This window comes from Panthera leo, chromosome C2, assembly GCF_018350215.1.
Source record: "Panthera leo isolate Ple1 chromosome C2, P.leo_Ple1_pat1.1, whole genome shotgun sequence".
In the NCBI taxonomy this organism is placed as follows: domain Eukaryota; kingdom Metazoa; phylum Chordata; class Mammalia; order Carnivora; family Felidae; genus Panthera; species Panthera leo.
In genome coordinates this window covers 113928505-114183387 of record NC_056687.1, presented here as the reverse complement: position 1 = coordinate 114183387, position 254883 = coordinate 113928505, and the positions used below count along the sequence as shown (strand labels likewise).

General features: G+C 38.2%; 2 protein-coding genes, 2 long non-coding RNA genes and 2 pseudogenes across 11 annotated transcripts; 3 read left to right on the top strand and 3 right to left on the bottom strand.

The window, feature by feature from the left end:
- Window positions 1-16639: 16639 nt before the first annotated feature.
- Window positions 16640-173380, top strand: RNF13 (ring finger protein 13). 4 transcript variants are annotated; one of them, XM_042955404.1, is made up of 10 exons: window positions 16640-16790; window positions 43690-43819; window positions 49789-49869; window positions 78249-78374; window positions 105669-105756; window positions 112579-112669; window positions 122494-122599; window positions 131826-131919; window positions 171578-171658; window positions 171949-173379. In XM_042955404.1, exons 2-10 carry the CDS (start codon window positions 43706-43708, stop codon window positions 172311-172313), a joined length of 1146 nt encoding a protein of 381 aa, XP_042811338.1. In that variant the 5' UTR covers window positions 16640-16790; window positions 43690-43705; the 3' UTR covers window positions 172314-173379. The 4 variants fall into 4 exon arrangements, with proteins under 4 accessions (XP_042811338.1, XP_042811337.1, XP_042811339.1 ...); XM_042955403.1 differs by lacking the exon at window positions 16640-16790 and adding an exon at window positions 17256-17411; XM_042955405.1 differs by lacking the exon at window positions 16640-16790 and adding an exon at window positions 37936-37998.
- On the top strand, window positions 38020-40128 carry LOC122229865 (annotated as a pseudogene).
- On the bottom strand, window positions 80782-83462 carry LOC122229864 (annotated as a pseudogene).
- PFN2 (profilin 2) lies at window positions 164011-182186 on the bottom strand. Of its 5 annotated transcripts, XR_006207161.1 has the most exons (8): window positions 181966-182181; window positions 179586-179778; window positions 175646-177482; window positions 174522-174563; window positions 172094-172272; window positions 170122-170260; window positions 168546-168682; window positions 164011-164122 (listed from the first exon to the last, which is right to left on the bottom strand). XR_006207161.1 is itself a non-coding variant. In XM_042955409.1 (4 exons), exons 1-3 carry the CDS (start codon window positions 182095-182097, stop codon window positions 174535-174537), a joined length of 354 nt encoding a protein of 117 aa, XP_042811343.1. In that variant the 5' UTR covers window positions 182098-182185; the 3' UTR covers window positions 172185-172272; window positions 174522-174534. The 5 variants fall into 5 exon arrangements, 4 of the variants coding, with proteins under 4 accessions (XP_042811343.1, XP_042811342.1, XP_042811345.1 ...); XM_042955409.1 differs by lacking the exons at window positions 164011-164122; window positions 168546-168682; window positions 170122-170260; window positions 175646-177482 and having other exon boundaries at window positions 172185-172272; window positions 181966-182185; XM_042955408.1 differs by lacking the exons at window positions 164011-164122; window positions 168546-168682; window positions 170122-170260; window positions 172094-172272; window positions 175646-177482 and adding an exon at window positions 177694-177805 and having other exon boundaries at window positions 174546-174563; window positions 181966-182185.
- Window positions 182187-182565: 379 nt separating this feature from the next.
- Window positions 182566-184000, top strand: LOC122230321. The gene is made up of 2 exons (XR_006207377.1): window positions 182566-183050; window positions 183743-184000. It is a non-coding gene; the product is annotated as an uncharacterized LOC122230321 (long non-coding RNA).
- A 49665-nt stretch (window positions 184001-233665) lies between these two features.
- LOC122229960 lies at window positions 233666-251729 on the bottom strand. The gene is made up of 4 exons (XR_006207215.1): window positions 251367-251729; window positions 249376-249452; window positions 234171-234304; window positions 233666-233831 (listed from the first exon to the last, which is right to left on the bottom strand). It is a non-coding gene; the product is annotated as an uncharacterized LOC122229960 (long non-coding RNA).
- Window positions 251730-254883: the final 3154 nt, after the last annotated feature.

Genomic DNA, 254883 nt, shown 5'->3' with positions numbered 1-254883 from the left:
AGCCGAAGTCGGATGTTCAACCAGCTGAGCTACCCAGGCGCCCCTATAAGAAGTTTTGGAAATCACCTTCAGTGATAAGATCTTTCTATGACAAGAAATACTGAATCCATTAAAGAAAACACTGATAAATTCAACTATAGTTTAAAAAATCTGCATGGAAAAACCCACTTGATATAAAGCCAAGGACAAAGTGAGGAAATATTTGTAACTATTACAGATAAAGGTTAATTTCCTTAATGTATAAAGAGTACCTGGGGCACCTGGGTGGCTCAGTTGGTTGGTGCCCAACTTTGGCTCAGGTCATGACCTTGTGGTTTGTGAGTTCAGGCCCTACATTGGGCTCACAGCTGTCTGTGCAGAGCCCCCTTCAGATCCTCTGTCCCCCTCTCTCTACTGCTACCCTGCTTGTGCTCTCTCAAGAATAAATAAAACATTAAAAAAAAGAATACCTACACATCAATAAGTAAATGACAAAAAAATCAGTAGAAAAATGAATAGATGATATAAACAGTTTACAGAAAAGGAAATACAAATGGCTTTCAAATATTATATATGCTTAACTCATAATAGGAGGAAGTGTAAATTAAACTATAACATGATGCTATTTTTTACCAGGGAATTGGAAAAGATCCAAAAGGTTGATTACATACTCTTGCTAAGTCTGTAGTCATATTTTGCTATAGGGAGTATATTTTGGTATAATTCCATATAAAGGAAAATTTGGAAATATATTTTAAAGTATAAATGCACATGTTTTTGACATACCAGTGTTATTTATAGAACTTTATCCTTGCAAATATATATGCCTATTTGCAAAATGACATAGGTACAACATTATTTGTTGCAGAATTGTATGTAATAGCAAAAGATTAGAAACATCTTCCATGTCCATCAATAGGGGACTGATTAAATAAATTATTTTTCATTCATACAATGATACACAGCAATAAAAAAGAATAAGGATGTTTTTTCTGTACCAATATGGAGAAATCTCCAAGGTATATCATTAGGTGAAAAAAGTAAGGTGCAAAACAGAATATGTTGTATACTACCATTTGAGGAAGAAAGAGGGAAATCATGTCTATAGATATGATATACAACATGGAAGGTTTGCATATACCTCAAAGTTCTTGGGATTATATTTAGGAAACTAGAACCATTGGTGCCTGTAGAGAGGAGACTTGAGCAGCCAAGGGTCAAGGGTGAGAACAATACTTTTCACTGTATTCTCTCTCTCTTTTTTAATAGACAGTGGGCTTTTAAAAAAATTTTTTAAAGTATTTATTTACTTTTGAGAGAGAGAGAGGGACAGAGGCATGAGTAGGGGAGGGGCAGACAGAGGGGAAGACCCAGAATCTGAAACAGGCTCCAAGCTGTCAGTGTACAGCCTAACGTGGGGCTCAAACTCACAGACTGCGAGATCATGACTTGAGCCGAAGTCGGATGCTCAACCGACTGAGCCACCCAGGTGCCCGACATTGTTTTTTAAAGAACTTTTAGGTTTATAGCAAAATTAAGCAGAAAGTACATAGAGTTCTCCTATACCCTTATACCTCCTGCCCCTACACATTACAGCCTCCCACATCAAAATCCCAAACTGAATAGTACGTTTGTTACAACTGATGAATCTACACTGACCCATCATCATTACCCCAAATCCATACTTTACATTATGGTATGCTCTTGGTCTTGTACATTTCATGGGTTTTGACAAATGTATAATGACATGTATCCATCAGTATAGTATCATCCAGAATAGTTTTGTTTCCCTAAAATCTTCCGTTCTCTGCCTATTTACCCCTTTTTCTCCCTTAACCCCTGGTACCCACTTATCTTTTTGCTGTCTCCATGGGTTTGCCTTTTCCAGAATGTCATATGGTTGGAATCATACAATATGCATCCTTTTCAGATACACTTTGTTCAGTTAGTAATATGCATTTAAGGCTCTTCTGTGTCTTTTTCCTGACTCGATAGCTCATTTTTTAGTGTGGGATAATATTCTATTGTTGGATGTACCACACTTTATTTCTTCATTCACTTACTGAAGGACATCTTGGCTACTTCCAAGTTTTGGCAAGTATGAATAAAGTTGCTATAAACATCTGTGTGAGGGTTTTTGTGTGGATGTAAGTTTGCAATTCATTTGGGTAAATATCCTGGAGCATGATTGCTGGATGGTATGGTAAGAGTATGTTTAGTTTTGTAAGAAACCACCAAACTGTCTTTTGGAGTAGCTGTACCATTTTGCATTCGTACCAGCAAAGCATGAGAGTTCCTATTGCTCCATATCCTCACCAGCATTTGTCGTTGTGTTTGTATTCTCTCTTTATATCTTTCAAGTTTTGAACCATGTGAACTCATTGACTAGTCAAAAAATTAAATTAGGTAAAATACAGTTATATGAAACAAAAACTAAAACAAAACCCAACTCAGTCCTTTCAAGAGTACTTCTTGATCTCCCCAGAAAAGTTGGCCTCCCTCTCTCTATTCCCTCACTACATCATAAATTTTTAAAAATTTTTTGAAGTTTATTTATTTGTATATATATAGAGAGAGCCCGTGAGAGCACAAGGGAGAGGTAGAGAGAGAGGAAGAAAGAGAGAATCCCAAGGAACTCCACACTGACAGCACAGAGCCCAACACAAGGCTCAAACTAATGAACCATGAGATCGTGACCTGAGTTGAAATCAAGAGTCGGATGCTTAACCAGCTGAGCCACCCAGACACTCCTGCATCATACATGTCTAAATTGTGGGATGTTTTATACTGCATTCCATTTATTATGTCAGTGTCAGCCTGTCCATTAGACTTGTAAGCTCCTCCATGGAGGGGCAGTGTCTTAATCACCTTTGTATGCCCAGTGACCAGTGCCTTGCAGTGTGAATAAACAAGCTAGTTATTGTAGATTGATATCATTAAAAGTTACCTTGTAATAATTAAATGATAAGTAGACTTGAAAGTCAGCAATCTAGGGACAGCTTGCAATGATGAAAATTTTCTTACTTGTAATCTAGGAATAGCTTGCTTTAGCATCTAGAGGCGTTTTTTTTGAGTTTTTTTTTTTCCCTAGGAGTTTTTAATTAATTTAGTTAGCCTACTGGGTGCTTTCTACATGCAATAGAATATGCTAGGTCCTTGGAAGATTTGGTGATGAATGTGACCTTAAGGGATTTTCCATGAGTACGGAAAATGGTGGTTGTCCAACACGCCTGGACCAGGAACTGTATTAAAGGATGAAGTATGATCAGAAATATACAAACAAAACAGATGGTACAGAAGTGTAGAGACATTTGGTTTGACATGAAGATATACTGTTCATTCATTTTAGTCATTCAGTGCATGTACACTGAGCCTTTGATATGTATCTGGCATTATTCTGTGAGGGATCGTTGCAGTGAATAAAACAGTGTGTTTTTTGTTGTTGTTGGTTTTTTTTTAAGGTTATTTATTTATTTTGAGGGTAGGGGAAGGAGCAGAGAGAAAGGAAGAGGACCCTAAGCAGGCTCCACACTATCAGTGCAAAGCCCGATACAGGGCTCGAACCCACAAACTGTGAGATCATGACCTGAGCCCAAATCAGAGCCAGACGCTTAACCAACTGAGCCACTCAGGCACCCCCAGAGTTTCTAGTTTAATGTGAATGAGTATGTGTGTTTGGAATGGAGGAAAGGTTAAAGGGTAGGTAAGGAATTGTGGGGAGGGACAAAGACAATAAATAATGGGCAATAAGTAAGCTTTGTTTAAAGAGAATGGTCAGATAATAGTGATAAGCATGGAAAAAGTAACACAAATCTAGGGAAATAGGAAAGCAAGTACTTAGTAGGAATAATGGTAGGAAAGAATTAGGTTAAATACAGGAGACACAAGCAAATAGGAAAATGACACATACCCAGGGAGAAAGAGTAAGAAAAAAAGTAATGTTACAAGATCTGTACTGAGCTAAAAAAAGAAACAACTGTGTCATAATCAGTGACTAATATTTTAGTTCTCTGATCTCTCATATATTTCATAGATGGATATCTATGAAGAGTATCTATCAAGAATGGATATCTATCAAGAATCATTACTTGATTCTTATTTCTGCACTTAGAGTCAGGGCATTCTCCCTATTACAGTTTAACCCCTTACTTCAGTTTCCTTTTTAAAACTCTGGAAATAATTACATGTTTATGTTTGTTTGTTTGTTTGTTTGTTTGTTTGTTTGTTTAGTGAGAGAGAGAAAGAGCATGGGGAAGGGGCAGAGAGAGGGAGAGATAGAATCCCAAGCAGGCTCCATGCTGCTAGCCCACAAACCATGAAATCATGACCTGAGCCAAAACCAAGAGTCAGACACTTAACTGACTGAGCCTCCCAGGTGCACCTGAAATAATTACATGTTTAAATTGATTTTAAAATATTTTCTGATTTATGATATATTGATACATGTCATACATGTTATATGATATATACAAAACAACAAGAAATAGAACTTTATGTCATGTGGTAAATGATATTATAAAGAAATACTGAATGATTGGTGGTCCTTTAAAATAGTAATTACCTTGGGAATATATGATTTGGCATGAAAAATGCTGAATGCTGATGTGTTGAGAGAACTCATGGCATCTTTTTTCTTTCTATTGAAGGTTAGTTGACATACAATATTATATTGGTTTCAGGTGTACGACATAGTGATTTGACAATTCTATACATTACTCAGCGCTCACTGTGATGTGTAGACACCATCTGTTACCATACAATGTTATTACAATATTATTGAGTATATTTCTTATGCTACAATTTTCATCTCTGGGGCTTACTTATTTGGTAATTGGAAGTTTGTACCACTTAATCCCCTTTTACCTATTTTGCCCATCCCCCACCCACCTTCTGGCAACCATCAGTTTGTTTTCTGTATTTGAGTCTGTTTGGTTTATTTGTTTGTTCATTTGTTTTGTTTTGTTTTGTTTTTTGGATTCCATATATAAATGAAATCACATGGTATTTGTTTTTCTTTGTCTGATTTGACTTATTATAATACCCTCTAGTTCCTTCCACGTTGTCACAAATGTCAAGATTTCATTCTTTTCTATGGCTGAGTAATATTTCATTGTATGTGTGTGTGTGGGGGGGGGGTATGCATGGGTGTGTATGTGTGTATACCCATGCATACCCCCACACACACATACACACCCCCACACATGCACGCATACCCACACACCACACCATATACGTATATCACATCTTCTTTATCCATTCATCTGTCGACGGACACTTGGGCTGTTTCCATACTTGGTTATTGTAAATAATGCTGCAGTAAATGCGTATATCTTTTTGAATTAGTGATTTCATTTTCTTTGGGTAAATACCCAGTAGTGGAGGGGCGCCTGGGTGGCTTGGTCGGTTAAGCGTCCGACTTCGGCTCAGGTCATGATCTCACGGTCCGTGAGTTTGAGCCCCGCGTCAGGCTCTGTGCTGACAGCTCAGAGCCTGGAGCCTGTTTCCGATTCTGTGTCTCCCTCTCTCTCTGCTCCTCCCCTGTTCATGCTCTGTCTCTCTCTGTCTCAAAAATAAATAAACGTTAAAAAAATTAAAAAAAAAATACCCAGTAGTGGAATCACTGGATCATATGATAATTCTATTTTTATTTTTTTGAGGCCCCTCCATAGTGTTTTCCACAGTGGCTGCACCAATTTAGTAATAACCAACAGTGCCTAAGTGTTCCCTTTTCTCCACATCCTTGCCAACACTTGCGATTGCTTGTCTTTTTGATGCTAGCCATTCTGACTGGTGCGGAGTGGTGTCTCATTGCAGCATCTATTTTTAATATATAATTATGCTTTTATTTTTGTAACTTTAAATTTTTGTCACTAAGTTCTGTTGTTTTCATCTAAGAAAGCATAAATATGCAATTGAATCACCTGATGAGCCTCTTTTTTTTTTTTAAACGTTTATTTATTTTTGAGACAGAGAGAGACAGAGCATGAACGGGGGAAGGGCAGAGAGAGAGGGAGACACAGAATCGGAAGCAGGCTCCAGGCTCTGAGCCGTCAGCCCAGAGCCCGACATGGGGCTCGAACTCACGGACCACGAGATCGTGACCTGAGCTGAAGTCTGACGCTTAACCGACTAAGCCACCCAGGCGTCCCAAATCCTTTCTATGAAAAGCTTTTCCGATTATAAAGAACTACTTAGAAGAGGGAGTCAACACAGTAAATCATCACGCCTAATTCATATTCAAAGTACGGACTACTAGTTCTTAAACTTTTGGTAGGTTGACAAGGGTGAAGCAAGCTTTGTGGTCAAAATAAGCTTGCATATTTTCACTTGCAAAAAAAAAAAAATATTTTCTAATAAATATAATTTCTAAAATTTCATGAATTTTAGGGGCGCCTGGGTGGCTCATGGTTAAGCGTCTGATTTCGGCTCAGGTGATGATCTCAAGATTGGTGGGTTTGAGCCCCACGTTGGGCTCTGTGCTGACAGCTCAGAGCCTGGAGCCTGCTTCAGATTCTGTGTCTTCCTCTCTCTCTGCCCCTCCCCTGCTCATGCTCTGTCTCTCTCTGTCTCTCAATAATAAATAAACGTTAAAAAAAAAAAAAGAAAGGATTTGTTGTAGTTCTAGGTTGGACCTTGTGATGCAATAGACCAGTTTTTTGAGAATAAAATCAAGTTTGAAAAAAGGAAGTAGAATTCTTAATTCTCAGTATTCTTCCTATCCTCATATTATTCCTGATTCATTTAAGGTATAGTTTTATTCAGTTTGTTTCTGTTTTTATTTAAGATCAAGACCTGAGCTGAGATTAAGAGTCTGACACTCAACTGACTGATCCACCTGGGTGCCCCAGGTTTTTTTTTTTTAAAAAGTAATATATTATTATTTTAATTTTAACTGAAAAAGCAATCATGCAGGTTTAAGCAATCCTAAAACACCTAGATGCATTGAGTTAAATATAGTGCATCTTTGTAAGTGCACGGCAGAGTTTGCAAGAAAGTAAGGGACACCCTCCTGGGTCAACCAAAGAGGGAACTAAAAATCAGACTTTACAGTTTCTTGAATTTGCTATTTAGCAAAGAAAAACATGAAAAGAAACGATAGATTAAAGAGAATGGACTCAACCTGTAAAAGGAACAGATGGTTTAGAAGTTTGGTCTGGGGATTTCCAGCATCGCCTGGCTACTTGCTGGAACTTTAGAATCTTGGGCCCCACCACAGACCTACTGAATCAGAATCTGCAGTTCCACAAACTCCCAGGTGTTCTTATATATAATAATGTTTGAGAAGCACTGGCTTACGTGACATCATAGTGGAGGGATACTAGGAAGATTTCTCCTGCCAAGTTTTTCCTCTCATTCATTAAGTATCTAAAATTTCAGTTTCACTTAAGGTATGGTAGTTTTGGAAGCTAACATAAAATATATACCTTTAAGAAAGCTAATACTCTTGTATCATTTATTTAAACATTTTCTCAACGACAGCTGGAAACAGCTTTGGAGATCAAAGACAGGTAAATTTCAGGTGTTGGAGAGTGAAGGACAGGCTCAGATAAGGAGTACTTTATGCAGAGATAGAATATGATAAATTCGAGGAACAAGAGACTGCATTACTTGCCCAAGATCCCCCAGGAGAGTAATCTGCGTCCAACCTGGAGCCCTCTTTCTCATGTTATGCTGGCTACTTATGGTTCATCATTTCAGTTCAGAACTCAGGCTCTGATATGGATGGACTTCATTCAAATCCCAGTTCCAGAGCCTGAGAGGTCTATTCCATTTCTCACTAGCTGCATGAGTTTGGATGAGTTATTTAATTTCTTTGAACCACAGTTTCCTGATCTGTAAAAATAAACACATTAGTAGAACCTACAGTTGTCATGAGGATTAATCAAATAATGTATAAAAAACTTAGTACAGTGTTGCTGCTACCATTGTTATTATTATTTAGGGGTGCAGGGGAACAAGGAAAAGTCTGGGAATATTTTGAGAGCACCAATCACCTGGGAATCAAGAGCTAGACATGGGAAATAGCAATATTGAAAGGAATGATTTGAAAGTCTTGAGACTAAAGTTGCCTAATTAGACATTTTACTTGGTCCTGAACATGAAGAGACCAATGAATAATCAATAAAATCATTACAAAGTAACAGAGAAGGAAGACTAAGTAAAAGAAGGAAAGGCTAAAAATGGCAATCAATTCTAGCAATTCTCATATGATATATATCTTTTTTACATTACAATAAAACCTTGGTTTGCGAACATAATTCGTTCTGGAAACATGCTTTAATCCAAAGCACTTGTATATCAAAGCGAATTTCCCCATAAGAAATAATGGAAACTCCGATGATTCATTCCACAACCTAAAAATATTCATATAAAAATGATTATAATGCTATAATACAAAAAAATGAAGAACGTAAAAAATATAAAGAAAAATAAACAAATTAACCTACACTTACCTTTGAAAAGTGTCTGGAGCGAGGGAGGCAAGAGAGAGGAGGGTTACTGTGTAAGACGACTTTCTTTTTATTTATTAAAAAATTTTTTTTAACATTTATTTATTTTTGAGAGAGAGAGCATGAGCAGGAGAGGGGCAGAGAGAGAGAGAGAGGGAGACACAGAATCTGAAGCAGGCTCCAGGCTCTGAGCTCTCAGCACAGAGCCTGACACAGGGCTCGAACCCATGAACTATGAGGTCAAACCTGAGCCAAAGTCAGAAGCTTAACCGACTGAGCCACCCAGGCACTCTAGGATGACTTTCACTATCACTAATGGAATCACTGCTCTCTATTAGCTCAATGGAATCTTTTTCTGCATGGGGGCCATCGTATACGCAGTATTAATAAACTCTTATCATATATTGTATTTAATGTAACTGGCAATAAGGCAGCAGAGGAAATGGTCTATATCTTCAGGCAGCCTGACCTAGAATGAAGCAAAGCTTACTAAGCTTACTCTTGTATGGAAAAGCAAAGAACTGTCCGTATGTGCTTTGAAATGACAAAAAACACACTAGTGCCAGTTGTGGGCACCTTCCAATGTTCTGGAAAATCACTGATTTCTGCCAAACACTGTGGCCTGAGACTGAGCATCCGAATATGGGCAATGATCACCCACAATCCCACAATGAGAGAGAGAGAGAAGAACCATTGGCTCATTTGTGACCCGGTGACGTTCAGCATCACATACTACGTGTATTGAAAGACATCGCTTGTTTATCTAAAGTTAAAATTTATTAGAAATGTTTGTTTGTCTTGCAGAACACTCACAGAACAAGTTACTCGCAATCCAAGATTTTACTGTGTCTGGTTATTATGACTATCTAACATACCTAGTGCTTTAATTGGATCATCTGAACACATGGCAAGAGTAAGTAAGCAGTTCTCCCACTCTTTAGTTTGGGAAATGAACATGCTAGGAGCAGATGCATTTCATGAAATTGCCAAGATTGATAAGATTTAACTACAATCAGGATAGAATCCAGGAGAATTTCCAGACTATGGGGCTAGTCACCAGATGCAAAGTCTCTTTCAAGGAAGTAAAATTGTGGACTTACTAGCCAGCATAAATTCATGCTTGATACAGGAAATAATCAGTGAACAGAAAAGAAAACTATTATGAGGAAAATAAGCAGTACTGGGAGAAATAGCAGTTCTAAAACACAGTTTATTGTCAACATAACTGAAACAGAACAAACAGTAGGCTAATTACGTATCATTTGTTTGTTGGAATGTTTTATATCAATACAGCACTTTTAAGTTAAATTCGAACTTTAACCACTGCCCTCTTTAGTAAAATCAAACACATCGCCCTCGTCCCTTCCCTTCTGCTAGCACATGCTGCTGTCTTGTCCCCTGTAGTGGCTAAATTGTGGCGAACACTTACATTTGCATCAAAGCCCTGCATGTTGGGACAGTGCCATCTCAGATCTCCTGTATCCTCATCTTTTCTGCTCAGTGCTTCCCATTCTGTGGACTTTCCTTCTCTTCCTGAAAAATGTATTTGATTTTGCAATCTGCAAGAAAGTATTGAGGGAGAGGACTTATCAAATATGAGGTATCATTGGCTGACAGTTAAATCTTTTTGATTACAAAGAAAATAATTAATTTAGGAATTTAAGATACCATTGTAAGGTTTCCATGTGGGAAAAATTGGGGGCCGAAACCAAGCATTACTCAAAACATGATATGTAGGTGACCAACTGCTCGACCTATGCTACAGGCTAGCTCTAAATGTGTTTTATTTAGTTTAGTAGTTTTATTAAAATGCTGCAGAGGAGGCTGCTCATTATAAATGATCTCAAACATTCTCGTGTATTTAATGCTACTTTTACAACCGTGTTTTCTAAATTTATACCTCCTGTTGTACCACTCTTACTTTTATTCAGATGCCTACTGGACATCTCCACTTGGATATCATAATCTTAACATGTACAAAAGCGAGCTTGTGCTTTTTTGCTCCCCAAATTTTGTTTTCCTTCATCAACCCAGGTTTCTCTAGGTCATAAATGGTACCGCCATCCACCCAGTTGCTCAAACTAAAAACCTTCATCTGTCACATCCATCAGTGAATCTTCATAATTTGAACTCCAAAATATATCTTCATTCCGACCATTTCTTTTTGTCTCTTCTGCTATCACTTTGATTCTGGCCATTATTTTCTTCTTGGATTATTGCAACAATCTCCTAACTGGTTTCCTTGTTTTCACTCATGTCTTTCTTCAGTCTATTTCTTATGTAATTGCAAGGGTGGTTCTCTGCTTGAAATTCCTAATTAACTTTAGGATGGAATTGGAACTTTTACTATGGTCTACAAACTTTTGTATCAGTGACTTTCAAATTTAAGAATCACTTGGAGAATTCTTGGCCTGATTCTCAGCCTGGGCCCGAGAATATGAATTTCCAACAAACTGCCAGATAGGTCTGATTCGGCCAGTCAAGGGCCATACCTTGAATAGTAATGCCCAACTGCAACCTAGTCTACCACTCTTCCCCTCCCTCACTACATCCCAGCCCCACTGGCTTCCTTAGCCACAAATGTGCTCCACTTGTTCTAGCCTCAGGACCTTTGAACATGCTGTTCAATTCTTTCTGAGTGCTCTTACTCTGCCTTTATTCTATTTTCTTTTGATAATATCACCACAATCACTTACTTTTCTCTTTTGGTGTATGATCTGATGGGACAGTTAATTAAGGCACCCTGATCAGGGATGAATCTGTGTCACAAGGTAAGCCAGTGGAAAGCTCCTTTCCTGGGATTTGAACTAAAAGCAGAGTGATAAAAAATGGCTGGAGTAGTACGGCCAGGATGAGAATGTTAATTCTACGGGACAATTAGAGCTACTGGTTATTGATCTTTACGAGAGCGTACTTCAGGCATCCTTTTAATCCTGTGAGTATCCCCATAGCCTTTAAATAAATTGCCTTTTTAAAGTTAAATTGACCAGAGTTGGCTCCTGTGGTTTTCAATGTAGGAATCCTCATTCTTTAAATCTCATCTCATGTTGTCTTTTCAGAGACGTTTCTTTGACAGTCTTGTACAGTGTGGGTCCCTCCTTTAATTCTCAAATGTTTTTTTCTGAATATATCAAGGTAATCTTATAGCTTTTTACTTTTAATATATTAATGTGGTGAATCTTGTTAATAAATTTTATAATGTTATCTTCAGGAATAAATACTATTTTGTCATCGTTTTTTGTTTGTTTGTTTGTTTGTTTTAAAGCTTTGCTAGTTTTAGTTTACCACTGTTTTATTTGGGATTTTTTCGTATGAATTCAAAGTGAGATTGGCCTATTATTTTTCTTGTACTGTCTTTGTTCAGTTTTGATATCAAGGTTATATTATCCTCATGGAATTAATTGAATAGCTTTCCCTTTTTTTTTTTTTTTTTTTTTTTTTTTTTTTTTTTTTTTTTAACGTTTTATTTATTTTTGAGACAGAGAGAGACACAGCATGAACTGGGGAGGGGCAGAGAGAGAGGGAGACACAGAATCGGAAGCAGGCTCCAGGCTCTGAGCCATCAGCCCAGAGCCCGACGCGGGGCTCGAACTCACTGAACGTGAGATCGTGACCTGAGCTGAAGTCGGAAGCCCAACCGACTGAGCCACCCAGGCGCCCCAAATAGCTTTCCCTTTTGATTCTATGAAACTGCGTGAAAATTTTATTACCTATTTTTTGAAGGTATGGTAAACTCATCTTTAAAACTTTCTGGAGTTGATTTTTATGGGAGAGGGCTGTAGATTTTTTTTAACAGTTTCAGTTTTCTTAGTCTTCTTTGGTTTTCTACATCTCATGTGTTTCAGAAGTTAAAGCTTTTTTCTAGAAATTGTCCATTATTTTTTCATATTTATTATTCTAAAGTTCTTTATAGTATTCTCTTAAAGTTTGAAAAATTACCAACTCTGTCTATAGTTGGAACCTAATATTATATTCTAGTCATAAAACATGGGTTATAGGCCACTGATTCTTTGATATTTGTTGATATTTGCATTACAATAAGTATGCTGCTATTTGGGAAAAGATCCCATGTGTGCTTGAAAAGAATATTTATAGGGCTCTCTGTATGTTTCACATGTTGTCTAAATATTCATCATTTACTTAAAATGCTGTACAAAATTCTATTCTGATTATGGATTTGCCAACCTGTCCTTCTAAGTTTGTCAATTCTTGCTTTAAACATTTTGAGATGTTTCTAGATGCATATTGGTTCATAATGGTAATAACTTCTTTGCAAATTTTTCTTTTTGTCCTTATTATTAAATAGTTCTATTTATCCTGATAATAGTGCATTTGACTTTAGGCCTGTTTTTTTGCCTCTTGACAGTGATACAGCTGTATCAACTTTCTTTTGCTTGATAATGGCTTTGCATATCTTCCCCTTCCTTTTATTATCAACCCTTTGGTGTCCTTTAAGTTTTAGTTACTATATCTTGTTAAAAAAGAATATAGCTGACAATCTGTCTTTTAACTGAGAAGTTTGCCCCATTTACCTCTTTAAAAATTTTTTTCTTTAAGTTTATTATTTATTTTGAGAGACAGAGAGAGCGATAGGGGGAAGGGCAAAGAGAGAGGGAAAGAGAGAGAATTCCCAAGCAGGTTCCACACCATCAGAGCGGAGCCCGATAAGGGGCTTGAACCCACGGATCTCGAGACTGTGACCTGAGTGGAAAACGAGAGTCAGACACTTAGCCAACTGAGTCACCCAGGTGCTGCCTCCCCTGCCTCCCCATTTACCTCTTTTAGAGGGTGATTAATGTATTTCTTGTGCCTTGGGTTGTATTGCCCATTTATAATACCTACAATATACTCCTTTCCCACCTCACCTTTCCTGCCAGTGGAGTAATTACGTATGCTTTATTCCCTTTTGACATCTACTGGTTTGAAAATTATACTCAATTTCTTGGCTTTCCATATGTTCTTGCATCTTACCCTTTTCTTTTGGGTTCAGTTTTTGACTTCTTGAAGACATCCTTTAGAAGTTCTATCAATAAAAGTCTCTTAGAAGTAAATGCTGTTTTTCCTCTGAAAATGCCTTTACTTTGCCCTCACATTTAAATGATGCAATCAGCATACAATTCTAGGTTGACAATTGTAATTATTTTATTTAAGTATTTGAAGATATTATTTCATTGACTTCCAGGGTTTTTGTTGTTGTTGTTGTTGTTGTTGCTATTGAGAAAGTCAGCTGCCATCCTTTGTTGTTGTTGTTGTTTTGTTGTTATTTCAGAACTGCTGTTTTTCTTTTATCTTCTTTAAATTTCACTACAACGTACCTGCATGTGAATTTATTTTGTTTCTTTTGTGTGTGTGTGTGTGTGTGTGTGTGTGTGTGTGTGTGTGTGTTTCTTTAGGGTATAGTCCCTGGGTTGGAATTGCTGTGTCATAGAAAATGTTCTTTTTCAGCCTTTCCAGATAATGCCAAATTGTTTCCCAAAATGACTGTCTCAAAGCACACTCCTGAGTTCTTCCATCTTTATTAACTTTATATCACATAAATTTTTGCTTGCTTATTTTGTAATAACTTTGTTAGCAAATAGAGGAAGACTGCTTCTCAGTGTCCCAAATAAGAAAGGAAAAGTTGAAATTGTATGTCATTCATCTTAGGTAAAGAGAGAGAGAGAGAGGGAGGGAGAGAGGCAGGCAACTCACCCCAAGGGAAACAACCACCAGATCATTTATAAGGCATTTAACTTGATGTTTATTTATTTTTGAGAGAGACAAAGCATGAGTGGGAGAAGGGCAGAGAGAGAGAGAGGGAGACACAGAATCCAAAGCAGGCTCCAGGCTCTGAGCTGTCAGCACAAAGCCTGACGCGGGGCTCGAACACACGAACCGTGAGATCATGACCTGAGCCGAAGTTGGACGCCCAACCTACCGAGCCACCCAGACACCCCAAGAAGGCATCTAACTTGAAACAGACTTTTTTTTTTTTGGTCTGACCTTTTTCAATTCCCTTGAAAATAAGTAAAATAAGCATTGTTGAAAAACCTTTCTGACTGATACTTGTCTTTTCGTGTTCTGAACTTTTCACTATATATCTTACAAGATGAACTTATTCATTAGTTTGGAATCTGATAAAGATTTGGGAATCTTAAAAAAAAAAAAAAAAAAAGAATTGGGAGTCTTTTCTAAATGTTGGCCCAAAACTCCCTAGAACAATTTTAGTTACGTTTTGTACTTTTTCAAATGTGCCTACTCCTACATATATGAACTCCTATGGGTTTTTTATGGATTCCATTCCTTATCACAGTAATAATTTTATTTTCTTTTCAAAATGAAAATAGGTTTTATTCTGATTGTAAAATTACCATTTATTTTCTGACTGTAAATATAATAAGGTTGAGAATCATCTTAACGTTTCTAGTTGATATCAGCGCTTAAAGACACTGCCTGCATTCTTTGCACTAGAGAGAACTACTTCTAAGCCATTTTAGACAATTAGGCATTTGGGTATCTTGTCTTTTTAGTTGTTGTTGCAGTCTTATAATATTTTGGAGGTAGGAAATACTACAATTTCACATGCTATCTATTTCTACTTTTAGGAGGATGTAAAAAAAAACAAACTGTGAGATACGAAGTCCTAAAAGCTAATTTTCCTTTATTTGTTTTTTAATATACAGAGATAATTAGTAACTATTAGTATCATGTGCCATATTAACACTTCATGTTCTTGAAAACTATGTAACTAAGATATCTATCCATCTTGCTGTCTAACCTACTTTTAAACAAATTGGTACGTTTTCCCAGTCTATTTTCTTCCAATTTATCTTCAGTCAGCACAATGGGGAGAATAATTGCTTCTGCAGACAATAACTGCATAATTCTGCATAAATGCAGTACGGCTCGCACATTACGTTGTTCATAACTAGAAGAACTATACCTGTTGTGATCTGAAGAGGAGAATAAAGTCAGATTAAAATGTTCTATACTAAAGGTGCTTTTATTTAAGAAATAAAGCTATTTTTTTTTAACATGTAAAATGTGGACAATATTATTTTTTGCTTTTTTTGATGTCGTTCAAGAACTCTGATTTAACATAAAACCAATTTGAGATAATTTAATAAAATGCTTATAGATATTGTGGCTATGTTTGCATTTATTACACTAGCCTTTATGTAATATTTCCAATTCTGATTTTCTGTTTGTTCCCCCCTCCCTTTCCTTCCCAATTCTGATTTTTATTTATGACTTTCTTTAAAATAAAATATATATTTTTTAATGTTTATTCATTCCTGAGGGACAGAGCACAGGAAGGGGAGGGACAGAGAGAGAGATACAGAATCAGAAGCAGGCTCCAGGCTCTGTGCTGACAGCCGGTGGTCTGAACCCACAAACCAGTGAGATCGTGACCTGAGCCTAAGTCAGACATTCAACCAACTGAGCCACCCACGTGCCCCTTTATTTATGACTTTCTTAGAGGTAGATCTGTGTATTAAGTATTGAATGTCTTCATAACTAATGAAAATCAAAGAATGTATAGAATATGTAGCCATAATACATAAGAGAGCAAAGTACCTTTGATGGCCGTTGTTGAATTCTATTTTAAAATTTTTTTGTGTTTAAATTTTGAGTACATAATATTCACAAGGTTCAAAATTCAAAAGGCATACACAGTAGGGAAAGTTTTCCTCCCATTCTTTTGTGCCAGCCACGCAGGTATCCCGAGGGCAATCAAGGTTACAAGTTACAACAGTGGTGTTCTACAGGTGGTTCTTTTGGTGATAACCCCCTTTAGTCCCTCCTTTGTTGAAAAGATGAGGTTGAAGAATGTGAAGCCTGTAATGGATTTTTAAAGGGACATTATTTTGAAGCAGAAGCAGGACCAGAATTTAGGTTTCCTGGCATTCTTTGCCGTAAGCACAGTGCCTCTTTAAAGTTGCTAGTTGGTGACTGGTTAATCAGTGAGGATGTTCCAATCCAGGTAATTTAAATTTCAAAGCAGCTTGGTTTAAGATTGGGATACTCGGGTCCGAAGGTTAATCAGAAGGGCGGTAGGAAGAGTTTTTTTGTTTTGTTTTGTTTTTGGCTCGCCAAAAGGAGGCTCGGGTTTTAAAAGGCTGACCTAGGGCTTAATCACACGGTTTGACTTTTGCTGAGTCCCGGGGATGGCGCGTGTCAGGCCCGGAGTGCTGACGTCAGCACGGCTCCGAGCCAGGCGTCCGGGTACTCGCTTTCAGCCTTCAGTCTGCTCGCATCTCTAACAACGCGACCCGGACTCTTATCTAAGGCGTTGGTGGGACCTGATCCCATCCATCGGATCTCAGCCTGGACTCCATGCAGTGGGGATGAGATTTCGTCCTCGCCCCTTCAGCCAGTCGGGTGAGTGTGGTGCAGGGAAGAGACTTAACAGTGCCAGAGCCAGCCCCGCCCAGGGGCAGCCCGCCAGCTGGGTCTCGGGCTGCTTCGTCCCAAAGCCAGAGCGGACCAAGCCGGCTGGCCCTGGCCGCTCCGTATGGTCCCCTGCTGACCCCACAGCCTCCACGCCTGGGGACGAACAGTGGGTGGTAGGCTTTCACAGCCAATCCCCTCCGCCAGCCTGCCCCTTCCCCTGCCAAAAAGCGGATCCTTCAGCTGCGCTGCAGAAGCCCCCCCCCCCCCCCCCTTCCCTTCCTTTCCCGGGAAGACCGATCACGCGGCCAAGACGCCACTCCACGAACTGGGCTTTTCTCCCTGCCAGCTGGAGCAAGCAGCGAGACGCTGTGTGAGAGTGGGAAGGGCCTTAGCAAACAGCTCTGTGGCCCAATGGTTTTTCTTCGTCTTCGCGTGCCGGCCAATGAGGCCCGCGAGGCGGGACTTCCGTCTAGCCTTGGTGTTGTCGTCCCCACTTCGATTCCGGCTGTGGGGGTCGGTGCGGATATTCAGTCATGAAGTCAGGGTAGGGACTTCTCCCGCAGCGACGCGGTGGGCGAGCCTATTTGTGTTGCGGGGCCAGGCTTCCAGGTAAGAGCCTCTCTGGCCTCTCGGCGGCCGGGCAGGGGATTGATTCCTTTGGGGCCTGGCGGGGGGAACACACCCCCTCACCGGCCCTCAGTGGCGGCCCGGCTGCTGAGGTCTTTGCTGCTCCTCCCCAGGCTGGGTGCGGAGGAAATAGGCTTTTTGCAAAAGGTAAAACAAAAACAAAAACAAAAACCCTCTGCCCTCTGACGGCAGATTCCCGCTCTCCCCCACCCCCACCCTTTGAATTTGTGTATAAAGTTGTTGTATTATCTGTTTGGCTTCTCACATTCCCATCCTGCGGTGGCAGGAGCCTGGGAAGATGTTTGGAAGGCTTCTCTTGGTCAGTCACCTGCCTCAAAGTCCCCGGGAGATATCGCTTGACTACAGTTGCGGGGACTATGTAGTCTTTGAAAAAAGGAGGGCAGTCACCTCCCTTCTTTGTAACCTTCCTCCACCCCCGACTGGAAGCTCAGATTGAAGGTGGAACGCGACTCTACTAGGGACAGATTCCATGTCCCAGTCCTCTTAAAGCCAGCAGCTCTACCAGGGTACTTACGGAGTTGACCTGCACTGATGTAAGAACTCTGTCCCAGTGAGGGAGTGGGCAGACACAAAAGCCAAGCTATCCCAGAAGCATTCAAGCAACTTAAGTGGCAGCCACTGAGTGTTCTCTGCTAGTTTTTGGTGAATTCCTTTATTTTGTCCTAATCTGGCAGGAGTAAATTTCCAAAATTATTGTTTCATCCTCCGTTTCAGCACCGTGGGCAGCTGCTCAGGTTCGTTTCTGTTGCCCCAAACTTGCCCTGAGTGTGAAATGTTCCTCAGTGATGCAGCAGGAACAGTGAAAACTAACGCATTCCTTTCAACAATGATCTGTTGTTCTCCAAGGAGAACATCTGCAGTTTTTGATACAATATAAATAACTAAGATGGGTGTGCCTCCAAAGGGTTGTAGTAGAGAAATAGATCAATTCAAGATTTAAAGGGCTTTCAAGGGTTTTATCTTTTTAAGGACAGCTTTTAATGGGTTGGGAAGATTAGTTCCATTTCAGAGAAACAAAACTAGACTTGTTGTAGCAGTTAAAAGGAATTTTAAACGGGAGGTAAAAAGTGTAGTGCAGGGGCGCCTGGGTGACTCAGTCCTTGAGCATCTGACTTCTGCCCAGGTCATGATCTCATGGTTGGTAGGTTCCGTGCCCCACATAGGGCTTTTGCGCTGACATCCGAGAGCCTCCTGCTTCGGATTCTCTGTCTCCCTCTCATTCTGCCTCTCCCCTATTCACCGCACCCCCCTCAGTAAACATTAAAAAAAATTTTTTTTTTTTTTTTATTGTAGTGCAGTGTTGTAGTTTGGGGCCCATGGAGACTTATTAATGGGTTTCAATTAATGGGAATCAATTTAGCACATTGACATTAACATTAGAAAGAGAAAAAATATCAGAGGACATTCTATGGAGTGAGACTATTCTTTTGAAGCTTTTGTTTCAGTTTTTTAATAAAATGTGTGTATATGAAGAGAGTGATGCAAATGTATACCATGTCATTGTGGATTATGGAAAACACTGGATCCCAAATATGGTTGGGTCCAGCTTTCAGCTCTGCTTCTTGCTGATTCTGTGACTTTACCTGTGAGTAAGGGAAGAATTGTAGGAATTTGTTGAAATAAAATGTCTGTTACACAGTTAAGCTTCAAAGTTTTTGGGGGTCTGTTTTTGTTTGCTTGTTTTGTCTTTGAAACGATTGGGTAGGAGCTCAGTTATTTCCATGTCAGGAATGACAAGTGTTTTATTAATATGTGTATTTTTAACTTTGTCTTTATCTGAAGCCAGCCAGCGTGGTATCACCATATGTAATAGTAAATCGTATGGACATAATCTTGGTTTGTGAGGTTTAATACTGAAGGGTTTGGAATAAGTTCTCATCTATCCTTGTTCAAAGTTCTTTCTCTCAAGCATTTTGGAGGGGCTTACACTGTTAATAGCATTCAACACCCTTCCTTGATATTTTTCTGCATTCCAGGGTAACATACTTATCAGAAGCTTTTCAGGCACTCATTTTAGCAAAGTTAAGGTAGGACTAAGGGTATGATAAGTTTATATCTTTGAATTAAAATATTTTATGCCTTACAGTTCTTGCCATAAAGATGTATAAAATGAAATGGCCTGGTCAGATATCATGGTATACTTGCTTCATGTTACTATGACCTAGAAATAATTGGTGTGTAAATAAAAAGTGTCATTTTGGACATTTTAAAACCTGGGAGTTAGCAACATATAGCAGAAGACAAATAAGTTTGAGTCTCAATAATGGTTTTGTGCCATTTGACATATTACTACCATGTGGCATTGCATATGGTAGTTTCATGTGGCCTAAAAAAGGGAAGAAGGTTAGGAAGCATTGTTAGTTTCCCCAAAAGAGGAAACAGAACTAATAGACAAATGAATCTCTTTTAATAAAGCATGGCAGTTTAATCATTGTTTAAAGATTCCTGTGTTGTGCAAATATTTATTGAGCAATAATAAAATATATTGTTGGGGCACGTGGGTGGCTCAGTCGGTAATAGTCTGACTTCAGCTCAGGTCATGATCTCACTGTTCGTGAGTTCGAGCCTTGCATCGGGCTCTTTGCTGATAGCCTGGAGCCTGCTTCAGATTCTGTGTCTCCCTCTCTCTTTCCTCCTCCCCCACTCATTCTCTGTCTCTCTCTCAAAAATAAATAAACATTTAAAAAAATTTAAAAAAATATATTGTTAAGCTTATACAGCTTTTAAAATTTTTTTTTTTTTTTTTTTAACATTTATTTACTATTGAGAGACACAGAGCATGAGCAGGGGAGGTACTAAAAGATGGAGGGACTCAGAATCTGAAACAGGCTCCAGGCTCTGAGCTGTCAGCACAGAGCCTGACGCAGGGCTCAAACTCACAAACTGCGATATCATGACCTGAGCCGAAGTCGGACCCTTAACCGACTGAGCCACCCAGGAGCCCAAGCTTTATACAGCTTTTGCCCAAAAGTTGATTTGGGAACAATAAGAACATATAATTGGTATTGTCAGTTCACATATTATAGCCTATAAATAAAATAACAACACTAATAACAGTTAACATTGATTTTTTTACTATGGGCCAAATACAATTCTAAGCACTTTACATTATGTCATGTAATTCTGTTACTGATGTGGTAAGTAGTACAATTATTCCTTTTTTATAGATGGGGAAATAAAGACCTTACAAGTACATAACTTCCTGAGTTCATACAGATTGCTAGTGGAGTAACTGCGATTTGAACCTAGGCATCCTGACTATCAAGCTTGTCCATCTTGTGCCATGTTTTATTGAAAAATACAAAATACTATGAGGTTATTTTGGATTCTTGCTTGTTTAGATTGGGTAAGCTCCTTTGGCCCTCCATTTCCTCAATTCCTTCCTCAAAAATATACTCTTAAGCCATTATGTTTTTGTGGGGATTAAGATCATTTGTAAAACACTGAACAGAATGTGTTCAATGAATGATACGTGCCTCAGCCTTTTTCCTTTCATGTTGAGGATGTGATCATTTGAAAGGTTATTAGCAGTTGGAGGAGGATGGGAGAGGAAAGAGTTCTTCATAAGGATGCTACCCAAGCAAATAAATAGAGGTAGGAAAGCAGAGAACATTTGCTGAGGTTGTATGTTTAAGGTATAGGCTGGTAAAGGTAGATCGATGCAAAGTATGGAGATCTTTAAATGCCAGATAAAGATTTTGTACACTATTCTTAGTTGAGAAGAAGCCCTCTTTATGGATATGAAAATGGAGCAGAAATACAGTGAAGGAGCTTAAGCCTGGAGGTAGGAATACCTGGAGTTTAATTAGAGTAGTTGAGACAAGAAAAGGTGATGGTGGGATTATAATGAAGGGTATAGATTTGAGAAATGTTGACATCAACATTGGGAACTGACCTGAGTATGGGCCTAAGATAGTGATGTTATTAAAAAAAAAAAAAAAAAGATATCATGATGAAGAACAAGTCCTGGTAGAAGCAAATGTTGGAGGAGAATTAATTAATTAATCAATTAATTGAGAGAGCATGCGCGCATTCAGGGGAAGGGCGGAGAGAGAATCCCAAGCAAGCTGCACACTGTCATTGTGAGCCCTACTGATGCAGGGCTTAATCTCATAAACTGTAGATCATGACCTGAGCGGAAATCAAGAGTCAGATGCTTAACTGAGCCACACAGGTGCCCCTAGGAGGAGAATTTATGATAGGGATTTTAATTTTGATACTGAGGAGTTGTTCAAATGTTTGGAAATGTAAAGTGGGAGCTGGGAGCTCTGTGTATTCCATAAAAAGAGAAAATGCCAATTTTTCACACTGTGAGGAGATGGTCTAAGGCAGTCATCCTCCTGTGGGTCAGAATTTTATAGGAGTGATGTGACTCCTGAAGGTCCTTAGAAATGCAGATTTCTCACTTGATAGAGATGTACCCACTATTTCTCCCTGTAATATATTTTGTGTCCTGGGAGGAAGGGAGGGAAAGTAGTAGAGAGGGAAAATTTTGGAAACCTAGCGGTGCTCATATTTATTATTTCAGAAGAGAACCAGTAAATTTGGAGGCTTGGGATTCTCACAGCAAGAACTTGGAAAGATGCTATGATTTTTATATAGTACCAGGCATTTATACACACACATGTTGAGCATTGAATTGTTGTAACGTCTCCAGATTTGTTATTTTTGCCCTCTTGTCTTTGTTACCCTGAATTATTAATAGCAAAACCTTTACAATCAGAGAGCCTGTGTGCTTATTATGGGGACAGCAAAGAAGAGGGGACCCAGAGAGATTGTATTTATAGCCAGGAATGTGGGAGAAGAGTCTCAAAGGATAACAGGAGAAGGCTGCATGATGTGGTAGGAAGAATAGAGATTCTGTGAACGAATCTAACTTTCTGCTAACCATTCTCTGGCTTCAGTTTTTCATTCTGTAAAATGATGAGAATGATAATCCCAATTCTGAGCTGCTACAGGAAAGAAGGAAAACATCTGGAGACCTTTTATACTTGAAAAAGGGCTCAGGTCTAAGTAGTAGAAGGGCTTAGAGGTTTCTTGGCAGATTTACTAGGGTTTGATGCAGTTGGGTAGGGCATGATGTTAAACAGTATAGTTTATCCATCTGTGAACTAATTTTAGTTCTGTTTAATATAAGGTCTGAGTAATTGGCCAATCAAATAAAAAATTGGAGGTTAGGCACACACATTAGGGTAAGGAAAGGTTTACATGTTTTGTCACATCATTACTGGAAATAGTACTTCCATCCTACTATTTGGATCCTAATACTTATAGCATTCATGCAGTCAACAAATATTTAAGTACCTTTGATGGAAGGCCCTGTTCTAGGCACTCAGAGTGTATCAGTGAACCAAAGAGACAAATCTTTGGCTCTCATGGACCTTATCTTCTAGAGGGAGAAATAATGTATATTTTAATAATGAAAAGTAATTAGATATTTTTTTAAAATGTTTATTTATTTTTGAAGGAGAGAGACAGAGCATCAGCAGGGGAAGAGCAGAGAGAGAGAGGGAAACACAGAATCCAAAGCAGGCTCCAGCTCTGAGCTGTCAGCACAGAGCCCGACGTGGGGCTCGAACTCACAAACTGTGACGTAATGACCTGAGCCGAAGTCGGACGCTTAACCAACTGAGCCACCCAGGCACCCCAATTAGATCTTTCTTATACTATGTATGTATAAGGTCATAATTTTAAAAAGATAATAAGAGTACGATACCAGATTGTAACTAATATTGTAGAGCACTTTGAAATAAGGGACTATGTTATTCTTACTCATGTGTGTCTACCCATTTCCTCGTCTTCCCAGTGGAATGACTTTGATGTATTTATACTCAGCAAATGTAGGTATTCATTAAACATCCATGATAGGGAGAAGGAAATATGTTAAAGGGAACAAATCTTAAAGATAAAGGAATCAGTTAAATGTAGTAAGTATTAAGGATCCAAGTACTCATTAGATTGAGGATTGGGAAAAAATGAAGGATGTTGTAAATTGCATTGCCTACTTGTCTATGAGGCTGAAATGGAAATAAAGTTATATTGGAGCTGAAAGCATCAACATTAAGGGAATCTGGGTGGACCCAACTTGCCCACTAATTAGTTGGGTGACTGTATTACTGCACCTCTCAGTTCATTTCCTCATTTATAAAATGATGTTGGAACTTTTTTAGTCAAAGAATTTCTACTTTTAAGACTTAAAAAATGTCGATTGTAGTAATGTTTCATTTTACTAATGCAGATAAAAGAGCTTCCATTGGATGGTAGTCAGACTAAATTTATACTCTTAATTAATGAGGTAGATATTTAAAAAATATGTCTACAAAATTAATGTTATCTATTTGATGTTAGTTACTAATAAGACTGCATTATAATTTTAAAAAATGAAGCCAAACAAAACCTAATGTATAGTTTTACTTTTTGCCATTATGTAGGAAAAAGAAGCCATAGTATTAAAAAAATTTTTTTTTAATGTTTATTTATTTTTGAGAGAGAGAGGGAGACAGAGCATGAGTGGGGGAGGGGCAGAGAGAGACGGAGACCCAGAATCTGAAGCAGACTCCAGGCTCTGAGCTATCAGCACAGAGTGCGACATGGGGCTAGACTCACAAACCTTGAGATCATGACCTGAGCCGAAGTCAGACGCTTAACTAACTGAGCCACTCAGATGCCCCAGAAGCCATAGTATTTTAGAACTACACTCCCCAACTCCTCTGGAATGGTCACAAACCATAGTATTTTAGACTCTAATAATGGATGTTAATAGTTATCCGTATTTCCGTACTTTAATTTTCTAACAGCCTTTGATTTTGTGCCAGGTGCTGAGTATACAAATGAGAAAAGGCTATAATCTCTAACTTCAAGGAGTTTAAAGAATAATGGGAGTGATGAACAATTTAGTTTTGCTACATTGTGGTGGCATAGAGAAGGCACATTACATAATGAGAGGCTGTGAGAAGAGAAAGTTCATCTGGTCAGAGAAGAAAGAAAGACTGAGGAAGAGTGAATGGCAAGGGACAAAGCTGGAGACGTTATGGAAAACTTTCTCTGCTAAGCTACAGTTTAGTTTTGGACTTTATTCTGAAAGTTGTTTAACCTGTTAACAAATTTTATGCAGGAAGTAATATGATTAGGCATTTGTATATCTACCTTTACATTCCTCTTAAGAGAATTGTACACAAGAAAGATATGTTATTTCAATGATATAGCCCTGCTTGAGGAAATCAGTCTTAACTCTGAGGACAAATGTTAATTTTGTGGTTTTAGGATATCAGAACTATGAAATATTTGAACATTAAGACATTTAAATGTTCATAACCACATTAAGTTGAAGAAACAACTGAAATTTTGGGATCGTCTACTTATTGAAGTAAGAGAACTGGTCAGTTATAAGAATTTGATTTAGAATCCGTTCTAAAGGGCTAGAAACTTGTTGAAGTTTGAATGAATATGACTCTAGTACAGGCTCAGTTTCTAATAATTGAGATATTCAGGTAAACTTTTATAGAGGAAATGAATTTCTAGGGAGAAACACCACGAGATGGATGAATATTTCTAAATCAAGTCATGAGAGAGAGAGTGGGAATTGAACTCTTACTTTGCTTAGATGTAAAATACCTCATTAAATGTTGAAGAGTACTTTATCTGCCTAGTTACTGTGCTTGAATTTACATGTTCGACTTTCAAAAAAGAACTGTGCTTGTAATTTACACATTTGTCCAACATTTATTATAAACATTAATTAAAATTTTTTTTTGAGGTGAAATTCATATAACCTAAAACTAACCATTTTAAAGTGCACGATTGAGTGACATTTCATACAGTTACATTGTTGTGCAACTACCACTTCTGTCTAGTTCCAAAACATTTTTATCACTCCAAAATGAAACCCTATACCCATTAAGCAGTTACTCCCCATTTACTGCTGCCCCAAACCCCTGGCAGCCACAAATATGCTTTCTGTTTCGCTAGGTTTAATAGATACCTCCTATTTATTATGGAAATCTCCTAGAAATGGAATCATATAACGTGTGACCTTTGTGTCTGGGCCTTTCACTTAGCATACTGTTTTCAAGGTTCTGCCTTGTTACAGCAACACTGGTGTGGGTGTCGCTACTTCTTTCCTTTTTACAGCTAAGTAATTGTATGTATATACCACACTTTAAAAAAAAAATTTTTTTTTAAATCATTTACTTCTGAGGGAGAGAGACAGACACAGACCGTGAGCAGGGAAGGGACAGAGACAGACGGAGACACAGAATTCAAAGCAGGCCCCAGGCTCTGAGCTGTGAGCACAAGGCCTGAGATCATGACCTGAGCTGAAGTCGGATGCTTAACCGACTGAGCCACCCAGGTGCCCCTGTAGATACCACACTTTATCCATTCATCTATTGATGGACACTTGAGTTCTTTCTACCCTTTGGCTATTGTGAGTATTGTTGCTGGCAACATTCATATATAAGGATTTGTTTTGAGTACCAGTTTTCATTTCTTTTGGGTATATGCCAGGAGTGGAATTGTTGGGTCATATGGTAGTCCTATGTTTAGCTTTTTGAGGACTCACCAAACTGTTTTTCACAGTGGCTGAACTATTTTATAACTCACTGGTAATGTATGAGGGTTCCAGTTTTTACATTGCCACATTTGTTCTTTCCATTTAAAAATTAATATTGTTGCCATCCTTGTGGGTATGAAGTGGCATCTTGCTATAGCTTAAAAAAAAATTTTTTTTTTAACATTTATTTATTTTTGAGAGACAGACTGTGAGCAGGGGAGGGACAGAGAGAGAGGGAGACACAGAATCTGAAGCAGGCTCCAGTCTCTGAACCGTCAGTATAGAGCCCGATGTGGGGCTCAAACTCAAAAACCGTGAGATCATGACCTGAGCCCAAGTCAGACGCTTAACTGACAGCCACCTAGGCGCCCCTCACTATGGTTTTGATTTGCATTTCCCTAATGGCGAATAACGTTGAACATCTTTTCATGTGCTTGTTGGCCCTTTGTATATCTTTGGGGAAATGTCTATTCAAGTTCTTTACCCATATTTTAACTGGGATGTTTGTCTTTTTATTATTGAGTTGTAAATGTTTTTATATATCCTAGATTCTAGACCCCTAGAAGATATGATTTAAAAGTATTCTCCCATTCTGTGGGTTGTCTTTTCACTTCCTGATAATGTCCTTTGATGCATAAAAATTTTTACTTTTGATGAAGCCCAGTTTTTTTTCTTGCTGTTGCCTTTTGATGTGCTAGCTAAGATTCCATTGCTGAATCTGAGGTCATGAAGACTTGCTCCTATGTTTTCTTATAAGAGCTTTATCATTTTAGTTCATATTTCATGGGTCACCGAACCATTTTGAGTTAATTTTCACCTATTATATCTTGAGTTTGGTGTACACTTGAAGGGACTATTGTTTTCCCTTTGAATGGTCATGGCACCTCTGTCAAAAACCACTTGGGCATAGATGTATGGGTTTGTTTTGGGGTCTTAATTCCATTGGTTGACATGTCTATCCTCAGGCCCATTCCACACCGTTTTGGTTACTGTAGCTTTACAGTAAGATTTTGAAATCAGGAAGTATGAGTCCTTTAGCGTTGTTCTCTTTTTCCCAGAATTATATTGACTACTGGGGACTTGTAATTCTGTTAGAATTGGAGGAATGACTTCCATTCCTGAATAAAAGGATATTGGAATTTTGACACGGAATGTATTGAGTCTGTGGTTTTTTTTTTTTTAAAGTTTAGTTATTTTGAAAGGGAGAGAGTGCAGGGGGAGGAGGGGCAGAGTGAGAGGGAGAGAGAGAATCCCAAACTGGCTGCACACTGTCAGTGCAGAGCCCGACGCAGGACTCGACCCTACACACTGAGATCTTGACCTGAGCTGAAACCAAGAGTCAGATGCTTAACTGACTGAGCCCCCCAGGCGCCCCTGAGTCTGCGGATTTCTTTTGGTAGTATTGCCATCTTAACAACATTAAGTCTTCTAATACATGGGGTATCTTTCCATTATTTAGGCCTTTGATTTTGTTCAGCAATGTTTTATAGTTTTTAGTGTACAAGTCTTTTACCTCCTTGATTAAATTTACTCCTGGGTATTTTATTCTTCTGGATACCTTTTATAGATGGAATTATTTCTTAATTTCATTTTGCAATTATTCATTGCTGCTGTGTGGAGACATGACTGATTTTTGTAACATTTATTGGTTTTAATAGTCCTTTACTTTTTTCCCAAATGAATAGGATCATATAGATAAATATGAAGTTGGAAAGTGGAATACTAAATAATTTTAATTTTTATGATGTGAGATTATCCTAAATATGAAGTTTGGGGTGTCCTTCCAACATAATGTTAAGTGATCTTCTGATTATGCTAGTGAATTCCAGATTTTTTATAGTTGGTAAATTTTCAGTCATCTGCACTAATATTTACACAAAACTCAAATAATTTATTTTGAACTTCGGAAGGCATGATTAATATAAAATAATGTATGATTTTTTTATTTTGAAGTAATCACAAAGTTCCAGAAAAGTTGTAAGAACAGTATAGTGACCTTTTTTTTTTTTCCTCCTCAGTCATTTGGGAGTAAGTTGTTGACCTGATGCTCTAAATACTTTAATGTAAAATTCCTGCAAACAAGGATATTCTCCTTGGAGCAATGGCTCAGTTTTAGGGCTGAGGCAGGAAAACTACAAGATGAGACTTGAAAATCTTGTCAGACAACAAAGAGGGGCTCAAGAATGATGGAGACATATAAAAAAGACACAAGCCTGGGGAGCCTGGGTGGCTCAGTCGGTTGAGCACCTCACTTCAGCTTATGTCACGATCTCATAGTCGTGAGTTCGAGCCCCACATTAGGCTTCCTGCTGTCAGCTCTGAGCTTGCTTCGGATCCTCTGTCCCTCCTTCCCCTCCCTCGCTCATTCTCTCTCTCTCTCTCTCAGAAATGAATAAACATTTAAAAAAAGAGACAAGCTGTTTGAGCCAAGTCGGGAACAATTAAGCATCAAAAAATAATTACTATGGCAGATTATAACCCATTGAATGAAATCAGTATAATCCCATACTGATCTACATGAATAAGTTGAAAATTTTGATGAGAAATGGGATAATTACTGTGGTAGAACGATGACCCCAAAGATGTCCACATCCTAACACCTGGACCTGTGAATATGTTACCTCATGTGATAAAAGGAACTTTGCAGATATGGTAAGAACTTTGGGGTAGGAAGATTATCCTATATTCTCCAGGCAGGGTCTTTAGAAGAAGGAAGCAGAAGAGGAGTTTAGAATAATGGGATGCGAAAGGTATCATCTGCCATTGTTGGTTTTGGAGGTGGATAAAGGGGCCTACCAGCCAAGGAATATGGGCAGCTTCTAGAAACTTATAAACATAATAATCAATTGTTGTGTAATTGTGAACACTTATTATTTTAAACATACATGGATAATAGCCTAGAATAGAATATGAAATTTCTGTGGCTTTTAAAAATAAATGCTACTTCAATGAGACTATGGGTGCTCTTTCAGAACTGGAAAGAGAGTCTGTGCCTTAATACAGGCTAATGGCCATATATTCATTTTCCTCTTTTTCCTATTGTTAAATGAGAGAAGCACTGCCTTATTTAAATACTGTCATGAACAGAAAGATAACCATGTCAATTATCAATTTGTTATCTTTCTACTCCAAACTCACCTGCTCCACGATAAAGGACTGGACTCTAAGCAGTTCTTTACAAAGAGCATGATATTAAGCTTTATTGGGTCCTAGAGGGGACAGGATGCTGGAGGAGACAGGGTGCTAGAGGGAATTTACTAGAGAAAGGGTTTTTTCCTTCCTAGTTCCTGTGACTTGTGTTTTCCTTTTCCTGTTCTTGCTGCGTGGTCTGTCGGCAGTACATATGGTTGAGGACATCTGGTGATGGTCTGCCTCAGCCATGGGCCCCAAATACAGAAGACAAAATCAGGAAAAACTAAAATCATAGTTTAATAATTTTTTTAAAAAAATTAAAAACTGCTTTATTGACTTATAATTGCATACTATAAACTGTATATAAAGTATAGAATCCTTCTCTCTCGCTCCTTGCCATCCCTTCCTACATCTTAGTTTACTAATTACTTCTGTTAAACATTCTGTATTTAATTTACTTTATAGTTTCTGTCTCCTAATTGAATTTCTGCTAATACAGAATTAATCCCTGGAGTGGTTGCAGGAGACAGACCTAAAAATTTGAAGTTTTGGTATTGGTGAGCACAGTGCTGAGCTCTTTGCCAGTGGAAGTGGGGTGCTGGTAATCTATGGCATCACAGTTGATATCATCTGTGGTTCATCGTGACTTATTGCCAACTGATGCACATTCCTCAGAGCCCAAATAGCTGCTACATTTGACCTTTATGGCAACTAACTATAAGAACTGTAGTGTGGGATGGAACCTTTTGAGTATTATGCAGTGCTTACAGAGAGAAAACGACAGCTGGATTTCTTAACTCTCAGCTCAAGATCCGCCTTTTTTTTTTTTTTTACACTTCTTTTGATTGCACACTTCAGATCTTTAAATTGTGAATAGACTTGTGAATTATAAGACCTTATTGCTTGCTCATAAATTTTTTTTTTTTTGCGTAAAAGTAACGCACACTTAGAAAACTTGAAGTGTAATGGATTTCTGTTAAGATTTCTGTGCATTTTCTTCTAGATTTTTGTTTGGTATACAATATATAAATAGGCTTTACAAAAGTTTTAAAACATGCAGGTAATATGTAAAGAAAATAAAAACAGTATTGTTTCTATGGGGAGAAAAGTTGATATGATTACATACAAAACATTGGGAATAGTTTGTATGAAGCCCTGAGTTTGGAAAGAATTGATGTTTTTTTTTATTTGCTAACCTTTTGAAATTAAAAATGTGTTAATTTTGTTTCATTTGTTGGAAAAATAAAATTGTAAAGCATTTTCATGGAATCTAAAAAAATTTTGCTTTGGTTGATGGCAATAGTTAAAAATCTTAGGTGAGGCTTGCTTTCAGTTTGGATCAACCTTCGGTTTTTTTGCAAAGAACTATTAGGTATCTTATTTTTGCTTAAAAAGTTAAGCCTTGTTGTTTTTTGTTCTAACACTTTTGCTCATGACAACCTCTAAACCATTTCTTAAATTCCCATACAGCATAGTTTTTTGGGTTTTTTTTTTAACTACAGTATATTAGTAGTTCCCAGTTGTTAAAACTCTTGGAAGTCATGATGCTTTTTAAGGAACACTATGTAGTTATTGATATAATCAAGTTTTGTATGAATTGAGAACACTATTTTGGAGGAAACATAGTACCACATGTATCCAATATACATACATGACCATTAGCACATTTATTAAAAAACCTATTTTATGAAATGTGATTTGGCTATTATAAATTTTACACTAAAGTCATTAACTAGCTGTTCACATGTATTTTCTGTTAATGCTTGCTTTTGATGCTTATTGTAGTATAAGATACATTTATGGAGAAAACCAAATTGAAATTACTATCCTTTAAATCTTTTGGCAAACTAGGAAGAGATTACCATTATTTTAGCAGTGGAGTATTTTGGTCCATTTTTGGAACGCTAGTGATGCTCAGGAATGTCGCTTGGGAATCAGTAGAATAAGAGCTTACTCAGAGGCTTTCCTATGGAGCTGATTAGCTGTTTCATGAGTGTTATTTGGCACTAAACTAGTTGATGTCAGGATGTGAGTTATCTTCAGAATTAAACGTTGTTTGGAAAGGAATTTCCTGAAAGTAATATTGGTCCTAAACATTCATTAAATGCAGCCCCATTTGTAAAATGAAGTTTTAGTCTGTATTTTTGTGTAGATGAGTTGTATGGTATTGTCATAGATTTAAAGTGAGCTTAGGATTTACTGTGATGCTTGGGGAAGTTTTAAAATTTTGCAAATACCAGACCAGCATTAGATGAGTAACTGGCATCTGTGCTCTTCAGCTATACAGATAATTATGTGTGCCGGCCAGGGTGCTCATGTTCTCCAAAACAAGGCCAAGGGAAAATTAACAAAATCAAGAGTTGGTTCTTTGAAAAGATCAACAGAATTAATAAACCTTTCGATAGCTTTAAGAAAAAAAAAGGGAGGCTCCACTAAAATCAAACCTGAAAGAGGGACATATTACTGCCAATTTTACAGAAATAAAAAGAATTATGAAAGAGTACTGTGAATAATTGTAGAACAAGAAATTGGATTACCTAGTTGAAATGGAACAGACAACTTACCAAGACTAGGTCATGAAGAAATAGAATATCTGTATAGATTTTATGACTAGTAAGGAGGTTGAATCAATAATCAAAAACCTCCCTAGCAAGAAAAGCTCAGGACCAGATAGCTTCCCTGGTGAAGTCTACCAAATATCTTAAAAAAGAATTATACCAGTCCTTAAGCTCTTCCAAAAAGTTGAAGAGGAGGGAATACTTCCTAGCTCATTATGTAAGACCAGCATTATTCTGATATGAAAGCCAGACACTGATAGATACTTTAAGAAAACTACAGACCAGGGGCGCCTGGGTGGCGCAGTCGGTTAAGCGTCCGACTTCAGCCAGGTCACGATCTCGCGGTCCATGAGTTCGAGCCCCGCGTCAGGCTCTGGGCTGATGGCTCGGAGCCTGGAGCCTGTTTCCGATTCTGTGTCTCCCTCTCTCTCTGCCCCTCCCCCGTTCATGTTCTGTCTCTCTCTGTCCCAAAAATAAATTAAAAAAAAAAAAAAAAGAAAACTACAGACCAGTATTTCTTATGAGTATTAATGCAAAATCCTCAACAAAGTACTAGCAAACCAAATTCAACAACACCATGATCAAGTGCATTCCTAGAATTCAGGGATGGTTCAGCATATGAAAAATAATCAGTAATACATCATACTAATAGTGTAAAGAAAAAACACATGGCCGTCTTAATTAATGGAGAAAAAAGCATTTGATAAAAATCATGATAAAAAGCATTGAATAAGTAAGAAGGGAGTTACTTCAACATAGTAAAGGTTGTATATGAAGATCCCACACTTAATATCATATCCAGTGGTAAAAGACTGAAAATGAAAGTTCTTCCTTTAAGATCAGGAATAAGACCAGGATGCCTGCTTTTACCACTTCTAGTCCTTATTAGAGTGCTGGAAGTCCTAGCCCTAGCAATCAGGCAAGAAAGAGAAATAAAAGGCAACCAAATTAGAAAGGAAGAAGTGAAATTATCTCTGTTTACAGATAACATGATTTTACATGTATAAAACCATAAAGGTTCCACAAAAAAACCTTATTAGAACTAACAAATTCAGCAAAGTTGAAGGATATATAATCAATATGCAAAAATCAGTGAACTATCACAAAAGGAAATTAATGAAACAATTCCATTTACAATAGCGTCAGAAAGAATAAAATACTGAGGAATAAACTTACCAAGATTGCAAAAGACTTATATGTTGAAAACTACAAAACATTGCTGAGAGAAATTAGACATAAATAGATGGATAGACATCCCATGTTCATGGATTGACAGACTTAGTATTATTAAGATGTCAGTACTATTCAAAGTGATCTGTGGATTTAGTGCAATCCCTATTAGAATACCAATGAATTTTTTTTTTTTACTGAAGTAGAAAAAAATATGTCCTAAAATTCCTATGGAATCTCAAGGGAGCTCAACTAGTCAATATTGACAAAAAACAAAGTTGGAAGTCTCATACTTTCTGATTTCAAAATCTACTACAAAGCTACAGTGATTAAAGCAGTATGGTTCTGGCATAAGGACAAACATACAGACCACTGGAATATGATAGCCTAGAAATAAATCCTTACATATATAGTTAAGTGAATTTTGACAAGGGTGTCAAGACCTTTGAGTGGAGGAGGGGGACAGTCCTTTCAACAAATAGTATTGGGAAAACTGGATATCCTCCTGCAAAAGAATGCAGTTGGACCCATCTTATATACAAAAACAACTCAAAATGATCAAAAACATAAATGTAGAACTAATACGTAAAACTCTTAGATGAAAGCATAGGGGAGAAACTTCATAACATTGGATTTGGCAGTGATATCTTGGATATAACATTAAAAGCACAGGCAACAAAAGAAAAAATAGGTGAGTTGGACTTGTGCACTGAAGGACACTGTACAGAGTGAAAAGAAAACCCATGGAATGGGAGAAAACAGTTTTCAACCATATATCTGATAAGGGAAATAAATACAGACTATATAAAGAACTTTTATAACTCAACAACAACATCCACACCCAGATTAAAAATGGGCAAAGGACTTAAATAATTATTCCTTCCAGGAGACACACAAATAGCTAATAAGCATATGAAAAGATGCTCAACATGACTAATAATTAGGGAAATAAAAATCAAAACCAAATGAGATATCACTTTACACCCAGTAGGATGACTATTGTCAGACAGACAAAATAGTAAGTGTTGGTGAGGATGCAAAGAAATTGGAACCCTGTGCATTGCTGGTAGGAATGTAAAATGGTGCAGCTGATGTGGAAAACGATACAGCAGTTCCTCAAAAAATTAAACAGAATTACCATAATGACTCAGCAATTCCACTTCTGGGCATATACCCCAAAGGAGTGAAAGCAGGGACTCAGTTATTTGTATACCCAGTTCGTAGCAGCTTTATTCACAATAGCCAAAAGATGGAAACAACCAAAGTGTCATCAGTAAATGAATGGATACACAAAATGTGGCATATACATATAATGGGATATTATTTAGCCTTTAAAAAGGAAATTCTGACATATGCTACAACATGGATAAATCTTGACGACATTATGCTAAGTGAAATAAGCCAGACAAAAATGGACAAAAAGTGATTTTGCTTATATCAGGTATGTAGGATAGTCAAATTTATAGAGGCAGAATGTAAAATTGTTGCTGGGAGTGGGGAATGGGAAATTCATGTTTAATGGTTACAGAGTTTCAGTTTGGGGAGATGAAAAGTTCTGGAGATGAATGGTGATGTTGGTTATACAACAGTGTAAATGTAGTTACTGTTACTGAACTTAACACTGAACAAAATTTACCATTTTAAACAATTTTATGTATATTATATCAACATTTAAAAATAAGGCTGAAGGCCTTCTAAGAAGATCCTTGAAGAGTTAAAATGATTTATTTGGTACATTAAAAAAACTTTTCTGGGGCGCCTGGGTGGCGCAGTCGGTTAAGCGTCCGACTTCAGCCAGGTCACGATCTCGCGGTCTGTGAGTTCGAGCCCCGCGTCAGGCTCTGGGCTGATGGCTCGGAGCCTGGAGCCTGTTTCCGATTCTGTGTCTCCCTCTCTCTCTGCCCCTCCCCTGTTCATGCTCTGTCTCTCTCTGTCCCAAAAAAATAAATAAAAAACGTTGAAAAAAAAAAATTAAAAAAAAAAAAAAAACAAAACAAACAAAAAAAAAAAACAAAAAACTTTTCTGTGTTTGACAATTTGTATAATAAACAGAGAAATAGTATAATGAATCTCAATATAATCTTCACCTAGATTTAACATTCACTAGTCTTCTGGTTTAAATTTTTTGACTTGTGTATTTTAAAGTAAATTGCAGGTATCATGACATTTCATTCCTAAGTATTTCACTATGCATCTCCAAAAATAAGGACTTTCTCATTTGACCACAATACTCCCGTCATACCCAAGAAAATGAACAGTTACTTAAAAAAAAAAATGTATCTAATATCTAGAGCACATTCACATTGTCCCTCTTGTTCCTTAACTGTATTTTTATCATTGGTTTGCTTGAAACTTTTGCTTTTGGATTTAATGTTTCATATTTCATGCTGTTTTCCCATTTCATCTCATTACACTATTTTGTTTATTCCATTTAATTTTACAGGAATTGGTGCAGTGCTCTCAAGTAACACCCACCTTGTCTTAGAGCTTTTTTTTTTTTTTTTTTTTTCTGTTCTATGTATTTCCTGTAAGCTTGAAGTTAGCTCTGAAGTCTTGTTAGAATTGGGTTAAAATAGTTTTGACAAGAATACATTTTAGGCGACATAAACTGAACAGAAAGTAGAATGAGAATTTGCCAGTTGGAAAACTTTAGACAGTCAGGAAGCTAATTTCAGATAAAATGTCTGTTAATAATGGGTGAAGTTCTGTCAAGTAGTAGGCACAGTTGGATATGATCAGAGATTGTGATGATGGCTATACCTCTAAGAAACCTGCTTGGTAGTTTTCAAGGATTTTTTTGCATTTTCTCTACTAAATACTTACTTTGAAGAAATGTAGACTTCTGATTTTAGGAATACTTAGAGTGAATACTTAGAGTGAATACTCCTATTTTTGTTAATTATGGAGAAAGAAAGAAAGAGAGTAAAGAGAGAGAGAGAAGGTGGAATGGAGGAAAAGAGGTAGATATTTGTAACTAGCAAGATTTTGTTACCGAAAAACCCGAGTTCAGCTGCTCATTGCTTGGAAGGCCAATACTCAAGAGATTGTTTTTGTTTGGAAAGTAGTATGATTGTGATGAACACCAAGTATCGTATATAAGTGACGAATCATTAAATTCTACACCTGAAACTAATGTTTATGTTAATTAGTAATGTGTATATTAATTAGCTGGAATTTAAGTTAAAACTTGGCCCAAAAAAAAGAAAAAGAAAAAAAAGGAAAGGAATATGAGCTTTATTTAGGAGGAATGCCACCTGGGGAGAGGGTAGATTCTTGTCCAAAAACAAACTCCAAGGTTTGTGCCAGGCCCAAAGAGTTTTAAAGGAACATTAGGGCAGTTAATCAGTAAAAGGGGAGCATAGTGGTCTGTAGCAATTCTTAATTATGTGCAGACTCAGTGGTGTCAGCTTCAGATGTTATCACTGCAGTGCTCAGAGGTTGTGTACTGAGGTGTGGCTGGGGGGGGGGGTGGAGGTTGTACAACAAGGTTTGGTTCTGAGTCTTATTAGCAAACAATGCATGATCTGTAAAACCTCAAAGAAAGGTTTAGTTAATCAGTCAGGTTAAAGGTGCTTGCTAAAACTTAGACCATTAGGTTGGCCAGAGGGGCTGAATTGGTGGCTTCAATTTTATTAGAAGGCTTTTCTGTGTGCTTTTTCAAAAACGTTCTAAAGAAACGTCCTCTTTGGAGAAAGGGGAACCTCTTGCAACTGTTCGTGCGAATGCAAACTGGTGCAGACACTCTGGAGAACAGTATGGAGGTTCCTCAAAAAGTTAAAAATAGAACTAGGCATTTACCCAAGCATATAAAAATACAGATTCAAAGAGGGTACATGCACCCTAATGTTTATAGCAGCATTATCAACAATAGCCAAACTATGGAGAGAACCCAAATGTCCATCGACTGATGAATGGATAAAGAAGATGTGGTGTATATATATATATACAATGGAATATCACTCAGCCATCAAAAAGAAATGAAGTCTTGCCATTGGCAGCAATGTAGATGGAGCTACAGTATATTATGCTAAGCGAAAAAAGTCTGAGAAAAACAAATACCATATGATTTCACTCATATATAGAATTTAAGAAACAAAACAGATGAACATATGGGAGTGGGGAAGAGAGAGGGAAACAAACCATAAGAGATCCTTAAATATAGAGAACAACTGAGGGTTGATGGAGGGAGGTGGGTGGGCGATGGGCTTAGATGGATGATGGGTATTAAGGAGGGCATTTGTTATGATGAGCACTGGGTGTTATATGTAAGTGATGAATCACTGAATTCTGCTCCTGAAACTAATATTATCCTGTATGTTAACGGACTAGAACTTAAATAAAATCATGAAAAAAGAATGTCCTCAATAGAATACATTCTATTTGGGAGTGATAAGAGTCACAACAAATAATACTTCATTGAATTCTGTTATAGAGGCTGCAGTAATTGAATAAATTCGAATTTATCAGAGACTGATGAGAATTGTAATGGGGAAGAAAGGTATAACACCCACTCTGCATGATGAGTCAGGGGTTCTGGTTGATAATAACACTCTAAATGGGTGTAACCTGACACCAGGTTTCACTAGCTTTGTGGAAGGATACAGGCTGGGAACATGGCTTATCAGCATAAGATATATCTTAACTGAGAAGCCTTATGTTCATTCAGGTACAGCTTTTATACTCAACCAAGAGTGTACTGAATTGTAAGCGTATGTGGGTGGGTATCAGAGCAGCATAGGAGAGTCTCCTATAGGAAAGGAACCCCTTTTTGTAACAGTCCGTGAGTAGCTTCCAGGTTTCTTTAAGGGTCATACTTGATTTTAAGAGAGATTACCCCTTGGGGAACGTTTTTGTTTTTGTGACAAGCTTTTATAATTAACAGTCTTTCCACTTGTCATTCTTTTCATCAGTTAGGAAGTCATTTTTACAGTAAGTAATGTTGTCTAGTAATACAACTTTCTCTCCAGAAGATTTCTTGGAGATTTTTGTGATTATTTTTTTGTGTGTGTGATTTTTTTTTTTTGAAAATGTGTTAATAACTATGGATCTTTTTTTTACAGAAACTGCATATATTTAAACAAAAATTTGCATATAATATCATAGGATTCATCATTTTCTCCTGAATTTTCCTTTGAAGGTAGATGATTGTATTTTAATTTCTGGCTAACACATGATTGTTATAGATGATATATATATCACAAGATATAGAGCTGGTGACAGCAGAGTGCATTTTTTGAAATTGTGAGTTGATCAGAGCAAGGGTACTTGTGGGACTACAGGGAAATAAAAATGTTTAGTTGGACAGACTCTGAAAATTTTAGACTGTTTGCCACTTCTTCAACATTTACTTCTGTTGATTGCCTTCCTTCCCCCCACATTCATTTCAACATTCTTTTCTTTCTTAACTTTTGTGAAATCAGTCTCTTTCTTTGTTTTCCCTTTCTCTTGACCCTTAAATTTATATACTGTTTAGAGTTTTCTTTAGCCCTCTTCTTGATTTTCACTTTTGCGTTAAAATCACTTTAGTTATCACATATTTGTTGATGATACTACATCTCTCTGTGCCTAGGGTAGAGCTCCTGACTTCTATTTATTGCATTCTGTTTACATGCCCACCAGAATATTTCACAAACATTAATGGAAAAAAAACAGCCCCAGTTGTGCTCACCTCCACTAACTGTAGTTCTCCTTTGGTATTTCCTGTTTTGTCTATTGGCAGCACCACCCCAAAACTCTCTTCCTCCTGTATTCCACTGCTGTTAAGTCCTTATGTGCATTTTTGTATTTATTCCACAGAGTTGTCCTTTTAAGTCCTAAACAATTCTCCTTTTACAGATGAAGCAACTTAGTCATTTTGTCTCAAAATCACACTGTTCGTATGTGTCAGTGCCTCAGCATAAACCTACGTCTATCAAATACTGGATCTCCTATTTCTTACCACAGTTAGAATACTACTACTCACTTCTGTGACTTTAATCTAAAAAAAATAAGAGTGTGCCTATGGAGTTTAACTACAAGAGTATTTATCGTAGAGTTTATAGTAGTCAAAAAATTTTCTAACAATAGAGATTCTGTTTGATCCATTAGAGTGCATTCCATTAAATCCATTATAGTGCATTCACATGGAATGTCATGTGGTCATTATATATTGTTTTAAACCAGTAGTTCTCATTTTGTATAAACAAAGTCATGTGTGGAAACCCAGTGTATGAAATACAATTAAAAAAAAAATGTCCTCAGGTACCCTCAGGAAACCCAGTGTATGAAATGTCCTCAGGAAACCCAGTGTATGAAATATAATTTAAAAAAAATGTCCTCAGGTACCATGATGGTGGATGGGGCCAGTCAGGTGCTCCTGGGCTCTGGCCTCACCATCTTGTCCCAGTTGCTCATGTAGGATATGAGCCTCTTCCTCCAATAGTAGGATGAAATATTTTTGGTTGGCAAGTAAGTCGGCTTCCTGGTCTGTTTTGTTATGCTCAGCACATTGCAAACATCCATGGGAAGTGTAGGTTTTTCACAGGCTTAACTCCAAGACTGTTCAGGAGTCCTTGGAACTGTGGTCCATGGTAAAATTTTGCAGCGTTACCAGGAATGTGACAAGGTTGACTATTTAGGCCCTGTAAATGTACAGAAAGAAGTCACACCCTCCTTCAACCAATTTATCAAGGAGACAACTTGAAAGATGGTGGCTCATTCTGCTGCTACCCTCATCACACCTTCCACACGATTAGTCTGGGATTTATGAAACAATTCATTGGCAGAAAATCCAAGTACTATGGACTTCGTGACTCCATAGTAACCATCTGTTGCAAAGAGGGCATCCTAGGACTTTTGCAGGTCTTATTCCTTGTCTCCTAGGTGATATCACTTATTTGTGGCTCTGTAACTCACTGGCCTACCTCATCAATAGCTATGCACTGGACAGTGGAGTTTCCACCAGGAGTGAAATGAAGAGTTATTCCCAAGCTGTCACAGGATTTTTTTGCCAGTATATTGACCTATCCCTCTGTGCTTGTCTTTAATCTTGTGGCTGTCAACAACTGTGTACTAGCTGGTGGGTCTCCTTCCTACTCCCCAATATATACTTCTTGGATAGAGTGCTGGTAATGCTACAAAAAGACAGAAATATGAGCTGAGGAAATAGCTTGTTTTTTCCGGATGGTCCCCTGTAGGAAGACTTATTGTTGTGACCTGAGAATGTCAATTTGAAGATGTGGGGCAGGGACAGTGACATTTCTTTCTTTCTTTTTTTTTTTAAAGGGACTTTTTTTTTTTAATGTTTATTTTTTATTTTTGAGAGACAGAGAGAGACAGCATGAGTGGGAGAGGGGCAAAGAGAGAGGGAGACACAGAACATGAAGCAGGCTCCAGGCTCAGCTGTCAGCACAGAGCCTGATGCCGGGCTTGAACTCACGAGCCGTGAGATCATGACCGGAGCCGAAGTTGGATGCTTAACCAACTGAGCCACCCAGGCGCCCCAACAGTGACATTTCTATAGTCCCAGATGCACGGAGTAATGGGAGAGAATGTTGATTTGTATACAGTGTGGCTGCTTTTTAAATAGTCATTTGATCTTGGAAAAAATGTTTGAAAAGTGTGGAAGCCCCAGAGGGTTTCCTGGACTGCTAGCTGCTTAGTTCTCCAGGGGATGCTATGGTACAGGGTTTGAAATTTTTAATTTTTTCAAGTACAGTTAATGAATTAGGAAAATATTCACAATATATGAAGTGAAAAGATTACAGTTAACAAAACAATGTGCACATATAGTATATTCCCAGTTTTGCTAAATATATATTTGAATGTACATATCACTAAAAGAATGGAAGGTTACACACCAAAATATGGATGCTAGTTATTCCTTAATTTGGTGATTATGAGTGATTTAAATTTTTTGCACATTTTCAACAATCAATAAGGGCTAGTTTTGTAAAGAGAGACAATAAAAACTCCAGAACGTGTTATTTTTCAAAACATAATAAAAGCAAAAAGAAGTGTAACAAACCCACTGCCTATTGTTAAATACACACGTACATGTTCCCCCTCCCCTCTGTCTCTGCTGTCTCATATCCAGAGTAAAAGAAGGAAACAGTCCAGTGGCTATTGTGCCTTGAGCATTGGTTTGAAGTCCTTGAGTACCTGTGTTAAGCATAGGGTTAACCTTTTGAACATCAACTTGAATATCGGTGTTACTTTCAGTTGGCCTTTACAGTGTGGATTTATCTTTATTATTTATTTCTTTTTGCTTCTTTTGAGTATATTTTGTTCTTCTCTGAAGTTCTTGAGATGGAAGCTTAGATTATCAAAATGAATCCTTTCCTCTTTTACGAATGTATGCATTCAATGCTATAAATTTTCTCTCAGCGCTGCTTCAGCTGTGTCCCACAAACTTTAATATGTTGTATTTTCATTTTCATTCAATTCAATGCATTTTTTTACATTTTTCTTGAGGCTTTTTCTTTAGTCCATGGATTATTTAGAATTGTGTTGTTTAGTTTCCAAATGTTTAAAGATATTTTTCGCGGGGTAAAGTCCAGAGAAAACTAGATATAAGCTTTTAAGAGTCCTTTATCAATGGAGTCACGCAGGATATACTTAATTCCTCAGCACTAAGTTATGACAACACATGTGAAATGCTCAGTACCCAGGGTTTATATTGGGCACTGTTCAGTGATTCAGTACTCAGGGTTTCTGTTGGGGACTGTGCTTGTAAGTACCCTCTACCTAGCATTCAAAATTTCAGATTATCAGAAAGAAAATGTGTTTTCAACATAACCACATTATTTGCAGAGTTCAGACACAATGAGACGTTCTTATCAGGGAATGATGGGAACCTTCCTGAAATAAGAAGGGCCAATTCTGCAAGCAGGTCTTTCTAATGATAGCAGCCTCAGGCCTGCTATGTTAACTCTTTTCTGCACAAAGGTATATTATAACATGTATTTCCTAAGAAACTAATAGCAACAAATCTATACTTTTTTTTTTTTTTTTTTTTTTTTTTTGAGAGAGAGAGAGAGAGAGACAGAGACAGAGAGAGAGAGGGAGAGAGAGAACACACAAGCAGGGGAGAGGAGCATAGGGACAAAGCCCAACTTGGGGCCCGATCCCATGAGCCTGGGATCATGAACTGAGTCAAAATCAAGAGTCAGATGCTCAACCGACTGAGCCACCCCAGCACCCCCAAATCTATACATTTTTAAAAAAGCTTTATTGACATATAATTAACATACCATAAGATTTACCCATTTAAAGTGAACAGCACACACACACAAAATAAAGTGAACAGCACAGTGATTTTTAGTATATTTATGGAGTTGTGTAACAATCACCATAATCTAATTTTAGAAAATTTTCTTCACCCCTAAAAGAAACCCCATACCCATGGGCAGTCATTCCCCATTCCTAGCTGCCCACCAAGTTCCCTTGGCTCCTACCTGCAGCCCCCCAGGCAATCCCTAATCCACTCTTTGTCTCTGTGGAACAGATCTATACATTTGACATGTTTCCAACTTCATTTCTTCTTTGATCTTAATGGTTTTGTAAGAAGGTAGTTCAAAAATTGTTCAGAGGCATTTCTCTTTCAGTGTGTGTCAAAGAGTCACATTGTTGATACAGAGCCTTATCAACAGTAATCATCATCAAAATTAGTATTACTTGAGTTAGTGGCATTTACTGAAATAATTCATTATTAAGGCCCTTGTCTCTGGGGTGCTCAGTCAGTTGAGCATCTGATTCTTGGTTTCGGCTCAGGTCATGATCTCAGGGTCATGGGATTGAGTCCCTCATGAGGCTCCGTGCTGAGTGCGGAGCCTGCTTAAGATTCTGTCTCTCTGCCTCTCTCTTTCTCTCTCTCTGTCTCAAATAAAAATAAAATAAAAATAAAGGCCCTTGTCTTTGCAAACTTTGTTCTCACCTTTAAAAAAATATGTTATACTGATCGTTGAGGCCTACCAAGAGAATTTTAATCTTATTACTTGGTTATTGTTTAGTCCTTTAATGGTATCTTTTTGCTGCAAGATAGCTAAGGACTCATAGAAAATTGGGTGAAGTTGGAAAAGGTAGCTGCACTATTGCCATTAGGATGTAGAGGGAAAAAGGTACATACATCGTTAGGAGGGACAGAGCAAAGCGTATTTATAATATATGGCTGGTTTTTCTCTTATATTCTCTAAAGTGGGTGCAATATGCAAGAATAAATAAAAAGTTAATTTGCATGTGAAATTATTAGTTATATTTAAATAATTATAAAAATTCTTTAAAATTGTAGGTGTGCCTGGGTGGCTCGGTCAGTTGAGTGTCTGACTCTTGATTTTGGCTCCAGTCATAGTCTCATGGTTCCTGGGTTTGGGTCCCATGTTGGGCTCTGTGCTTACAGGGTGGAGCCTGCTTGGGATTCTCTCTCTCTCCTTCTTTCTCTGTCCCTCTCCTGCACATTTTTTTAATAGACATTAAAAAAATAAAATTGTAAAAATTGTAAAGCAAAGGGATTTTTTTGTGTTTTTTAGTCATTATATTCATTGAAATCTAGTTCCCTTCCTAACTGAATTAGTAGACAAGCCGTACTACATACTGAGAACCATGGAAGGATATTTGTTTAGTGGTTAAAACACAGAACTTAGTTACCATGAGTTATGTGGTTATTGACTAACTTTGGGTGTGTACTTAAATGTCCAAATCTGTCTAAATTCTTATGCTTTTGAAATATGTTTAATTTTAATGTTAACACATTTGTAAGATTTTTTTGGACATCAGGAATTAACATATTAAGTGATTTGTTTTCAGGGACCAAGTACCAGAGCTCATCGTTACTTATTTGCTTATCTTCCAGGTGATTTTACAGCAAGATGCTGCTCTCCATCGGGATGCTCATGCTGTCAGCCACACAAGTCTATACCATTTTGACTGTCCAGCTCTTTGCATTCTTAAACCTACTACCTGTAGAAGCAGACATTTTAGCAGTAAGTACAGTAAGATTTATTCATGTTTAAAAACATCCCTTAAAGAAGAGCTTTTAAGAAGTCCTAAATGGTAAGATGTTTACCTATGAACATACAGGCACGTGCACATGGTTTTTACTTGGAAGTGGAGGGCTTTACTCATGTTTTTATTGCTTAATATCTAACATAAAATCTCACATACAGTAAGTACTTGATAAATGTTGTTCTTGAGAGTGTGTGCATTTTCTTTTTTTTTTTTTTTTTAATTTTTTTTTTTAACGTTTATTTTTGGGACAGAGAGAGACAGAGCATGAATGGGGGAGGGGCAGAGAGAGAGGGAGACACAGAATCGGAAGCAGGCTCCAGGCTCTGAGCCATCAGCCCAGAGCCTGACGCGGGGCTCGAACTCACGGACCGCGAGATCGTGACCTGAGCTGAAGTCAGACGCTTAACCGACTGAGCCACCCAGGCGCCCCATAGAGTGTGTGCATTTTCAAGAGTGCTCTTGCACACATGAATCTACGTGTTGTGTATTTGTATAGAATCTTACTGTTTTTCTTGGTAATTAGCATAGCTCTAATGACTTTGATAACAATATTTTTTTAATTTTTAAATTATTTTTAAATTTTTTAAAATTAAATGTTTATTTATTTATTTTTGAGATAGGGTGAGAGAATCCCAAGCAGGCTCTACAGTGTGAGTGCAGAGCCCAGCATGGGGCTGAAACTCACAAACTGTGAGATCATGACCTGAGCCAAAATCAAGAGTCCGATGCTTAGCCAACAGAGCCACCCAGGCGCCCCTGATAACATCACTTTTTTTAATGTTTATTTATTTTTGAGAGACAGAGCCTGAGTCAGGGAGGGGCAGAGAGAGACAGAGACACGGTATCTGAAGCAGGCTCCAGGCCCCGAGCTGTCAGCACTGAGCCTGATGCGGGGCTTGAACTCAAGGACCATGAAATCATGACCTGAGCCAAAGTTAGATGCTTAACCAACCGAGCCACCCCGGTGCCCCAATATTAAAAAGCATTTTTTTAAATTTTGTTTATTTTTGAGAGAGAGAGAGACAGACAGACAGAATGTGAGCGAGGGAGGGCAGAGAGAGATGGACACACAATCTGAAGCAGGCTCCAGGCTTTGAGCTGTCAGCACAGAGCCCGACACAGGGCTCGAACTTACGAACCGTGAGTTCATGACCTGAGCCAAAGTCGGACACTTAACTGACTGAGCCACCCAGACACCCCTTGATATTTTTAAAAATTATATAAGATGTTTATAGGAAATTTCAACCTCAGATTAATATTAATGAGAAGGGAAGCAGAATGATCTGATCTTTGATGGTAGATAGAAAAGTTTTTAGAAAAGAAGATTGCTCTTCAAAACCTTAGTATTTCTTTCTAGGTTGTTTTACTGTCCTCTGCACTGGGAAGTGTATATATTTCCTGTTTCTCATTTCTTTGAAGCCAGAAAAAGAACTAACTGTGTGTGTATGTATATATGTGTGTCTACACATCTATACTCTAGGTGCTATGCTAAAGATTTATTATTTTAAATTTCTAGGTGCAAGTGATTTGCTTAATGACATTAGGTCACTCTAGAAACAGAAGGGCCAGAATTGTTGCTGACCGAAGCTTGATGTGGTGCTCAGCCATGTTTCTGTATACTGTGGTACTTGTGGAAGTGTTGAGGATCATTGTGGAATTTGGGAGAGCCAGACTGGTTTCTGTATCACAACTTTTGAAGCATAGCAACTCAAATCCCTATGAGATTTCTCACTGTTACCCTCTTTAGTAAGGAACTGGTTGATTAGATTTTTCTGGAATAGTCTAGATGGAGTAGAAGTGGAACCTTGAAGGACTAGGAGTCCATTGATATGCAAATTTCCCTCTAACTTGGTCCCCAGAGTCCTTGGAATAGTCTTGGGATGACTTTTGAAGTGAAGTAGATTTATGGACTGATAGGGAATGAAGTTCTCCATGTCTGGCTTTTCTCCTTTGATTTCTTTTATATTCTCCCCTCCCCTTCCTCTGTTTTTTGTAATATCTGCCACTCCTTTAACTCCCTTCTTTCCTTTTTACCTGAAGTGGATTGTTATTTTATGGTTTAGCTATGTGATGGGTTAAAGGGGCTTCAGTGGACTGCTCTGGGAACTTAACCAGCTGTGTGATCTTAATCAAATTATTTAGCCACTGTAAGTGCTTCTGTTTCTTTATTTATAAACTGGTATGTTGTAATGATGATTAGATAAGGTAAACTACTTAGAACAGTATCAGACACACAGTAAATGCTTTATCTTTTTTATCTTCATTATATAATCATTCTCCTCATCCTTCACTTACTTCCTCGAGCAGTATATGAGACGGCTCAAGGTGTTTGCTTTTTTGTTAATGGAGAGACAAAATAAAATATTAGGTATAGAAGAACAATTAGTGCTTGCCAGCAGTATTCCGTGTGTTTCAGGCAGGTAAATGTGAAATGTATGTTGATATCATCTAGGGAAGGAACCATCAGAATGGGACTTAAATCTGGTCATTATGCTGACACCAAAGGATAGAAGGCTGACCATGCAGAAATAGCTGGAGGGGAGTAGATTGTGAAGGCAGTAACTAGTAAAAAGAGGAACTAAATATCAAGGCAGAGGAACTAGATCAGTAACACAAGCATCGAAAGGAAATGAGTCAAGAGCAAGAAAATGTTAGCTTTTCCTTTTACGTGAATAAGAGCATCGTGAAATCTGAGTGGAGATTTAAAGAAGTTGGACATCAGATTGGTCCATTTTGGGCTGGTATTAGTATGCTCCTTTTGAAAAGATAAAATTCAGATGATTTTATTTTTGGTGGTTGAATTCTACCATTTGTTACTTCCCTGACAACAGTATTTGTCCAGCTGGTTAGAGTTCTAAGAGAATATGGAGATGCTACTATAGTGTGTTGCTGACTACTCAGTAAGTCCCCTAGATTGTGAGTACCTGGAAGGCAGAACTGTGTCTTACTATACTTTGTTTCTGGTGCCGAGTGAGAGTAATATGTAGTAGGAATTCGATAAATGTTTGAACTGATTACTAACTTTCCTTGGAGATTTAATTTTTTCATATTTTCTTTAAATAACATTCCTTGGGACTTGATTTTTTAAAGTTTATTTGAGAGAGAGTGGGTGTGCGCTTGTGGGTGGGGAAGGGGGAGAGAGAGAGAGAGAGAGAGAGAGAGAGAGAGAGAGAGAATCCCAAGCAGGCTCTGCACTAACAGGGCAGAGCCTGATGTGGGACTCCCATCTCATGAACCGTGAGATCATGACCTGAGCCAAAATCAGGAGTCAGACACGTAATCGACTGAGCCACCTAGGCACCCTGATACTTTAAATGATTATTATTTCCGTTAGCAATTCATCTTCATCATCTTTTATCATATCTCTCTTCTTTGACCCAAAATGAAATGTGACATTATGAATTATGTAGGTTTGTGTCTAGAAACATGGAGCTTTAGATTTGGCAGAGGCATTACACTTTAGAGATAACCAGATCGATGTGGACTATTCTCAGGTATATAGGCTACAAGTGACTTGTTAGCTTTGAGCTGTGCCATGATCTTACTGAAAAGTAGTACCTATCTTAATGTGGTTTCAGAGAGTCAAACAAGCCGATTTTGGTTTACTCCCAGTCTGCCTTTTGATTCTGTTGTAGGGATTTATTTGTCAGAGAGAATTTACTTCTTGGTAGGTAGTTGTGAGGGTCAGTGGGCAGAGTAAGAGAGAAGCATCCAGTGGTTAGTGGTCTGAATGGATCAGATTATATAGCATGGTTGTTAAGAGCTCCTGCAACAGATTTGAAAACTGAATTGAAATCCAGTTCTGCCGCTCTGTAGTCACATGACCTTGGACAAATAGCTTCATATCTCTTAAGTCTCCATTTACTTATGAAATGAGACTGTATGAGACACAGTGTGGGGCACTGAGTTAAGAGCCAGCACTCTGGGACCTGATTGCCTGGGTGAGAATCCTGGTTCTTCTAATTTACTAGAGCAAGTTCTTTTCTTTTGTTTAAATTAAATTTTATTTTATTTTTTTAGAGAGAATGAAAGCATGAGTGGTGGAGAGAATCAGAGGGAGAGAGAGAAAGAATCTAAAGTAGGCTCCACGCTCAGTGGCATGCTAGATCCCATGACCCTGGGATCATGCCCCAGCTCAAATCAAGAGTCAGACACTCAACAACTAAGCCACCCAGGTGTCCCTAGAACAAATTTTTGTTAACATTTTGTGGCCAATCTGTAAAATGAGGATGGTAAAATAGTGGCCTACTTTATAAGGATTTTTTTTTCTTTCTTTTTTTTTTTTTTTTAATGTTTATTTATTTTTGAGACAGAGAGAGACAAAGCATGAACGAGGGAGGGTCAGAGAGAGAGAGGGAGACACAGAATCCGAAGTGGGCCCCAGGCTCTGAGCTGTCAGCACAGAGCCCGACGCGGGGCTTGAACTCACGGACTGTGAGATCATGACCTGAGCCAAAGTTGGCCGCTTAACCGACTAAGCCACCCAGGCGCCCCTATAAAGATTTTTTAAGGATTAAATAAATGAACACCTGTTAGGTGTTTAACATGATCTCCTAAATGCTCAATAATTGTTAACATTTGTAACTTTTTAAATTGAATTAAATCTGTTAAGCCTGCTGTTGAAGGAAAGAATTGGTTAAGGAAAAGATTTTTTTGAAAGAAGTGGATTAAAACTAATATATGGCAGTAACTGGAGATGGAATTCCAGAGAGGAGTAACTTTATTTTCTACTTCAGAAATTTTAACAGTGAGCGTTCTTTTTTTTTTTTTTTTTTTTTAATGTTTATTCATTTATATTGTGAGAGAGAGGGAGAGAGAGAGAGAGAGAGTATGCGAGTGTGCATGCATGCACACAAGGAGGGGAGGGGCAGAGAAAGAGGGAGAGAGAGAATCTGAAGCAGGCTCTGCACTGTTAGCTCAGTGTTTATGAAGTGCAAACTGGCACTCTCCCTATTTCTTGTTCCCTGATCTGTGGTCTGGAGAGGGACTTCCAATACCGGACTTCCACAGCCTCTTTTTCTTTCCCTTTTGTCTCTCCACAGAAGGGTTTCCCCCACTCTGTGTCTATGCCACCGTTTTATCTCCCCCAATTCACATACATGCATCTCAGTTCTGCTAAGCTGTGTCCCTCCACCTGTGGAGGTTTTTGTGTCCCTTTGCAAGCTGATTTCGTGGGTGCTCCAAGTGTTCTGACCTCAAAACAGCAGTGTTTGAGGGATGAGGGAAATCCAGGTCCCTATAGTTCTCTGCCATTCTAACTCCTCTGAAATGATAATTTCTTAAAAATGATTTGATGCTTCTTTTTTCTCTGGGAAAAAGGCATCTTTCGTAAGCTAGAGCCAGATATCCTGTATATCTCTTCTATTAAATGAGACCCTTTAGAGAAAGTCAGATGGAACTCTTGCAGGAAAATAATCTGTTTAGAAAATTCCTTGCTGGGAGTGGGGGCTCCTGGGTAGCTCAGTCAGTTGAGTGTCTGACTTTGGCTCAGGTCATGATCTCATGGTTTGTGAGTTCAAACCCCACATCGGGCTCTGCTGTCAGGGGAAAGACAGCTTCAGATCCTCTGTCCTCCTCTGTCTCTGCATCTCCTTCACTCCTGCTCTCTCTGTCAAAAATAAATAAACATTAAAAAAATAAATAAAGAAAATTCCTTGCTAGGAAATTGTGGGAAAAACTCAGGAGGTAGTGAGTGGTTTAATGTTATAGAATTGCTGCTGTTTAATAATTATGTGAAATTAGAATCTAATTTATGCAGTTGTATATGTAGTAAATTGTATATATTCCTTGCTATTTTAGTGAATGTATGTTTACAAAATTGATTTAATTGTGTTAAGCTGCGTTAGTGGATCAAATTGTGGAAATGACAACTTAAATAACCTTTTTGTTTTTAGTGTTATGTGTAACTTGGTTGTAACTTGATTGTTTTTAATTTTATATTTAGTATAATTTTGAAAATGCATCTCAGACATTTGATGACCTTCCAGCAAGATTTGGTTATAGACTTCCAGCTGAAGGTTTAAAGGTAAGAAAATAGTAATATATGGTAAAAGCACAAGGTATTTAGTAAGGTGATTTTTGTTGCTCATTATTTGTTTAAAGAATGAAAATATTCTTACTATTATCATAAAACCCATACATATTCATTGTAAAGTTTCAGAGTATTCACTTTTTTGGATAATTTAATCATTCTGAACTAGCCACTGTTAACATTTTGGTATGTATTTCTAAACTGTTTTCTAAGATATATGCCCAGTGTGGGTGGGTGTGTGTGTTTATAGATATAAGTGTGTGTATATATTTGTGTAAGTGTTTGCTTATATAATGAATCTGTATTTAACATTGATAGAAACATGCTACTTGGTTTCCAGGCTTTTTGACTTAATTTGCTATCTAGAACATCATTTCATGGTATTAGAGAAGGATCTATGTTTTTATTTGCAGTGGCTAGAAGGTTTTGCATTATCAGGAAATACTATGAATTTTTGAACATTTATTTGTTTAATTTTTCATGTGGATTTTTAAGTTGTCCAGTTTTTGCTATTATAAACAGTGCTATAGTGAATGTCTTCATTTTTTTGTATTTGTCTATTTATTTGCATAAGATACATTTCCAAATGTAGAATTGCTTTGTTATGGAACACATTTAAAATTTTATTGTATATTCCAGATTGCCTTTTGAAAGTTTGGGACAGTTTAGAATCCCACCAATAGTGTTTGATACTGTGTTTTATCCCCATACCCTCTTCAATACTAAATATTACCAAATTTTAGTTAATTGACAAAAAAATCTAATGAGATTGAACATATTAATGTCTTTTGCCCTGTGTGTGTGTGTGTGTGTGTGTGTGTGTGTGTGGTGTATGTACGCGCGTGTGTGTGTGAATGCGTGCATGTGAATAAGAGAGTGAATTCCCTGTTAATGCTCTTTGCCCATTTTTAAACTAAAATGTCTATCCTTACTGGGGCGCCTGGATGGCTCAGCTGGTTAAGCATCTGACTCTTGATTTCGGATCAGATCATGATCTCATAGTTGTGAGACTGAGCCCTGCATCAGACGGCGCTGACAGCACTATGGAGCCTGCTTGGGATTCTCTTTCTCTCTCTGCCCCTTCCCCCTTTCTCTCTTTCTCTCTCAAAACAAACAAACAAAATGTCTATTCTTACTGATTTCTAAGAATTCTTTATATACTGGAAATATTAATCTATTATTTGCTATATGTGTTTTAGGTCATTTTTTCTGGTTTGTCTTTCATCTTTTAACTTTAAGGTTTCAGTAGTTTTGTTTATGTAGTTAAAAATTGCTATGCTTTCCTTCTACCTCTGGGGTTATGGTTAGAAAGTCCTTCCCCATTACAAGATAATATGAGGCTTTTATGTTATATAAGTTAGAATACATGAAATTGTGTATATATGTACCACAGAATGTTTTCAGGTTGTTCTCTCTTAAAATTCCACTTTTAAGTACCATAAAACTATTATTGTCATTTAGGATGACAGACACCTTTAGGAGGGGCATATTAGTTTTTAGTTTTTTGAAGATTTTAAGTTATTAAAACAAACTCCCAGCATTGTAGGACTATTTCTTACTGTAAAAATATTTAAACAGAAAAGAAGTATATTGAGGAAAAAGGAAAAGCCTGCCATCACCCCTTCCTCATCTATACATACCAATCCCATTTCCCTCTTCAGTGTTAACATCAGGGTGTTATGTGATCTTACAGACCTTCAGATCTTTTTCTGAATATGTGGTGCTTTTTAGTTCAAAATTTATGAACTCAAGAAGTTCTTAAGTGATGACCATTTGTGTATATGAAAGGTTTCTTAATTTTTATAATGGAATCAACTCTAGCTAAAGATGTCCAGAGTATCATATCCTGGAGAAGCAGTTTCCAAATTGTCAGGAACAAAACACAGAACCTCCTTGTAAAAATGGCTTGATAAAGGATTGATGCAGCCACTGACCCCCAAAGCACATCACCTTTTCTCCCATCAGTATGCCTCTGTGGTCTTACTTCAAAACATCCTGCCTCCACTGCCATGCCACCCAAGCTAAAGAAATATCCTTTGCCAGGCTCTTTCTCAAATCTTACACCTTGATTGTTCTATTTGCCTGTAGGCCACATAGTTACTAGCCATGTACTTTAAGTGAAATACTAGCTATGATGGATGCTGGGTAATACGGTTTATAGTTTTTGTTATTGTTTTTATTTTTGTTGTTTTAGTCTACTTTGGGAAGGTAGAATTCATCGTATGGAGAAAGTGGTTTCAGAAAATTTGGGGCACTATGAATGACAGATCTCCACTACAGTGTTAACTCTGAAATTTGATTTCCCCACCTCCCCACACTTAGCATTTGATGTCTAAGAGATTTTTTCACAGCTTTACCTATAGATCTAGCATGTTCCTAGTAAGCACTGCATGGTATTCTGTAATATGAAGGACCATAATTTATTAGCCATTTCCCATGGACAGATATTTTGGTTTCTTATCCAAAATTAAATTATTTCTCTAGGATAGAGGTTTAGAAGTATAATTGAGGAGTCCCTGGGTGTGTTCATCTGAAATTTTCATAGATAAAATAAATTTCGTTTCCAAAAGGCTGTACTAATTTATTCCTATTAACACTGCATGAGAATACTCAATTTTTTAAAAGTTTATTTATTTATTTTGAGAGAGAGAGAGAGAGAATGTGCCTGTGGTGGTGGCCAGGCGGGGAGGAGGGGCAGAGAGAGAGGAGAGAGAGAATCCCAAGCAGGGCTTTGCGCTGTCGCTTCAGAGCCTGACTAAGGGCCTTGATCTCACAAACCGTGAGATCATGACCTGAGCCAAAACCAAGAGTTGGATGCGTAACCAACTGAGCCACCCAAGTGCCCCAGAGAATATCCATTTTTCTAAACCCTTTTGCACACTGGATATTACCAGTCTTTTTAACCTTTCCAATCTGATGGGCAAAAAGTATTATTTTGTTGTAATTTGCATTTCTCTGCTTACCAATGATTTTGAGCTGGCATCCTTTCTTTCATTCAGCCTAAGGAGACGGGCGATCCTTTCACTGAAGAGTCTTTCTTCTTAGTAAGCTTGTTTAAAGAGTTCCATTAACTCCTGATAACCATAGTCTTTTTGGTGCTCCTCTATTACTCTGCTATTGTAAATTCAGTTTACATTTAAAAGATACTTTGACAAAATTGTATATTCACTGTCAAAGAAAGAGTAGTGTTAAATATCTGCCTACTTTTTGCATTGTGACAATATAGGGCAAGCCCAGGAAGTGGCAATAAAGAGAGAATGTTCTAACAAATTGTTGGATCATTATGGACATCTTTTATATTTGCATGGCTGGCTTGACATTGCTCAGAATCAGAATTAACAAATGATAGGCTATTATTGTTTACAAGGAGGACTTGATGGTGATGAAATGGGGATAGCTCGCTGTAGTGAAATGTCTGTAAAACCAATCAAATGTGTTAAAAGTATAAGCAAGTTAATTTAAAAGCACAATATAGTTATTAAGAGATGTGGCTGAGAAATATTTTACTTTTAAACTTTGCTCAGAGAGTTTAGGTGGGATAGTTTTGGTGGGCATATATTCTATATTCTGTAGGTTTTATGATATTCTTGGATTCTATTATTTATAAGAGATCAGATATTTATAATGTAACACATGTCAGTTGAAATTGTATGTTTACATTCCATTGCTGTATATGCCAATAGTAAGCAAATGGTGTTTAGAGGCTTTTCTATCCCCCTCTGACATTCAAAAAAATATTCAAGTATATAAAAATCAGAAATCCAAAGAAATTTGAGTTTTAATGTAAAAATGAGAATCTTGGATTAAAATATGGCGTGTTAGTATTGTAGTTTTAAAAAAGGGTTTGCTTTTTCCCTGGGGGAAGCTCTGTGTTTTCAGTTACAGAGTTTGATTGGCTGTTTTGGCAGGTACTTTTTAAATTTTTTTAACTTTTTTTTTATTTTTTATTTTTTATTTTTTTTTATTTTTGGGACAGAGAGAGACAGAACATGAACGGGGGAGGGGCAGAGAGAGAGGGAGACACAGAATCGGAAACAGGCTCCAGGCTCCGAGCCATCAGCCCAGAGCCTGACGCGGGGCTCGAATTCACAGACCGCGAGATCGTGACCTGGCTGAAGTCGGACGCTTAACCGACTGCGCCACCCAGGCGCCCCAACTTTTTTTTTTAATGTTTAAAGACCCTGTGGCTGTGCCTCAGATCTGAGGAGAAGATATATGGCATCAATATGTTCCCTTAAATCTAAATATCTTGTAGGAGATCTGGCAATGAAATACTGTATGGCGTGGTCATTGTCCAGAGTTAGACATTCACTAAGAATTCATTACTGATAGTTCCCATTAGACTTCTTCTGTTACTCCAAAAATTTATAGTTTCCCCATGCTCTCCACTCCATGCTCATGAGGTCTTTACCCAGAATTATTTGGTGGTGTACTGTAAGATAGGCCTCTATTTTTATCTTTTGAATATGAATAACCAACTATTAGAGCATTGTTGAATAGTCAAGGTTTTATGTATTGATTTGTCATGCTAGCAAGCTGTCTTGCTAGACTCCAGTTTATTATCAATACAGTTGGAGTAATTTAGTTACATATTGAAGGCCAGTCTCAGAAGGATCAAACTTTTCTAGGTTTCTTACTGCTATACTTTTAAGAAGTGACTTCATAAGTAGAGGAGATAATGACGATTACTAAAAAATTCAAAACAAGATTTATCTTTAAGGAAGCCTTAATCAGTAAGCCTAGCATCTGATTTTTTGAGTATAGCTATCAATGGCAAATCTTAATTTCAGCATATTACCTTTTGGGCTACATATACTATGATCATTGTATACGGTATTGTAATCTAGTACTTAGTGTATGTTCTTCGTGTTATGAGGAGAAGACCTAGACGATGAAGGTCTTGGAATGCAAATTTGTCCTTGACTGTATCATTCCCGGTATTGGGAACAAAGGTACAAAATAAAGGGTTTTCCTTATATGACATATGATTTATTTCTCCTGATAATTATTCTTAAATTGGCACCCTATGTTATCACTAGTTAATTTCCCACAAACTAGACTATTTGAAAATTTACTGGTTAACTTCGAGATTCTTTTGTAAGAAATGATTTTGTTTAATACAAAGGCTTGAGATTAGAAGAGAGATTTTGTTTTTTCTCTAGTGAAGGAAAATGCAAACATTGCAAGGAAATGTGGTTGCTCGGATGCCTTATTTGTGATGCCTCCTTTGCTTTCTTTGTAGGGAAGATGCTTAATAGCTACTTACTCTATTTTCCCTCCCAGAACACTGGCTAGTTTTGTGATATGAAGAAGTCTTGCTAAGGCTGGATATACGTGGCTTCCTAGCTCCCAGGAACTTGTTAACTGTCACAATATCACCTTCAATTTGTAGACTGAAACAAAGGTCAGAGTTCTCTTTTCAAAGGATAAATAAGGAAATGACACATCAAAATAAGAAGTAAAACCATACCAGTTTATACACAAAATAGGAATTGTAAAATCTAAAGACATTTCTCAAATGCACAAATGTACAAAAAGAGCACTTCTTCAGTGAATTTTGAGCTTTTAAAATAAAACTTTTCCTATTAATTTCTAAGGTAGTGATTGCTCATTCATTTATTAACTTTATCAGGGAACAGAGCATCTCATTAAGATGTGGAAAATAGTGAAGAATTATTTCATCATGACAGTTAATCACTTGGAAAAGAAGCGTGGAGAGAGTGAAGGGGAGGCGAGCCTGAAGGAAAGCATGGAAAGTTTACACATATTCCTCCCATCTTGTGTAGAATACTCCAAATCAGACCATGGCTCTTTTTCTTCTGCAGTTTGGGCCCTAGTCTCTTCTGTCATCCTTGGGCCCATCCACACTGACCTGTTTAGTTTCCTACCACTTTATAAGTCAAAGAAGGCTAAGATGTCTGGTCTCCTAACTCAGCACATTTCCCCAAACTTCCCTGTTTTCATTACTGGATTTCTGTGTTGTTTGTTCACTTAGTAGTTTTCACTAGATTTCCTTGCTAGTGTTCTCAATTTGAAATGGTAAAAGTAAATTTTTATTCTTCTTCCCATGAAAAAATAGCTTTCTGATTATAAGCAATATATGCTCACCATAAAAATTGAGAGACTATAGGACATGTATAAAGAAGAATATGAAAATCATATAATTCTACAACAAAGAGATTGCAGTGGTAGACTTGGGTATAACTGTGTGAATTTCCTATAGACACTCTTATTCCTCCATTTTAAAAATATGTTTGTATATGCTATTTTGTGTCTTCTTAAAATTTGGCAATATCATGGCATATCCAGTATCATGGATATCTTTTCATGTAAATATATATGCATTCATGTCATCATAGTTTTTTTTTTTTTTTTTTTTTTTTTTTTTACAATACTTGAATTATACCATAATGTAACCGATCCTCTATCATTGGCTGTCATTGTGTTTAGGTTGCTTTCACTTATTAAAAATTATGAAATATTTCTTTTATTTAAAAATTTTTTTAAACGTATTTATTTTTGAGAGAGAGAGAGAAGAGAGAGAGCACAAACGGGGAAGGGACACAGAGAGAGGGAGACACAGAATGGGAAGCAGGCTCTAGGCTCTGAGCTGTCAGCACAGAGCCCGACGTGGGGCTCAAACCCACGAACCGGAAGATCATCGCCTGAGCCGAAGTCGGTACTTAACCAACTGAGCCACCCAGGCTGCCCAAAATTATGAAATATTTCAAACAGAGGATAGAGTAGGGGAATAATAGAACATCCTATATACCTACCACCTAGATGTTAGTAATTTGGGTTTTTAAGAAAAAATAAAATGTTACCAGTGCCATTGAAACATTTTAAAAAAATGTTTATTTACTTAGAGAGAGAGACAGACAGAGAGAGAGAGAGAGAGAGAGAGAGAGAGAGAGAATACGAGTGGGGGAGGGGCAGAGAGAGAGGGAGAGATAGGATCCCAAGCAGGCTCCTCACTGTCAGCACAGAGCCCCTATGTGGGGCTCAAACTCATGAACCATGAGATATGACCTGAGCCAAAATTGAGTCGGATGCTTAACTGACTGAGCCATCTAGGCGCCCAAAGCATTTTTTATCCTTCCAAATTTCATTCCCTCATCTTCCTCCTCACAGATAATCATTATCCTGAAATTTATATCTTTCCCATTTATGTTATAAAACATTTTTCACGTTCTATATGAATCTATAAACATTGTTGCACCTGGTTTTAAAGTTTGTTTGCTGTGGCTTTTAAACTTGCTTTTTTTTCACCCAACACTATATTTGCAGTTTCTCTGTATTATACTGTCTGCATTCATTTTAACTGTTGCATAATACTTCATTTTATGAATATGCCATAATTTTTTCATTATTTTATTGGTAGATACATAAAATGTCAATTTTTTTTTTGCTATTATGTCTCTAAAAATCCCTCCTTGTGTATATTACAACTAGATGCCATTTCACACTCATGAGATTAGTGAAAATAAAGAGTGTAACAATATCAATGGCCAGCAAGGATTTGAGAAACAGGTAGTCTTATATACTGCTGGTATACAAGAATGTCTGACCACTCTGGGGAATTTGGTAATATTCCACTTCTTATCTCAATGATAATTTGCCATAGTGAAATAATTAATTTTTTCCACATTCAATATATTTCTCATTTCTTTTATAAATGAATCTGTAATCATTGTCTTTGAAATTAACAGAAAAACTAATTACTAGTACTAATACCCTTATTACTTTGTACTGTTCTATTTTATGTTTACCTGCATTATCCCTTTTTGCCAGTCATTCTCTTTGAATACTTAATACTGAAATAATTTCTGTAGCTGGGATCTGACCATTTCCATCAGCAATTTTGAGTTCTGGCCCTCTTAATTAGATTGATAACTAGTTTGTATTCAACTTCAGTTAACCAGATTATGCTCAACTGTGACTGAGTTATGACAAATTGCAAATGGCAAATGATGTGATGAGTAATGAATGCTTGAAGGTCTGTTTGTTTCAAAAAACAAAAACAGAAAACAATATGTTTTTTGCTTCATTACCAAAGAATTCTTTTTAGTCAGGATTCACTTTTGTTCACAAAACTAAAGAATTTCTCTGCTGCCTCTTAAGTTTTCACAGATTTACTTTCTGTATTTGTTTCTGAACTCTTTTGCTGTTAAAGATTTTGTTAAGAGTTATGTAAGTGATTAACATGTTTAAAGCCCTTATGTTTTTAGAGGATCTGTCAAGTACTACAGAGTATAAAATGTGAATAAATATTCCTTACTGGCTTGTGTTGACCATTTGTCAGTTTAGGAGGTGATTTTAGAGGATATGTGTTCCCAACGTAAGCTCAGTCCACTTAGAATTCCTTTTGTTTTTAGAGCAACAATCTTGTTGGATGTAACAAATCCTACAAGTATACCACAGACTGAGCTTTTGATTTTCTACTCTGTTGGTTTGGTGTTTAGAGTGGAGTGATAATGTGTGACTGGATTTTTTTCTTAAGCATGACAATGATGTGATTATAATGGTGGTGTGGTGTATAACATATTTACTAAAAGGCCTTGTCCACCAGAGGGCACAGTCATTTTGTTTTTTAAATAAAATGTCAAGATATGGTCTATGGAGTGAAGCATTATAAGTGTGCTGAATGGGAAACACATAACAGATGGCCTTTCTTCATAGAGCTTGGATATCAGAAAATAAAAATCCTGACAAACAACTACTTCTGTGTTAAGTAAAACTCAAGGCAACAATCTTTAAATTTTTATCAGTTATGTTATTTTTAGGAATTAGATTTGATATAGAAAAACCAAAGGATTATAAATAGATCTGTTACAATATCTCTTTATTTAACTCTTTCAACATCAATTTGAGTGAAAAGGGAATTGTTGATCTCATTTCCTAGCTTTGTCCTAGACACCATGATTTATTGCCCTTCCCCAGGCCCCCCCCCCCGCCCCCCCTTTTAATGACAAGGTCATTAGTAAGCTATTATGCCTGCAGATTAGTTTGAAGTAGTGAATTTAGGGAGAAGGTACTTGTTAATTTACCTACAAAAGTGAAATTCTGTCTGCAATCAAATCTTATTTTGATCATGTAAAGAAAGGTACAGATGTTTAACAAGATAAATTATATTTAGTTGGAACAGTCCATATTCTAAAATCAAGAGGTGATCATATAGGCATTTGGAATATATTTCCACTTACCCAATGTGATCTAGGAAACAAAAGAGAAAAAGAAAAACAAAAAAGCATCTCCATAAGATAAAAACATGTTTTCTTGTTGTCTGTAAAAATAGTACTTACTAGTCACAGTGGGCTGGAGCCTGTGCAAAGAGGTGATCCCCTTCAAGAGCATTCATGAAACATGTGTTTCTAGATGACCTTGTATTAGGCAATACAGATACTATTTTTTTTTGGTAAGAATTTAATAAACAACACTAATAGTAAAAACAGGAATATTTAAGATACAACCTTAAGTCCTACTAAAAACCATCTAGTTCATTGACTAGCTTTATGTCCTCAGTTTTTAAAAGTTTTTTTAATTAATTAATGTATTTTTAAATTTACATTCAAGTTAGTTAGCATGTAGTGCAACAATGATTTCAGGAGTAGATTCCTTAATGCCCCTTACTCATGTAGCCCAATCCGTCAACCACAACCCCTCCAGCAACCCTCTGTTCTGTATATTTAAAAGTCTCTTATGTTTTGTCCCCCTCCCTGTTTTCATATTATTTTTGCTTCCTTTCCCTTATGTTCATCTGTTTTGTATCTTAAATTACTCATATGAGTGAAGTCATATGATATTTGTCTTTCTCTAATTTTGGTTAGCATAATACCCTCGAGTTCCATCCACGTAATTGCAAATGACAAGATTTCATGCTTTTTGATTGCTGAGTAATACTCCCTTGTATATACACCACATATATGTGTAAACAGGTTTACATATGTGTGTATATGTGTATATACACCACATCTTCTTTATCCATTTATTCGTCGATGGACATTTGGGCTCTTCCTATACTTTGGCTATTGTTGATAGTGCTGCTATAAACATTGGGGTGCATGTGCCCCTTTGAAACAGTGTACTTGTATCCCTTGGATAAATTCCTAGTAGTGCAATTGCCGGGTCATAGGGTAGTTCTAGTTTTAATTTTTTGAGGAAGCTCCATACTGTTTTCCAGAGTGGATGCACCAGTTTGCCTTCCTATCAGCAAGGCAAAAGAGATCCTCTTTCTCCCAATCCTCATCAACATCTGTGGTTGCCTGAGTTGTTAATGTTAGCCATTCTGACAGGTGTGAGGTGGTATCTCATTGTGGTTTTGATTTGTATTTTCCTGATGATGAGTGATGTGGAGCATTTTTTCATGTGTCGGTTGGCCGTCTGGATGTCTCCTTTGAGAAGTGTCTATTCCTGTCTTTTGCCCATTTCTTCACTGGATTATTTGTTTTTTGGGTGTTGAGTTTGATAAGTTCTTTGTAGATTTTGGATACTAACCCTTTATCTGATATGTCATTTGCAAGTATCTTCTCACATTCCATTGGTTGCCTTTTAGTTTTGCTGATTGTTTCCTTCACTGTAGAGAAGCTTTTTATCTTGATGAGGTCCCAATAGTTCATTTTTGTTTACTTAATTTATTTTTAAGTAATTCCTACACCCATCATGGTGCTCAAACTCATGGCCCTGCAATCAAGAGTCATGCTCTTCAGACTGAGCTAGCCCACTGCCCCATATTTTTTTAATAACAAGTTTATTGAGATACAATTCACATACCATACAATTCACCCATTTGAAGTGTATCTTTCAGTGGCTTTTAGTATATTCAGAGTTATGCAGTTATTACTACAATGAATTTTAGAACATTCTCATCACCCCCAAGAGAAACTCCATACCCATTTAGCAGTCATTCTCTATTTCTCTTCAACCCCTCCAGTTGCAGCCCTAGGCAATTGTTAATTTATTTTCTCCAAACTCTCTAAAGAGTTGCCCATTCTTGACATTTCATTTATAAATGGGATCTATAATATGTAGCCTTTTGTTTCTGGCTTCTTTCACTTAGCATGTCTTCAAAGTTCATCTGTATCATAGCATGTATCATTACTTAGTTCCTTTTGATGGCAGCTAATATTCCAATGTATGGTTATACCACATTTTGTTTATCTCTTCATCAGTTAGTGGACATTTGGGCATTTTTGCTTTTTGGTTATTATGGATAATGCTGCTGTGAACATCAGTGTATGTTTTAATGTCTACCTATGTTTTCATTTCTCTTGAGTATATACTTAAGAGTAGAATTTTTGGGTCATATGGTAACTCTGTTTAGTCTTGTAGGGAACAGCCAGACTGCTCCAAAGTGGGTTCACCATTTTCAGCTTCCCCAGTAGTGTGTGTGGTTTCCAAGTTCGCCATTTCCTTGTCAAGACTTGTTTTTAATATCTATCTATCTATCTATCTATCTATCTGTATTTTATAGACTTTCTAGTGGGTGTGAAGCGCTTTATCATTGTGGTTGTGATTTGCATTTCCCTAATCATTAGTGATGTTGAGCATCTTTTCATGGGCTTATTCGCCAGTCATATATGTCCTTTGAAGAAATGTCTATTCAAATCCTTTGCTTATTTTAAAATCGGGTTCTGGCTCGTTCGGTTAAGTGTCCAACTTCGGCTCAGGTCATGATCTCGCGGGGTGTGAGTTCGAGCCCTGCATCAGGCTCTGGGAGCCTGCTTCGGATTCTGTGTCTCCCTCTCTCTCTGCCCCTCCCTCAATCACACTCTGTCTCTCAAAAATGAATAAATGTTAAAAAAAAATTAAATTGGGTTCTATGCCTTTTTATTTTTGAGTTGTAAGATTTCTTTATGTATTCTGGGTAAAAGTCCCTTGTTAGATGTATGATTTGTAAGTACTTCTTCCTATTCTCTGGCTTGTCTTTTCATTTTTTTGATGATGCCTCCTGTTTAATTTTGATTAAGTCCAGTCTATCTATGGTTTCTCCTGTTATTTATGTTTTTGGTATCTTATATAATAAATCAATACCTAGTCCAAGGTCATGAAGATTTATGTATGTTTTCTTCCTGGACTATTTTGTCTTAGTTTTTAGATTTCGGTCTTTATTTTGAGTTTATTTTTCTATTTAATGTGAGGTAGAGGTTCAACATAATTCTTTTGCATGTGGATAATCCAGTTTTCTCACCACCAGTTGTTGAAAAAGCTATTCTTTCTAGATTACATTGTCATGGCACCCTTGTTTTTTTATTTTTTTATTTTTATTTTTTTAAATGTTTTTATTTATTTTTGACACAGAGAGAGAGAGAGAGAGACAGAGCATGAGTGGGGGAGGGGCAGAGAGAGAGGGAGACACAGAATTTGAAGTGGGCTCCAGGCTCCTAGCTGTCATCATGGAGCCCGATGCGGGGCTCGAACTCACGGACCACGAGATCATGACCTGAGCGGAAGTCGGATGCTCAACCGACTGAGCCATCCAGGCGCCCCGCACCCTTGTTTAAAAAAAAAAAAAAAAAAAAAAACAGTCAACCATAAATGTGGAAGTTTATTTCTAGAATTTATATCCTACTCCATTGATCTGTGTATCTGTATGCCAGTACCATACTGTCTGGATTATTACAGCTATGTAGTAAGTTTTAAATTTGGGAAGTGTGGGTCTTCCAACTTTGTTTTTGTCTTCAAGATTATTTTGGCTATTTTGGATACCTCGAATTTCCATTTGAACTTTAGGATCACCTTGTCAGTGTCTGGGGAAAAAAAAAATCCATCTAGGATATTGACATAGATTCAGTCAAAATTGTAGATTAATTTAGGGAGTATTGCCATCTTAACACTATTACGTCTTCTTATCTATAAAATTAGACTGTCTTTCCATTTATTTAGGTCTTTTTAAATTTCTTTTAACAAAGGTTTATGGCTTTTAGTGTACAAGTCTTATACCACTATCATTAAATTTATTCTTGCATATTTTGTTTTTGATACTGTTGTATCAAAAAATTGTATTGTTTTCCTAGTTTGCTTTTCAGATGGCTCATTGCAAGTGTGTAGAAATGGTTGATTTTTTACATTGATTTTGTATTCTGCAGCCTTGCTGAACTTGTTTATTGCTAATTGTGTTTCAGTGGATTCCTTAGGATTTTCTATATACAATTGACTATTGTGTTTCTATATATAGTCTATAAACAATGTGGATTTAGAGGCGCTGACCCCTACGTGGTCAAAAAAACTGTGTATAACTTTTGACTCCCCAAAAACTTAATTACTAATACTGTTGACCAGAAGTCTTACTGATGATATAAACAGTCAACACATATTTTGTATATGTATTACATTTATATACATAAAATAATATATAAAATATACAGCAAAGTTAGAGAAAAGAAAATATTATTAGGAAAATCAGAAGGAAGGGAAAATACATTTATAGTGCCATAGTATATTAAAAAAAAAAAATCCATCTGTAAGTGGCCTGTGCAGTTCAATCCCATGTTGTTCAACTGTATAAACTCATGCCCTCTGCAGATTCCTTTCCAATCTGAGTGCTTTTCCTTCCTTCCTTCCTTCCTTCCTTCCTTTCCTTCATTCCTTTTTTTTTTTTTTTTTTTTCCCCTAATTGCCCTGGCTAGACCTGCCAGTACATTTTTTAAATTGGAGAACATTTTTCATTATTTTGAAATTTGAAATGTTTCTTTGACAGGAAAGCAATGAATGTCTAAAATAGGACAAGGCAAATAATCCTTGAAATTCCTAAATAATCCTATTTAGTACCTTTTTGCATAGAAGTGTCAAGAGCAGACATTCTTATCTTGTTCAGTAGGGGCAAAGAATATAGTTTTTCATCATTAAATATGATGTTAGCTGTGTAGTTTTATAGATGTCCTTTATTAAGTTGGAAAATTCCCCTCTATCCTTCTATTTGTAGTTGGCTGGTACTTTGTTTTAATTATTAATTTAAGTAATTTTGTATTTACTAATGAACCCTGAGAGAAGAGAGGAGAATAAGTATATATTCATAATGTAGTTATATTAACCTCATTTATTATTCTGGTTCTCTTTATGCTTGTGGATTTGAATTACCACCTAGTGCCATCTCTTTTATTTTTTTTAGGTTTATTTATTTTGAGAGAAAGAAAGTGTGAGTGTGAGCAGGGGAGGGGCAGAGAGAGAGAGAGAGAGAGAGAGAGAGAATCCCAAGCAGGCCCTGTGCTGTCAGAGCAGAGGCCGACACAGCGCTTGATCCCATGAACTGTGAGATCATGATCTGAGCCAATATCAAGAGTTAGACACTTAGCCAACTGAGCCACCCAGGTGCCCCTACCATCTCCTTACTTTAATATGGCTCTCCAATGCATACTAATTGGAAGCTCAACTTTGAGGCAACAGCTAGAAAGTCAGGATATTATATATGCAGTCTAGCTCCTCTCAGGGAGAAACTAGAAGGTAGGGGTTTTTGGTTACTTTCTCTGTGGTGAGCTAGAGGGAGTAGTCACTGGAAATGCTTGTGTTCCCAAGTGGAATCATTTCATAGTTTTATGTGTTTTGGGGTACTCATGAAATACCAAGCCACATCAGATCCCAGAGTTAGGTGATTTGGAAGTCAACTTGGGTGGCAACTGTAGCAGTTGGAGTGCTAGATGTGTGGACCAGCTCCTTTCAGGGAGAAGCTGGAAGCTTGTTTTTTTTTTTGTTTTTTTTTGTTTTTTTTTTTTTTGAGTGAGCTGCAGGTAGACAGCAGGGGATGTGCTCACCAGATCAGTCAGGCTTCTGGGAGGATCTCAGTCAGTTCCCACATGCAGGCTGATTATAAGCCAGTACCTCAGGCAGCAGCTGGTGGAGTCTGTAGTCATAGCCCTTCTGGGTAAAGACAGGGATGGGTATTTTTGCTTGTATCCTTTGTACTGAGCCCTGGGGAGAGTAGTAGATAGTGAGGGCTTCCACACCTGTTAAAAACTGCTTTTTTTGTTTAATATGGTTCTATGGGACTTGAGTATGCCAAGCCCTATTGGCTATCAAAGCTAGGCAATTTGATGGCCTGTCCCTCATGTGGCAGCCATAAGAGGTGGGATGCTAGACATGTGGACACACTTCTAGAGAGAAGCTGGAGACTTGATTTTAATGTTGGAGTGAGCCAGAAGGAGAATGGAAGTGCCCACCAGCTTTTTAGGCCTTGGGGATGATTGAAGTCAGTAACTAGATGTGTGCTGATTAGAAGTTAGATCCTCAGGGAGCAGCTTGTGCATTATGTAGTCAAACCTTTTCCAGGAAAAGACTGGGAGATGGGTGTTTTTGCCTGCTCCCTCTGTATTGAGCCCTAGATGATAGCCATGCTGGGTGCACCTGCATTCGCTACGAACTGTTTCTTTGCTACAGCCTGTGGGACTCATGGACACAAGCTCTCTTGGCTTTCAGAGCTAGGTGATTTGGGGGCCAGTCCCCTGGATGGCAGCCTTAAAAACCGGAGTGCTAGATGTGTGGTCCCAACCCTTTGCTTTTCAGAGAGAAGCTGGGAATTAGATGTTCCCTCTTGATTGTATGGCACTGTACTGAGGGTGGGGTTTGTAGCAAGAGTATGTCTCAGCCTTTCCTGTTACCTGTGTTAGTATTTTCTTAGTTGCTTGATGTGTAGGCATCACGTAGCTAATTTCTAGATTTCTTGCAGGGGGGGTTGCTCCATGTGTAGCTATATATTCTGTACGTGCATGTGAGGAGGGAAATTCATGCTCCTTCATTTTAAGTTCCCACAGCAGTGCACAAAGTTCCAATTTCTTCACATCTGTGTCCATATTTGTTATTTTATTTGATTACAGTCATCCTAACAGATAGGAAGTATGGTTTTGATTTTCATTTCCCTAATGAGTAGAGATGCTGAGGATCTTTTCATGAGCTTTTTGGCCATTGTTTATCTTCTTTAGAGAAATGATTGTCCAAGTCCTGTATTTTTAATTCAGGTTAACTTGTTTTTATTGAGTTCTAGGAGGTCTTTATATATTCTCGATGTCAATACATTACTACATGTATGATTGAAAAATGTTGTCCCTCATTCCATGGGTTGTCTTTCGTGTCTTTTGCCCTTTAATGCAAAAATTTTTCATTTTGATGAAATCCAAATCATCTATTTTTTGTTGCCTGTGCTTTTAATGCCCAAGACATCATTGTCAAATTCAATGTCATGATGTTTTTCCCTTATGTTTTCATATAAGAGTTTTATATATTAGCTCTTACATTTAGGTTGTTGATCCATTTTGAATTAATTTTTTACTTAGCATAAGATAAGGGTACAATTTTATTCTTTTGCATGTGGATATCCAGTTTTCCTAATACCATTTGTTGAAAGAACCATCTTTTCTCAATTCAGTGGTCTTGGTACTCGTGTCAAAGTGATTTGACTTATATGTGAGGGCTTATTTCTGAGATATCTATGCTATTTCATTGGTGTTTATGTGTCTGTGTTTATGCCAGCCCCAGACTGTTTTGATTACTGTAGCTCTGTAGTAAGTTTTAAAATCAGGAAGTATGGGAGCTCTGAGTTTGTTCTTTTTCAATATTGTTTTGACTATTAGAGGTCTCTTGAGATTCCATATACATTATAGGATGGAGTTTTGTATTTCTGCAAAAAACATCATTGGGATTTTAACCAATTGACCCACCAGGTGCCCTGGTAGTAATGTTCTTTGTTTTGTGATTTTCATTATTTGAGTCCTCTTGAGCTGTCATTTTTGTTGAACTTTTTGAAGAATCAACTCTAGCTGTCACTGATTTTCTCTATTTTTTTTAAAAATAATTCTGACTTTAATTCTGCTTTAGTAACTATTTCCCTTTTCCTGATAGCTCTGGGTTTAGTTCTTTTTTTTTTTTTTTTTTTAATGTTTATTTTTGAGAAAAAGAGGGCATGCATGCGGGGGAGGGGCAGAGAGAGGAGGAGAGGATCTGAAGTGGGCTCTGCACTGACAGCAGTAAAGCCTGATGTGGGGCTCGAACTCACGAACCGCAGGATCATGACCTGAGCCGAAGTCGGAGCTCAACTGACTGAGCCACCCAGGTGCCCTTGGGTTTAGTTCTTCTTATTCTTGTTTCTTCAGGTATAAAGTTAGGTTGTTGATTTGCAATATTTCTTATTTTTCAATGTAAGTAATTACAGCTATAAATTTCTTTCCTGACACTGCTTTTGCTACGTCACCTAAGTTTTGGTATGTTGTGTTTTCATTTACATTTGTCTCCAGACATTTTCTAATTTCCCCTGCTAGTTCTTCTTTGACCTCTTCATTATTTTTTAAATGAACTTTGCCACATTCTGTTTCAAATAAAGTGAGTTTCCTTAGGAAGAGCTTTGGAGGTCTTTTTTCTTACAGACTGCCTCTCTTTAGTGGGCAAACTTTCTGAGCCACTGATAGGGAATTGGCTCCATTCAAAATGCATCAGTCTCACTGGTTTTTTCTCTACTCTAGGAAATGCTTGTGGTTTCCTATGCTTATTCCTTTATTACGAATGCTTTATTCCTATGCTTATTCCTTTATTATCTCCTGGATGATTGCCTAGCATAAAATTAATGTTTTCATTTTTCATTGACACTCTGCTTTATGTGCAGTGTGCTGGTTGTGGGTAGTTATCTCTGGTCTACTCTATTTGCCTCTCCCAGCATGGATCCTTTGTCCTGCAGGTGAGTTAGGAGGAAGGTGACCAGGGCCCCAGTGTTCTTGGCCCTGTGTACTTTGCCACATTCACCAGGAATTTAACCTTTGCAGTTTGGAGCTGGAGAGGTGAGAAATGGTGGTGATCTTCCCCTCCTTCTGAGGTACCATAGTCCTTAACTGGATGCTGAGGGGAGAAGGAGCCTTGTGGCCTTTGCCACAGAGTGGAGCTTCCATCTCACTGAGCTAGTGGCAGGGGAGTGAGCTGTGGCTCAGAAGCCACAAACTGTTTCTTTTTTGATAATGTTTTTATTTACTTTTGAGAGAGCACGAGTGGGGCAGGGCAGAGAGAGAGGAGGTCGAGGATCTCAAGTGGGCTCTGTGCTGACAGCAGCACGCCCGAAGTGGAGCTTGAACCCATGAACTGTGAGATCATGACCTGAGCTGAAGTTGGACACTCAACTGACTGAGCCACTCAGGGGCCCCTCAAATGCCACAAACTTTGGATTTTTTTACCTCAGCTCTCCTTCAGCATAAATTTCTCATCAACCTACTAACTACCATTCTTGGCTTAACCTAGCTATTTTGAAGGAACAGATTCTCCTAGTCTTTTGAAATAGATAATCTCTTTGATAGTAAAAACATTCTTCTATATCCTCTGCTTTTGGAAAGGTAATATTACGAGGATTTATTTATTTATTTATTTATTAGTTTATTTATTTTGAGAAAGTGAATACGTGTGCGTGTGTGTGGCCGCGCGCACACACACACACACACACACACACACACAAGGGGAGGGGCAGAGAGAGAGGAAGAGAGAATCCCAAATAGGCTTCATGCTATCAGCACAGAGCCTGCCTGACGTGGGACTCAGTCTCAGGATTTGTGAGATCATGACCTGAACCAAAATCAAGAGTTGGTCACTTAACTGACTGAGCCACCCAGATGCCCCAGATTATTAAGAGGATTTTCTATTTTGAGACTTACTTATATGATTTATCTTATACTTGGTAATTATCCAGTTTTTATATCAAATGTTAAGGAAGTATGTGCATTGAAAATTATTGCAATTTTGTGGCAGTATTTTCTCAGCCCTGAGCAATTTTACCAATATGAGTAGGTATAAAAGCTATATTCAGCATTTAAAAATTGAAAAGCTGATCGATGTAAAACCAGGAAGGAGAATGTTACCATAGAGGTATTCACAACAAGTACTTTATCATGTGCATTTCTGTTGTAATACGGTGTCTGGCATACAATGTAAATTTCTTGAAGGCAGAATCTTTCTCTCTGACAGTTCCTGAATTACAGTAGGGATTCAGCAAATTTGTTCAGTGAACCGGTGTATCAGTAGAATAAAGAATTAAAACGACAATTAATGCTTCGGGTTGACCTGTTGGGAATAGATTATGAAGTAGGAAATGACCAAAATGTCTGTAAATATATTGAGCAGTTTGCCATCTCAGGGGTTCAACAGTGTTCTTCAGTGAGCATGAAAAGCCATATTTATGAATCTGGTAGCCTGATGTTTGCTGTTTTTAGGGTAATTTTTGCCATCTGTTTTCTACTTGCCCTCAGGAGCTCTGTGGAAAAAAAAAAACTTGAGAATTAAAACCTCCCAACTTCAGGATTTACTTTGCTATCTGACAGTAGGAAGTATATAGGAGATAAACCAACCTCTTGTGCTCACCCTCACACCTTGATGACTAGCTCATCTTATTTTATATGTCTCATTTAGGAGTATTGTTCATATTTAGTACTTTGTATGGATCAGAGATGCAAAACTGTCAACAGTGACCTGGCATCACAGGGAGCATAACTGGAACTCACAACTGCTCATGATTCTTCCTTTCTTTTTAATCAGTATATAGGTTTGGCCTGACCGCTATTCCCTAATCTTTCCTCTCCCAAACCGAGCATATTTTGCTTGTAACTTTTGGCATAATGATATAATAATACTGCACATGCTAAGAGAATTTGCTTTGTAATGGAATCTGAAAATGAATCCTTGTATAAAGCAAGAAATGTTTTCTTAAAATAAATAATTATTATATGTTAGGATAAATGTATTGAAATAAGGTAAACATTTTACTGACTGATTCTATACAAATAGAACTATCTTTGGTATTGGATGCTTCCAATTTCCTTCTTGACACCTTGTAATTCATTCTAAGTTGTGAGCTTTTCTCTTTCCAAGTATATTTGTTTAGTACAAATATTATCATAATAATAACAGAAGTAATAAAAATAGAACTATGATCCAGTAATCACATTACTTCTAGTAATTTACTTCCCAAATACAAAAATAGTAATTCAAAAGGATACATGTACCCCCTATGTTTATTGTAGCATTATTTACAGTAGCCAAACTATGGCAGCAACCGAAGTGTCCATCCATAGATGAATGGATAAAGAAGGTGTCGTATGTATATACAATGGAATATTATTCAGCCATAAAAAGATTGAAATCTTGCCATTTGCAACAACATGGATGACACTACAGTATAATGCTAAGCAAAATAAGTCAGAGAAAGACAAATACCATCTGATTTCCCTCATGTGGAATTTAAGAAATAAAACAATCAAGGAAAAAAAAGAGAGAGAGAGTCAAACCAAGGAACAGACTCTTAACTATAGAGAACGAATTGATGGTTACCAGAGGGGAGGTGGGTGGGGGGATGGGTGGAATAGATGATGGGTTTTGAAGACTAACTTAACACGTTGAGCATTGAGTAATGTGTAGAATTGTTGAATCACTATATCGTACACTTGAAACTAACACTGTATGTTAACTTTACAGGAATTAAAGTAAAAAAAATTCATTTAAAAAATGGAAATGGGGCGCCTGGGTGGCTTAGCCTATTAAGTATCTGACTCTTGTTCTCAGCTCAGGTCTTGATCTGAAGGTTGTGAGTTCAAGCCTAGTTCAAGTGCTGTGTGTGGAGCCTACTTAAAAAACAAAACCAAACAAAAAACCAGAAATAGCATTAAAGAATAATCTTTAGTCTCACCAATCTTACTGACATCATTTTGTGTTTATATTAAATTTGAAAGACAATGTGTTCTTGAAGAAAGGATACATTATTTGAATCAGTTTGACTCATAGCACCATCAGTTAGCAGCTGATTCTCAGGTGTGTTGTCTTCTTTGAAGCTTAAGTTTTTTCTTCTCTAAAACAGGGATGATAATGCCTATGATTTGTGATCCTCCTTTGTGAGCATAAAGCTATCCTCTAGGACTTCACATCAGTTATGATAGTTAGCTTCAACAGCAGCAAATAACTTGAAAAACCAGTTGTCTGGTAAGCCACTTATCAAATTTTTACATAATACAATGAAAGATTTGGGGATAGGTGGGAAAATAGAAAGGTACAAGAAGAAGAAAAAAGGTGATTTAGAATGCTAATCCTTTTAATAAGCACTTGTGAACTTTTGCTGTACAAGTGATGATTATATTAGCACAATGGCAAAATTATTAGAGTGCTAGGCTGAGAATAGGGAAAACTGGAATGTAGTCCTGGTTTAATCCTCCTGTCTGTGAAGATGAATACTGTGGTAAGATGGGAAGGACATTGGCTTTGGGGTCAGCATTACTGGGCTTCAAATTATGGTTCTATCACTGGGCAAGTTATTCAGCTTCTTTAAGTTTGTCCACTTGTCTATAGTAATACATATCCAAAGGATCATTGTAAGGAAAGTGGCTATTTATTGTTTCTTTCTTTCTCTTATATTGGGTTTCATTTGCTTTTTTTTTTTTTTTTTTCTCCTCGTTTCTTTAGATGAATGTTAAGGCCATTGATTTGAGACCTTTACTCTTTTTTAATACAAATATTTGAAGTTCCCTCTAAGTACTATGTTAGTTGTGTCCAACAAATTTTCGTAAATTGTGTTTTTATTTTCATTCATTTCAAACGTTTAGGGCCAATTTGGCCCACTTCTGAGGGAACAGTCTTCTGAGGACTCTATTTGGTGCTCTGTATTAGGAAGATTTTCCTCTGCAGCTGATAAGAATACAGTTCTTCCCAGCTCTGTGTAGTCTCCAGGGATTGTTCTGTTTACTCCTTTCTTTCTCAGTTTTGGTAGCTTCCTCCCACACAAATGCAGATTACTGCTCAGCCAAGGACTTGAGTGGACATCTCTGCATGTATCTAGAGCCCTCTGTCTTTGCAGCTCCCTTATTCCCGGTATGGTGCTTCACAAAACTTTAGCTGCCTTTGCCACTCCAAACCCTGAGCTCTGTTTCCTCAGCTCATTGAGACCACTCAACTGTTGGGTTCCCCTGCCCTATCCTGAGGCCTAGAATCTCTAGATACTGAGTTGAGCTGTTTGTAGGGCTCATTGCATTTATTTCTTTCTTCTCAGCAGTTGCTGTCTTGTGCTGTGGTCCATTCTTTGAAAGTTGATATTTCACACCTTTTGTTTAATTTGCTAGTTATTTAATGCAAGAGGATAAAACTAGCCCCTGTTATTCTGTCATGGCTGGGAAGTGGAAGTTCATCTTAGCATCTACTAGGTAGTTAGTGAATGCTAATTATCAAATCTAAACAAATCACTCAAAAATTCTTATTGGAGTACATTATCAAGATGGGTGATTTTATAATTGCATATTGACATTGTATAAATCTGTATGCCTTTTTTCCTTATTCTTAATCTCAGTGCAATTAATAAACATATAGTAGTCTGGGACTTTTTTTATTTTTTAAGCTTTGACAGTCCTAGTATATTAACATGAGCCAAATTTTGTTACCAGTGCTTTTGAACTTTTTCGGAAATAATGTGTTAAAAATTATATAGTTGGTCTAAATAGTATTTGCTGATAGCATTTTTAAGTATTTTTTCATGTTTTCAGTTATTTATGGGCTTACTTTATTTTTGTGACATCTTTTAGTCAGATATTAAGCTCTAAAATCTAACTCACTGATAAAATATATAACCGAGAAAAGCTATTGGGGAGGATTCTAACAGTATATGAGATGTAACTTTGAGATGAAAAATATTCAGGTACTGATTTGAAAAATGCTACAAATGTAATACTTAATTTGTGAGGTTTTTAAACAACCTTTTCTTATAATTCAGTTAAGGGATTAACTTTTAATTAGTATATAACCCTCAAATTTCTGTCTTATTCAGTGCTTTCCTCAATGATGTGCAGAAAGACATGGAAGGTATGGCTATCAAATTTGCAAATGGCATGAAGCTTGGAATGGTTAAAATACTAATGTTTCGCCCTGGAGTCTTAAAAGAAACATGCTAAAAAGAGGAGAAAAATAGCTTAGTAGCAACATATGTCAAAAATTTGTTGACAAAACTGATTTGTTTGCCAGAAACATCAATACATCAATTACAGTGCATCACTGGAAGTGTACCGTCTAGAACAGGCTGAAGAGTGGTAGTTCCTATTGTTACTTTCTTGTTGTTACTGTTGTTGATGTGTTTGATTTATTCAAAACAAATTTTTAAAATACATTTAGGCTTATAGAAAGGCTATATAGAAAAACTATTACAAAAAAATAGTACAGAGAGTTCTCATATACTGTTTACTCAGTTTCTTTTAATGTTAACGTTTTATTTTTTTTTTTAATTTTTTTTTTAACGTTTATTTATTTTTGAGACAGAGAGAGACAGAGCATGAACGGGGGAGGGGCAGAGAGAGAGGGAGACACAGAACTGGAAGCAAGCTCCAGACTCTGAGCCATCAGCCCAGAGCCCGATGCAGGGCTCGAACTCACGGACCGTGAGATCGTGACCTGAGCTGAAGTCGGACGCTCAACCGACTGAGCCACCCACGCGCCCCTAATGTTAACGTTTTATATAACTGTGGTACATTTATCAAATCTAAGAAATTAATATTTTTATAATATATTAAATAAAGTACCGACTTCTTTAAGATTTCACTGGTTTTTCCACTAAGACCCTACTATATACCTTCTGCATATAGTGGTATATTCAGTGTTTGACCTCAAATTAAAGTTTAAGAACCAAGTCAAATGCCACTTTTTCTGCTACTGCCTCCCATAGTTAGAATGGCTTTCTCTGTTCTATGCAGTTATACTGTATGTTGTTTATATTCTGTTTTCTCTTATTGGATCTGTTAGTTCTTTCCAGATATTAATTGCTTGGGTAGGGACTCAGTCTTATCCATCCTCTTATTTACAATGAAATGTGACCACTGTATTCAGAGTAGTGTTAAAGGAATTTAAAGTAATATGATAAGAGTAGTGGTTAAAGGATATTTTACTGTATAAGAAGAGCATAATCTCTAACCATTTGTGACAAAGACATTAAATGTATCCTGTATGTGAAAATTATGAATAAATTTTGGAAGAATGATCTAATATAGAATTAGAGAAAAGAACAGTGGATATTTTTAACATTGTTGAAAGTTGTTGATAGGAATAAATCCATCTCTCGCACTCACATTAGGAAAACATTAGCTAATAAAGTCTGATTGGTGTAACTCTGGTCTATGTTTGAATGTCAAAATTATGGCAGTTTCCTTTGACATCTGCGTTGTTTAAAAAAATTTTTTTTCAGTGTTTACTTATCTTTGAGAGACAGAGAGAGACAGAGCTTGAGTAGGGAAAGGGCAGAGAGAGGGGGAGACACAGAATCTGAAGCAGGTTTCAGGCTCTGAGCTGTCAGCACAGAACCTGATGTGGGGCTTGAACCCATGAGCCGTGAGATCATGACCTGAGCCGATGTCGGACGCTCAACTAACGGAGCCACCTAGGCACCCTTGACATCTTCGCTGTTTAAAGTATTTACATCAGATTTTGGAATCAGCCTTAATTGCCTTTTATACTAACATTTTGGCTTGTTCATTTTTGTAAATGTTCATTCTTCTCTTTGTTGCCCATTTTGTTTTTCACCTAGTCGAGGCTGTTTTGTTCTGGTTTGTTTTGACCTTTTATGGGAGGAGTATAGCTTAGTGGTTGAGAACTTTCTGGGACTGCATGCCTGCTATGTAACCTTGAGCAAGTTACCTAACCTTTTTGAGACTTAGTTTCCTCATCTTTAAAATAAGGATAATAATAATAATAGTAGCTACCTCCTTGGGTCATTGCATAGCTTAACTGATTTAGAATACTGAAAGGGCATAGTGCCTGACACAGTGTTGAGTGCTAAGGCTCAACAAATGTTAACTGCTTGCTGTTACTGCAATTAATTAATTTACAACTTCAGATACTAACAAAACAACTCACCCTTCTCTGACTTTCTCCTTCTTTTATTTTTTACTCTTGCAAAGAGAAGGATGTACTGCTGCCTTGCTTTCAACATTTCTGTTGACATTATAACTACATATGCTCTTCTTATTTTTACTATTTATGTAGCTTAACATCAGTGAAAGCTGAAGGGAAGGAAAGTTAAGGCTCTTTTCAGCCTGACACAATCTTTTAAACAAAACCACTTTAACAAATTCTCTATGATTTTATTAATCAGTATAATTTATCAACAAAAGTGATGTTTTCATAATTTTTATCCTGAAATACTGTAGTTCTAAATACCTCCTGAAGCATTCAAGCAAAATTACATTCGGTATAATTTTTATGTTTAGATGATTTTGAATATTCTAGTTAAAAAGTGGTAACCCAAACTACTTTGGAAAACTGCTTGGCAGGATTTACCAAAGCTTGATACGCTCTGATCCAGCTTGATAGCCTATGGTTCTACTTTTATGTACATACTTAACAGATGTGCACCTGTGTTAGTATCCGTGGAATGTTTGTAACAGCTCCTGACTGGAAATTCCCCGAATGCTCATCAGCAGTAGAATAGATGTTGGCATCCTCACACAATGTAACATTGTATAGAAATGGCAGCGAAAGATCTGCCAAGTGTCTCAACAGTGTGGTTGCTCAGCAGTAGGGATGAATCTCACAAGTACAGCATTGAGAGAAAGAAGTCTAAAAGACCACTTACTATACTGTATGGTTCTGTTTATCTCCAGTATAAAATTAGGCAAAACATCAAGCTGTTAGAAGACTATGTGGTGACATTAGGAATGGGGTTTGAGGACTAGTGACTGGCAGGGAGGATGAAGGGAACTTTCGGAGTTCTATTTCCTGATACATGTGTGTTCAGTTAGTGAAAATTCATCAAACTGGAAAATTATATTTGGTGCACTTTGCTTTATGTATAGTCATAAAAGATTTCAAAAGAAATCAGCATATTTATATGTAGTGAGCCTATTGCATTATACATTTGATGATACTGAGGTGCCAGTCTGCATGCACAATTTTTGTCCAGCATTGTTTAAACATCAGGCAATTACAACAAAGAGAGAATAGATGGACATCTAGTTCCTAAGTCTTGTAGGCACTGGTAGTTTTCTTGAATATCCTACATATTGGCATAAAGTGCCACTGTCAGAAGGTAGAAATGAGGAGGATCTTTAATTACAGAGCAAGCATTGTTTTTTGTGTTTTTTTTTAATGTTTATTTTTGACAGAGAGTGACAGAGCATGAGCGGGGGAGGGGCAGAGAGACTCTGAAGTAGGCTCCAGGCTCTGAGCTGTCAGCACAGAGCCTGATGCAGGGCTTGAACTCACAGACCGCAAGATCATGACCTGAGCCAAACTTGGAGGCTTAACTGACTGAGCCACCCAGGCGCCCCCTCCCCTTTTATTTTAACGTTTATTTATATTTGAGACAGAGAAAAAGTGAGCACAAGCTGGGGAGGGGCAGAGAGAAGACACAGAATCTGAAGAAGGCTCCAGGCTATGAGCTGTCAGCACAGAGCCTGATGCAGGGCTTGAACCCATGAACTGTGAGATCATGACCTGAGCTGAACTTGGATGCTTAACGGTCTGAACCACCTAGGTACCCCGCAAGCATCTTTTTAATAAGAAAAGATTGGCCCAGGGAGGTGACACTAGGCATGTGGACCTGGCTTAAAGCAGCACCTTGTTTGATATTCTTATTCAAGAGCCTAGAGAGTTGTGCCAAATCAATTGACAAAGCCCATTATACTACCTTGTATACTTTGTGGATGATACAAACTAAGTTTGCGCTTAGTTTTAAGTGACTCATATCTCAGGGAAGAATAGGAATTAATAGCAAGTTATTCTTTTAGCATAGTCCACAGGAAAGATAATGTTTAATAATTTAAGAAAAAACCTATTTTTTAAGGCTTTACTCAATTTTCTGTTAATGCAACTAGATTGTTTTTTGGGCTTTTGGCTTATGTGTATTTGATTTTTATAAATTTTCTTATGTTTAAAAATAATACATTTGCCATAACAGATATAACAATATAGAAGTTATAAAAAACAAAAACCCTTTTCTAGTTTCACTTGTAGATCTTTTTTTTTTGTGTATCTGTACATACCATCAATTCATTGATTCTAAGATGCATTTATTTTATTAACCCCATGTTTTAACATCTCTGAAATTGGAATGTGTCTTTCAATTGCTGTCCACTAGGTGGCAATCATGATGGAATTGACATCACCAGACACAGGAAATTTGGCCTTAACTGTTCATACTGTCTTCACTTTAGTTGAGTTATATGCCTTGCTCGTACTACATGGGTTGAGTTTAATTGCTGTTCTAAGTGTCTTGAAAAGAATTGCATTATGTGATTTTTCATTAAAGCAAGAAGTTACTGTTTGTGCAGACAGGCACAGAAAAGCAGCAGGGTGTAAATTTAACATGATTGAAGCAAATACTCATTGCTAGAAGGATAACTGCAGTTCTATTTCCCTGCAAAGTAAAAACCAAGTGCTCTATGGAATCCAGAAGGCAAACTATTTTATGAATAAATGAAGGTATGCTGCATTTTATTCCTGAAACATTTGCAAAAACATTCCCCTTTACAAGCCAGTCCACGCAACTTTCGGCCGGAGAAATTGCCATGTCCTGTGGAATAGGTGGTTGGTGTGAGCCCTTCACATACCATATGGACTATTGTTAAAGAAACTGTGTCATAGCTTTAATTGCTTACTTTTTTATAAATTCATTGAATTCTGTTATCTGTTTATGTGTTTATTCAGTTATTACCTCCGTTGAGATAGCCATTTGATGTTTATGTTCTAATCTGTTAATGTAACATTTCATGTTATTTTCTGATATCAAACCATCCTGTATTTCTGGGAAAGCAACTTGCTATTTTCTTTTTAAATTAATAGTTATCTTGTGGATACCTTCTTAATTTAGTGTGCATAGATTTACCTCATTCTTTTTAATGGCTGCATTATTTTTCTATTGTATATATGTTTTTAAATGGCTACCTTATTGACGTGCATGATTTCCAGCTTTTACTATTAAACACGGCATAGCATGGAGCATCTTTCTACATACACCTTTATATACTCAGGCTAGTATTTCTATAGAACAAAATTGCCAGAAATGCTGTGCATTTTCATTGCTTGATAACATGAAAGAAGTGTAAAAGTTAATTTTAAAAAAGTATTTACTTGGTTTAGAAATGTCAGTCATCATTGGAAAATACACCAACATGATAACAGTGGTTGTCTTTGGGGTGATGGGCTTATGTGTGATCAAAAAGAGAACTTTAATAGTAGAAATGGAACTTACTTTAAAAAACTAAATGCTTATGAAATCAAATACTACTTTAGAAGTCCTTGGATTGTGAATATTTGGAGGGTAGGAATTGTCACAGCCCCCAGATAACTCATCTAGCATAATGCAAAATACATGAAACATATTTAAAAGATATTTGTAGAAGTAAGTTGTATTGAATTCTTGAGTTTAACAAAGAAAAAACTTCTTGCCAATTCTTTTACAGGGTTTTTTGATTAATTCAAAACCAGAGAATGCCTGTGAACCCATAGTGCCTCCACCATTAAAAGATAATTCATCTGGCACTTTCATCGTGTTAATTAGAAGACTTGATTGTAATTTTGATGTAAAGGTAATGTTTGCTTTTTTCATTTTTTTGTTACTGTTTTTTTAGTTTATCTACCTTAAATTCTCCCTTGTTTCAGAAAGGCTTTAAGAGAGTTGACACAAATCATCCAGTTTAAAAAAAGTGAGGACAAAAGCAAAATGAAGGTGAAGTTGGTGAAGGCAAGCAAGAGAGGAGCAGGTTAAGTCTCATTCATCTGCTACAAAATTGACCTTTAAGCTTTTAACAGCCAGTACAGAGAGGGAGACAGCATCGGTTTCACGATTCACAGTTTTAATTAGGTTGTAAACAAAATTGACTAGGATAAAAGTGATTGTTATTGGTTCTAAGAGTTTGCAGGTAGAAGTTGGGAATCTTGAACTGTGGTTTAATAGTGGAATCTTGCTTGATCTAATCTAGGAATGGAAACGTTAACCTTCAGTTTTATGCCTTTACTCTTCCATTATCAATATTACGTGTATATTTATATTTATGTTGACATCGGGATTTCTCTTCTGTAACAAGCTGATTCCGTCACCTGTATGCAGTTTGTCTCCCTGGAGCGGGTTAAGTCAGATAAGTAAAACAAAGTTTGCCATAGGACATCCCTCACTATCGTCAGTGCTGCTCTAAAGGTGTGGTTTTTTAATGCTTTTAATACCGTCTTTACAAATCTGGTTTGGGATGGCCTTGGCAAAAGAGCCACACTGAGGCCTGTATAAAATAAGCCTTGATGTTACTTTTACTGATCTACCTCAGACCTGAGTGTCATGTAGTTTCTTGCGTGTATCTTAGAGAATAGACATGGGATATTACTTCATGAATTTGACATAGCTTGATGTTAGATGATTTATTCAGCGGGAACAGACTCCTGATGTGCCTGAATTTTGTCTCTGCTTCTTGCATTTCATGAAAGAAATGACACCTCTATAGTAAACTTCTTAAAGGAATAAAATAATAACTCCAGAAGGGTTTGGAAACGTAGAGCACATTGGAAATGATAGGTGTTGTTACTATTGTATATTGGTTCCAAACCGAAACTCTTAATTGCCTTTAGATGGGAAATAAATTAGAGTTGAAGTCAAATGATTTCTTGCTCTTCAGAGTTATATCTTTTTTTAATAATAGTTTGAATTTAAGCCATTTTAAGATTTGACCCAGAACTAAATCGTAATAATTGCAGATTGTTCCAACAAAAAGGAAATATTATTGTAATATTTCATTAATTTCTTGCCAGTAAATTAAAAGTAAACCAAAATTTGCTGATTCTAAGGTTTATTGCATTATTATGCTATGTAATTTTTGGTTCAGTCCAATCTTTATTAACTAGAAACTAATACTTTTTTTTTTTTTTTAAGAGCTTTTTTAGTTCGGGATGGGAAGTGGTTCACTGCAAAATTTAGGAAAATACTGTCATTGAATGTTTATTTTTGATGGTACAAACACAACTCAGGGATGCATATGTGGTAGAGTTATTAGTCCTCTTGCCCCTTTAGCGGATCCTCATCATGAGTCTGAATGCTTCTAATGGAGTTTTAGGATTAGCTGGATTTCAGCTCCTCTCTTCCTGCTTCCTGCCTTGAATTTTATTCTGCAACCATACCACCTCCTTGAAGTCTCTTGACTTGTCATACAATGCTAACTACACCTTTGTGCCTATTTATACATACTATTTTCTCTGTTCAAGATCTCTGGCCAAGATGACGTTTAAGTGCTAGCTGAGGATGTTATGTTTTCTGGAAGGCTTACTTTTCTTTGTGCCCTCTCTGGCAGAATGAATCATTCCAGCCCAATGTGCCACTCTTCCACTTTGTAAATAGCTCCCTTACTCTTTATTCACATTATTATTTTTTATTATATATATTTCATTTATATGAGCTTACCGTGTTTAGAGTTCACGTATAGTTACCTAATTTGTATCGGAGTGCATAGTAGATGAGCAATAAAGTTTTGCTAAACTGTGTAGTGTAGTGGTAAGGCTTCTGCTTAGGTGTATAATGCATTTTTAAAAAACACGTACATGTAAAAATGTTTAAATTGATTCTCATCTTAGAAAAATGTTAAAATTTTTTTCATTATACCTCACCATGTAGACATAGTTTTAATGAATAAGGTCCTAGTTTATTGTACAAGTTTTTTTTTTTTTTAACTCTGTTATCTTTTCTTCACAAATAAACAACAGAGTATTTATTATAGCCATTTAAAGCTAATGACTCCTTATTCATGTTGTTCCTAATGGTTTCTGTCTTGTCTTAGTTATGAAAAATATGAGGCCTCGGGGGTGCCTGGGTGACTCAGTCAGTTAAGTGTGTCTGACTTTGGCTCAGGTTGTGATCCCAAGATTCGTGAATCCGAGCCCCACATTGGGCTCTGTGCTCACAGTGTGGAACCAGCTTGGGATTCTCTCTCTCCCTCTCTTTTTCTGTCTCTCTCTCCCTCCCCAAATAAATAAATAAACTTAACAACAACAACAAAAATATGAGACCTCAGTTTACAGGATAGACACATTGATTTTAATTAAAGTCTGGAAACAGACTGCATACATTTGAATACACCCCCCCCCCTTTTTTTTTTCTCATTTGAAATAACTTTATTCTGATTTTAAACAAAAACGAATGGGAATGACAGTGACAAATGAGATTTCACCACTGGATACTGTGATGTGACTACAGCAGTCTTTTATTTGAAATTCAGGAAACAACTGCATTCCAAAACAGATAAATATGCAGGTTCAAAATATGAAGGTGTTTTTTAAACTGCCACATTCACTCCGAAGCCCATTCATTTCCTTCAGCATCCCAGAGGTGAAGCATATGTTCTGCTCAGCTGTACAATAAAGTGGCAACACCCTGCACCACTGACGTCACAGGGCAGGTGCCTATGAAACCAGACTTCCGATGCTGGGGTCCAGCTGCACTTTCTCATACGTCATCATCCTCACCTGGGAGAGAAGCTTGACAAACTCCAAGTTAGGGTCTCTGATTAGTTTTCTAGAAACCCAGAGGAAGGGCTTTTCAAAGTTGTAGTTACCTTTTGGCAGAAATGTCACAGTGCTGAAGGTTCTTCTTTCAGTGGAAGACAATAGATTTTGCCTTAACTTTCCTGTCCATAATGTCCACTTTGTTGCCACATAGCACAATGGGGATGTTTTCACATATTCATACCAGACCTCTATGCCAGTTAGGCACATTCTTGTAAGTAACCCTTGATGTTACATCAGACATTGTGATGGCACACCGAGGTTGGATGTAATAGCCATCTCTCAGCCTACAAAATTTCTTCTGACTAGCCATATCCCATGCCTTGAACTTAATAGGTCCTCTGTTGGTATGGAACGCGAGGGGATGGACCTCAACACCCAAGGTGGCTATGTACTGCTCACACTCGCCCATCAGATGATGTTTCACGAACATCATTTTTCCTTTGCCACCTTCGCCAGCCAATTCAAGTTTGGACTGGACTTGGAATTCTTCTTGGGCAGCCATTGTGCTATTACTTCCAGAAGCATCTCCAGCCCATCTGGCCTGGATGCTATTTTTTATTGCTCATTAGTGGTGTGATCTTGGGCAAGCTGTTTTACTTCTGTGTGCCTCAATTCCTTTATCTGTAAAATAGGAATTATAATGTTCCCTACATCATAGGATTGTTATGAAGATCAAATGAAATAATCAATGTGAAATGCTTATCAGTTAGTGCCTTGCACAGAGTAAATAAGCGACAGGAATTAGCCGTTGATGTTTTACACTTTTTACCATTGGTGTAAAACAGAAAAAGGATAAAGATGTCAAAGATGCTAACTGTATTAGGCCTCGAAGTTTTTCACAGCTTGCTGTTTGCAAGCTGGATAACTAGGACAACCAGTGGTATAATTCAGTGTGAGTCCCAAGGCCTCAGAACCAAGGGAGCCAATGGTGTAAAGTCCTGGAATCAAAAGGTCCAAGAACCAAGAGCTCTGATGTCTGAGGGCTGGAGAAGGTGGATATCAGGAAGAGAGAGGATTTGCCTTCCCTTTACCTTTTCATCTGTTTGGGCACTCAACAAATTGGATAATGCCCACACACGTTGATAAGAGTGGTGGATCTTTGTTTACTTAGTCTGCTGAATCAAACGCTAATCTCTTTCAGAAACCCCTGCACAGACATACTCCAAAATACTGTTTTACCAGCTCTCTGGCAAGTCTTAGCCCCATCTAGTTGACACATAAAACTAAACATCACACTGACCTTTCAGAAACTAAATTATTAGCTGATAAGTTACACTGTGATGCAGTAACTCAGTGACAGTTGATTGTGAAACTTCTAATATGGTTTATAAAGGACAGTTTAGTCATGCCATATGACTAATGTATAAAATATAAGTTTCATAAGAAATATGTATCACCTGTCAAGGTAGTGTTAGATAGATAAGGATAAAGCCATCACACGTACTGGAAAAATAACTGGAATGTCATCCCAAAGAGCATTTCCTTTCTAAGGGTGGTCATTGGTTGATAGGCTATTAGCTCTATTAGCTATAATCTTCTGATCAAAAATCTTTGCCTGTATTTTCTAGGCTTCCCAATTGATGGTTATATATAGTTTTTTATTAGGTATGTTATAGAGCCTAATCACTTAGAATGTATGTTCTAGTACTTTTCTGAATTGAAAATAAATAGCTCTTTGTATAAAATCAGGGTTCATTCATATATATCCACAATTTTGTATGAATACATTGACTTAAGAAAATAGAAAAATAACTCACCTCCTTATTCCTGATGTAGCATTCTGGAACCAAGTACTGGAAGTGCTTAATTCAGCCCCATACAGAATGCTGGAATTGATAGTAGCTGCAAGGTTGTATTTTTTGTCACGCCACTTATCAGACACGATACCCAAATTATCACAGACAAATGAGAATGAGCTGTATCTTACAAAGCTTTCCTCGGAGGAACCCTTTCTATTGTAGATAGCAGAAGTGAAAGAAGAAGTAAAATTTCATCAAGATCTTTTAGTAATTGTGGTGGTGGTATCTTGGTACTGTGGATACACTAGGGTTTATGTTTTGGAATTCTTTAGATTTTTTTTTTGAAGATGAGTATTGTACTATAAGAAACCTAGATTTACTTCTTCCTTAGAAGTCAATGATAAAGTGAATTAAACATTAAAAAAAATTACAATTAAAAAAACAAAACTACAATTAAAAAAAAAAAAAGGCAGGTTTTTTTCTATACAAACGATCCCAAGTGCTTTGTGACTCAGAGATAGCCGATAAGAATGCAGAAATGTAGTTAACAATTTTTGGAAGGTAGCAAATTACATTGTTTGCCACATTCTAAATTAAAGAGAGCACTGTTTTAATTTTTTGTCTTCTGTTGAGAGAAGCACATCCGAGCCTTTAAATTTGTCTTGCTCTAAAGAAATGCAGCAAAACCTGTACTCAGAATTAGTATTTGGATATGTGAAATATCCAGAGTGCTAGTAAGAACGGTTGATTACCCGCCAGCTGCTTATTCTGAAAACAATCACTTTTACTCACACTGACAAAAACTGTATGCTCTGAAAGATACAGCTCTTTAGAGGAAAAGCAAAACAATGTTATTTTGTTTATCTTTGTACAATGCTGTTCTTTACTGTGACAAAATGTAATTGTTTGGAAATGCTAGTTTTTTGGTGAGTATTTGAAGTTAAAAAACATTGATGGCTCTGGTAAATAAATTAAGGCGTTATTAAATCGTTTAATTAGAAAAATGACTTTGTAACGTCCTGAGGCAGAGAGTTCTCAGACGACTTGAATTGGCATCCCAGTGGAAAATATGACTTAAAAAAAAAAAAAAGAAAGAAAATATGACTTTTTTTTTAATTTGTAAAAATATCTGGTTATTTCAAGAACATTAAAATAGAAATTTTCAGAATGACACAAATTTCTGTGTTTATAGCCAAATAAAGATTAGTTATCAGAAGTCTGTTCATTGTCCTGGAAGTCCTAGATATTTTCATCGTATGGTTTTAATACTAAGTCAGCAATTTCTTCAAATATTTATTTTATTTAATTTTTTTTATTATATGAAATTTATTGTCAAATTAGTTTCCATACAACACCCAGTGCTCATCCCAAAAGATGCTCCCTTCAATGCCCATCACCTACCCTCTCCTCCCTCCCACCCCCCCATCAACCCTCAGTTTGTTCTCAGTTTTTAAGAGTCTCTTATACTTTGGCTCTCTCCCACTCTAACCTCTTTTTTTTTTTTTCCTACCCCTCCCCCATGGGTTTCTGTTAAGTTTCTCAGGATCCACATAAGAGTGAAAACATATGGTATCTGTCTTTCTCTGTATGGCTTATTTCACTTACATCACACTCTTCAGTTCCATCCACGTTGCTACAAAGGGCCATATTTCATTCTTTCTCATTGCCACGTAGTACTCCATTGTGTATATAAACCACAGTTTCTTTATCCATTCATCAGTTGATGGACATTTAGGCTCTTTCCATAATTTGGCTATTGTTGAGAGTGCTGCTATAAACATTGGGGTACAAGTGCCCCTATGCATCAGTACTCCTGTATCCCTTGGGTCAATTCCTAGCAGTGCTATTGCTGGGTCATAGGGTAGTTCTATCAAATAATTATTTTAATTGAACTCTAGACAAGCTTGGTAAACAGATATGGTGCAATGCATGTACTTCTGAATTTTATTACCATTTTATGCTCTCATGATTATTTTTGAACAATGCAGCTACAAAGCCATATAGGCCAGTTTTCATGAAACTGAAAGAACTTCGTTACTCCCTCTATGTTTTGTTTTTTTGTTTTTTTTCCTGACATGGATCAAGTTGCGTTAGGGTTGTAGATGATAAGGAATACGTTGGTACTCATCTTCTGTTGGAATGTGACTTGTATAAAACTTAGGTGTCATGCAAACCCCCTTGACCTGACTCCTGCCTTTCTCTCAAGTCACATCTGTACTTTGCCTGCCCTATTACCTTACTCTTCAATAGTTCACAAGTCCGTATATGTGTTGAGCAGTCTCTCCCTTTCTGTCTGGTTTTTACCGTGTCCTTGTCTCTGCTTGTCTGTCTGGACAGCCTGACTTTATTTTAGCTCTAAGATATGAAGTGATCTGAACCCTTTCCCAATTTTCTCTAGGGTTGAATAGATCACTTCTTCTTCAATATATTACTTAATCCCATTTAATCACTGTTTCTTTTATAGATTTAATCTTTGTAAAGGGAAAAGATAATGTTTTAGGTTCTGTAGTTTTAGTGTCTAATACATTGCATGGCACTTGGTGGATGCTCAGTAAGTATTTGCTGAATGAACTAATTTAGAACACTTTAAGGGCTTATACTTTAAATGGATTAAAGAATAAACAGTATTATTGGAACCTTCTATTGGGTCCATGTTCACTTCACTTAATGTTCTTGGAAGTATTTCTAAATCTAGATACTCATTTATCCCATAAACATTTTTCTTGAGATCCCCATGTTTTCTGAAAAATTAAAAAAAAAAAATTACCACTAACATTTTTAGGTTACTTGGATGATCTTATAATAAACAGACATACCATTTTTTGGATGAAATTTTGTTATAAAATAATCCCCTAGTCTTCCTTTCTAGGTTTACCTTTCGTTACCTTTTTCAGGACTCCAGGCTGATATATTACATGGGATTCCCACAATTTCACTTAAAAGAAAAAAAATATTTTAACGTTTATTCATTTCTGAGAGACAAAGAGCGCAGGTGGGGGAGGGGCAGTGAGAGAGGGAGACAGAATCAGAAGCAGGCTCCAGGCTCCGAGCTGTCAGCACAGAGCCTGACACGGGGCTCCAGCTCACAAACCGGCAGATCATGTCCTGAGCCAAAGTCGGATGCTTAACCGGCTGAGCCACCCAGGCACCCCCACAATTTCACTTTTATTTGTGTAGTACCAAGCAAGTAGATATGACCTTGAGTGGAAATTAAACAAAATTATCTCAAAGTTGCTTCATATTATTATTTAATTTTTTCCTACTCTTTTCTATTTTCCTACAAAGTCACTTATAGCATTTGTTATTAATGTACTTCAGAATCATGTTTAACATACTCTACAAAAGGAATGTTTTCAAGGATATTTGGGGTATGGAAACATTTTTACCTATATATGGTTCAAACAGCTTTGTGTGTTCATTAAATTATTCATTTGTTTCCTCTACCCTTTAATTGATAAAAATATCTGCATTTTAATAATTAGTTTCCTTTAAATACATTTATATTTCCTTTATAACATTTACACAATATTAAAACAATAAAATATTCTTCTTTTACTAGGGAAGTAATATTCAGTGAAAGAAAACTGAAAAATAGCAAATTACATTTACTTTACCCTAACCTAATGAAACATGTAATGCCCATTACTTTATTTACAAATCTCTTCCCCACACATTCTTTTGCTTCAAAGTCAAGATAATCAGATTTTTCAGACACACAAGTCTGTCTAGATAGGGAGGAAAGCTGGTATCTAGAGGAAGAGAGCAAGATGGATTATATCCATGAACTCTTAATGAGAGTGAAACATCATCAGAGCCCTAGTACCGCCTTCTGTGGAGTAGCTTTTCCCAACATGATGGTGTAGTGATCCTAAAATAACGTGTGGGAAAAAATGGGGTTGGAATGGGATTTGATCTTGGCGGGATTGCTTGCTACGGTTCTGGATCTTATTTCAACTGTTGATCGTTCCCTGTTGTAACATCTCTAGGCATTTTTATTCTATAGGTAGAGTTAAGTTTTTACATTCTCATCTGGAGCCACTTGCGCTGCTCCATTCTCATCTGCATTGCTTTGATCATTTGAGAAGGAGATTCTGCTTCTTAATTTCTTCTTACTTCTTTAGATGAAAAAGGAAGGTCATGGTCGAGTTTTGAGAACTATCTCTATTCTCTGTGTCTCCCATTAATTTCTTTACCTCATCTCTTTCCCTTTTAGAGAAAAGAATTTTTTCTCCTGTGTTAGACATCTAAGTTGAGAGGAAGAGTAGTTTGTACCAGGCTGATGGTTGAGTTATTGTTGCTTTGTGTTGGCAATTCTAAAAGAAAAGAAAACGAGTTTTCCAGAGAATTTTTTCAGTTGGCACTTGGAAGGAGAGTTAGACTACGTTTTCTGCATTTTCTACATTTTCCTTAGAGGTCTCATGGAGGTTGGATCATAAAGTGAAGCTTGAATTGTTTCAGATTACGCTAGAATTGCCAACACCCTGGGTCTAGCCAGCATGGTCAGAAGAGGCCAGGTTCCAGAACCACCGAGGATGTGTGTTAGAAATTGTTTTCTTTTTTTGTTTTGACTTTTTACCTTTTTGTGTTCTGAAACTAGCATACACAGAAAAAGAATTCATAACGTATGTATGCATACATAGTGTGCTATGATAATGAATATCTGAGTACTCCCTACTCAAGTTTGAGAGAGAAATGTTACTTACTGATGCTAATTAATCAAACTTCATTAAAGGCTCCATGGTAAATTTTTTGTTTTTTAGGTTTTATTTCATCTCCCGATCATATTAAACTCATATTGATATTTGATCTTCATGAGGGAGCTTCCTGTTTGGAATATTTTTTATAGTAATTTCAAATGTTTTAATAAAGTGATGTTAAGTGTACCACAAAGTGATTGCTTGTTAAAGCTGCTCATTTTCTGTCTTGTATTTGAAAAAGCTTGTGATGAAAACAGTTCTTTGCTAAGGCCAGACCAAACCCCCAAAGTACTGTGTGTTTCTTTTTTCTTTACTGTAGATTCTTTTTTTTTTTTTCTTCTATATATTATTATTTCTCCCTAGCTTGATTCTAGCCTAAAGAAACCCTGGATACTTTCTCACTTCAGCTTCTTGGGAGGAGAGCCTATGTTTTATGCAGTTCTGTGTACTGAGCTTTTTGTTACAATACCTGGAACACCAAAATGAGCAAGCAGTAAAGGAGGGCATATACTCAGAGGTCTGCCACTGGGTGGCGCTAAGCACCAAGATGCTCACTGTAAAACTGTTCCCTCAGTTACATTTCAATTGTAGTACAAGTCTGTCACTACTTGGGAATTCCTAGTTGGCTGATAGCAAGTTCAGAGAGTTGTTTTTTTTATAAAACAAAAAGTTCTTTCAACAAGCTTTATTTACAGTGGTGGGTGGGTTGAATGGGAGCTTCTCGTTAGGATGAGAAATAATTAAGATTTGATTAGAATATGAATCCCAGCAGTATCCAAAAAATATGAATTATGATCAGATTTTTCATTTTAACATGGATTTTAATATGCATATGTAACTAGAGAATAGTTATCCATAAACTTATGGGATACCTCTATTAAATTGCACTTCTACAAACTTATTAGGCAACTTTTAAATGATGTAGTTAATTTTAACTGGTAAAGTTTGTTACAAAGTAACATCTTTACTTTTTAATTTTATTTTTATTATATTTTTAAAATATTCACTTATTTTGAGAGAGAGCACATGCCCATGAGTGGGGTAGAGGCAGAGAGAGAGACTCCCAAGCAGGCTCCACACTGCTACTGCAGAGCCCCATGTGGGGCTCAAACCCATGGACCTCGAGATCACAACTTGAGCTGAAATCAAGAGTTGGACGCTCAACCAACTAAGCCACCCAGGCACCCCTAAAAGTTTTTTTTTTAATTTTATTTATTTATTTTGAGAGAGAGTGAGAGAGAGCAGGGGAGGGGCAGAGAGAGAGGGAAGGAGAGAGGATCCCAAGTAGGCTTCCACTGACAGTGCAGAGCCCAGTGCAGGGCTCGATCTCACCGATTGTGAGATCATGACCTGAGCCCAAATCAAGAGTTGGATGCTTAACTGACTGAGCCACCCAGGCACCTCCCTAGAAGTTTTTTTTTGAAAAAGCATCTTTAAATTAGTAGCAACATTAGAAATAGCTGCACATAATGGTTTATTTTGGGTTTTCTTAATGTCTCTAAGAAAAAAAGGATTCTTTTTAGTTTTAATTTATTGTACTAATCATTTCCCAGATACAATATTAAAACTTCATTGGAAGCAGTACAATTTAGAGACCTATGAACTAATGACTTTCATTTGGTGATGGTGTGTTGCAGAATAATATTGTAATGAAAAGCACAAATTTCTTTTCTGTTGCAGATATTGTACAGAACATGAAGAACTCATTATAATAAGTAGGTTTCAAACTTTTTTTTTGAGAGAGGGAGTACATGCATATGAAGGGAGTTGGGGAGGGGCAGAGGGAGAGGGTGAGAGAATCTTAAGCATGTATCACACTCAGCACAGAGCCCCTATGCAGGTGGGGCCTGGATCTCAGGACCATGAGATCATGACCTGAGCTGAAATCAGGAGTCTATCATTTAACCAACTGGGCCACCCAGGCACCCCAGTTTCAAACTTTTTTGACTATAAGAAATTACAGCCAAATCCACAATAAGAAATTTATTTTTGCTTATGCCCTGATACATAAACAACACATATCCTATAGTAAAGTTTGATGAAATAGTATTCACCTATACTGCCTATAATACTCTGGTATATGAAATTTCTTTTTATTAAAAAAAAAAGTTCACCTAAGTCTGCTAAATTATTTTACTACCCACAATTTTTACTCCCCTCAATATTGAAAAATTGCTTTTGCATGTACCAAAACAAAGATTGACTTTAAAATGCTGCCAGTGGGGCTAAAATTAACAACTCAGGACACAACAGATGTTGGCAAGGATGTGGACAAAGAGGAACCCTCTTGCACTGTTGGTGGGAATGCAAACTGGTACAGCTACTCTGAAAAACAGTGTGGAGGTTCCTCAAAATTAAAAATAGAATTACCCTAGGGGTGCCTGGGTGGCTGTCGGTTAAGTGTCCAATTTCAGCTCGGGTCATGATCTCACGGTTCACGGGTTCAAGCCCCACATCAGGCTCTGTGCTGACAGCTCAGAGTCTGGAGCCTGCTTCGGATTCTGTGTTTCCCTCTCTTTCTGTCCCTTCCCCGCTCGCACTGCCTGCCCCTCTCTCTCTCTCTCTCTCTCTCTCTCTCTCTCTCTCTCTCTCTCCTTCTCTCCCTCTCTCTCTCTCTCTCTCTCTCTCTCTCTCTCTCAAAAATAAATAAACATTTAAGAAAAAAAATAGAATTACCCTACGACCCAACAATAGCACTGTTAGGAATTTATCCAGAGGATACAGGAGTGCTGATTCATAGGGGCACAGGTACCCCAACGTTTATAGCAGTGCTAATAACAGCCAAATTATGGAAAGAGACCAAATGTCCATCGAATGACGAATGCATAAAGAAGATGTGGTGTGTACACACACACACACGCTGGAATACTATTAAGCAATGAAAAAAGAATGAAATCCTACCATTTGCAGCAACATGGATAGAACTGGAGGGTATTACGCTAAGTGAAATAAGTCAGTCAGAGAAAGACTGATACATGTTTTCACTCACATATGGAATTTGAGAAACTTAACAGAAGACCATGGGGGAAGGGAAGGAGAAAAAAATAGTTACAGAGAGGGAGGCAAAAACGTAAGAGACTCTTAAATACAGAAAACAACCTGAAGGTTGATGGGGAGTGGAAGGCAAGGGAAAATGGGAGATGGGCATTGAGGAGGGCGCTTATTGGGATCAGCACTGGGTGTTGTATGTAAGTGATGAATTACGGGAATCTACTCCTGAATCAAAGAGCCCACTGTATACACTGTAGTTAGCTAACTTGACAGTAAATTATGTTAAAGAGGCACTGGCGTGGCTCAGTCAGTTAAGTGTCCGACTTCAGCTTAGGTCATGATCTCACAGTTCAAGGGATTCAAGCCCCGCGTCGGGCTCTGTGCTATCAGCAGAGCCTGGAGCCTGCTTCAGTTTCTGTGTCTCCCTCTCTCTCTGCCCCTCCCCTGCTTGTGCTCTGTCTCTCTCTGTCTCTCAAAAATAGGTAAATGTTAAAAAAAATAAATAAAAAATAAAGTAAATTATGTTAAAAAATAAAAACATTAAAAATTTTGTTTAAAATAAAATGCTGCTACTGGAATGTAACATAAAATCTTTAATTTTTAAAGTTCCCAAGGATTCTAGCTTCTGTTTTCTGCTATTCTTAAAACAAGTATGGCTTTGCATGCGGACACAGATTTTACCAGCCCTACCAAAAATATTTTCTAACGAAACAAATAAATTCAACTTATCTCCAAGCCTAAACATTTACCATTTGTCAAAAGGTCAACACTCTTAAAATATAACCTGAAATAAGAGAGGAAGTGTGCCTTTGCATCACCATAATAAATGTCACAACGTTTCAGCATTAAAACCACATGCTTTTCTTGACAATTTTTCTTGGAACTTGTATGTACTTGATTTTTTTTTTTTTTTTTTTAAAGAATTGAATACTTATCAGGGTTACCTTTTTGTTTCTGTACCACCAAAAAGAATTAAGGGTGGGGAAAGGCTGGAATGACTACTAGTAGCCTACTACTAGTGACTAGAGAGAGAGAGGAAGTGACATTTGACACTTAACATTAAGGAGAAAAACCAGCTGGGGTTTGAGAAAGCATATTTCATAATGATCCCCAGGTCACTGGAAAAGGTCAAATCATATCGGGTACCTTTTACTGAGAAAGTTGGGAAAATGCAAAATACTTTAGGAACATTTTTATCCATGATGACTGAAGTAAAATTTTTGGCATATATTTCCAGGGGAACTAAGTTTAAGCACAGAGATAAGGAACTTTTATTTTTGTGGCGTATGTCTTGCTGGGTAGGGCTGGATAGACCTTTACCTTGGTTGTGATTTAGTTTGATTAAACAAATGTTTATGTGAGAGGGCTTCTTCTAGGCTTGAAATATATACAAATAAGGTAGTTCCTTTCCTTAAGGGACATACAATCTTACATTCAAAATACCCTAAATGTCCGTTTATTTTATCAGATCTCTCTTTTTCTAGATGATACCAGGTTTAGTTTTCTGATAATTAAAGTTTTTACCAAGAAGTTCTTTATCAGGATGGGGAAGTTCTTCTATGTCAATTTTTTTAAAATTCAGTGGTATCATTTATATGAACAATATCATGAAAAGATGAGATCATTACTTTTTCAAGGCCTGCCCCCATGCTGGCACTGAAGTGTTTACAAAAAAATCAGGAGACTTAATTCCAGCTATCATATATTAAGCATAATGGCTACAGTAGGAATTGGTGTTTCATAGATTCTAGCATTATCTTCACATTTCTGATAGGGGAGCTGAACATCGTACCAGCAGTGAAGAAATCCTACCTGAACTAGTGCCCGTGGGGCCTGCTGAATTCTACTCGCTGCAAATCAGGGAACTAGGAATTCACTTCCAGGAAACTTCTATATGTGAGAGCATGAGATAAGGTTAGCTAGCATGTGTGTGGCCAAGAAACTTATTTCTTATTACCAATAACAGAAGCCAAATTTAGCTCCTTTACGTTTGTCTCCATTTATTGTACTTAAAAAGATATGTCCTTTAATTCATATGTCCTAACCTGATCATCCTCCCTGTAGTGAAACTGAATGAAGTGTGGTGATGCTTCCAGTGGAATTTGTGCACACCTGCTCTTTACTTTAAGGTCCACAGCTTTGATAGGCAGTGCACCAATAGCTAGAATTCGTGGTGCAACAACTTATATCCTTCCTAGTGAACCAAAGTCACTAAATTATTGAACTTCGATACCTAGTAGTCATTAAGGACCCCATCTTTGGAGGGTGGCCTCTTTTACCATGCAACTTTGGACTTAACCTGCTCTCCCAAGAGCAGCAGTGGTAAGGACCCCACCTCCAAACTCTCTAGCAAGTACTACCTAGCTGTGGCACTTGCTGAATGAACTTCCGCTGAGTATATGTAATTTTATCATCTCGTAGTCTAAGCTGTATTCAGTAGCCAGATCATCTCCTGGAACTTTATTTAGTAGGCTCTCATGATAGTACTGAGAGCATATGAGTAAATACAAAGGGTCTGACCACCGTTTAAATTCCCTAAACAGTTTAAAACAAACTGATATGCTTTGGAACTGGCTGAGGAACAGGTCAGTAGCCTCTACTCTACTTCAGGAGAAAGTAAAAAACAAGTAGAGGAAAAAAATGTCTGAATGAGACTAGTGAAGATTTTTATTCTGCCCTAAGATGGGTTGCAAATCAAAATTTAAAGTATGAAATAATAGAGATGAAGGGAGAAGCATAAAATCTCGGAGGCCTCCAAAGATCATCTAATAAAGTCTTTATGAAAAGAAGATAATAGCAACTTTTAATTCTTAGATACTTTCTGCAAATGAGGAGAGCTGAGGAAATAAATTGTTAGCCTTGAAACAAAGCAGGAACTCTTACTATAGCCAAGGTGGTGAGGTGGAGACACATGTTCTTGTTAGTCATTGATGGATGTCCATCTGCACTCTCTTTGTCTAGTAGTATTATCTTGAACTCCCTGAGTACCTATCAAAGGCCTAATTGAGATAAGAGCTTTTTATGGAATTTGTCATTTTTGCAGTCTTAACTGAATGGTCTAAAATCCACCCCTGCATCAGGGCAGATCTTTAGAAAGCTGAGGACACGGACCAAATAAAATTGGTTCCCCCCCCAAATTGTTTGACTCAGATGAACTTGGCATGATACCATCATCTTTTATTAAGAAATACCATAAGAAGCAGCCCTACTTTACTGTGTTTATCCTAATGTAGCCAACACTTTAAAAGTGATTTGTCCTACTAGAAGGGTCCGAAGATAGAGATATTTACAACTTATTTTTATCTTGCTTAAGTATGTATGTTTGCACTAGAATTCTTTCACTTGCTCTCATCACTAGAGTAATCATCAAAATGAATTCTAAACAGTTAATCAAGTAGCAGATGCCTTCAGGAAAGCCAGACCCTATCATTCACTCATTCATTCATTCATTCATTCATTCATGCATTCATCATTTTTTTTCTGAGCACTTTTCACATGTGTATTTGCCACCAGTGTGCCTTCTTGGTAGAGAGTCTCTTTAGTCTTTTGCTGTCATTACTAGAATAATCATCAAAATGAATTCTAAAAAGTTAATCAAGTTTTTTGTTTTTATCAGATATGCATAGTACAAACATTTTCTTCTAGCCTATGGCTTTTTTCCTGACATGCCTTTTGAAGAGAAGAAATTCTTAATATTGATGAAACCTAATTATCTTTTTATGAATGTACTTTTGGTGTTATATATAAAAAAAAAATTGCCTTCCTAAGGTCACAAAGGTTTCCCCTTATATTGTCTTCTAGGAATTTTGTAGTTTTAATGTTTTAAATTTAGGTCTAAGTGGTTCATTTTTAGTTGTCATTTGAATTTGGTACAAGGGATACGTCAAAATTATTTTTTATTTCATTTTTTTGCATATGGATATTTAATTGTTCCAGCACCATTTGTTGAAGATTATCCTTTTTCTTCCATTTTCTTTAATTGAAGTGTAGTTAACACATAATGTTACATTAGTTTCAGGTGTACAACATGGTGATTTAACAACTCTATGTGTTACACTATACTCACCACAAGCATAGCTACCGTCTGTCACCATACAACGGTATTACAATACCATCGACTGTATTCCCTATGCTCTACTTTTCATCCCTGTGACTTTTTTTTTTCCCGTAACTGGAAGCTGGTACCTGCCACTCCCCTTCACCCCTTTTTGCCCTCATCCTCTTCCCCTCTGGCAACCCCAGTTTCCTGTTTGTACTTGCGCCGTTTCTGCTTTGTTTTGGTTTTTAGATTTCACACATAAATAAAATCTTTTGGTATTTGCCTTTGTCTGACTTATTTCCCTTAGCATAATACCTCTAGGTCCATCCATATTGTCCCGCAGATGGCAAGATCTCATTCTTTTTTATGACTGAGTAATCCTACATTGTGTGTGTGTGTGTATGCGTGTGTGTGTGTGCACGCGCGCACATCCACCACATTTTCTTTATCCATTCTTCTATCAGTGGACGCTTAAGTTGCTTCTGTGTCTTGGGTATTGTAAATAATGCAGCAGTAAACATGGGGGTGCATATATCTTTTTGAATTAGTGTTTTTGTTTTGTTTAGGTAAATACCGGTAGTAGAATTACTGGGTTATGGGGTATTTCTATTTTTAATTTTTGAGGAACCTCTATACTGCTTTCCACAGTGGCTGCACTAATTTATATTCCCACCAGCGGTAACCTGGGGTTCCTTTTTCTCCACATCCTCATCAACAGATATTTTGGTGTTGAGTTGTATACTTTGTATATTTTGGATATTAACCTCTTACCAGATAAATCATTTCCAAATATCTTCTCCCACTCAGTAGGTTGCCTTTTTGTTTTGTTAATGATTTGTTTTACTCTGCAAAAGTTTTTTATTTTGGTGAAGTCCCAGTAGTTTCTTTTTTGTTTCCCTTGTCTGAGGAGACATATCTAGGAAAATGTCACTAAGGCCAATGTCAGAGATGACTGCCTCTGTTTGTTTCTAGGAGTTCTGTGGTTTCAGGTCTCACATTTAGATTTTTAATCCATTTTGAGTTTATTTTTGTGGATGGTATAAGAAGTAGTCCATATTCATTCTTTTGCATGTAGTTGACCATTTTCCCAACACCATTTGTTAAAGAGACCATCTTTTTCCCATTGTATATTCTTGCCTCCTTTGTTGTAGATTAATTGGCCGTCTAAGTGTGGGGTTTATTTCTGGGCTTTCTATTTTTTTCCATTGATCTATGTGTCTATTTTTGTGCCGGTACCATACTGTTTTGATATTTATTGAGGGTTTTTATCATGAAAGTGTGTTGATTTTGTCAAATGCACAGTGTTAGCTGCATTGCATAAGTTTTAGTATATGTGCTGCCGAAGCGAGCACTGCATTGCATAAGTTTTGATATGTTTTGTTTTCATCATCTCAAAGTATTTTACAATTTCCCTGGTGATTTCTTTTTTGACTCATGGGTTATTCAGGCTGTGTTGTCTAATTTTGACATATCTGTGAATTTCTCAAATTTCTGTCTAATATTGATTTCTAACTTCATTGTGTTTGGAGAACTTTGTATGATTTTAGTACTTTTAAAGTTATTGAAGATTATTTAATGGCCTAACACCTGGTCTACCCTGGAGAATATGCACTTGAGAAGAATGTTTATTGTTGACTAGAATGTTTTATAGAGGTCTGTAAGGTGTAGCTGGTTTATAGTTTTGTTCAAGTCTTCCATTTCTTTGTTATCTTCTGACTAGTTCTTCTGTCCATTAGAAGATAGTGTGTTTCTCCCTTCACTTTTCTCTGTTTCTGCTTCGTATATTTTGGAACTCTGTATTTAAGTGTATATACTTTTATAGTGCCTGTATCTTCCTGATGGAAAACATAAAATGTCTTTGTCTTAATAAGAATTTTTATCTTTAAGTTTTGTACTGTTTGCAAGATACATCTTTTTTTTCCTTTCATTTTCAACCTATATGTGTCCTTGAATTGTTTAAAGTTTGATTCTCTTATAGAAAGCACATAGATGGAACATGTTTTTTAATCCATTCTGTCATTCTCTGGTGTTTTATTGGAATATTCAGTCTGTTTACCTTTAATGTAACTACTTATAAAATAGGCTTTACCTCTGCCACATAATTTGTTTTCTCTCACTCATGTCTTTTTTATTTTTTCAATACCTGCCTTCTTTTGTGTTAAATGGGATTTTCTAGCATGCCTTATTAAGTTCCTTATTGTTTCTTCTATATATGTTTAAATTATTTTCATAGTGATTGTCCTGGTATTGCAGTTAACATTTTAAATTAAAACAATGTAGTTCAGATTAATACTAAGTCAGTTTAAATAGTATATAAAAATTTTGGTCCAATATACCTTTATTCCCTACCTCCTCTATCATGCTATTGTACTATTATTGTCATATAAATTGTATCTTTATATAAGTCCATTAAGACATTATTTTTTTAGCAGCTGTCTTCTAAAACAAATAGGAGAAGAAAAGAGTTACAAATAAAAATGTCTTTATACTGCTTTCATATTACCTACATAGTTACATTTACTGATGCTGTTTATTTTGTGTAGATTCAAATTATTTTTTTAATTAAAAAAATTTTTTTTTAATATTTATTTATTTTTGAGAGAGAGAGCATGCGAGCAGGGGAGGGACAGAGAGAGAGGGAGACACAGAATCCAAAGCAGGCTCTAGGCTCTGAGCTGTCAGCACAGAGCCTGATCCGGGGCTCAAACTCACAAGCTGTGAGATCATGACCTGAGCCAAAGTCGGATGCTTAACCGACTGAGCCACCCAGGTGCCCCTGTAGATTCAAATTATTGACTACTCTTCATTCATCTCAGCCTGAAGGAGTTTTAAAAATATTTCTTGTAGGTCTACTGACACAAATTCTCTCAGTTTTTGTTGATCTGGAAATATCTTAATTTCATCTTTATTTTTGAAGGAAGAGTTTAAGCTGGATATAGAATTCTAAACTCAGTTGTTTCCTCTTGTAGCCTTTTATTAATTCATCAGGTTGATTATATCAATTTGCAAATTAAGAGCACCTTCCTTTGTGATCTTTGTAATCACTTTTCTTCTCTCTTCCCCACCCCCACTGCCCTGTGCCCTCCACCTTCCTTATTTCATTGGCCAGACTTTCAGTACAATGCTGAATAGATGTGGTGTGAGTGAATATCTTTCCCTTGTTGCTGTTACTCAGAAGACATTTAGTGTTTCACCAGAAAATATGATGTTAATTATGTTTTTTGTAGACAACACTATTAATGTAGAAATGTTTTAAAGTATCTATTTAAAATGTGAACTCAAGTTCATTCTTGGGCAGGAAAGTAGATTGAGAGCCAAAGGAAAATAAAAGATGCTTTAAAGTCACTGAAGGTATCATATGATTAAATGGGAGTTCAAGAAAATTTAGGCGTTCTCTTCCTAGTAGTCAAGCACTTACAATGCATCTCGAGATAGATATATTTTTTATATTTATACCGAAGCCAGGGGAGTAGAGTTTTCCCTATATTTATTGCATATTTTAAAATTTCTATTATCACTTTGCTTGTTTTAGTAAATAAAATTGTAACATCCTGGAAATTTCCCTCTAAATCATATTTTTATTCTGAATGAATTACTCACTCTGACATATTTCAGTACATTCTTTCAGCTTCCTAGTTAAAATAAATCACCTTTTTACATTTAGAATAAAATGTTGAAATAATCAACTAAACTTAAGGTTGTATTATCATAAAAATTAGAGAATATATTTAAAATTGACTACCATTTTGAATCAAATATCTTTTGTCCATCACTTGAAGGCAGATGTTCTCAGAAACACTGGGCAGCTACAATAAGTGTATGGTATTCATGGAATATTACCTGTCTTTCTGAAGTAATCTTGGTTTTGAGCTCACCTTTTCCCTGTTGTTCAAGTGTTACAAATTATTCTTCATGCAAAAAGAATACTATAATTCAGATAAAGACTTGAGTCTTTTATTTGAAATGCATTTCAGATAAAAAAAAAATACTGTTGTTACAAGTGTCTCTTATTTTACATGACCACCTGGACTGCTGTCTGATACAATAATTGAGTTCTTTTCAAGGTCCTTTCCCATGAAGGAAAGTCAGCTCTGTTGAATTTTTACAATTCTTGCAGGTATATAGCTTAGAGATATACACAGGTCTGCTTCTTTGTAGTGTCTCCTCTAAGAGGAAAAACAAAGTACACTTAGTTCACGTATAGATGTTAAAGGGGTTTGAAGACCGTAGGAAATGTAAAACTGTGAATGGGTTACGTTTTATTACAAGTTTATTTATTTATTTATTAATTTTTTAATTTTACTGTTTTAATTTACATCCAAATTAGTTAGCATATAGTGCAACAATGATTTCAGGAGTAGATTCCCTAATGCCCGCTACCCATTTAGCCCATCCCCCCTCCCACAACCTCTCCAGTAACCCTCTGTTTTTTTCTCCATATTTAAGAGTCTCATGTTTTTTCCCCCTTCCTGTTTTTATATTATTTTTGCTTCCCTTCCCTTATGTTCATCTGTTTTATCTCATATGAATGAAGTCATATGATATTTGTCTTTCTCTGACTGACTAATTTCACTTAGCATAATACCCTCCAGTTCCATCCGCGTAGTTCCAAATGCCAAGATTTCATTCTTTTTGATTGCCAAGTAATACTCCATTGTATATATGTACCACATGTTCTTTATCCATTCATCCATCCATGGACATTTGGGCTCTTCCTATACTTTGGCTATTGTTGATAGTGCTGCTATAAACATTGGGGTGCACGTGTCCCTTCGAAACAGCATACCTGTATCCCTTGGATGAATACCCAGTAGTGAAATTTCTGGGTCATAGGATAGTTCTATTTTTAATTTTTTGAGGAACCTCCATACTGTTTGCCAGAGTGGCTGCACCAGCTTGCATTCCCACTAGCAGGGCAAAAGAGATCCTCTTTCTCTGCATCCTAGCCAACATCTGTTGTTGCCTGAATTGTTAATGTTAGCCATTCTGACAGGTGTGAGGTGGTATCTCATTGTGGTTTTGATTTGTATTTCCCTGATGATGAGTGATGTGGAGCATTTTTTCATGTGTCGGCCATCTGGATGTCTTCTTGGGAGAAGTGTCTTTTCATGTCTTTTGCCCATTTCTTCACTGGATTATTTGTTTTTTGGGTGTTGAGTTTGGTAAGTTCTTTATAGATTTTGTATGCTAACCCTTTATCTGATATGTCATTTGCAAATATCTTCTCCCATTCTGCTGGTTGCCTTTTAGTTTTGCTGATTGTTTCCTTCGCTGTGCAGAAGCTTTTTATTTTGATGAGGTCCCAGTAGTTCATTTTTGCTTTTTTTTCCCTTGCCTCTGGAGACGTGTTGAGTAAGAAGTTGCTGTGGCCAAGATCAAAGAAGTTTTTGCCTGCTTTCTCCTTGAGGATTTTGGTGGCTTCCTGTCTTACATTTAGGTCTTTCGTCCATTTTGAGTTTATTTTTGTGTACGGTTAAGAAAGTGGTCCAGGTTCATTCTTCTGCATATCGCTGTCCAGTTTTCCCATCACCACTTGCTGAAGAGACTGTCTTTATTCCATTGGATAGTCCTTCCTACTTTGTCAAAGATTAGTTGGCCATAGGTTTGTGGGTCCATTTCTGGGTTCTCTAATCTGTTCCATTGATCTGAGTGTCTGTTATTATGTCAATACCATACTGTCTTGATGATTACAGCTTGAAGTCCGGGATTGTGATGCCTCCTGCTTTGGGTTTCTTTTTCAAGATTGCTCTGGCTATTCGGGGTCTTATCTGGTTCCATGCAAATTTTAGGCTTATTTGTTCTAGCTTTGTGAAGAATGCTGGTGTTATTTTGATAGGGTAATTATTTATTTTTAACACCAGGTGGGTAGATTTATTTCAAATATTTGTTGAATGAATGAGTGAATTAATGTTGAAAATCTTTAAATTTTTATCTCGTCTTAATCTGTTTTATCTACCTAGAAAAAATTCGATATATAGAAACCTTGCTACCTCTCAGATTTAGTGTGCTCAGAGTCATTCCTTTCTTTGTCCTTATGAAAACAACCTGCACTTATCAGCTTTCCTATTTTTGGTTAAGTGTGTCCCTCAAGTTTCCTAGGTTCAAAAATTAGTTTATGAAGAGGAATAAAAGATAGCATTCATTCATATCATTGCCATCATTCTATTTTCTTTCATATCATTTCCATCATTCTATTATTCTGCCTTGTCACAGCAGCCCTGAGTCTTCAGTTTTTCCTTTCCGGATCAATCTCAGTATACTAAATTGTTCTAAAATACTGCCTTAGCCATGTCAACCCCTTGTTCACTTGCCTTACGTAAACGCTTGACAGAGTAGACCCCTTATCTGTTTTTCTGAATGGTCTTTAAGGTACTACACAATCTGTCCCCTTTTTTTCTCTCTTCTCACCTCTGAGTCTCCTAGAGCAACAGTAAAAATCAATAGTAATGACAATAATCATAGCTAGCACTTATTTAATATGTGCCAGGTGCTGTTTAAGCACTATTTTAAGTGCTTGGTTGTCTAAGTTTGTACAGCTCGCATATGACAGAGTCAGAATTTGAAGCCTGGTAATCTCGTTCCAAGAGTTTATAATTTTAATTCCTCTGCTGCTCTTCCTTTCAGTGACATTCTTCTTTGTTTAGTAATGTCAACTCTGTGTTTTATTTTGTTTTGTTTTTAATAGGCTTTGCTAGATCCTGACTTCTGTTATTTTTCTTTTCTTTCATATGAGAAATTTCCCCCAACTCTTTTCTACTGTTAGCTCAAATCTTCTCTCTTTATTAAAGTGTCATACAGTCCCATAAAATCTGCCATAGGTGTTTCAGCCTACACCTTTTTCCCCCTCTATGTTTCCACAAACTCTATTACAATATTTTAGCACTTTTTTATTTGGCCCACAAGATTTTACAATCATGGTGTCTGAGTCTTGATGCTTTCTTAGTTTACTTCCTCTTCCCAGACATTTGTAAAATGTTAAGTGAGATTAATTGTTCTGTTTCTCCTCCCAAATCATTGGAAATCCCATGCTTCTCTGTGTAATCAGAAAAAAGTATATTCACATCTCAGCTGTGCCTAAATGTGATCTTAGGGCAGTTTCATTTACCTATTTTTCCTCATTTCCAAAATACTATGTAGAGTTGTGTTAGGTATTAGAGATAGTATATATAAAGCACTAGCATATAGAGGTTTCCTTTATTGATTATAGCTTTTAGTCTGCAGCCTGTTATGTGTATTCCATCAACAGTTTCCCCCAACTTCTCATGCCTTGGTGTCCCATAAAAGATCTCTACCTATGATCTTGACAGCTCAATCAATTCTTCTTACAAGGCTTATTTTATTAGTGTCAGTATTACAAATTTGTCCAGTCTGGAAATAAGATGGACTATTGTGTCATTTCCAGGGTTCCTCTTATTTATTTATTTTGAGAGTGGGGTTGAGGGGCAGAGAGGGAGGGAGAGAGAGAATCCCTAGCAGGTTCCACGCTGTCAGTGCAGAGCCTGACATGCAGCTCACTCTCATGAGCTGTGAGACCGTAACCTGAACTGAAATCAAAAGATGGACGCTTAACCAACCGAGCCACCCAGGTGCCCCTCCAGGGTTCCTTTTTTAGAACCTGTCTTATTGAAGGCTCTTCCATTGGCAGTCTGCTATCTTCTGACATACTGGCTACTTATAATAACAAGTCAGCAGTCCCATATTTCTTCAAAACTCTTCGGTAGGTGCCACCTGGCCATCATAATTTAGTTGCAGCTAGTTTGTTGATTGGATGTAAAATATTTACAGTATTCACCACAATTTCAGCTTAACAGCTCTGATCAATCAGTCTTCTTAAAAAGGCAGATTGGCAATACAATTCAGAAGGCTTTTGACTGAAATTCTCAGTTTTGATGTCTCTTGGAATTTAGGTTTGTTCACCGTGCATGCTTTTTATTCATGAATCTTTGAGTCCTTTGCCTCCATCTGACACCATGTGTTTGAGGTTGCATTTTATGAATGTGAAACTTTGCACATGTTTACTAAATGATTTAGGTTTTATTTTTGCCTTGTGTTCTTAAAAATACCAGCTGCTGCTTAGTTAAAAATGTAATGTAATTTGACTGACGCATGAGTTTTGAGGTTCATAAACATGGATGTATTTTCCTTGTTTGTATTCATAAGTCTGTGGTTCCATATGTAATATGTTTCTTGATTTAATTTTAATACTTTATTTTAGAGATAAATAAAAACAATAACAAAAGCCTTGGGGAAACATGTTTCTATTTTTTGGAATTCACACTTGTACGTTCAAAATTCCTCCGCATTTTAGTAGTTTTCTAAGTTTTCTGTTTCAGGAATTTTATTATTTTGTTAGCAGAGAACAGCTTTTGATATTGATATAATACTGTATTTATGGAAACAATTGCATTTTGAATGTGTGAAAGAAACATTTCTCATTTGCTCCATGCAATTTTAAGAACCTAATGACTAGATTTAGTTATACATATAGCAGATTGTTGTAAATCCAATAATTTATTTTGGTGGTTCTTAACAATTTGAGGGTCAGAAAACCTTTTGTAAAATTGATGATTGCTTTGTCTCTTCTAACCGCAAAAGTTCACACGGAAATTTAAGGACCCCATGAAGGGTTTTTTTCAAAATGGGATAGTACATGTATATGTAAATATAATGTAAGGCACTATATAAGATCTTTAAGAAAAATGTAAAAAAATTTATATAAATACTCTAAGCGGGGAGGAATTATGTGGGTGCTTGAAAAAAAACATGCAGAATAGGGCATTGAACAGGCAGGCTTCATGGAGATCATGGAATTTTAAGGCCTGATCCAGAAGACAAAACCTTATTCCTAGCAGAGATAATAGTGTGAGCAGATAGAGAGGCAAGAAAGTACTTGACCTCTTTGGATATCCGTGAGTATTGAGATCTCTTGGAGGATAGCGATGGTTTCTGATTCACCTTTTGAGTTCTGCATTGTGTCGCACAGTACCTTATGTAGTTTTATTATGTGAACTCAAATACTTACTGAGTTGAACTTCTTTTACTCTTTTTTTTTTTTAACAGAGAAGCTTTTTTTTTTTTTTAATGTTTATTTATTTATTGAGGAGAGAGGAGCAGAGAGAGAGGGAGAGAGAGAGAATCCCAAGGAGGCTCCCTGCTGCCAGTGCAGAACCCAATGCAGGGCTCAAACCCATGCATGAACAGGAAGACCATAACCTGAACCAAAGTCAGATGCTCAACCGACTGAGCCACCCAGGCGCCCCCTTTTTTACTCTTTATTATGGCTCCTGAGACCTCTTTTCTGCGTGTCCTATCATGTTGTATGTTTGCTCACAAATATATATTTTGCAGAGAAACAAGCTAATACATGCAATTTCAATGACTGTGTGCATTAATTGGCTTTAAAAAGAAAACCAAACTTGTTTTTTTATTAGAAAAGAACAGCTTTTGATATGAATTTTATATTTCTTAAATTGTATCTCTGGGAACAGTTGTTCTTGGATGTGTGCAAGAAACATTTCTCCTCAGTTACTTGGCTAGCTTTTGGGGAACAGTTAAAATGGCCATTGAAGCATCAAATAAACTAATAGCAACCCCAGCCAACTCTACTTTTGTTTAAGTGAAATCTACATGAAGTCTTGCCTGCTATGGTAATATAATGAATAGATTAATATATAAGTAGTAAATAAGAAATAAGATTTAGAAACTAATAATCTTTCCTAAGAGTATTTTTCTTTCCCCTTGAAACAGCAGCAGTATCTATGGGGAAGAAGCTTTAAAGCTAGCATTTTCTCAATTTTAATTGGGTAACAAAATCTGCTTAAAAATGGACACAAACAAACAAAAAAAAACCTTTCTTATTATTGACATTTTCTTGCAGGACTACAGAACATTCCTTGTAACAGTTTTGTCGGCTGGTTAATTTTCTTGCTGTATTCCTAACGTTAGAGCAGTACTACCTGTGTTGGTGAACTGTTTATGCTATTTTAATTAGTTTCTTAAACTGTCTCTGCTTGGGGTACTAAGATGGCTCAGACTCTCGAGTTAGGTCAGGTCATGATCTCATAGTTCTTGGGATCGAACCCTGCTTTAGGCTCTGTGCTGACAGCATGGTGTCTGCTTGGGATTCTCTCTCTGCCTCTCTGCTCTTCGTCTGCTCACGAATGCGCATTCTCCCCCCCCCCCCCAAAATAAATAAATAAGCTTAAAAAAAAGAGCTCTGCCTAATTTCCTCTCTTGTGTTTGTAATGTTAAAATGTGGGCTATTAATTAGAGCGTATATTTTATACATTTACTCATTCAAGTAATGTTTAGCGAGTGCCTATTCTGTGAGGCTATTTTGCAGGTGCTATAGAGGCTGTAAAGATGAATAAAATATTGATTCCTCAAGGCAATCTTATCTCCTGAAGATTGGTTGTTTTTTTTTTTTTTTTCAGTGGTAGGATAAAATTATTCTGATTAATCCACGTGAGGAAAAATAATTTGTCCAAGTTTATCCCACTAGTAAGCAGTAGAGGTCGATTTCAATGCTCAAGGGCTGATGACTCTGGAGCCTAAGCATAGCAAGTCTCTACGTATTAGCACTAGACAGGTTTATTGCTTTGGATCTTTCTAGTATTTGAGCTTGTATCTCTGTTTTTTATTTGTTTCTCATTCATTTAGTGCCATTAACGAAGTCAAGAAGATGTCTAAAGTCATTGATAATCAATTGTAAAACATGTTCTATTTCAAGAACATATTTGAGATCCATTCTTACATAGATACATAATCTAGTCCTAGAAACATGGTACAGACTTGCTAATTTATGTTGAAGTTGAGTGACTGTATGACAATGCACTCTCTTCCTCCTATCATGATTGTTTTTCTGACCTGCAGGTTTTAAATGCACAGAGAGCAGGATACAAAGCAGCCATAGTTCACAATGTTGACTCTGATGACCTCATTAGCATGGGATCCAACGACAGTAAGTACAGGTATCACTTTTCTTCTCTCCTGTTTGACAGATCTTTTGAAACTAAAACTTAAGATTTTTTTCTTCACATTTTCTGTTCAAAAAGCAAATTTCTTTTCTATCAGAAAAGTAACTCTCATCTTAACCCTGTTGGGACAGTTTTATTCATATTGAAGTGAACTTGACTTGTTCTTTTCCAAATAGTTGTTTCATTTTCTTTTACCTTTGTGTTTCATTGTAGAAGATGTGTTGATATTTTGGCAAAAACCAAAGGAAAACCAAAGCTTTAAATAGAGATAAACATGCTGAGTTAAGGCTTCCATAGAAGGATTTTTGTGATTTATTTAGAGATTCATAATATTAAGTGGATATACTAAGTAGCTGCTACATTCTTGTAAAATTTCAAAGCTACATACTTGGGCTTTCTTACACAACTTACAATAAGTTGGTTATTAGTTTCTTAATATACAGTGACATGCCTATAGCTTTTTATTCAAAATAGGAATGTTTTCCCTTATTCTTGACTAAATATTATCTTGTAGGGAAAATGAGCCAATTTTAACCAAATAACTGGCTTTAATCTGAGATTTTTAAGCTGTATGCTTTCACTTAATTTGGTGAGAGTGATCAAGGTATCTTTTGTTATGTTAATGGCATGACTTTTGGACTCCACCTAAGGAAGGTGCCTGGTAGGCTGGAAAACCAACCATTTGATGAGAGAATTGGAGCTCTCAGTCCCATCTCTCTGATCTCTGGGGAAAGGCAAGGGACTGGAGGTTGAATAGATCTCCAGTGGCCAATGGTTTAATCAGTCACGTCTGTGTAATGAAGCCTCCATAAAACCCAAAACGACAGGGTTCAGAGAGCATCTAGGTTGGTAAACATGTGGAGATTTGGGGAGAGTTCCATGCCTGGAAGAGTGTACCCTTCTCACATACCTTGCCCTATGCATTTCTTCCATGTGGCTCTTCCTGAATTACATTCTTTCATAATAAACTGCTATCTAGTAAGTAGATAATTTCTCTGGGCTCCATGAGGCACTCTAACAAATTCATTAGACCCAAGGAGGGGGTTGTCACTGGAACATCTAATCGGTAGATCAAAAGCACAGATGATAATCTGGACTTACAACTGGTGTCTGAATGGGTGGGGGCTTTTTGTGAAACTAAATCTTTAACCTGTGGAATCAGATGCTATCTCCAGGTAGATAATGTCAGAATTGAGTTGAGTTGTTTGATGGTGTGGGGAAGAGCCCCCACATACACATTGGAAATTGGGTTCAAAACCCAAAACACACTGCCAACATTCATGATTAAGTATTTTATTTTTGTTTTTCTTCTAGCACATAACCATAATACCTCTGGCTACTAAGTGCCATTGAGTCTCATATGCAAGAAAGAGCTTGGAGCAAAGAGCAGACATAAAGCTATGGACTGATATCCTACGTTGGAATATCTTTAAGACTTTAAATAATTAGATCCTTAATAGGAATCTATTTTTGGAGTCCTTGACTAAAAAAATATTTTTATAGCTTAAGAGAGTATTTGTTGTTATTGTTTGAGTAGAACCCTCTTCCTTCTTACCCCTGATAATCTGAGGCAAAAGCTACAATTTCTAGAAAGTAAAACTTGGTGGGGCATGTGGGTAGCTCAGTCAGTTGAGCGCCCAACTTCGTCTCAGGTCATGATCTCATGGTTCATAAGTTTGAGCCTTGCGTTGGGCTCTGTGCTAATAGCTCAGAGCCTGGAGCCTACTTTGGATTCTGTGTCTACCTCTCTCCCTGTGCCTCCACTACTAATGCTCTGTCAATCTCTGTCTCAAAAATAAGTAAACATTAGGAAAAAAAGTAAAACTTGGTAATAAGTTCCTTCATTAATTTCTATATATATTTAAAATTATTATTTAATATCCTAGCTGATTATATCATTATAATGCATGAAGAACTCTTAAGAGGTTCTAGCATTTCACAAAACATTTGATAGTCACTGCTTGAGAATTAAAGGAATTGATGAAGGTATTTTACTTACCAAATAAACTGTTGGCACTGCAGATTTGACACAACGTTCTTCTCCTTAAAACAAAACAAAACAAAACAAAAAACAAAAACCAGGTCAGTAGCTTTTGTTACCTGTATATTTTGCTAGCAAAATGTAAAGCATAAATACTCCAGAAATAGGTATGAATTTAAATTCACATCATGAAGCTTCCGTTTGTATTAGCTGTATAGCTTTGAGCAAGGGACTTACTCTTTGTGTGTTTGCTAAAGTCCTGAGCCTAGTGTTTATGAGTCCTGAAGACCTGCTTAAGGTCTTGTTTGGGTTAAACAGATTAATATTTGTAAACTATTTAGTCTTTTTACAGGTTTTCTTTTTTTTTTTATTAATTTTTGTAAAAATATTTATTTATTTTTGAGAAAGAGACATTGTGAGACAGGGAGGGGCAGAGAAAGAGAGAGAGGGAGACACAGAATCCAAAACAGGCTCCAGGCTCTGAGCTGTCAGCACAGAGGCCGTCGCGGGGCTCCAACTCAGGAACTGTGAGATCATGACCTGAGCCGAAGTTGGATGCTTAACTGATAATACCTGTTTTTCCCTTTGTACCACCGTAAACTTTTTTGTGGTAATCATGCCAGTTCCTAAGGAAAAATGTGCTAAATGTTAAAAGTAGCACATAACCAAGTAATCTTGCTGTTGCCATGGAAATGTTCCACCTGAGCTATTATATATCAAAGATTGGTCAGAATTTTGGTTCTTGACTTTATTGCTTGAATTTATTTTGCTCCATCCTTGGGAATGTGTGTTTTGGACATTTCATATATCCAAAAACAAATGTTGTAAAAAAGACCTTTACCACTTTCATCTTTGCTATTACTTAGTAGAGGAAAGGAAAGCATGGCTTCATTAAAAGGGACATGTATCAGGGTGCCTGGGTGGCTCAGTTGGTTAAGCATCCAGCTTGGGCTCAGGTCACGATCTTGTGGTTCATGGGTTTGAGCCCCACATTGGGTTCTGTGCTGACTGACAGTTCAGAGCCTGGAGCCTGCTTCGGATTCCGTGTCTTCCTCTCTCTCTCTGCCCCTCCCCAACTTGTGCTCTGTCTCTCAAAAATAAATAAATGTTACCAAAAAAAAAGAGGATATGTATCTGTCCCCCCTTTTAAAGGCTTAGTCTGTAGCCACAAAGAATATTGCACATGTTCTCCTAAGAGCAGACATTCCAGTATCTAAAAACAAAAGGAAGTTTTAAAAGCCCCTTGCTACAGACATTTCACACAAATTATTTGTTTTTATTTCAGCTAGAACATAGGATGGGTTCGCTCAGTGGAGCCAATACGTTTGTCACTGTTAAGAGGAGACAGAATGTGATGGGGAAAACACCCAATCACAGAAGCGGGATTTATTCTTCTAGGTTAGTTGATATGTGAACTAGCCTGTGCCTTTGGGAAAGTTACCTTAACCTTTTAAACCCTTTACTTTCCTCTGTAAAAGTGTGAATAATTTTAATTCTTATTTGACCTGACAAGGTAGTGAAGATCATATAAATAAAAGCAGGCATATGAGAAAACCCATGCCATGGCAGAGTTGCAAGAGCCTAGGTTAGGAGGCAGAGCCTCAAGTTTGAGTCTTGGCTATGCAAATTCCTAATTATATTACCAGGGCAAGTTATCAATATGTCCGAGTTTGTTTCTTCTCCTCTTTTCCTTGCTGTCTTCCTTCAACAAGTAGTTTTTGACAGTGTACTCCTCAGGTATTGTTTTAGGCACTGTGACTACAGCAGGGAATAATACAGTTTAAGGCTCTGCTCTCATATCTTTCATTGATGTAGCAGAATGCAGCATTTAACAGTGTGGCTTCTGGGTACTGCCTGCCAGGGTTTGAACTGCAGCTGGACTACCTTCTAGCTATGCAATCTTGCGTATGTTACTTTACATCTCTGTCCCTCACTTCTTTGATCTGTAAAATGGGAATGATAACAGTACTTCACTCATTGGGTTGTTGTTGAAGATTGAATGAATTCAGATGTATAAACCATCTAGAAGACTCCTGCTTTTTAGCAATCATGTAGTGGTTACTTAGCTATTACCTAATAATTATATTATTGTATATTCATTATAAATTATATAATAGCAGCAAAATAATAAACCTTTAGTGGTTATTCAGCCGTTATCATTACTGCTGTTATTACATTCTAGGGTGGGAGAGAGGAAATGAACACAAAATCAAAGAGATATGCTGCATGTCAAGTAGTGATAAGTGCTTTAAAGAAAATCCTGTCAGGCTGAAGGGATGTAGCACGGCAAGGACTAGAGAGTGGCCGTTTTAGATAGGGTGGTCGGACAAGGCTTTTATGAGGCTTTGACATTTGCATTAGGTCTACAGTGAGAGGCTGAGCCATGCAGATTTCTGGAGTAGTGTTCCAAGGAAAGGGAACAGCAAGAAAATGCAAAGCTTAAAGATAAAGCATCTTTGGTGTTTTCAAGATGTGGCAGAAAGCCACCTTGGCTGGAGTAGAGTGAACAAGGCAGAGAGAATGGCAGAGGATGAGGTTAGAGAGGGGGTATTTATAGAACTTCGGAATTTGTTCTGTGTATCTTTTAAACAGAGGTTTGAAGTGATCTTTTACTTTATAAAGCATTTAAAAAATTATTTATGTGTGTGTGTGTGTGTTTACTTGTATTAGAGAGAGAGAGACAGGGGAGAGAGACAGAGACAGAGACAGACAGTGCGTGAGCAGGGGAGGGGCACAGAAAGACAGACAGAATCTGAAGCAGACTCCAGACTGAGTTGTCAGCACAGAGCCTGATGCAGGCTCACCAGCTACCAGCCCTGAGATCATGAGGTAAGCCTAAGCCGGACACTGAGCCATTCAGCCCCTGATCTTTTATTTTAAAAGGATCACTTTGGATCTCTTTGGAGAACAGATTGAAGGTGAAAGGTGGGCAGGAGTGCCTAGGAAGAGACCAGTCAGAATGTTGCCAGAGGTGATGGTGATCTGGAGTATTAGAAGTGACTGATAAGAGGTGATAGAATTATGGATATATTTTGAAGTTGATAGGATTTGATAGAAGGAATAGGGAAAGGGAGGAGTCAAGAATGATTCCAAGATGCTCAGCCTGAGAAACTAGGTGAATACCAAATGTTGTTTACCCAGATGAAAAGGACTAGGTAGGAGTAGAGCTGATTGAAAGGAAAGAGACTTTGAGAGTTCTGTTCGAGAAACATTGTTTGAAACACCTATTAGCTAATCAAGTGGAGATATTGAACAGGCAGTTGGATATATGAATCTGGAGAGGTTGGGGCTGGCCATTTAAATTATCATTTGTCTATGATACCATGATAATACTATCTGCAATGTATACTTCAGGATTGTTTTGTGGATTAGAATTAAAATTTAGTGTTTTTAAAAGTATTTTGTGAACTAGAACATGTTATGGTTTTGTTTTCTGTAGATAAATAATGTTGCAAAGTCTCCAAGATGGCTATTCATATTTGCATACATTTCCCCTCTTCTTCTGACTAAAAGGAGGAACTTTTTATATCTCTTTAGATATGATAACTCAAAGAAGTTATATCACTTCTAATAATTATTGACATGACAGGATATCTGAGGTGTATCATTGAGTGAAAAAAAGCTTATACTTTTTTCCATTATTATATGATCCCATTGATACAAAAAAATAAAATTTTTATTGATCCCACTGATATAAAAATAGTGATTAAATATTCCTTTATCAACCATTTAGGTTCCTACCCTCCTGGGGCTTATATGGGTATGTGTATGTGAAAAAGAGAGAGAGAGAGAGAGAGAGAATGGGAATGTGTGGAGCGAATGACTATATTTGCATAAAACAATAATCTAGGAGTGAAAAATGTACTTGTTGAAACTTATAGAACTTTATCACTTCAAATAGAACCTTTGTCTTTAGGTGGGAAGGATTATAGTTGGTTTTGGTTTTCTTCTGGTGTCCTCCCCCCCCCCCCCCCGCCTTTTTAAAATAAATAACAAATGTGTGTGTGTTTTTTTAAAGGAAATGTAGAACAAAGTTATTGTGAAAATGTAATGGAAACAAATGGACTTTCTCTAAAGCCAGATTTGTTAAATTAACTCACAGCTAAAAATAAGACTGCTTTTTCTGTTGTAACTTTAAGAGGATCTTCCTGAGTAATGGGTAATTTTTCAAACTTCTCTTCCGTTGGCATTTGATTTTGGTTTTGCAATATAGGTATGAGTCCAGTTTGTTAACACACCAAACAAAACAAAGCTTTCCAGTGAACTCCAGGCTTAGGAGGAAGTAGAAATTTACCCAGCTTTCCCATTTTATGCCCTTTCTCAACTCCTGTCAGCCCTTCACTCTGGAAAGTCATAGATGTGTGGTGTCATTTTTGAGACTTTTGTAAAGTGGTCTCTTCTTACATTTTTTGGCCTATACCTCTCCTGGGAATGGGTATGTAAAAAAAGCTTTTTTACTTTTTCATTTAGGAATTATTTGTGGAAAGAAAACTTAAAATATTTTCTTCCTTTTGTAAGAGTTAATTGTGTCTAAAGAGGAATAAATTGAAAGGAAATATTAACAATGATTATCCCAATCTTCATGGGACTATTGAGGTAGTAGGTAATGTATGTATGCAGAATGTTAGCTTTTGTTATTGCAAATGTAATAGTATTTCTCAACCACTGAGATTGATGATGGTATAAATCTGCAATCAGGAATATCGACCAATTTGAATTTATTGTAGTTGTTTCCAGTTATGTTTGCTGCTATTATGAAGAAAGTAAAGTTGATTGTACACTGAGTATGGGCTTTTAAGAATAATTTTATTATTATTTTATACAGTTGATGTGCTAAAGAAAATTGACATTCCATCTGTCTTTATTGGGGAGTCATCAGCTAATTCCCTGAAAGATGAATTCACATATGAAAAAGGGTAAGTAATGGATATGAAAAATAATCATGTAGCTTAAAATTCTCCTTTATATTAGGGTAGAACTATGTTAGTTATAACCAAGGTGTGTTTTAAAATGAACTCTATTGTGCTAAATTAAGTTCTCTCTTAAGTCATAATGATTATAAGACTTTATTATAATAATTTCTCTGTGCATTATTATATATTGAAAATTTGCTCACTCTAGAGAGCCTAAGGTACTCATGTTGCTAAAAAGATAAAACTTTCCCTCTTATCATTTAATCAAACCATTGGTATTTAGAAACAATGTGATTTATATTTATCATTAGACATTTGTAGTTTATTAAAAAGAGATTTGTTATTTTATAAACACAGTCCAAAACAGTGTGTTATTGACTTGGTTTTTATAAAGGCATAAAGTTTGTTTTCAAGTTTAAAAGGTTTCATTTGGAATAAAACCTTCTGTATGGAATTTCTACCACAAATCACATTATGAGGGTAACACAACCTTTTTTTTTTTCCTTCCCAAATTCTTTTTTAATTTAATTTTTTATTTTTTTTAATTTACATCCAAATTAGTTAGCATACAGTGCAACAATGATTTCAGGAGTAGATTCCTTAATGCCCCTTACCCATTTAGCCCATCCCCCCTCCCACAGCCCCTCCCGTAACCCTCAGCTTGTTCTCCATATTTATGAGTCTCTTCTGTTTTGTCCCCCTCTCTGTTTTTATATTACTTTTGCTTCCCTTATGTTCATCTGTTTTGTCTCTTAAAGTCCTCATATGAGTGAAATCATATGATTTTTGTCTTTCTCGGACTGACTAATTTCACTTAGCATAATACCCTCCAGTTCCATCCACGTAATTGCAAATGGCAAGATTTCATTCTTTTTGATCGCTGAGAAATATTCCTTTGTGTATATATATATATACGTATATATATGTATATATATATACCACATCTTCTTTCTCCATTCATCTGTCGATGGACATTTGGGCTCTTTCCATACTTTGGCTATTGTGGATAGTGCTGGTATAAACACTGGGGTGCACGTGTCCCTTCGAAACCACACACCTGTATCCCTTGGATAAATGCCTAGTAGTGCAATTGCTGGGTTGTAGGGTGGTTCTATTTTTAATTTTTTGAGGAACCTCCATACTGTTTCTTAGAGTGGCTGCATCAGCTTGCATTCCCAGTAACACAACCTTTTGAAACTAAGGCACAGGTATTTCATCTAATATAGAAAGCATTGCAGTTAGCACTTCAGAGCTGCTTCTGTGGAACATACAATGGGCAGGAACAGGCTCTTGACGAAGAACAATAATAACAATATTAGTAATAAAAGCAGTAATGTTTATTGAGTACTTGGCAAGTGCCAGCACTCATGAAAGCAAGACTTTTACCTTTGTTATCCATTTAATCTTTACAGCAACCCTCTAGAGGTTGTTATTATCTCTTATTCTCTACATTTTCCAAAAGAGAAAACTGGCAAAATAAAATCCAATCCTGATTATTTAGGTGGGAAAATCCACCAACATTTGAGTTAGAAAATACATAAAAAGAAGAGGGAAAGTTTTTCTATTGCTGTTTTTGGCATTTTCCCCATGCAGTTTTGATATTTAAAATATTGTTCACATATTACAGTCTCAGAACATCTATTTTAAGGTCAGGAACATAATTTTGGATGTTGTATTAAAAATAGTTATACAAGGCGTGCCTGGATGGCTTGGTCTGGCAAGCGTCCGACTTTGTTTCAGGTCATGACCTCATGGTTCGTGAGTTCAAGTCCTGCAGGTCAAGTGCTGCACTGTCAGTGCAGAGCCTATTTGGGATTCTCTCTTTCTCCCTTTCTCTTTGCCCTTCCCCCACTCACTCTCTCCCAAAATAAGTAACTTTTAAAAAAAAGTTATGCAAGATGCTATTTTGTCAGCTGTGTTTGTTAAGTTAGTAGAGGGGAGAACTAATACTTTTACCTCAATATTGTTCCCTCTTTTAGAAAAATTCTGTATACTTTAATATGTACCATAAAGTCTTTTTTAGTTTTAATTATAAAATCATGACTTTTTAAATTAAAAAGTAATATATACATGCTAGTAAAGCATGGAAAAATTCAGAAATATAAAGCATCAAAATGAAAGTCCCGATGAAGCTATTCTCTAACAACAGCAGCTACTGTTTAAAAAATGTTAAACTTTTCCCGTATTTGAATACTCACATTGTTACATGATGATGTGCTTATAAAATAGAATGTACAATACATAGTATTTTGTTTTTTAAATTTAAAAAAAAAATTTTTTTTTTCTTTTGAGAGAGACAGAGACAGAATGCGAGTGGGTTGGGGCAGAGTGAGAGGGAGGCACAGAATCTGAAGCAGGCTCCAGGCTCCGAGCTGTCAGCACAGAGCCCGACGTGGGGCTCGAACCCACAAGCTGTGAGATCATGACCTGAGCTAAAGTCAGACACTCAACCGACTGAGCCACCCAGGTGCCCCTACATAGTATTTTATAGCATGCTTTATTTACATAATATTTAGACCCTTCCATGGTATCATAAGCCCACAGAATCCCTTAACTTAACTTGTGGGACAGATGTCTTGTGGGGGATTTTTAGAAGTTAAGTACCGTTCCAAATAGAGTTTGAGGCAGCCTCCCATAATCAAACAAATTATATACATACATCTGCAATGAATGCATGAGTATTTTATCAGCTCATGTTGACTGTCAGATGAATTGCCAACATGATTTTTTTTAAGTATTTATTTATCTTGAGAGAGAAAGAACATGAGCAAGGGAGGGGCAGAGAGAGTTGGACACTTAACTAACTGGGCCACTCAGACACCCCCAGGCAACATGATTTTTTAAAACTTTTTAGGTTTCAGAATTGTGCAGAAGGGACTGTAAACAAGTACGTACACATCTCCCTTATCCATCTGTGAGCTGGCCTGTCAGTCTGCCTGCTCGCCTACCTGCCTACCCACCCATCCATTAATTTATTCTACTTTAAGAGAATTATTATTGAAGCATAGTTGACATACTGTTGTATGTTGTGTAACATACATAATGTTATAATAGTTTCAGGGGTACAACATAGTGATTCAATAATTCCGTTCATTGCTCACTGCTCACCACGATAAGTGTAGTCCCCATTTGTGACTGTCCAGTGCTCTTACAGTATTATTGACCATATTCCCTGTGCTGTACTTTTTTATCTCTATGACTTGTTTTATAACCAGGAGTTTGTCATCTTAATCCCCTTTGCCTCTTTCACCCATCCCCCTCCGTACCTCCCCTCTGGCAACCACGTTTCTGTATTTAAGAATCTGTGTTTTTGCTTGTTTTGCTTTTTAGATTCCACATATAAGTGAAACATTTTGGTATTTGTCTTTCTTTGTCTGACTTCACTTAGCATAATACCCTGTAGGTCCATCCATGTTGTTACATGGCAAGATTTTATTCTTTTTTAATAGTTGAGTAACATTCCATTGTGTGTGTGTGTATGTTTGTGTGTTTCTGTGTATGTACACATACACACATACATACCACATATTTTTTATCCATTCACCTATTGATGGACACTTGGGCTGCTTCCATATCTTAGGGATTATAAATAATGCTGCAATAAGCATAGGGTGCATGTTTCTTTTTGAATTAGTATTTTTGTTTTCTTTGGGTAAATATCCAGTAGTGGATCACTGGATCATATGGCATTTCTGTTTTTCATTTTTTTTTTTTTTTAACATAAATTCATCTTTGAGAGAGAGAGACAGAGCGTGAGTGGGGGAAGAGCAGAGAGAGGGAGACACAGAATCTGAAGCAGGCTCCAGGTTCCGAGCTGTCAGCACAGAGCCTGATGCGGGACCCGAACTCACTGACTGCGAGATCATGACCTGAGCTGAAGTCGGATGCTTAACTGACTGAGCCACCCAGGCATCCCTCTAGTTTTAATTTCTCAAGGAAACTCCACACTGTTTTCCACAGTCATTGTACCAATTTACATTCCCACCAGCAGTGCATGGGAGTTCCCCTTTCTCCATATCCTTGCCAACACTTGTTATTTATTCTGTTTTTTATTATGAAAACTTCCAAGAGTATTTAAAAGTGGAGAGATGAGTATAATGAATCTGATTGTTCAGTTTCAAAGTTGTCAACCTGTGGTCAATTTTTTTTGACTATCCACCCTCCAACCCCACACCTTCAATCTTTCTTCCCCACACCATGATTCTTTTGAAGCAAGTTCCAGACATCTCGTCATCTCAACTGTAAACATCTCAGAATATATCACTAGAAGATATTTTTACATATAAAAATATCAGGGCACCTGAGTGGCTCACTCAGTTGAGCATTCAGCTCTTGATTTTAGCTCAGATCATGATCCCAGGGTTGTGGGATTGAGCCCCTGCATCTGGCTCTGTGCTGGGCATAGAGCCTGATTAAGATATTCTCATTCTCTCCCTCTCCCTCTCCCTCTCTCTCTCTCTCTCTCTCTCTCTCTCTCTCTCTCTCCCCCTCTCCCCCCCTTCTGTTCCTCTCCCCCACTCACATGCTGTCCCCCCACCTCTCAAGAAAGAAAGAAAGAAAAATAGAAAAATATATTATCATTATTCTATTGTTTTTTTGAAAAAAGGTAAACATTAATATCAACACATATTTTAGTCTTCAGATTTTCTCAACTGTCAGATTTTCTTCTTCTTCTTCTTCTTCTTCTTCTTCTTCTTCTTCTTCTTCTTCTTCTTTTTTAAAGTATTTGTTTGAGGCAGAATCCAAATAATGTCCATACATTGCAGTGGCTCTTATGTCTTAATTTTCTTTTAATTTATTGGCTAAAATACTTGTATGAAGAGAGCATGCACCTTATCAATTATTTGATTACCCTGATACATAGTCTGTTTAAGAAAGCTATAGGATAAAGGTGTCTGGCTGGCTCACTCGGTTAAGCGTCTTGACTCTTGATTTTTGCTCAGGTCGTGATCTCACAGTTTGTGGGATCCAGCCCCGCTGACAGTGCAGAGCCTGCTTGGGATTCTCTCTCTCCCTCTCTCTGTGCCCCTCCCCTGCGTACATGCATGCTCTCTCTGTCTCTCAAAATAAATAAACATTTAAAAATATATTTTTTTTTTAAAAGAGAAAGAAATCTAGGATAAACAGTTCTTGCCCTTCATTTACTATTTTTCAAATGATTTGGATCACTATCATCTTCCAAAGATGATTTTATATATATCTTCAAAGTATCATAATGAACTCATGAGTTAAAACTCATTTAGTATGCTTCAGTGCATTGCAGTTATGATCTTTATTGACATTCATTCACATTTTCCCATTTCAAACTTCTTGAAGTTTAATCCTAATTTCTTTGGATGTAAATCTGGGGCTTTGGATTGCTTCCTGTTTTCTGCACAACAATTGTTCCAGGCCCATCTCGTTCTTTTCCTCCCCCTGACTTGGAACCAGTCATTTTTTCAAGAAGCTCTGGTTCCTTTTAATTGAATACGGTATTTAGAGACTGAGGGGTGATCATTGCTCCTTGGTTTGTCATTATTTCTAGGGCTTTTTAGTGGACACAGCTAAGAAATATATATGCTTTTTGCTTTTTATTTTTTGGCTTTGGCTTTTGTTTTACAGGGTACAGCTTTCAGGTAGAATAATATGTTTTTAAAGATACAATAAATCATGAGCACATATTGTTGTTTCCAACTTAAGTTCAGGACCGTACGTTTTTACTGTATTTTGCTGATCTTACATCTATATTTTATTTTTCTGTGCTCAGAGATACCAAATAATTATTTTCTTTTTTAATTGCACAATACACACACACAGACTCAGAACAATACCAACACTATCGCCTTTGTTTAAGTTCTTTAAGTTCTATCATAATAAGGATCTAAAATCAAATTACCATGTTTTAAAATCTGTGAAATAATTCTGTGTGCTTGATGATATCAACTGGAAACACAGGTCTATTTGATTCATGTTGCTTTTAGATTTTAGGGACTGCTTTTTACTCCCATTGTGATTTTTATAATTATGTATAAACTTAAAGTCAAAATCAACAAAACACAATGTGTATTCAGAGAAGGTCAGCTTCTAAAGTGTCATCCACCCTGTCCGTCTTGTTCCCATCCTTACCTTTGAAAGTAACAATTTTATTTATTTATTTTTAAAATGTTATTTATTTATTTTGAGAGAGAATATGAGCATGGGAGGGGCAGAGAGAGAGAGAGAGAGAGAGAGAGAGAGAGAGAGAGAATATGAAGGAATGAATGAATATCCCAAGCAGGCTCCACGCTCCAGGTTGTACCAGCAATATATGATGTCTCTTTCCCCACAGCCTCACCAACAAAGAATGTTGTCAGATTTTTCCATTTTTACTAGTTAGGTGAAAAATGGTTTCCTGTTGTAGATTTAGTATGTATTTTCTTTCCATGAGCAAACTGAGCATGTTTTCTTAGGCATAAGGCCTGTTGGCATGTCATTTTCTATGAACTGTTTAGCTCATTTTTCCTAGTAGCTTGCTGGCAATTTTCTTTTCTGTTTTTAGAAGCTCTTTATTTATTAGGTATGTTAACCATTTGTTTGTGATATATTACAAGTGTTTTTTAATACTTTGAAATTTTAATTTCATTTATGATGCTGTTTTTTAAATGCAATCAGATATATTAATCTTTTCCAATGGGCTGCTGGTCTTAGGAAAATGTCCCCTGCTTCTGGGTCATAGAAGAATTGACCCACATTTATACTTTATGATTCCTCTTTTAACATTAAATCTCTGGCTTATTTGTAATTTATCCTATATAAACCTTGAGGAATGGAACCAATTATGTCTTTTGTCAAATAACCAGTTACTCCAGCACTACTCCTGAAAATGTGTGTCCCCTCACCCCATTTGAAATGTTGCTGTATTTCCATACATAACTGAATTTTCTATTCTTTATCTTTGGCCCACCAGTACCACTCTGTTTTTTGTTATAGGGTTTATAATAATTGGTATCTGAAAGGCTAGCCTTTCCCCACTCCCACCCCCCTCTTTCACGTTTTTTATAGCAATTCTTGCTTATTTGTTCTTTCAGACAAAAATCCGTATGGCTTTACTGAGTCATATTTTATACACTATAAAATTCGCCAATTTTAAAGTATACAATTCAGTGATTTTAGTATATTACACTTGTGCAGCCATCATCACATTTTAATTTCCCAGAGGGATTGGGAAGTTACAGTATTATTGTTACAAAGTTTAGGCCTAGACACCTGGTTTGAAATTAGCCTGGGAATTCATGCAAAAGAGAATAAGACATGATTTCCTGGGTTGCTTAGGACTCTGCTTTGATGATTAAATCTTAGCTGCAGAGCTCATAGAGTGTACTATATTTAGGGGTGGATGTAGAGGCAGCGTAAAAATACTTATTAACGCTGTTTAAGTATCTCCTTCAAATACAAATTCATCTGGGATTAGAACGTGAGGGATGAGTCTGCAGACTCAGCTGTGAGAGCCTAGACAGAAGAAATAGAAATAGAGCTAGAGGACTGATTGTTGTAGTTCCCTGCCCTGTACCATCACTGTTACCACCCTCCACCATCAGCAATTTGGTTAAGAAAAAGCAGTGTCTTGGGGCACCTGGATGGCTCAGTCAGTTAAGCATCCAACTTCAGCTCAGGTCGTGATCTCACTTTTCGTGGGTTCAAGCCCTGCATCGGGCCCTGTGCTGACAGCTCAGAGCCTGGAGCCTGCTTCAGATTCTGTGTCTACCCCTCTCTCCGCCCTTCCCTTGCTTGCACTCTGTCTCTTTCTCAAAAATAAATAAAACATTTAAAAAATTAAAAAAAAAAAAAAAAGAAAAAGCAGCATCTTGAACATTCATTTAGCATCTTGCTTTAAGATGCTTAAAACCTTCCATCATTTGTAGACCCTTTAAAAATTCTAATACATCTTGACAGTAAACTAAAATGGTTCGAGGTATAGCAGGCAAGCATTAATAGGGCATATAGAAGAACACTGGATTTAGAACCCAGGTCTGTGAATCCTAACATGGTGCTTACTAGAAAATTCTGGGATTGATTCCATTTGTATGGTTACACATATATAGGAAGTTTTCAATAAAGTCTATGAGATAAGAAGTTGTTAACGTAACAGGAGAAGAAGAAAAAACAATGTACAAGATGTAAAGTTTGCTATTGCTGAGATATTTAGATGCTATAATGGGTTGAATTTAGGTATGCAGCATGAATGGGTATGAATTTAGGTATGGCTTCTAATCCCTAACAGTGTTAATTTATAGCAAGTTGGTAGGGGCAGGGTAGGGAGATTGCAGATCAACATCTTATGGCACCCCTGTTACTGCATCTCAGCCTTAGCTCACACAGTTTCAGAAGGTTTGTGGGAGCATAGAGACGTTATTTGCAGAGCTGGCTCCATGCTGGAAGAGATGGTACCAAATATAGCGGCCCAGGTCTGCTGCTTTGCTCTTTTTATACTGATAGATCATTTTAGTATTTTATGTAAAGCTACAAAAATGCACGTGAATCTTTTGTCATCCCCGATTCTGCTGGAAAGTAGTTGAAATAAAAAGCTATTTTTATTCTAGTATTCTTAGCAATCTGTAAATATTTTCAGAAGATATTTCAATTATTGGGGGCAAATTTCTTGTGTTACCATTTTTGTTTTTGTATTTGGTGAAGCTTGAATATAACAATAGCCTTAAAACTTAAAAATTGCTTGGGGATAGACATAATTTGATTTCATGTTTTTGGTTTTTTTTCTTAAGTGCCATGGTGTCCTAAACATCTGTGAAGGGAGGACTTGGCCTGGTTTTATTTCCCTTTTATTGAGATTTTTTGTGTGGCATTGGACCCTTGTGTTATGAAGTGCCAGGCTTCACTGCCTAAAACATCATCCAGCAGCGGATTACCATGTAGTGTTAACTGGCACCATACTGGCAGCACAGGAATAAAACGGGGAAGTCAGTCCTATTACTGACCGTTATATAGGCCCTTCCCTAGACTGAAGGTATTTTACAGCGCAGAATTTTGCAGCCGTGTCAGATTTGCTCACACAACAAAAATACTATTCCTATTCTGATCATAGTTTCATTCTATGAGTCCCTGTCAACTTTTGGAATAGTAATACCACAGAAAGTAGTAACATGGTTAATGACAAAAGGGAGTAAGGCATGTAGCATTCTCCATCCCTCCACCCACAACATACGTATTTTTGTAGCTTTTTCCAGTCAAGCAATGGAGAAGGTGGAGAATAGAGAGGAAGGTACAGCTCCTGTAAATTCCTTTGCCAGTGTTTTATACCACATCCCATAGAGGAACATAGAGTACAGGGGCTGTGTCCATTGTACCTGGTATAAGAAGTTCGTGGAAAGCATATATGAGGGAAGAGGGAGTATATTTTTATTAATAGTGGCTTCAGGGTTTTACCATAGGAGGGACTGCTGAGTAGTAATTTGGTTGGGGTGGAGGTTTTTGTTGACATACCACCCAAGGTACTACCATTGCTTTAATCTGATGTTGCATGTAAAACATGCAGAATTTTGTCCAGGTTACTAAATTCAGTAAATAACATGTTTCCGGGATGAACACAGTAAGTATTGATTGGCTGATTTCCTCTACCCAGTCTAAAAGCTTCTTTAATTATACAGGCAAGTTATTTTGGCAAATATGAAAATAAACTGAAAGATGGAGAAAGTATCTCTTAAATTATTAGAAATCATATTTTAGAAAATGTGTCTAGTGGACTGAATCGTAATGTCTCATTGCCTTTTAAAATGTTTTTCTTTGTTTTTAATGAACATTATAACTTGGCACTCCTTAATATTTCTCAATTATTACTTTTCGTTTTCTTGTAGGGGCCACATTGTCTTAGTTCCAGAATTTAGTCTTCCTCTGGAATACTATCTAATCCCCTTCCTTATCATAGTGGGGATCTGTCTCATCTTGATCGTCATTTTCATGGTAGGTAAATCAATGTTAAATATATTTTTAAACATAGTAGGGATGATTCTAAAAACATTGTATTGAGTGAGAGGAGCCTTCCATAAACGAGTACCTATTGTATGAATCCATTTATATGATTGGGTCTGGAAAAGGTGAAGATAATCTGGGGGCAGGGAAAATCAGAGCAGTGATTGCTTCTGGGGGGCTAGAGAAGGGTGAGGGATTTACTGACAAGGGTATGAGGGAACTTTTCAGGGTAAGTCACGTTCTGTATCTTGAGAGAGGTTTAGGTTGCATACATATCACTTAAATTTTGTGCATTTCATTGTATATAAATTTTACCTAAGGGGAAAAAAATACTAAACTCTGAGTAATGATTTATATGCTAAAGTATTTTGGGGGACATATACTGATTGTCTGCAACTTACTTTGAAGTACACTGTAAAAAAAAACTAGAAAAAGAGGTGTATTGATGGGTACATAGATGGTTGGATAGATAGGTGATAAAAAGTGCAGTTCAAAGTTAGTTATAGAATCTAGGTAATGGATATATGGGTATTATAAAATTCTTTCAACTCTTCTCCATTTTTGAAATTTTTCCTATTAAAATGTAAATAAAGAATGGTATGAGGGCTTGAGGGTAAGGGCAATGACACATTACTTCTCCAAAACAGTGGTTACCAAAGTATGCTCCCAGGACTCTTAATGAGTCTGTGAGGTCAAAATTATTTTCATGATAATATTAAGATATTATTTGCCTTTGTCACTCTCATTCCTTCACGGTTTAAGGTAGAAGTTTCTAGAAACTATGTGGTTTGTGGTATCAAAACAAATTGAAGGCAGAAGCAGATAAAACCACTGTATTAAGATAGATACTAAAGAGAATTGCAATGACATAAAATAACCCCAGTATACTCACTTTTTAATTTTTTTATAAATAATATTTATATTAATGTCCAATGAGTTTATTATTTATATGGACATTATAGTTTAACTTAGAGATTAAATGCCATCTTTGAAATGTTCAGTCTTTCTGTGATGCTGTGGTATTTCTCATTTGTTTAGAACTTTTATATCCATCAGTTTAATCATTTTTTTCTGTAAACATTTTGCATGTCTTTTGTTTGACTTTTGAAATTGCATTTTCTAAATCATTATTATTAGGATATAAGAATATTATTGATTTTTTTAAATAAACTTTTAATTTTGGAATGTTAAGATTTACACAAAAATCACAAAGAAGAATATTCTTGTACATTCCTCTTCTAGTTTCTCCCATTGTTAACATTTTACGTTACTGTGGTCCATTTGTCACTAAGAAAGTGACGTTGGTACCTTACTAGTAACTAAACTCTAGACTTTGTATAGATTTCACTGTTTTTTCCGCTAATGCTCACTTTCTGTTCCAGGATCCAAAACAGGGCACCACACAGTTAGCATGTCTTCCCAGCCTCCTCTGTTCTGTGACAGTCTCTCAGTTAGTCTCTCCGTGTTTCTAATAAGTCTTGGGGAGTGTTGGCCAGGTATCCTGTAGAATGTCCCTCATCTGATAGCAGTTTTTCTTATGATTAGACTGGGTTATGGGTTTTTTGAGGAGTGGGGAGTAGGTTTTTAAAAACAGAGGTGAACTGCCAGGGGGTACATGATATCTGCATAACATAACTAATGGTATTAACATTCATCCCTTGATTAAGCCAGATTTCTCCACTGCACAGTTAATATTTTTCTCTTCTTCTATTCTGTTCTTACTTTGGAAGTGAGGCACTGAGTATAACCCATCCTATAGGTGGGGAGGGGCAGGCATTAAGATCTGAAGTGAGGAGTGGGAGAGAGTATCTGCCACGTATATTTCTTGGAATTCTTTTGTAAGAAAGATTTGTCTCTTCTTGGCATTTATTTATTTATTCAATCATTTATTTATATTGGTTACATACTCCTATATATTTATTTTATTCTTTGGGTTAGAATCCAATACCACATTATTTATGTTGTTTAAATTTTGAGCTTTGGCCATGAGGAGCTCTGTCAGACTAGGTCATGTGTCCCTTTGATTTGATCCATCTTTTTGTTTTTCTAAGCACTTCTTTTGTATCTGGTACTATAAGAAGCTTCAGGCTCTTCTTACATTTTTTTTGCCCCGGCCCTAGAATTAGATGTTTCTCCAAGGAGCCCTGGTTTCTTTTATTGAAGAGTTGTATTTAGAAACCGAAAGTTGGACACTGGACATTGTTTTTATATATCAATCTTGTATCTACAAACGTGCTGAATTCTACGGTAATTTGAATTTGTTCTTTCTCTTGGGCTTTCAGTATAGAGCAAGGAATAATAGAAAGAACAACATACAAAAAATGTAGGCAGAGTAGCAGTAGATGTAAATACTCTTAAGCTGATAAAGATTATTAACTAAAAATTGAAAAATGAACATCATTAAATGGTTAATTTATTAGAAGATTTCCCTTGAGGGGTTTATGGGCATCCAACTTCGGCTCAGGTCATGATCTCACAGTTCGTGGGTTCGAGCCCTCTGTCGGGCTCTGTGCTGACGTGTCGGAGCCTGGAGCCTGCTTTGGATTCTGTGTCTCCCTCTCTCTCTCTCAAAGGGTGTCTCTCCCTTCTTGTGCTCTGTCTCTCTCTTTCTCTCTCAAAAATAAATGTTAAAAAAAAGACATCCCTTGAAAGTCAGAAACGACAAAAAAGGATGCCTGTTGTTGCACCTCTTATTTAACATTATGCTGAATTTTCTGATAAATCAAGCTTTGAAAAAAGCCATATAAGGCTTAGAAATAAAGAAATCAAACTTTTCTTTTTCCTTATTTAATGATGAATGGGCACAGAATTATGTCTTTTATCTGTTGTAATGATCGTTGGGTTTTTTTCTCTTTTAGTCTGTTTTTATGGTGGATTACATTAATTTATTTTGTACATTATAAAAATCTTGTATTTCGAATACACTTTATTTGATTGTGATGTGTAAGTTTTGTCTTTCATGTTGGATTATTCAGATTTCTAATATGGATCAGCTCTACATTTGTACATAGATGCAAAAAAATCCTAAATAAAATATTAGCATTCTGAATGTCCAGGTAAGGGAAAGCTTTGGAATTATGGAGCTAGAATAATGTTAACATCAAAACCAGACAATCCCATAAGCACATGGAACAGCCACTATAGAAAACAGTATGGCAGTTCCTCAAAAAATTAAACAATGAGTTATCATATCCAGCAATTCCACTTTGGGTATATACCCAAAAGAACTGAAAACAGTTGTACAGATATTTGTGCACTTAGGTTCATAGCTGCATTATTTGCAATACTGAAAGGTGGAAGCAACCAAATTGTCCATCGATGGATGAATAGAGGAACAAAATGTGGTGTAGACATACAATGGAATGTTAGCCTTAGAAAGGAAGGCAGTTCTGGCACAGGTACAGTATGGGTGAACCTTAAAGACATGCTAAATGAGGGGCACCTGGGTGTCTCAGTCAGTTAAGCGTCCCACTTTGGCTCAGGTCATGATCTCACGCTCCGTGAGTTCGAGCCCTGCGTTGGGCTCTGTGCTGATAGCTCGGAGTCTCAAGCCTGCTTCAGATTCTGTGTCTCCCTCTCTCTCTGCCCCTCCGCCTGCTCACTCTCTGTCTCTCTCTCTCTCTCTCTCTCTCAAAAATAAACATTAAAAAAAAAATTGAAAAAAGACATGCTAAATGAAATAAATGAAATGAAATAAGCTAAATGAAATAAAGACATGCTAAATGAAATAAGACTTGCTAAATGAAACAGTTACAAAAGTACAAATAGTGTATGATTCTATTTATATATGATACCTAGAGTAGTCAGATTCAGAGACACAAAGTAGAATGGTAGTTGCCAGGACCTGTGGAGAGGGGGAAGGTGGGGAATTATTGTTTAATGGGCACAGAGTTTCAGTTTTGCAAGGTGAAAAGAGTTTTATGGATGGATGGTGGTGATGGTAGCACAGTAATGTGAATGTAGCTAGTGCCACCCAGCTACACACTTAAAAATGGTTCAGAGAGTAAATTTAGCATTCCGTGTATTTTACCATATAGTTGACCCTTGAGTAACATGGGTTTGAACTGCATGGGTCCACTAATCAGTTACAAATAAATAACTAGACTAGATCAAACTAGCCCCATAAAACTAATTACCCTTATTTTCTGTTTTCTAAAATAGTTTTTGATAAAGTTGGGGTTATGTATTACTTTTTGGTGAAGGTTGTTTACAAAATCATCTAGACCTGCTGACTGTGTTCATAGTTACCTGGACATTCAGATGGTTGTCTACTTTTTCATATGAAATTATATTTCTTTTTTTTTTTTTTTTTAATTTTTTTTTTTCAACGTTTTTTATTTATTTTTGGGACAGAGAGAGACAGAGCATGAACGGGGGAGGGGCAGAGAGAGAGGGAGACACAGAATCGGAAACAGGCTCCAGGCTCTGAGCCATCAGCCCAGAGCCTGACGCGGGGCTCGAACTCACGGACCGCGAGATCGTGACCTGGCTGAAGTCGGACGCTTAACCGACTGCGCCACCCAGGCGCCCCTGAAATTATATTTCTAAGAAATTGTCTATTTTATCTGTTTTCAAGTATAGTGGGATCAGGTGATTAATATTTATATATTCACATAACTATATTTTAAGTTTATTTATTTTGAGAGAGAGAGAGAGAGAGAGAGAGAGAGAGCAAGTGAGGGGATGGGCAGAGAGAAAGAGGGAGAGAGAGAATCCCAAGCACTGACAGTGCAGAGCCCAATGTGGGGCTCGAACCATGAGATCATGACCTGAGCTGAAGTCAGACGCTTAGCTGACTGAGCCACTCAGACACCCTTCACATAACAATTTAAAGAGCATTTCTTTCTCTTTCTTTCTTTCTTTTCTTTCTTTCTTTCTTTTTAAAGAATTTCTACTGTATGTGAAATGAGTTCTCTTTTTTTTTTTTTTTTTAATTTTTTTAACGTTTATTTATTTTTGAGACAGAGAGAGACAGAGCATGAACGGGGGAGGGTCAGAGAGAGGGAGACACAGAATCTGAAACAGGCTCCAGGCTCTGAGCTGTCAGCACAGAGCCTGACGCGGGGCTTGAACTTACGGACCGTGAGATCATGACCTGAGCCGAAGTCGGCCGCTCAACCGACTGAGCCACCCAGGCGCCCTGAAATGAGTTCTCTTTATTCATATCTGCCCATGCCTTTTCACAGTGTTATTAATTTATCTGTTTTGTCTTTCAAAGAAGTAGACCTTGAGAATTTTCTTTTTCCTGTCACTAAACAAATATTCATTTCACATCTAAGATGAATTAGGCACTGCTCTATGATCTGAAGATCCATCACTGTACTTAAAATTGGTAAAAATCTCTGATGTAAAGCAGCTTCGATTCCACTGCAAATTATATTCTAAAGTCTTCACTTTTTTATGTCTCTCATGAATTTCTGCTCTTGGCATCATTTTTCTTCTGTTTTGTTTGGATATATTGCTTTCCTTTTTCTAGCTTGTTCAGCTGAATGCTTATTAATTTTTTTCTTTCCAGATTTAGATTTAAATGCATTTAGATTATAAATTGCTGTTTAACAATGATGTTAGCTTCAATTCCTAGCATTTGATAAGGAATATTATTATTTTAATTTGGCTTACATTTAAAAATATTTTTTGTTGTTATATAGAATATTTCTTTAGCACTCTTGATATTTCCATTCATGTGAAGGGAGAACTCAAGTTACTCTAACTCCTAGCCCTTCCTTACCCTCTCACTCATTTGGTCTTAGGGGAGATGAAGTATCTTATGTGTGTGGTGTATTTGGGAAGAATAAACCTAGCGCATGTGTCGCTCAGCTCCACCTTTCTCTTGGGATTAACCTATTTCCAGCTTCTCCAGGACTAGTTCTGCAATTCTGGGGGTGAGTGAAGGGAAGGCCTGTTCCATTCCAAAGGAGTTTTGTCTGTACCTGGCTGGGTAAGGCAGTCTCATTCTGTGGTTCAGTAAAAAGTTCTAATTCTTTCTCCACTGCATTAGGTATTCCACCTGCATCTATTTGCCAGTTCATGATCTTATTTCTCAAGTTCTTTAGAATCCAGGTGGCAAAGAGGCATGCTAATTTTAAGGCCCCCTCAGAAACTCAAATGTCCATTATGATTTCTTCTGAGACTTATAAACTATTTTAATAAAGTTTTAAATTTCCAAAGAGCATATATATTTTTCAGTATCTTTTTTTTTTCTATTGATTTCTAATTCAATTTTATTGTGGTCAGAAGACATTGTATGTTATAGATTCTTTGGTTATTTCCAAAGACCTGCTTTGTGGCCATATTTTGTGAACACTCCCCATGTATGTGAAAAGAATTGTGGAGCTCAAAGTTCTATATATGTACATTAGTTTGAGTTTTCGCATTTGTTTTGTGTAGTTATTTATTTTAAAAACTATTTTGACATAGAATTCACATAACATAAAATTGACCCACCTAAAGTGTCTAATTCAGTGGTTTTTAGTATATTCATAGAATTTGTGCAGTCATCACAATTCTCTATGTTTGTTTGGTACTTTTCTGTTTTCTAAAACAGTGCTAAGCAATAGAACAATACTGTGAAGCCAAATTTATTGTAATTTAAAATTTTCTGGTAGTCAAATGAAAAGATAAAAAGAGGGGCACGTGGGTTGCTCAGTCGACTGAGGGTCCAACTCTCGATATCTACTCAGGTCATGATCTCATAGTCATGAGATAAAGCCCCCTGTGGGCGGGTTCTGTGCTGAGTGGGGAGCCTGCCTGGGATTCTTTCTCCCCCTTTCTCTCTCTCTGCCCCTCACCCACTCGTGTACTTTCTCTCTCTCAAAATAAATCAGTAAACTTAGAGAAAAAAAAAAGATAAAAAGAAAAAGGTGAGATTAAATACTAAATCTAAAATGTATTTCAGTATTCAATTAATATAAGTAATTATGAAATATATTTTACATTCTTTTTGTTCTAAGTATTTACAATCTGGTGAATATTTTATAATTTTACAGCAAATCTCAAATGAGACTAGCCATATATTGAGTGTTCAGTAGCTACATGTACCTAGTGGCTACTGTATCTGGCAGCATAGGTCTGTAGTCTTTAAATTTTTTCTCTGCTTTAGCTATAAATTACTGAACTTGGAATTTGGGTATTTTTCCTATAATTTTGTCCTTTTTAGATGAAGTGTTGTTTTTTTTTTTTTATTGTCATGTTACCTTCTAATGATTTTTGTCTTAAATTCAATTTTACTTGATACATCAGCTTTTCTTTTGCTTAATATTTTCATGGCATATCTTTATTCCTTTATTTTTTACCTTTATATTTTTATTAATGTGTCATTAATTTTAATCTTGTGTCTTGTAAATAGCATATAGTTGGAATTTTTTCCTTATCCAATATGATACACTCTTCAGAAAAAAAAAAAACCTGGTGAATTTAATCCACTTACATTTTTGCAATTACACATACATTTGGAATAATTTTTATTGTTTACTTTTAGTTTTTTTCTTCTTCTTTGAAGATTTGGGTGACTCCACTTTCTCCTACTGGATTAAAAGCTTAGATTATAGTGTTCTTCTAGTGGTTACTATTCAATTTTTAAAAAGCATTTATTGAGGTATAATTAACACATGACAAACTGCACATATTTAAATTGTACAGTTTGGTAAGTTTTCACACACACACACACACACCTGAAAAACCACTACCACAATCAAGATGTTGAAATATCAGTCAGCTCAAAAAACTTCCTCATGCTCCTTGATAATCCCTGCCTCTCACCGGTCATGTCCTCATCCTCCCCCCCTCCCCCTCCTCGCCCGATCCCTAGACAACTACAGGTCTGCTTTTGGTCACTATAGATTAGTTTGTATTTTCTTCAGTTTTCTACACATGGAATTGTATATTATGTCCTCTTTTGTGTCTGCCTTCTTTCTCTCAGAACAATTATTTTGAGGTTTATATAGTTTTTGAGTTTATTTATTTATTTATTTATTTATTTTTTACCCAGTTGTATATGAATATATCACAGGTTTTGTTTTTGTTTTTTTAATCCATTTACCCATCGATAGGCATTTGGGTCATTTCTGGGTTTTGGATATTACAAATAAAGCTGACATGGACATTTGTGTACAAGTTGTTATACAGACGTGTACTTTTATTTCTGTAAGTATGAGTGGGGTGATTGAGTATAGGGTAATTGTGTGTTTAAATTTATAAGAAATCATCAGCATCCAGAGTGGTTGTACCAGTAGTGTATCACAGTGCCAGTAACTCCACCTCCTTGCCAACACTCGATAGAGTCAGTCTTGTTAATTTTAGCCATTCTATTCTATATAGTGGTATTTGTGATTTGAACTAATTATGTTGAATTGAGTATCTCTTCCAGTGCTTATTTACCATGGTTGTATCTTCTGTGGTGAAGTGTTTATTCAAATATCTTGCCCTTTATTTTGTCTATTGGGTTGCTTATTTTTTTTGTTGTTATTGTGTTTTGAGTTCTTTATAAATTCTGGATACAATTCCTTATCAGATATGCAATTTGCAACTATTTTCTCTCAGTCTGTGTCTTGTCTTTTATTTTTTAATAGTGTCTTCCGAGGACAGAAGTCCTTCACATTGATATAGCCAAATTGGTCAAAATTTTCTTTTCATGGATGTAATTTTGGCATTTGGCTCTGCCCCTGTGGACTACTTTTCATTTTTGCAAGCGTAGTAACTTACAGTTGAAGTGTCTTATAGATTTTATCTGAATACTTCTGAATATTCAGACTACAGGTGTTATGTAGTACTTCTATTCAGTTTGCGGCTACAACTGAGAGTGTGGTGACTAATAAATGTATGTTTGAAAATTTTATTAGTTTATAATTAACAGGAATTTCAACTCTGCCTTCTTCTTGGTCCAGTGGAATCTTTGTAACCTATGGTCTACCATTTCTATTTGCAAAACAAAACAAAACAAAACTAGTTTTATGTTATTTATAATGTTTCTGTTAAAGTAAGTAAAGATAATTTGGGTCAATGAATAAAAATTCAAAGCATAATTTTTGGGGTAACTAATCACCTGTGTAATTAGTGCTTTAATTAGTGCTTCAATTAATAATAATACGATTAGGGTGTAAGTAAACTGAATTTGATTTGCAGGAGCTATCCAGACACTTAAAACATGTCTATTATTTTAATAGCCATTTTCTATTTACATGTTTAATATCTGATTTCTTTTTTTTTCTTTTATTTTTAGATCACAAAATTTGTCCAGGATAGACATAGAGCTAGAAGAAACAGACTTCGTAAAGATCAACTTAAGAAACTCCCCGTGCATAAATTCAAGAAAGGTAAGTGGATATTTTTATTTTCTAAATAATCACCGTTAGTTATTTAAGAATACATTCTGACCTTACTCTAGAACTACCTTCTGTGTCTTTGCCATACCCTGTGCCTAATACTCCGTTAACAGTGAGCGGATGTGGGAGGTGGTCTTTTGCTGTGGGGTACTCTGGTGAAGGCAAGACGGGGGCAAACGGTCTGCAGAGAATTTATAAACAGTAGTGAAACTTGACCAGAATGCTTCTTCTTGTCATCGTGTGCCGGCAGTTCTGAACCTAAGTGGATAAAATACTTCTGTGCATTAGGATGGTCTACTCTCCTTGACACTGGGTCCACTCTCTCTCCTACCATATACCACCCACTGTATTAACATTGCATTAACTAAACACATTTGCATTAACTAAACACACATGTAGCTATTATATGCAATGTATTTTAAATATATTGTTTGATTTGATTTTCATATTCCTGTGAACTGGGTACTTTAATGGGCATTATGGTTGAGGAAACAGAGGGTCAGAGAGGCAAAAAACTTTAATGCCACACAACGAGTACTGACAGAGCTGGGGAGGGGTGTGTGTCTAATAATCTAGCCAATGTAATTTCTACTGCTTATGCTTTAGTGAGCTTTTAGTGCAGGTACATGCTTGTTAAATCCTTTTGGCTAGTAGTCCCCAGACTCTTCAATTCTATATACCAGTAAAAGTGTTCTGTTTTTTAATTCAGCAGACAAAATGCATAGAGAGGAGAAACGGTGAAGGCATTAAAATTTAGTTCTGCCAAAATTTTATTTTCCAAGTAATAAAGTGTTTTTAAAACCTTCCGTTTATAATAACCATTATTTTATGAAAAATATAAAATTTAATTAAAAAAGGAAAAACCACATGTTAAGAGGAATAAATAGAGACATTTATAAAAATGTACTGCACTGTCATCATTCAGTGTGGATTAAAGTAGAAGTTATTCATAGGCCAGAAGTAGTTTGAGGACTGGCTTTGGGGATCACTTTTTTTAAGGTCCATTTTGTGCTTATTCGTGTGTTTCCTAAACCCAGAAAAAAAGTTTAAAAAGTTGATACTGTCCTGGGCATGCATAGTTTGTTTTTCATCAGAATAAGAGGAGTATAGGATTTTAAGCAGAGGAAAGGTAATATGTCAGTTAAATATTAAAAGGGTCTTTCTGCTGCTATGTTAAGAACAGGGTATAGAGGGATAAGGGTTATATGCAGAGAGACCAGATAAAAGGCCATTACAGTAATCCAAGTGAGATATGAATGTGGGTTGGATTAAGTGGTAGCAGTGGAAGAGGTGAAGAAATCTTAAATTCTGGATATACCTGGAAGATGGAATACAGTGGATTTATTAGTAGACTAGATGTGGGGAGAAAAACCATGGATGATGCCAGATTTTTGGTGTCAGCAACAGGAAGAATGGCATTGCCTTAAACAGAAATAAGGATGGTTAATGAATGGTGGAGCAAGTTCTGAGTGAAAATTGAGGAAATTCGTTTTGGATATTTGGGATTTCGGATGTCTAGTAGATGTTATAAATGAGTCTGGAGTTTGAGAGGGATCTGAACTGTAAGTATTGTATAAAGATGTATTTAAATCATGAGTCTGGGTGACAGTACTAAGAGAATAAGTATAGGTGGACAGAAGAATACCAAAGACATACTAGGGCATTCCAACATTAAGTAAGAAAGAAGAGGAATAGGCAGTAGAGACAGAACAGGAGTGAACAGTTATGTCAGGGGGACATCAGAAGAGAGTGGTTTACTGGAAACTGAAGAGATGTTTCTGATGAATACATCTGATGAATACATGTTGAAGATGAATAGATGAAGTCTATCAAAGAGCAAGGAGTGATAACCTGTGTCAAATACTCCTGATAGGTAAGATGAGAGCCGACAGCTGACCTTTAGAAATTATTATTATTATTTTTTTTATTAAAAAATTTTTTTTTTAACGTTTATTTATTTTTGAGACAGAGAGAGACAGAGCATGAATGGGGGAGGGTCTGAGAGAGAGGGAGACACAGAATCCGAAACAGGCTCCAGGCTCTGAGCTGTCAGCACAGAGCCCGACGCGGGGCTCGAACTCACGGACGGCGAGATCATGACCTGAGCCGAAGTCGGACGCTTAACCGACTGAGCCACCCAGGTGCCCCTGACCTTTAGAAATTATTATCTTTGGTGAGCAGTTTTGACAGGCCAAAAAACCGTTTGTGATGGGTTTAGGAGAGAATGGAAGGAAAAGGATCAGAGACAGTAACTACAGACAATTTTTTCAAGAAATTTAACTACAAACAGAAGCAAGGAAATGGGGTAGCAGCTAGCTGGTGGAGAAGTCGGGTTAAGAAACAGCACATTTGCTGAACGAAACTGATGATAACAGGTGACAGATGGGAGAACTGCTGTAATACTGTCTTTGAGAAGGCAAGGAGGAATGGGCTCTGGTGCACAAGTAGGTGGACTGGCCTTACATGGTAACATGGAGAGTTGAGCTAAGGGAAGGTAGAAATATGTGGGTGCAAAATCCTGGGACATGGGTATGTATGGTGGTAAGTCTGGAAGTTTTCTTCCATTTTCAGTCATCGACTGTAGATGATGATGGGAGAGGAGATACTGGAGGTTTAAAGCAGAAAGGTATGAAATACTCTGGGAGAGTAAGTGGGCAGATGGACCAGGGCAATGAACTATGATTGCCTGGCAGCCTGAACCTCCCTTTAAGGTTTATTCTTATGAACCAGTCAACATAATGGTGTTTTTCTCATTTATTTATTTTGAGAGAGAGAGTGCAAGTGGTGGAAGGGCCAAGAGATGGGGAGAATCTCAAGCAGGCTCTGCACTGTCAGCACAGAGCTCCACATGGGGCTCGAACTCATGAAACCATGACCTGAGCCAAAATCAAGAGTCGGACTCTTAACCAACAGAACCACCCAGGCACCCCTGGAGTGGTGTTTATCCTTACCATCCTGGTTTTTTTTTTTGTTTTGTTTTGTTTTGTTTTTTAGTGTGAAGTATAACACGCAAGAAATAGAACATAATTAGCACCTCAGAAACGACTGTGTACCCTTCTAGATTATAATCCTTTCCTTCTCATTGGAAGATCATCCATTATGATAATCATTTCGTTGTCTTTGTATTAAGTTTTACCACCTATGTATTCATTCCAAAACACTATGATTGAATTTTTCCTGTTTTTGAATTGCATTTTTTTTAAGTTTTTATTTTAATCACTTGGTGCTCATCACAACAAGTGCACTTCTTCTTAATCCCCATCACCTCATCCCCTCCTCTGGTAACCATCAGTCTGTTCTCTATGGTTAAGAGTCTGTTGCTTGGTTTGTCTTTCTGCCTCTCTCTCTCCCTGCCTCTCTCTCTCTCTGCCTCTCTCTCTCTCTCTCTCTGCCTCTCTCTCTGCCTCTCTCTCTCTCTGTTTGTTTCATAAATTCCACACGTGTGAAATCATATGGTATTTATATGTTATTTGTTTTTCTCTGGCCGATCATATGGTATTCATCTTTCTGGCTAACTTATATTGCTTAGCATTATACTCCATCCATGTCATTGCAAATGGCAAGGTTTCATTCTCTTTTATGGTTGAATAGTGTTCAATTGTATGTACATGCCACCTCTTCTTTATCCATTCATCAGTTGATACATGAGCTGCTTCCATATCTTGGCTATTGTAAATAATGCTGCTGTAAACACAGGGTGCATGTATCCCTTTGAATTAGTGTTTTTGTACTCTTTGGAGAAATACCCAGTAGTGTCATTGCTGGATCATGTCATAGTTCTATTTTTAACTTTTTGAGGAACGTCCGCACTATTGTCCAGAGTGACTGCACCAGTTTACATTCCCACCAACAGTGTAAGAGTGTTCCTTTTTCTCCACATCCTCATCAACACCTGTTGTTTCTTGTGTTTTTGATTTTAGCTATTCTGACAGGTGTGACGTGTTATCTCCTTGTTGTTTTGATTTGCATTTCTCTAATGTTGAGTGATGATGAGCATCTGTTCATGTGTCTGTTGGCCATCTGTGTGTCTTTTTTAGAAAAATGCCTGTTCATGTCTCCTGCCCATTTTTAAACATTTTTTAAAAATGTTTGTTTACTTTTGAGAGAGAGAGAAAGAGAGAGAGCGAGCACGAGTTGGGGAGGGGCAGAGGGAAAAGGAAACAGAATCCAAAGCAGCTCCAGGCTTTGAGCTGTCAGCACAGACCCTGATGTGGGGCTCGTACTCATGGACTGAGAGATCATGACCTGACCCAAAGTCGGATGCTTAACTGAGCCACTCAGGTGCCCCTGCCCATTTTTAACTGGAGTACTTGTTTTTTTGGACGTTGAGGATTTGTTGTTGTTGTTGTTTGTTTTAGCAGGAATTGAGTTTTATAAGTTCTTTATATATTTTGGGTATTAACCCTTTATCAGGGTTAATTTGCAAATATTTTCTTCCATTCACTAGGTTGCCTTTTAGTTTTGTTGTTTCCTTTGCTGTTGTGCAGAAGCTTTTTTATTTTGATGTAGTCCCAACAGTTTATTTTTGCTTTTGTTTCCCTTGCCTCGGGAGACCTATCTAGAAAAACGTTTCTATAGCCGATGTCAGAGAAATTACTGTCTGTGCTCTCTTCTGGGATTTTTATGGTTTCAGGTCTTACATTTAGGTCCTTAATCCATTTTGAGTTTATTTTTGTATATGGTGTAAGAAAGTGGTCCACTTTCATTCTTTTGCATATAGCTGTCCAGTTTTTCCAGCATAATTTGTTGAAGAGACTGTCTTTTTCTCATTGCATAGTTTTGCTTTCTTTGTCAAAGATTAATTGACCATATAACCATGGTTTTATTTCTGGGTTTCTTTCTATTCCAGTCTGTTGATCTGTGTGTCTATTTCTGTGCCAGTACTGCACTGTTTTGATTACTACAGCTTTGTATTATATCTTGAAATTTGGGATTGTGATATCTCCATGTTTGTTCTTCTTTTACAAGACTGCTTGGCTATTTGGGGTCTTTTGTGGTTCCATACCAATTTTAGGATTGTTCAAGTTCTATGAAAAGTGCTGTTGGTATTTTGATAGGGATTGCATTAAATCTGTAGATTGCTTTGGGTAGTATGGACATTTTAGCGATATTTGTTCTTCCAATCCATAAGCATAGAATATCTTTCCATTGCTTTGTGCCATCGTCTATTTCTTTCATAAGCTTTTTATAGTTTTCAGAGTATAGTCTTTCGCCTCCTTGGTTAAGTTTATTCCCAGGTATTTTATTTTTGGTGCAATTGTAAAAGGGATTATATTTTTAATTTCTCTTTCTGCTGCTTCATTATTAGTGTATAGAAATGCAACAGATTTCTGTATAGTGATTTTGTACATTGCAAACTTACTGAATTCATTTATCAATTCTAGATTTTGGTGGCGTCCTCAAGGCTTTCTGTATAATAGGATCTTGTCATCTGCAAATAGTGAAAGTTTTACTTCTTCTTTACCAATTTGGATGCCTTTTAGTTCTTTTTGTTGTCTGATTGCTATGGCTAGGACTTCTAGTACTATGTTATATAAAAGTGGTGAGAATGGACATCCTTGTTCTGTTCTTGACTGAGTATGATGTTAGCTGTTGGTTTTTCATATATGGCCTTTAATATGTTGATGTATGTTCCCTTTAAACCTATTTTATTGAGGGTTTTTATCATGAATGAATGTTGTATTTTGCCAAATGTTTTTTCTGTACCTACTGAAATGATTTTATGGTTTTTATCCTTTTATTGATGTTATATATCAAGTTGATTGGTTTGTGAATATTAAACCAGCCTCAGATCCCAGGAGTAAATCCCACTTGATCTTGGTGATTTTTTTTTAAGTGTATAGTTGGATTTGGTTTGCTAATATTTTTGTTGAGGATTTTTACATCTATGTGCATCAGAAATACTGGCCTGTAGCTTTCTATTTTGTGGTGTCTTAATCTGGTTTTGGTATCAGGGTAATGCTGGCCTCATAGAATGAATTTGGAAGCCTTTCTTCCTCTTCTATTTTTTAGAATAGTTTGAGAAGAATAGGTATTAACTCTCCTGTAAAATGTTTGATAGTATTTACTTGTGAAGCCATCTGGTCCTGGACTTTTGCTTGTTGGGAGTTTTTTGATGAGTGATTCAATTGCATTGCTCGCAATCACTCTGTTCAAATTTTCTATTTCTTCCTAATTCAGTTTTGGAAGGTTGTATGTCTAGGAATTTATCCATTTCTTCCAGGTTGTCCAATTTTCAGGCAGTTTTTCATAATATTCTCTCATAATCCTTTGGATTTCTGTAGTATCAGTTGTTATTTCTCCTCTATCATTTCTGATTTTGTTTCAGTTATCTCTCTCTCATGAGTCTGGCTAAACGGGTATCAATTTTGTTAATCTTTTCGAAGAACCAGCTCCTGGTTTCATTGATCTGTTCTATTGGTTTTTTTTAGTTTCTAGTTTATTTCTGCTCTAATCTTTATTATTTCTTTCCTTTGTTCTTTTTCTAGCTCCTTTAGGTGTAAGGTTAGGTTATTTGAGATGTTTGCATGCTTCTTGAGTTAGGCCTATATTGCTATAAACTTAACTCTTACAAAAGCTTTGCTGTATCCCAAAGATTTTGGAACACTGTGTTTTCATTTTCATTTGTTGCTATGTATTTTTTTTTTTTTTAATTTCCTCTTTGATTCTTGGTTGACCCATCCATTGTTTAGTTAAATGTTATTTATCTTCCATGTATTGGTGCTCTTTCCAGATTATTTTCTTGTGGTTACTTTCTAGTTTTACACTGCTGTGGTCAGAAAAGATGCAAGGTATGACTTCTGTCTTTTTTAATTTGTTGAAATTTGGTTTTTGGCCTAATATGTGATCTCTTCTGGATAATTTTCCATATGCACTTGAAAAGAATGTGTATTCTGATGTTTTAGGATGGAATATTCTGAATATACCTGTTAGATACATCTGGTCCAATATATCATTCAGAGCCACTGTTTCCTTATTTATTTTCTGTTTGGATGATCTATTCATTCATGTAAGTGAGGTGTAAAGTCACCTACTATTATGGTATTACAATTGATTAGTTCCTTCATGTTTGTTACTGGCTGCTTTATGTATTTGGGTGCTTCCATGTTGGATGCATAACTATTTACAATTGTTGTATCTTCTTGTCGGTTGTACTCTTTATATACAGTGACTTTGTCTCTTATTACAGTCTTTGTTTTAAAATTTATTTTGTCTACCTTGGCTTTTTTTTCACTTCCATTTGCATTTTAAATGCTTTTCCATCCTTTCACTTTCAAGTTGCATGTGTCTTTAGGTCTGAAGTCTCTTGTATGCAACATGTGGATGGGTCTTGTTTGTTTTTTTTTTTTAAGATTTATTATTTTTTTAATTTTATTTTTTATTTTTTAAAATTTACATCCAAATTAGTTAGCATGCAGTGCAACAATGATTTCAGGAGTAGATTCCTTAGTGCCCTTTACCCATTTACCCCATCCCCCCTCCCACAACCCCTCCCGTAACCCTCAGTTTGTTTTCCATATTTATGAGTCTCTTCTGTTTTGTCCCCCTCCCTGTTTTTATATTATTTTTGCTTCCCTTCCCTTATGTTCATCTGTTTTGTCTCTTAAAGTCCTCATATGAGTGAAGTCATATGATTTTGTCTTTCTCTAATTTCGGTTAGCATAATACCCTCCAGTTCCATCCACGTACTTGCAAATGGCAAGATTTCATTCTTTTTGATTGCCAAGTAATATTCCATTGTGTGTGTGTGTGTGTGTGCGTGTGTGCGTGTGTGCGTGTATATATAGAATATATATATATATACACACACACACGCACACACACACACACACACACACACATACCACATCTTCTTTCTCCATTCATCCATTGATGGACATTTGGGCTCTTTCCATACTTTGGCTATTGTTGATAGTGCTGCTATAAACATGGGGGTGCATGTGTCCCTTCAAAACAGTACACCTGTATCCTGTGGATAAATGCCTAGTAGTGCAGTTGCTGGGTCGTAGGGTAGTTCTAGTTTTAGTTTTTTGAGAAACCTCCATACTGTTTTCCAGAGTGGCCGCAACAGCTTGCATTCCCAGGGTCTTGCTTTTTATCCATTCCGTCACCCTGTGTCTTTTGATTGGAGCATTTAGTCTATTTACATTCAAAGTAATTATTGATAGGTATGTACATATTGCCATTTAGTTAACCGTTTTGTGGTTGTTTTTATAGTTCTTCTCTGTTCCTTGTTCTCTTCTCTCATGGTTTGCTGGTCTTCTTTAGTTATATACTTGGATTCCTTTATTTTTTGCATATCTGTTCCTGGTTTTGATTTGTCATTCCCATTAGGTTTGTATATAACATCTTTTGCATATAGCAGTCTATATTAAGTTGATGGTTGCTTAAATTTGAGCCCATTCTTTACTCCTCCTTTCACCTTTTAGTTATGTGTGTCAAACTGTATATCCTTTTATTTTATGAATCTCTTGACTAATTTTATAGATATACTTAATTTTATTGCTTTTATGTTTCCTACTTTTTTTACTCCTCCTTATGGTCTTTCCTTTCCACTCAAAGAGTCCCCTTTAACTTTTCTTGTAGGGCTAGTTTAGTGGTGATGAATTCCTTTAACTTCTGTTTATCTGAGAAACTCTTTATCTCTCCTATTCTGAATAATAGCTTTGCTATATAGAGTATATACAGCTTTGCTGTATAGAGTATTCTTGGCTGCAGGTTTTTTTTTTGTTTTTTTTTTTTTTTCCCCAGCACTCTGAATATATCATGCCACTCCCTTCTGGCCTACAAAGTTTCTGCTGAAATATCAGTTGATAGGCTTATTGAGTTTCCCTTATATGTAATTGTTTTCTCTTGCTGCTTTTAAAATTCTCTTTATCACTACTTTTTGCCATTTTTTTTAATGTTTATTTATTTTTGAGAGAGAGACAGTGTGTGAGCAGGGGAGGGGCAGAAAGAGAGGGAGACACAGAATCTGAAGCAGGCTCCAGGCTCCGAGCTGTCAGCACAGAGCCTGACACGGGGCTCGAACTCACAAACCAGAAGATCATGACCTGAGCTAAAGTTGGACACTTAACCAACTATATAACTATATAAGCCACTCAGGTGCTCCTGCCATTTTTTAATTACTATGTGTCTTGGTGTGGACCACCTTAGGTTGATTTTATAGGGGGGGTTCTTTGATTCTTGGATCTGGATTTCTGTTTCCTTCCCCATATTGGGGAAGTTTTCAGCTATTATTTCTTCAAATAGGTTTTCTTCCCCCTTTTCTTTTTTCCTGTAGGATCCCTATAATGCAGATGTTATTACACTTGATGGTGTCACTGAGTTTGCTAAGTCTGTTTTCAGTTTTTGTTATTATTTTGTGTCTCTCCTCTTCAGCCTGATCACTTTCCATTACTCTGTCCTCCAGGTCACTGATCCATTCTTCTGCTTCCTCTAGTCTACTGTTTATTCCTTGTAGTATATTTTTAATTTCAGTTATTGAATTCTTCACCTTTGGTTGGTTCTTTTTAAATTTTTTCTGTATCTTTGTTAAGCATCTCACTGAGGTCCTTCACTTTTTTCTCAAGTCCAGTGAGTATCATTATGACCATTACTTTAAGTTCTTTATCAGGCATATTAGTTATCTGTTTTGGTTAGGTCTCTTGCTATGACTTTGTCCTGTTCTTTCATTTGAGACACATTCCTATGCGTCTTCACTTTGTTTAACTGTGTCTGTTCCTATGTGTGAGGAAAGTCAGCTGTCTCCTGCTCTTGAAAGTAGTGGCTGTATGAAGAAGAGGTCCTGTAATGTCCTGCAGTGCAGTGTCCCCTGTTCATCAGAACTTGGTGCTTCAGGGGTGTCTCCTATGTGTGTTGTGTTTGCCCTACTATTGTGGCTGAGTTGCTTTTACTTTCAGGCCCAACATCTGCAATGGCTCTCTTTGCCCATTGTGGGCATGGTTTGGTCCCTATGTTGTTAGTGGGACTGTCTGAGGCCACCTTGGGCTTGAGTTGAGTCAGACCAGGCATTTTCTAGAGATGTAATAGCATATAACTGCAGGGCACTTTCCCTGTATTGTCCCTTGAGAAGCTTTTATTGGTGGGAGGGCCCTGCAGTCAGACCAGATACCAGCCCTCAGCCCACTGCTGGGGTGCAGTTGGAATGGTGTGTATGGTTATCTTTCCTTCTCCCTAGGGCAGGAGTCACTTTGGAGGGGTGCTGGACCCTGTTGGGCCAGGCTTGCAGCACTACTATGGATGGGCTCCAGGCAAGGGCATATTGGAGGAGGCAGGTCTGTAGGAGAATGCAAGTGTGGGACACACTGTTAGCAAATTAGGTAGGAAATGTTGCTGCTTTGCTGGTTCCTGCAGGTGTGTCCACGTGTCTAGGCTGGGGGGTGGGGGAAGAAAATGGGGCCTGCCAGCTCCTTTGTTCCTGGAGAAGTTTTGCCTCCAACACACATTCTGAGATTATTAACCATATCCCCTTCCTGTATACCCCAAGCTTCCCCCCCGCCCAAACTAATGCTTCTATGCTGTATCTCCGTGGGGCTCTTCGTTGTGCTGTCTCTTTAAGGGTGGGGATTCTGTTTCCTCTCACCCACCTGGGTCTCCCAGAGCTGAGCCTGCTGATTTTTAAAGTTCCTGATGTTAAGCCCAGCTGGTTGTAAGAAGTCATAAAATTATGCCCCTTTGGTTTTCATGCAGGTTTCCCCATGCCACAAGTGATTGGTGTGAGGGTCTGGTCCTCTCCCCTTCTGTACCTGTGGTTTCCCTCCCTCCCCTAGACAGTCCCAATGAGCTCTTGACACTGTCTCAACCCTTCTTGCTCTCTGCAGAGTGGCCTTGTCTCTACATTGAGTTGTGGAGAGTCTGTTCTGTCAGTCTTTGGGTCCTTTTCTGGGTTATTTACACTGATGTACATGTTATCTAGTTGTATCCATGGGATGAGGTGAGCTTAGGGTCCTCCTGTTCTGTGATCTTCCTCCCAGGTTCCAGAACCTCATTCCTTTTAGTGGCTGAGGAATATTTTATTGTGTGTTTCTACCATGTTTTGTTTATCTAGTCATCTGCTAGTGGATACATGGGTTGCTTCCACCTTTTGGCTCTTATGAATAATGCTGCAATGAAAAACTGTTGTAAAAGTATATGTTTGAGTTCTTGAATTCAGTTCTCTTGAGTACATACTTAAGTGTGGTATTGCCACGTCATTTGGTAATCACTGTTTAACTTTCTGAGGAACCACCCATACTGTCTTCTACAGCCACTGCACCACTTTACATCCTGAGCATCCGTGCAGAAGGTTCTTATTTCTCCATATCCTTGTCAATGTCCTTTGAAACACAAAGTTTTTAATTATGATGTCCCAATGTCTCTATTCTTTTTTTGTTCATGCTTTTATTGTCATAATTAAAAATACACAGCCAAATCCATGGTATGAAGATTTTCTTGCATGTTCTAAGAGTTTTATGATTTTAGCTCACACTAGGTCTTTGATCAGTTTTAAGTTACTTTTTATATATAATGTGAGGCTCCAAGTTTATTTACATATATATGTGTATATACATACACATACATACATAGAGCATTAAAAGGCAATAGTTTGAACCATTTGTTGAGGAGATTCGTTTTTCCTCATTGAATGGTCTTTCACCCTTGTCAAAAATCTTGGCCATACATGTATGGGTTTATTTCTAGACACTCAAGTCTCTTTCATTGTTCTGTATGTCTGTCCTTAAGCCATACTGCACTGTTTTGATTACTTTAGATTTGCAGTGTATTTTGAACTGGGAAGTGTGACTTCTCCAACTTTTTTAGAGTGTTTTAGATATTCAGGATCCCTTGCAATTACATTTGGAGGACCACATTTTCCATATCTACAAAAAAGGATATTGGAATTTTGATAAGGATTGTGTTGAATTTATAAATTATTTAGGGTATTATTGCCATCTTAATATTAAGCCTTCCAATTGATGAACATGGAACATCTTTCCATTTTATTTAGGTTGTCTTTAATTTCTTTCACCACTATCTTATAATTCTTAGTGTACAAGTGTTCCACTTTATTTGTTAATTTTTTTCCTAGGTATTTTATTCTTTCAGCTGCTGTTGCAAATGGAATTGATTTCTTAATTTCCTTTTTGGATTGTTCACTGCTGGTGTATAGAAACCCAACTGATTTTTATATAATCTTGTAACCTCCAACTTTGCTGAATTTATAGCTCTAGTAGTTTTCTTATGGATTCTTTGGGATTTTCTATATATAGGACTATGTCTTCTGTAAATAGACAGTTTTCAGTGTGGGTTCCTTTGCCTTCTTGTAGTAATGCTCTATGATAATGTTGAATAGCAGTGGTGAAAATATGCATCCTTGTCTGTTCCTCTTCTGAGAAGGAAGATTTGACCTTTCACTATTGAGAATGGTGTTAGCTGTGTGATTTTCAAAAATGCCATTTATCATGTTGAGAAGGTTCTCTTTCATCAGCATTCATTTTTTTGACATGTCCAGTTGTTTTGGCACCATTTGTTAAAAAGAGTGTCCTTTCTCCCTTGCACTGTTGTCAGAGTAGTTGACTATATTTGTCTGTTTCTGAATTGTGTAGTCTGTCCCATTTATCTATATTCTTGCACCAATTCCATACTGTATTGATTATTGTAGCCTTATAGTAGTATCAGTTGTTCAACTTTCTTCTGGATTATTGGTTTGGCTCTTCTCGCCTTATGCCTTTCCATATAAACTTCTGTATCAGTTTGTCAATACCCAAGAAGGAAAAAAATGCTGGGATTGGGGATTGCATTGAATCTGTGGTCCAGTTGGGAATCCCACTTTGGTCATGGTGTATATTTTTTTTAATACACTGTTGGATTCAATTTACTAACATTTTGTTGAGAATTTATCGCCTTTGTTCATGAGAGATGTTAGTAGTTTTCCTTTCTTGTAATGTCTTTGGTTTTTGTATTAGGGCAATGCTGTCTTCATAGAATGACTTAGGAAGTATTCCCTCTGCTTCTGTTTTCTGTAAGATTGTAAAAAATTGGTATCTCTTCTTTAAATGTTTGGTAGAATTCACCCATGCAACCATCTGGGTCTAATGTTTTCTGTTTTGGTGTGTTATTAGTTATTGGTTCATTTTTTTTTTAAACAGATATAAGCCTATTCAGACCATCTATTTCTCCTTATGCGAGTTTTGTTAGGTTTTATCTTTCAAGGAATTGGTCCATTTTATTGCCATCAAATTTGTGGGCACAGATAATGTTCACATTATTCCTGCATTAGCCTTTTATTATACATTGAATCCATAGTGATGACACCTTTTTCATCTCTGATATTAGTAATTTGTGTTTTTCTCTCTCTCTTTTTTTTTAATAAGCTTGGCTAGAGGCTTACTGATATTTTGAAAGAACTAGCTTTCTGTTTTATTGATTTTCTCCGTTGATTTCCTATTTGCAATTTCATTGATTTCTACAATAAAATAAAATAGGGCTTTTATTCCTTTTCTTGTGCTTTCTTTGGACTTAATTTGCTCTTCTTGTTCTAGTTTCCTAAGGTGAAAGCTTAGCTTACTGATTTTAGATCTTTCTTTTCCTACACACACACACACACACACACACACACACACACACACAGTGCTATAAGTCACTCTAAGAATTGCCGTCACTGCATTCCACAAATTTTGATGTTGTATTTATCATTTTCATTTAGTTAGAAATATTTAAAAATTTCTCTTGAAGTTTCTCCTTTGATGCATGTGTTGTTTAGAAGTGAGTTGTATTCTTCAGGTATTTTGGGATTTTCCAACCCTCTTTCTGATACTGATTTCTAGTTTAATTAAATTGTGGTTTGAGAGCAGACATTGTCTGATTTCTTTTAAATTTCTTTAGGTGCATTTCATGGCTCAGAATATGGTCTGTCTTGGTGAATGTCCCATGTGAGCTTGAAAAGAATGTATAGTCTGTTTCTAATTGGATGAAATATTCTATATGTCAGTTATATCCAGTTGATTGATGATGCTTTAGAGTTCAACTGTATCCTTACCAATTTTCTGCTTGCTGGATCTATCCATTGCTAATAGAGAGGTGTTGAAGTCTCCAACTATAATAGTGGATTTATCTATTTCTTCTTGCATTTATATCGGTGTTTGCCTTTAGGTATTTTGTGCTCTGGTTTTAGGCACACACACATTAAGAATTGTTATGTCTTCTTGGAGTATTGAGCCCCTTATCATCATATAATGCCCCTTTTTATCTTTGATAACTTTCCTTGCTCTGAAGCCTGCTGTATCTGAAATTAATATAGTTACTCTGCTGTCTTTTATTAGTGTTATTAGCATGTATCTTAGTCTGTTCAGGCTACTGTGACAAAAAATACCACAGAGTGGGTAAACAACAAACATTTATATCACATAGCAAGGGAGCCTCTCGGGTCTCTTTTATAAGGTCACTAATACCATTTGTGAGGGCTCCACCCTTATGACTTAATCACATCCCAAAGTTCCAAATTTCCTCACATTGGGTATTAGGCTTCAACATAAGAATTTTAGAGGGACACATTCACCTAAAGTGGCGTGGTATCCCTTTCCCCATCCTTTATTTTTAATCTGTGCCTTTATTTAAAATGGGTCTCTTATAGATAACATATAGTTGGCTCTCCCCTGTGTTTTGATCTACTCTGAAAATATTTTAGTTGATGTATTTAGACCATTGACATTTAAAGTGATTGTTGATTTAGTTGTATTAACATCTACCATTTTGTAAGTGTACTTTTTGTTATTGTTGCCTTCATTCTTTGTTCCTATTTTTGTCTTCCATTCTTTTTCTGCCTTTAGTGGTTTCAGTTGAGCATTTAATATGATTCTACTTTTTCTCCTACCTTAGTATATTAATTATATTTCTTTATTCTAGTGATTTCCCCACAGTTGCACTATACATTTACAACTAACTTTCAAGTAACAATATACTGGTAGTGAAATACTTTCTAACAAAATATTCCTAATTTCTTCACCCCACCTTCCATGGCTTGTGTATCATTGCTTTTGTTCATTTCATATATACATAAACATATATAAACATTTAGATAAGCATACATAACTGAATACATTGTCGCTACTATTATTTTGAAGGAACTGTTATGTTATATTAAGAATCATAAAAATGAAAGTATTTTACCTTAATTTATTCCTTCTCTAGTACTCCCCCTCTCTTTATGTATATTTGCATTTCTGACCTATATCCTTTTTCTTCTCTCTGTAGAACTTATTTTAACTTCTCTTGCAACATGTTCCTTCGTTTTGTTTGTCTGAGAAAGTATTTTACCTTCACTTTTGTGTGTGTGTTTAAATCTTTTTTTTTCTTAATTTTGGTAAAAAACACCTAACGTTAAATTCATGCTCATAATCATTTTTAAACACACGGTTCAGCAGTGTTAAACATATTATATTGTTGTATTGTAGATTTCTAGAACTTTTTTTGTTTTAGAGAGAGAGAGAGAGAGAGAGAGAGAGAGAGAGAGAGAGAGAATGAATCCCAAACAGGATCCATGCTGTCAGCACAGAGCCCGACACAGGCCTCAAACTCACGAACCATGAGATCATGATCTGAGCTGAAATCAAGAGTCAGATGCTTAACTGACTGAGTCACCCAGTCACCCCTAGTTTTCTAGAACTTTTTAATCTTGTAACACTGAAACTATATTCATTAAGCACTTATTTCACCTTTCCAGTCCTCCCAGTTTTTGGTAATCACTTTTCTCCCTTCTATTTGTATGGTTTTGAATACTGTAGGTACTGCATATGAGTAAAATCATGTAATTTTTTGTCCTTCTGTTAACTTACCTATTTTGCTTAATGTGTCCTCTAGGTTTATCCATGTTATAGCACATGACAGAATTCCCTTTTTTTTAAAGCCTGCATAGTATTCCACGGTATGCATATACCTAAAGTTTTCTTTATTCTTGTGTGTGTTGATGGACATTTGGGTTGCTTTCACCTCTTGGTGATTGTGAATAATGCAGTTGTGAACATGGATGTGCAAATAACTTGAGACCTTATTCTGAATTCTTTTGGGTATATATCCAGAGTTGGGATTGCCAGATGATGTAATAATTCTATTTTTTTTTTTTTTTTTTTTTTAGATAAAATTTAGGTACTGTTTTCTATAATTACTGTGCCATTTTACATTTCCACCAACCATACATACATAAGGGTTCCAACTTTTCCACATTCTTGCTAACATTTATTTTCTGTTCTTTTGATAATAGCCATCCTGATTGGTGTGAAGGGGCTATCTTGTGGTTTTGACTTGCATTTCCCTAATGATTAGTTATACTGAGTATCTTTTTATGTGTTGATTAGCCATTTTTATATCATCTTTGGAGACATGTCTATTCAAGTCCTTTACCCAAGTTTTCATTGGGTTATTTGTAGAAGCTCCATATATATATTTTTGGATACTAATTTTTCAGATATAGGATTTGCAATTACTTTCTTCCATTCTGTATGTTGCCTTTTTACTTTGTTGAGTGTTTCTTTTGACACACAAGTTATTTAATTTGATGTAATTTTTTTTTTTTCTTCAATTTGTCTATTCTTTCATTGCCTGTGCTTTTGGGGTCATATCCAAGAAATCACAGCCAAATCTGGTGTCCTAAAGCTTTTTCCCTATGTTTTCTTCTAAGAGCTTAGGTCTTACTTTTAGGTATCTCGTCCATTTTGTGTTCATTTTTGTATATAGGTCCAACTTCACTCTTTTGAGATGTGGAAATTTAGTTTTCCCATCACCTTTTTTTGAAGAAACTATCCTTTCCTCATTGTATAGACTTGGCACCCTAGCCAAAAATCATGTGACCATACATGCAAGGGCTTATTTCTGGGTGCTCTACTTTTTTCTTTTGGCTTATGTATCTGTCTTTGTCCCAGTACTACACTGTCTTAATTACTTAAAATTACTGTGGCTTTGTACTAAGTTTTGAAATCAGAGAATCTGAGGCCTTCGACTTTGTTGTTCTTTTTCAAGTTGTTTTAGCTCTTTGGTGTCCTTTGGGATTCCATTTGAATTTCAGGACTTTTTTTGCCTTATATCTGCAAAAAATGTCATTGGGATTTTGAAGGACATTGCATTGAATCTATAGATCACTTTAGGTAGTGTAAATATTTTAAGAATATTAAGTCTTCCAATCCATGAGCACAAGGTATCTTCCCATTCATTTGTAACTTCTTTGATTTCTTTTAGAAGTGTTTTGTAGTTTTCAGTGTACAAATCTTTAACCTAGTTGGCTAAACTTATTCCTAAGTATATTTTTTATGCTATAATAAATGGGATTTTCTTAGTTTCCATTTTAGATTGATCATTATTAGTGTATAGGAATGCAACTGACTTTTCATTTTGTATCCTGTAACTTTGCTGAACATATTTACTTATTCTAACAATTTTTCTTGGAAATACTTACGGCTCTCCACATGTAAGATCAAGTCATCTGCCAACAATTTTTTTTTCTCCTTTCAGATTTGTATTCCTTTTCTTCATTTTTCTTGTGTAATTCCTCTTGGGAGGGAGGAGTGGGCATCCTTGACATATTCTTGATCTTAAGAGGGAAAGTTTCAGTCTTTCCCCACTGCACATGATGTTAGCTGTGAGTCTTTAATATATGGCTTAATTTATTATGTTGAGGTAATTTCATCCTATTCCCATTTGTATTTTGTTTTGTTTTTTAATCTTTTGATGTTTATGTTTATTTTTTAAATGTTTATTTGTAAAGTGGGGGAGGGGCAGAGAGAGGAGGAGACACAGAATCTGAACCAGACTCCAGGATCTGAGCTGTCAGCACAGTCTGATGCGGGGCTCGAACTCACGGACTGTGAGATCATGACTTGAGCCAAAGTCGGACGCTTAACTGACTTAGCCACCCAGGCGCCCCTGTTGTGTTTTTGTTTTTAAATCATGGAAGTGTATTGAACTTTCTCAAATTTCCTGTCTGCATTGAGATGATCATGTTTTCTCTCCTTCATTTGTTAGTATGGTGTATTATATTGATTTTTCATATGTTGAACCATCCTTGCTTTCCATGTATTAATTTCACTCAGTTGTAGTGTATGGTCCTTTTAATGTTCTGTTGAATTTGGTTTGAGAATATTTTCTTTAGAGATTTTGCATCAATATTCTTCAAGAATTTGGTTTGTGATTTTATGTCTTTGGTTTTGGTTCTAGGGTAATGCTGGCCTCATACAATGAGTTTGGGAATAGTTCCTCCTCTTTGATTCTTTGGAAGAGTTTGAGGATTGGTGTTCTTTAAATGTCTGGTAGAATTTAACAGGCATATAGTTTTGGGCTGTTCTTTGTTGGGAGATTTTGGAATACTGCTTTAATTTCTTCACTAGTTATTGGTCTGTTAAGATTTTTTTTTTATTTCTTCATGATTCACTCTTGATAGGTTGTACAATTCTAGGAGTTTATCCATATTTTCTTGGTTATCCACTTTGCTGGCCTATAATTATTCCTAATAGTCTCTTTTAATCCTTTTAATTTTGGGGACTTCAGTTGTAATGTCTCATATTTCATTTATAATTTTAGCCATGAATCTTCTCCCTTTCTTATTCTAACTGATGGTTTGTCCATTGTGTTACTCTTTTCAGTAAACCAACTCTTTTGCTGATTTTTCCCCATTTTTTATTCTCTATTTCATTATTTCTGCTCTAATCCTCATTATTTCCTTCCCTCTGCTAACTTTGAGTTTATTCTTCCTTTTCTAGTTCCTTGAGATGTTATGTTAGTTTGTTGATTTAAGAACTTCCTTCTTTAAATATAAGTGTTTACTGCTATAAACTTTCCTTAGTACAGCTTTTGCTGTATCCCATAAGTTTTGGTATGCTGTGTCTTCATTTCCATTTGTCTGTAGATATTTTCTAAATTTTCTTTGTGATTTATTCTTGGACTCATTAGTTATTTAAGGGCACATTGCTGAGTTTCTACCTATTTGTGGATTTTCCTGTTTTCTTTCTCTTGATTTCTAGTTTCATTCCCTTGTGTTGGAGAAGATACTCTATTGATTTCAATCTTCTGAAATTTGTTAACATTTATTTTGTGGCCCAACATGTTGTCTACCTTGGAGAATGTTCCAGTTGCTCTTGAGGAGAATGTATATTTCACTGTTACTGGTTGGAGTGTTCTGTACTACAACTGTTTGGTATAATTGGCCTATAGTGTTGTTCACATACTCTGTTTCCTTATTGAACTTGTGTGATGGTTCTGTCCATATCTGAAAGTCAGGTTATTGAAGTTTCTTACTACTATTGTCTTGCTTTTTCTTTCTTCCTTTAGTCAGTGTTTGCTTCATATATTTGGTACTCTAATGTTAGGTTGCATATATGTTTGTAACTACTATGTTTTCCTAGTGAATTGACCCTCTATTATTATATAATGTCTTTGGCTCTTATGACAGTTTTTATCTTAAATTCTGTTTTCTTAGATTTAAGTGTAGCCACTTCTCTCTTGAGGCTCTCATTGGCATAGAATATCTTTTTCGACCTTTTCACTTCTACCATGTGTCCTTAGATATAAAATTATTCTCTTGTAGACAGCAAATAGTTGGATCTTTTATTTATTTATTTGAGTGTGTGCAAGCAGGGGAGAGGGAGAGGGAGAGGAGGGAGAGGGAGAGGGAGAGAGAGAATCTTAAATAGGCTTCATGCACAGCATGGAGCCTGACATGGAGCTTGATCCCGTGACCCTGGTATCATGACCTGAGCCCAAATAAAGAATTGGATGCTCAACCAACTAAAACACCCAGGCACCCCTTGGATTTTTAAAAAATCCATTCAGTTGAACTATGTCTTTAATTGGTGTTATTTAAGCAATTTACATTTAAAGTATTTACTGATGGGGAAGGACTTACTATTGCCATTTTATTTATTTCCAGTCTGTCTTGTAGCTTTTTTGGTCTCTTTCCCTCTTGCTGTCTTCATTTATATTTTGTTGGCTTTTTATGTGTATAATGACATGTTCTGATTTCTTTCTCATTTCCCTTTGTGTATATTCTATCGATTATATTTCATTTGTGATTATCATTGCAATTACACAAAACATCTTAAAAGTTATACAGTCTTTTGTAAACTGGTGACTTCAGTTATGTATAAAAACTACTCCAAATCTGCCTTCTCCCATTTTGTTAATTATACAGATTATTTTTATATTACATATATCCATTAACATTGATTTATAATTACTTTTTATGCTTTTAAAAAACGTATTCTCTAAATTTTTGTGATTTGCTCACTGCAATTGCACTACTATAGTATTCTATATTTATCTGTCATTACTTATACCAGGGAATTTTATAGTTTCATTTGGTTTTGTGTTGCTTTGTGTTGTCCTCTCATTTCATTTTATAGGACTTTTTCCAGAATGTCTTATAGGGAAGGTCTAGTGGTGATGAGTTTCCCGTTTTGTTTTTCTTTCTTTTTTTTTTTTTTTAATCAGGCAAAGTCTTAGTTTCTCCATTGTTTTTGGAAGAAGTTCTTTTTTGCTAGCTATAGTATTCTTTGTTGGCATTTATTTTCATTCAGTACTTCAAATATATTATCCCACTCCCTTCTAGCCTGCAAGGTTTCTTCTGAGAAATCTGATAATTTAAAAGGAGTTCCTTTGTGACAAGTCACATTTCTTGCTACCTTCAAAATTCTTTATCTGTGATTTTTGATAGTTTGATTATGATGTGTTTTGGAGTACATCTCTCTGAACTTCTCCTTGTTGGAACTATTTGAGATTATTGAATTTGTAAGTTTATTTCTCTCCCCAAATTTGGGATATTTTGGCCAGTTCTTCAGGTAGGTTCTCTGCCCCTTTCTTTTCTTCCTTCTAGGATACCAGTAATGGATAGGTTTCTCAGTTTGATGATGTCCCAGATGTTCCTTAGGCTGTCTTCATTTTTCTTCATTGCTTTTTTATTTTTGTTCTCTACCTTGGAAATTTCAAAAGGCCCATCTTCAAGTTCACAGATTCTTCTGCTTGCTCAAGTCTCCTGCTGAAACCCTCTATGAAATTTTCAAATCAGTTTTTGTATTCTTCAGTTCCAGAATTTGGTTTTTCATAGTTTCACTTTGTGGATATTATTTTTCTCATGTATCAATTTCCTTATTTTGTTGTCTTTCTTCTTTTTAATTCATTTAAGGTCCTTTTAACAATACTTTTTAATTCTTTGGCAATTTTTAGATTTCTTTCTTTAAGTTTGGTTTCTGGAGATATAATTTGTTCTTTTAAATGTGTTATGTTTCCTTGCTTCTTGGTGTATCTTATTTGTTATTGGGATTTGGGCATTTGAATAATCAACCAACTCTCCCAGATTTTGCAGTCTGGTTTCTAACAGAGAGGACTTTCTCCCTGACTAGAGATATGGAGACCTCTCAAGCCCTTTCTGGGTATGCACCCTCTCTGGGCTTGTGCACGTTATCTCCTGTTTGGAGAGGTTTGCTGGTTTCTACTCAGGCTCTCCCCCTGTTGTACATCTACAATATTGCAGCTTCTTGTGGTATAGTAGGAGCTCTACCTAGTGTGTGCCTGTAGTACTGCAGACTCTAGGGCCTATTGGATTTTTTTTCCCAGAGATCCCCAACCTGGGGACTGTTAGTACGTGGACCCATCAAGACAAACTCTCCTTGGGCAGTCCCTCTAAAATCCTGACTTTGGACATACATTCTACCTCCCCAGGTAGAAAACAGGAATTGGGGGTTTCCTCCCAAACATGATGTGTCAAGAAAGAGGGGCTTTGGTATGACAGAGTGGATAGTGTCATGCATTTTCTACTGGGCTTTTTGATGCTGTTGGCTTCACCCATGCCTGGGGTACAGAAACCTTTTGTTTTTTAGATTCCTTACAGGAACATTTGGTCTGTTATTAAGTCTGTGTCTCCATGGCCAAAGGCAGATCTAGGGCTTTCTTTTCTGTCATCTTGCTGACATCATTCTTTTCCTTTGCTTTTGAAGGGTAATTTTGTAGGGTACAGAGTTCTAGGTTGGTAGGGGTTTTTTTCTAAAAGACTTTAAACATTCACTTCACTCTTTTTGTTCACATGGTTTCCAAGGAGAATCAGATGTAATTCTTATCTTTGTGCCCATATAGGTAAAGTGTTTTTCCCCCTCTGGCTTCTTTCAAAATCTTTTTTTGTATCTTTGATTTTTCTGCAATTTGCATATGATATGCCTGTCTAGGTGTAGTGTATTTTCAGAATTTATTCTGCTCCATGTTCTCTGATCTTCCTGCTCCCCCCCCCCCCCCTTTTTACCTTTTTGGAGCTTATGTTAACATAAGGGAGAATTTTCAGTCATTGCTTCAAATACTGTTTCTGTGCTTTTCTCACTTCTGATATTCTCATTGTGTATATGGTACACTTTTCTTTTTTCTTTTAGTTATCCTACAGTTCTTGGGTATTTTGTTCTGTTTTTTTTTTTCCTTTGCTTTTCAATTTTGGAGGTTTCTATTGATGCATCGTTCACAGAGTCTGTCTTCAACTTTGTCCAGTCTGTTGATGAGCCCATCAGAGTTATTCTTCTGTTAGTGTTTTTTGATCACTAGCATTTTAAAAAAATTCTTAGACTTCTCATTTTTCTGCTTACATTATCCATCTGTTCTTTCTTGTTGCCTGCTTTATTTATTAGAGCCCTTAGCATGTTAGTTGTCTTAAATTCATGGTCTGATAGTTCCAACATCCTTGTCATACCTGAGTTTGGTTCTGTCTCTTCAAACTGGTTTTTTGCCATTTAGCGTCCCTTGTAATTTTTTGTTGAAAGCTGAACATGATGTTCTGAGTTAAAGGAACTACAGAAATAGGTCATTGGTGGTGTAGTCATAAGGTGTGGGGGGATGAGAAGTGTTCTTTAGTCCTTTGATTGTCTCAGTCTTTTAGAAAGCTTGTGGCTTTCGACTATGAACTTCACAAATGCTTCTCAGTTTTTTCCCAGCCTTTGGTGGGACCTGATGGCTATAGAGGTTGGAATTGGGTATTTGCCTTCTAACATGTTAGACTCTGATGAAAACCACAGTAGTTTATGGTCTGGTTAAATAGTTTTTCTTGGGTGCAGATTTGTTAAGAACAGCATGCTCTGGCATATTTCCGAATGGCTACTTTTCCCCCTCCCCTGTCAGAAGTCCAAGGGGATTATTCTCCAGTATTTGCTCTGAGAACCTGGTAGAGCTCCACAAGGTAAAACAAAAATGTTCCAGTTCCCCTGGATCCTTAACTCTTCGGCTTGTACAGGCTGAGCCTCTGGCAACTCATTAATTACAGTTTAGGTTTCCCTACCCCAGTAGTATTTCCCATGGAAGCCTCTGCTCAGGAAGTTTCTGCTCTGATTAGTTGTGATCTCTGTAGCTACCTGTCTATAACTCCAATTTTGGGTGCAGTAGTTTGCCCTATGAGTTCATTTCTCTGATCTAAGGAATGATTTTTTCAGTTTGCTCAGTTTTTTGTTAGAACAATGATGACTTCTATGCTCCTTCTATGCTGGACCAGAACCCCCCCCCCCCCCACCGAGTTTCCAACTCTCAAACTTGTCCATACTGAGCCTCCAGCAATTAATCAATTACAGTTTATGTTCTTCTGTCCTGATATGGGTTCCCACAGAGTGGAAAATTCACACCTTGGTTCTATGTCTCTCTGGATCATTGATTTACCTAGAAGTGAAACTGCCAAGTCACAAAATATGTCATCAAATTTAATGAGTGTGCCACACTCCAAGGGGTTTATACCAGTTTACCATCCTACAAGAGTTCTATGAGAATTGCTGTCATTTTACACATTTCCAGGTCAGTCCAGTATCCTTATAAAGTTTTAGGTCTGATCACATCTATCAATCTTCATTTTGTGCTCTAGTACCAAGAAAACTATTTGTTATTTCTAATATTTATTTTGAGAGAGAGAGATCACATGAGCAGGGGGAGGGGTAGAGAAAGAGGAGAGAGAATCCCAACTAGGCTCCACGCTCACATGGGGCTTGATACTACATACTGTGAGATCATGACCTGAGCTGAAATCAAGAGTCACTCAACTAACTGAGCCACCCAGTGCCCCTATTTGTTAATATTACTACTGATTTATAGATTACTTTTGAAAAATGCTTTTAAAAAATACTCCTCTTACGTAACTTCTATAGTTAATTCTGAATTTAAATATCTATTCATGCATTCAGTAAATATATACTAGGCCCTAGCTGTGCTCTATCTAGGCACACTGTTGTACCCAAACATTAAGGATGCAATGGTAAACATAAATCAACAAGGAACTGTCATATTTCAAGTTTCTTATAAAATTAATATCTCACACTGGTTTTCCTTACCGAATAGAGAGTTTAGAAAACATTTTGATTTAATTTGTCTTTTTGTAACTTCCCAATACATAAAATTAGACAGGCCTTTCATTTTAAAATTAGCCTACACCTTGAAGATATTTGTGTGTTGTATTATTTTCAATTTCTATGAAACATTCATACCTAGCAAGGCTTACTTAGTAGGAACCTAAATATTTGCCCCAAATTATAGTTAAATCACAAGCCATTTAAATTCAGTTACACTAGCCCTAAAAATAGTTACCAGCAGCTGCCAGAGTTCCAAACCTTTGCTAATGTGTCCTCTATTGTATCCAGACACTAAATAGTTTCTAATTTGCACAGCCACATTTGGAGAGTGTAAAACTTTGTTCTTAACATACCTGTGATTATCCTGTTTTAAGCCAAATTAGGAGAAATTTAGAACCAATGAGTAAACGGATTAATTTCCTCTTAGAAGTGGCAGACTAAACACATTTTAATAGTTGTTATTGTCTGTGAAAAAGTCATACTTCTTTGCCATAATTATGAATGAAAAGGTTAAGATAAAAAAATGGTTTCCATATCAACATAGAATTGGAAACCACATAAAATTAAAGTTTGCCAAAAACCTTAAACTTGATTTTTATTTCTTGGTTCAGATGCTTGGGGCTACACAGTCGAGAGTGTGAAAAGACCGTCAGGTTCTGCACTTTCAAAGGCTAATGATAATGTTGAAAACTGAGTTTTTTGTTTTGTAAATGTTTATTTTTGAGCATGAGTGGTGGAGGGGCAGAGAGGGAGACAGAGAATCCCAAGCAGGCTCCATGCTGTTAGCACAGAACCCAGCACGGGGCTTGAACTCATGAACTGCAAGATCATGACCTGAGCCAAAATCAAGAGTTGGACACTGAACCAACTGAGCCACCCAGGTGCCCCTATGCCTTTCAAGTTTAAGTCAGTAAGTACTTACTGAAGTAAGCCAGTTTGTCAAAAAGAAATCCCACCCACTTTTTCTTGTGGTAAATTATCTTACCAAGAATTCTAAATCCAGGCTGCAACATAAAATTGCACAGGTTGTACACTGCACAGCTCTAGGAGGTTATTGTTCATTCTTTGCCATCAGATTTTTATTATTTTTAACAATTATTTTTTGGCAGAGAGTAATAAAGTGCCTTAAGGTAGTACTGCTTTTTTCTTAAAAGCATACTGTGCATAAAGGTGCCAACTGAGCCAGTAGAATTTCTGGTCTGAACATAGAATGATTGATGTAGCACTAGAACCATCTTGAAAACCAACCATCCATGCAGTCACCCAAATCCAGAATGCAGACACATTTATGGGACAAAGGACCGAGTTTATTTAACAAATAAGATACACAATGGGGGCACGGTATTTTTAGATTAAAAGAGACAAGTTACCAACCAGGTGCAATGTTTGGATGCTGCTTGGATCCTAGTTTGAGTAAATATCTGTAAAAAATTATCTGTTTTGAGGCAACTGAGGAAACTGAATATGCCTTGGGTACTGGATGATATTAAGAAAATACTGTTCATTTTTTTAGATGTGATAATAGTACTGTGGTTTTTTTAACGTCCTTATCGTTTAGAGACACATAGTAAAGTATGTGTTGCTAAAATGTTATGTCTCAATGTTTGCTTTAACATACTTAAGGGCTGGGTGGCTCAGATGGCTGAGCGTCCAACTCTTGATTTCAGCTCAGGTTATGATCCTAGGGTCATGGGATTGAGCCCTTCATCAGGCTCTGCGCTGAGCATGGAGCCTGCTTAGGATTCTCTCCTTATCCCACTCATGCTTTCTCTCTCTCTAAAAAAAAAAAAAACAACAAAAAAGCAAAAAGAAAATCTTAAGGAAAAAAGTAGAAGGTGGATCTAACAAAAATAGTATATTGAGAATTGCTGAAACTCAGTGATGGTAATATGTAGTCGTCTTTTAATCTTGTGCATGTTTGAAAACTTCTCTCATTAAAAAAAAAAAAGGAATTACATATCTTACTGGGTCTAGTAGAAATCCAGTAGAAATCAGTGAACAATGTTCATTATATTACCTCTTCTTTCTGCAGGAATTGTTCCATTTTAGGAATTATAGAGGGCCCCCAAGTTCCGCTGAAGTCACAAGTTATTTCCTTTCCTATAGCCGGTTCCTGGGTTTTCTTCTACCACAGATAAACTTTGGCAGTTTGTATCACAGCCATAATAACTGGAGGGGTGGGAGTAGTTCTTATGAATCCCATAGCGGTGTGCAAGTCAGCAGTTAATTTTTAGGAAGTCAGCAAAATGGTATGGTGGAAATACAAGATTTGGAACCAAAAGACTTGGTTTTATGACTAGATGTGTGACCTCGAGCTAACCACTTAACCTACCTCTGATAATACCTGCACTAAGTACCTCTAAGATAGGAGAAGAAAATCATGACTTTTCAAGTACAAATGACAAAATCATGACTTTTCAAGTACAGATTATTGTAGACCAGAACTAAGCAAGTCTAGGCTCTTGTTAACTATATTCAGGATGTCTTAACTTCTGAAGAAAAAGAAATGTGAAGTTGTTATGTGACAGTGTCTGCTTCAGGTCTTATTAGATGGTTATTCCTCTCAAGTACTCAGAATTGTTTTCTAACCATACAAAGCACATTTGTTTAGTACTCTGTTATGGGAAATGTTTGCATGTATATTGCTCCATTTGGCCTCTTAATCCATGACCTATTTTTATGAATTTTTTTTAAAGATGTTTTTCTCCATCCAATAGTATTATGTCAGCAAACTTTCACAGGCTGGTCATCTTGTGTGACTCATTTTAGTAATTAAACACACGTTTAACTGGTTCCATGTTGGCCACAATCAGGAAGAAACTTTCACAAAGTTAGGTTACAGTTTCTGCCCTCCAGGGGTAAAAAAGGTATGCTGTGGTCCAGAGATTCTCAACCTTTGTCTGCTTTATGTTGCCATAGATTTTACATGTGCAATTCACTGCCATCAGTAACTTCTCTTATATGTCTGTTTCTCGGTCCTGGCATGTCGTGGGTTGAGTAGGCATTTGGTAGCACTGCTTCTGGTCAGTCATCAGTACTTTTAGTCTTGTTCTTCTGTAAAACAGGAGGCCCTTTGCTGCCCTTTATCTTTTGGTTCACTGCTTAACAGCAAACATTTGAGAGTTTTGTGTGCTAGGCACAGATCTGTGGGCTTTATATCAGATTATCTTCTCCTTAGTTCTTGCCTCTTCCTAGTGAGCTGTTTCAGATGACATCCATGCTTTTATGTCCTACCCAGACCTTTCTTCTAAGCTCCAGGCCAGTCCCGTGTCTCCAGTTAGCTAATAGACATCTCTGCCTAGATAACCTATACAATCTTCACACTTTAATTATGTCCCAAACTGTTTTCCCTTCTGCATTAGTCAGCATATATTTGACCAGCTACTGTGTTTGGTGTTGGGAGATCAGAACTCCCTGTCCATAATGATATACAGCAAGAAAACCTCCATGGTTTATTCTGAGAATCATTTATATGTAAGAATAAAGTCAAACTTCTACTTTAAGCCTAAGGGTCTTATGGTCTGAGCCTGGCTTTTACCCCTCACCTCATCCCATTCTCTTTGCATCTTACATTCTAGCCACATGGGCTACTTCCTGTGCCACCCATACGTCCCTGCTTTGTTTACCTCTAAGTCCCTATTCTTCCTTTAACCTCTGCTTTAATATAATTCATGGTGTCAAGCAGGCACTTATTCTATGTTTGCCATGTAAATGTCCATGTATGTCTGTTATTATAATGGACATTTTAAAAAACTTACGGATCAGAAATGTGATTCCCATTTTCAAAGAATTTCTAATGTAGGGCAAATGTAATTTATATATATTTCCATGGAAAGTAAGATTTCCCATCACAATACAACATTTCTTATATTACAATAAAATGTGTGATCCAGTGAGAAAGTCTAGATACTCTACCTTTGCAGAGAGAGTGCATTCTGACACACTGTAGTCTAAATAAGCTGCACATGTTGTTCAGGCTATAATTAATCTTTAGTAACAGTTGCACATTATTTCAGGATAAAATATAATCACAAAACACTAACCATCTCTTTATTATTTAGAATTAATTTACCCATTCTTGGTTTATTAAAAAAATTTTTTTTTAAACATTTGTTTATTTTTGAGACAGAGACAGAGCATGAACGGGGGAGGGTCAGAGAGAGAGGGAGACACAGAATCCGAAGCAGGCTCCAGGCTCTGAGCTGTCAGCACAGAGCCCAACGCGGGGCTTGAACTCACAGACTGTGAGATCATGACCTGAGCAGAAGTGGGACGCTTAACTGACTGAGCCACCCAGGTGCCCCATTCTTGATTTAAAAAAGAAATTGCCAGCCTGTTAATTTGCTTCCATTCCCTCTCCTGCTCCTGTTGTATCCTAATGCCAAATAAAACACTTAAAAGTTAAGCAAACAGCCATCATTTAAAATTACATACATCATCTTTGATTTACCCCCTCTCTTTTATTACCTACGCCTAGTCCCCAGATTCAATGAGTTGTTCTTTCAAAATGATTATTGGATCAGAGCATCTCTATCCATTCTTGTTACCACTGTATCATGCAAGCCCTTCATCAGTTTGTTAATTGAACCTTGGGAGTGACAATCCAGTCAGTCTTACTGTCTTTAGGCTCACTGAGCTCTGTATCCCAGGCCTGGGTCCCTTCAGCACACTGGTCAACAGTTGTTAAGATGCTATTTCATACATCAATCATTCCTCTGCTTGAAAGCTTTCAATTGATCTCTATGGCCTAAGAAGTCATTTCAGAGTCCTGTTAGTATTCACAGCTTTTCATAATTTGTCTCCACCACACTCATCCAACCTTATTTTCCACTGCTCTTTATCTCTAACCTTGCATAACTGATTCTGCTATGTTTATTTCTTCTTTGCAAACGCTTTTCAACCGTTATTCTCCCATTAGTATCTTCCTCCTTAGTTTTTCTAAATCCAGATTATCTTGAAGGCCTGACCCTAGTCCCTCTCTAAGAACCCTTCTCCTGTATCTCCTAGTACAGTGAGCTCTTCCTTCTTGTATATCATCTGATGATCAGTAGCCACAAGATCAGATATTGCCACTGTGCAAAACATTATAATCTTTATAGTACTTTTGTTGTCTTTAGAGCCGGCTGGCATATTCAACATTGGACCTGGATAGTAAAATCTGAGGCCAGCTTTACTCCATCAGTCAGGATCTACAGAATTTATGTACATTATATAAAAATATTTAGCCTTTTGTACTTAGATTTATGTGATTAGGTCTTCTGATGAGCAATTGGAGGCAGAAATCAGGATTTCCTGGGAATAACTTGGGTAGATATTCATATATTCCTTCAATAAATATTTACTGAGTACTTTTACTCTGTGCCAGGCACTCTTCTAGGTGCTAGGGAAGCTGCAATAAATAAAAAAGAAAAAAAAAAAATCCAGCCTTTGTGGAGCTTAGTGGGGGCAAATGAACAAATAAAAAATAAAGTCATATAGCAGTAAGTGCAATAAAGAAAAACAAATGAGTGATGGGAGAGGAGATGGGATACTGTTTTAGAAAAGACAGGGAAGACTTCTCTGAGGACACTTTGAACAGAGAATAAACAGGGGTGAAGGGAAAGGGAGAACACTGCAGCCAGAGGAAGAGAACTACATAGGTCTTGAGACAACAGTGTGACATATTCAGGGAACAGTAAAGAGCTTGTGGCCAGTATGGTAGTGGGGTGGAGAGAGAGTGATTAAAGAGGAAGTCAGAGATAGACGGGGAGCTAGATCGTGCCAGGACAAGGACTTGTGATTGTATCATGTGATGCTGTAACTTGGGTGGGCTTTGAGCACTAGAATGACCTGCTCAAAGTACTGTGGCAAAGGATCCTTTATGCTGGTGAATGGAGAACAGACTAGGGATTGATAGTGAAGCAGGGAGAATTCATATGGGATGTACCAGGTGAGAGGCAGATGCTGCCCGTTTAACCAGCCATCATGAAATGAACAAAGGCTTTGTGGTATTTGTTATTTAACATGTATTTATTGGGAGCCCAGTCTGTAATAAGCACTATATGAACACTGGGGATATAATGGTGAGTAAAAGACAGTCCATCTCTTCACAAAGCTAAGAATCTATAACTAATGCTAGTTAATATTCTGTGTTGAACTGTTTCAGGGGAAAACTGTTCTGAATTTACTCTTAAAAACCAAATCAGAAAAGAAAATATTTCTCTGTTCCTCTAATGGAGTACTTACTTACATAATGGCCACAAAGCAGTAAAATAATGAGGTTCCAAGTTGGGTAGGAGTTACTGTCATGCCTATGGCTTCTGAGAAATCAGTGCATTCTTGAGTTACCTGAAGGTGAACTATTTTATTATTTCATGTCCAGGAATAGAGATCTCAAGGTCTGCATTGTAGCTTTGAGGTGGACTGAAGGGGATTGAGAGCCTGTAGGTTGGTTTGTATCATAGTACTCTTGATCTTTATCATTGGCCCGTAGCTCCGATTACTAGAACTACACCTTCAGTCCATTAACCTCTAACTGAAGAAGTCAGGTACTTTATACCAAGTGAGTTAACTGGAATTAAACTAACTTGAGATGGGCATTGCACCCAATAAAAATCTGGTAATTTTATATTTTAGATCTTGCGAGCATGTATCACACCTATATATATAAAAGCAAGCAAATCATGTACTCTGCATCATTTAGTTCTCGGAACAACCAACTAAGGAAAGTACTGTCATGACCATTTATAAGGAAAATGAGACTCGGACAGATTACTTATAATACCTGAGGGTGCAAAGCCAGGTAAACATTATATATCAGGGCTGCAATGCAAATTCTTGACTTCTGACACTGTACTTGTAAAGACTACCTACCCTATCTTTACTCTCCAGTTACTACCATTTCAAAATAAAATAAGTTGTCTCCTGACTTTAATCCTTCCCATTCCTCTTTTCTTATCCTCTCCCCACCCCCAGCTGCACTTAACCTCCTTCCTAATTTACTATGTCAAAGAGAAAGAATTTTTTTTTTTTGAGGTGAAACTAATTTCCCAAAGTTTCAGGTCTACCAGCAGTATATGAGAATACTCACTTTATCATATTCTACAATAACCAGGTAAATTACCTATTTATATTTCTGTTCTTATAACTGTATGCACTTTTTAGAAGGACATTTAATGTATGATTTTTTTAAGTCACTTTTGCTGCACTGAGGGTTGTAATTAAATAGTAGACCAATCTAGTTGATAGGCAAAAGTATCTAGAGGTGGGGGTGCCTGGGTGGCTCAGTCGGTTAAGCGTCCAACTTCAGCTCAGGTCATGATCTCACGGTCTGTGGGTTCGAGCCCTGCATCAGGCTCTGTGCTGACAGCCTGGAGCCTGCTTAAGATTCTGTCTCCCTCTCTTTCTGAACCTCCCCCATTCATGCTCTGTCCCTCTCCATCTCTCAAAAATGAAAAAACGTTAAAAAAAAAAAAGTATCTAGAAGTAATTCTGCTATATGTAAAAGTAATGTAGGCCCAGTGCATCCTCCACTTTAACTCCAAGGGTGCCTGAAGCTGCTTAAGTTTTTTGTTTAATTTCTTTTATATGAGGGAAAAGAAAAATAACTACTGGATTAGAACACGCAACTACTTAGGGATATACATAATTTGAGTTTGTTGATGTTGGCCCTGGAAGGGTGTTGCAAATCTTGATCTTCTAGGGGCCTGAAAAGGAGTAATGAAAAAAGAATAACAATACCTTTACTACTTAATGTAAGTACTTGAGGTCTGGCACAATATTTATCATTATCAAGTCCCTTTAATTTTGCCTTTTAACTTCAAGATAATGACAAATCTTTTAATATACTTGCTCCTGTATCCAGAAAGATCTTGGGTATAACTCCAGTTTACCTGCATAATGCAATCAAGTTAAAACCAAGTAAGATAGGGAAGACAGGGAAACTTAGGTTTAAAAAGAAAATCACTCGGGGGCACCTGAGTAGCTCAGTCAGTTTTACCTCAAGGTTTGTGAGCTCAAACCCTGCACTGGGGAGCCTGCTTGGGATTCTCCCTCTCCCTCTGTCTCTCCCCCCTCCCTCAAAATAAACAAACATTTAAAAAAGAAAAAAAAAAAAAAATCACTCTCAAAATGGAATTTGGCCAATGCTTAAATTTGGATTTTAAACTTGTTATATGGATTTATGGCCTCTAAGGCACTTTTTATTCTTATCCTTAATTAGTGAAGTAATTCATGAACACATTTCCAGAAACAAAGTTGCCAGTGTCCTGCTCTTTCCTTCAGTGGAGTCATTTGTTTTCTTACTGTGCACAATCACATTTCATCATCAGAACACATAAAGAATGTGTGTTCTTCAATTAAACTTTTAGAATATAGCTGCTCTTTTGTAGCATCCTAGAAAGGTTTGTAAAAATATGAACCCATGGAGACAGAAATAAACTATCTTTGCTCCTTTTCCATATGGGCCAATATGAAGGAAAAAAGTGCTCTGGCTTATGAATTGGAAACATTTTTAATTCTAATTAAGTGACAGGTTAAGAGTATTTCTTAAACGCTTGCTCTTTTTACATTGTGAATCAAAGGGGATTATTTAAATGTGAAATTCTAAGCAGGTGTGCTAGAAGACAATACAGGCCTAATGGTTAAGACCATGGATGGACTTTAGTCTGACTTTAGACTTTAGCACAGACCTGTGCTGGCATTCTGGATCACCATTTATTGGCTGTGTGACCTTGTGCAAGTTTCTTAACCATTCCGTATACTCCTTCATGTGTAAATGTGACTGACAGTACCTATATTTCATAAGGGGGGGGCGGGGCGGGAGAAGATTTAAATCAATATGGAAATCAGTATGTTAAATGCTTATAACATAGTGCCTGGCACACAGCACTTGGTGGCAATTATTATAAAAACAAAACCTTAAATAAAAATCATAAATATTAGTGTTATAAAAATTCAGTGATTAAACATTTCCTTTATGATGAAAAAAAAAAAAAAGATTGCCAAAATCATGAAGCAGCTTAAAAATATGTAACTTTGTAAATATTACACGTGAAGTTTCTTTCCGAAAGTAGCCCTAAGTTTGAGCTGGTTGTATTTTTGCTTTAAAATGTTTTGGTTACCATGAGACTTGACATTTAAAGGAAAAAAAAAAAAAAGGACTATTTGTCATGCATGTTCTAGCATATGCTAATGGTTTTGACACAGTACACATAGATGTTAGAAAGAAAAAAAAAATCCCAATCGTTGCCATTTTCTCACAGTTGTAAATACAACTATAGATGACTGAAAACACATAGAACACTTCTATGGGTACTCACCACTCTAGTGAGTCACAGCACCAAACCATGCAAGTCTTGAGAATTCTTGTAGGCTTAGAATGTAGTAGAAATGCTAACTGTAGGGGAATTTATAATATTTTGGAAATATCTGCCAAACAAAACAAATTTGGCATTTGCCAGTTTTCCATAGGCATATTCTGGAATCCCACCCACAGAAATCACACTTGAGGCCGTGGCACGAGCGGTATCTGTGAGGTTAGTCAGTACTCTCATAGTTGACCATACTTTGGGGATGTGATCACCTTGCTTTCTCATTGACCTTCACTTGGCAGCTCTTTCAGAAGTGTTTGTGCTGATTAACACTTAAGTGATTTAAATATCAAGTTAGCCATTTCTAACACACATAATAGTGTTTTAGTTGTTTTCTTGCTTCTGAAGCAGCCAACTTCCTTTTGGCTCTTTACTACTCATTATTGCCCTCAAAAATAGCTCTTCAATTGAAATTGTGGTTTCCTGGCCCATTCGGTTAATGTATTTCTCCCAAGTCTATAACCAAAAGACTGGTTACTACACACCATGTTTCAGAGCAGATGAAAAATCCTTATGTTTTCACTTAATCCTTCTACTAAACATTTGAGGCAGTCTCCATGCGAGCTGTCTCCCCTGCAGTCAGTATGTGAAGGAGCCTGATCCCCAAGACATAAACCTTAAGTTACCAGACACTTGTGCCTTATAGCTTCATCATTGAGATCTTCCAAGATAGGTGTAAAAAGCAAAGGATATTATTTCAGGGACTGGAAAAAAGCAATACGGCATTTTAAAGCAGAATGTGTAAAAGTGGAGCAATACTCAGTTTTATAGTTTTTTGTTTCTTTAACCTATCAACTGAGACATGCTTAATTTTTATGACTACATTTAACTGCCTTTACTGTAACCTTAAAAATATTAGTTCCTTTGTCCAGGGCTTAAAAATAATCAGGAAGAATTCTCAAGCAAATCTGGGTTTAAAAATATTCTGTCCTGTTCTTTTGTTCAGAATTCTTGGGAACTGGTACGGAGGAGAAGAGAACAGAAGATAAAATTCAGTTTACTTGCTAGAAAGAGCGTTCATTTTTTTCTTTACTGGTAAAGTAGGGAATAAGTGGCAAGGTATTTTCTCTACCACAACAGTAATTTTTGCTTTGAACCTCATGAACCCAATGGTACATCTTCCCTGGGCAAGTTATTTAAAATGTTGTTATTATCTCTCATGAAACCTCTATGTGTTTAGCCCTAAATGTTCACTCTTGTATTGTTTACTTAAGGAAAGAAACATATTCTAGTTGACTTAAGCCTTGGTCTATTTTGTTATTAAACTGAACAATCAAGTTTTGCATCAATCTGTATGTGCCATAGCTAATCTCAAACTAGCTCATTTTTTAGTCATCTCTAGAAACGGGGATTCCTCTTTCTAGATCTAATGTTATGTCCAAGTGTTTCTGTCACAACATGGCTAAATGCAGGTCACCACTTAACTTTTGTGTTAGTTTGTTCACGAATGAAAGGCCAGTGTGGTTGAAGCATGTGTGAAGGGGTGGTAAGGCTGGTATGAGAGGAGATGGGAGAGAGAGATGGGGAACCATCTAAATGAAACTGACATGATGTGTTAAAAAATAAAATAAATCACGCTGGCTGCGCCGGAGAAAAACCACAGGCGGCAGAACAGGAGGTAGACTAGAGGCTCTTCTAGTAATCCAAGCTATTGGCCCAGAGTAATTGTGGAAATGGAGAAGGGGACAGATTCAGGACATGTTTTACAGATAAAAATTTACAGGACTTAGTGACAGATTGAATATAGGCTCTAAGGAAAAGAGACATTCAGGGCACGCCAGGCCTGATCAGCAGTTCATGCCACTGCAATGGCTGCTTTAAGTCTACGCGATTCCTATTCTGATGGGTCATTGCCTTTGCTGTATTTGATGATCCAAGGTTTTGGAGAGAAACAAGGAAGAACAGATTTACAGGAGAAAAAGCAAAGTTCTGTCTATTTATAGAACATTTCCAGACTGATGGGACTTTAAAAGAGCATTCATGCAATTTTTCTAAAACATTATTCAAGTAGTAATAATGCCAGAAACATTCTAGACAGAAAGGTTTCCATACTGTTTCAAATAACAGACATGAATCTCATCCCTCCTATAACTTAACATCTACCCACTAACGAATTAGCAAAGTTGCTGTCATTTGACAAAACCTGGAGAGGCTTTCTATCAGGGTTTCTCAACTTCTGTGCTACTGGCATTTATATGGGATAAGCCTTTCTGTGAGGGGCTGTCCAGAGCACTGTGGGATGTTTAAGCAGCATCCCTGGCCTGCTAGATGCCAGCAGCACCATCTCCCTGTTGTGAAAACCATAAATGTCTACAGATGTCACCAGATGTCCCTGGGGGGAAGAATCCTCTCCAGTTAAAAACCAGTGGTTTACACTAAGCAAAATTTTATAGCATGGTGCAGACAGTAACAAAACAAACATTTATGACCACTTGTAAAACCCTTTTATGCTACTAGTACTGAGGACAAATTGGTTATTTTTTTAAAAACCTGCTAAAGTTACAAACCATACAAATAAATGCCTCAAATTTAACTTTAAGTTACAGATAAAGCCACTGAACAGTTATCTGCTGTTGGGCCACGGTCTTGAGTAGGAGTCCACTGACTGGATTTCTAGGTTGTCATGGTACATGATGCATTTCCTACCATTTTTAGCTTCAGACATTTTAAAATGGGGCAAAATTGGATTCTGCTTTCATTCTTTTTATCAATACATAAATTTGTCCAATCTCTTACATTTCTCACCCATACTTCATATAATCTCATTTTGGCTGGCAAGGGGGTGGGGGAGCAACAGCTTTTATTATAAGGGTTCTTAATAGTCACCCTAGCTTGTCAAATAAAACCAGTCTTTTATACTCACAGTTCAAGAACTGCTGAATATTTCATTAAATTACATAATTACCCTATGTAATACAACAGATTCAATGACCACTGCTCTTACCTCTCTTCAGGCACACAGCTCATCTGGTGTGACAGAAGCACACGGTGCTATTAGAGATCAGCCTCCTCCCAGTACACCAGGTCATGAGTAGTATTCCTATCCAGCCAGTTTTATCAGGGGGCGATTTGTACCAAACACTATGTAAAATATTCTTGTGTTAGTTCTTTTAATCCACAATCCTAAGACACAGGTATGTTAATATTTTTGTTTTGAGAATACTGAAACATGGAGATGTATCTTGCAGTAGGTTACAGAGCTAATAAATAAAATTTTTACGATGAAAACCCCCAGCATTCTCACGTGTGCTTTACCATTTCATCACAAGTCCAAGGCCGGGGGGGTTAGTTCTCTACAGAGCACCGGGCTCCAGTCTGGTGCACCATCACAAACTATACTGTTGAGTCTTGACCCACCATCTTCTTATAAATCCATCTCCTGGAACAATTCAGAGGACTGATAGGAAAGCTAAGTGACTCTGAAGTATCAAGTCCATATATTTAGGGCCAACTCCAATACTGCCTGTATTAATTTCCTATTGCTCTGGTAACAAAGTACCATAAACTTAGTGACTTAATCTCCCCCTCCATCTTCCAAAGCCAGTAACATAGCATCTCCCTGACCATTCATCCAGTCACATCCTCCTGACTGTGAACTTTTCTGCCTCCCTCTTGCACTTTTATGGACCTCTGTAATTACGCTGGGCCCACCTGGCTAATGCAGGATAACCTCCCTATCTTAAGAAAATGAGGCTTAGAGCCTTGGGGCACAGCTCTGGAACAGTCCATTCCTGTTCAGTTATATTAACTTTATCATTTTCTGAAAAATGTGTGGCATTTTATAAGGAAACAAATTGTGAGGTGTTTGACTTCAGAATAAATACTAAATCATTGGTTCCATCTCCATAACACAGTGAATTAAATAACACAAATCACATCTTAAAAGTCATTTACAAGAGGTATTGGCTGAAAATGGCTATAGGAAGTTATTCCTTAGTTTATAATAGCAAGGAGATGGTCAATTAAATGTCAGTACAATTCTACAAAATCAGTAGGTTTGGCACAAATAATTCTTCCAATGATGGCCTTATAAATAAATTTAGTAGTATTAGAACTTAACCTCTGATATTTTTAACCCTGTAGTTTAGCTTCCGTAATAGATGTTTCCAATGATACTTTTCTAGATAGCAGAGTTTCCTTTAGATTTTAGGCCATGTGTTACACAACTTTTGCCCTTGTTGTCTTTATTTTTAAAAAAGAAGTATCTGAGGACTCACATATAATAAAGTACAAGTAGAATATCCTATTACTTTTTGCTGAAGATCCAACAGGAATTTATTAAATCTTCAGCAAAAAGTAATAGGATATTAGATACACGAAGACAGAATATACATAAAATTGTTACTAAAAATCCAATGTTTAAAACTGTTGTAATGGTGTGAATTTCCCTGAGAGCAAAACCTGAGACAAGGAGTAAGATGCAGGGGATTTCTTGGGGAAATAACCTCAGGAAGCAAGAGTGAGGGAGTGGGGAAGAGTGAGGGAATGATAAATGAAGTGGGTCTTACTGAGCTAGTTACCTCTGTGGACGGCAGGGTCTCCATCCCCCAGAGTCCCTCTGAGGAGCCATGTGCTTCAGAATCATCCCTCTGAAGAAGACTGAGGCCTTTATCCACCAGATTACCTCCTCTAATGGTAACTAGAACCGTTTGATGGGCACTAAAATTTAAAGTTTGATATGAGAAATCAGTGATGACTGAATTGATTAAAACCATCCTCCATGTAAATGGATCAAATGTATAATTACAGATATAGTGGAGTCCTTTACTCTTTTAATAGTTTGATCTTTGAGTTTAATAGTTTTAATAGTTTGAGATGCATATAATCGGTCTCACCGAATTCCACAAAGTTTTAACACAGAAGCTTGTATTTGTTATAAAATGCATTTGATACTTGATTCTGTGGTAACCAAGTTCAAAACACTGAACAAAAAACAGTAAGTGTTATTAAAGCTTTCTTTTTAGGACTCCTCCTGAATGTACAATTTTAAATGACTAAAGGATGTTAAAGGGATTGATCGAACTATCATTCCCTTTATGGGTCATGTTCATCCAGACTATCCAGACAATGGCTTTATTTCTGATCTGCCTTCCAAGGTGAAGGCAGATGAATCTATCTTTTGTTCCCTGGGATTTTTAAGTTTGTACCTATCGTATACACTTAATGGAAAACACCGAATTGAAAACAGTCACGGGTCACTGCCACTAGCGACTCAACTTCAAAAGCTGCTGTATATAAGACTGCTAATTTCTTTAAAATCAAGTACACATGAATTCCAAAAAGAGCTATTAATAAACCTTCGTGATTTCTAAAGGTAGTAACTTCAAATAAGAAATTAAAAGGGCAGCAGTATTAATAAACACCATTTAGTGAATACCTATGTGCCTGGCCTTTTGCTCACTCCCAAACCTGCAAGGTAGACAGAATCTCTTTCCAGATAAAAGAACTGGATATCAAAGACTAACCTGCCAAGCATCACAAAGCTAGTAAATCTTGGAAAGGAGATTTGAAGCTTAGTGTCTCATTCCAAATGTTTTTCCACTGACATATTAAAAAAAACACTTGAGTATGTTCTGTTTCCATTTTTACTTTAAAAATTACCCAGACTTTAAGAAATCTAAAGAGTAAAATTTTGTTGTCTTTGTGTATTTCAAAACTCGCATTTGAATAGTCCTGTGAAACACTATTACAATGATGATTCTTTTAAAAATAATCTTTTGCAAAGTTAAGGTAAACAAACTTGACATCCATTTTTAATTTCTTATTTTAGGTAAAAGGTTAATTATTTAAATTAAAACTTCAGGTTCCTGAACTTAAAGCAGCTCCCTGATCTGACAGGAAACAAGACAAAGGTATCATTTACAGATCAAAAGGTCAATCAAAAGACATTTAAAATAACTGAGGAGGACCTCACTTTAAGAATTTGAAAGTTCTCTACCTCTTTTCATTAATTTTATTTACTACTGTCTGTCATAGGAGATGAATATGATGTATGTGCCATTTGTTTGGATGAATATGAAGATGGCGACAAGCTCAGAATCCTTCCTTGTTCCCATGGTATGAATAATTACATACTGCTTTGAGTTTACACGTAATTTGTATTTAGGCTCAGTATTAGAGGAGGAGACAAAAGAGTTATTGGTACACTATAGGCCAGGTCTTTTAGTAATTAGTGGTGTCATTAAAGGATGGAGGTAGATTTATAAAAATTGACAAACTTTTCTTCTCTTGTCCATACATGATACTTAATAGATCAGAAGAACGTGAATAAACATGGCAAGAAATTAAAAATGTTATGTTCTCAACCACAATATACTATCTAAAAGATGTGTATTTTGCTTTAACAGCTTATCACTGCAAGTGTGTAGACCCCTGGCTAACTAAAACCAAAAAAACCTGTCCAGTCTGCAAGCAAAAAGTTGTTCCTTCTCAAGGCGACTCAGACTCTGACACAGACAGTAGTCAAGAAGAAAATGAAGTGTCAGAACGTACCCCTTTACTTAGACCTTTGGCATCTGTCAGCACCCAGTCATTTGGGGCCTTGTCGGAATCCCGCTCACATCAGAACATGACAGAATCTTCAGACTATGAAGAGGATGACAACGAAGATACCGACAGCAGTGATGCAGAAAACGAAATTAATGCACATAGTGTTGTAGTCCAGCTGCAGCCTAATGGTGAACGAGATTACAACATAGCAAATACTGTTTGACCTTCAGAGGGTGATTGGGTTATTTCCTAATAAATGTTTATTTAGGTATAAAATTTTTTTGCTCCCTTCAGAGATTCCTGTAGAAATAACTTATTTTTTAGTATTCTATCAGATTACTGAAGGTTTTTTTGATCTGGTATTTATCTGCAGGAGTATACTTCATTTCACTGATAACTAGTAATAGACTGGTGCCGTAACTCAAGCATCAAATCAACTCTTCTTTTGGAATGAACTATAGCCAAAACATTTAAAAAAAAAAAAAAATTCCTCCGTATAGCTTGCGGTTAAGACCTAGATCACAGTATGCAAATGTTTCGTGTTTTACACACAAGGTCAGTGCTGTGGCCACCTAGCATGAGCTAATAAGCAACTTCCATTTGCATAAAGTTTACCTAGAGTTGTTGAGTTGGAATATATTTGTTTTTGTATTTTCCCAAATTACCATCACTCATAGGGGTAACAATTTAGTATTTTTCCTTCTATCAGCGCCACAAAGAAACTCAGTGCTGTCTTTTTTCTTTCTATTCCCAAGTAGTCTTATCCTGACAGGAATGGTCTGTACTAGTGCAGATTTCATAGGTTTGTTTTTTCCCCCCACCAAGGTTTTAAATACTATAGTGTTATGTATGAATTTGATTCATCAGCTAAAGTAACATGTCTCTGGACTTGACTTACTGAATTTCAGTATCCTTAAGGGTTTGTGTTATGATCAAAAAAGAAAATGCTGTATAAAAATACCAAACTTCAGCAACTGTTAATACTCTGTTAATACAGATCATACCTCTTAACAAAAAGCATCTTATGCTAATTAGCCCTGCTAAACTATGTACAGAGGAAATTGTTCAAGTATTGGATTTGAAAATAATTGCTTATGTTTAACAGAACTAATGATGTATTTAAATAATGTATTATGAAAAGCTAAATTATATTATACATCACTGTAACTATGTAGAAAATATAGACTTATGTATAATCAAAATGCTAAGAATTTTTATATGGCCTTGTATGAAGGGAGTTTGAATGTTAATAAACACGTTTTCCACTTTAAGAAATGGCAAATATTTGTTCTACTGTAATATTACCCACATTAGCCTTATTTATATGCACAGTGCTACAAAGGCATAATAATTAAGGTAATTTAGGTCAGATAAAACCACCACCTTAGAATTCTATACAAGGTAACTGCTCACAACCAATTGGGGACCCCCCCCCAAAAGTTAAAACTGCCGCCAAAATTCATTCCAATAATAGTGTACATTATGGTACATTATTGTAATTATGGTACATCCTTACAGTAGACTTCTATACAGCCTTGAAATAATAAATGTCTGGATCAAGCTATATTGACATGAAAAATTTTTAGTCAACAAAACGTATCAGAAAATACGAAGGATACAATGTTTAAGAGTCTAATGTGAAAAAAAAAATTAAGTTTAAGAGAAATGTAACACAACTGGGGAAATTTTACTTTCTGAACTTCTTTTTGAAAAAATAATTTAAAAAATAGTTATTTCCACATAGGAAAATAAAAGGCTGAATTCAGTATCCACCGACACCAGGTCATCTCACCCCCAACCTCCTTTTACACACAGGCCTGAGAAACAGATCGCCGGTTTATTATAGTAGTGAAGCAGAGCTTTGGAATTTGATGTACTTGCACACTCCTGACCTTTCCAAACCTGTTTGGTCATTTGTACAATTTCACTGAACCTAAGGCAGGGTATGAAGACAGAACACTGCACTCAGTATCTGCCACATGAATACAAAATAGATTTTATAATTTTTAAGGTAAATAATAAAAATATACCTAAAACCATTTTTTAAAAGGGAAAGTTAAAAGTGACTATAACATGTACTATTAAATGTTGTATCCCTTCAGTCCTTAAACTACAGATCCAAGACTTGGTTCCTTTAAACTTAAGTCTTGGGGAGTTTTTCTGAGGAAAAATTGCCCTCCTTTTTAAAATCTCCAACTGTTACTTTTAGTGGTCAAAAAAAAAAAAAAATTATGAAGTGTCAATTAACTGTCTAGGATTGTTACTAGTTTTCTTAATATTGATTGAGATTTCTCATAATTTCTTCTTGATGGAACTATATAGCTTTTTAAACAAGACATTAAATAAAATTAAATCTAATTTCTATTAAAAAATACTTCCCTAATTTAAAACTTTTCTGATTGTATGAAAGTATAGTTACATGGAAACTTACCCCAGAGATGAATTTATCTTGATATTTTGCCTTCAGAAATACCTATGTAAAATACATGTATACATTATACACTGTATGTGTTTACACTGTATGCAACATGTTTATTACCTCATTATTGAACATTTATCGGTGAGCATTTTCTCATGTTATTCAATGACTGTTTTATTCTCTGGACATAGAATAATTTATTCAACCCATCACTCTGAAAGTTAAATCTTGCAGTTTTCCAAGTTTAGTTATTTTAAGTAACTTGGTGTGATGGGCATTCTGGTATACAAATTTGTATAGCCCCATTTTCTTAGGCTAAGTTCCTAGAAGTATAAAGATACATGTATACATTTTCATAAGTGTTTTTTGTGGGTAGGGGCCAATGGCTAGTTTCATCATTTACTATTTTAGCAATACAGTTGCCCTCTCTCATTTTCTACTCCCCTACCAACACCAACACACACATCCCTTCAACCTACTTATAGGTTCATTAAGGGTTTCACAGTTTTGGTCACTGTGTATTATTACTTTTATAGTATATTATTACTGTAAAATATCAAATTATCACAACCCAACCACCCAATTTTCTTTTGACCCATCTTTTGTTCATAACTGGGATCTTAACAGGTGAAGAAATTAAAGTTTTTGATTTTCAATTTCAAGACATGCCCAACTACCAAAGTAGCCCCAAACTCCTTATCTTCCATACTTTTATTTCCCTGTATATACTAATTCAGAACTAATGCCCGACAACACTGTCAAAAGAATTTTTAATTGTGAACAGTGTATTTTAAGTAACGCAGAAATTCCCATTACCTAACCCATTTCTCAAAGGGTAGCACACAGGCCACTTAAAATCAATCAAGCTGACCTGGCAATTATTTCTAAAGGGACTTCCAGAGCCCACAATCTGCATTACAACCAGCTCCCCAGTTTTCCTTAGACCCCCCCCCACCCCCAACTTTTGAGCATTCCTGCTCTGAGCTTGACAGTTCATAACCAGTATTAAACATTTGCTAAACTTGAATACATCCCAGGGACCTTATGACCTATAAAATTAAACATGACCATTACGTTGTCATAGTTAACAGGTCACTCCAAAGCCAGACACTGCAGGAATATCCCAATTATCTTACATGCTGCCTAAGGAAGGTCTTGTCTTATGGGAATCCCAGCTGCTTGACTTCAGCAATGCCAACAGAGCTTTCAAAGCTAAGTAAGTCACATGACAGTTCAACACAGAAGAATCCACAATGCAGAAACCCTTCTTGGCACTGGGCTCCTTATTGCTCACTAGATTTCACATCTAGAGACCAGCAACAAGAAAAAAATATTTAATTTCTAGTAGGCAAGTCAATTTTCTTCTCACAAACCCAAAGATGGCTAAAAGCCTTTAAAAACAAAACAAAACAAAAAAACAGATCAAAGCCCATTAAAAAGAAATTCCCAGGCACTCATTTTATCTATAATAAATACTACAGGATATGGAATGCTTAGGCCATAAGCTCAATTTTAAGACTTTATGCTTGTAACAGAGCCTGGCCTATTCTGTATATTCCAATGTGTCAAAAATCAACTGTAACAATAAGACAACAATTTACATAAACAACAGGAGTCTAGAATATTTGGTTGGAATAAATTTATTTCATCTGTCTGTAAACAAGGTGTTTAATAGTTATGGCATTTTTTTAAATGCATATTAAATCAGATGAGTTAGACTGTATCCCAGATGTAACAAAGTGCAGGGAAAGAAATGGACAAATCAGCAACAAGATTTGTTTTTAAATCTGTACATTATCCACAAGGCCCAAACAATAGAAGCAAATACTAGAATGTCCCTAAAGTAGTGCCATTCGAAAGAAACCTTTAATAGGTCAGTTAAAATCCATCTCACAATAGCAACAGTTCATTTTAACAATAGTATGGCACAGAACACATATGAAAAAAATTTATCACAAGACAGCCAAGTCCACAATAATGCAACTTCATATAAAAACTCAAGCTGCAAATAAAATTGGTCCTATGAAGAACAAACTGGACACACTCCAGATGGTTATGTTGGGATACCTAATGTCCATAATGGCAGCCTTTTACAATTTTACTAAAGAATAGAGCTGGTGTGCAAAGAAAAAGGAACAAAAATCTGAGCTATTGCAATGATGGAATGTCCCTGGGGATTCGATCTGTATGGTTACTGTAAGGTCGTGGGAGGAAGTGCCTTTTGCTCTTGTTTTGCAGTTGCACTCTTCATATAGCTTGTAGACAAAAGGTCTGTCTCTACTCAAGTGCAACAACAATACTAAAAGCAAACTACTGCAGCTTTCAATAGCTCATCAACAAAAGGGATATTACTTGGTTAAATAAACCAGGCAATGCATAAAAGATGGAAGCAAACCAAATACCTATGTGCAAAGGGAGAAGGGTGGGAAAAGAGGAGTGAAGGAAAGATGCATGCACTTTTTCCTCCCAACCATGCGCTACAAAAGGAAGACTAAATGAGCTAAGTAAATGCTCAAAGTGCTGAAAAGACATTGATCAAATTAGAGATTGTACAACCGGCACCTTGCTTAATATTAACTTATTTTAGTTATCAATATCCCATTAATTGCTAAGACAAAGTGATGCCCAACTTGGCATGCCCCCTCCCCCCGAATTTCAAGGTATCATGCAAATCATTATTGTGCTGCAATTATGTTGCCAGATAAGGGTTGGTTACATACAGTGGTTAACATACAAATGATCCATTGGGTAAACAGGAATCGCGACATTAGAAAATAGGTAAAGAAAAATTAGCTACCATCTACAGTCTGGTAGCACTGTGACCATAATTGGGGTGGTGATGAAGACAGTTGCTAGGTAGATGGGGAGAGGCTGCTTACACATCAGACCTCCTCAGGTATAAAGCGAGTTCATATGCTTTCTTGTTAAGTGTGCCTCCGTGGACACCTTCCTTTCCCATGACTATAACCAATGCTGGAGTACACAGGGAAACAAAACAAAAGTGAACAGAATTATTTAAGGGGGGGGAGGGCAGAAAGAAAGACACCTTTCCCCACCAACAGAGGGATACAAAGGAGACACAGGTTCATACCCCATCACCCTGCATTGCTAATAAAATTTCCAGAATTAAGACTCAAGCTTACAGCTAGGAAAGTTTAAGAGCAATTTTACCCTAATACTTAACAGTCTGCCTAGCAGCTAGAACCCAGAGTCTCTCAAGTATTTTGCCATTGAGTATGCCTTCTTATTCAATCCGCCTCCATGGACCCCTTCTTTTCCCATTACAAAGACCAAGACTGAAAGAGAAAGAAGAAAAGTGTTTCAAAAGAAGTGTTAATCAAGAGAGTCACATAAGTTTTAGCAGACAGAACCCCGATTAATAAGTTAACATTAAGTTAGTTTTCCGTGAACTGTCAGGCACTGAAGTCATCTAGGTCTCCAAAAAAGAGAACTTTCAAACTAGTAATACGCTAAAAACACTGTTAACTGCATCTTGGAAGTCCAATCAGTGCAGCTGCAGTGCTCTATAAAAATATTTTTACACTAAGAAAAAAAATGTGTGATCATTTCTATTCTATTTTAGGGCAAAAAACTTCTAGTTAGTATGGCAAATTATCAGAACAGCCCCCAAAATGTAAACTTACAAAACTCAGGTGATTATTTACAAAATTCTCCCCAACTTTAACAGGCTTCATTAAATACAAACCATTAAGTCTTACCACTGAGACTCAATGTGTCTATTACTTCCAGAGGAAAACCAAAACCAAATTTTAAATAGCATTTTCAAAGCCATTCAGAAAAGACCAAGTAAAAAATACTTAAGGCTTGTGCTTACTGATATGCTCATTATGCTTTGCTTTTGAGTTGAAAATCCTGGAACAGGTTTACTATTTCCAACAACAGGTTCTTCTATGATGCAATTCAGAGGTCTATCCCCAAAATACATGCAGAAGTCAGATTTTATACTTGCTACCACTAGAGGTCAGTAGTGCTGTAGAGTATAAAAATCTCATTCTGGTTTTATGTCACATGGTTAATACTTCTTTTTAACATATTTATCTGAAGTCAACTAATGTTTAGAGATTTGTCTACTACTTCAGTTATCTAATTTTCCTACAGAAAGATACTTTAAGTGTCAACTCACACGAAAACAAGAGTAACCTTTAGGATAATCACAAGGAGTTGGTAGAACCACTGGGGCAAATAATAGCTACTCAGAGTAGCTTCAAGTTCATTCACATGGTAGATTTGGTTTTAAAATCAGCTGTGCCAATTCTACCTGAGGCTACACAGCCCTCTTAATTTACAAAATATTTACACAGGTTAATATATTTAAATGTATTTGTAAATCAATTACATGTCATAGTAAACCTCAATTTTGGAAGTTTTTTCCAAAAATGTAGTGAGACACAGTGTAACAAGAATTTCTGCAACGCTGAAAACAGTCAGGAAGCAACCAGAACTTCTGGACCAAGTGTATAAATGAAATATAATTTCCTACTTTTCAAATTTAAATCACAGACACGCTCTGTCTTTGAAAATATTCTGGTAAATAGGCAGCTTACTACAAAAACTCATTCTAATTATTTTGCTCTTCCCCAGCAATGTTTCAAATAGAAACATGAGCAAATGTTCATTTTTCCTTTTTTATGCTGAGCAGTGAATAATTAAAATGCAAGAAAAGAAAGAGATGCAAAGGTAAAAGACTAAAAAGCACTGAAGTAACCAAACAATATGAACAGTTTAACAATCTGGATGTGCCGTAAGATTATCATTCGACATGTAAAGCAGTTTAAAAGGCAAATTTGGATTTTCAGTTTACTAAAGCTGAAACTGAAGAGTTGATGTGAATATTCTATTTCAGAGTAAAGTCAGGATCTCAGAGGCTGAGCTGTATATGCAGCTGCTGTAGAGTAGGTAAGTCTAAAAGCAAGGGAGTGCCTGCCTTCAGTGCTGGGCAGTTCACAAAAACCACCTTAATAGCCATTATGGACTAACACTTTTATTCAAAATGTTAAGGAAACTGCTTAATAAGTTGTAGCGTGCAAATTTTAACCAAGAGAGTACTGTGCTTACCTCTACCAGCTCTGCCGACAGCAACGTTGTATGTTGGCTCCCCACCTTGACTCTTTGTCCGGATGTCCATTGTGCAGTCACCATCGACGTATAGGCTATCTCTGATCACTGAGCACTTCTTTGCGCCAAGAGTCAAACCGTTGGTAAAGAAACCTTCCCGGTCTTTTCCTACAATCATATCTATTTCTACTGGCTGCCCCCGCCAATGGGAAAAAAGAAAAAAAAAAAAGAAAAGAAAAAAAACATGAAATTGTAATCAATTCCTTTCAGGCCTCCATTTGGTGGAAAAACTTTGCCAAGATTGTACTACTACTATACTACAAGACATTCACATCTCACTAATGTAAAATCAAGTTTGTCTTTTCTAAAGAATTACTTAATCCTATAGGACTACATGTTTTGTAACACTTAAATTTCACAGTTAACAGCGTACCAACTAAAGACCAACTAAAGACCAGTCGATGCAAAGAGAATCTATGTAACTGGCAGCTGACACCAGATAAACTGTAAACTTGAGATTTATAAACTGTTTCAAAGTCAGATGGTACCTAAAATGCTTATGTAATGGTAAAAATTCACCTATAAACTTTTAACTACTGCTTGTCAATCATATTCAGTCACATTACAGTTATGCTGCATCAAACCTAAAAGTTGCTTGGAAGCCTCTTGAAAAAATGCCCATGCATAACAGAGCTTCCTACTCTGCTTTAAATAACTTGAAATATCCCCCGCTCCCCGCCCCCCCCCCCCCATAGTATGAACTTCAAACCTTGGACCTCAGCGCACTGACAAATTCATATTTCCCTCTTTATTTTTCTAACCACTCTCCTTTTCCTCTGCAACTTCCCTTCCCCTCCCACCTCAGTAATCAGTTTTCTTGCTGGGCAAATGCAAAGAGGATTTTGCTGGTAGCACTGCAGTAGGTAATGGTTTTTAAAAAGAGAGAGAAAATGGAGGGAGACTGGGAAAGAAACTGAGGTAGCCACCAGAACCGGAAAGGAGAAAACGTGCACGCTAACATTCCATGAATAAGAAGGAAGGCGTCGCCCCCATCAGAACTGCAGAGTCATAGCAGGCCCCAGCCATTTCCAAGCACACTCCCGCAATCTTCCCAGCCAGGCAGCGGGAACTCACACACAAAGACAAGAGGACTGCAGAAAAAAAGTTGATCACCAGACAGATGGCAATTCTCCATGAGAACTGTGGTCCGCTGCGGTTATAGGAGACCTTAAAGTATTAGCATCAAGGACAGAGTTCTACCCAGATCTTGAACCATGTTAAGTAGTACAGAATAATTAGCAGCACCCATAATAGGGAGCCTGAATTTTGGCGTTTGAGGGGAGGGGAGCGTGGAGCTAAGAAACTAAGGGAATACCCCTGTATTTGTCACAACCGTCACAATTTTAAAAAGACCCTTGTGCGGACAGGGGCAAAACAATAAAGCAGCACTGGAGGTTTAGTAACATTTCCCAAACATGTGGCAACCAAGTCAAAGCCATCAAGTCACAAGAAAACCAGGCACTGTGAAGCATAATCTGCATTAGTTCCTTTACTACCTTCACTAAAGAGGGAGGGACTTGGAGAAGTGAAGTGTGCCCTCGGCCTTCACAGATTATTGAAAGCCCCATAAAGGCACCCCCCCCCCCTTTTTTAGAGCTATGTTGCGTAATTGGGGATAACGGTGTATCAATGAATCTCCATAGGAGGAGGAGAGAAATCAATGGCAGTTCGCCATCTTGGAGAATTAAAAAAAAAAAAAAAAAATCCTATGGAACCAGAGCTGAAGTCGAGATTCACGAATCCACCTACGTTGTCGGCGTACATTTCTCTCAAGCCCCAGAGGCCTGGACACCGGCAAACCTACGCAAAGTCGCTGCGAGGATCCCGAGGGCCGGGCAGCCGCCGCCTCCCACAGCCCGCGGCGCGGGCGGCGCGCTGTCCGGAGAACCCCCGCCCGGGCCCCGCGCGCTCCGGCCCCGCACCTCCAGCCCCCGCTTCCACCCCGGAACGTGCAAAGCAAACCTCAGGGCTTGCAAGGGACCAAAGAGCGCCGCACGAGGGGAAAAAAGCCGCCCCCCCCGCCCCAACCGGTGCGCGCCCCCTCCCCCAGCTTCACGGACAGGCACTGGGAACGCAGGGGGCGCCTAAGCAGTCAGGGAGCCCGGGAGCCGGGAAGCCAGGCCGCCGCCCCCGCCGGTCAGCGCAGCCCCGGGAGAGGGGGCGTCCCCGGGCCTCGGCCTCCCCGCCCGCCCGGCAGCCGCATCCTCGGCGCCGGACGCCCACCACACCTGCCGGCGCGGCCGTCCGTGGCCCCACAGCCGGCCGGCCCCGCTCGGGTCCGGGAATGGGAACGGGAACCCGGACCGCCACCGGTCCTCACCGTAATGCTCTGGAAGACGCCCCCGGCCGTGGCTGCCCAGACGTATTTGGCGTCGCAGTAGCCGACAATGGCGGCCTCCTGGCAGCAGCCATCGCACATCAGGTTATCCACGTAGCTCTGCCAACCGGCCATCTTCGAGCCCTTCGCACTGCAGCGGGGACGGCGAGGAGCAGCAGGCGCAGCGGCGGCGGCAGCGGGCGGCGGCGGCGGCGCGGGGGGAGGCGGGGCGGGGGCGGGGAGGAGGCGGCTCTGCGCAGGCACCGACCGCCCCCCTCCCCGAGGAGCTGCGGAGGGAGGACGCGGGGACGACGGTGAGGGACAAGCCGCGGAGCGCGCCCGGCCTGCCTGCCCGCCCGCCCGCAGCCGCGGGGCTGACTAACCAGCGGCGGGAGGCTGCGGAGCGGCAGTGCCGGCGACGACGGTGTCCGCGGCCGCTGCTCCTCACCGCGGCACCTTTCAGTCCTCCGCGGCCACGGCGGGGCGGGCGTGCGCGCGCTCGTGCGTGCGATCCTTCCGCGGCGCCCCGACTCGAAGGGTCCCGGGAAGGGAGGGGGAGGCTGAGGCGGGGGCGCGGAGGGATACCGCTCCGGGACAATCACGGCCGCCACGTGCGGCGGTGAGGTCGGGATGCTGTGGGGTTGCTGGCGGTGATGCCGTAGGCCCGCGGAGAGGGCGGCTCCTCCGTCGCGTTCGGCACCTCAGGGACAGGGGCGTCTGGGACGCCTCCAGTTCCCGCTGCTGGGCCACGATGCGCCTGTCTTCTGCGTCCGGTGGCTGGGGGTGCGGAATTTTGAGCTCGGTGTTGGATTGCGGAGTTGCCCTGGTGATGGGATGTGTTTACTCCTCTTCGTGTTGGGGGTGGCAGTGGCAAGGTCGCCCACGCTCGTCTCAGGCGTCCTCAATAGGATCCTCTTCCCTGGAGCCCCCTGCCCTTTGGCCATACTGGCAGCCGCGCGGGCGCGCCCCGGCAACCTGAAATCTGAGCTGCCGTTTGTGGCTTTCACGAACATTTCTGAGCTTTGCCAGTCTTTCATTGTCGCCGCTTTGGGGGTACCAGTGCCTCACATTCTGTGGATTCTTTGACAGTAAGAACCCCCTTAAGGCTGCTAATCACGTGTGGGTAAATTGCTCGTAAATTCCGAACAAGTAGCGACCTATGTAAACTATTGGTTAACTGGGAAAGTTATTGGTGGGTCAAAGAAATCCCTGAAAATAGAATTTAAAAACTCTAAGAAAGGGTTCCCTGGATGAATATGGTAATATTTTTGCTATCCAAGGGTAAAATAATTGCAGCACCCAGATCTAAGAATAGGTTGTGTGTACAAGGTAGAGTCCCAGTGATTCCCTCATCTCTTTAGTAACCTCTGGGTGCTTTGACTGAACGAGGAATTAGGAGACGTCTTACAATAATTTTAATTTCAGGTGAACAAAAACGATCTGCCAATCGAGGCAAAGAAGAAAGCTCATTTAAGACGTTGAAAAGTTGATTTTCAAATTTAAGGTTAACGCATAAGGGCACGATTTGTGACACAGCTGTAGCTCATGAAAGAAGACAAAAGTGTTGCTAAGCAATCTAATTGATTCTGAAGTTTTGTATTTTTACTGTTGAAATCCCCGACCGCAAGGGAAGGGGTGGGGGATGGGGGTTGAGAAGCACAGTAGGAGAATCCCCACGTCAGGAACGTATCAGTTTGAGACCATTGTATCTTCTCATGTTCTGATGATACAGAATACCTATGTGGTCTAAAATGTGTGCCAAATTGTTTTATTTTTGCAGGTGTGCTCCCACCTGATTTAGTTATACTTCCTGCTTTACTACTTTGCCTCTTTGTGGTGGTTATTGATGGTTTTAATACTTCAATCTTAGCCATTTATCACCTCAGAAGTTAATGATACAGTATGCTGATAGCACTGATATGGTCACTTTGTGAGAATTCATCAAGCTGTACAGTTGTGATTTGTGCTCTTAGTATGCATGTTATAATTCAATAAATTTAAACAGTAAAGGTGAGAAAATAAAATAACTTGAAGTATATTGAAATTGAGTTATTTCTTCTACTCTGAAGCTTTTCTCTGAGATATCATTTCTAGAATATTATAGCAAGGGGTTAGAAATAACTACATTCCATTTTTATTCTTTTATTCTTGTCTTTAAACAGGAAAGGGATTAGACCAACTGAATTTTCTGGATATTCAAATCTCAAAAGATTCTAAAAAGATTCTCAAACACATCTATTGGGTAAAACATTCATAAGAATTTAGAATTTCTGGGGTGCCTGGGTGGTCTTAGTTGATTAAGCATCCAACTCTTGGTTTCAGCTCAGGTCATGATCTCAACAGTTAGGGAGTTTGAGCCCCACTTCGGGCTCTGCACTGACAGTGCAGGGCCTGCTTGGGATTCTCTCTCCTGCTCTCTCTATCCCTCACCCAAGCACGCACACTCTGTCTCAAAATGAATAAACTTTAAAAAAAGAATTTAGAATTTCTATTATTTTTCCATATTTTAAAAAATTTACTACACCTTAAAATTACTGTTTTACTTTTTCAACATAGTGCTATTACTTTCCCAGAACTGCATACAGTAAAATCTATGAAAAACTTATTTTATGTAATAGACTGAGGTTTTACAGTTTAGGTTTTTAAATAATATGTTCAAAGAGAGTCTATTACTATCTGTTTTAAGTACAGACAGTCCTTATTATGGCTCAACTTAATGTTTTCAACTGTATGGTGGCAGGTAATCCATAGGCATTTAGCAGAAACTGTACTTCAGAGTTTGAATTTTGATCTTTCCCCAGGTTAGCAGTATACAGTGTGATACTTGTGATGCTGGGGCAGTCAGTCAACAGTCAGCTCCCAGTCAGCCACGTGATCACAAGAGAAAACAACTGATACACTTAGAACCATTCTGTTTTTCACTTTCAGTATTCAATAAATTACAGGAAGTATTCAATACTTCATTATAAAATAGACTGTGTGTTAGATGATTTTGCCCAACTGTTGCTTAATGTAAATGTTCTGAGCACATTTAAGGTCGCTAGGTTAAGCTATGACGTGTAAGATCATACGTATATTAGGTATATTAAATGCATTGCTGATTTAAGATATTTCCAGTTTGCCATGAGTTTATCCGGATATAATCCCACTGTAAATTGAGGAAGATCTATACTATAATAAAATAATTTTGTACCTATTTTCTTTAGAACCAGCTTCCTAGCATGTTGCCTTATTTTCTATTTGTACACCACGATCTGTTACAATTTCATATAAGTTGCTTACCACAACGTTATATCAAAAGATAAAAGTATAGGAAGAACACTGAGTTTTAGGAATAGCAATATGTTAAGTCCAAAGGAGTATCAATCTGAAAAACAAAAAATGAATTAACAATTTGTATCATTCTCTACTTTTTTTTTTTTCAGGGTAACAGTGATAATAGCAATGTCTGGGCAGAAGCAGAGAAAAATCTTAGCTCTTGTTGATACAGATATCCAGAATTAACAAACAGTGGTAGCATATTTAAATTAAGAGTGAGTTATGCATTCTTTCCAAAATGTTTAAATTCTTATTTAGGAAAACAGGAACTATGTAATAAATCAGATCCCTTGATGTATCAGTCAAGGAGTGTCTGAGATTTTTAAGTCCATGAGTAAATTATTTGACATTTTCCCAAAAGCACAAACAAGGAGTTAAGTTGTGTTAAAAGGTATTTAACCTGTTAAACATTGGTGTAGGCTAAAACTATATAATTTCCCCCAAATATAGTAAAACCATAATTATATAAGCCTACCCCAAGCCCTCAATTAGCTAAAATTTTCACATCCATATTTAGTTTTTGAAAAAAGTGTTTTAGTTGTAAAAATAATTATAAAACAATTAACAAAACTTAGAAAATGGAGAAAAACCACCCTTAATCCCACAAGTAATACATGTTTTCATTGTTCTATTTATGATTTTTATAGTAAAGAACACAGAGTACCTACAATTCTAGATTTCATTTTATCTTGAAATTCTATGAATTTTTGCTTTTAATAGCTTGAGGTTATTTAATTGGATACATACAACTTAAAATTGTTATATTTTCATTCTGATACATTTAACCATTGCATTAAGTAGTGGCCCTCTTTATCACCAATAATGCTTTTTGTCTTAATTTTTTATTTTGTCAAATATTAAGGTAACTATTCCTGCTCTCTTTTTATTAATGTTTATCTGGTCTTTTCTCTCTCCCTCCCCCTTCCCTGTCCCCTCCCCTTTCTTTTCCTCACCCCCCCCCAACCTCCCATTCCCTATTCAACCCACACCCCACCACCCCCCTTCCCTCTCCTTAAATTTTAGATGTCCATTGTAAACTTCACATAGGTGGATTTTGGCTTTTTGTCTAATAGGCAATATTTTAATTTTTCATTCAATTTATATGTTCAATTTCTATTCTTCTAGTGTTACCCTCAAAATTCTTCTAGTGTTACCGTGCATATTTAATAGAACAAAGTTTTAAGTTAAATAACATCTTAAACCCTCCCCCCAGGCAACCTAAGGGCCTTAGAATGCTTTAAATCTGGTCACTCCTTTTCAGGCTGTTATTTTACACCGATGTTTGTTTATTCATACGTATTCACAGTTGACCCTTGAACACGTGGGTTTGAACTGCATGGGCCTACTTATACATGGGTTTTTTTTATAGTACAGTACTCTCTTCCTTATGATTTGAATCAGTAACGATTCCAGTCAACAGTAGTCTATTAGTAGTTAAGTTTTGGGGGAGTCAAAAGTTATATATGGATTTTTTACTGCATGAGGGGTATGTGCCCCTAACCCCTGTGTTATTCAAGGTCAACTATATACATATACATTTGCTATCTAACTTACCATTCCTTCTTATGTCTCAGACCATCATTCTATTATCCTTCTTCCTGAAGTAAATCTTTAGAAGTTCTTTTAATGGAAGTTTCTTGGTAAATTCTTTTTGTTTATCCCCAAATGCCTTTATATCACTTTCATTCTTAAAAAATAGATTGGATTTACAATGCAAGACTGACACTTTGAAAACATGGCATTCATTCTGGCTTTCACCATTGCTGGTTGTACTTTTATGAATGATCTGTTCTTTCTCTGGCTACTTTTGGAATCTTTTTGCTGTTCTTCAGTTTCACTATGATGTATCTATATCTGAGTTTCTTTTACTCTGGTTGGTAAGATAGACTTATGTCCATGATCCCTTCCGGAAAATTCTCAATCATTATCTCTTCAATTATTCCTTTTCCTCAGTTCTCTCTCATTTTTGGGTTCAGAGTGTTTCCTGTTCCTCTTCTGTTCTCTGTACCTCTTAGCTTCTTTCATCTCTTCCATCTTCTCTCTGTGCTGCATTCTGGGTAATTTCTTCAGCCACATGCTCCAGTTCACCCTTCAACTCTGTTTCATTTGTTGTTAAACCCCTACACGTTGAGGTTTTTGTTTCTAAAAATCTATTTGCCATTTTTAGAAGTTCCATTTTATTGTTACCCAGATCTTTCTCATTCCTGATGGTCTCTAATTGCTTGCCTATCTTTGTGGTTCCACACTTTATTTCTTTAAACATCTCTTACCTAGTTATTTTATACTCTCTGTATCTAACAACCCCAATATCTAAATAAGTTGTATGTTTTTTTCTCTCTCACCTGTGGTGGTTTGCCTCCTGTACCTTTGGTGATTTTAGAGGTTGTGAATTCATATTTCCTTGATCTTAACATGTGGGAATTCTGATGGCTTAAATTGAGGACACTTTCTTTCAAAGAGGATTTGCATCTGCTGCCATGTGCTCAGGAGTTGTAGCAACCTGGGGCCACTTTAACCCTTTCTATGGTGTCCCCTAAATGCAGGAGTATCTGATTCACCTCACACACAGCTGCTGTGGGCATTTGCACTCAGATCAACCCCATCTCTCTAGTGTGCATGTAGACCCTTGCTCTAGTTTCTGCGCAAGATTTATTTCTCTTTATTTGGTGGGAAGAGGGGTCTCTGAAGAGATTTCTAATTTCTGAGAGCCTACCAAAAACATCAAAAAATGTTTTTGATACAGCATCGAGTTGTTTTGCAGGAGGATTTCCCCTATGATATCTAATTCACCATGATACCAGAAGCAGAAGTCGTAACCACAATTTTGCATCTTCTGTGTTTTATTCAATAACTATGAGTATCAGGCTTGGGTACTGGTTGGTGCTGTTTACTGAGACAAGTAACATTAGCAAGATGAACAACGGGAGAAAAATGTTAAGCTTAGTTGACTTTTCAGTACTTGTGAGGCATCTAAGTGACAATGTTGCATGGCAGTTACATGTACAGCTCTGTAGTTCTGAATTTAGGGTAACACTTCAAAAATGAATAGAAGAAGAGGAGTTTATAATGAAAACAGAATTAGTGGCTAGAAAAGTTGGGTGGGGAATCAGGAGCCAGCTAGGTCATAAATGCCCAAGGAAGAGACCTTTCCCAAATGGTAGGAATGGTTGCAGAATAGCAAATAATACTAAAAAGGTGAATAGGATTGAAAGGTGTTCATTGAATTAGCAACAGAGAGGCTGTTTTAGAAATGGACAAATATAGATTTAGGTGAATTATAGGGAAGCGAACCAAATTGCAATGAGTAAAGGAAAAAATGGAAGGCAAGAGAGCTGAGACCTTCTTCAGTCAAGAATTTTGGTAGTGAAAGAAAATAAAGAATTAGCCAAAGGAAACATGGGTAGAGGAGAGGGTGGTGGTTGTTATTGTTTTAATTGGAGAGTCTGAAACATGATAAAATGCTAATGGGATGGCACTAGTAGAGAAGGAGATGTTACAGATATGAGAGAAGGAAGATAAATAATACCTCAAGGCTTTGAAACAGTTTTTAAAAAATTACCTGGAATCTAAAGCATGGTTAGATACAATTGCCCTCTGACAAAAGATGGGGTACTTTCACTGTAACAGCAGTATACGATTGTGACTTTCTCTTCTTTTTACTGCAGTATACTACACACACAGAAAAGTTAACTAATCATATATACCTTGGTGAATTTTCACAAAGTAAACTTGCCCAGTTAACCAGCATCCAGATCAAGAAATAGGATCAGTATCCCACAGGTCCTCTTCTTGCCTGTTTTAAGTCACTACTCTCCTGTCAGAATTTTAACTACTTTTCTGACTTCTTAGAAGTCATAGGACAATTTTGGCTATTTTTGAACTTTATGTAAGTGGACTCACGCAGTAGGTCCTTTCCCATGGCTTTGTCTGGCTTGTTTTGCTTAAACATGTTTGTCCAAATCATCCATAGTGTTGCCTGCCTGTAATTGTAGTTTGCTCGTTCTCATTGCTGTATAGTATTCCATCATGTGACTCTACCATGATTTATTAATCCATTCTACTCTTGGTGCATATTTTGTTAGTTTCTAGGATTTTGCTATTACGAATATAAACATGTTTGTGCATGTGTTTCAGTGAGCAGAGATAAGCATATACTTAGGAAGGGGATTGCTAGTTTATAGGTTTGGGTTTAGTAGATACTAACAAATAACATTCCAAAGAGATACCATTTTATCCTGGCACCAGCAGTGTATGAGGGTTTCAGTTGCTCCCTTTGGCCTTTCTAAGTATAAACATTTTGCTGGGTTTGTGACAGTAATTTATTATGGCTTTAATTTGCATATTCCCCATGACAAAGGTGAGCATGTTTTTCATGTTTGTTACTCATTTGGACACTTTTTTTTGTGTGTAGCATTTGTGCAAATCTTTTGCCATACATTTGTTTGTATTGACTCTGCAGTAGTCCATCAAGTGGGTGTATCATGAATTGTCCTTGCTTATTGGAAAAATCAAGTAAGGTGAGAAACAATTAAAAAAATTTTAGTTATGATCTATGTGTGTTGGAGAACTTTCAAAAGAAATGGATAAATACACTTTGGAAAAATGTCTAACAGCAACATTTAAAATATAAAGGATGGCACTTAGCTCAATTAATCCATGTGCTAGACACTGCCAGTTTGCCTACCCACTATTTACTGTTCTTCCTTGCTAACAGAATCATAAATTCGCTTGGGGGTGGGTGTAACAAATCTAACCTAAAAAACTCCAAAATGCCCTTCCAGCTAGGATGATCTTCTAACTCACTGGCCAATGAGCTAAAACAGAAGTTATTGAAGTTATTTCATGGAAAGCTACTTTTTTCTCTGAGATATATATATATATCTGAGATATATAGATATAGATATAGATATAGATATAAATATATTTCCCCATATTTTATCATATATATAATTTTATACATATATACACACATACATATAAAATAACACACACACATACACACAACTTTCTGCCCTTAACCTGTCCTCCCCTTCATCCAGACTGTGGAGACAAACAGCCATTTGTGACTGTGCTAGGGATGGTACAGCAGGTGGGGAGAAGGGACCTGGTTTCTCAAGTGGCTTCAACAGCCTTGTACTGCCTACCCCAGACTCCTATTACAGTGGAGAAACAACCTCCTTATTTGGTTAAGCTATTATAATCAGCTTCTGTTAAGTGCAACCCAAGCCTATACTAACTAGAACCATCTATTATTGTACTCCATCTCAGGTCCCCAAGCATTCTGACTTATCCAGTGTTGTTTTTCCATAATGAGTTAAACATGTGGGGAAATGTTTTATATTTATTGCATCCCTATCATAATAATGACTGAATTGGCCATATCACAGAAAATTGCCCCACTGGTTTTGTTGTAGTAATACATTAAATAGTGCCTTGGGGTTTTAAGAATTTCATATACCTTCCTAAATGTGTCAGTAGCTGATAGAGAATTCCCTATGAGTTTTGACTCATTTTCTCTGATTTACCAGATGCAGAAAGAGGATTCTGGCATCATATTGGAGCATTTCATTCCAAGAAAGTTACACTTGAATTTGAGAGGTTTGTTGTAGAATTCCAAGGGAAAGGGCCCAAAGCCTGTAAAAACACTGGTTGTCTTGTTATCTCCTATATGAGAGAAATGCAGGCATTCCATCAGAACACCCCTAAAGAGATAACACATCTAATTTTTCTTGATCTCCGTCCCAGAAGGCAAGCATGAAATTTAATTAAAGTAGTCTTCCAAAAATATATTAAAATGAGGCTTAAAAATTTTTTTGTTGTTGTTTCCTCTAATAAAGCTCAGATTCCACTTTTAGGGAAAACTGTTTCTGGGACCACCTGTGTTATCAGTTCAGGCTTACCCAGACTCATGATATGAATGGGTGAACTTTCATCAAGAGACCAACAGCAGAACAAAAGCATTAAAAAAATGGAGAATAGGATAATTACGCCAACTCTAGGTGAAAAATGAGTGATTTTAGAGGTGAAAAAATAAACAAGACTGATAATGAAGGTAGTATTCAGAGCTGTTAATGATTGGAATTCCAAATAACATCTAGGGCAGTTAAAGAGGAACACTCCCAATACTATTTATTCCTTTATGTTGTAGAGACAGACTCATTTAGTGAACACTTCTGTGGCTCTGTTCTTAAGATCTCTTTAACACAATTGTATTTAATTTCAACAATTTATTTGCTAGCAATTCTTCTTAATGATTACTAGATATTCCTTGTAATATTAATCTTTTTCAAATCATGTAACAAGTACTGAGCTCTTGCTATAGCTGTACATATCAGTACATGCTAAGAGTATAAAAGAAGGTTCCTGCCCTCTCTTTTAAAGTCTAGGCAAGGAAGAAGTTAGCAATATGGACTGGATGGAGAACATGTAAGAGACAAGTAAGAGTAGAATTACATACCATTAGATCACAAAATTAGACAGTAAGCACTCTACAAGGGCAGAGATGGAAAAAATTAGTGGAGGTTAGAGTTATAAGAAAGTAAAAAAAGGGTGTTTCATAGAATAGGTTCAATTACTATTAAATCTTAAAAAATGGGGAGGACCGAGGTTTGATTTTCAAATACATGGACAAAACATAAGCTATAGATTTCCCCTCCTACTAGAAAAAGTAGCCAAGAGAATAAGGTATTTGCAAAGCATATATCTATCAAAGTATTCATTCAGAATATATAAATTATAAGCCGATAAGAATAAGAGTGACAACCTGTAAGAAAAATGAGCAAAGATTTGAATATTCATTTTATAAAAGAGGTTTCCAAGTCCAAATAATGGCAGAAGAAGGTGTTTAACTTCATTAGTACCAGGAAAAGGCAAATAAAACCACAATGCACCTTTTTACACCTATTAGGATGACTATTATAAAACAAAACAAAACAAAACAAAGACAGAAAAGAAGCATTGGTGACAAGGTGGAGAAATTGGAACCCCTGTGCACTGTTGGTGGGAAGGTAAAATGGTGCACCCATTAGAGAAAGCAGTGTGGTAGTTCCCCAAAAAATTAAAAATAGAGCGGTGCCTGGGTGCCTCTGTCAGTGGAACATCAGACTCTTGATTTTGACTCAGGTCATGATCTCATGGTTTGTGAGACTGAGCCCAGAGTTGGGCTCCATGCTGTTAGCGCATATTCTCTCTCTCTGCCCCTCCCCCACTCATGCTAATGGGCTCTCTCTCTCAAAATAAACAAGCTGAAAAAAATATATATAATCATCATGTGATTCAGGAATTTCACTTCTGGATATATACCACAACAAATTAAAAGCTGATATTTGTACAACCATGAACTTGAAACTGATATTTGTACACCCATTTGCATAGCAGCAGCATTCCCAATAATCAAAATGTGGAAGTAACTCAAGTGTCCCCTGATGAATGAATGTATAAACAAACTGTGATATATACATACAATGGAATATTACTCAGCCTTAAAAAGGAAGGAAATGCCAACATATCTTGCAAAATGAAGAACCTTGAAGATATTACACTAAGTGAAAGAAGCCAGTTACTAAAGGACAAATAATGTATGATTCCACTTAGATGAGGTGCCTAGAGTAGTCAGATTCATAGAGACAAAAAGCAGGATAATGGTTGACTGGGGATGGAGGAGGGGAAATGGGGAGTTACTGTTTCATGGGTTTCAGAGTTTCAGTTTTGTAAAATTTTAAGAGTTTTATGGATGGATGTTGGTGATGATAGCACAATACTGTGAACATACTTAATACCACTGACCTGTACACTGAAACAAGGTTAAGATGGCAAATTTTATGTTCTGTGTATTTTACCTTTATTAAAAAAAAACCCCACAATGTAACACTACTGCATGCCCACCAGAGTGCCAAAAAATGAAAGAAAATACCAAGGATTGTAAGAACCATACAAACATTGCAATTAGGAGTGTAAAATAGTACAATCACCTCTTGGCGCCATTTGCAGTGTGTACTAAAACTGAACTACAAACCTTGAGACCCCACAATTCCACTCCTAGGTATATATCCAGGTGAAAATGCTTACATGTCTCCCCTCAAAAGACTACAAGAATGTTCACAGCACAATAATAATAGCTCCCAACTGGAAACTACCCAAATACCTACCAGTGGAATGGATGAACAAATTATGCTATGTTCACATAGTGGAATATTACACAGCAATGAGAATGAACAAAATTATAGCTATTTTCAACAATATGGATGAACCTCTTAAACAAAAAGTTAAGCAAAAGACACCAAAGTATTTCCTTTTGGGGTAGATAATTTGAAGAGTGCCCCAGAGTGCTGTTTTGTTCTTGTTTCTTGATCTGGTATGTTAACTCTGAAAATTCATCAAAGTATACCTATGATTGGTACACTTCTGTATATCTGTCATTCTTCAAAAGAAAAAAGTTTTTTTTTTTTAACCTAATAAGTAGGGGTAAGTGTGTATATGTGAGGATAGGGAGAGAATTGATAAACCGATTCTAAGATTTATATGGAAATGCAAAAGACTAAGAATAATCAAGATAATCTTGAAGAACAAAACTGGAGGATATTTACTATTGGTGATGAAGACTACAGTGTATGTGATATTGGCACAAGGATATACATAAAGGTCAATAGAACAGAATAAAGGCTCCAACCAAATATGGTCAATCGATTTTTCAACATAGTTGTCAAGGTGATTAAGTGAGCAGGGAGCAGGGTGGGGGAGATAGTCTTTTCAACAAGTATTTCTGGAACAATTAAACATCTAAATGCAAAAATGAACCTCTACCCTTACATCTCACTCACTGCAAAAATGAACTTGAAATGGATCCTAAATATGAACGTAAGAGTTAAAAGTATAAAACTTACAGAAAAAAAAAAAAGAGAAAAAATCTTTGTGACCTTGAATGAGGCAAAGAATTCTCAGAACACAAAAGGCATGAGCCATAAAAGAAAAAAAACGATAATTTGGACTTGATCAAAGTTTTAAGCTTCTGTTCTTTATAAATGGAACTCACATACACTGATAATGAAAATACAAAGTAGTATAACCACTTTGGAAAACAAGTTGGCAGTTTCTTAAAATTGTATGTATGTATGTATGTATGTATGTATGTATGTATGTGTTTATTAAATGTTTATTTTTGAGAAAGAGAGAGAATGAACGGGAGAAGGGGACAGAGAGATGGTGACAGATGATCTGAAGTAGGCTCTGTACTGACAGCTGAGAGATTGAGGTGGGGCTCAGAGATCATGACCTGAGCCGAAGTCCAATGCTTAACTGACTGAGCCACCCAGGCACCCCAGTTTCTTAAAAAGTTAAACATGTACCTACCACATGACCCAGCTAGTCTACTCCTAGGTATTTATCCAAGAGAATTAAAAAATGTATGTCTACACAAAGATTTGCATTAAAATGTTCTTAGCAGCTTTATTTGTAATAGCTAAAACTAAAAAAAAAAAAAACCCTGAATGTCCACCAGTGGCATATGGATTAGCAAACTGTGGTATATCCATATAATGGAATAGTATTCAGCAATAAAAGAGAACACATTTTTTTATATATCCAACAATGAATCTCAAAATCATTATGCTGAGTGGAAGAAGCTAGACCAAAAAAAAAAAAAAAAAAAAGAAAGAAAGAAATTTATTCTCTCATTGTTCTGGAAACCTGAAGTTCAAAATCAAGGTATCCTTAGGGCCATGGTCTCACTGAAGTCTTTACAGGAGAATGCTTCCTTGCCTCTTTAAGTTTCTGGTGACTACAGATGTTCCTTGGCTTATGGCTACATCACTCTAATCTCTGCCTCTGTCTTCACATGGCTTTCTCCTCTTTGTGCCTTTCCTCTATGTGTCTCTCATAAGGACACTTGTCATTGGATGTAAGGCCCACCCAGACAATCCAGGGTAAAAAACTTGAGATCCTTAACTACACCTGCAAAGACCCTTTTTTCAGATAAGGTTACATTCATAGCTTCAATGGTTAGAACGTGGAAATGTCTTTATGAGGACACCAATCAACCCAGTACACGCATACATAAAAATTGAATAAGTAATAAAATGTACTGTGGATAATGAGAGCCAGGTTTCTCACTGTCAAAGAAAGATATTACAAATAAGCAAGGGGGAAAGGCTAGAATGGACCCGATGGTACTGGATCAGAGTTCAGGTACTACATGAACTTATATTTATATTAACATGTATACAGTTAGAAGTAAATACAGGTATGTGTGTATACATGAGTTAGTATTCACACACATATTTCCACCATTTTCCACTGAGAGAAGCTGGAAGCAGTGACACTGAGGCAGCTACAAATACACCTAGCACCCAGATCTTGGCATCTAAACACCTTTCTCCAACAAACAAACAACAACAAAAGAACCAGTGCTCCTTGAAATGGTTGGCTCCAGGGGTAGGGCAGGGAAAATACAATATGAGCCTGGAGCATCTTACAGTGCCAAAAAGTAAGGAAGTACCCAGGAAAGACAAGGCTATAGAGACAAAAAGTGGGTTAGTGATTGCCTAGGCTGAGAGTGGTGGGGAATGACTGCAAATGCACATGAGGTTTCATTTTGGGGTGATGGAAATATTCAAAGGTTACATTGTCCTAATTGTTGCACAATTCTGTAAATACACTAAAAATTGTATTGATATCATGTATACTCTGATATGATGTGATGGGCATGAAATTTCCTAGAATTAAACATGTAAATAATCTTAAAACAGGTAAATTTGATGGCATATAAATTATACCCTCAATAAAGCTGTATAAGAAGAAGGTGCTAAAAAAAAGAAGAAAAAAAGGACAGGGTATGTTAAAAGTACAAGAACCCTTTGAAAGAGGTTCCAATGGAACAATCTGAGCCCAAAAAATTAAATAATAACAGTGTTGTATTATAACCCTTAAAATAAAACTTTCTTGCCTCCCTACTGCTATAAATAAGTAAGGAGGGACAGATTTTCCTTATAGAAAAATTTCAAGTACTAAATGTAGAAGGAATGAGGGAAATAGAAAAATTGAACCACAATAATAACTACTGTAAACAAGATCTGGTGAATACTAGTAATAGTGGATGAAACTTTAGAAGAAACAAGGTATTTGCCTAGCCTCAAAGTATCTTCCCCCAAATATTTATTTTTCCTCCAATATTTATTAACTTATTAATTCTTATGGTTTTAACATAAGACTGCAAAGTCTTTCATATTTCTTCCTCTAGGAGGTGGAGCTTAATTCTCTCCGATTGAGTAGAGGCTAAACTTCGTGACTTGCTTTTACTGAATAGAGTGGAAAGGGAAAAACAGTAACTTCACAGTAGGGAAAATGGCAAGACAGGACCTTAAAAGCTGGTCAAAGTTAATATCATCCATAAGTTATGTTTATATCATATATATATATATATGATGTGATGCATATGAAATGTCCTAAAGCTGAACATGCCCATACCCCAGAATGTATCCATTCCACCCATAGGTATAGATCCAACAAAAGCATGTTCACATATTTTGCACCAAAAGACCTTTATAAGAGTCTCCACAGTAGCATTGTTATAATAGCTTAAATGCTTATCAATAGTAGAATAAATAGTTATATTTAAACAATGGAATACTATTCAGTAACCTTAATAAATGAAATATCGTTGCATACAACATTAGGGCTAAAATCTCACAAGATAATGTTTAATAAAAGAAGCTAGGCACAAAAGAATATATACCATATGATGTGATTATATAAAGTTGAAAAAATAGACAAAAATTAATCTATGGTATTAGAATTCAATGTAGTGGTCAAGCTTTGGGGAGGAGGGCTGGAGATCCAGAGGGGATATTCTGGGATATTGGGATCATTGTATTTCCTTCATCCACAGTGGTTACTTAATGGGTTATTCACTTTGCAATAATTCATCAGTCTGTACACTTATAACACTTTTCAGTCTGTATATTTTACTTTAATGATGAAGTTTAAATTAAAAAAATAACTTTAGCAATTAGATAAAATTCCTGCCATACTAATTGATGGATATTTACCTAATCTCACTAAGCTGCAGTGTCCTTATTTATACTATACAGATAAATAACACCTAGCTCAAAAGATTGTTTTGAGGACTATTAAGTAAGATAGAGTATGGTGTATACACACACACACACACACACACACACACACACAAAATAAGATCCCAGGGTCTGGCACAAGTAAATAATAGACAATAAATCAATATTGCTGTCATCATCCTCATCATTACCATAGGCAAGGGGAGCCTTCTCCCAACTCTGGGCCATGCTTTGTTATGTGAGCCCCTATAGCAGCTCAGCTCAGGTCTGATCTCATAAAGTCCTAACTACCTGTATTTGCTTTTAGACTCTGCAGAGTGATCCTAAATCAGCTAAGGGGGGAAGAGAATCATGTTGTCTCTTTCTGTTTATCTGCTGATCACAAAAGATCCCAAGCATGTGTGATGAGACTGCCCTTCTCCCTGCTCCCCACATTGAAGTGAGGATGGGAAGAAGGCCTAGATGGTTAAAGCCTTTGAACAAGGCAGTTTCCAAGGTTAACTAGTTAGAAGATACTTTTCATGTGACCCAAGCTCAGGCATTGGTCCTGATGTGATGATTTCAGCATCAAAGTACAATTATTAAGGTCAATTGAAACAAGTGGGGTCCTTGGAGGAGTATGAGCTGCTAATTAATGAGTTAATAGAATGGGTAGAATAATTAGATGGACAAAGGGCCCAGCAGTTAAACAGGGTCAGTCACAAAAGACAAATATAAAGGGGGTTTGCAGTACATTCCAAGGTAATAAGTTTCCCAAATATCCTGCAGAGGGTTGCTGAGAACGTAGACTCAACTCCTAGGGAATGAAATCCTGTTGGTTCCACTAATGATAATAAAAACAACAGTAAAGACACAGATGTTGTTTATAACCCTAAATAGAGCAGATCAGTCTATCCCAATATAGGGCATTGCATTATATAGTCTTGGCCAAGACTTAAAATACATTATTTTCAGAGGCAAACACCAAGTCTTGGTGACAAACTTAAATTTAGAAAAGAGAGTGGACTTAAAAAGTCCAAGTAATCTGGGGTGCCTGGGTGGCTCGGTCGGTTAAGTGTCCGACTTCGGCTCAGGTCATGATCTCACCGCTCATGGGTTTGAGCCCCACGTCAGGCTCTGTGCTGACAGCTCAAAGCCTGGAACCTGCTTCAGATTCTGTGTCTCCCTCTCTCTCTGCCCCTCCCCTGCTCATACTCTGTCTCTCTCTGTCTCAAAATAAAACATTAAAAAAAAAAGCCTAAGTAACCTAACAACTAAATTTTGCAGTAAGAAAAAGGGGCTCAGTATTGTAATTAATGGTTGGATTTTAATTAGTTGGGGAAAAACTGAATTTTGTGCTCCAAGAAATGGTAAAAAAAAAAAAAATCCAGAACCTCAGTTAGTTTTGGGGTCTGAGAATTGTGACCTAGAACATATCAAACTAATATTATTGAACATTAGGAAGATGCCAAAATAAGATCATCCATAATGCTAGGAATGTATAAAGCCACTTTAATGAAGAAATAAACTCAACATATGGCATTTGATATATAGAATAGTTTAAAGTTAAATATAATAAGTCTTGTTATATTTGTGTATGTTGTCTGCTATCTAAGGTATTGAAATATTCAAAAGAATCAATCATATTGGATTTGCAATTTCAGTTAAAGTTAAGGGAATTCAATCAAATTTTCTATTAATGCATAAATGCTCAATCTGTTGAACATTAAGTAAAGTTCATATCATTGTGGGTGTTCCTGTCTGTGCATAAAGCCCTCTCATATATTAAAGACTAATCCACATGCCCAGCAGAGTCAGCCTCTTGAGACAGAAGGACCATGACTCACAAAGCATCCTGTATTCCAGGAAGATTCCTGTCTTCGTAAGCTCGGGCTGCCATAATAAGTAGACAGACTGGGTGACTTAAACAACAGAAGTTTGCCTCCTTACAGTTCTGGAGTCTAGAAGTCTGAGATCACGATGTCCACAGTGTTGATTTCTTCAGAAGGCTCCCTCCTCGGCTTGTAGTGGACACTCTTCTCTCTGTCTTCATGTGGTTTTCTGTATACGCCTGTGGCCTAATCTCCTCTTATAAACTCACCACACTGGGTCAGAGTTCACCCATATGAACTCATCTTACGTTAATTATCTCTTTAAAGGCCATGTCTCCAAATACAGTCACAATCTGAGGTATTTTAACATATGGATTTGGGAGGAACATAATTCAGTCCATAACAATTTCTAAGACCCAAGAATCTGGGGAGTCATTCACTGCAGGCAGAAGGACCCAGCCTTGGAAAGCTGCTGAGTAGCAATTCTAAGGAGAGAGAGAGAAGGAACTGAATAGAGGAGCTGAAATTGGGCAGGTGGGAGGGTCTTGAGGAAGGTGAGAGAACAGTGAGCCTTAAGGTTGTGGAACAGAAACCTGCTCACTACACATTGGTCACCAGGGTGCCTTAAAATATCTCAATGCTGGGGCACCAGGGTGGCTCAGTCGTTAAGCGTCCAACTTTGGCTCAGGTCATGATCTCCTGGTTCACTAGTTCGAGCCCTGCATTGGGCTCTGTGCTGACAGCTCAGAGCCTGGAGCCTGCTTTGGATTCTGTGTCTCCCTCTCTCTCTGCCCCTCCCCTGCTGTCACTCAGTCTCTCTCTCTCTCTCTCTCTCAAATAAATAAAACATTAAAAAATAAATAAAAATAAAATAAAACATCTCAATGCCCAGGGCATACCCCAGAACAATGAAATCAGAATGTCTGAGGGTAAGACTTGGGCTTCAGTAACTTTTAAAGCTCCCCTCACCCCGGGTGATTCTAATAGTGTAGCCATGTAGCCGAGGTTGAAAGCCTAAAGATTTGATCACGAGGTCTCAAGCTCCAGTAGCCTGCACAAGGAAAGTTAGACTAGAGGGTATAACTCTCAGATCCCTCACTCTGCAAAAGGTGATGAATGATGGTCCCCAGCCCCACACTAAAATCAATGGCAGGTCCCCCTGTCGTATTTACTCTGGGCCAGGGGATCATATGAAAGGGGCACTGGTGGTAATGACCCCAACCTGAGAAATACTGAGGCCGATACTCCTGTCGCCATTGACTCTTCCCAGGCACTTTGCCCCTGATATTGAGCCTCCAGTGTGTTTCCATAGCTGTGTTCAAACTCCACCCACACACTCCTTACCCTCTATCCCCAAGTAGCAAGGAGGAAATAAGAAAGCTAGTTTTATATAGATGCAGACATACATATTCCCAAGTATGTTGGGAATGTTTGAACCATGTTATGGGGTGACTACTGCTACCCAACCCTTGAAGAATACTACATCCTGGAAATACTGTACTTAGAATAACACAATATCACCAAGGGCCGCTCTGACCTGTGCAAATACAGTCTTTAACAGAAATGATCAAAAACAGATGTTTCATATCTAGAATGTTTTCTCACAAAGAGTTTCAATAGAAATATTTTAGCTGTTCAGATACATCCAAATAAAATATTTGGTCTTGAAACATTCTATTTTAAAAGTCAGTGAATTGTGACTTCATGACAACAGAAAAAGCACAAATCAGGGATCTGTTTTATCTTCCATTTCTCGTCTTCAGGCAAGCAAAGGTGAACTGTGAAAAGTGATGAAACTCTGAACTCTAGTGATTCAGGGATGATTTTTAAAATATATGCATCCCTCATGCAATAAAATTGAGAAATGCCAGTGACATGTACTCTTAAAACCTGCTTGGTGGCTCCTTTCACATTGATTTGCATTATAAAACTAGAAGTGGCTTTTGATTAGAAAAAATTTATTCTGAGGATATAATAAAATTATGCATATAGCCAAATTTTAAAGTCGCATCTTCAGAGATAGATGTATCACTCTAAAGAGACATAATATTACCCAAATCTCAATATTATTAATAAGGTGTATTAAACACCAGAGAAAAACATGGAAAGTGAAAATATGCTACAACAATGCTTCTCAAATTTTAATTTGCATGAGAATCAACTGGGGATCTTGTTAATTCTGATTCTGGTAGGGCCCAAGATTCTGCATTTCTAACAAGCTCTCAGAGGATGCTAATGCTGCCGGTCTGTAGAACAGGATCTTTGAAAGCTTGATTTCCTCCTCCCCTAATTATACCCACTCCAAAGGCAGCAATTCCTAAAGCTTTAGTTTTCCACTAACATTTTCACCAGCATTGAACAGTATTGACCGTTACAACTTTATCAGCATTATCACCCCTCCAATTTTTATTTAATTTCTTAGGGGGTCTCTTTGCATGCAATTTTTTTTCTTACCACCACTTTGATACTTGATTGTATAGCCTATTAAAAAATGCCTAAAGATCACCAACTCATTATTAATTAGCAAGGACTTCTCTCCAGTGCCTTATAGGAAGTGTACTAGTAAGACAATTTCCTAATATTTAGCAATGATCACCCATAGCACTTCCAGTAATGACAACTATTGTTGACTGAGTACTTACTATTTGTCAGACATAGTGGTGATTTATTTAACTCATCTTAATTGTTATCAGAACTCAATGAAGAAGATATTTTCTTTAGCTAACAGTTATACAATGCTACGTGTCAGGATTTGTTCTAAGCGCTCTACAAATATTCACTCACTCAATCCTCATACACTGTATAAGGTTGGTGCTATTATTATATTCATTGCACAGATGAGGAAGGGAACATAAAAAAAAGCTAAGTAACTTGTCCCAAATTAGTTAGAAGGAGGTGGTTTGATTAGAACCTAAGCAGTCTAGCTCCTCCTCATCCTCCTGTTTCAGAGGAGGAAACAGGTGACCAACCCAAAAGTTAGCTACTTATAAGAGGAGGAGACAGAGGTCAAAGCAAAGTCTGTGGACTCCCTGTGACCCCCAGTCTCTGACCACTCCCCATTGTCTCTCTAAATTGGCAAGAAGTGCTGCTATTGAACATTTGATTCTCATTGAGTCAATATGATCTCATAAAACAACGGATCATTTCTGTCTTCCTTAAAGACTGTTAGAATGATTTTACCTGCCTAAAATGTGGTTCTAGATATTAGATCATATCTGAAGTTTAAATATGACATACTAATGCATACAGTTATAGAGGGAGCAGAAAGTTACATGAACAAATAATCCATTGGCAGCAGCAGAAACAAAATTGTCTCATGATATCCCTAAATTCCATCTGTTCAGTGGATTGTGATTCTTACAGCAAACTGTAATAATTTAATCAAACTACCAAGTGTCTTAAACATATTTAGTTAAAACCAGGGATATTTCCAATTTTATGATGTACAAATTAGGAAATATCTATTCAGTGATTAATTGGATGTTAACTTCTCTCTCATATAGTTGGGTCTTGCTTTTAAAAAAAAATCTAGCCCAATAGTTCCATGCCTTTTGATTGGAGCATATAACCCATCTACAATCAATGTACTTATTGATATGGTTGGATTTAGGTCTACATTTTGCTATTTGTTTTCTATTTGTCCCATCATCTGTTTCTCCTTTTCCCTCTTCATACAAGTTAATCAAATATAGTTGAGTATTCCATTTAGATTTCTCTACTTTTAAGATGTATGTCTTTGTCAATAGATGAATGGATAAAGGTGTACTATATATATATGTATATGTATATATGTGTGTATATATATATGTATATACATATACATACATACACACACACATAAATATAATGGAATATTACTCAGCCATGAAAAATGATATCTGGGGCTCCTGGGTGGCCCTCAGTCTGTTGATTCTTGATTTTGGCTCAGGATCCCAGGATTGTGGGATTGAGCCTTGCAGCAGGCTCCACACTCAGCATGTTAATATTCTCTCTCTCTTTCCCTCTGCCCCTCTCCCCTAATTGTGTGCTCTCTCTCTCTCTCTCTCTCCCTCTCTAAAATAAAAAATAAAAATAAAAATAAATGAATGAGATCTGGCCATTTGCAATAACATGGATGGAGCTAGAGGGTATAATGCTAGGTGAAATTAAGTCAGGCAGAGAAAGACAAATACCATATGATTTTATTCATATATGGAATTTAAGAAACAAAATTAATGAACAAACAAAGAGAAAACAAACAAAAAAAGACAAACGCAGAGAACAAATTGGTGTTTGCCAGAGGGGAGGTTGTGGGGGGATGGGTGAAATAGATAAAGGGGATTAAAAGGCACAAACTTGCAGTTACAAAATAAATAAGTCACAAAGATGAAAAACACAGCATAGGGAATGTGGTCAGTACGATTGTAATTGCACAACTGTAAGATTGTAACATTGTTTGGTGACAGATGGTGACTACATTTACAAGGAACACTGAGCAATGCACAGAACTGTTGAATCGTTATGTTGTATACCTCAAACTAATATAACAGTATGTTAATTATATTTCAATAAAAAAGACATATCTCTTTGGTAGCTTTTTATTGGTTGCTCTAAGGATTACAATCTGCATCTTAATTTATCACAATCTATTTAGAGTTAATACTGTAACGCTTCCCTCAAAATATTAGGGTTTGTAACAGTAACATTCCATTTATGCCACTCCAACCCTTGTGCTAATATTATTACATATTTTACATTTACGTAGATTATAACCTCACAATACAATGTTATACATTTTTGTTTTACACAATCAGTTGTCATTTAAATAAATTAAGGGAAGAATAAGTAGTCTTTTACAGCTATCCAAATATTTACTATTTCCAGCGTTTGCCCTTCCTTCCCATCGATTCAAACTCCTATTTGATGCTGCCTCACATCAGCCGGAAAAACTTCCTTTTGTATTTCTCATAGAATGAGGCTGTTAATGACAAATTCTCTCAGCTTTTGTTAATCTAAAAGTGTCTGGGTTGACAGTTTTTATTTTCTTCTAGCACTTTAAAGATGTTATTCCATTGTCTTCTGGCCTCCATTATTTTTCCTGATCAGAAGTAAGCTGTCATTTGTGTTGTTTTTCTCCTATATGTAATATGTCTTCTTTCGGTTGCTGATTTCAAGATGTTCTCTTTATCCTTAGTTTTCAGCAGTGTGATTATGATGTTACTAGATGAAGTTTCCCTTGTATCTGTCTGCTTCAAGTTTGCGGAGATTCTTAGATCTCCAAGTTGACATTTTTCACCATTATTTCTTTAAATATATACATATTTTTCTGTCGCATTTTCTATCTGGTCTCCTTCTGATTCTCCAATCCCACATATATTAGATCCCTTGATATTGCTCTATAGGTCACTGAAACTCTTTTTGTTTTTTTCTATCTTTTTTTTTCTTTCTGTTCTTCAGATTTGATTTTTTCTATTAATCTGTCTTCAAGTTTATTGACCCTTTTTTCTATTACTTCCAAAATGCTATTAAGTATTTTCTTCATTTCTGATTTCATTTCCAGATCTAGAATTCTCATTTGGTTCTTTATTTATTGTGTCAATTTCTTTGCTGGTATTTCCCATCTATTCAATCATTATGACACCTTTTCCTTTGAGTCCTTGAACATATTTATAATAGCTGAAGCAGAGTCTTTGTCTGCTAATTCCAATATTTAATTCCAGAGTTGATTTCTACTGATCACTTCTCCTTTTAGTTTTAGATCACATTTTCTTATTTCTTTGCATTGTGCCTGTTATTACTTTATTGGAGCTTAGTGGAGAAGCCTGGAGGAACACTGCTGGAGGAAGGACACTTCTCTTCCTGGTTCTGACATGCTGCATTATTTTCACTTGCTTCTGTTGCAGAGTTCATCAGTATGTGTGTGGGCGGGAACATTCAGTGGTGCACTGCTCTGAGTCTGTGCCCAGAGCACATAGTCTTTTGGTGACCTGGCAGTCCTTTCCCAGACCTAATGACCACCACGCAGTGGCCATCTGATGTGGACAATAGCACATTTCAGGCCTTATACTGGGTACTCAAATTTCCTTTGTGCAACTGCCTACCAGCCTCATTTTGCCTACATCCCAGAGAACTGGTTCCTGTTGCCCTCCTGCCTCAGACCTTGCAGTGGCAGTGGTGCTCTAACTCTGCCTTGCCTTGCCTGCACCCCAGAGAATTGTTTCCTAGGGTCCCCCAGACATGCACATTACCCACCCCAGGCTGCACCACTCCACCAGCAAGCAGGCTCCTAACACCCTGACTCCCTCTGGACACACTGGCCAGTATCGCTTGCCTAGGTACTGGGAGGCTGTTTCCTATTGCCTGCTGATGTGGACCAGCTCTAGATTGAGTGACCAGTGAACTTCTCTGTCACCCACTGCATTATATCCACACCTTCTCCAATGAGGTCTGAACCCTAGTCTTGAGAAGGAAGCCCCTTCCAAGTTTGTTCTTCCTTGACTACTCTCCCTCAGCCCCAGAGTGCCATTTTGAGTTCTCTGTATATGTTGATGTTTTTAATTTTTTTAACTTTGAGTTCTCTTTACATCTTTCAATAATCACTTTTATCATAATTTAATAATTCTTTATATTAAACTTCTCTTGTTTAAATTACTCTGTGTGGTGGGGCGCCTGGGTGGCTCAGTCGGTTGAGAGTCCGACTTCAGCTCAGGTCACGATCTCACGGACTGTGAGTTCGAGCCCCGTGTCGGGCTCTGGGCTGATGGCTCAGAGCCTGGAGCCTGCTTCCAGTTCTGTGTCTCCCTCTCTCTCTGCCCCTCCCCTGTTCATGCTCTGTCTCTCTCTGTCTCAAAAATAAATAAACGTTAAAAAAAATTTTTTTTTAATAAAAATAAATAAAAAAAATAAATTACTCTGTGTGGTTTCTGTTTTCTGATTAGACTCAGGATGATACAACCTATCTAGTATTTTTTAAAATTATATATTGGACATTATAATTTACATGTTGTAGAGACCCTGGATTGTATTATCTTCCCCTGAACAGTATTGATTTTTTTTAAATTTTTTTTTTAACATTTATTTATTTTTGAGACAGAGAGAGACAGAGCATGAATGGGGGAGGGTCAGAGACAGGGAGACACAGAATCCGAAACAGGCTCCAGGCTCTGAGCTGTCAGCACAGAGCCCGACGCAGGGCTCAAACTCACGGACCGTGAGATCATGACCTGAGCCTAAGTCGGCCGCTTAACCGACTGAGCCACCCAGGCGCCCCCAGTATTGATTTTTTAATTGTTTATTTATTTATTTATTTGAGAGAGAGACAGAGAGACAGAGAGAGAGACAGAGAGAGAGACAGAGAGAGTGTGCATGAGTAGGGGAGAGGCAGAGAGATGGAGAGAGAATCCCAAGCAGGCTCCATGCTGTCAGCCTGATGTGGGGCTTGATCTCATGAAATGTTAAGATCGTGACCTGAGCCTAAATCAAGTTGGACACTTGACTGAACTACTCAGATGCCCCTGAACAGTGTTGATTTTTGTTCTAGTCATCAGTTTAATTAATTATGGACTCATCACCCTGAATTTCTGTAGACTTTGGTTTTATACTTTGTGAGGGCAGGTCTGTTTCAGTTTTGCTTTGTTTCAGTTTTGCCTTTACTCCTAGGGCAAATACCCAGTCCTGAGGCATAGTAATTTTTCCTGTAAAATTCATAGGAATTTCAATTGAAGGTTTGAGGTATTTACCAAGCCCTTTTAATTCTGCAGATCCAAACTTTAAATTTAGCCTCCCCATGCTATGCAGCAACTGAAATATCTACTTATCTTTATGGCCATCTAGCTGTTACTTTCCACTGGGCTCCTTGAAGTCTCTCCCATGCATGCACAGGTCAGAAATCAGCAAAGGATGTGAGGGGAGCTTATATACAGATTTAGGGCTCCCCCTCTTTGTCTCTCTTTCAGAGATTTCCTCCTTTTATTTCTACATGTTTTAGGAGCTTTGAATTCCATTCTTTGACATTTCAAACCAACAAAATTGCAGATTTCCATTTGAATTCTAGCCACTTTGCATAGTTTGTACTAGGGTGTGCTTTCAGGGGCAAAGCTGTATAAATATGGGTCTCCTCCTTCCTTATTTTCTTCAGTTTGGACTCTTGGTGCCTCGTGATAGTTCTTTATATTTTGTCTAAAGTTTACCATTGTTATCCTTAGGAAGATTAGTCTGATATAAGCTTGTCTGCCATTACCAGGACCAGAACTCCAAATTGCAGCTTATTAAGACATTATCCAGGGGCACCTGGGTGGCTCAGTTGGTCGAGCATCTGACTGTTGATTTCAGTTCAGGTCATGATCTCAGGGTGGTAGGATTGAGCCCCATGCTTAAGATATTCTCTCTCTCTCCCTCTGCCCCTCTCCTCTGCTTGTACACTCTCTCTCAAAAAAATAATACAATGAAATAAAATAAAATGCAAAAATAAATATATAAATGAGGCATTATTCAAATAAGTTGTTGACAGAGGGATTAGCAATATTAATACTGGAAAGGATTTCATTAAACAAAAATCAGAGAAACTATATCTCTGAGTCAATTTCTGATATTAAAGTAGCAAGTTATTTTTTCAATTCAAATTGTCTTTTAAGGAAAAAACAAATTTTGCTTATGTTATACAATACTAAAGTCTGGATACTGAGTTTGCCCTCGAAGTGCCCTATTCAGCAATCAACAGATTGTGTAAAATATGTTAAATATTAAATATTTTAAAATTAAGATTTCAACTAGGGAAAAAAAAGGAGTTGTTGCTTAATGTTTACTTATTTATATTGAGAGAGTGTGTGAGTGGGGGAAGTGCAAAGAGGGAGACAGAGAACCCCAAGCAGGTGCCTTGTTCTCGGCACAGAGCCTGACATGAGGGCAGAGCCCTACATGAGGCTTGATCTCGCAACCATGAGATCATGACCTGAGCCGAAATCAAGAGTCAGAGGCTTACCTGACTTAGCCACCCAGGCACCTCAAGCATCTGACCTTGATATTGGTTCAGGTCATGATCTCACGGTGGGATCGAACCCTGTGGTGGGACTGAGGTTTTGTTGGGCTCCGTGCTGAGCAGAGTCTACTTGGAATTCTATCTTTCTCTCCTTCTGCCCCTCCCCTGCTCACTCTCTCTCTCAAAATAAATAAATAAACTTAAATAAATAAATAAAATAAATAGATTTTAAAAAGCTTTCTTTCCAAAACTGGGCTGATTAGGACATATGATAGTATATTTTGATGAACATGGTAGAAAAGAACATAAGGGGTCAGACAAGATATTTAGATACAAATGTTCCATATTTAGGACATCTTCCTGTTTGTGTACCATAGCACTGTCAACAATGAGGTTAATCTTGAGAATCAGCTAAATGAGGATATAAAAACAAACATTTTTTAAATATATGCATTTTAAAGTTTATTTATTTTGAGAGAGAGAGAGAGAGAGCGAGAGAGAGAGCACACATGTGAACAGGGGAGGGACAGAGAAAGGGGGAGAGAGAGAGAGAATCCCAAGCAGGGCACAGAGCCCCATGTGGAGCTGGATCCCATGAACTATGAGATCATGATTCTGATTCTGATTTCTGAGCCAAAATCAAGAGTTGGGTGCTTAACTGACTGAGCCACCCAGGAACCCCTAAAAACAAACACTTTTAATAGGAAATAGAAAATTTGGAAATGTGTGAGAAGCTTTAATAATTTTCTATTTCTTTCTTATGTAGTTGCTTGTAGAAACCAGAATGACTACATGACAAAACACAGGGTTGTATTTTTACTATCTTCTATCTTTTTTATTGTGGTATTTTGTGGTTAAGAATTTTTTTTATATTAACAAGTATTCAAATGCATACTGTATTTTAATAAAACAGGGAGGTACCAGTGTTGACTATAAAATCCTTTGTTTCAAGGGCTATCTGCAAACTGCTATCCTAATGTAAGATTGTCTCTGGTTACCTGAATTCTTAGTATGTTAAAAGCTTCCCATCCAGGGTGGTATCTTCTCTAGGTGACAGCAACATACTATGATTCTTTTTTTTTTATTTATCTTTTTAACATTTATTTATTTTTGACACAGAGACAAAGCACAAGCAGGGAAGGGGCAGAGAGAGGGAGATACAGAACCTGAAGCAGGCTCCAGGCTCTGAGCTGTCAGCACAGAGCCCGACACAGGGCTTGAACCCATGAACCATGAGACTGTGACCTGAGCCGAAGTCAGATGCTTAACCAACTGAGCCACCCAGGCACCCCAACATTCTGTGGTTCTTAAAAGTGGCAGAAAGGTCTTCCTTAAATGTAAAACCCTGGGATTCATAACCTGTTATCCTTTCTTGACTCTCACAGATTTTTTACTGCACATTCTGTATGCACAGAAAGCTTAAGACCACATACTATTATTTGTCCAATTCCAGAGAATTTTATTCGGTATAGGTAATTACATTCTGACATGGCTAAAAGCATTCATTTGTCTTTTCCAGCTCGGCCAGGTTTAGGGCCTCTCTACCCTGACTCATGGTTCAAACATGGCTGGTTGGTTTTGTTCTCACAGGCTTTAGTCCCATTTTAGGCCACCTCCTGTAGGACCTGTTTTGAACCTGGGAATGGCAGCCCCCTTTTCACTCTGGGCTGCCAGTCACCTCGTGGGCTTTAGGTTGAACCTGGTTTGGCAGTCACCTTGATCCACCGTCCCTAGACTTTGATCATCAAGAGATGTTTTGGAGTCTCCTCTGAGGTTGCTGGCTGGCTCTGTGACACAGTATCTCCACCAAGCTTGAATAAACTGGTTGCCAATATGTGCCATTTCATTTTTTATTGAAGCAGAGTTGCCACACAATGTCACATTAGTTTCAGGTGTACACATAAGCGATTGCACAACTCTATACGTTATACTATGCACACCACAAAGTGTAAGAACTTTCTGTCACCACACAATGCTATTACGATTCCATTGACTATATTCCTTATGCTGTGCTTTTTATTCCCGTGATTTGTTTATACCATAACTGGAAGCCTGTACCTCCCACTCCCCTTCACCCATTTTGCCTATTCCCCCCCCACCCTCTGGCAACCACCAGTTTGTTTTCTGTTTTTATAGGTTTTGGTTTTTAGATTACACATATAAGTGAAGTCATATGGTTTATCTTTCTCTGTCTGACTTATTCCACTTAGTAGAATACCCTCTAGGTCCATCCATGTTGTCTCAAATGGCAAGATCTCATTCTTTTTTATGGCTGAGCAATATTCCTTGGTGTATATATACCATATCTTCTTTATCCATTCATCTATCTATGGACACTTAGGATGCGTCCATGTCTTGAATACATGCCATTTTATTGATAAAATTGTATCAGTCCTAAAAAAGTCAGGTAAGGCATGCCCCTTTGTGTGGAATTCTGACCAACTGAGAAATGTGCAAGCTGGTCCTCAGTATGTCTAGGTTTTAATTGTGTCTATTAGGTCCTATAAACCAGGTGACTTATGTGTGACTGATGAATATAAATGCCTAATTTTAATTTTTCTTTTTTGTCTTACCTAATAAAGAATAAGGAATACGAGTTAATAATTCCCACATCAGTTAATCTATTGTGGATGGGGCTGGATGGGAAACCCTACTCACAAAGCACATGGAAGGCTGAGGTGGTGGCATTAGTCCCAAAGGCAGGAAAAGAGAACCAGCCCAGGAATATATTCCCCCAATGGAAGCGTAGGCTGGGAAGCAGAGGCTATAGGAAGAAATGCCAAAAAAAGTGCCTTCTCTAGGTCTGTGCTTAGTCCTGTCTCAGATCACTGATGAGACGTAGAGATGGCTGAGAAGTCTGGTCAATCTTAGAAAATTATATGGAAAGCAGGAAAATAAATGGACTAGAGGTACCAAAAGTTTGGGTTGGGTATCATCTTGAGACATTTGAAATATGCTTAAATTATACCTTTGAACTTAGCTGGCACCATTTTGTCCTTGGTTAAGATTGACCCTACATGGTAGGAGATCTGAGCAGGGCTGTGATTATCTCAGTGACTTTAGTGTCTACCAGTGGCCACGTGTACATTTTTAACATTATTACTATTATTATTATTATTATTATTATTACTTAGAGGAGATAAGAGATAGTGGATTCACATATATGTGTATTTTGTGAGTCCAGTTCAACTATCTTCTCATGGATTTAAAATACTATAAACATATTTGGCACACCGGTTCTTTATTGTATTCTGTATATCCCTGCACACACTGCAAAGAGTTGTAGAAGCAAAGTTATATATACTATGTACTTTATGGAATATACAATGTATTTTCAGGAGTATACTGGATTAAATTATAGGCTTTTTTTTAATTACACATTGATTTTAGAATCTTTATGCTAGGTAAGACTAATTCTATTCTATAGGGCTCTTGATAAGCAAATAAAATATGTTCTATTTATATTTTATCTTCACACATGAGTTTATTATATTCATTTATTATAATTGTTATAAAAATAAACCCTAAAGCGATGTCTTAATTATTAGTTTTGGACAATTTACATTTATTACATGGGGGTATAAGAGGAATGGTCTTCTTTACTAGCTGCCCTAAGATATCGGGAACTTAGGAGGACTCAGGACAGGGGTGGTACTCACCTTTGATGAGGAATTATGCCGAGCACAGTTGACAGGAATACCACATACTTAGGGATGCTTATCACAAAAGCATTTTCTTGATTTCAATTCCTTGCATTTCTCACCTTGGTTTTCTAAAAAAAAAAAAAAAAAATTAAAAAAACAACTATAAGATAGGAAATGTATTCAACAGTGAGGGTTGATGAAATTTTTGTTAGGTTTTCCAAAAAGGACCTGAGAGAAGTTAGTATATAAGGAGCTAGCAGATTAGACAGTATAAGCATGACTATCACAGAGGAATGATGAAAAACACTTATGCAAACTTTGAAAAAGTTGCATGAATGCCCAGAAAGACTCTTTCATTCTGGAGAGAAACTGCTGTGCAGGAATTACACAGTCTCTCTCATCCAGCTTGATGACTGATATTATCTCAAATCACACAGCCTGGGAAACTGATGACCGCAGTGAGCTGAAAAATGTAATATTAGGAGCTGTGCCAGTGTCAAGCCCCTGCTATCAATTGGCAATTAAGCTAAGGCATTTGATTTGAAATCATGCTTACATGAAAATTTACCTATAAACCTGGCAGAAATACATGCTTTGGAAAATATATTTAAGACAACAGGAGTAAATACAAAATAATACAATTATTTTGAGTAAATCAAAATAATGTTTTTGCTCTTTGCAAGAAAAGGGGGATTTTTAAAAAAGATCGTTTTGTCCACATTGCTTAGGTGATAGATACTTCTGTCTCTGTGAAGGCCTAATTGTTAAAAGATTGATCTAGAGTCATAGTTAATGGGAACAGTCTGCTGACTTCCAATTCAGAGTAGAACATATCTGGTATTCTTGGGAAGATGTTTGGAATCTCCAATCCCTGTAAAGGAATGTAGGCCGTCTGCCTCACTGGGCAGCCCTTCCCGGTGCAGACGCACACATAAGCACACACATGCACACACACACACACACATACACGCACATATGTACACACACAGCTTGTGCCGTGCCTTTCTCTTTAGAATGAGGACTAAAAAATTTGAACTATGCAGGAAAATGATAAACTATTCAGGGAAAACTAATGTGAGCAATATAATAGGATCCTTAGCTCTGGGCAAACAAAGTTCTGTTCCAGGAATGTAACTGAGAGGTCACAGTAAACTGAAAACATTGTTCTATTTTGCTTTTGTGGCCCCAAGGAAATGAACCAAACCAATAATGAAATGCTAAAAATCATTAAGAAAGACACACGAAATGAAAAGAAACACCCTCCTGCCAGTTTATTGAACCTGGAATATGTCGTTCTAGTCATTGCATTTAAAGAAACAAAAATATAGCAGACTTTTAAAAAGTGGAGGAGACTTCCATATACAGAGATCAGAGACATTCCCTTTCTACCTAAAAAGGCTGAGGCAGACAGAACTCAAATACCTACAATGAGAGAGGCTATGGCTAGATAAGCAGTCTTACCAAGAGTGAGTGTACCAAACCCAGAGTTCCCTTGTGAAGTTAAAAAAGGTCTAAATTCAGATAAACAAAAAGAAGTCTTACTTTGCACAGGAGTAACTTTTATGCACGTCTTTAAAGATGTAATCTTAAACATGCAAGTCTGTTTGCCAGAGATGGAGGTGGCAAACATCCACAATGCCAAGAAAGCCTTGGAGAGTGACAGTGATGCCCGTTAGATAGCGTTAGATGGTCTTGGGATTAAATTCCAGTCAGGGGATTTGCTACGAGTGACTGGAGATAAATTAATTGCCCTGAGTTTATATTACTTTATAAATTGAAGGCCATGACATTATCTACCTCACTGAGTTGGTGGGGGGATTAAATGAGACAATGGATAAAAACACCTAGCACATGGGGGCTGAAATAAAGGGGGAGAAGGGTGACCGAAGGGACACCGGGCAGAAGGGCGAACAGGGCAAGTCCAGGGGTGCCTGCTTCCCAACCCTGGCTCTCCAGGCTATCCTGGGATTACAAGTCCCAAGAGAGTGAGTTCAGGGGCTAGCCCTGCCCACCTGGACCTCTGGGACCCCTGGTATCGGCCACAAGGAGCGCGGGGGGCCTTCTCGGGCCCCTGACCCTGGACCCCTTTCCTTTCCCGGTCCTTACAGGTAGACTATCAGTGTTCCTGCCCACCCAAGCCCCCCTGGGCCTCCTGGGCCCCCCAGAGCCAGAGGCACCTCCTCAGGGGTTAGGACCTGGACCAGTACCAGATCACTCAGGACAGGGTGCCGGAGGAGCCGGAGGGCTGGCTGGCTCATCTTTGTGGCCGACGGGGAAGAGCTATACGTCTGGGTCCCAAACAAGTTCCAAAAGGTCCTGCTGGAGGCGCGGACGCCGCTCCCAGGAGGGACGCACAACGCAGTGGCCGCCTCGCACCCCCGCGGAGCACCATGACACCCTTGCACGAGGGCAACCCATACCCCCAGCAGCAGCTCCCCCACTCCACCGCGCGGCCCTGGAGGGCAGATGACATCGCGGCCCGCCCTGTCTGCCTGCGGGACCCCCAACCCTCCCCTAGGGCCCAGCACTCTTACTTCCAGCCAGCGTGCCCCACCGGCGGCCCGCCCACGCCTACGTCCATCAGGTGCTCCACCTGGTTGAGCCCAAAGGCCCGCAGCCAGGTGGCCTGCGAGGCATCCGCCTTGCAGACTTCCAGCGCTTCCTTCCGGCAGGCGGGCGCGCGCGCGGCGCGGGGCTGGCCGGCACCTGCGGACCCTCTGCAGCCTGGTGCGCCGCGCCCAGAGCGCACGCGTGCCCATCGTTAACCTCGGGGACCGGGTGCTCTTTCCCAGCTGGGAGGCCTTGTCCTCCGGCTCCGAGGGCCGGCTGAAGCCCCGGCCCACGTCTTCTTCGTCGACGGCAGACGTGTGCTGCAGCCCCTCACCTGGCCGCAGAAGAGCGTGCGGCACGGCTCAGACCCCAAGGGGGCCGGCTCCTCGACAGCTACTGCGAGACGTGTCGGACCGAGGCCGCGTCTCCACGGGCCAGGCCCCCTAGCTGCCGGCGCGCAGACTGCCGGAGCTCAAAGCCGCGAGCTGCCACGACGCCCTCACTGCCCTCGGCGTGGCGTGGGCGTCGTCGGCGTGGAGAACAGCTTCATGACCTCCTCCAAGTGGAGGCCCAGCCGGCCCAGGCAAGACAGGTGGCCGGAGGGGAGGCTAGGTGGCAGGGGAGCAGAGAAGCCGCAGTGCAGGAGTGTTGGCTGGCACCCCCCCCCCACCCCCCCGCAAGGTGGGAACCGGGCTGGGACACTCTCCTGTATGGTTCATGTTTCATGAAACCCTCAAGAAAGAAAAGCCAAAGAGTGTATTTTTCAAAAAAAGTTTAAAACAAAAGCAAAACAAGGCAAGACAAACATACAAACAAAAACACCTAGCACAGAGCCTGGCACATAAGAGGTCAACAGAGGTTAACTGGTGATATTATTCATGGATAAGAGTTCCTTGTCTCAAAATGTTATTATATAAGCCCCCACTAGGAGCTCACCAGAAGAAACTTGGTGGCTTTGATGCTGTGTATGAATTCTTAGGCTCTCAGACAGGGATCAACAAACATTTTCTGTAAGAACTGGAGAGTAAAAAGTTCAGGTTTTGTGGGACAGACGGTCTCTGTCAAGAATACTCAACTCTGCCCTTTAGCAAGAAAGCAGCCATAGACAATCTAAATGAATTTGCATGGCCGTGTTCTAATTAAACTCTATTTATGGACATTGGAATTTGAATTTCACATAATTTTCAAATGTCACTAAATATTCTTCTTTTGTCTTTTTTTTAATTTTCGTTTTAAACAATTTAAAAATGTGAAAAACATTCTTCTGGACCATACAAAAACAGGTGGTAGGCTGGATTTGGCCCACAGGTTGTAGTTTGCATACTGCTGCTCTAAGATAATGAGGGGTTCAGACCAAACCACACCAGAATGCGCCACTTTGGCATGCGGCTTATTTTGAGCTGAAGGCAATCAAGACCCAGCAGACACAGGAAAAGCTTCTTAACTCCCCCATAACTGCCTAAGAGAAACTAGAATGGGGGTCTGCACCAGGAAAAGAGTTATTACCAGAGATAACCTTTTCATCTGAAAGACTTAGCTGCAAGTCAGAGCAACCTTTGTTTACTGAACATGTGCTCTTTTTACCTTCCTATGAATTGTCTTCTTCCCGTTTGAAGCCTCAGGCCCCATCCCTTTCCTTAGCTTAGGAGGTATATAAGCCTCAAGTGCCTGGCTGCTTTTGGGTCATATCTTTGTGATGCTCCCAAGGGTACATAATTCTGTTTTTCTCTTACTTTCTTTACCATGGGAGGGGTCTCAGCTGAGAAACTAGAAGGGTAGAGGGAAAATTCATTACCCTTCCCCACTGATAATTCAGTTCTAAACTTAGTTCTGGCGAAATTAAGAGCAGTTCTCAATCTCTCTAATTTTGTAATACTCCATCCTCATTCGAGGACACACGTAATCTGCTGCTCAGTGTGCTGCTAACCTGTATTAGGTTAATGTTAATTAAAATATACTTTAAATGTTTATTTATTTTTGAGAGAGCGTGAGAGCACGAGCCAGGGAAGGGAGAGAGAGGGGAGAGAGAATCCTAAGCAGGCTCCGCCCTGTCAGTGCAGAGCTGGACAGAGGGCTCAGACCCATGAACCGTGAGATCATGATCTGAGCCGAAATCAAAAGTCAGACGCTCAACCAACTGAGCCACCCAGGCACCCCTGATATCTTTTGAAAAGAACAGAAAATTTTCAAGATTCCATCTTAAATTCTGACCATCTGTAGACCTGTAGAATAAGGTAGGAAAAATTGAATCAGCACCACACTGACAAAGAAAATTGTGATAAATTTTCAGATAAATTCTGAAAATGACAAATGTGAAATATTTTAAGAGCCATTGCCAATCTTCTGTCTCTCTATTTGTGACTCAGTGAATCATAAGACTGGATACTCAATTAATCAACGGCTGGAAAATATTATGATAATGAAGCCCAAGATTCTGAAGGTAGCTTTGTAAACATCTTTTAAATAGTTTTTCTCATGACTAATGCTAGTACATCTGCAATGATGTTCGTAGTAAATGACAAAATTTATTCTTGGGATTTCTGCTAGTATGCTTAAATAAAATTTCCTTTAAAATTGGAAACTGTAATCCTTTATTAATACAGTGTTGTGGTGATTTGTGTGTGGGAAATGATACCTCCCTTCACATACACTCCCCTACCCTTCAAAGAGAATTAGAGCTTCAGAAATGACACCTGAGAGCAGAAAGCTCAGGGCCAGTGTGGAAAGATGGAAGGAAATGCAATGAAGGATTTTCTGCAAACCTCCATCTCCTGAATATGACTTTTAGAAACTTTGAACTATGAAGAAAGTGTTTTAATACATAATGCCAGCATATTTGTCCTTTATAGCAATACAACAGGAAAATATAGTTTTAAATATTTTTTATGGAGGAAGAGGCCCATGAAGGTGAAACTGCCTAGGGCCCTCAAAAGTCATAATGGGGGGCGCCTGGGTGGCTCAGTCGGTTAAGAGTTGGACTCTTGCTTTCAGCTCAGGTCATGACCTGAGTTAGAGCCCTGCATGGGGCTCTGTGCTGACAGCATGGAACCTGCTTGGGATTCTCTCTCTCTCTCCCTCTCTCTCTGTCCCTCCCTGCTCGTGTTCTCTCTCTCTCTTTCTCTCAAAATGAAATAAACTTTAAAAGTCACAATGTGGCCCTGCCTCGTAGGCCCTCAACTCACTGTCATAGGCTGCAAAGGGAAAGGAGAAAACATAAGTTACAATCTCTTAACACTTCCCAGCTTTACTCTTTAGTTCTAGTCACTCTGGGTGCCCAACCCGGCAAAACAGGGAGAAGGTGTTCTGGACCTTGTCCTTTTGGTCCCAGCAACACACTGAGTTGAATATCTCCCCGAATGGAGCTTCAAGGACACCCTCACCAAGACTGCCTGCTGATGGTCTTACAGAGCAAAGTAGATGGCGTGGACTCAGTATAGCAGCCTCTCTCTGTGGAGCAGCACCTCGAAATCCTGGGAAAGGGGTGGAACCCACTTAGAAACTGTGGAGCCAGGTTTTGGGGAAATGTCTGACCCAGGACTGGCGGCGCTAACAGAGTCTGACTTGCACAGGGCCTCTGGACATTGCGCTAAGACTGAGAGGGTCGACTCCCTCATCGGCTTTGCTCTGTTTTCTTTTGCTTTGTTCTGTTCTGTGTGTCTGTGCCTCCATGGACACAGTTTCTGCAGTGTGAATCCATTCCAGAAAAGAAAGGAAGTCAGAGGTAGATATCAGGGGGATGGGCAGTGTGAGTAGCATACACAGGCGGAGGGTCCCCAGGCCCAACTGCTCAGAGAGCAGCTCATCTCACTCTCTGGGGTCAGCTGGTAATGCCACTTCACCAAGTGTCCACCGCAGTGATGGAAGACCTGGACAGCAGGGTTTCCTGAAGCCAAGAGGCTATACTACGACCTGGTCCTAGACCAGACCTTGTTCCCTGCCTCTGGAGTATAGAATCCCCAAAGGCCATAGGACCTGATCCCAGCAAGGCTAGATTAATGTCTGTTTTTGGAGCAATAGTAGCAGTCATATCAGAGTTTGTAGAGAAATGGCTTCCTACGTGTAATTTTTTTTTTTAATTTTTGATTTTTTATGGTTTTTAACTGGAGTGAGGAGTCTTAATCCTGAGTCACCCTGGATGTGTCAGTTCTTCTCTTAGCCAGCTGGAGGAACTGACGCTCAATGAGGGCTCTGGGGGGCATCTCCAAGAGAGCTGGTGGTGATGACTCAATGGCAAGTGAGGGAACAGGTTTCTGCAGAGGTTGCAAGAAACAAAATGAGGGAGTTCACAGTAGACTATCGCGTTTCTCCACTATCGGTGGAGAAGGTTACCACTGGAGTCACTAATCTTTGTATGTAAGTTATTACAAAGGCTGTCAGCAACCTTTTTATAGTCTACTTTATGGGAGTGGGGATGGCTTCTAATTTCTTCCAGGAGGTAGTCTATATATACATTTATAAGCCAAAAGTACCATTCTGCAATGTTGTTTAAATGATCCCAGAATAGTTCAATAGTGTACTAGGGACCCTCCGTTTCTAGGTACCTGGTCAGGGTTTGGAGGACTTGGGCTTAGACTTTTTTTGCTGATAGCTTCCAGGAATGATGGTGCTGAGGTTATGTGCCCGTCCCCACAAAGCAGATCTAACAGGTCAACAGATACTGCAGGTACATGGTCAGAAGCCACACGACCAGGCCCTCTGAGATCGATCTATCACTGCCCAGACAACGTCATCCAGGAGAATAGGGATAATAGTCAACCTATGTAGCCATCTGGTCGAGAAAGGGCATGGGACCACACTTTCTGCATTACAGGCAGTAGGTGGAACCCGCCCTTCCTCAAGCAGAAGCTTGCCTTACTTCATAAAGGCAGTAATGTCCAAAATGGAGATTATATCCCAGTGCCTGGCAACTTGACATCACATTTTGCAAAGGTTTCTATGTGGAGTTAATAAATGCATAGCAGAGGGAAGAGGGAAATGGTCCACGTGTGCTTTCAGACACAAGGGTCGGCTGCAGCATCTACTTGGCACAGCGTGATGAAGAGCTTTGACACTAGTTCAGAACGACTCATGACCAAGAGGTGCTGAACAACCCTACACTTTGCACAAACAAAAAGCTGTCTGAACTTGCACTTAAAATTTTTTTTTAATGTTTATTTATTTTTGAGAGAGAGAGAGAGAGAGAACATGAGCTAGGAGGGAGGGACAGAGAGAGAGGTTAGACAGAGAATCTGAAGCAGGCTCTAGGCTCTGAGCTGTCAGCACAGAGCCTGATGTGGGGCTCAAACTCATGAACCATGAGCTCATGACCTGAGCCGAAGTCGGACACTTAACCAACTGAGCCACCCGGGCTCTCCTGAACTTGCACTTTAATAAATGAATTAGAAAGGAATAGAAGGATCCAGTGAGCAGGATTCCTCAGAGAATACCAGGGGGCACCTGAGGAGCCCTCGGTGGCGGCCAGATGGTTGTAGAGGAAGGATGAGCATGTTTCATACCCCTCCCAGGGCCTTCTCAGAGTCCCTGCAGGGCTTTGGTCACAGACAATGTCCCCTAATTTGGTTTCACTGTAACATGACATCGTGGTTGATCATAGACAGGATTGCTGTAGGCCTCAGGCACAAACCCTCTGAAGTCCAGAAAATCTCAGTTCATGAGAAATTGACCCCAATCTTGGTGGGTGGAGATAACTGCTTGTAGGTTTCCATTCTGGCAAAGAGGCATGTCTGATGAGGACCTGTACCCTGAGGCGAAACAAAACTCAGCAAACACCCCACCTTCTAACTCTGGAAGAAGAAACAGACCTTGTTTGGGATGTGTGTGTATTAGATTATATCTAGATGTTGACATGCTTTCCTGCCATCTAGTTTCAAATTTCCCAGGCTTTCTAGAACGTATTTTACAAACTATAATCCTTGGCCTATTAGTTGATTGTGAAATCAATTTGGTAGGCCACAACCAATATTTTTGTTTTATTTAAAAAAAAATTTTTTTTGATGTTTATTTATTTTTGAGAGACAGAGACAGACAGAAAGAGACAGAGTGTGAGTGGGGGAGGGGAAGAGAGAGAGAGAAAGACACAGAATCTGAAGAGGCTCCAGGCTCTGAGCTGTCATCACAGAGCCCCATGCAGGGCTCGAACTCACAAGCCGTGAGATCATGACCTGAGCCAAAGTCGGATGCTTAACCAACTGAGACACCCAGGTGCCCCTATTTTAATTTTTTTATTATGGAAGACATATATAGAATATATAGAATATTAGGAAGAATAGTATCATGTCCTGCCATGTGCCTCTTGCCCAGTTTCAACAGTCACCGCCTCAAACTCAGTCTCGTTTCATCTACATTTCATTTCATCTGTCTCATTTATTTTGAAGCCAGTTCCAAAACTTCTATCATCTTATCTGTAAATACTTTGGTATATATCCCTAAAAGATAATGATTATTCACATTTTTTTTTAATTTTTTTTTAACATTTTTAAATTTATTTTTGAGACAGAGACAGAGCATGAACAGGGGAGGAGCAGAGAGAGAGGGAGACACAGAATCGGAAGCAGGCTCCAGGCTCTGGGCCATCAGCCCAGAGCCCGACACGGGGCTCGAACTCACGGACCGTGAGATCGTGACCTGAGCTGAAGTCAGATGCTTAACCGACTGAGCCACCCAGGCGCCCCGATTATTCACATTTTTAAATGACATATATAGAATATAATAGAAAGTGAAGGTTAAGTCATCTTTTACTAAACTTTTATTACAGTTGTGTGTGTGTGTGTGCACAGTGCACATTTGGCTGCAGTGTAAAATGTATTTCTTACAGTGCAGTTCAGAGTCATTGTTCTAGAAGAAACTCTCTGTTAGGGCCCAGTCCTCAGAGACAGCCTCGCATCCACCCACCCACCCACCCCCCACCCCCCCAACCCCCACCCCCCCCACTCACTGATGTCAGAGGGGAATCTGGCTCGACCTGATAGGAGAGAAGTGTTGGGGTGGAACGCTGGGGTGGGTGGAGGGTGGTCTGGATGGTGTGATGTCCTTCCTGTCTTCAGAGGCACATTCATGAAGCTTTCACTAGGGGGAATTTGTGACGGGGCTAAAGAAAAAGTATAGGATAATAAATATTTGCAGCCTCCCCCTCTTTTCAAACGAGGCCTTGGAGCCTGGCTTTGTGTTGCTGCTGAGAACAAAAGATGAATTGAAGGAGGCCTACAGAAGCAAAACTCATCCTATTCAATGAAGAGCTGAGCAGAAGTGGGAAGGGCAGGTGGAAGGGAAGTGGTGAGGCTGGAGGAGATCAGGGAGGAGAGTTTGAGAACAGGTAGGGAAAGCAGCCAGGAGGGTTTTCCGCGTGGCTGCTGTGGAGACGGGCAAGGGTAGCTCAGGAGGGATTTTAGGATAATTTGCTCTGATTCATGGAGTGTATCTTGCGTTAGACTCATTTTAAAAACTTCAGGAGAGTTTTAAAATCCTTTCCAGTGCTATTTGGATGTTGAGCTAGTGTTTCTGTTGAATGCCACTTTAGGAAGAATAGCTCAGCTTGTGTGGGTCAGGGTGAATTGTTACAGTCTCCTCCATCCCCTACTTTATACACCTGATTCTCATTTTTCTCTCAGCCTACAGCTCGGGAAGCCTTGCTTCCAGAAAGCTCCTCCTTGGTGCTTCCATAGCCCTTGCCCAACTCCCCACCCTGGGCCTCGTTGTTACCAATACTTCTATACTCCATGGTGCTGAAGGATGGTTACAGGCCAGGACCCTGTCTGGCTCATCTGAGGCTGCCAGCAGAGAACACAACCTTTGTTGATTCTCTGTCTTCAAGGAAATGAGAATCCCATTGGGGGGTCTTGGGAAACAATAGGGAAAAATACAATTGGGAATAGAAGTAAGCTCTAAGTGTGTGATATGGACTACCCTGCATGATTTATGAGTTTAGAACAGAAATGATAGATTGAAAACAACAAAAACAACAATAGTAAACACTTTTTAGTGCTTTCAGTATACCAGACACTGTCCTAAGTACTTCACATATGTAAACTCCTGTAATCCTCACAAGAACCCTCTGACTTGGGTACTCTTTTTGTTCTCATTTTGCAGATGAGGAGAACAAGGCACAGAGAGGTGAAGTGGATAATGGACCCACTGCCAGTGAGGGCGGAGCTGTGCCATCTGGTTCTAGACTCTGAACTTTTAGCCATGGCCACATCCTGAGTGATGGGCAGGTGTTTATGAAGGAGGAGGATTCAGGCTGTTGAGAGGAGAGAGGAGGTAATTCTGGGGCACGTGTGAAAGTGCGGGGGCGGAGAAGGATTTTGGTGTGTTCATTGCCTTATGAAGCAGTATCTTTCAGAAGAGGTGCTGGGAAATCAGCTGGAATGGGAGGCATGGAGCCTGGTGATGGAGTTGAGAGCCGATGTTGTTGGAACCAAGGAGTCAAGTCTTCGGTTGGAGAACTGCTGTGATGAAGGTCACTGCCCTGGAAGATTAAGTGTGGGGGCCACAGGCTGGTAGGATTTGTGTGTGTGTGTGTGTGTGTGTGTGTGTGTGTGTGTGGTGAAGGGGTGGGGCAAGTGAGAGTCAGTGGGTCTCTAAAATGCTGTCACAGGGTCTAAGATAGAGGCCCGAGGGTCTCCATGTGACAAAGGGGCTCCTCTCTGCCACATGGATGGTGAGAATGGGGACCATAGAGCAGATGAGAGATTTGAGAGGGGTGATCCATTGGATAATATTCCCAATGAGAGGGAATAGAGGTGACCCCAGGGTTTCACAACCCTGTGGGGAAAATGGGAGTCTCAGGGAGTCCCTGAGAAAGGCATGTTCATGAAGATTTCAAAATGGCAAAAAGGGGAGCAAGGTGTAGGCAAGATGAAAGTGAGAGACCTGAAGGCACCAAGGCCCTTCTCAGGGCCTGCTCTTTCCACAAGGTCTGGCCCTGACCTGACCTGCTTAACCTCCTTCCCTGAGAATCAGGAATTTCCTGTCCTCAGGGTTTTTCTGCATACCTCCCCACCCCCGCTTTTCTGACTTTCTCTTTTTAATCCTTTGGTCTTTGCTTGAACTGCTACCTTGTCAAGGAAATGGATCCTGATACCCCTGAAACGAGGGTAGTCCGCTCATTATCCGCTCCCATAGCATCTGGCACTCTTCTTCATAATTCTCATCACATTAGTGACTGTTTCAATCTGCCAGCCAATAAATATTTACTGAGCACCTACTGTGGGCCAGGCACTGTTCTGGCTGCTGAGGAGGCTGCAGTCAACAGGACAAAACCCTTACACACGTGAAGCTTACTTTCTAGGTGCAGGGTGATGGGACACAGAAAAGGTAAAAAGTACAGGAATAGGAACCAGGTCAGAGAGTGAGCAGTATTATGTGAGGAATTAAAATAGAGTGGTGTCATACTAGGTTGGGAAGTCTGAGAAGGAGACACTGGAGCCAGAGGCTGAATAGCAAGAGTCAACCTAGCAAGACCAGGGTGGACGGCTGGTGCGAAGGCCCTGAAGTGGGAATGAGCCCGCCTTGTGGCAAGAGTGAAAGATCTCATTGCTGGAACGTGGTAGATGAGGGCAAGAGTCACGTGAAATGAAGCGTGAGAGGCCGGATCATGGAAACAGGGACACAGAATTAAAAAAAAAAAAAAAAAAGGAGATAAAGATGTTAGCTTTCTAAATGCAATGGAAGCCATGAGGAAGCTATTAAACAGGAGTTGTCTCATGATATAATTCATGTTTCTAAAAGATAGTCTAGACGGTGTAAGGAAAGTGGATGGTAGAAGGACCAGAGTGGAAATCAGGAGGCTATAACTTGAGCAATCTAGAGAGGGAGGATGGTGGCTTGCGCCAGGGTAGAGTTGCTGAAGCTGAAAAAGAATGAGTGGATTCAGGATATGTCTTGGAATTAGGGTCAACAGGGCTGCTTGCTGGATTGGATGTGGGGGAGACAAAGAAAAGAATCAAGGATAACTTGTGTATCTCAGAAGGGAATTATGAAGAAGACATTTATTGGGACAGAAAAGAATGTGAGAGAGGGTGGGCAGCAGGTGATGCCTCCAGAGTTCTGTTTGAGTCATGTCAAGTTGGAGATGCCTATTAAGGTACGTAAGTTTAAGGGCGCCTGGGTGGACTCAGTTGGTTGAGCATCTGACTCTTGATTTCGGCTCATGTCATGATCTCACAGTTCATGGGATTGACCCCCATGTCGGGATCTGAGCTGATAGCACTGAGCCTACTTAGGATTCTCTCTCTCTCTCTCTCTCTCTCTCTCTCTCTCTCTCCCTCTCTCTCTCCAAGTAAATAAATAAACATTAAAAAAATATATGTAAGTGTATATCTAAGTTGGGGGATCAGATACTAGTTTGTGGTTCTTAGTGGGGATCAAGGCTAGAGATATGGATTCCTGGTCCTCAACCTAAACATGGTATTTCAAGTCAAGGGCCTGGTTGAGATCATCTGGAGCTTGTTTGATTTCTGATTGAAGTGATGGAGAAGTCATTGTGAAGGAAATGGGATCCAGACCTCAAGTGGATGGGGGTGGCCTCTGGGGACATTTCATTTAGAGACAGAGAGAAGGTGGGTGGAGATTTCTACATAGATGCTGCCAGATTAGAAGTCTATGTCCTAGGTTGGTGAAGCAGTTCCTCCCTGATTAGCTCTAGTATCTCAATGAAAAATGTGAAAAGTTACTAGCTGAGCATGAAGCAGGGAAGGAGGTGTTAGAAGTTTGAAATGGTGGATCAATTTTTGTCCAATATCTTTCTTTCCAAAAGAGTATCAGCCCCATGGGAGCAAGAATTGGATCTGTCTTATCCATTGCCATTCCTAGTATCCAGCAAGTTGCTGCTCATATAGTAAGTGTTCAGCCAACAATTGTTAAATGAATGAATCAGCAATTGAATAGAAGTTAGACATCTCTTCCAGTTATTTATTACTGCATGACAAACCACCTTGAGATTTGGGGGCTTAAAGCAACCACTTATTAGTATCTCTCACCATTCTGGGTGGGGTTTTTTAAATTAATTTATTTATTTTGAGAAAGAGAGACAGAGCACTTTCATGTGTGAAAGCAGGTAAGGGGCAGAGAGAGAGGAAAAGAGAGGATCCCAAGCAGACTCTGCATAGAGCCTGATGCAGGGCTCGAACTTACTAACCATGAGATCAGGACCCGAGGCAAAATTAGGAGTCACATGCTTAGCCAACTGAGCCACCCAGACACCTCAGATCTATGGTTTTGATAAGCTCACCTGGTAGTTCTCACCTGGATTGCAGTCAGATGGCAGCTAAGGCTGAAGTTATGGCTTCTTAATTCATGTGTCTGGTGCTTGGGCTGTGATGTCTGGGCCAGCTGGGGGCTCGTTGGGCATCACTCTCTCCATACGGCTTCTCCTTGTTGCAGGCATGGGCTTCCTTGCAGTATGGTGATCTTAGGGTAGTTGGATACTTTCACAGTGGTTGGCTTCTCCAGGAACACTAGTTCCAGGAGACTCGGGCAGAAGTTGTAAGGCTTCTTAAAACCTACCCCGAGAAGTTTCACAGCACTCCATCCACTCTGTTCTCTTAGTCAAAGCAGTCACAGGCCCCTCAGATTCAAGGGGGTGAAGGGACAGGCTGTGCCTTTCAACAAGGGAAGGATGTGATGCAACTTTCTTGGGGACAAGCTACAACAACATCCATGTGACTGTGTCCTGTAGACCTGGAATTTCGGGGAAAGGGTAGAAATCATAGGGATAAGGAGCTGGATTCATGAAAATGGATTGGTTCCCTTAAGGAAGTAATTGTAAGAAGGCTAAGACTTGGAGGTCATCCCTGCCGCACACATCCCCTAGTCAAAGGTCGAAAGACGAAGAGGGGAGAGGGAGAGGACCTGGGAGGAAGAGAGGCAAAGAGGAAGGGGCAAGGACTGAGGGAAAGAGTGGGGGGATAGAGAGGGAGAGGGAGAAGAAGGGAAGGGGAGGGGGAGGAGGGAGAGAAATATTGGAAGATTGGGTAACCAACCAACTTTAGCTTGAAGCCTAAATAAGAGCCCACTAATCTGAAGGGTAAAACCAAATTCTCAAAGCTGTTTATTTTCAGAGTCTACTAAGTGTACTTAGTAAAATTCCTAGTAGTTGCTGCTTTAGCCCTACATGGAGCAGAACCTTAAAATGTTATGCTTGGGTTTGAGATTCTAGCTGCACCCAAGTCTGTTCCAGTTTGGTTTAGGTTCAGTCTGGTGACTGCGCAGTTTGTTCGCATCGATTCTCATTGTAGATATCACCATTCACCCGCCCCACCGCAGTGCTCGATTACGTTTCACAAAACCTTCACAAAGTAGTGATTTTGGTTCCGTTTTGCATTTGAAAGAGGATAATAGTTATGCCAGATTTAAAGCTGGGTTTGGGCTAGGGTCACCTATCTGGCTCATTCAATAATTTTCTTTTTTTCTTTGCCAGTTCAGCCAATTCCTGAGTATACTTTGTATCTGAGTCTCAGTTTTCATTGAGAAATGAGATTTTATCTTTGCAGAGTGGGAAGGGAAAATAGAAAGCAGCAGGTCCTGTCAAAAGGAAAGGTGAACTCAGTGTCAAATGATGGAACTGCAAAATTAGAGAGCCAGAGGCTCTAATGAGGAGGAATAAAAGGGCAGAGAACAAAAGGCAGCAGGAAATGATGGAAGGGAGAGGAAGTCAAACGGTCTCGGTTGATCTGATATGTTTTCTCTTAGAAATAGGAGACAGCGGTGCTGCAGCCTTGCAGCCAAGGAAAATGGCTCACTTACTTATTCACTGTGTTACTTCTCTTTATTTTTTGTAAAATCATACAGCACGTGTGATCTTTAAACAACAACAGCCAACTTAAAGTGTAGTTTACAATCTTTTTACCTTAGGGGGAATCAGTACCTACGCTCCCGTTCTTACACAGACCCTTCATGTCTTCTCCATGCTCTGAGCTGAGGCCGGGATCAGAGGCTTGGATTCGGCCATGAGTCTGTGAGCTGTTTATGAAAAGCAATTGCTCTCAGTTTAAATTAAAGTTCCTGTGTTGAGACGGCCTCCACGCAGGAAGTTGAACGTTGACACTTAATGTTGATTCTGGAAGGTACTCTTCCAAGCTCATTAGTCCCTGTCTTTCATCCGACAGATGAGAACACGCAGGCACCAGCATCCCAGGGATCAACTTATTCATTTTGCTGAAAAGACGGTGACTTTCACAAGAGATTTCATAAATAAAGCTACGTAGATACCTTCAAAAAGATCATTAGCAGTCCACGTATTGTACTCCTCCACACCATCTGAATGAACTCATCCTTGTCATAAATGTTCTGAGCTGAGACACAGCAGAATGGGAGATGTCTTTTGGACCTCACTTCTAATGTTTTTAAGTCACTATTCTGGGCTTTGTCAACTTCTTGACAAAGTTAGTCCTTTAAGTTTGAATAGAAAATATCTACATAGTGACTCTACGTTCATTAGGGTTACCTAACTGCCGCCATAAATAAAACTCCTAATCAGTAGCTTCACACTTGTTTGGGTGACAGTTTCCTCATCTGTAGAATGAGGGCCATGTTGTTTTGTGTATCAAACGAGCTAATATTTACAAAGCCTTTAGAATAGTGCCTGGCACATAGCAAATCTCTGTAAGTGGTTTCTGAATGAATGGATGAATGAATGAATAAGTGAATGAATGAGTAAATGTTTGTTTCTTGCTTCCTCACACAGTGTGGGTGTCCCTGGCCTTTCGTCGGTTTTTCCTGCGCTCACTCAGGGCCCAGCTTCCTTGCTTCTTGGGGCTCCACTTCCATGATGTACCCCTGGTCCTCTCCTTCCCCAGGAACATCCAGCATTTGGGCACCCAGTGTGCCCTCCTCTTCCTGACACCAAAATTGGAAATGATCTAAATTGCCTGAGTGGGGAAAGATCTTGATTCAGCTGCCGCTACAGAAAAGAGACCTTGTTCGAGAGATGTCAGTAATGACCCCACCTCGTTGGGCTCATTTGAGAATTGTTTAAAATAATACATCTACAGTACCTGGCACACAGTACCAAGCCACTATTTGTCCCTGCTTGTTTACATTTGTCTTCTGTATTTTAGCTATTCTTCTGTTCTTCTCCTCCTTTTCTTCTCCAGCCTTTCCAAATAGGTACGTATGTTTGACATTATTTTTGTTGGTACTTAATGACACTTTCCATAGCATTAGTTCTATTTCTCGGAATAAGAATAGGTGTTATCCAAAAGCATCTTCCTCATTAACAGAGGTACTAACTCGGACCAACTTTCAGGTTGAATACTCCTTCATTCCTTTCCGGGCCAGCAGTGTGGCTCCTGGTGAAGGACAAGAAGCAGGGATGGGGAGTGAGAGAGGGCATAGAAATGAGAGACTTTGTGTTCTTACCTCACATCACTCTTTTCAAAGTAACTTCTTTTATTTTGGAAATATTTTATTTTTTCAATAAGTATTTTACCAACGATACCAAAGAAAACTTCATAATCACATGTTTACAATTTCATGGCTGCTTAATCACATCCATTATATGTGGATTTTATTAGTTTCAGCCTCAGTTGAAACATTATTCCCCATATTTTCAGGTGCCTGGGGAAGGCGCCCCTCACGGCCAGGCCTCACGTGTTGCCCACACTGGAGCTTTTCTAGAATCTAGTACTTTTCCCTCAAAAGCAGCTTTAACACAGTCACATTATAAACTACAAAGAATTAAAGCTACTTTCTTTGAAAATTTGCAATTCTCCTAAGATGGCTAGAGACACTTCAACCTAATGTGTTGCTGGCCTGAGGGAAGGAATTGATAAGCAACAACGTCCCAGTTTCTTTGGACGGTGCAGCTGATGTGGCCATTTTCCCTACAGACCTCGTGTGATCGATACTCAGGTCCCCTCCCGGACTGATTACAGCACACTCTCTGGAGGTGACACTGGGCATACGTTTTCACTCAAGCTCCCAGTTCTTTTAATTTCTTTTTAGTGTTTATTTTTGAGAGAGAGAGAGAAAGAGCGAGCATGGGAGGGACAGAGAGGGAGAGACACAGAATCCGAAGCAGGCTCCAGGCTCTGAGCTGTCAGCACAGAGCCCAGCGGGGGCTCGAATCCGCCAGCCGTGAGATCATGACCTGAGCCAAAGTCGGACGCTTAATGGACTGAGCCACCCAGGTGCCCCTCAAGCTTCCAGTTCTAATGGGCTGCCAGAGTGGAGAATCACTGTGGTAGACACTCATAATGCCTCCTAGATTCATATGCAAGCTCCTGATTATTATTATTTTTTCTAATAGTGGAGAGGTTACTGATGTTAATTGTATGTACATGGAGACATGTGAAGGGGGGGTGCCCCAAGACAACAGGAGTGGGACACTAAGTCCACTGCCTTGGTGCAGAGGCCCCACGGTGTTTGTGAGGCCAGCCATGGTTCACTTCTCTGAAGCCTAAGAGGGGATCCACCTGGCTTTGGGGAATGAGGTGGGGGTGATGCTGCTGATGTCGCTCCCTCACTGAGAGTCCTGCGATGGGGCATCTGCAGGGGCAGGAAGGTCCCTTACCATCACAGGTGGCTTAGTCTTAACATCCTAACCGATTGTGTTCTTCTGTTAATGGTGAACCCTCTGCCATCTCTCCTCACACTCTCATTACCCTCTCTTCTAACCGGGTCCCTGTGATAAGCAAGCTTTACTAATTGTGCCCCCATGCACGTGAGATCCTCTGTGTTACGTGTTTAAGTTGTGAAACTAAAGGACAGCTGTTGAGGCAGGTGGCCCGAGGAGTAAGGCATGGCATCGCCCCCACAGGTGGATGCTTACACACAAACGTTTTCCAAGCATCTGCATTTACCAAGTCTAGGCATTGTGCTCAGGCCTGAGGCCAGCAGCATCTGCTAGAAATTCCACATTTCAGGCTCTTCCCCTGACCCACTGAATCCTCAGCTGATTCAGATGCACATTAGAGGGAGAAACATAGAACTGGGGCATGGAGGTCACTGAGATAGAGTCCTGTCTGCAAGGAGTTCCTGGATTCTGGCAAAAAAAAAAAAAAAAAAAAATTAAAAATTCTTTTTTAAAAGGTAAAAACATGATCTCAGAAAAATATACAGTGAGTCTGTGTCAAAGATTTATTTATTTAAAAAAATTTAAAATCTTTATTTTTGAGAAAGAGAGACAGATTGAGAGCAAGTGAGGGGCAGAGAGAGAGGGAGACACAGAATCCGAAGCAGGCTCCAGGCTCTGAGCTGTCAGCACAGAGCCCAAAGCGGGCCTCGAACCCACATACCGTGAGATCATGACCTGAGCCGAAGTCAGAGGCTTAACGACTGAGCCACACAGGTGCCCCTCAAAGATTTATTTAATTCGTTAGTAAGGGGATCAGCAAAATGGCAAAACTGGTTTAAAAGAAGATGGGAAAAACGGATAAATTTAGTCAACGAAAGAAATCGCCAAGCTCAGAATAAAACTGGTTCATGTCCTACAGGAACCTAAAAACCTTAACCTTTGTGTCTATTTTTTGATTTAAGAGAAACGGTTTGCCTCTTTACTGGCTAAAAATCATTTTGCACTGTATCAATCCTCTACAAATTAACATCTAACTTTTCCAGAATCTGGCCTCTAATCGATAGAAAGTAGCAAGTCAAAGGAAGTTAATATCCCCTTAGGCCTGCGTGTGAAATGATGCTGGAGGATGCCTCGAAAGCCTCTAGGGTCATCTGAAGTTTGGGGTAAGTTTTCTTACCAATTCAGAGAGGAGACAGATTTGGAAATAAATATTTGCAGTGAAATATCGTCAGTGATGATACAAATAGCACCTGTGGCATGTTGGACGCTGTTTCCATTTATTGGCTCTTTTAGTCACTGTCACCACGCTGTGAGGCAGGGCTACTGTGGGCTTCATTTTGCAGAGGATGAAATGAGGCAGTCAGACTCCAGACCCTCTGCGCTTAACTGCCTCCCCTGAGAAAATAGCTAAGGGGGCGGTAGGGTGTGCGCGCATGCGCGCGTGTGCGTGAATTTGACTGAAGTAGAGGCAGGTTGAGGGTGGACCTCGATGCGCAGCCTTTTTTCATTTCTTATGAAATGAATCATTCCCCGATTTGAGTCAGGCAATGAGATACAATATGATGATTGTCCATTGCGTGGGCTGCCTGGAAACCCTAAGATCTTGTTTGTGTAAAATCCTTAATATTTGTGCCAACTTGGGCCGCTGCCCGTGGCAATCAGACATCAGACCTCGTGTGTCAGCTCACTAAACCATCATTCCCCATCCTAAGGCTGAAACCGTTATGTTGGCATGTTTAGGAGAGACAGGGGAGGGAGACCTGTGTGTATGTTATAATTCAGTGGGATGGATGTGTCAGTGTTCTTTGTTTAAAAAAAAAATGGATTTCGTTAGAATCTGGCATTCTCTGAGAGTCTGGGTGATTACAGGGCTCCAGCTTGATTTGGTATCTAGAACCCACTTCAGCATTACGCCAATGAGTGGCCAAAATGAGTTGTTCTTTTCTAATTAAATAAGTCCACAATCTAATCTTCTACAAATATGGTAAACAGAGGAAGGACTGCTCCAGCCTACAGCCCCGAGTAGGTGTTACTACCCTGTCCTTCTGTTCCGCCTTTTTGTTGCTGGCACGTGTTTGAGGTTGGAGTTACAACTTGATGAGCCAAATTGTCCTCCCCAGCCTCCTTTTGTTTTGTCACAATTAGCTGCACGTGCAGAACTGTTTTCCTATGTAATTGCTCCCACAAGGGGGTAATTGCACCCAAAAGTGGTTGGTTGCACCAATGGCAGGAGCAATTAGTAACAAAAATGCAAATAATTGCAGGCGTCCAAATTGCAGTCTTAAAAAAGGGACACCCAGTAGAAGTCTGACTGAAGATTTGGCCTGCTCTCTTTTTCCTGCTGGAAGTGTACTTGTTATTTGAAACCAATATTGTAATCTCTAGACCTGCCTCGACTTTCCACACCTCCAGGGACCTCTTGGAAATGGTGTACATTACAGGACTAAAGAAAAACCAGATTGATCGTAAATGTCAGCTTATTTAGGAACTAGAAAACGGAGTAACTTAGAATCAAAATTGTATTGAGGGGGGAGAGCACAGACAGTTGAGCAAATGCATTTTTACCATAACTGTGAATCTCATAATTCCCTACAAGAAACCTGGGGGAAAATAGTCACAGAAATACTAATAAAGTTAGTTTTTTACTGACTCAGCCACTAATCACAGAATTACAGCAACTCTAGCTACATATCCTTCCCGTCCCCTTTCCCTCCTGAAATTATTACCAAATAGTGCAGGATCATGGCAGCCTCAGTGAGGCATGATGGTAACCTGCCTCCATGTTGTGAGCTTGTTCCCTGAGACATCCTTCTAGCTTTCTTCATTTAGATAGACTGGGCTGTGCCAGGTGGCTCTGGCCCTTTGCTGCTCTGGTTGACAATACTGGGCTTCCAGATTGCCCTCCATGAAATGGGGAAAATACATTTTTGTCTATTTGTGTTACACCCTGAAACATGGGCCACAAGGGAATATGCCTTTCGTCTCTCAAATTCCTCCAGAGGTTTTAGTGAAACACCTCTCCTTTGTTTTTGTGTTTCAACATCCCCAGCTCTAGCCAGAGACCTGAAGGAGAAGGGGTACAGGGGAAAACTAAGAGGGAGGACAGCAGGAAGGCCAGTCCAGAGGGCAAGGTGAGCTCTTCACTCCTAATCACTCCTGCACTCACATTCGCACACGCCAATTCTATTCTCCTTCTTTAAGAGTTTCCTTCAGTAAGCTTCTTGGACCTTTGTGAAAAACAGATCTGGAAGTGGGCTTCTGTTATTTGTCCACAGTGTTTCAGAGGTACCTGGACATGCCTGAATTTTCCTGGAAACACAGCCTAAGCTGTCTTTGGGACCTCAGCCACAATGGAATTGGTTGGCAGAGAAACATTGCCCTAGGGAAGACAGGAAGGGAAGGCAATCTTTTACAGCCAAGTGTTTTACAGCAAGGAAATAGCAAGTTCCTATTGATTACGGGCCCATAGGGGCCAGTCCCCCCACCAGAATGAAGAAAATAAACTCTGGTGATGTGTGTATTGTTTAGCATTTCTATATTAGTAAAGCCTTTTCCTTAGGGAATAAGTTTGCCACATGAATCAATGCCAATCCAACCAGGAGAATGTGGAAGAAATAGAAGAATATATAATGCATTTTCTTCCACTCGAAATCCACTTTTGTTTTGCTCACAGGGTAGAGGTAGAATTTGCAATGCTTTGGGGCGAAAACTAGGGGGTGAGGGGTGAGCTCATTTGTTGACAAGAAACAATTTGGAGAAAACATTGGGCCACCTGTGGGCAGAATGTATTTAAAAACCAAAGGTTGGCCCAGCAGTGGAGATCTCACTGCTGCTGCTCCAGGCGTGTGTGAGCTCTTAGTCAATTTACTAATAGCCTCCTCCGCCCAGTGCTGGGGAAGAAATGTCGCGTTCCATTTACTCCCGCTGTTTGTAGCATCTGGGATGCTGCGCCATCACCCTGCCAGTATATTTCTCCCTTCCTTTGTTGCTGTAGCAGGCCTTGCAAAAGATTTACTTTGCAGATAAAAAAAAAAGAAGAAGAAGAAGCATTAAGTGGTCAAAAATCACTAAGTTGAGGGGTTATAAAGTGTTTTTGCTCCAATTGAGAGAGCAAATATAAAGAGAATTGTGCAAGAATATTTAAGAGGGCTGCTCAGGTATGGTGATGTCACATGAAATGTGATCGGGCCAACTCTTTGGTTTGGGTAACAAGAGAAGGCAAGATCATTCTGAGTCCTAGTAAATCCCCTTGAGAAGTGGCTGCCAATGTGTCCCAGGACTAAAAGAAATCCTATGACTGTTTGTGGAAGGAATTCTCGGGGTACAGGCTGCAGTCAGATTCTGTTTTCCTACCTTGATGATCTGGTGTGTGGTCAGTGGAAGGACTTGACATTGGTGGCTCTGTGTGCTAATGACTTGCACAGGGGAAAATGGACATCAGCTGGACTTTTCACGTGTCACAGAGGAGAGCCTTCCTCCCTGGTTGCCTATACAAAAATTAATTTAAGCTGGAAATAAAGGCTTTAATTGCGTGCTTAGGCTTTACAACCAGATGTTATCAGGACACAGTGCATTAGCAAAAAAAAAAAAAATCACATTAAAATGTAAATGATTGACATGTACTTCTAAATTAAAAGGAGGCCATGGAAGCGGGGAGTAGCAAAGCAGAAATATAATCTATTGAGAGCTCTGGGTAGATGGGTGTAGGGCTGTTGGGGTGTGGGATGATTATTTCTGAATAGCATGAATGACAGGGAGTTCTGGGTCAGCAGAGGGAGGGAGAGCAGAGCTTTTCAGGATATATTGGAAGTCTGTTGATTTTACCTGATTGCTGTTTCCCCTTTGTCTTATAATGGTATGTTCGTTTCCTTTGGGGCACTATGCTTCTCGTACTCCGTATGGTCCCGGAAGGATTAAACTCTCCTCAGACCTTCCCCACCTCCCTTATGTGACCAGTCAGAGGTGTCAATCCTTCAGGGCACTGGTCTTCCCTGTGATGTGATGTGTAGACATCAAGAGACAGAGGGAGGGAAGGAGGAAGGGGGGGGGGGCAGAGAGAGAAAGAGAAGGTTCTATTTTTCTCTGAGGTTTCTAGTTCTAGGCATTGTGTGAGGCTGGAGCTGCCGGAGGCAATTTCCCACAGCAGTCTGGGAGAAAGTGCAGGTAAAAGAAAGCCATCACAGAGAAGAAAAGAGAGCCAAGAGGTAGAGAGAGAAACAGTTCTGATGGTATCACTAAAGGTGCTAGATCCAACCATACCTGAAGGCAGACACTTCTAGTTACCCTTTTGGCTTGAGAAAGTTTGAGTTGGATTTTTGTCATTTGCAACCAAATACATAGGGAATTAGACACTAGGAGAAGCCAAGGGATTTTAATAAGGGAGATACAAACTCTGGGTTTTGACTCAAGGTTCTCCACTACAAAGAAAAAACAAAATCTTTTGTGTTTCTTTGAACATGACTTTGCTTTGGGATATATACATGTAGGTTTTGGCTATACCTGAGAGAAAGTTATTTAATCATTTTGTTTCCTCTTTTGTAATGTAAGTAGTAATAATATATATAAATAGTAGTGCCCCCTCAGGTAGGTTAATACATGCAGAACCCTTAGGATGATGCCTGGCACATAGAAAGTGCTCAGTACATGTATACATACTTGCCTCTCATTCTCTCCTTGAACCTCCCTTCTCTCTTCCTTCCCCTCACTCCCCAACCTCAAGTCTCCATCAAAAGGTAGAAGAACTATTCTGGTAAAGGCGGATCTTAGAGTTTAGAAGGAATTGAGCTGATAAAGGCAGAAGCCTCTGTAGTGAATGTGGATAGAAGAGTCTGACGAGAATACACATTCATTTAGAAAGTTTTCTGTCACACGTGGACTAAACACAAATGATTCTTTTCTTTTCTTCTTCTTTTTTTTTTTTAATACTAGCCCTCTGTGTCTTCTTGGCCAGTGAAAATTCAATGCCTGGGTGTGTTTCCTGGTATAAAAAAATTTTTTTTAAAGTTATTTATTTATTTTGAGAGGAGGGGAGGTGCAGGGTGAGGGGGGTGGGGAAGGAGAGAATCCCAAGCAGGATCTACCATCAGCACAGAACCTGATGTGGGGCTCGAACTCATGAACTGTGAAATCATGACCTGAGCTGAAATCATGAGTCAGAGGCTCCACCAACTGCTCCCCGTCATATAAAATTTTAAAGACAATTTGCAAGGCTGTAGAGAACTTACTCAACTGATTTGCCTGTGTTAATAACTTGGAATAGTGAACCAAATGATCTTAACATGATACACAGTATTAGGTAACACAAAGAAATCGTAGGTATTTAGGTTGGCGATACATACCTGTTATACCAACTGCTTTATTATTCTTACACAAAATAATGCTATGGTCAAAGACAGAGGCAATTTACCATGAAATTAATGTAGCTTAAACCTCGAGGAACTTTTTGTGCATAGCCCCTCCCTAGGCCCTGGAGAAATGTAAACCACGTGTTCTCATATTCATATATATTTTTAAGATTTGAAAAAGTAAAATATTTTTACATTCTTTTTAAAAAGAGAGACCCCAATATTACATAAGCTACCAGCCTCATAAAGCCTGTACCCATTCCTTGTCACCGCTTGACTCTTATAATAGATTTCCTAATGTGTTTTTTTTTTAAAAAAAACAATCAACCCAAACTTAGAAATAAGACCAAGAAAAATAATCAACCCAAACGTGGAAACAGGACCAATAAGTCTATAGTAGAAATAAGACCCACACAGCCTTTTGATGGCATACGGGGGCATTGCTTCACAAACCTACCAATGAGTATTAAATTGTCTAGAAAAATGTGTCTTCGTTTGACTCCTTTTGTCACTAATGTTTAATGGTCCCAAACTTTGTGAAATTACATGTTAACTTGTAGATTTTTTTTTTTTTTTTTTGTCTAGTAGAGATGCAAATGATTTCTGTCTGGCAGAAAAGATAACCTTAAAAATTATGGTTTTATAACCAGTTTTGTATCTAATCTAGCAATCTCTTTTTTTTGTTTTATTGCCTGTAAGTACCCAATTCCAATGCTCTCTGCACCAGCTTTACTGTCTTAGTAGTTTTCTCATTAATGATTTAAATAAAACATTTGACATTTGTTCACGCGATATTTGTACAACTTTTTGAAATTTGTACTGTGACAGTACGTAAGTTCTCCAAAGAAGATTCTTCTGTCCATAATTCACTATGACACGTACAAGTACATGTCACACTCTGTATGTTCCCTTAGTTTGGGGTCAGCCTTCTAACTTGGCATTCACTCTCAGCACAAGATCTGAGAATCTCTTTCATTTTATGGCACAGAGATCCAACTTGAGGGCATGCATGTAACCTTTCTGAGCCTCAGTTTTCTCAGCTATAAAATGAGGATTGCCGTTGGGGCACCTGGCTGGCTCAGCCGGTAGAGCATGCAACTCTTGATCTCAGGGCTGTGAGTTCGAGCCTCACATTGGGTGTAGAGATTACTTAAAAATAAAATCGTAAAATGAAGGTTGCTGTTAAGATTACATAAGATGAGCTCTCTATGGTCCAGCACATCACATTATGTAGTAATCCTCAGTAAATGTCAGTATCTTTCTTATCGTAGCCAGTACCGTTCTAGGTACCCAAGGCAGCCCCAGATCTCCCCAGAACCCAGAGTGAAAGTCAAAAACATTAGAAGTACAATGGTCCTTCCCTGGCAAGTAAACAGTTTTAGCAAAAAGCAATCAGAGCAGAGAGCCCTTCTCCTTCTCTGATTGTGGCTTATGTGGCTCTGTCAGCCCAAGAATCACCCAGAAGCAAAGGATAAGTTCCTTCCCAAGTGGTCCCATCCTGATCTTAACATGGTTCCTCCACAGCGTCTTAGTCAGCTTGGGCTTCCATAACAAAATATCATAGACTCGGTGGCTGAAACAACAGAAAATGACTCTCTCATAGTTCTGGAGGTAGGAAGTCCAAGACTGGAATGTCAGCATGCTCATGTTCTAGGGAGACCTCCCTTCCTGGCCTTCCAACAGCCACCACCTAACTATGTGTTCACATAGCCTTTCCTTAGTCCATCTCTCTCTTCCTCCTCATCTTATTGAATCTTATAAAGCCACCAATCCTATTGGTTTAGGACTGCACCCTTATGACTTCATTTAATTTAATTACCTCCTAAAAGCTCTTTCTCCAAATATAGTCACAGTGGTGATTAGGGCTTCAACTATGAATCTAGGGAGGGAGCACACTTTAGTCCATAGCAGACAGGTTAAGACCTCATCCACGAATGCAACTTTTCACCAACTGATTAGGTCCATCTCAATAAAGTATTGCCTGTCTTTCTGTCTTCTCAGTTTTCAATCTTGGAAGCAAAAGAAGATGTTTTCAGTTTATTTCTCTAATTCTTTCAGAAAATCCCCACCCTACTTCCAGAACCTGGCAACATAGTAAAAATGATTTACATGCTCTATATTCTTGGACAAATTCCATGGAATGAAGGATGTATAGGTCGGGGGGGAGGGGGGTGGGATGAAACTGTATAGCTGGAATGTCCAGAGTGGAATATTGTTTTAGTCATACCTGTGGCCTCTGGCAGAGGGATTCTCTGTCCAAGACACTAGGATCCTGGACCATCATTTACTCCATTACCTTTGTGATACTCCCCAACCTCCCCCCACTTATGAGTTAGCACCTTTAATTGTCAGACTCTATTACTATTTCTGGCTCTCTAAAGAACATGTTTTAGCTTCTTCTATCTTTAGAGACACCCACAGGTCTCATTCCTCCTTCATTTATTAACTCTTCTAAAAAGTGATTGCCAAGGAAGTCATTGAAATGTTTTCAGAAGAGGAGCAACAGGATTAGATTTGTCTTAAGAAGAGCACCCGAGGCTTTCAGGAATTTTGCTTTCGGTCAATATGGAGGAACCAGGACCAGATTTATCCTCCTGCCTTAAGCCACTAGAAAACCAAACAAAATACATGAAACAGCAGTTCTCAGATGTACAACAGGCAGTGCAGGATTGCGATCTGTAATAGAAGGGAAAGAGATGAGGTGATCCCTGTGGCAGTCCCAGCTCATTGTCTACAGGGTATTTCTAGGCTGCAACATAGGAAGGAGGAATCCAATACAGTTCAACAATCTCACTGAATTGAGGAGACAGAGATCAGAATTGGGGGCAAGTCAAGGCAGCTAGAATTTTCTGAGTGTTATACTAGAAAGGAGAGGGAGAGAGGGAAGGGAGAAGAGGGAAGGAGGGAGAGAGAGAAAGGAGAGGAATGCCCTCAAATGTTTGGCCGATTATATATCTACACATGTATCAGAGCTTCTGGAAACTGGCAGAACAATTACTAGAGCTGGAATTGCTTATATTTCGGCAAGCCAGAGTAGAAAGACCTTCTAATACTGAGTATAATCCTCAGAATGGTATTATCTTAGTAGTAGAGCTAAATTAGCCATATGCTAAAGAATGCTATGAACTCACTTCAACAGAGCAGGAGAGACAAGCTCAAAAGGATCCAAATGGTTCCTAGTACCTTATGTGTGCCCCAGAATAAAATCCAACACTATTCAAAGGAATATAACAAAATGCGGCACGTAATCTTCATGGTGTCTGGCATCCAGTTAAGACACGAAATATTATCAGGAGTAAAGAGGGACATTATATAACACTAAGCCAAGCTACAATAATCCTCAATGTGCAGAGGGCTTCAAAATGCATGAAGTAAAACTGATGGAACTGAAATGAGAGAGACAAATCCACAATTACAGCTGGAATCTTCAGCATCTCTCTCTCAGTAAATAACAGAACAAGTAGACAGAAAATCAGAAAGAATATCATAAAACCTGTACATAAATATTTATAGTTACATGATGGTGGCAAAAAGTAGAACAACTCTGATATCCATCAGCTGATGACTGGGTTTTACCACAAAATGCAATACAGTTGATAAAGTCACCATGAACGTTAAATTAGCATTTACCATTGAACATTGAACCATTACATCTAGAGGGAATACAGAGGTAGGTTCTCATGAGTCTTTAGTCACAATATTTTTGCCAACTGATCAGTTCACAAATCTTCTTTTATGTTCGGTTCTGCTTAGAGACACCTTATTTGTTTAAAGACACCAGATTCGTTAATGTTGAACTCACCACCAGCAGCACCACAGCTCGTGTCTGAACAGAGCTAACCTAACAAATGCATTTTCTCTATCCTCTATCAAGCACATAGCCTTCTTGTGCTTAGGAATGCTTCAGCATTTATCTTGGGGGACCATTTTCAACAGCAAAATCATCCAAAAAGAATGAAATCTTGCCATTTGCGACGTGAATGGAACCAAAGTTTATTATGCTGAGCGAAATAAGTCAGCCAAAGAAAGACAAATACCATATGATTTCATTCATATGGGGAATTTAAGAAACAAAACAGAGGAACATGGGGGGATGGGAAGAAAAAATAAGATAAAAACAGGGAGGCAAACCATAAGAGACTCTTAACTGTAGAGAACAAACTAAGGGTTGTTGGAGGGAAAGTGGGTGTAGGGATGGGCTAGATGGGTGATGGGCATTAAGGAGGGCACTTGAGATGAGCACTGGGTGTTATATGTAAGTGATGAATCACTAAATTCTACTCCTGAAACCAATACTACATTGTATGCTAACTAACTTGAATTTAAATAAATCTTGGAAGAAAAAAAGCAAAATCATCAACAAAAAGCACACAACCCCCCCCCCCAAAAACACGGCACTAAATAGACTCAAAAAAGAACACTTGTTGGTACTAAGAGAACTGAATCAAGAAGCCTGAGCATCATCTTGTTTGACTGCAGCTGGAAACATGTGCATAGGGTGACTCCAATGTTTTGCTACTCTTTGCATGTCACAAATGACCACAAAAATGCTGTGAATTATGGTTTTGGGGTTACAAATAAATTTTTGAGGGTAGGCGAATTAGCAAATGTAGAATCTGAGGTGCGCCTGTGTGGCTCAGTCGGTTAAGCCTCCAACTCTTGATTTTGGCTCTAGTCATGATCCCAGGGTTATGGGATCGAGTCCCACATCAGGCTCCACACTGAGTGTGGAAACAGCTTGGGATTCTTTCCCTCTCCCTCTCTCTCTGCCCCTCCGCAGTTCTCTCTCTCTCAAAAGAAATGAATAAAATAAACATTAAAAAAATGTAGACTCTGAATAATTAGGATTGACTATACATCATACAGTGGAATATTATTGGGCTATCAAAAAATGAGGTTCCAATACTAAACATGAATGAAACCTGAAAACATTATGCTAAGTGAAAGAAACTGGACACAAAAGGCCACATATTGTATGATTTCACTTGTATAAGTGTCCAGAATAGGCAAAATGATAGAGGCAGAAAGTAGATTAGTGGTTGCCAGGGGTTGGGAAATGGCAAATGGGAAGTGACACTATTTGGAGCATGGGGTCTCTTTTGGGGTGATTAAAATATTCTGGAATTAAATAGTTGTGATTTTGTATAGCTTTGTGAATGTATTAATGAACACTGAATTATATACATGAAGAGTGAATTTTGCGGTATTAAATTATATTTCAATTAAAAAATAAAATAAATTAAAAAATATGTAGAAGGTCTGGAAACACTATCAACAAATTATACCTTATTAATTTATAAAGCATTTCACACAACAGCAGAATATACTTTCTTATCAAGTATACATGGAATATTCACTAATATAAATAATATTCTGGGCCATAAAACAAACCTTAACAAATTAAAAAGTATTGAAATCATACAAAGTATGTTCTCTGTCCATAACTGAATTAAACTAAAACTCAATACCGGAAAGATATCCTGAAAATCACTAAGTATTTGGAAATTAAACAGTACAGAGTGAAATACCTCACCAATCAAAGAGAAAATCACAAGGTAAATTACAAAATAGTTTTAATCAAATGAAAATGAAAACAAAGCATATCAGCTAAAGTAGTGGTTAGAGGAAATTTTATAGAATTAGACTGATATTAGGAAAGAAGTAATGCCTCTGAGCTTTCACTTTAAGAAATTTGGGGCATCTAGGTGGCCCAGTTGGTTAAGCAGCTGACTCTTGATTTTGGCTCAGGTCATGATCTCATGGTTCTTGGGTTTGAGCCCCACATCGGTTCTGCTCTCACAGTGCGGAGCCTGCTTTGGAGGCTCTGTCTCCCTCTCTCTGCCCCTCCTCTCCCAAAAATAAATAAATGTTAAAAAAATTTAAGAAAAAAAGAAACTAGAAAAAGAAGAGTACATTAAACCCAAAGTAAGCAGAAAGAAGAAAATATTTATAAGAAAAGCAGAAATTAATGAAATTTAAAATGGAAAAACAATAGAGAAAATCACTGAAACAACAAAAAAAACAGTTCTTTGGAAAAAATCAATAAAATTGACTAACTTCTAGCAAGATTGACATGAAAAAAAAAGAGAGAAGAAACAAATTACAAATATCAAGAATGAAACAGAAGATATCATTACAGATCCTGCAGACAACAAAAGGATAATAAGGATAATATATTTATACAATAATATATATTATATATATTTATGTAATAATAATATATACTATATATATATTTTTAAATATTTATTTTGAGAGAGAGAGAGAATGAGCAGGGGAGGGGCAAAGAGAGGGAGAGAGAGAATCCCAAGCAGGCTCTGCACTGTTAGCTCAGAACCCAATGTGGGGCTGGAACTCACAAGCTGTGAGATCATGACCTGAGCCGAAATCAAGAGTCAGATGCTTAACTGACTGAGCCACCCAGGCACCCTTCAATCTCATCACTTCTATTCAGTGTTGTACTAGAGGTCCTAGCTAGTGTAGTAAGGCAAGAAAAAGAAACAGCATGCATATATATTGGAAAGAAAAAAAAACAAACATATTCTTAGGTATCATGATTATCCACATAAAAAATATCAAAGAATCTACGAAAAAGCTGCTTTTCTTTTCTGAAAAGTATTTACTTTTCTGAAAAGTAATTTAGCGACTTTGCAAGATACAATGTCAACATGAAAAAATAAATTCCATTTCCATATGCTATAAATAAGTAGAAATTGAAATAAAAATAACATTTGCCTTAGCATCAAAAATCGTGAAACACTAGGTATAAATCTAACAAAATATTGGAAGATCTGTATAAAGGAATGAACAACTGATATACACAACAATATGGATGCATTTTAAAAGCATTATGCTAAGTGAAAAAAGCTGTAAGCAAAAGATTATATGCAATATGGTTCCATTTATATGAAATTCTAGAACTGTAGTAACAGAAAGCACATCAGTGGTTGCCAGGGTCCAAGTATAGAAGGAAGACATTACCTACAAAGAAGTACAAGGGAGCTTTTTGGTGTTATGGAAAGTTCTATCTTGATTGTGGTGGTGTTTATATAACTGGATACATTTATCAGAACACAGAAGCATACACATAAAATTGGTGAAGTATATGCAAAATATACCTCAATAAAGTTGATTTTAAAATAGACAGAAAGTCGTCAGATTGCCACAGAGGATGGATTGATGAGGGTAATCAAGACAAGAGGCATAGATGTTAATTATTCAGTCACAAAAGCTAGAATTTTGAAAAAGAAAGTTGATTGACAAATAAGGGGAAAGCACAAGAAGACCAAAAAAGGAAAATACAAAAGCACAGAAACAGATGAGCTTCCGGAACACAGATTTTGTGTGCTAAGATAATTTAAAGACGAGCCACAGATTGGCATGACAGACACAGCCACCTGGGTGCACTGGCTCTCGTTCCTTTCTCTGCCCCACTCTGGTCTCCCTTGAATGTTGTGCGAAGCTGCTCAGGCTAATTCCAAGGTAGGCTCATGTTAGTACCATTGTTTCAGTTTGCCGGTTGCATTTTTAGGGCTCCTAAGGGGGAATTTGGTTCTGAGCTACTTTCTGAAGCTGGAAAGGCCAGGGGTCAAGTGGCCTCTGTGGCCACTTGTTTACTCTTTTGGTTGATGAGCACTTATTATTTCCACTGAGCTCTTAGCTAGTAGCCACTTCCTGTCTTCACATGATCCCACTCCTGTAGGGGTGTCCTGTGCAATACTTGGGACTTATATGTACTATTTTTTTTGAAATTTAACTTCAGTTGGGTATCCTGTCCCCCTAGGATTCCACCTAGGATTACCCTTCCAGGTAATCCTGGCTTTTTTCCAGGTAATTCCTGAGACTATGTTTTCCCTCAGTCTTATCATTCAGGGTTTACAGTGACAATATGTTTACACATCCAGGAACAAAAACAGACTCATGGCCAACAACCTGGAAGAGGAATATTGTCCTCTCAAGATTCAGGCTAGTCTGAAAAATGGGGTTATCTTTTCTCTAAATAGCTGTGCCCTCCACACAGGTAATCAAAACCTGCCACAATGAATCTCCTTACCTACAGGAGAAATATTTCTCTTTGCATGTTTAAGGAAAAATAAAAATTAAATTCTTGCCTTAGACTAGTAGCAAGAAGTTAAAGATGTGATCAATCCTGGGCTGACTGGGTGGCTCAGTCAGTTGAGTGTCTGATTTCAGCTCAAGTCATGATCTCACGGTTCGTGAGTTCAAGCCCCGTGTTGGGCTCTGTGCTGACAGCTCAGAGCCTGGAGCCTGCTTCAGATTTTATGTCTCCCTCACTCTCTGCCCCTCCCCTGCTCACCTTTTGTCTCTCTCCCTCTCTCTCTCGAAAATAAACATTAAAAAATTTTTTTTAGAAATGTGATCAATCCAATCAAAGACTGATTTGCTTCTTCTTCAACAATTCCTTTTACATATAATTTGCATACAAAGATCTTACTTGATCTGACTTTTTCCTAAGCGTGTCTGAGTCTAGCTTGAAGGCAATTTCATACCAAGAAAAACATACTGAATTGTAGCATCTGGTACAAGGACTAGGGATTCTTTATTGTCTGATCAGTGCCCTAAAATGTCTTCATGAATCAGATAATATTTTAAACCTCAAGTACCATCAACTTCATTATTTGAAATCTGTGATCTTATATTTGCCATGTATTTTAAACTCTCATTAATGATGAAAATGAGGCTGTCAATTAAGCTAAATGACATGACTGGGGTTACAGTAAGTCAACTGTTACAGAGTGCTGGAGTCAGGAGTTCTTGCTTCAGTGGGTGATGAGAAATCTATGTCTCTCTCTCTCTCTCTCTCTCTCTCTCTCTTCTTTTCTGGTTCCCCATTTCTCTCAACATCCCCAAAACCCTAAATTAGAAACATAAATTGAACATATTTATGACTTAAATATTTAGTAATTGGCTATGACTATTCATAGGTTAATTTTTCACAAAAACTATAATCCATGGACCAAAAACACATGGGTGAATCTTGCCTATAAGTATCATTCTTGTGCATTATAGAGTAGGCATATGTTAGATAGTCCTAAATGAGTACATGTGACTGATGAAGAGACCAATGTGTCTCACATTCTGTGTCCCTTTGCCCCATTGCATCAGTGAGGCACAGAACCTCTTTGCCTCAACTAATTATAGCAGAGAAAAGGCTTTTAGTTTTCAAAAGTGCAAGGGCTCAGGGCATAGAGAAAACCTAGTGTGGGGTGCTAGGGTGGCTCAGGTCATGATCTCAAGGTTCATGAGTTTGAGCCCCACATTGGGCTCTCTGTTGTCAGTGCAGAGCCTGCTTCAGATCCTCTGCCCTCTCTCTGCCCCCTGCCCCCGATTCATGCTCTCTTTCTCTCAAAAATAATTAAACATTAAAAAAAACTAATGAGAAAGAATGAGTCTTCTTATCAACTCATCATTCCCCCAAAGATCCACAGGTGAGGGGAGAAGGAAAAGAAGAGAATTGGAGGGGAGGCAAAGGGAAGTTAACTGAACTCTGGTGTGGCCTGAGAGGGGGTTTCCATGTACCGCTTCCTCCTCCATGCTGAGGTCCTGAGCGGAAGGTGAGGAGAAGTGTAAAAAAACAAAAAAACACAAAACACAAAACAAAACAAAACAAAAAACAAATAAGATCCTAGAATCTGGTGAGCATCTATATACTCTCTTACACAATCCCTCCTCCCTGCAACCCATCCAAAGGCCAGGGAGGCAGCCAGAGCCAGGGTCCCCTGGAATACCTGAGTATATGATAGAGTTCTGGGTTCATGGTCCCAGGAGCCTCACAGACTTATCTGTGCCCTGGGCTACAAGGGGGGCCTGGAATGACCTCTGAGAGAGTTCAACCTTGGCAGTCTTGAAGCCTCCCTGCATTGACAATGGATGACCAGACAGGAATGAGGATGCCTCATTCATTGGATGGGTATTCATTATTGGGTGGATAATGACCCAGATCAGATGCCTACTCTCACTCAGACAAGCACTCAGTTCTTCCCCAGCAACTTAGACAGATGGAAGGAAAAAACCCTTCTTGATTGAGATTGTTTCCATTTAAGACATACTAACATTGGTTATTAGGAGACTAAATGAAGTTATATATTTTAGAGCACTAAATTTATGGTCTGAAATACATGTCTATTACAGATAGAAGATAGATCGATGACAGATAAATAGATAAATGATAGATATAGAGTGTAATATTTTATATATTTAAATTATGTGCATTCTCTCTCTATATAGCTTAGAAATTTGCTGGGGAAGTAGATAATTAGGGGAGTGGGCTTTTCTTTTCTATCTATGATGAAGGCTCAAGAGGGTGAGCAGGAAATTATCACATTGGTTCCAATAAAGAAAATGAAAAGAAAATGCACATGTGAGTGTGCGTGCATTTATGCATGTGTGTGTGTGCACGGGTGTGTGTGTACAGAGTAGAATAGTGTAGTGTAGGATGGATAGATAGATGGATAGATAGACAGACATCTTGAGCTACCACCTCTCTGCCTAGAACAGGTCTTACAATGATGGAAAAAAGCCAGACTACTCCTAAAGCTTCCATATGAACCTAAACAATACATCTCCTAGGGTCTCCAATCTACTTTGCCAGCCTTAACTGTGCAGTTTATCTTGTGGCCTCTTGCTGTCATAGTGGATGGTCAGAATTCCTGCTGTAACTCCAGGACGAGACCACGCTTTCTGAAACAATTAGATGGTGAGGAGGAAACACTGGCTGAGTTTGGCTCAGCAAGTCTTTTTCTCCATTAATGACAAAGCATGAATAAATCAAAGACCATTTCTGAAAGTTTGTAGACAAAGCACAGACCTTGGGCTTTCATTTTGAGGATGAAGAAAATGTAATACATTTATTTATTAAATAGCGAGAGGGAAAAAATGTTTCTGGTTCTCTTAGGAACCACTTAAACCAAGAAACAGGTAGATCTGTGCATAGCAACCTGACTAGATATTTTAATTATGAGAGACAAAATGGTGATGTGGCTGAAAGTATGAACCCTGGAGTCAGGTGGCCTGGGTTTGAATCCCAGCTCTGCCTCAGGTGGCTTTTGTATCTCAGTTTTCGTATTTGTAAAGGGGGTTTACAATAGTAGCTCCCTCATGGGATTGCAGTGAAGATTAAATGAGTAGTCTGTAAAGAATCTAGATTAGTAAGCACTATGTTATTGTACTGTTATTTGTTTTAAAATATTACTGTGTGGAGAGAGACCACCTGCTTACTCTGTACCACTTAGGCAGAATTGGGAATATTTCAAAAAGCGATATAAGAGCTTCAGATGAGAAATAACGAAGAATTTGGGAACTTTTTGTTGTTGTTTTTTAAGTTTTGGAATAGTTCGCCAAAGAAGTTACAAAGGCTTGAAAAACAGATGCCCTTAAAAGCAGGATAATAGGGGGTGCATGGATGGCTCAGTTGGTTAAGCATCCAACTCTTGATTTTAGCTCAGGTCATGATCTCACGGTTCATGAGATTGAGCACTATGAGTATAGAGCTTGCTTGGAATTCTCTCTCTCCCTCTCTGCCCCTCTCCCTGCTGTGCCCCTCTGCCTCTCTCTCAAAATAAATAAATAAATTTTCAAAAGAGCAGGAGAGTTACTCATTGGACCAGGCTAGTTTTAGTGTAAATCTGTTGTACTAGGATGACCCCATGATGAGTGCTAACCTTCTTGATCTGGATGGCTTGGAATTTCATTTAGTTGTAAGTTTCTTCGGACCCTAAATCAGCTATGTCACTGGTGATGATGGTGGATGGTTTGTCATTTCTCAAATGCACTTTAACCCTGGTGGCGGACCAACTGCATGTTAAATACCTAGCGAAGAGACTGGAACTAGAATACAGTCAGAGTTGTTTTAATATTCCAGAGGATGAAGATTTACAAAGAGCATTTTGACTATTTAGGATGGTTTTCCATGTGAGTTAATGCTATTGAACAGAATAGTACGTTTTTGGGGCACCTGGGTGGCTTAGTCGGTTAAGCATCTGACTTTGGCTCAGGTCATGATCTCACTTCTCATGGGTTCAGCCCTGTGTCAGGCTCTGTGCTGGTGGCTCAGAGCCTGGGGCCTGCTTCGGATTCTGTCTCCATCTCTCTGCCCCTCCCCTGCTTGCACTGTGTCGGTGTCTCTGTCTCTGTCTCTCTCTCAAATATAAAATAAAACATTAAAAAAATTTTTTTTTTAAATAAAAAAGAATAGAAAGTTTTCCTAAACCCAGTTGTGTGACTTGATACATGCTCCTCAGTTGTTTGAGAAAAAGGTCAAGAAGACACAGGACAGAAAAATTAAAATAAAAATTTTAAACTAGGTTCCTGGGTGGCTCAGTCGGTTGAGTGTCTGACTTCAGCTCATGATCTCTCAGTTTGTAGCCTCCAGCCTCACATCAGGCTCTCTGCTGTCAACAGAGCCCACTTGAAATCCTCTGTCCCCCTCTCTCTCTGCCCTTCCCCTGCTCATGCACGCATCATGACTAGTCTGTGGTCAGCTAATCTTTTGGCCACAACTAATTCAAAGGATGATCCTAGGTAAGTGTTCTATTTCGTGGGGCCTGGTACGTTTTATAGGTAACTCTTTCCTGAAGATCAATACACTTACAATCAAACCAGGCAATCTGTAAGAATTCTATTTGACTCCAATGTTGTCATCATAGGAAGAGTAATATGGCGTTCGATCTATATTCTGTTCAAATCATAGAGTCGACTCATGTCAACATCAAGGCCAGTCCCTTCCCCCATGTTATACACAGCCAAACTGAGGCTAGAAGCATTTACTTACGAGATTTATCCCAAGTGAAATTGGTGGCAGAGTTGAGGTAGGAACCCAGAACCCTTGCATTGCCACCCACCCCCACCCCCCGCCTCCCGCCCCACCTCATCTCACACCTCTCTCCTTCTTCCTCATGACACTCCAGGAACAGCAGTCTTCATTCTGTCTTCCTAACAGGGCCTCGGTATACTTGGATTTCCTCTACCTTTCTCCTCATGTATTCCTGCGATTCCTCCCTCTGTCAGGTGTCACTTCAGTTTCCATCTTTTTAGAGAGGCCTTCCCCAAAAATCCGCCAGTTACTATCTATCAAATCACCTTGCTTACTTCCCTTCCCAGCACTTGACTATTGAAATTATCTTCTTTATTATTTCTTTTTCTATTGTTGTCTCCCTGCCATTCACAGGTAACCACCAGGAGAGCTGGGGCCATACCTGTCTTGTTCCTTGCTGTATTTCCTGCTTCTAGGATCGTGTCTGGGACAGTGTAGGGGCTCCACGAACACTGCTGACTGCACAAAGGAAGAAAAAACTTTTAAAAGAGCCATTCTGTTTATCTGGATCTTTTGATTACACTGTGTTGCAACTTTTAATTAATGTAGCATAATAATATTTATTGAGGACATGCTATATTTTCCAAAAGCTCTGTTAGGCCTTTTTGAAACCTTTGCAATAACCCTGGGTGGTAGGTATAATTATCCTTGTTTTATTGATGAAAAAGCTGAAACTCAGAGAATTTAAGTGGCTCAACAAGTTGCAAAGCCCCATTCAAACCCATGCTGGTCTGATGTGAAAGTAATCATACCTAAGACTTGCAGCATGCTTTATTTATTATATCTGTTCCCTAGTGTTCAATATCAGGGCTGTATCAGTAAATAATGATTACAGAACACTTCCCAGATTGTGAGAGCTCAGAGCAGGGTTTAATTTCACATTAATAATGGAGTAGTCAAAAGTACAAAGATGCTTATAATTACATTGATCTTTGAATGTTCAAGTAAGCTTTGGCTTCCTCATTTGTTTAGGTTTTGATTTGTTTGTTGTGTCTGCCAGGGCTCAGGAGAGGAAAGGAGAAATAGCCTCAGTGAGGAGAGAGCTTTTGCTTGGCCTGAGAGACCAGGAGGAGCTAATGAGAAGTTTTGTTCTCTGTTCTGACTGCTAATTACTGAGCCCTCACCTCCCCTACCTGTAATGTGGAGATTTGTGGAAAGGTTGCCTAACAGGTTGGGAGAGAATTGAATGTTGCTTTGGGCTGGCAGAATTTTTTTTTTTTTTTTTTTTTTTTGACTCTTCTCAAGGCCAACATAACTTTCTGCCTTGATTCTTACATCCTGGCCATTATTAGAGAAGGGAGGTGGTAAAGAGGAAGGTCAAACAGTTGTTCTCTTCAGTTCAAGGATGTTTCTAGTCCCCCCAAAGGGCACCAGGTGGAGAAGATTCAGGAATATTATCAGTGTTCCAGTCAGCTGCCTCTAATCCTGGCCATGGTCACAGGCACCAGGTGGCAACTGTCAGGCCCACATGTGACCTCTGGTGGGCAGGCAACATCCCCCACATGCCTTCTCCCTCATGCCACTCTCTCTACCCTTCTGCCCCACCTCCTCAGTCCTTTACAATATGTTACCACCATTCCCTTCCTGCTAGCCTACGTCCGGAAGGGCATATGCTAAGAATCTCCTCCCCAGCCTAGAGTTCTATTGCAAGAACGTGCTTGCATGACTGGAGCTTCAGAAAGTGTCGTGTCCACCCCATTTGTTTTGATCCAAATATCCCCTTTGGAAAAACCCAGAATTGATGTTCACCTATAGTAACACAGGTGTAAAAAAGATACCCAAGGACTCAATGCAAAGGAAGGAAAATTCAGTTTTAGGGCCCTCTAAAGTCTAGACCATCCTTTGTGCTACGGAGAAGGACGGAGGGGAACAGATGGTGAGCCGGTCTTCTACTCTGTGAACTTCTGGGATGGACGCACCCAGAGCAATGAGTTGCAGTGAGAAAGACAAAGCTGAATTTTTGAAATATGTTAATAATATTATCATCCAAGTCGCCCTAATTTACTGTTTTTCAGAGAATGCCGGAAAGCTAGTCCTGCAAGAGACGGGTCTCTAAACTTTTTTGCTCTCCTACTTCCTAAGAGGCAAAGGTCAAGAGAGGAAAGAGGACTACCTGTGCATCAAATGTTAAATGAGAAGGGTGAAATATTTTTCTTTACCAGGTTACCTAGCAAGCTTAGGATGGAAACATGGGAGAAGAAAAGTAGAGTGTGAAAAAGCAGTTAAACATGGCTTTTAGGAGGAAAAACAAGGGAAGAAGCTAGGAAGGAAAGCAGGATTGGAGTTCACCTGAGAGGAGCAAGGTAGGATTAGAATAGATAGGAGGTGGGTTTAGGGAATTTCTGCTGCCAGAATCCTGGGGTGCCACTGTACCTGGGGAGGCTGCATTTGTTTCCAAAGTCAAGGGATGGACACAGGGTCATCCAGGAAAGAACTCATATATGCTAACTGAGGTTTTCCAGAGATCAGGGCCGGGAAGGATAGGCAGATTTCCAGGTAGGTACACAGGGCACCTGCGTGTTGGATGACAGAGTCGTCTTGCAGCTCACAGAAGCAGCGCAGGTGCAGTGAGCTGTTCCCAGGATTGACTGGGTCATTACCAAGGTCAAAGGAAGACTTAACTGTGGGTGTGTGGGGCTGAGCTCTGATGTGGCTGAGGTGTGAAGTCTGGGTGCAGTGGTGTGCAGAAGGCTAGGGTGCACCACACTGGCGTGGGCAGGGGGCCCCGAGGGGCCAGCAAAGGTTCATGAGTCCAGATGCCTGAAAGGAAGGAAGAATGTCCACATGAGACCCCAGGAGAGCTTGAACAGGAAGGCAGATCTTTGCCAACGAGTTTCAGGGGCTCATTCCTGTCCTAACTTGGTTGCGGCTAATATCTGAATGGGTTGCCTAGAGAGAAATGCAAACAGCTGACTTTACGGAGAAGCCCTTAGTGGAAATGCAGAGATCATGTTTATCATTAGTGTTGCCCTTGGTCAAGGGTTAGAGCTACAAGCAAGGCAGCTAACCGGAAGGGACCAAAGGAAGGATGGTTGGAACAGACCGGGATGGGTTACGTTTAGGCTAACTTATCAAAGTAACTGAGGCTGGGGACCCATCACTCACCTGACTGTTCTCTTTCACTGTACTAAAATGGCTGGCTCTGACACCATGTTTAAGGGGAAAGCTCTTTAGGAGAAGAGGAGAGAATTAGACAGATGTTCCCATCAAAACTAAGTTCCAGTCCAGTGGGGTAGGCAGTTGAGGCACTGGTCTGGGATCAGTAACCCACACTGCATCTAGAAGAGACAGAAATTTAGAAGCCAAAGTGTCTGTCAGGAGGGCCAAAGGAGGGGTTCCACCTTGAAGGTCATGGCAAGGCAAAGGTCAAGAGCTCAGATGTTTAGTCAGAATAACACTCCTGATCAGCCTTGTTGTATTTAACAAGGAGGTGGTCTCAAGGTGGGGAAGGAATTGGGTCTACCTATGGTTTGGGTGGAGTTTACTCTTTCCCCACAATAGGGGTTGGTCCTGGCTGACTTAATCCAGTGATTGGTTCTGGGGCGCATAACCCAGTCTGAGACAATAAGAAATAAGATGTTTGCTAAGCTTTCTATGAAAGAAATCTTTTCCTTTCCTGTTTAATAAGACTTTTTTTTTACCCCAGGCAGTAGAGTGTGATTGAATATGTGAAATGTATAGTTGTTGTAGCCATGGGGTGGAAGGTGTGGGGCCAGGTGGGCTATAGGCCTGTCATGTGGAGCCTGAGGATGGCCCCCATATTGTGGCAAAACGGAGGTGAGGACTTTAGTAGCCTTGTCTGAATGGCTGTATCAAAACTGACCTGAAACATCAACTGCCACTGGATTTCAGATACATGAATGAATACATTTACTATTTCAGCCAATTTGGATGGGATTTTGCTTTTATTTTTTCAACTTAGTCTTAACTGATGCATTAAGGAAGGGTGAGGGAGCAAAGCCTAAAGGAGCCGTTATGATGGCTTACAAAGTCCTCTCATTCAGGAATCAAGCCTTCTGGAAAATAAATCCTCCTGGCGCCTCTTGGGATGGTGATTTGGAAGATTACTTGAAAGCAGTCCTGTGGGCGGGGGCTTCCCTTTGGAAGCAGCAGCCCCTGCCACAAACTGAACAAAGGTGTACAAGGCCAGCAATGATGTTCAGGAGGTGAATAGTGAAAATGTCATCACTTTGTGTTTGATTTGCTTGTTGGGCTTTCCTAAAATGGTGGGAGGGAGGTCAGAATTTCTTGCACTCTGCTAAATATTTTGCTGAATTCATCTGTGAGGCTGAAGAAACAAAATTGGCCCTTTCAGATTGTTCTCTAACTTTCAAGAAAGCAACACAGCCCCAAATACCACAAGCTGGCCCAGTGTGGGTGGTGCCAGGAGAAGCCGCAGAAGTGTTCCTGGTTAAAGCCCTCCCCGAACCCTTCCCTCATGTGATCTTTCCAGAAGGAATGTGTTCCTGAGACCAGGTTCCACCCTGCAGCCTCAGCCTCCTGGACCACATCCTGAAACTCTATTCCGAAGCATTCTTTGGTTGGGGCTCAAGAAGCACTGGTCCCAGTAAAAAGTCACCTGCAAAGGAAACTGGCACGAATAGTCAGTCACTTTCAGTGGCCTGATGCCAGAGAGCCAGGAGAGCTCCCCAGCACTGCCATTCCTCTCCCGCTGACTTATATTTTCTCCAGTGTTCCGAAGCAAATGCTGAGTCATGTGTGAGCATGAACCCTGAATTATCAGCCATCCCTCAGTATGAACTAAGTCATCTGACCCTGTCCTGAGAGCAAGTTTGGGCTTCTGGAGAAGGGAGAGAGCAGTTATCCAAGTGGCTTCAGAAGGAGCCCCGGAGGAGAGAACTGACAGAGGACAGAACTGATGGTTCTGGAGTGGAAGCCTCATGCTGGGCCTCTTAATGGCTCTTCATCCAAGTCGCCCTAATTTACTGTTTTTCAGAGAATGCCGGAAAGCTGGTCCTGCCAGAGACAGGTCTCTAAACTTTTTTGCTCTCCTACTTCCTAAGAGAATTCTGAAACATCAAGATTTTCCATCGTCAATATAGAGGCTTTTTTAAATTAATAGTAGAAAATATAAAACACTTGAATTCAGGTGAGGATCAATACAATTGACAAATATTTTATAATATGACTTGCTAAAACAAATTTTAACTGCTTATTGAATAAAGAGAATCAAATCTAGGGGCATCTGGGTGGCTCAATCGGTTAAGCGTCCGACTCTTGATTTCAGCTCAGGTCATGATTCCAGGATCATGGAATCAAGCCCTGCATCGGGCTCCATGCTGAGATTGGAGCCTACTTAAGACTCTCTCTCTCTCTCTCTCTCTCTCTCTCTCTCTCTCTCTCTTTCTCTCTCTCTCTCTGTGTCTGTCTCCCCCTCTGCTCCACTTGTTCACACACGTGTTCTCTAAAAAAAAAAAGAGAGAGAGAGAATCAAATCTGAAAGAAAAAAATGTAAAAATTTTCCCATGAGTTTTCTTTGATATATCTCAAAACATTTGGTGGTCTCGGAAAAACATTCCAGTTATAGACTAAAGAACATACGTTACAAATCGGTATCATTTCAGTTACTCTGAATTCCGAGCAGCTCAGCATGTCCCATTCATGCACAGCTTCAGGCTTAACAAAACTCTGGGTAAAATGGGACCCTAAGTGTTTCATGATTTAACATTCAAGGAGCAGGCAACCCAGAATACTTGGATCCCAGTGTAGGTCCTCATGGTAAGATTTGGGGTGAGTGAGAGGCCAGCCTCTCTTTTACCAAGGGGAACAGCCCACAGCATTGGGAAGGCAGTCTTATTCTCAGGTGGATCAGTTCTATGAAAGGAAACGTACGGAATTAAGATCTGGAAATTGATTCCTTTTAAATTAC

Bases quoted from the DNA above. Each gene is read 5' to 3' on its own strand.
- PFN2 (XM_042955411.1), bottom strand. From the start codon at position 182,097: ATGGCCGGTTGGCAGAGCTACGTGGATAACCTGATGTGCGATGGCTGC. The intron at 179,779-181,965 runs GTGAGGACCGGT...TGGCGGGGGCAG, and splicing joins GCGTCTTCCAGAGCATTACG to CCAGTAGAAATAGATATGAT. The intron at 177,483-179,585 runs GTAAGCACAGTA...TGTGTACTCCAG, and splicing joins TGTCGGCAGAGCTGGTAGAG to CATTGGTTATAGTCATGGGA.
- RNF13 (XM_042955404.1), top strand. From the start codon at position 43,706: ATGCTGCTCTCCATCGGGATGCTCATGCTGTCAGCCACACAAGTCTAT. The intron at 43,820-49,788 runs GTAAGTACAGTA...TTTTATATTTAG, and splicing joins TAGAAGCAGACATTTTAGCA to TATAATTTTGAAAATGCATC. The intron at 105,757-112,578 runs GTAAGTACAGGT...TATTTTATACAG, and splicing joins TAGCATGGGATCCAACGACA to TTGATGTGCTAAAGAAAATT.